Source organism: Tenrec ecaudatus, chromosome 16 (assembly GCF_050624435.1).
Source record: "Tenrec ecaudatus isolate mTenEca1 chromosome 16, mTenEca1.hap1, whole genome shotgun sequence".
NCBI classification, from domain to species: Eukaryota; Metazoa; Chordata; class Mammalia; order Afrosoricida; family Tenrecidae; genus Tenrec; species Tenrec ecaudatus.
Genome location: NC_134545.1, coordinates 96,778,507 through 97,066,864, shown reverse-complemented (window position 1 = coordinate 97,066,864; position 288,358 = coordinate 96,778,507). Strand labels below are relative to the sequence as shown.

General features: G+C 50.4%; 1 protein-coding gene across 27 annotated transcripts; it reads right to left on the bottom strand.

Moving 5' to 3' along the window:
* Positions 1-49,457: 49,457 nt before the first annotated feature.
* Positions 49,458-264,573, bottom strand: TCF7L2 (transcription factor 7 like 2). 27 transcript variants are annotated; one of them, XM_075533524.1, is made up of 17 exons: positions 263,845-264,573; positions 263,532-263,598; positions 263,201-263,325; positions 250,525-250,593; positions 179,038-179,139; positions 128,991-129,134; positions 77,234-77,366; positions 74,677-74,779; positions 72,513-72,599; positions 67,078-67,203; positions 66,123-66,282; positions 65,572-65,679; positions 59,591-59,639; positions 58,965-59,015; positions 57,574-57,646; positions 56,876-56,948; positions 51,615-51,753 (listed from the first exon to the last, which is right to left on the bottom strand). In XM_075533524.1, the coding sequence occupies exons 1-16, from the start codon at positions 264,031-264,033 to the stop codon at positions 56,906-56,908; spliced, it is 1,629 nt and encodes a 542-aa protein (XP_075389639.1). In that variant the 5' UTR covers positions 264,034-264,573; the 3' UTR covers positions 51,615-51,753; positions 56,876-56,905. The 27 variants fall into 27 exon arrangements, with proteins under 27 accessions (XP_075389623.1, XP_075389624.1, XP_075389626.1 ...); XM_075533508.1 differs by lacking the exon at positions 56,876-56,948 and having other exon boundaries at positions 49,458-51,753; XM_075533509.1 differs by lacking the exon at positions 57,574-57,646 and having other exon boundaries at positions 49,458-51,753.
* Positions 264,574-288,358: the final 23,785 nt, after the last annotated feature.

Sequence of the window (288,358 nt, the reverse complement as noted above, 5' to 3'; positions counted from 1 at the left end):
CTCTTGGATCATGGGGTCAGGGGCAGGGGGGGCGGTGTCTCTACTCCCCAGGTCTTCAGCCCACCATGGCTAACCTTGTTCTCTCTCCTTGGGGAGTTCTTATCCTCTCTCCCTGTAGGCCAATGATCTTTCCAGAAAACGATGATCAACTTCAGGGTTGTGTCAGTGTTTACCCTCCTAAGTGACCTCCTCGTTCCTGAGCTGTTAAAGCAGCCACGCGACTTTCCACTAAAGGCTGGTGGGTAGACTGGGCGAATTGTTGGCCGAACATGAAACTACGTGCTCAACACCGTATTCAGCCCGGCCCATGAAGCACAAAGCCGAGCCATAGAAACTTCTAGCAGCCCTCCAAGGCTGTGCTGGGTTTGGAGGCGAATCGAAAGTTTTAGGAAAGCTTGGGTGATTTTTGCAGTTTCCTAAAGACATGACATCAGAAACTTCCAGGACTCCAGACGGCTCGCTCTCGGTGGCAGGCCCCAGCGTGAGGCAAGACGCCCAGAGAACAGCCCTCCTTCTGCAGCCCTTGCAGATCATTAGCGCAGCCAAGGAGCAAACAAATGCCTGCCGCCTGCTCGGGCTGGGAGAGAGCGACGTTTTCTTCCTCAGCCCGGCCCCGTGGAGGTGACTGGGGAGAGAGGCATGGAAGATGAAAACCTGGCTGGTGAAGCAACGGGGCGATGCGCTCTGTGAACTCCTTCTGATTTGCAAATGAAATTCCTCCCACAGACAATGCAGGCCTGATTGAAGACACCACCCCTGAACGTCTCCACATCGGAGTGGGAGCGGGCCAAGGCAGAGGCAGAGCTGGAAATAATGAACCACATTAAGCAGGAGATCGCCAAAACCATCTCTATTAGACAGCTGGGCAGGTCAAAAGGAAACCAGACAGGAGACATCAAGAGGAAACGCGGGCTCCCCGGCATAATTGCAATGCAATTAAGACCGGGTGAGTCACTGCTCCGGGTGGAAGCGGGACCCTGCCGCAGTGAGACTGGGTGGGAGCCCCTGGACCAATCCCTTCATCTGCCTCCTCGCCATCTGTGGGACACAAGGAAACAACCTCAGGAAACAGGTCAATAAGATGACGCGGCGGAAAACAACAAGCCGCGGGGATCAGAAAGTGTGCCGCGCCCCCTCCCCGCCACCCGACTCCCACCTCCACCCCATGGGGCTGGGAGTAGATGTCAAAGATGGCCTTGCCCTGGGCAGAGGCCTGGCGGAGCTGGAACAGCAGTGGCAGCCGACACCAAGGGAGGTCTTGAGAGGAAAGGGAGAGCCGACAGCTACTTCCATGGCCTGAGCGCCTGCAAGGTGCTGTGTGCTGGGTGAGATCCTGTCCTCTCCATCACCCTAAGAGCTACGCATTTGTATCATGTAGTAGATGTCACAACTGAGGCCCTGAGTCGTTGGAGAACAACACGGGAGGAAAATACAGGAAACAGAGGTAGCGGTTGAAGGAGGCGGGACAGGAGAGGAGCTACTAGTACATCCTGGAAGATCCCAGGACGTACTTACATTCTCCTTTTGGCCTTGTCCCCCTTGGAATCCTAAGTATGAGAGGAGTCCCGATGCTATTCCTTAAAATTCCAGGGTATCTTCAAGCGAGCGCCAAGTTCAAGTTACATACAGAACGGAGTGATTTCCCAGTCCTACTTGAGCATGCCCCACTCTTCTTGGTGAAAGCAGAGCAGTGGTTCTCCACCTTCCTCAGGCCATGACCATTGAGTAGTTTCTCATGTGGTGGTGACCCGCAACCATACACGTATTTTCGTTGCTAATTCATCACTGTGATTTTGCTACTGTTATGAATTGGGTCACCCCTGTGAAAAGGTCCTTTGAACCCCCAAAGGGGTCGCGACCCACAGGTTGAGAACCGCTGAAGTAGAGGCTCACCATAAAAGGCGGCCCTGGACAGGATGGATGGACACAGAGGCTGTACCAACAGGCTCCAACCCAAGACCGATGGTGAGGATGGAGGGCAGGGTTCCCTCCTGGTGGACTCGAGCTCACTGTGAGTCAGCTGACTGGCTGGCAACTGACAACTTGAGCAGTCGTGCCCCGACTTTGGCGTGCAGCAATCTCCGGGGGCACTGTGGCAACTGAAACTTGTGAGCAGACTCCTGATCGGTAAGGGATTCTGATGGCCAAGGGGAGTCAGACACCACTTGGGAGACTACCATCGTTGGCCGTAGGTGTGGTCAAATGGGCCCCAATGCATACTGACCCAATCCATAGCCCAATGAACCCCAGCCTTGGCCAGCTACATCCTCCCAGGATCCTTAGGCTTGAGCCCTTTCATGGAGCTATTGCACCAACCCATCTCATTGAGGGTCTTCTTCGTGAACCTTCTACTTTACCAAACATGCCGTCCTTCTCCAGGGACAGGTCCCTCCTGATCTGCTGTCCAAAGTACATGGGAAGAAGTCCAGTCATCCTCCCTTCTGCACTTCTTCCAAGACAGCTTCATTTGTTCTTCTGGGGGTCCGTGGTACAGTCAGTAGGGTCACCAACCCTCAAGGGTCTTTAGACAGTGTCTGGCTTTTGCCTGTCACTGAAGCAACTGAAAATATCATGGTTGAGCTCAGCTATGGCAGGTCATACCACCATAGCGTTTTTTAATTCCGTGAATTTAAACGTTGTCAAGCATTCTCTCTCCCCATGTAGGAGCACCTGCAGAGGTGTGAGGACTTTAAGGAGGGAGGTGTAGGAAGCAGGCCAGCCAAGTGCCCCATTACCACTTCTCTCATCTCTATGCTACCCTGGGCAAGCAAATTAGTCGCGACTCTAAGTTGCACGCCATGGTATGCTGGAGCGGGCTGGTAAGAGCCAATTGTTAATATTCAGACCTTTTGCCAATTGTTAACAAGTCGGCTCTTTGAAAGTTGTCACAGCGAGAGAATTTATACTGTGGAAACTGGCTCCCAAACTAAGATACTGGCTTTCTGTTTTGTTGGTTTTTTTTTTTTTTTTTTTTAAAGAATGCAATCCTACCAGCACACCACTGGTTGCAGATGATGAATGGCTACTCAAACTAACTTGAGAAGTGAGATTTATTTGTCATTCATAATAAGACAATCCAGAGGGTGGAGTTGCCCTTTGAGACAATTGGTTCCCAAAGCTTCAGCGATACTGATAAATGATAGTCTCTTTCTTGACCCTTTCCACCCTATCTTCCCTTTCATCTCAGTGGCAATCTTTCCATGGACAACTTTCCTGTCTTTGGCAGAAGATGGTGACTACCAGCCCCCGATTCCTGTCCATCCAACTCGTGAAATCCATTTCGTCTTTGCTGGCGGGTACATGTGGGCCATTGGGAAGGGACGTTAGAGGAACAGAAACAGAGCAAGCAGAAGGGAAATCACGGGCCCACAGCCACCTTGGGGGGAAATGTAACCAACGTCACAGAACAGTCTGTATCAAAATGGCGAAAGGGACACCTAATCTGCTGTGTGACCTTCCAGCTAAAACAGAATAAAATATCATTTTAACGAGGGAAAAGGAAACCAGCTCAAGGAAATGAGACCGTCCTATTGTCTCCAGAAAAGAACCTTCTGGAAATGCATTTCTCCGGCAGTTTTTTCCAGCACCGCTGGGTCTGGTTGAAGGGAAGTCAGATGTTAGCAAATATTTCCTCTCATGCTGATTTTCCGAAAAAACGGTACAAGTTACTGAGAGGTTTAAAAAAAAAAGTCCTCCATCTCTCCAACTTCTAAAAAGACATCGACGGGGATTATCACTGAAGTGCACAGGATCTTTAGCAGAGTGGGTGCTATCAACGCACGCACGTTGCTACTTTTGATATCGCCACCATGACAGGAGAAGGGGCGGAAGTGGAAGTTAAAAACAAAACAAAACAAAAACCAAAACAAGAACAAATTCAAAAGAGACCGACGGAAGAGCTTTGTCACTTGAAGAATAATAAACGTTTGCAGTGACCTACTGAGGTAAAGACAGCGGGTTCATTCCAGTAGCAATTAGCTGCTGTCCTGGGGGAACCACTGTCTTCCAAGAGAGAAGCATCAATGTGGTGGGTGTCTTTTCACGCTCCTAACACTGCCTGTGTTCTTTTCGTCCACTGAAGGGTCTAGAGTCCCAATAGAATCAGTGAGCGCAGAAATCAGGCCTCGCAGTACGCCCTGGGAAACTGAGCCAAGAGAAATCATGCCATTCGGGCAGGGACACAAATTGTGAGCCTCTGCTGCAGCATCCATCTCAGCATCATTGTTTCTCAGGTAGGTCTTAGGAAGCACAGATGATACCAGGATAGGAAGGAGGTGACAATCAGGTCCCTGGGCCTCCACGGTCTATGCTCAGCTCTGCCCAATTATGCCACAGCCCACCCCCTAGCCACCTAAGCCTGATATGTTCTCGGGTTGGTGACATAAGTGATCTATGCAAAAATGGGCTATTTGAGTATGTGGTGATCCTAAAGAAGAAAAGATTTGATTTGCTAAAGCATTTGTTTTGTTTTTATGGCGGTGGGCCCTATATACGACAATAGTTGTTTTTAAGTAAACTGCATTGAGAACGCCTCTTCTCAGATGCCTAGGCTGATCTTGGTCTAGCCTGAGCTCAGAACAAGTGGACAAGAAATCAGTGAACCACAACTGATCTGGACAACACTGTCAAGCGTACAGCTCTAGTGCACATGGAAAGCACACTAGCCCCAACACCCAGTAGGCTGCACGTGACAGGGCACATGGCCTGGTCACGAGACAGACCACATGCCGAGTGTTACAGCAAGATCCAATAACTGGGAAAGACTGACGTTATACAGCGATGTCCTCCGATCACCATGCAGTTAGAAAACAAAAGCCAGAGCATAGCCAGAAAAATCCCCGAATGTTTGGAAAGTGAAGGATACATTTCTACATAACTTGACAAATCAGGGGAACTTCACCATGGAACATAGACAATCTTTTGAGCCGAATGGTGATGAATTTGCAACCTGTCCCCAATTTGGAGAGTGCCAATCCAAGAGGGCTGTACTACTTTCTCATTGCTGCCGTAGCAATGACCAGCAAACATTTGCTAACAGCTTTTCTGACAGTCTGGAGTTCCAAATAAGTTGCGAGTCATAAGATGAATGGGCTGGAAGGGTGGTTCCTTTGGAGACTCTGAGGAAGGAATTAGCATCCTAGGCTTGTTAAGCTCCCAATGGCTGCCTACCAGAGCCTGATGGCACAGTGACTACTCCTTGGACTGCTAACCCCAAGGTCGGCAGATCAAAACCACTAGTCACTCTACTCCAGAAAGACGAAGCTTTCTACTTCTGTAAAGAGTGACTGTTTCAGAAACCCACAGAGCCAGTTCTACCCTGTTATGCAAGGAGATAACAAACACACAAAAACATCCCTGGGAAATCATAGTATGCATTTTCCACGCTAGGCAAGCACCAAGCAACTGACTCTGAGTTAGTATCCTCAGTGACATCACCTGGGAAGATTCCCTCTGGTTACAGTGAATTTTTTTGTAAAAGCAGTTTTGCTTGAACCTCGGTCTTCGTGATGGTCAATTTAAGAGAACTACGTGTGGCTGTGAAATTTTGTTTCCTGAACGGGAAAAATGCTGCAGAAAATTGTTGCGATGTTGAACACAGCTTACAAGGACAGTGTGATGGGAAAACCTCAAGTGGACCAGTGGTTTTCTCATTTCAGAAAAGGTGAACTGTCGATTGATGACAAACCTCGTCCGCCAACTTCCCAAGCCGATGAAAATGTCGTTTGTTGCAGTGTATTTGAAGTTCGTTCCATCAGGTCAGACTGTTAATCAAGCTTTCTATTTAGAGGTTCTGAAAAGATTGCATGACAGCGTGGGACCAAAAGGCCTGCTTTGTGGCAGACGGGGGACTGGTCTTGCAACCACGACAGCGCACCTGCTCACGCAGCCCCCTCAGTGCGCCAGTGTTGAGCAAACAGCAGTATGCCTCTCTCTTGCCTCATGCACCTTCCTCAGCCGACCTTGCTCTGTGTGACTTCTTTTTGTTTCTGCCAATGAGTAGGGACATAAAAGAACAGCAAGCTGACAATGTAGAAGAGGTGAAAACAAAACAAAACACAAAAAGGAGGGGCTTGCTATCAGCCTCCAAACAGATGAGTTTGAAAACTGTTTCCCAGAATGGAATCACAGATTTGACAAACGTATTAAGTGTCATGGAAACTATTTTGAAGGTGATAAGGTTGTTTTGCAAAAACAAAAATAAACTCATAGCTTTGAAAAATAACTCAATGTTTTTTGGGGGGATGTTATTTTGGGAGAGGGTACCACCTCATGTAGGGTTGCCATGGGTCAGAATGGAGTTGGTGGCATTGAGCTGGGTTTTTTAATGGCGTTCCTTGGGTTTCAGTCCTTTGCTTCTTCAAAACGTATTGCTCCAATCTCACCATAAGACCTTCTTCTCTGACGCTGACCTTCCTACATCCCGGTTACAGGGACCATTGTGAGTATAGGGACCCATCTGGAAAACCCAACACGATCTTCCCTTCCCTAACTCCTTGACCTCATCACTGCATCTTCTAAATTCCTTTGGCTATACAAGGTGACATCCACGTGTTCCAAGATTTGGCCTATGGGAGCATTTGGGAGCCCATTATTCAGCCTACCAACAATTGCTTACGGGGGATTTGAGCACTAAATGTTTATATTAGAGAAGAAAGAGAGGTCTGAAACTCATGACCTAAGTTCCACTTTCAGAAGCTAGATAAAAAAGGAGGCAAAGTTAAACCCAAACAAAGTGGAAAGAAATAATAAAGATGAGAGACAAACAATAGAAAAAAAATTCAGAGTTCATCCTTTGGAAACTCAAAAAATAATGAGTAGCTTTATTGATCAAGGGAAAAACAGAGAGACCAGAAAGTACCAATATAAGCAATAAAAGGGGGATTGTCAGTATGAAATCTACAGCCATTAAAAGTATAATAAAGAAGTATAAAAATTATATAATAAAATTTTGAAAATCCAGATAAAATAAAAAATTCCTTTAAAAGTGTTATCCAAACTGACAAAAGATGAAGTAGAAAAATGTAACCACTTCTATATCTATTAAAAGATGGGATTAATTATTTAAAAGTCTTTCATACACACACACACACACACATACACACACACATACCTCCAGGCCCAGATATGTCTTTACTGACACACCCTGTCAAATATTTAAACAGAAGCAGCACAAATAATACAAAAAAGATTTTCAAGTAACAGATCAGATGGGGAGGGGGAGGAGAGATTTTTCCAGCTAATTTTTTGAAGTCAGCACAGCCCTGATACTAAAACTGACAAAGACATTGGAAGAGAATAGACAACTTCCAACCAACATTCTTCTTGATCATAGATTGGGGGGGAGAGGTCCTTAATAAACTATTCGCAAATTGAGTCTCAAAAGACTTAAAAATAAAATACAAGTGGTGTTTGTCCCAGGAATGCAAATCTGTTTTAACATATGAAAATAAATTGTTAACAGAATAAATGACAAAAACTAAATGTGCATCCCAATTGGTACAAGAAAAGCATTTGAGAAAATCCAACATTCATTCATAATTTTAAACATAGACAAAAAAACCATGCAGTAAATTAGGAACTGGAGAAATTTTCCTCTGTTTGGCTAAGGTATCTATGAGAAACCTTCAGCCATCACCATACTTATTAGTGAAAAATCGACTGTATTCATATTTATTCATAAAATATTGAAAGCAAAGCTCTCTAGTCTCACTATTTCTGTGAAACTTTGTACTGTCGGTCATAGATAGAAATAGTACATTAAAACAAGGATAAGAGGTATCAGGCAGCAAAGAACAAAAAAATCATATCATTGTGAATGAGGAGTGTGGAGTGGAGAACCAAAGCCCATCTGTAGGCAACTGGACACCCCCTTACAGAAGGATCACGGGGAGGAGATGGGCCAGTCAGGGTGCAGTGTAGCACGGATGAAACATACAACTTTCCTCTAGTTCCTAAATGCTTCCACCCCTCTACCCCCCACTATCGTGATCCCAATTCTACCTTGCAATTCGTCCTACACTAGAGGATGTACACTGGTTCAGATAGGAATTGGAAACTCAGGGAATCCAGGACCGATGAACACCTCAGGAGCAGTGGTGAGAGTAGCGATACCGGGAGGATAGAGGGAAGGTGTGGTGGAAAGGGGGGACTAATTCTAAGGATCGACATATAACCCCCTCCATGGGGGATGGACAACAGAAAAGTGGGTGAAGGGAGATGTCAGACAGTGTAAGACATGACAAAATAATAATAACTTTTAAATTATCAAGGGTTCATGAGGAAGTGGGGAGCAGAGAGGGAGGAGAAAAACGAGGAGCTGATACCGGGGTTCAAGTTGAAAGCAAATGTTTTGTGAATAATGCTGACAACAAATGTACAAATGTGCTTGACACGATGGATGAATGTATGAGTTGTACGAGCCCCAATAAAATGATTTATCAAAAAGAAAGAACAAGGATCAGAAAAGTAAAGCTATTATTCACGGGTCACACAGTTAAGTAGAAAAAAGACTAAGAAAGCTTTTAAACAATCATCTGAACTAATAATAACTGAGCATTTCTCTAAAAATGACAAAAAATATAAAAATTAATTCAGCTTTATGTGCTACCAGAAAACAATTAGAAATGGAATTTAATAGGGCAATTCCATTTATAGTAGTTTCAGGAAAACATAGGATTCTTAGGGGAAAGTATAACAAAAATACTGTCGAGCTAAATTGAAAAAGATCCACATAAATAAGCAGCTGTACCATGAACAGGAACCAAAGACTCAATATTGTTAAGAAGACAAACCCTTTCTAAATCGGTCTGATTTTTCGATACAATCCCAATTTCACCAGCTTTTTCCCCCCTTGTAGTAAAAATTGATTAGCACAACCCAAAAGGCATGTGGAAAAGCAAAGGACTTGAAGAGTCAAAGGAATATTGAACTGTAGGAGCAAAGGTGAAGGACTGAGACTCTTTAACTTTTTCCTTTTGGGCTCTTTAACTTTAATGCTTGGCTTTGCTGTAGTAATGTTGAGCTGGTTCTGACCCAACGACCCAATGTACAATAGGACGAGACGGATGTAGCCTGATCCCGCACCATCCTGAATTCAGGCAGTGCAGAACCAGTACAGAGGAACTTCAGCAAGTTGCTGGGAAAATTGGATCTTTGAAAGCTCCTCCCACAAGGAGAACCAAAGAAATCAAAGGCAACGGGGCAGGGGGATGCTCAGAAACAGAAATGCATTCCTGTGATTGTTGGTGAATATGCCAAAGCAATTCAGTGGGTGAGGTGGGAAGAAAAATAACTTAGTCAATGGTGCTGGTCCCACTGAGCATCCACGTGGAATGATGGAGCATCAATTGTTACCGAACCCCATCACACAAAAATGAATCTGAAATGATTCAAAGGCCTAAGCATGAAAACCAGATCTAAAAAGGTGTAGAGTAAAAAAGAGCAGTTTGATTTTATTTGAGGGGGGAGGCTTGCATTTGGGGGATAGGCAAAATCCCTTAGGATAGGGGGGAAATTGTTACATTAAATTTTATCCACATTAAAAACATTTGCTCATCAAAGACAACATTAAGAAAACGGTCAGGTAAGCTACAGGCTGGAAGAAGTATTCGCAAAACAAATCCAGCAAAGGACTGATATCCAGCACATTAAAAAACAAAGCAAATGTTCATGAGAGAGGGGGAGTGGGGAGCGGGGAGAGAAGGGGAAAAATTAGGAGCTGTTATTGAAGGCTCAAGTAGAAAGCAAATGTTTTGAGAATGATGATGGCAACAAATGCCCTTGAAACAATGGATGGATGGATGGATGGATGGATGGATGGATGGATGGATGGATGGATTGTGATAAGAATTGTACAAGGCCCCAATAAAATGATTAAAACAACAAAAAACTCCCTTAACTCAAGAAGGAAAGTTAAGTGTCCTGATTGAGTAATGGACATGAATTTGAACCCCATACCTCACAAAGCAAGATATCGGAACGGCCAATTATCACACTTAACATCATTTTTAAAAGAACAGAAAACCCAAACCCACTGCTGTTGAATGGATTCCAACCCTTAGCAACCAAAAACGACAGAGGGGAATTGCTTAAGAATTTCAGAGGCAAACTGTTTATGGGAGTAGACGGCCTCATCTTTCTCCCGCATGGCAGCTGGTGGTTTTGAAACACCACCCTTGAGGATAGCAGCCCAAAGCTTAACTTTTTGTACCCCCAAGGATCTTTTTAAGCATCCTGTCAGCCAACTGCCATCACATTGATTCCAGCTTTTGGCAACCGGCACCGGGCAGAAGAGAGCTGTGCCATAGGGTTTCTGAGACTGAGTCTCCGTGAGAGCAGACACTTCATTTGTACTCCCAAGGAGTGACTGGTGGTTTGGCCGCCTAGTGCTGACCCAGCAATGCCACCAGGGCTCCACTAACATCACTCCAAAAATCTCAGTGCCGTCCATCGAGTCAATCCTGATTCACAGTGACCCTAGAACTGTCCCCCTGGGTTTCTGAGACTGTAACTCTTAACGGGAATAGGCAGTCCCACCCTTCTCCAGCAGAGCCTCTGGTGGTTTTGAACAGCTGATGTTTCGGGTCACAGCCCAACATGTAACCACTAAGGCACTAGGGCTCCTTTTATGTGGATTCAAATTGAAACCACAATGAGACACCACTGGACACCCACCAGAACAGCTGAGGCTGCATGTCCATGTGATTCAGCTGTTTCACTTTGCGGTACTTTAGAAAAGACACGAAAGCTATGTCCACAAGAAGATGCATTCGAGGATCTTCAGGGTAACTTTATTCAGAATAGCCAGTCACTGGATAGACCTGGTGAAAATCAACAGGAGATAAGTTTTAAAACAAAAAAGCAGTCCATTTGTTTTATGAAACATAACGCAACAGTTTAAAAGGATGACCCACTTACTGTATGGTGGCTTCCACATGAATGTGAACAAGCAGAGACTAATTTCTGATGCAAAAATAAACATTGATTGCATCTGGGGGTTAAAGTGAGAAATGACTGGGAATGGTAGAAATTATCTGAACTGGAGGAAAATGTTCTATATATAAACAGGGTTTGAATTACCCAAACATATGGCTCAGCAAACTTCGGCATGTATGTATGTCAAGGATGAAGGATGAAGAGGTACAGCCAGAATGCTCCTTAGAAGCAAACATGGAGAGACGTTGTCTCACGTCTTACTTTGGACACGTTCTTAGGAGAGATCGGTTTGAAGAAGAATTGATGCATTTGAATTATGAAGTTGACAAAGACTGTTGAAAGTATCCTAGACTGAGGACAAAGTGAATGGTTCTATCCTAGAAGTGCAACAAGAATGTTCCTTAGAGGCGAGGGAAGAGAGACTGTCTCACGTACTCTGGACACATTATCAAGAGAGACCAGTTCCTGGAGAAGGACATCATGCTGGGTGCAGGCGGTGGTGAGAATGTCACGAAATGGATTGACACAGTGGCTACAACAATGGGCTCAGAACCAGGCAGGGCTTTATTCTGTCGCACGAGGGTTGCTGTGAGCCGGAACCAACTTGACAGACTAACAGAACCAACCTACAGAGTTTACTGTAAAAAGAGCTATCGAAAAGACTGAGGCCGTGAGAATCTATGCCAGAGAAAGAAAATTCAAAATTGTTCCAGTAATAGTGATTGAGATGTAGGTAAGACTGCACCTTGTCAGGGACAGAAAACCTGCCACTCCCAGAGAAACAAGTCAGGCCCATCATGGCTCTCACGGTTTTTACCATATACTAAGCAACGATTGAACTGTAGCCAGGAACATACATACTGAAGTGTCTGAAGGTAGAGAATACAGATTTCTACAGTTTATGTGAAATACGTTGAACTTTTAGATGGATTGACAGCTTTGTGGGGATAAATGGATAGATAGTGATTAAGCAGAGACAACAGAAAACTAATTACAGATTCTTCTGGTGAGTATATAAGTGAGGTAAAATTCTTTAAACCTTTTTGTATATTTAAACTTTTCATAATAAAATGTTGGAGGAAATGCCTGGATGCCTTCTTTTTTTTTTTAACCTGGATACCTTCTAGAAGAGCACAAATGGTGTGTACAATTTCTAAATGAAGAGAGTCAAAAGTTAAATGAAACAAGGAAACTGTGATCTATTCAATAAGAATCAGGGGACACACACACACACACACAGAAGACGAAGAAAGAAAGAAAACAATAGAAAAGTAAGGAAATTTAAAAAGGTAAAATAAATATCAGAAATGAACCTAGTGTGTAAGGATGTTATCCTTAGGTGCTGTCCCATCTGTGCCCACACGTGTGCGGACCTGATAGGTAATAGAATAAAACACTGCCTAGTCCCATGTCGTGTTCATGGCTATTGCTCGGTGTGAGTCCATTAGGCTCACCCGTCTGATTGAGGGTTGATCATCGTGTTGTTGATCCTCCACTTTACCAAGCATGAGGTTCTTGTCTCACAACTGAACTTTTCTGATAATATGCACAAAGGAAGCTAATGCATCCTCCTTATCCTTCTTCCAAAGGACATTCAAGTTGGACTTCTATTTCTCTAAGACTAATTTGTTCATTCTTCTGGCATCTCATGGTATAGTCAATACTCTTCACCAATACCATAATTCGAAAGCTTCCAATTACATCAGGTGTGTGTCCCAGAACCTTCCAGGGCAACAACAAGGGTGAAGCTTCACCCCACCTACTTTGGACATGTTATAAGAAGAGACCTGTTTTGGGAAAAGGACACCATGCTCGGCAAAGTGGATGGGCAATGACCAAGAAGAAGACTGGCTACAAAATGGATCGACACAGTGGCAGTGGGTTGAAACATCACGATCGTGAAGACGGGACATGACCAAGCAGTGTTTTGTGGTACACAGGGTCACGATGAGCCAGAACTGACTTGATGGAACCGACCAACAACAATCTACATGGAAGGGTTTGATCTTTGTAAGGGCTTTAAGTCCTCCTCACTTTCAGCAAGCAAACTGTGCTATTTGCATACGGCAGGTTGTTAATGAATCTTCCTTCAATCCTGATGCCCCATGCTACCATCCAGCTTCTCAAGTTATTAGCTCAGTATACAGGTTGAACAAATATGGTAACAGGATACCAACCTGATGTATGACTTTCCTACTTTTAAACCATGCAGTTCTGTTCAAACAACTGCTTCTTTGGTCTACGTACAGATTGCGCATGAGCACAATTAACTCTTTTTGGAATTCTCATTGTGTTAGTCTGGGTTGACTAGAGAAACAAATCCAGAGACACTCATATGAGTGTAAGAGAGACCTTTATGTCAAAGAGCAATTGTATATTAAGAAAACATCCCAGCCCAGTCCAAAGCAAGTCCATAAGACCAATATTAGCCCATATGTATGATACTAGTCCATACATTCCTCTTCAGATTCACATAGCCATTCACAAAGATACTGAATGCAGAAAGACCACAGGCTGGTGGGTGAAAAGTCTTGTGGATCCGATGGCAATGGACGCAGCTCCAGGGCTCTGACTGCCGTCAGCATGGCTCCATGTTTGTCAAGAGGAAGGTGATGCAGAGAGTGTGTGGCCTTCCTCCAGGGAGAATATGAGGAAGTTCCTAGAATCTTCATGAGAAGGCGACACCTACAAGGCTATGACCTGATTGACAAGCTAGACTCCACCCCTAAACCTATTATCAAGTTGACATGGAATTATGTAGCTACCCTATCCATTGTTTGAAATTTACCTCTAATTTGTTATAATCCACATAGTCAGATGTGGTTGTATAATTGCCATAACAGAGGTAAACATCTTTCTGGTATTCTCTGTTTTCAGTCAAGATTCATAGGACATCAGTCATGATATTCTTCATTCCATATCTTTTTCTAAACTTGGCTTGAGGTTCTGGGAGTTTCCCATGGGTGAACAGCTACAATCAGATCATGGATTCATCATTTTGAGTTCAGCCTCACTTTTCCCCATGATTTTCTTTGAGTGTGCATTAGTTTATTTCATATTTTATTACAACAGTCTAGTTTTTTATCCTCATTTATAATGGAGACAGAGCCAGGTTAGCTAAATTACCCAAGGTCCCACTGCTGCTGAATATATATCTGAATATTCAACAGAGATGTCTGACTTCAAAACTCAAACCCTGAACCAGGTTAGTCAGATGCTCTCCAAAAAGGAAAAAGATATATTCATATATGTGTGTATACATGCACATCTATGCACATATATAAACAAACTTAATGCCATCGAGACAATTTCAACTCAAAGTGAATATCTATTCTATCATCTATCATCCCCCTCTCCTCTCTCTCTACACATACATACATATATGTGTATATATACTATATATAACACCTTTTGCTGTATAGCTATATGTACATACAGATACACACATACATATACATATATAGTAAAGGTTCACATAGGCATTCTTACCAATGGGGACCAGGAAAGATGCACCCTGTACTTGCTGAACCCATCCATGCCCTCAGTACAGTGAGGTAAGGGCCACAGAACACCCAAACTCTCCGTAAAACACTTGTGTGGCGCCATAATGCCTTTCTGGTTGGCTTGTGGCCACATGTGTGTCTGAGAATAACTGGGCTCCAAAGGGTTTTCAATGACTGATTCTTTAAGAAGGTGTATTAGGCCAGGTTAACTAGAGAAACAAATTCAGGGACACTTAAATATGTATAAAAAAGAGCTTTGTATCGAAGAGTAATAGTTTATTAAGAAAACATCCCAGTCCAGCCAAGATCAAGTCCATAAGTCTGATATTAGCCCATAAGTCTGATACTACTTGTGTTAGACAGGGTTCTCTAGAGAAACAAAACCAGGACACTTATGATTTTAGATAGATAGATACAGAGATACAGCATGAAGGAATATACACATATTTCTTCCCCACACCACCTTGTCACCAATTTTCCAATCATGTTTCTTCCAATTCCCTGACCACCCAGCCAAGTCATTAGTTACAGGTCATGAATCAGTCTCACATTTGGCCATTTCTCCTTCCAGGCAAACTGGACGGCCAGGTGCCATCCACTGGGAGGATTCCCTTCACCACTGGATCCCTAGAAATTTTGGGTTGATTTCCCAAACTCTTAAGTTGTACCAATGAATCTAGAGTGTTTGATACATCCTCCTTAGTGGGTCCAATCAGCTTAATGTCATCAATATAATGGACTAGTGTGACATTTTGTGGAACAGACAGGAGACCAAGTTCCCTTCGGACTAAATTATGGCACACAGTGGAAGAGTTGATGTACCCCTTGGGGATTGTTGTGAAAGTGTATTGTTGCCCCTGTCAGCTGAAGGCAAACTGCTTCTGGTGATCCTTCAAGACTGGTATTGACTGTCCGATATGTAAGACATGCAAAAAATGTATAAATTATCAAGGGTTCGTTAGGGAGGGAGGGGAGGGAGAGAAGGGAAAAAATGAAGAGCTGACACCAAGGGCTCAAGTAGAAAGAAAATGTTTTGAGAATGATGATGGCAACAATGTACAAATGTGCTTGATACAATGAATGTATGTATGGATGTGGTAAGAGTTGTATGAGCCACCAGTAAAATGATTTTAAAAAACTGTTATTGAGAAGAAGGCATTGGCCAGATCAATAGCTGCATACCAAGTACCAGAAGAAGTATTTATTTGCTCAAGCAAGGAAATCACGTCTGGACAACAGCTGCAATTGGAGTCACCACCTGGTTAAATTTATGATAATAATCCACTGTCATTCTCCAGGATCCACCTGTTTCTTTTTTACAGGCCAAATAAGTGAGCTAAATGGGGATGTGGTAGGAATCACCACGCCTGCATCCTTTAGTTCATTGATGGTGACACTAATCTCTGCAACCCCTCCAGGAATGCAGTATTGCTTTTGGTTGACTATTTTCCTAGGCAATGGCAGTTCTAATGGTGTCCACTTGACCTTTCCTACCATGATAGGCCTTATTCCACATTTCAGGGATCCAAAATGGGGGTTCTGCCAGTTACTAAGTATGTCTATTTCAATGATGCATTCTGGAACTGGGGAAATAATGACAGGATGGATGTGGGAGCCCACTGGACCCACAGTGAGGTGTATCTGAGCTACAACTCCACTGACAACTTGACCTCCATATGCCCCACTCTGACTGGGCCTTTGGAACATTTGGGGTCTCCTGAAATTAGTGTCAGTTCAGAGCCAATGTCCAGCAATACCCCCAAAGTTTGATGATTTCCTTTCCCCCAGTGAACAGTCACACTTGTGGAAGGCCGCAGGTCCCTTTGGGAAAGGCTAGAAGAAAGACAAACAGTATAAACTTTCAGTGATGTAGCAGGGTCCTCCTTCCAAGGGGCCTGGCCTTCCCCTCATTCAAGGGGTTGTGGGTCTGGAAATTGACTCAGGTCTGGAAATTGATTGAGTGGCTGTAACTCTATTCTGCTGTTCACCTGATCTAGCATTCTTCCGCCTCTGTATATCACGTAAATATTTAGTAGGTTTCCCATGTATTTCATAGCTAGGGACACATGAGTAAGCAGCCAATGTCATAAGTCCACATGAGACAGGTTGCTTTGACAACTACGGAAACCTTGTTGTCCACTATGATAAGCACATCCACCTTTCTCAGGTCTGACACCTGACCTTTCCACCACGGGACCCCATCATCCCCAGTGTAGGCAAATGTCGGAGTTCACTCAGGGCAGTTCCCACTGTTAGTCCTGCTGTACATAAACTAGCAACCACAGGAGTCTTCAGAGATGCTGGGGCCCACTTCACAAACTTGTTCCTTATGACTGTTTTGAAAGGTATGTCCTCAGGGTACTCCCTTTTTGCATCTATGGGATTATTCTGACAGGTCCATTCCAACATACCAATATCCCTAAGCTTTTGGATGCCTTCTTCTCCATTGTAGGTCAGGTGCCTCAAGTTGGTGTAATCTAGGCCATCTGGCAGCCCATGCTTCAGTGAACCAACCAAATAAGCAATTAGATCCTCTCTTAACCTCTCTTGCTGAGATGTTGAAGGAAGAATCTGGGCTTAGTGGTCCCATATCAAGAAACTCAGACTGGTCTAATGTCATATGCCTTGCATCAGTATCCCACACCCTTGGTAACCTTTCCCAGGGATATTCCCCAGGCTTCTGCTCATACGTATTAGAAAACTCGAGCAGATCTTTATGAGTATAGCTCACTTCTTCCTGAGTCATCATCTGAACCTCACCCTTAGGAACTTTCTGAGACTTAATTCTAGTTACAGGTCTAGAGGAAATAGTGGGTAGTGGGGGTGTATCCAGGGAGCTCTCAGCAATATCGTGTAAGGCATCTCCCCTAGGCAATGCTACAGATGCAGCCCCACCTGGCATTTCAGCTTGAAAATTTTGGTTAATCTGCTCAGGTGTGGGCTGTTTTACTGATAGTTGGTTAATCCCCTTAGGTGGGAGGGGTGGATCTATTGAGTGGGCTGGCTCAATTGACTCTAGGGCAGTGGTTCTCAACCTTCCTAATGCAGAAACCCTTTAAGACAGCTCCTCATGTTGTGGTGACCTCGTATGTGGGTATATCTGCATGTGGGTGGACCCGCCTGGAGACGGATAGAGAGATGATGACTCGGTTCCTAAGACCATCAGAAATTTGGTTTTACACAACCCCTGTGAAAGGGTTGTTCGACACCCCCTCCAAGGGGTCGCAACCCCAGGTTGAGAACCACTGATCATCAGTCAATATGTTCCCATCCCATGTTCCAGGGTCCCAGTTCTTTCTGATTAATGCCCTTACTTTAATATCAGACTGTTCTAGACCTGCAATTCAGCAGACACTATAATTTAGCTACTCATATGATGGGACTCTGGATCTGGTTTTCAGCAATGTCAGTTTTATTAAGAGAGGGGAGAAGACTCTCCTTTGTAGTATATGCAGAAGCTTTGAGGTCTGTTATTTGGCACTTGAGAAGTACTTCTGAGATTCTGAGATCATCCCTTGCCTTGATCACATTTTCTATTGTAAGGAGGACCAGCCAACCAGCTTCCCTATACTTTTCATCCTAATCAAACTGCTGGAAAATATCAAACACAATCACCCAGAGCCTCTCCTCTCACCAGCACTTCATTTATCGGTGGTGACACTGTGGATATTGGATTTGCTCCTCCACACCATGGATAACCATTACCACCCCCTCTGGTAAGAGTAGCAGACTTATCCATGCCTTTAGGGGTAGAAAGAGCATTATGAATGCTGGCTGTTAAGCCTAATCAGCTTAGAGAGATAATTTGAGAAGCTCATATTTATGATCTTGTTTATCTATAACCACTCCTGGTATCAATTGTGTTAGACAAGTTTCTCTAGAGAAACAAAACCAGATATAGATATGTAAAATATATGGGTAATTAGATAGATAGATAGATAGATACATGCAGCCCATTGGAATATAACAGCTAATTAGTCCACACAGCAGTAGAGAGGGCTCAGTTCAATTCACTTCTGTAAAACAGTTAATATACTAGAAGTCCTTCAACTTACCAGGGCTGTTGGGTCCAAGGTCAAGGAAACAGACAGCTGACTCTTCTGTAAAGAAATGCAGGCAGTCTGGCTATGGGCAGCAAACAGCAAGGTTGGTCACCAACAGTCAGCCAGACGACAGGATCCGACAGTCCCAAGCTCAAGCTCTGTATACACCAGTAGCGTGGCAAAGTATGTCTTGAAGGGACCTCAAGCGCTAACAACACAATCCACATGGTGGTGTCCCACAGGTAGTGTAGCTCACAAGTTGAGGCAGCCGCACACTGATCTGATCACCAGAGAGCAAGAGAGAGAGAGGTGAGGCTTGCTGGGCCATTTTCTCTTTGCCCTCCAATCAAACTGCAACCTGATTAATCCCACCTGTTCCTATTGGCCAGGTTGGCACAATAAACCTACCTATCACACTCGTCCATAAATCTCTCTTCAGTCTCACACAGCACATGCAAGGATGCAAAATGCAAGATCACAGTGGGTACAAAGTTTTGTGGCTCCAATGGCGGTGGAAGCATCTCCAGGGCTCTCACTAGTCTCAGTGCAGCTCAATGTGTCTTGTCAACAAGAAGGTGAAGTGGGAAGCGGAGAGAGAGTGGAGAATGTGTGACTTGCCTCCAGGGAGTGAGAGGAACAGGCTAGCCTCAAAGAGACATTCATCTCAGTTACCCTCCAATCAAGCTGCGACCTGGTTGACAGGCTAAGCTCTGCCCACATGTTCCAACAGGAGCCGTGCTGGCACACAAAAACCTATCACAGAAGATCACTCGGCCTTTCTTCCAAGGTGCTTCTCAATGCCGATGAGCCTCCAACCTTCCAGTTAGCAGCTGATGGAGCTTCCCATTTGCACCACCCAAGGAGTCTTCCTAGATTGGCTAGCGGTTTGCATTGTTCCAGCAACACAGATACCACTCATCTATTACTCTAGGAAATGGGCAGCCTGCCTCCACATGGCAAGTGGGGTAGTGGAGGCCCAAAGAAGCAAAGAAATGGGCCCACGGATCATTCCAAGAGTGAGACGTAGAGCCAGGCCCTGCCCTACACTGATTGTGGCCACCTCACACCCCTTGGTAGCAAGAGGGAGTATTTCAGAGCAATGGTGGTCACCTAAGCCAAGACTCAAGAGCAGTTCTAAACTTAGCAGGACTCTCCACAGGGTCTCCTTCACCACCCCAGCATCATCCCCTGGAGCCAGGCCCCAACCGTCACAGGCCAAGTCCATTGCCAGCCAGTTCTGCCAAGAAAGAGGCAACGCAACTAAGCTTGACTCTCAGATAAACACGTTAAGTCAGAACAGATGTCATCCACTTGGCCCGAGGCCCTTGTGGCACTGATGGACTGGAGAAAGTTCTTAGGTGGTGGGAATGTGGCAGGGAGCTGCCAGGAGGGCATGAGGCCGGCATTTCAGGCCCTCTAGAGGGACACACACTCCTCCTTGGAGGTGAAGTCAGCCGGAGACCCATCTCTGTGGAGAAGAGGATAAGGGTCATGTGGCCAGTTCTTGTCCAAGCTCTGCAGCTGCAAGAGAGCCCTCTACTCTGGGGCTGGGATTCCTGACCTGTACGTGAAAGTGGTCATGGAGGGTCAGAACACCTCAACCAGAAGACCAGACCATGTGTTGTCAAGTTGATTCCAACTGCCAGAGACTCTATAGGGCAGAGTCTCATTGCCCCCTTGGAGTTCCCAGGGCTGCAACCTGGAAGAGGGCAGACTTCTCCTGTGGAGCCACTGGTGGGTTGAATGGTTAACTACTGAGGCACCAGGGCTCCTCTTCAAAGACTCCAGTGAACTGATGGAGCCTCGTGGTCCAGGTGGTGGAGGACGAGGGGACCACCCTAGCAAGCTCCCTGTTCTTATCAGGCACCAGGGGATCCACAAGGGGACTATCTAGGAGGCCGTGGCCAGAGACCAGAACAAGGGAGGGTCATAGAGGGAATCAGGACCTGGTTCCTATTTCTAAACAGATGGCTCTCGAGCACAAGGTTCACACTTTTTCCATCTGCACGATCTCCCTTTCCTCTCTCCCTCTCTTCCGACTCCCTTCTTCCTGCGCTATCTCTCTAGCCATTGATGCTTTCTCTCCCTGTCCCACAAATTTTCTGAAGCACCTTTGTGTTAGTCCAGGTTGACTAGAGAAACAAATTCAGAGACACTTGCATATATGTAAGAGAGAACTTTATATCAAGAAGTAATTATGCATCAATAAAACATCTCAGCCGAGTCCAGATCAAGTCCATAAGTTTGAATATTAGCCCATAAGTCCAAAATTAGCTCATGAATTTGTCTTCAGACTCATGTGTCACATGCAATGATGTCAAATGCAGGAAGATCACAGGCCGGTGGGCGGAAAGTCCTGTGGGTCCAATGGTAGTGGACCCATCTCCAGTGGACCCATCTCCAAGTCAGCCATCAGCTGCCATCAGCGTGGCTCCATATGGCTTGTCACCAGGAATGTGAAGCAGAGAGATTGTGTATCCTGCCTCCAGGGAGGAAAAAAAATTCCCAGGCTCCTCGTGAGAAGGCCACACCCACAAGGAGGGAATCACCAGGCTCTGACTTGATTGACATGAAACTGTGTAACTATCACACCCCTCATAGGCCACACTTTCCCTCTCCCATCTCAGGGTCTTTGTACCTGCTGGGCTCCCTTTCTGAACCACTCTTGCTGCATCATCTCCATGTCTTAACTCAAACCCCAGTGCCTTCAAGTATAACACATAGTCACCCTACAAGACAGAGCAGACTGACCTTTGGGGATTTCTGAGACTCAGCTTGGCCCGCGGCCCTTGGTGGCATCAGTGGACTGTTTTTATGGGAGCAAACAGCCTCATTTTCCTCTCTCAGAGTGACTGGTGAGTTTGAACTGCTAACCTTGTGTTTAGCAGCTCAATGCATAGTTACTACGCCAGCAGGACCCCTTTTCCTTGTCTTAGGGGGTCTCAATTGAGATACCGGCTCCTTGAAGACCCCTTCTCTGGGATGAGGTGGAAACCCTCTTTCTGTCTTTCTTGGTGCCTGTCTACACCACGGTCTGTCTCTCCTGAGCACTGAGTTCTCTGAAGACCAAGACTGCTTCTCATCTCTCAGGCTCCCTCATTGTAGGGACTTATGGTGCAGGCACTAACTCAGAATCTCTCAACGCGGCTGGTGCCACGCTTAGGGGCGCTGGAATGCTCTAGTGGGGCTCCAAAAGCGGATGTCTACTCTTTACCCTGGATGATAGGCTTTAGTACAAAAGTCTTCAATTCCCAGGAGGACACTGAGTGACTTTTTAAGCTTGGGAACTCTGCACTGACTGAATGAATAGGCAAATAGTTCTCACAGACACAGAACCAAGAGGCAGGTCTTATGTCTGTCAACCCAGTGTTCGTTCGTTCTTTCATTCATTCACTTATTCGTTCCATCCTTCTTTGCCTCCATCCTTCACTCATGCAGGAAAGTCGATGAGCACTTTCGCCAGGCCAGATGCTCTGCGAAGCAGTGGACACACTGGAGTTCGCGCTCTAGGGGAAGAGGCCAGGCTATCGCAGACAAGGAGGACAAAGCCCGAGGGGGATGCGTGCTACATGGAAAGTTAAGATAGGCTGTCGTGATAGAGCTTGACCTGGTGGATACTTTAGGTTGGGGGTATAGGGTGGGTCTCTCTATGGATGCGACTAGAAAGAAGTGTGGGGGCAAACCAAGCCCCAGGCTTACGGCCACCAAGGGGAAGAGTGTCCCAGGAGAGGAAGAGCGGATGCACGGGCCATCGGGTGGGGAGTCGTGAGCAGGGACAGAAAGCAGTGCACCCAGAAGAGCGGAGCATGTTTGCCATCTGGCCCTTGAAGTAGGAAGGGGCTATTTGGTGTGGGGCTTTGTACACCACGATACTTAATCTGGGAGTGGCGTGATATAATTAATGTCTTAAAAAGATTAGGCTGGCTGCCAAGTAGAAAAAGATTGGAGGGGTAGGAGGTGGGGGCAGAAGAGAGGTGGAAGAGCCAGATACGAGGCTATTAAGCTAGTCCCGGGTGGGGAAGGTCCCGAGTGACCATCAACACCTGGTATATCACATACCTCACCAAAGAGAAGCAGTTCCGGTCAGCACATTAGGGGTGAGTTAATTAAGTATTTGACTAGATATCATTTTTAAGTTGGTAATGCCGTCTGGCCTGTGGATGATGTTCTAAATATCCAAGTAGCCTTTGGCAGAAAAAAGGCTCCCTACCCCTGTGCATGTCCAGACCCCAGGCAATGTTGTCTTGAACAAGGATGTCATGGCGCTCGCTGTTGCATGTCCAAAGGGGATTGTGTGGATCTGTTCACACTGAGAAAGTAGATTCGACAGAGAGTTCTCATGAGGGCATACTCATCACGATCCTATAGGATGGGCTAGAAGTGCCATGTATGTTTCCAAGACTATAACTTGTTATGGGAGCAGAAAGTCTCTTTCCTGAGAGTGGAGAAGCTGGTGCTTTGGATCTGCTGACCTTGTGGATCCCAGCCCCACTCGCAACCTCTACACCCATCTTGAGTTGGCATCGCCTCAGCAGTGATTTGTGTTTGGGAGCTCATGGATTGGATAGAGCGGGTGGGATAGTGAGTGGCAGGGGGTCAAGGTGATTGGGTGGATAGAAGTGCCCTGTGCCCTAAGAGAGAAAGACGGGAGGTGGAGAAGGCTTAAAACAGATGATCAAGATGAATCAGGCTATCTACAAGGAAGTGTCTTTTAGCAGTTGGATAGAGCCAAGACTGGAGTCCTGGGGAGTGGTTGGGGCTGGGCAGATAAGAGAATCATCTGCGATAGATGTGGCATTTAGAGTCATGGTTCCCCAGATGAGAGAAAGTAGGTAGGTAGAGAGAGCCCTACACAGAACTCTATGTTAATCCACCACTGCGAGTCTACAGAAGAGAAGAAGCCAGCAGAGAGACCAAGAAAGGACCAGCTGGAAAGGGAGGAGGGGAGCCAAGAGAGCAGGGGTCCCCGAAACTGAAGGGAGGAAGGAAGGAAGGAAGATCCAAGCTCTCTCTGCCTCCGACCCAACCCCAGCCCCCCAGATCAACACCACATTCTCGGAGCTGCAAAGGGACTTCCCTGCCTCTCAGACCAACTGCCCTCCCTAGCAAAGCGCTCACGGACCAACCCTACCATGCAGTCTCCTTTAGCGTGCTGGCAGTCAATGACGGTGTGGCTCTTGTCGGGTCCTTACCCCTCCCAGGGTCCCGGCTCCTCTGACAAATGACAGGTGAGGGGTGTCTCTTGCTGACAGTCCTCTCTGTGCCAACATGATGTCAGCTCTCCTCGCCTTCCCCATGCCAGGGACTCTCCAAGTGCAGGCTTTGGCTTTCCTCATGTGCCTCTGAGTTCATGCCCTCTTCTGTTTGGATCTCTCTCCTGCCAGGCAGCGGGGCAATGAAAGGGTGGGCTTTTGGGAGTCTAACTCATCAGTGGGACTCAACCATCACAATGGCCCTCAGAACCTACTTGGAAAGAACCCTGGAGATAGGACCATGCAGCAGGAGAACCTTGGGCCCAGGAATACCACGTGCGTGGGTTTGTTCATGATGCATTTTACCCAAGGGGGCCCGGTCCTGGGTTCTGCTCACCAAAGCAGGGCACCTGTGGAGCCACATTTTCCCAGAAGGGAAACCTTTCCATTCGCCCCCAAGAACTTTACAAGCACTGCCAGGCATCTCCACTTTGTCCCTGCCTCCTGACGTCTTCCGGTCTCCCATCCAGTTTCAAAGCCGGCATGTGCATTGCCTCCTGAGGCTTTGGGCCTCATCTTCCTGGAGCTTGGCTGTCTGGATTATTCTGGCCTCACATCTCATCTCTTGGACCTGGTGCCCTACGGCCCAGAGCTGAACACCAGGACTCCCAGAACACTAGGCCAACTCTGTGGGACTATACTTGGGAAAAAGTGAACGAGAGTCACCACCTCTGGCCTCCAGGGGCAGCCACTGTTTTTAGACCTCAGCTTAGGTGTTCCTTGAAAAGAGCACTTGTCTGGTTTGTTTCCTTCCACAAGACCTCCAAGGCCAAGTCCCCCAGTGATGGATTCATTTGCCCACTTTGCCTTTTTTGGGTAATCCATGCTTAATAGGGAGCCGTGTGTACAGCACCCCTTGTGCTACTGGCCGGGAGTTCAGGGCTGGCACAGCAGACAAGCAAAGAAGCTGGCAGCAGGGGTAGGTGCAGGCCAAGAAAAACCCCAAGGCCTCAGGCAGAAGAAGGCAGGCCCATCCGGAGGTTCGGCTCCCCGAGGTTGGTCCCAGAGCTCCCTGGCCTTGCTGGGCCTGACGCCAGAAACTGCTGCTCAGCCTCTTTGCAAAGAGTCAGGGAGAGGAAACAGAGCTTGGTTTGAAAACAGAGCCCTAAAACAGTCTCCTCACGGAGCCCCGAAGGGCCCTGGACCATCATGGGACAATGTCTGCCTGCAAGGAAAGGGGTCTCGAGAAGCATCGTGTATAGTATTCATCACGTGCAAGAACTCCGGGCTTGGGCAGGATCATAAATCTCCTTGCTCTGGTTTAGCAGACCGTCCCGAGAGGCCAGGCATGGTGCCAAACGCTTCCGATGCGTGATGCCAACGGACTTGCACAAGACTACCACGTGGGTGTGGTCTTGATGGTAGGGGGAACATACGGAGGTTCAGACAGCTACAAGAATGGCTGAAATTTTTAAACTGATAACATAAAATGCTGACCGGGATTTGGAGCAACGGGAACACCCACCCACTGCTGGAGGGGGTCGAGAATTAGAAGACAGTTGGGCACTTTCTCGTGAAGGTAAACGTGTGCTGACCAGGACGAGCCAGCCCTCCTGGGAGGAATAGATCCAAATAAAACTGGAAACCTAGAGCCACACGCAAACCTGTGTGTCAATGCGTCTAAGCGCTCGATTCATACTCGCCAAGAAGGGAACAACCACAGGCTTCTCGGCTGAGGGATGGATAAACACACTCTAGCCCAGCCGTGCGAAGGCATTCTTCCGCAGTTAAAAGAGACATTCCTGATAGATATGGGGGGAATGTCTCAGACACGTTGGCAGCAGGCCACAAACTGTATGGTTCCATTGACGTGTGTTTGCTGAAGAGGAACTATGTGGACCGGAAATAGACCACTCAATTGAGGGGTTCAGGGTGGGTAGGTGGGGGAACTGGTGATAAAAGGGAGGGGGGATCGCAGGGGGTACTGGAAACGTTCTGTGTCTATCTTGAGTGCGGTGGTGTTTACATCACGATATAAGTTTACCCAAACTGGTTGAACTCTACACTAAAATTGGTGAATTTTACAGGATGGAAATTTTACACACACAGACACACACGTTTTAATGTGTGGGGAAATCTGAAGTCAAGAGGATCCCAAAAAAAGAGGATCGAATAACGTGTTCTAAAGCAATTAGGGGCAAAGTTGAGGTGCCAACCCAGTTTTAGACGTGTTTCCCAAAGTGGGTTTCCCAAAGTGACCCTAGCCTCCTGGGGGCACTGGGCTGATATAGGAGATACCTATACTTTATCCTGGATGGTGGGCTACAGTACAAACATTTTTAATTACTGGGGAGTGGGTAGGGAAAGGGAGCACTGGGTAAACTTTTGTTGTTTTTTTTCCTTAAAAGGGGGAAACGAACTAAGTAAGCTTGGGAAACTGCTCTCTATGATGCCACAAGATGCTGCCCCATGTGACCTAAGCCCCCATTGAGCAAGGGGTTTGATTGACCTGACTATTTAGGGAATGGCAGATTCTGGGGAGCTAGCTCATTTTTTTAAAATTAACTAAGACTAAATGACTCGCTAGGTACTGCAAGTGGATTATGCCTTTGGCTGCCAACTGAGAAGCTGGTATGCAGGAATCCACCTGGAGGTGCCTCGAAAGAAAGTCCTGGAGATCCACGAGTGAGAAACCAGCCACTGGAAACCCCTGGAGCACCTTCCAACCCCGACACCCCCAGGAGGGCGCCATAAGTCGGCGGCAACTTGACCGCAGTGGGGCTTCAACCTCCAAATATTTTCACTTGCAGCCCCTCTTACGACACACATTTCTAGAGCGACTGAAACTTTTGCAACGATTCAGGCACTGACTGTTTTGCAGAGAAACTGAGAGCTGGAACGCGGTCGGACTGCCTGGTTTTCCCGAATCTTCCTGCTTTTCCACCGTTGACAGGATGCAGTCTGACTGGTCTCGCCTCCAGTGACACCATAGGAGTCAACGCAGTTTACATTCAGTCCCCGCCATGCTGCTGGGTAAGCAGGGAACTGCCAACCACAGAGTCGACAATTCAAACCCACTCCCGACTGACTCTGAGAGAGAAAGAGGAGGCTATGTGTACCCATTAAGAATGACAGCCTTGGAGCCTATATGAGTCCCTGTAAGTCAGAACGGGAGCCCCTGGCGGCTCGTGGTTATGCATTGGGCTGATAACCGCAGAGTTCAGAGTCAGCAGTTTGAAACCTCCAGCCACTCTGAGGGAGACAGAGGGGACTTTCCACTCCTGGAAAGTTACAGTTGCAGAAACTCACAGGGGCAGTTCAGCTCTATCCTGTAGGGCCACGGAACGAGTCAGCATCAACTAAGCGGCAGTGAATTGGGTTTTCCGTTTCTAAGTCGGAATGCATAGACCGGATGCGTTTTTCATTGTTTTTGTTGTAGTTGTTGATTGGGGCCATGACTACAGTTGTAGAAAAGAGCGTCATAAAGAAATGACATAAGGTACAAAACTCCAAACTCACTGCTATTGAGTTGATTCTGAATCATAGCAACCCGATAGGACAGGGCAGAACTGTCCCTGTGGGTTTCCAAGACTGTAAATCTTTATGGGAGTAGAGAGCCTCATCATTCTCCCAAGGAGCGGCTGGTGGTTTCAAACTTCTGACCTTGGGGCTAGCAGCCCAACCTGTCACCACTATGCCACTAGGGTCCACTCCTAAAAACCAGCCAGTGACAGCCCTGTCGGCCAGAACAATCCCCTCGGTCACCAGTCACAGGGGCGCCACGGGGCTGGGTGGCACTGCAACCCACAATGCTCGAGGCATGACACATCAGAGCCAAAACAGCGGCAGTGACCAAAAGCCGGAACTGAGGTCACTTGTCTTCACAGGACCCCACAACCCAAAGGGAGAGAACGCGGTTATGACCCCAGGAAGTCTGTCTCCAGCGTCAATGTGGCTGTTGCTGCTAGGTCCCTGCCCTAAATCAACTGTCCACTGCTTCTCGAGGGCAAGGAGTGGCGGCTACACACCTGGTCCACTGTGGACTTTCTGAGAGTGGACTCCTCTCTTGCGCTTTCCCCATAAGGGACTTGAGGTTCCAAAAAGAGGACGCTTCTCCAATTTGGAAGCCCTGGGACCTTCCCACCATCCCACCAAGCAGGGTGCTGGAGGTGGGTGGCTGCGGGGCCCTGGACACAGGGAAGCAGTGGAGTAGAGGAAGACGAAGAGGGGAAACCACTTTTGTGGGAGAATGAGCCAGTGTCAACGCGGCCTCTACGCAAGCCAGGAGGTTTCATTCGGGCTCATTGTTCCTCATTATCAGAGCTAACTATGTTCAAGCAAAGGGCGAACATGTTCCTAAATTTATGTCTCTGTGTGCAACCACGACAATGCGTGTTTTGTGTGCTTCTCCCTGAAAAACTCCTCTGGTGACATGGGTGACCCAGCTTGGACTTGGTCTTTCATGCGCGTTACCCACTCCGATGGGAACCCGCTGGCAGATTTTTCTTAAGGTCTGAAACGAAGGGCTAAATCTTCTCTTCTCTGCTACCTATCATCTTGATTCGAGTCACACAAAAGTGACTCAGTGGGAAACCCACTCACGAAGGCTTTGACAGGGAACAATGGCCGGGCACCTCCACAGAGACTCTTGAGAGGAAATGGATTAAAGTTTAAAGATGTCATGTATGTTAACCGATCAGCATCGTGTTTATGTAGTTTGTCAAAGAGACGGCAGTGAAGCTGGGCCGATGAGGGCGAGGGGGTGCCGGGGAGGCAGAAGTGGCCCCCACATCCTTTGGCCGAAGGCTGCTCAGAGATAACAGCCCACAACGCTTGAGTGTTTGAAAGGTAATCATGACAGTCATAAAGAAGAAAGGGTTGAGAGGATATTGTCCGTGGGATTGTTCTGTGTGTCAGCTTTGTGCTTCCACAATGACCCAGGGCCAGGAGCCAGGCAGTCTTCGGGCACAGAGAGGCTCCTTCAGAAAGCAGATGCTGCTCATTCAGTCAGGATGGCTTTCTTCCCGAATAATGCACCAGTGGGCCTCCCTGGAGCAGGCAGATGCCCAGGGAGTCCTGGGTGAAGTAGGGGGAGAGACGACTGAAAGAGTGGGCTCCCTGCTGGCTGGCTCTGACAGCCAGGCCCAACACAGCGGGCAGGAGCAAGGCAGGTCTCCAACCTGCATGGGGCCTAGGCCCTGACCTCCGCCTCTTGTTCTGGAAGGAGGTTACCCACAATGCCCTGCTCTCCAGTCAAGAGAATGGATTCGGCCCCTGGCACTTCTCTCCAATAACCCTGAGGGAAAGTGGGATTCGCCCCTCTTACCTTTAAGGAACCTTTTTGTTTGTTTGTTTTTTACCCTGAAGATTTTCCCCATGAACTTCCCTTTGTGAAAGTTGCTAGAATGTTCTCAGGTGGTGGAGAGCCTGGACATCCTTAAAGATCTTTGAAACCTCTGTGAAAAAGTCCAGACTCTGGTAGAGCAAGCCCTACTTCTAGGGGAGAGGCAGTACCTGGATGGAAGCATGTGTGGCCTGGCTCCTTCCCATTCAATCCCAGATTCCCAGGCTGGGTAACCAGGGCTGCTATCTTGGTTGGACTTGCCGTGCGGATGAACTCCAAATGGGAAAGACTGCAGTGGCAAGACTCTCTGGGGCTCTGGAGGCCCATGGGCTGTGGGCAGTAGTATGTATGCTGGAGCCAGCTCAGCCTAGCCCTCAAGGCCAAGTGTCCAGTTGCTGGGCATTCTGCCCGCCAACCCCACTGCATTCACAGCAGAGCGAGTCCAGATGCGACACGTCCCAATGATTCCCCTCTTTTCGATGCTCTTGAGGTGGTTCCGTACGTCTAGTTTATCCATCCGTTGGAGACAGAGTGCCAATGATACATTTCTGAGAAGCCCTTCCCAACTCCACTAGCAAAGATGCGGGATGGATGACGTGAAAGCAGCCATGGTGGGACATAGACACCGTGGGAACCGCGACGGGCTCTAGGTTCTCCCTTTGAGAACCAGCTACTTATTACACATTGACCAGCAAGGTAGTCTAGAGGTGGTATGACCAGGCCCTTAGCCAATGGGCCAAGTCACTTCCCCTCTGAAATGGGCCTCAGGGAGCCAGTTGCTGCTGGGGTTAGGTGATGTGCTGTCTGTTTCAGCTCACAGCAACCCAGCCTACAGACCACTGCATGAAACACCAGCCAGCCCCCAGCCAGCCCACAAGTGCTGTCATGTTTGAGCCCAGACTCGCAGCTACTGTGCAAGTCTATCTAGCCGAGGGTCTTCCTCCTTCTCGCTGACCTTCTACTTGACCAGAGGAAGTAAATCCAGAAGGGCAAGGTGCACTGAAGACAACTGCATGAATGGATGAGTACTTCCAGACTCCTTGGACCCACAGTCCCATGTGTCTACAAGCACTCATTCACCCACCATTTCTCTTTCTCTTCAAAAGAAAATGTTATAGGAGGGAGGAAAAAAAAATCAGCTCCCACATTAACATCTTTTATGAACCGTCTGCCCCATGCCTACCTCTAATCAGGGTAATTCCGGGCCAATGTTGGGACTGAAGCGTGGGACTCATATGAACCCACCTCAGGGAGTGGCCGTGAGGCTCAGGCCAGGTTAAAGGTCAGTATTGGACACCTAGGACATGTTCCATAAATATTGGCTTCAATTATTGTTGCCTTGTGCTCCTCCTCCAAGACCGTCTCTTGTCCCGTTGGGGTTCAGCTCCCTTAGCTGTCCCCCTCCTGCGTCAGAGATTCAGGGATCCAGATGTTTTCCGTCCAGATCTATTCGCAAGGCCCTGGTGGTGTCGTGGATACACACTGCGCCACTAACCCCAAAGTCCGTTCAAAACCACCGGCCTCGCCATGGGAGAAAGATGGGGTTTTCTACTTCCATGAAGAGTTGCAACTTTAGAAACTCCCTGGGCAGGTCACCCCGTCCTGTGGGGTCACGGTGAATCAGCAAAGACGCAGTGGCAGCGAGCGTGCCTTTGTGGAAGAGAGAGTGTGCAGCATGGTTGGTTGTCCAGGTCGCCATCTTTCCCGGAAGTATCCAGGGGTCCTTTCAAAGCCCGATAGCGGCTCCCTTTCACAGCCTGGGACACCGAGGCTTAGTGCAACCTTCCTGAAGTCTGGGGGCTGCGCCCCCAGACTCGGAGCTGTGCTGCTCAGTCAGACTCCCAGGCTGTTCTTCCTTTCGAAAGAGCTCTCTCAAAGTCGAATTGAGAAGCCCCGGAATTCACTTGCTTTAAGGGTCCACCCAATTTGATGATGTCTAGAAAATGTACCGGGTTGGGCAACCTTCACCGCTGTCCATTTTTAGCATGTTTCGTCACACCCAAAAGGTCCCTTCTGTTCGCTGGCTGTTCCCATGCCCCGCCCCAGGCAGCACCCATCTGCGTTCTCTCCATGACCTGGCCTTGGCTGGAGATGCCCTAGACACGGATCCTGCCACAGGTGGTCCTTTGTGTCTGGCTGGTTTGTGTCACTCAGCCTTTCTTTTCTGACCACCCCTCCCGCCCACAGGAGCCCTGGTGGCCGAGGGAGCCTGGTGTGGGCTGCTGTCTGACTGCACGGTCAGCGGTTTGAGCCCACCAGCCGCTCCTCCGGGCAAAGATGAGGCTTTCTGCTCCCGGAAAGTTCTGTAGCCAGCAGCCTTCTGGGAGGGAGAAGGCAACCGTCTGCATGATGCTTTCAGAAGCCCCCTAGACTCAAATTTGTAGAGTGCCCTTAGGTCTTAGCCTTCCTCAGACCCCCATTTAAACACAGATGTCCTCTAGGCGTGCTTGCAGGTCCAGAGTCCTGCTGAGGCCCAGCGTGCGGGGGCGTGGATGAGCCCAAAGAGAGCCAGGGCCTTGTCCCTTCTGGGCCCTCTTTCTGTACCCAGTACAAGCTTTACAGCCAAGGAAACGCAGGCTGAGTTCAAGGCCACTCAGCCAGGAAGCTGGGGGTCGGCCCAGGAAGTCAGACACCAGGGCTTTCCCCTTTAACCACTATGATCAGTTGGTTGCCAAGAAAGGTCGCTTTTTTGACGCAAACATGGAAAATGTAACTGGCACTCCACTGTCAAGAGCTGTTCAGCAGAGAACAGGAAAATTGCCCAGAAGTGGGGTGAAAACTAAAGTATGCAGGGGAGGTGAGTGGTTATCCCCCCACTTTTATTGGTCACTTCTTCAGCCATGAGCCAATCAGTTGGAAGGGGTGTTTCCTTGGAGGTGTGGCCTACATCCAATATATATGGATGCTCTGAGAATGCTCACTCATGCTCATTCTCTCTGTCTCTTTCTCTCTCTGGATTCTGCACCGGTCTCCTTATACTCTCATTTTCTGATCTTCTTGGGAGATGAACCAACAGCTTGCCAACTGACCTGTAGATTTAGGGCTTACCAGTCCCTGCAACCACATGAACCAGCAGAAACCCCAACCCTGCTGCCTGACCCATGGACTTGGGACTTGCTAGCCTCCAGAATTACATGAGACATTTCCTAAAATAAATCTCTCCTGAGCCCTGGTAGCATAATAGACTATGAATTAGCTGCTAACCATAAGGTCAGAGGTTTGAACCTACCAACCACTCTGTGGGAGAAAGATGAGTCTGTCTGCTCCTATGAAGATTAAAGGTCTTGGGATACTTTGTCCTATAAGTTTGTTGTGATTCAGAACAGACTTGGCAGCAGAGCATTCATCTTATATAGAGAGATATATACATATATATATATATACATCTACATTATATATGCTCCACTGGTTTTGCTTCTCTAAAGGACTCAGCCTAAGACATCTTCTCCTCAGAAGGAGGCAGGTTCAGGCCAGGTCCAGAGTTGGTTTCCTCCCCTGACACATTACCACCGACCCCTCCCTGCCGTCACTTGGTTCTACAGTGACTGCTCCTATGTTGCTGTGCCATCAGGAACTACAGCCAATGCCAGCAGGCTCCTGTGTGCTGGGCAGTGGAGTTTCCAGATAAAGTTATCCAGTGGGAACTCCCATGACTCCCAATGGAATGGTGGCATATTGGAAGGCCCTTGAAAGTCAGTGGCTGGAGATGATACCTGGGGTTGTGGGCATCAAAGTCAACTCAAAAGTAACGACTGACATCCTGGGCCCAATACCAGCACTCAGTGCTTCAATCCTGCAGTAGTTATGTAATTTCATGTCAACTTGAAGATATATAAAATTGTAGGGGTGGTGTCTAGCCTGTCAATCAGGTCACAGCCAGCTGGTGCCTCCTTGTGGGCATGGCCTTCTTATAAGAAGGGTCCTGGGAACCTGCCCCCATCTCTCTGTCACAGCGTTGGAGATGCTTCCACTGTCATTGGGTCCACAAGACTGCACCCACCGGCCTGTGACATTCCTGCATTCTGCGACATTGCATGGGACTGCGTGAGTCTGAAGATGTACGTCTGGACCAGTATCAGACTTCTGGACTTGAGTTGACTGCATACTTACTTCTTGATATAAAGCTCATTCTTACACAGACATAAGAGTCACTGAATTTGTTTCTCCAGTCGACCTGGCCTAACACAAGATCTCAAGAGGAAGCAGCCAGGGGCTGAGACCCGAGGTGCCCAGGGACACATGTTTTGCTCTCCAGGCAGGAGCAGGTCCCACACCATGACAGGAACATGCCCCAGCCTTCCTCAGGGAAGTGCCTCTACAAGGCACTCTCTGGGCTAGTTTCTCCCTTGCTCCTTATAATTCTGTGAGAGAGGTGTGTCTACTGAGGTTGACTATGATGAAAAAGAGATATGAATTCAAAACACCTCTGGGGTTTGACTGTCTGAGTCCAGCATGTGAGCTCTGGACTCTCTGTCCAGTGCTCTTCCTCCTCCTCCTCCAGCATCTCCCCCAGAGAAGGCCTCGTTACTGATCAGCAGATGAAACAATTGGGTCCCTGGATGTGTGTAGTCAGCCTCCGAGGGCAGAAGAAAAGGGCCAAGATGGGAGAAATATGTGATTCCTATTAGGAATCAATGCTGCGTCTGACCGGAATAACACCCGAGAACATGATCATCGTGTCAGACAGGACACAACCCATGGAGACAGGGGCTGAAGCTGAGACAGGTACTGGAGGGAGGAGATCTCCAAGGGGGCACCCCTGGGAAGGATGCGGAGGTGGGGAGGACCACTGGCACGCATTCCCACTGCCTTTCTCTGGACTCTGGGTAAATATCCTTTCGGATAATTCCACGGCCAACCTGCAGCCTACTCGGAGGCACTGAGGTGGAGGCCTCCGCCAGAAATGGGAGTGAGTGAGCTGAGCTATTTGGGTTGGTCTTTCAGGACAGGAGCTGTGCTAGCTGACACATGGAAATGACCTCACTGCCCACTGACCAGGGCAGCACATTCAGGGACATGTGGCCCCAGCCTGGATGGACGTCCCTCAGCGTGTTCTCAGTGGGTCAGTTGAGAACATGGATTCTTGGGGCTGGATTTTAAAAGCCTTTGTAAGGTCAACGTGACTCAACAACAGAGCAACCCTCAGCGTTTCATCTCTCTCTCCACGGGGAGGCTTCAAATGGAACTTCTCTCCTTTGTGAGGGGTGGGAATAAAGGAAACTGCCACTAGTTGATTCCAACTCATAGTGACCCCGACAGGACAGAGGAGGAAGTGCACCCTTGGTGTATCTGAGGCTACAGATCTTTCCGGGAGCAGAAAGCCTCATCTTTGCCCAGAGGAGCGGCTGGTGGGCTCAAACCGCTGACCGTGCAGTCAGACAGCAGCCCACACCAGGCTCCCTCGGCCACCAGGGCTCCTGTGGGCGGGAGGGCTGGTCAGAAAAGAAAGGCTGAGTGACACAAACCAGCCAGACACAAAGGACCACCTGTGGCAGGATCCGTGTCTAGGGCATCTCCAGCCAAGGCCAGGTCATGGAGAGAACGCAGATGGGTGCTGCCTGGGGCGGGGCATGGGAACAGCCAGCGAACAGAAGGGACCTTTTGGGTGTGACGAAACATGCTAAAAATGGACAGCGGTGAAGGTTGCCCAACCCGGTACATTTTCTAGACATCATCAAATTGGGTGGACCCTTAAAGCAAGTGAATTCCGGGGCTTCTCAATTCGACTTTGAGAGAGCTCTTTCGAAAGGAAGAACAGCCTGGGAGTCTGACTGAGCAGCACAGCTCCGAGTCTGGGGGCGCAGCCCCCAGACTTCAGGAAGGTTGCACTAAGCCTCGGTGTCCCAGGCTGTGAAAGGGAGCCGCTATCGGGCTTTGAAAGGACCCCTGGATACTTCCGGGAAAGATGGCGACCTGGACAACCAACCATGCTGCACACTCTCTCTTCCACAAAGGCACGCTCGCTGCCACTGCGTCTTTGCTGATTCACCGTGACCCCACAGGACGGGGTGACCTGCCCAGGGAGTTTCTAAAGTTGCAACTCTTCATGGAAGTAGAAAACCCCATCTTTCTCCCATGGCGAGGCCGGTGGTTTTGAACGGACTTTGGGGTTAGTGGCGCAGTGTGTATCCACGACACCACCAGGGCCTTGCGAATAGATCTGGACGGAAAACATCTGGATCCCTGAATCTCTGACGCAGGAGGGGGACAGCTAAGGGAGCTGAACCCCAACGGGACAAGAGACGGTCTGAAGCGGGGCTGAGCCATCCCTGGTGCCCACGGCTCCCTGGCACACGAATGGTCTCAGGCCCTCGTTTGAGTGCTTGGGAGCAACCGTAAAACCATCTTCTCTGCGTAGCAGGCGCCCCAGCCTGGCCTGGCCATGCCAGTTCAGGACTAATTTGAAACCAGCAGGGCGGTAGTAGAAAGGGTTCTCAGGTGGGACCCACACACTCACATGCTGAGTTAACTCCCCAACCCGGTGCCCAAGGAAGCTGTCACTGCACTGGGGTTACGGGTGCTGGCTTAGGAGGTTTTCCCTTCCCTTGGGTTTGATTGGTTTGAGAAACCACCCGTGATTTACAATTCCTGCTCTTCCATAGCCCTCTGGTGTCCAGAAGACTCGCTACCCTCCAATCTCACACACCCACGGCTGCACCCCTGTGCCATACACCAGAGCAGAACCTTGATAGCCCAGGCCAGTGACGGAAAATGGAACAACTGTGAACTCCGGCCCGGGCTTTCCTTTCTTTTAACATTTTCATTTACTGCATTATTATTATTATAACAGGTTGGTTTATTTTGTGTTTTCTTTGCTTGTTGCTTGGTTCAGCAGTTTGCTTGCTTTTTTGCTGCTTTATGTTTGTCTTACTGTATTAGTACTTCGTCCATGTGGCATACAATTCAATAATTCAATCATATCAAGAAGAGTTGTCCAATTAGCACCACATTCATATATAATTTTCTTTTTATTTATTGTTAATCAAATGGTCCCGCATGACCAGCCATCCCCATAGTGCCAACAGCTGCACCTGGTGGACCAGGACCAACACCCAGTCCAGAACTGTCAACAAATGATCAACAGACAAACAAAACACAACACGATGATGTGTCAAGAGGGGGTGACAGCTCCTACGAAGGAACACAGTAGGAAAGCACAAACACGGGACCGATGTCCATAGACGGCAGTGGAGCCACCAGCAACAGAATTCAGAAGAATGATGCTTTTAGGTACTTTTGACGGAGAGAGAAGGTTTAGAGAGGTGTGGGAGGGGTGGGGGGTGGAGAGACTGTAGAAAAATTTTAAACCACAGAAGAACAGCAGAGAGAAATCCAGAAAGTCCCTACCACAAGGGGCCCTGGGGCCGCTGTGGGTTAGGCCTCACCTCCAGGCTGGTGGTTCAAGCACACTAACTGCTCGATGCGGGGAAACATGAGACTGTCTACTCCTGAGAGGTTGACAGTCTTGGAAACCCTATATTGGGTCGCTCTGAGTCAGACTGCTGGATGGAAGTGGGTTCGGGATACCAGGGTCGAGGGTCCTGGGGTGCAATGGTTAAGGGTTCCACTGGGGGCCCAAAGGTTGTCTTTGAGAAGACATCAGCCATTCTGCAGGCAGAAAAGCCATGTGGCCTGGTGCTAGAGACTACAGCCGAGGCAACCCAATGGGGCAGTTCCACTCTGTCGCTGTGAGCCAGAATCACCAAACGGCACCCAAGAACAAGAGGCGCAGGGTGTGGGGAGCCCAGCCAAACCAAAATCCACTGCCATTTAGCCAATTTGATTCCTAGCGACCCTGGGCAGGGTGCCCAAGTCCGAGAATCTTTATGGGAGAGGTGTTGTGATTTCTTCGTGCGGCATGTGGCACGTGACCTTTAGTGAGTCGTCGTGGTAAGAGGCTCTCGAAAGGGAGAGTTTGAGAGCAACGGCTTTAAGGAACCAAATTCCTGACAGACAGGAGACAGAGAACTCTTCTTTGTCCTTCATGCTCCGTTCAAATAGCATCTCCTTAGACCGCCGTCCTTGACCCTGTACAGCTATTACCTAACATTCCACCGTCTTTATTTCTTTGGGGGCACTTAGGGTTAAGCCAAAGGGTTGGTCGTGCAAGCTAACCCAGTGGCTCAGAGATCTGCTGCAGAAAGGTCACAGCATTGGAAATCCGATGGAGCAATTCTATCCTCCATCCACGGGGTTCAGAGGCACCTAGGTGACAGCAGTGGCATTTACTCGAATCTCTAAGTGACCCTCAAGTTGAGTTATTCCTGGTCTGTCTCCAGGCTCCACTGGAAAGGAGCTTCAGGAGGCAGGGCCCAGTCTACCCACACCACTCCTCTCAGAAGAGAATGAAGCACTGCACAGAGCAGGAGTGTCCAAAATAATAGGTGTTTTTTTTTTTACCTATTTAAATATCTCCTAGCTTTTCACATTTCCTGCTTTCTTTTCAATTGAGGTTTTTGTTTTGTTTTTAAACTCAGGCTCATTTTGTTATTATTGTAGGTTTTGCTTTTGATAGTTTTTTTTCATGTCTGCCAGTATATGAAAGCCAGGAGAGGTGACTCTATGGAGACAGTAACTGGACTAACAACTTATTGGGGATACAGTAGGAGAGGGTGCGGGGAAGTGGGGAGCTAGTAACCGTGAGCACAAGAAAGAAGAACACGTGCTAGAATTCATTATAGTGATGACGGGACAATTCTTTTAAACAAGACTGAACCATCGAAGTGTATGATATGTGAATTCTAGGTCCATAAAACTATTTTCAAAGCAGGACACAGAAAAGCAATGCAGTATCATTGTGATCACGGACTGGCCATCAATGGACGTAAGCTTATGAGCCAAGAATGCTCGAGAGAAAGCTAAGCGTGACCAGCAAGTCTCTTCTGAAGGCTTCTTACCTGTGGAGGAGCAGTGACACCAGGTATGTGAGGAGAGTGCACCGGGAACACACAGCGCCCATTGCGTTCATCCTCTGATCAACCTACTGCGGTGCTTCTTCTCCGGGGAGCTTTGGACGCGCAAGACACCACCGGACACGCATGCGCTGTGTTGTTTGTATCCAGTGTTTCCTTTGGGTGAGGGTCATTAGCATGTAACAGAGTCTCCAAGCAGTTCTGGTTCTCACCAGGTCCTGCTGCTCTGGTGGTCAGGGCAGTGAAAGGCCCCCGGATGTCAACTGCGGCCTATCGCCTGCAGACACACTCTCTGGTTCTCATTTCGTCTCTGTCTCTTCTCTCTCCTGGATACACTACCCCTCTCTTACTCTCATGCACCACACACAATGTCTCTTGGCTCTGCTTCTTTGTCTCTTCTCTTGCACACACACTCTGTGTCTTCTCTCTCTCTCTCGCTCTCTCCCTGTGTATAACCCACTATGCCACCACAGCTCCTCTGTTCTGCCTCTCTTTCACGTACACTCACACAAACACACTCTGATGCAAAGCACGCACCTTGTCCTTCCCTCTGCTTCTCTCTCTTACACACACACAAACACACATACACTCTGTTTCTTGCCTCTTTTCTCTTACACGCACACAAACACACTCATTCACTCATAAAACCTGCAGCTCCACCCTTCAACAGAGGACTTGAGGCTGGGCTGTGATGGGACCCTTCATAAATCTGAAACAGACCAACAGGGGGAGACGGGGGCTGGAGACAGTCGCTGGGGAGGTTAAGTAGTGAGATTAAACCAGGGACTTGGGTACAGATTTTAAAAAGCTGCAGAGAGATCACGCGGGGGTGAGAATACACCATCAGGAGAAGGGGAAATCAATTCTACTTAACAAATCCGGCTGGACAGAGCATGCACACAGGTACAGCTCAGAGCTGGAAACACAGGGAATCCAGGACAGATAAACCCTGCAGAACCAATAATGAGAGTAGCGATACCAGAAGGGGAAGGGGAAGGTGGGGGGAGAAAGCGAGAACTGATGACAATGATCTACATATAACCCCCTCCCAGGGGGATGGACAACAGAAAAGTGGGTGAAAGGAGACATCAGTCAGTGTAAGACATGACAAAAATAATAATTTATAAATTATCAAGGTTCATGAGATAGGGGGAGGGAGGGGAAAATGAGGAGCTGAAACCAAGGGCTCAAGTAGAAAGCAAATGTTTTGAGAATGACGATGGCAGCTAATGTACAAATGTGCTTGACACAGTGGAGAGATGGATGGATTTGTGATAAGAGCTGTATAAGCCCCCAGCAAAATGGTTTTTAAAAGAATGAAGAAAATATTCTAAAACTGATGTGGTGATGATTGTACAACTCTTCTTGAAGTGACTGAACTACTGAATTGTATGATATGTTAATAATGGGTCAATAAAGTTATTTTATTTTATTTTTTAAACATTTTATTAGGGGCTCATACAACTCTTATCACAATCCATACATATACATATATCAATCGTATAAAGCACATCTGTACATTCTTTGCCCTAATCATTTTCTTTTTTTTTCCTCTTCTTTTCTTTTTTTTACATTTTATTAGGGGCGCATACAACTCTTATTACAATCCATACATATACATACATCAATTGTATAAAGCACATCCGCACATTCCCTGCCCCAATCATTCTCAAAGCATTTGCTCTCCACTTAAGCCCTTTGCATCAGGTCCTCTTTTTTTTCCCTCCCTCCCCACTCCCCCCTCCCTCATGTGCCCTTGGTAATTTATACATTGTTATTTTGTCATATCTTTCCCTATCCGGAGTCTCCCTTCGCCCCCTTCTCTGCCGTCCATCTCCAAGGGAGGAGGTCACATGTGGATCCTTGTAATCAGTTCCCCCTTTCCAACCCACTCACTCCACTCTCCCAGCATAGCTCCTCACACCCTTGGTCCTGAAGGTATCATCCACCCTGGATTCCCTGTGCCTCCAGCCCCCATATGCACCAGTGTACAACCTCTGCCCTATTCAGTCCTGCAAGGTAGAATTAATAAAGTTATTTTAAATAAGAAAAAAAGCAGCTGTACAAGCCCCCAATAAAATGATTTAAAAAGAGAGGGTGGTCAAGGCACGTAGGCAGGAGGGGAGTGGGGGGGGCATGTTTCAGACAGCACCTGAGAACTGGCATCGTGACTTGTAAGCTGAGGCAGGGCGATCCACAGATTTCTACCGGCAATTGCCTATTTTTTTGTGAGGGTTTGTTCTTGGGTGTTTTCCCTCTACATTTTGTTTTGTAGTTGTTGAAAACATACACAGCAAAGCAAACACCAATTCAGCCAGTTTGCTGCAGTGGCACTTGTTACATCCATAGCGTCGTTTCCCCAGGCTCCCCCTCGCTTTCCATCAACGTCCTCCCTCATCAACATCAAGCCTCTGCCCCCAACTCCCCTCTCTCATCTTTTGCATTGCTGTTGTCCATCTGATACCTGTACTGAAAAGAGAATAATGCTCCAGACACACTTTCTTTTTTTTTTTTTTAACTAAATAAAGCCAAACTGTTATTTGGTATTAGGACTTCAGGGGATATTTTCCTTGGTTTAAAGGTGGTCTCAGGCTAATGATTTCAAGAGTTTTTCTACCCTTTATGGCTCCAGAAGGTTTAGAGTCCATGAGAATTTAAAATTCTGCTCTACAATTTCCCCCTTTTGATCAAGGTTCCTATACTGGTGATTTCCAAGGAGTGGCGGAATGACGAATGAGAGAGAGAGAGAGAGAGAGAGCAAGTGAGCTCGGTTATTTGCTTTGAACAAGAACACAGTGAACCCTACTCTCTTAAAACAGGGTGCGAGCCAGAGAGGGACCCTGTAGACTAGTCTCCATTTTCTGAATGCTGGGGCCCTTTAAGAAGAACTACAAAAAGACAGAGGCCAGGAATGGGCTAATGACACCTTCCAAGCGACAAATCACTGGGAAAACATAAATACGTTTTCAAGGACTCCTCCACTCACGATGCTAAAGTGTTTTTCTTTCAAACCCAAGCAAGAAAATCCCAGGGATGAAACAAACTTCGCTTATTTTAGTTTCTACTCAATTACCTGTTAATGGAAAAAATCTGGCACCAACCGTAATGAGGCCGGGATGAGATCATTGGCGGGAGTCGGCGCTGTCAGGGAAGGCTGCAACAAGAAGGGCATTTATCTGCCTCTCTATAACCCTTTTCAAGCGCCCTGACAGGGAGCCCGCATGGAGCAGGCGGGAGAGGAGGGACTTGGATCCCGCCCCGGCCTCCGACGCCCTCTGGGAAAAGGAAAATTGTTGTTGGCAAGTCTGCCTGGCTCCAGAAATTGATCCAGTGCCCCCCACTTGTCCGAGCAGCAGCAGACAGAGCTCAGAATTTTGTTATAATTAAATAACAGAGTGCTGATTGGTTGCTGGAGGTGGTCTTGAAACTGGTGTTTAAAGCTGAAGAGAACAACAGTTACTATTCATAGGAAAAGCCCCGAGTCTTAAAAATCCATCTGTTTCACTCCCAATTTTAGGCCAAAAAAATGCTCACTTGCTGTCTTTAAAAATACCACCTGCTTTGCGATGTTGTATAATGTACCATTATATAAGGTGGAGGGGGTGCTGGGGAGGGCCTGGCGGGAGGGTGAGGCGAGGTGGGCCCAGCCCATTCCTGAGGAAAACAGCCTTGGCCTTGGAGTGGGCCTGGCTGGCTGCTCCAAAGGCCAAACCTTCCGCCTCTGAGGCCCAGCTCCACTTGGAGGTACCGGTTCTGCCAGAACCGCCTCAGCCAGCAGCCAGGAGGACCCCGAGATGCTGACTCAGGGAATGAGGGTGTCCGTCCACACACTGCATACGCACCCAGACCCGCCTGCCTCAGGGAGCAGCCCATCTGAGGCTAAGTGGCTTTGATCTTGTCCCGGTCCCGTCTCCTATGCTGAGCCAGCACTGCCTGCCGCAGGCTTCTAACGGAGGGCAGAGACTGTTCGAAGTAATCTGGGTGCTCACGGTTCCCTCCGGCGAGAACAGCCTCGTTTCTACCAAGGAGACCCAACCTCTCAGTCTGGCCTCCTTTGGCAACTTTTCCAAGCCTCGCAGAAATCCCGGGACTCGATTTCTCCTGAAGACCCTTTCTCAACAGGCGGATGAATGGAATGGTTCTGTAGGCAAGATGTGGTTGTGCTGGGCTTCAGTGCTGTGGAGTGGCTCCTGACCTAGAGTGACCCAGCGTGACAGTGTAGCACTGCCTGTTTGCCGTTTCCCAGACAGCGATCGCTACCAGAGCAGAGCGCTAGCTAGGACTTTTCTCCCGAGGAGCTGCTGGGTGGCTTCGAACCGCCAATCTTCTGGTTGGCAGTCAAGAACATAACCATGGCCTCCATCATAGATTGATCTTATTCCCACCGCTGCCACTTCTAAGTTGACCGACTGTGTGCATGTCACCTAGCTCCCTCCCATGACACTGTAATTGGTTTAGGAGCGGATAAATCTGCCACACGAGACTTCCTGAAAATGTTGACCAGCCAGGAGGGTATTCTGAGGTCTGAGGTGTGGCTGACCACGTCTATACTTTCTCCAATTGCTTCCTATGTCGGACATTGCGTAAGGAAGACTGAAGAAGAACCGGTGCCTTTGAATTAGGGTGCCAGTGAAGAACAGCGATAGTGCATGGACAGCCAAGAGAACAAACACGTCTCTCGTAGAACAACCATAGCCAGAATGCTCTTCGAGGCAAGGATGGCGAGACTTCATCTCATGGACTTTGGCTACGTTGTCAGGAGAGGCCGGTTCCTAGACAAAGACATCATGCTTGGTCAAGCAGAGGGGCACAAGAGAGCAAGGCCCTCGACAAGATGATTGGCACAGTGGCTGCAACGATGGGTTCAAACACAAGAACACTGGTGGGGATGGCACAGCCAGGCATGTTTGCTCCTGCTGCACACAGCGATGGCCCCACCAACCAGGGCAGCATGGTACCCTGACGAGGAAGACTCACACGGCTGAATTTGGGTGCCCCGGGGTCCAGTAGGGTGCTGGGCACGCGGGAAGCTGCCTGCTCTGTCACTGCTGTTCAGGAGCGAAGGTGCATTCCCTTCAATACTGGCCCATGCTCTCCACTGCATGACCCATGATGTGGGACAAGCCTTGGAGCCGGCCGCTGGATGAAAATCCCATCAAAGCAAGTCTGCAGAGAATTCAAGAGGTCCTTACCAGAAAGATCCTCAATCGAGAGTGCTGGAATCTAAATAAATAAATAAATAGATAGATAGATAGATAGATAGATAGATAGATAGATAGATAGATAAATAAATAAATAAATAAAGTGCTGGAATCATGGCCTCTCCTCTAGATAAACCCTGCCAGCCACCAGCCGTGGGGCCTCAGGAAAGCCATTCCTGGGGTCCCTTCTCTGGTCCGTCCTTCCAGTCTGGCAGGAGGGGTAGAATGAGTGGATTCCAACTCACAGAGACTCTATAGGAAAGAGTGTCACTGCCCCATCGGGTTCCTGGGGGTACATTTCTGTGGAAGCAGACGGCTAACTATTTCTCCTGTAACGTGGCTGGGGGTTGCCAGCTGCGGCCTTTTGGTTAGCAGTTGAGTGCTTCACCATGGCGCCCACCACCAGAGCTCTTGACATCCGGTGAAAAGCCAAAAAAACCCACAACTCACTGCCACTGAGTGGGTTCCACCACCGAGCAACCCGCTAGAACAGGGTCGAGCTGCCCCCGAGGATTTCCGAGACCGTTAGTCTTTACAGACACCAACAGCTGGGGGCTTCCAGCGGTTGCCATTTCGTTTGGCAGCCCACGCATAACCAGTTCCTAGGTTTCGGGGCTTCCAGGAATCAAGGGAAAGCAGCGTACAGAAAACCATTTGGAAAGGCGAGCCCGAGATGCCTGCTTCGTAAGCGACAAGGCAGACTCGGTCTTCATTACATGTTGCTTCCTCCGCCCGTTCAATACCACGGCTGGCATTTCGGCGGAGAGGAAGCTAGGGGAAAATCCAGAGGCATCTGAAGGCGCTGGATGGGAAGGATCGTGGCGTTAGCTCTTTCGTCTACCGCGGATGGACAGGGTTGTGCCCGTGGGATCGTTATGAATGGAGCTCCTTGATGCCGCGATGTCTCTTTTTTGGGCAACTCGCCTGTTTTTATGTTCTTCGTTTTTGGCGGGGATGGCTCACTTTTAATTTGGTAAGCTATCCTTTTCTTTCGGGTGGGAGGTATTCGTTCCGTTTCTAGACCAAGTCCCTTGCCAGATACACGTATTGCCAACATTATCGCCTAAGTTGTGACTTGCCTTCTCGCTCCTTCTATGAGGCAGGGAGAAACATTCTCAGCAGACTATGACTCAGAGGAATTCTCTTACTGAGAGAATACGCGTCTGCATGCATCAGCAGCTGATGTCATTCTAAATACTGGGATCCTGAGCTTAGTCTCCTAAATTCAGGTGAAAACCCAGGAAGTTCAACATCATCAACATTCTGAGGAGCCCTGGTCCCGTGCTGGTTACATACTGATCAGCAGTTGGAATCGCCCGCGCCTCCATGCAAGAGAGAGGAGGTGTTCTACTCCCACAAAGGGTGACAGGCTCGGAAACATGCAGGGTTCGCTCTACCCTGATCGAGATGAGTCAGAATTGAATCGATGGCAGTGAGTTTCATTTTTTTTATTCAACATTCTAGTAAAGTTTTTGCCAGAGCAATACACGGAAAAAACGATGGTGTGTGTGGGGTGGGGGTAGTGGGGCACATAATGATTTGAGGAGCCCCTGTCAAGGATGCATCAGCCTGCAAGGTTGGCACTTCAAACTCACCAACCCCTCTGCAGAAGAAAAATGAGACTCTGCTCTCGTTAAGAGTCATGAAACCTTGGCATCTCTATATAGGGTGCCTCTATGTTGAAATTGACTTGATGGCAGGGGTTGGGTTTGGGATAGTAGAAAATCCAAAAGACGCTATCGCTAATATGTCGAAAGTACAAGATGACTCAGGAAGGTTTTGGATCCGAGGATGATATTCAAAACGCAACTGTGTTTCTACATCTCTGCAACAAACGATTATAAACATTTAAAAATACTTAATTTTAAAAATGCCAAATACCGGAGAATAAATTCAATCAGAGACATAGAAAACTTGTACACATAAAACTACAAAACATTGTTGAAAGAAATTAGGGAATACAAATGGAAGAGGGATCTATATCCATGGCTTGAACTTAAAATACTTTTTAAAATTTATTTGTAAGGTATTAATTCTCTCCAAGTTGAAGAGCAGAATCATCACAAACACAATAAAAAACCCAGCATGGTGCATCAGTATGTGTATGGAAATTGACAGGCTGATTCCAAAGCTTACACGGTGCCCCGAAGGGCTGAGAAAGCTACAATAATCTTGATGGAGAACACAATCGAGGGTAGCAAAGCTTATAAAAAAGGTACAGTAAATAAAACAGTGTGGTATTGGTCCCCAGATGGAGAAACAGCTCAATGGAATGGAATGGAGCGTCAAGGAGATCCAAAACCATAGTGACTTGAATTGTACCAGGTTACCTGAGTATCCATAGAAACAAAAGATGAACTGTGACCCATTCATCACGTCGTACACAAAACCGGACTCCGAGGGATTGTTGACCCAAATCCAAAAGGCAAAGCAATAACGCTTCTAGAAAAGTTGTAGAGAATATTCTCATAAAATAAGATGTGGGGGGAAGCTTCTCAAATGGGATGTAAATGCACGAACTAGAAAATAAGCAGCCCTGGGGGTACAGTAGCTGGGTGCTCATATGCTGACCACACAGCCCGCGGTTTGAACTCACCAGCTGCCCTGCAGGGAAGGCACGGCAGTCTGCTGCCAGGAAGGTTTACAGCCTTGGACATCCTATGGGCCAGTTCTATTCTAGGAGTTAGAGTCAGAATCAAGTCAACGGGAATTTTTTTAAAGAATAACACCAAACATTGGTAAATTAGAACAGATTAAAATTAAAACCATTTGATCACGAAACACCTTTTAAAGCACTTCCTGTACTCATTAACGAATATTTATTGACTATCTGCGAAACATCAGACCCCATTCAGAACAAGATAAACATCATTCCCGCCCTCCAGAAGCTTACCTGGCAGCCTCCTGAGGAAAAGAGCTAGACAGTAAATCTTTAAGGCATTGTGAGTCAAAAGCAGTCCCTGCTGCAATTTTTGCAGGACAAAAAAATATTTTTGGTACAAAGGCGAATAGGTCTTCAGTCTGCCAGCCCAGGGGCTGAGAAATGGAAGACAATGGACAGGAATCGCCTACATAAACACATCATTTCCAAGATGTGAGCATAATGCAAATAAAGGAAGCTCTGAAGGTAATAATGGGGTGCTCTGATAACCCCCCAAGGCCCCCTGTCAGCTCAAGGGGAGTAGAAAGGAGCTCTAGTGGGGTACAAGGGAAGCAGTTGGCCATGTGCTGAGAAGTTGGCAGTTCACACCTCCCAACTGCCTCAAAGGAGGACAGTGTGGCAGCTGCTTCTATAGATTCCAATCTTGGGAACAGAGCTGGGCAGTTCGAGTCTGCCCTCCGGTTTCTAGGGTCGGAATCAACTCAACGGCACCGGTTTGGGTTTAAGAAGCTGTGGCACGGATGGTGTGCTCCCTCCTAGCTGTGTGTGCTTCCCAAAATTTCCCAGCCTCCTTTGCAGTGAGGCTGGTCTCATAACGGCATTCTAGGCACTGAGTGGAACAGGGCCAGAACCTCCCATGACCCCCAAACCAAGCACACTGCCCTCAAGCGGGTTCGGATTCATCACTGTCAGGCAGGGCGAGACTGTCCCTCGGGGTGCCCAAGACCGCAGATCTTCATGGGAGCAGGATGCCTCGTCTTTCTTCGGCAGCATGGCTAGTATGAGCCTTAAGGTAAGCAGCCGATGCACAGCCCACTCTGCCACCAGGGCTCATGAGAAAATGTCTCAGAGCTTTCAAGGGTTGTGGGTCCCCGTTGTTGCCCAGCCAGTCCCAAGTCCCGGGGGCCCCATGTACGGGGATTAGGACTGCTCCGTAGGCATCTCAAGGCTGTGATCTTTGGGAAGCAGATTGCCAGGCCTGACTTCTGAGGTGCCGCAGGTGAATTTGAACTGCCCACCTTCCGGCTGGCTAACAGTAGCTGGCTAATGGGCTGAGGCCAGTAGGAGGGACTCCAGTGCTAACAGTGTTGGGGTATAAATAATACAGGAAGTTCCTTAAAATGATCAGTTCAGAAGCCACAGTCAGTCAGGGTGGGGAACACTCAGAGAATGACTTTTAAACATAAATTCATGAAAATGACTAAAAATAGGAACAAGGAAACAAAACTAAGCAAGCTTCTAGATTCAACGTGAGTTCGATGACACAAGATCCAGGGTTTGCCTATCCAGAAGCACAGAGGCTGTCCCTTGTTTTTCCCTAAAGAACAGCCTTCATTCCCAGGCTGGCCCCGAGGTCGTGGGCCGTCAGTAGACCGCCCAGAACGCCAGCCAACACACAGTCCAGTCCAAGCTCTGCCTGCCCAAAGCTTCCCTCCGCTGCCTCCTCAGGGGCCTCGTCAGCAAAGATGGTGGCTTTTTCAGTCGTCTATGCAAGGCGATTGTCCTGGCTGTATGATCTGTCTCGCAACTTCGTTAAGCCTCAGTTTCCCTCGCATCAGTTTTGTATGAAACCTGTTTCCAGATGAGCAGACCCTCAGGAATTCCCCTATTTAAGACTCCATCAGGGTGCAGAGAGAGTGAGTGGCAGGGAAACCAGACTGACCTTAAAGGGGTCGGGATATCTTTCCAGAAAGCGATGTCTCTGCGGAGACCTGATCGATGGGGGAGGGTGACCCGGGCAGGGAATGAGGAGTGGGGACCTGGGAAAAGAAGAGCATCTGGAACAAACGGAGGACCACGTGTTTATGCTGCACGGACGCACAGGGACAATCTCCAGCCCAGTTCCACCAGCCACTAAATGTACGGCCTTGGAAAAGGCACTTGACCACGTTAAGTTTCTAAATTCATTATTCAAAAAAGAAAAATGCTGAGGGAGGGTAGCTGAGGAGAATCATACCTGCCTCAGGTAGTGTCTGGATGAAAAAGAAACCAAAAGATGCACCGAAGTGCCTTGGCCTGTTACCACAGATGGAATGGTTCTAGTCTGGTGACTGAATGTCTTTTCTGAGGTCACTCTGGACCCAGTGTGTAAAATAAACCAGGAAAGGGCACTCAGAAGCACGCCTCCTCCCCACATCTCCGGAACACAGAGCAGAGCAAAACAAGAGAAAGAAATGCTTCCATTTTATACAACGGCTCTCGCCGGAGTGTCTGAGGAGCTTTCCTGGAGGGTCAAAAGGCAAGGCTAAAAAAAAAAAACCCGAGCCTGTCGACACGAACATTGTCAACACTCATTAAAACCCATCCTTTGAAAGGCGTGTAATGAGTCTAAAAGCTAAGGTCCAGATGTCCTAGATAAGTAGAACCATGTACTATATTTATCCATGAAATCCCAGGCTTGGGAGAAATGAATTCAAAGGGGATGCTTAGGAAGATCTCCCCTACAGGCCAGGACTGAAGGTCCTCATCTCACTCTCGTGCCAGGGTACTGCCAAAGGACCTGGGTGCTACTGACCGTAAGACACCGCCACCCCACTCCCCGCCATATAAACCTCGACGTGAAGCACCCTTGTAATTTCCTAAGACTTCTTGCACAGTCGCTCAGCTCTAGAGACAAGGTTTCCACTTGACCCTTTCACATTAATGGTCCTCCCAACGGCCATGTTCAAGTTCCTTACCTCTCAATACTAAGACTTAAATCCTGTCTGTGGGAACCTGGGAGAGGGACGGGTAGGGCATATCAGAGCTCCGAAGCTGTGCTGTAAGGCAGCCAGGGGGGCTGCGGGGCTCTGGTGGGAGAATTCTTGCCTTCCATGTAGGAGACCTGGGCTCAATCCCTAGAGCACTTCACATGCGGCCACCATCTGTCTGTCAGGGGCGGCTTGGGGGTTGTTATGATGCTGGACAGGTTTCATGGAGCTTCCGCACCAAGGTGGACGAGGCAGGCAGGAAGTTAGGATGCAGTGACCTAATTCCAAAAACCGGCCACTAGAACCCGCTGGATCACATTGGGGATCTGACTGCGGGGATGGCACGGGACCGTGCAGTCTGTCACTGAGTTGGGCCTTGGGTCAGGAGCTCCCTCAACTGTGCGTTAAGATCAGAAGGAAACACGCTGGTGACACCACAGTTGGATAATAAGGGGAAACGCATGCACCAGGATTTGGACGTGAGGTCAGTCGTCTTGTGGCAAATGGCACGTTGGACAAGCCAGACCTCTGCCGGCGATGTCAAGTGGACTCCGAGGTCCACAAAGGAGGTGCAACCCCTGCAGGGAGTTCAGGGCCACGTTTCCATTTCTAAGTCATCATCTCCAATCCATACACTCATCCAGGGGTCCAGCACCAGCTGGGAGGCAGATACGTTTCTCTTGTGGGGTCAATCCGGTTACCCTTGGAGAGCAAAGTCCCATCACAGAAACAAGCGACCAGCCTGTATGTGCACATACTAAGTTGCTTTTATTAATCCAGACCGGCATGCTACAGATACTGTACAGAGTGAACATTTATTCATTACAAAAATGGCTTCCAAACCATTAAAAATGAACTTGGAATAAGAGCATAAAACGGAACGGTAACATCACAACTGTTAGGAAACATTCAAAGTATTCACAAAAAAAAATGTTATAGTTAGCATCTTAATAAACCAGAGGAAAATCAGACAGTTTTACAATCGCTTCATGTCAACTACAAGGGCACTGAATGAACAGGTCTCAGCTTTATACAGCATTTTGCAACATCAACATGCCTAGGATTTTTTTTGTCTTTTTTTTCTTTTAAAGTTCGCTCCCTACTCGTATGTAATATGTGTACATAGAAGCGGCAGCTGGTTTTTCCTTTTGAACGGTAATCTAACGTACAGAATTTGGACCCTAACGGGTTTTTACCTCTTCATTTAAAATGCTTTCCGGACAATCTGCTACCAAGCACATCTTGTTATAGGTGACATTAAAACTACATACAAATCTATCTATGTAACATCACAGCAAAACAGGATGAACAAAAATTACAGCCTCAAAAAGGGGGAGAAAGCTAAAGTCACTGAGAATTTTGGCACATCGAAGTTTCTGCACAGGGCCAGTCCATGCCTAATGGCAGAGGGCGTTGAACTGCAGGTTCGAAGGGGCGAGACGGGGACACCCCGGAGAGTCCCCACGGCTTCTCAGACAGCGTCGCTAAAATTCCCTCACTGATTTTTCAAGTCTTAATGATAAGTAATGGCTTTTAAAGCAACTTGTATTAATGCTACTGATCCTTGAATGCAATTATTAATGTCCATTTGGTGGCATTCTGGGTTTCATACAGCCAAAAAGAAAAAAAAAACAAGAAAAGGAGGGGTGGGAGGGAACAAAAATATATATACACATTTTATATATAAACTTAAAAACCTTGTACAAATGAGTCATTATATATAAGCTGCTTAGGCTAAGAGGAGGGGGGAACTCTATACAGTTTTAAGAAAAAGGAGAACATATTTTAAAAGGGACAACATACAGTTACGACAAGCAATCTCTAAAGCAATAAATACTACTGATCGGTCCAACAGGGTTGTGATTCCATTCATTGCTGAGTAACACCCCCCCCGCCGCCCCCCCCCCCCGGAAAAGAACACCACCATGGAACAAGGTAATATTAACACATTTTTAACCCTTTGTTTCTGTACATTTAAACAATAGCAAGGAACATCACAATAAAAGTTGTTTCACACAGGAGGAGAGAGAAAAAGAAAAAAGGAGGAAAACAGAACAAAAACGTAATGGCACGGCATCCGGCGTGCCCGTGTGGTTCAAAACGATGAGGTTGAAAATGATTGGTTCGCAAGCTCGTATTTAATACAAATAAGACAGAAGTAGCCCCTGCTGGAGGGGCCACTTCACAATTGCTTCTTCGTCTTCGCGGGTTTTTTTTTTCTTTTTTCTTTTTTAACCAGTCTTTTTAAACTAAGCTATTAGAACTACATAACAGTTATGTATATATAGATATTTATATATATTTTTAAACGCTACAAAGACTTTAAACAGCGGTTGATAAAAATTTTGGTAGAATCATGAGGTTCTTCTCTCATCTATAATATTTAAAAGGAGCCATTGAAATAAGGACGGGTCAAATATTGACCAATGAACTCGATAAACATCAACTCATGTAGCCACGTGGCACGAAAACCAAAGGGTATCCAAATAAAAACAAAACCAACAAAAACAAAACAACCACCCAACAGAAACAAGAATCTTTCGTGGTGGGAGGGCGACGAGGGGGAGGAGATCAAAGAGAAGGCCATCGGGACATGGGGACCAGCCAACCGGATGGAGCACGAAGCTACAGCTATTCTAAAGACTTGGTGACCAGGGAGAGCGGCTGGGGCTGGGTCCCGGCCAGCGCGCTGTGGGAATGTACGGAAGAAGTCGACGGCTGTGCGAGAGACGAGGGGACGCCGGGCGGCTGCAGAGAGGCGGGGGGCAGGTCCAGGGCCCCGTTGGGGCAGAGGGCTGGGGCCTTGCCGTGGGCGGCCTCGGCGAGCAGGAGGGCGGGTGGCGGAGGCATCATGGACAGGTGGCCCAGGGGGTCTGGCTTCAGGGACAGCGAGAGAGGCTGGGTCTGCTCAGTCTGCGCCTTGGCGTCATGGGGAGGGGAGCCTAGCAGGTTGGGGGAGGGGGGAGGCGAGTCTAGTAAGCTTCCATCTGAAGAGGGTGAGCTGAGGCAGCCGCCTTCACCTTGTATGTAGCGAACGCACTTTTTTTTTCTCCTAGAAACAGGGGGAGAGAGGGAAGGGTGAATGCTGGGCAGAGAAGCCAGAGGAGAGAGCCAGTGAGAGCTCAGAGCCAGAGGCCACCACCTGGCAGGGGGGCCCCAGGGAGGTGGCACACCCGGTGTCAGGCAAGCTTAAAGTCACCCCGGGGTGCTTGCCGCAGCCGGACTGCTCTGGCCAGCTAGCCAGCTAGCCAAGAGTCCAGAACTGCCTCTGTCCTCCCCCAGACCCACTTCGGCCCAGAGCCAAGTCACCTGTGGGCCATGCACCTACTTGCCAATGATGGCCTTGTCCACACTGAGCTTCGAGACAAAGCTAGCGATTTCTCTTTGGGCTCAGAAACTGCAGCCATCCCACCAGTGTCCATCCCCCCTTTCCCACCACTCCTCACCCCAACCTGAGAGAGAGAGAAAGAGTGTATGCGTATGGGTGGGTGTGTATGAGTGTGAATGTGTGTGAGCATGCAAGACAGAGAGCTCTGCCCCTAGGTGCATCAGGCCCACAGGCAACTCTCAAAATGCTGACTGTTGAGGCCACATTGCTGAAGGTAGCGCTAATAAAAGGTCTCACAGTTGTAACCCAGCACCACTGAGGCCACCTCCAGCCACCGCCACTACCCCCACCGCCACCGCCACCACCACCACCACCGCCGCCACCAGGCTGCCGGTGCCCGGAGAGCTCTGGGGCTGGTCTGTTAAGAACCACACCAAATCAAGAGAGGTCAGAATCAGGGGAGAGGAGCAGGGGTGGGGAGAGACAAAACCAAAAGGAAATAAACTTAAAAAACAAAAACCAAAAGCAACCGAATAAACAAAACAAAACCACCAAGAAACGGGTCGAAGAGGATCAACGGAGGTAGGGGAGAAGAAGAAAAACAGAAAACAATGCAAAGGAACAAGAATAACTGGTCGTATGGCCTGCAGGTTGTGGATTCCATTAAGATTTCGACTTGATTTTTTATTTTTATTTTTTGGATTTTGGGGGTTTCCCATCCCGCATCCCAGAGGGGAAAGCTTGGAAGGAGAGAAGGTGAGGCTGGGGATAGAGGGGCGGGGTCCTCGGATGTGGTCAGTTATGTCAAGGAGGGTGGGGGGAACGGCAGTCCAGACCCATCACAGGGGGTGACGACCAAGAAGACTCACCAGGTAACTGGAGCCTGGACCCTCCTTCTGGGCAGGGGGTGGGGGTGGGCGGGAGGGGGACCATACTTTTTAGACCACAAAGACTCAAGTGTTGCCCTGTGCCAGAAACCGCCATCTCCCCTCTTCTGCCATCCTCTATGCATGAGACAGAAGTAAGAATCTGAGAGTATCCTGCTGGCTTGCCACCCAAGGATGGCTATGCACTAGAGGTACCGTGTTACCACGGACCCCAGTTCGACAGGAAGCCATGGGCCGAGAAGGCAATACTAGAGCGTGGCCCTAGCAATGGCAGACACCGGGGACTTGTGGGTCTAAGGAGCCCTAGGATGCCGTCCCAACCACGGCTGGTAACACTCTGTCGAAAACCGAGAGCTTTCAGCCACTGCAAAGCCCCCACCAGCTTGCTTGGGGGGAGGGCCACTGCTGTTGGACAACGTCCCTGGCCTCTGAAAGGACAGGGGCATCGAGTGCCTCAGCGCTCTCTGCTCATGCTCCTTGTTGCCTGGTGGTGGTAGGGGGTGGGGAGGGGCTCAGCAAGATGGCAGAGGGAGGGAAGAAGAGGAGGGGGTGGGAGGGTACATGCTCAGTCCTTCTCCCTCCCAGAGGCGGAGACCCCTCGGACGAGGCCCTTGTGGTCCATGCACCTCCTCCAGGCCGGAAAGGACTTGGGGATGGGGAGCAGTGCAATTGAATTTAGCAAGTCCCTTTCTTTCCTTGGAGGATTGAAGGAGGCTGCGGGGTTCTGTGCCCAGCCCAGAATCCAAGGGAAATGAAGCCTCTCCGAGTTTTGAACCACCCTATCCTGCAGATCAAGACATGCTCGGAGACTAAGATGTCCATGCAGTTTACAAAATGGGAGAAGCAAGGGGGTAGGGGCGTAAGCCACACTGAGAAGCAATGGGGGGTGGGGTGGGGCGAGGATAAAACGGGTGTCTGAAGGGAAAGAAAGGAGGGGGGTGGGGTGGGATGGACACATCGGGGAGAGCAAGAGGGTGACACCAAGCAGCTTTCCATGCTATATGAGGGCAGAGTGGAAGGATGGGGGAGCAACTTGGTGGGCTCAAAACAGAATCTTGTTAAAATGACCTCAAATGTCAAACAAAATCAGAAAAACCCCGTGTCTGCAAGCTGGGAGCTCTGATTGTCTGGGAGCGGGCCTGGCGCGCTCTGGGCCCTCCCGCCCGCCTCGTGCCATGGTAGCTTCCACGTCATGGGAATGCGTGGAGCATGGGGAACACAGGCACAAAGACTGAGGGATACAAGGGCGGTTCTTCCAGTGGGCAGCCGAGTAGGGGCAGTTGGCGCCCACGCCCACTTCTGGTCAGCCACCAAATGCCTCGGTGTTTGCTGTTTTTCTTGCTCCCCTTTCTTTGTGAAGTTTCTCCTACAGGTTCAGGGTTTAGCATCAGGCCAGGTCTGGCTGTCGAGGAGAGAAGGGGTGGGTAATTAGCTGTATCTGCCCCAACTCATTAACACCAACTTGGTTCTCTCTATAGCCCAAGGGCTGGCCCTCTTCAGCCCCGACCTGCACAGAGCTTCGAACATGGCTATGCTGTAGCCATCAAGGCATGTGTCACTAAACCACGAGTCCCTCCTGAGCATCCTTTGCTGGAATAACACCCTCAACAGTGGACACAGCGGTGGCTGCTACTCAAGACTACAAGTCCCCCAACTCCCTTTCTCGGTGGGCCTTGAAACAGAGCAGGGGGGCTCTGGCCACTGGGGACATTCAACTGATGCTGATGCATGTGGGGTGTGGTAAGGGCCTGGCAGCCTCCTGCCCTAACCTTTGGCTTCACATCGGCACATTAGAAACTCACGCTGTGAAATTCACGAAGCAGCAGTTACAAGGGCTGTTTTCTGTGTTACGTGGGCTGTGCCCAAGGGCTGTTTCAGTCAACCTTAGAAAATGCCAAGCCCACTGCCATTGGGTCAATTCCGACTCCGAGCGATCACCTAGCTAGGGTTTCTGAGGCTGTAATTCTCTAAGGAAGCCAACAGCCTCATCTTTCTTCCACGGAGCAGCTGGTAGGTATGAACCACCAACCTTGTGGTTAGCAAGCAGCAATCAATGCTTACCAGGTTCCTTAATGTTAGAAAAGGTTCAAGGTCGAGTCTGACTTGTGGCAATTACTCCTGAACAGAACAGGGCTTTCTAACCCCGTCCCTTACCCCCACGATTAAAGTACACAGAAGAGGTTGCAGGTGCAGCCTTGCCGTGCGAAGCACAGCCCCTGTCCATGTACAACCCAGGAGAAGGCCCTCTAGGGGACCCTGTCTGGGACCACTCCTGTGGCTGGGCATCTTCTCCACAGCCCCCTGACACAACAACATCACTGTCTGGCTAGGGTCAGGGGGCATTCTGTCAACCTTGGCCAAGTATGTTGCCACTGAGTTGATTCACAGCGACCTTATAGGACCCAAGCAGAACTGAACCATCGGCTTTTCAAGACTGTCAATTCTTCATGGAAGTAGAATGCCACATCTTTCTCGGGTGGAACGATGAAGGGCGGGTGGGTTTGAACTGCGGACCTATCGGTCTGTGGCTGAGCGCCTCACCAAAGCTCGCTTTTTCTTGGCAGGACATTATTCAATGCCCACCGCCTCTCATCGAAGTGATGATGAAGCGCCCGTGCATTTTACTGCCAAGACCCCTGGACTGCGGCATCTGTCCCTTCCGCCAGCTCTGCGAAGTCACAGCCTAACTGACTGCTTCTTTCTGTGTAAATTCCTTTTCTGATGGGTGTTCGTCTAAGGCTCCATCCCTCTCCTCCTTGGTCCCCATGGGCAGAGGGTCGTCTATTGATAAGGGTCCCCTCAGCAATAAAGCCGCCGAGGTCCTCTGGCCCCTAAACGCAGGGTCACTTGGGGCATGTCACCACTCTCTCGTACCAGCATCAGAGCAGGGAAAGAGACACAGGAGACTCGTGGGCATGCGCGTGATGTGATGGACATCTGGTCTAGAGTCTAAACACGGAGCACATGGTAGAGGCATGGAGGAGAGGTAAACGTGACGAGGAAGGTTCTACAAACAGGGAGGCATGGTTGGGGGTGGGGTTGAGATACCTACCATCATAATATTCCAAATTCAAAGACTGCTTGTATCAGAACAAAGAAACAACAAATTTAACCAAAGGTGGTCATTAAAAGAAAGGAAATGTGACAAGAACTAGTAGGCGCCCCTCCACCATGAAGGAAGTCCCTACAGCTGTCCTGAATGACGCGCCTGCAGGCAGAACACGGCTGTTGCACTTGGATGGACTCTTCTGGGTTTACTCTGGTTCCTTTTGGTACCAAGACCGTATTCGTTTATAATACACACAGACTTGTTAAAGTTCTGCCAGCCGGGCAACACTGCTTGCAGCCGTTTTAGCTGGTGCATGCCGTTCAATGCCACGCTTCTGTTCCGCACTGTAAAACCACGTCAGCTAGCCAAGCTCCTCTGTGCACACGGGACAGGTGGTTTTTAAACGCAAAACAAAACCAGAAACAAAACGGCAACGAAAAACAGAACGGAATAAAACAAAAGAAGCCTGCCCCCGAATACGTCTCCGAGTGTTCAGACTGCAAGTCCGTGGGAGCCCATCACTGCCAAGTTTTTAGCTCGTTGCAACCTTTGGCCGTGGTGGTCCTACCTGCTCAGGTTACATGCCACCAAAATGGTCCTAAGGCCGGCCTTTCCCAACTAAAAAGGACGTGGCCTGCCCCTGTGGGGGGAGGTGTCTGGTCTCAAGTCCGCCACCAAGGACATGGAATTTGTTAAGAGCAAGGGGTGCAGGGGAGGGCGAGAGAGAGTGGGGAGCGGGCATGGCATAAAATTAGCGGGGGCATTTGGGAGGAGGAGGATTATTAGGCATTGAAGTCAGTGGGGAAGTAGAAGGGAAAGAGGTGGAAAGTAGATCGCCACACTAAAGGTACCAGAAGGACAGAAGGCTGTGATTTTTCCTTTCCCCCAAGGCCTGACAGTGGTAATATACCTGCAGGGTTTGCACCATAAAGTCTGTCGGTCAAGCCCGAACAGTGCCCGACACTTCTTTGGAGTATTTGCATCTGTTAGCATAAGGTAAACACAAAAAAATACAACACAATGGTGGGTCGAGCTCAGGCGGAGTCATCTTAGCTACCAGCTTTTACCTCGGTTGCCTTTGGTTATCTCCCCTTACCAAGTACATGAAAGCAGAGGGCTGCTCTGAGTCCAAAGGAAAAATAAATAACAAAACAATAAACACAAAAGGAAAACAACAACCGAAAAACAATGAAAAACAAATTTTAAGAGAGAGAGAGAAAAATAGAGAGAAAGAGAGAGAAAGGGAGAGGGGGAGTTGACAGTCTTTGCTTGTATACCTAGGCCAACACTGAGCCCCCCACCCAGGCTGTCCTGGGGCAGGGGCTTGGCAGGCAACATTTCCCTGGGAAGGGGTCCCCTGGGGCTTGCTGTCGCCGACCCCTGAGGAGTACAGTGAGGCTGTTTTACAGTGGCATTTTGGCTAGCAGCAGCGGGGAGGGCAAGCACATCCCTCAGAGCCCAGCACACTCGGCAGTGAGTGCCCCTCTCCCTCAGGACTCCTACGATCCACACACAGCTACAAAGCAACAGGACAGAGAAGGGGTGGGGGAAAGGACCCAATGAACCAGCTGCAAACCAGCACAGCGAATCTGGGAAATCTATACACACCTGCAAGGGCCGCACCAGTTATTCTGCTGATCAAGGCCAAAGCGCGCTCTGCATTTCTTAGGAGCGCTCAGGTCTGAATGAGTTCAAGAGAGAAGCCAGCAAAGGAAGAGGGAGTGGGAGAGAGAGAGGAGGAGGAGGAGGAGGAGGAGGAGGAGGAGGAGGGAGGGGAAGGGGGGAGAGGGAGGGGAGGAGAGAGAGATACAAATAAGAAAAAAAATAAATAAATAAAAAGGGAATAAATCAATGACCTGGTTACTAATGGCAAAATATTGACTTTCTATTAAAAACCAAAACCAAAAACGTTCTTTAATTAAAAAAAAAGTAGAAAAATCACATTTCTTATCCAACTTGTGAAATTAGCTGTTGCAAATAAAGCTGCAGTATCCCTTCTTTAAGGACTGTCTCTCAGATTCGGTTTGAAGCGATAAAGAGAAGTTCTGAAACCGAAGAACTAACTCTTAAGTCATCTTTTCCCTCTATTTTTTTTTTTAGTTTCCCTCAAAATTGGTTTTTTTGTTTGGTTTTAAATTCTTATAGAAGAAAATAAAGCGAAGGAGGGGATTAAGTTTATAACATGCTCTTTTCTTCTCAGAGTGGAACAAGTTTAAAACGGAAAAATTAAACAAAAACACAACTACAAATGAAAAAAAAAAGAAACAAAATGAAATAAAACAGAAAGAAATAAAGAAAGAAAAGGGTTGTGGTATTGGGATATTGCAGCTTTGGGGGGTGTCCATCATTTCTTTCCCTATTTACTTATTCTCATTCATATTAAGAGAGGAAGAGAGAAAGGTATAAAAAAGGCTGTGTGAATGAGCTGCAAGGGTTAGTGGGAAGCTCCTGGCAGGATTTACGCCAGCACAGTCAGTGACATGCTAGTGGGTTGCAAGTTATAAGCAGAAAAGCCCAAGGAAGAAAACAAATGAAACATAAAAAAAAAACTTTTTAAGGCAAAGAAAGGAAAAAAATAATACATGCTTGCGTGAGAAAACTTAGTGGGAGCGATGGAAAATGCCATTAGATTAAGGAGGTTTTATTAATGAATTCCTTCCCTTTTTTTTTGGTGGGTAAACCAGTCTCTTTTAAAGAAATACTGCATATTCAATTTGCACAGTTAGTTTGAGTCTAAATCACTGTTGTGACTGCTTAAACAACTGTTACAGGAAAGATAAACAAACAAAACAAAAGTTAAATTTAAAAAACAGAAAACAAAAACAACAAGAAAAGCAACTGAAAAAACTCTACTGAAACATATGAAACCGTGTAGATGGTCACTTTATAGAGAATGTTCAGATGTTATACGTATTTCAGCGTTAATAAAACGAGAATGGCAAGGAAAAATTAAAGAACACTTTATCAACTATTGTAATGACTCAAAATGACATTAGCACCTGTAATCGGAGGAAGTGAAAGGCAAGGATTTAGGAAACATTCGCTGTGTTCTGAAAAAAAAGAACAAATTATACAAAGCCTTCAAAATGGTTTGTTTTTGTTTGCTTGTAAAAGCTTGGCCTTCTTTCTCCAAGGGACCGCTGAGATTGCCTATGCAGTATTTCTAATTTATTCTAAGAGAACGACAAACCTCCTTAATTTAAAATGGGTGCGATTTACCACTGTAAAGGCATGCATCAGAACATTCGAGAACAGCCCAGTTAAGACCACTCACACACTCCTCCCCAGCCCCCTCCCCAGCCCCCCTCAGCCACATACACAGGAAGCAGACTATTCACCCTCCTAGGCAGCCTCTGCCTCCCTAGGAGCAGGCTTTGCCACCATTTAAAAACACATTCCACTAGAATTACAATGTGCTTTTCATCCAACAATGGGTGTTACTAGCTTTAAAAGGGCAGTAATGAAGCAGTTAATTTAAAGGCATAAACCAAAAGGCTGGCTAAGATGGACTTCCCCCACAGCGTCCTGGCCTTGGACTTCTCCCGCCGCCCCCAGAGAAGCCTAACGTGAAAGTGGTCCCTAGGTACTGCTCCTGTCCCCCCACAGATGGATGCCCCCAACTTACCATTGGTCTCTCCGGGCTGCTTGTCCCTTTTCCGCTTTTTCTTCTTCCCCTAGAAGGAACGGATGGAACGTGGCATTATTTAAAGAAACAGGGCGAGGGGAGCAGGGTCCCGGGGCACACCTGGTAGAGTCTCCTTTCGGGACTCCAGCCACCCCTCAGGTTCAATGCTGCCGGAATGGACGTCCACTCCGGAATGGACGTCCACTCCGTAGGGGAGGAGAAGGGGACAGAAGGTGGTAAAGGAAGCACCCACGGCCGCCCTGAACCTGCCTCCAAGCAGGTTACTTTGGAAGTAAGTGGAGGAAGAATCGGGGAATGAGGGGTTGGAGCCGCTCAGGAAGTCTAAATGGGGGTGCCTTGCCCGGGTCGGATCTCACAGAGACCCATCATCGTTACTAAGGCCAATTCAGTCGGAGTTCCGAGTAAAGCTGAAGCGTGGACCTCGGTGTTAAGGGGCTGCAAAGGAGAAGGAGACCCCCTCTTCTTTCTGAGATGCCCACCAGAAAAGAGACCAGAAGCACCGCGGGCGGACATCTCAAAAGGAGGGGGCAGCTCTCTCCACCCCAGAAGAGGAGGCCGGCACTCTGATAAATGGCCAAGGCGCCCAGCTGGTTAAGCAAAGTGGTTAAGCACCCCGCTGCCCCTAAAAAGTTTGGCAGTTGGAACCCACCCCGTGCCTCTGTGGAAGAAAGAGGCCGGAGATGTGTGTCGAGGAGATGGCAGCCAGGAACTGATCTAGTTGGGCATGTGGGGGTCACTGGAAGGTCAGCCACCATCATCCTCAAGGGCCCTGGAGGTGTCGTGGTTACACGCCGGGCTGCTAATGGCAAGGTCGGCAGTTCGAAACCACCAGCTGCTCCTCGGAAGAAAGCCAGGGCTTTCTACTCCCACGAAGAGCGACAATCTCAGAAACTCACAGGTTGCAGTTCTACCCTGTCCTCTGGGGCCGACTCATGGCAGTGAGTTTGGAGGGTTTTTTTTTTTTTTTGGAAAACCATCACCTCCATAAGGGCCAAACAGAAATGCCTGCACAAATACACCCCCAAAGTCCCAGCACCACCGAGTCCACAGAGTTGCAAGTCTGACTTTGTCTCTCAGACTATTCTCCGAGAGGGCAATGCCAGTGTGCTGTCACTCGCAAGAGAGAAAGTTTCTGTGTCCCTGACTGGAATTACAGGGTCCTGGGAGCACTGCTGAGTCAGTGCGGGGCTGCTAACTGTCAGGTGGGAGGTTTAAACCCACCAGCTGCTGTGCAGGAGAGAAAGGAGGCAGCCCGCTCCCAGAAAGATCTGCAAAGCCTTGGAGACCCTCTATTGCGTCGCTCTGAATCAGAATCCCCTCGATGGCAGTAGGCTAGCATTTATGGAACACACAATGTCATTACTGAATTCAACTTTGCCACAAACTGTATAAAGCCCATCCCCCATCCCCCTCATCCCCACCCCACCCCACCCGTCCAACAGCAAATGTTCAGTGGCGAATCAAATGGAGAGAGTGCAATTTTTCTACCCTTTCCTTTAAGCGCATACAACAGTCCTACACACCAGGCCTTGTCCCTATTCTGGTTTCTCACAGGCATGGAGCTACTAGCATGGACCTGGGCAAGGCAGGTGCTTGTCACTGCCCGGTGGTTCACGTCTCACTGTGGGTGAAGGAAACTCCACCTTAAGTCAGGTGAAGGAGTTGTTCACCTTCTCCAACCACACCCTCCTGCGTCAAGAGCCCTGCCAATCTCAGCACCTGAGCATTAACATCACCAACAAAAGGATGAGCTTTAGAGCCTTCTTTGTCTTTGGATAGCAAAAGACCAGGGACCTGGGGTCTTCCGGTGTCAACTCTGGACGACAGAGGGACACATGACAAGGAGAACACTTGAGATTCACTTAGCATGGCGGCTCAGGGGTGGGAGTCTTGTCCTCCGCCCTCAGCCAGGGCCCCTCTCATCCGCCAGCAGAGGCTCGGTGTTGCCAGGATGTGGTACAGGTTTCAGTGGAGCTTCCAGACAAAGATGAGCTTGGCAGGAAGGCTGGGTGCCTCTCCTTCAGAATACTGCCCATGACTGTGCACTGCAGCACCATGGGGCCAGCTCTGCAGCAGCTGGGGAGGAGAGCCTCGGGGCACAGATGCCACGGAACCTTAGCGCCACAGAAGGGCCCGGGAGCCAGGAACGTCAGAGAAAATGCCCTTCTCTTGGGGTACCGGGTCAGTGCCACATGGGGAGTTTATTCTGGGTTTCAGGTAGATCGCTCAGTCTACGGAGGCTTTTTAAAAAGGAGGCAATGGCCACTGGGCTGAGGTACCCCATCTCTGTGCCACCCCCACACTAGAGCAACAAGCCACTGGCTGTCCTGGGACCAGACTGGAAGGACTGTTCCAAGTACTCAGGAGCCTCACTCCACCGGGTGGGATGGTTCCCACGTCCAGGGCTGTGTGTGTGTGCGCGCACACGCCAAAGAACAGCTCCAAGCCCTCTCAGGTCTGGTGCTGGACCATTATTTATCTCTGACGGTACAATGGGGAAGGCAGCTGGAAACCCCTCTAGCCACATGCAGTTGTCTCGGTGCAGATGTACAACTGAGATGTTGGTGCTGGAGAGAATTCTCACAGAGACCACCGCTTCCCATAGCGGGCGATCCTGACCCTGGAAAGATCTGCAAAAGCTGATTCCCACACCTTACACCTTGCAATGATGGGCTACAGGGCAAACGTTTTCCATTGCAAGAGCTGTGCTTTGGGGCGGACACACACACACACACACACACACACACACACACACACACACCACACCCCCCCCCTATGCTTTGGATCAAAAGATTCCAGAGGACAAGGCTGTGTGTTCATAGGAAAAAGGAAGAAACTCCATCCACAATCCTCAGGAAGAGGATCACTCCCTGGCCTCATCAAAAGCAGCAAAAGCAACAGCTATTGGAGGAGGACACAGAGCAGGAGAGGGGGAGACCAACTCAGATATACAAATAAGCCCAGTTTTCTATCCTTGACCGAATCTAGAAGAGCCAGGAAAAACCACTCCTGTCTAAACACAGCGCCAGAGGATAGGTTAGAGTAACAAATGTTTTTCTTTTGTTCGAGAAGGGGCCGGCTGTGACGGTTTCTGCCGAAGGTAGCAATAACACGGGGTCTCTGACCGGACCCCCTTTGGGGAGCAGTGTGCGCATCCCTGGAAGCGCTCGATCCTTGTTTTCCTAAGGTAGCAAGACAACGATGGTGTCATCACCGCTGGACTGGGAAACTGGCGGCATTGAAGAGGCTCCCGCTGCAAACTCTGGAAGAGCCTCTCAGAATTTACAGATCACCCCAGTCATTCCTAGAAAAATTCCAGGTCAAGGGAGTTCATGAGAAATGCCCACGAGCCCCTACCACAGTCAGATTCACTTAACTCTCCAAGGCTCTGCCCGTTCCTCGGCCAGGGGAAGGCGAGGAGGAGAGAGGCAGGGGGAGGGAGAGAGACTGTGCCCACGTGCCATGGCTCCTCTGAGAGGAATCTGGCCATTCCTTTTCCAGGAGATAAAGGGTTCCCCGCCGCCACCCCTTTTGCCTTTTGGGTGTCCTAAACCCAGATATACCTCCAAGCTTTCTCATCTCATCAAGCACTTGCGGATCATACCAACCCAGGTTCCCAACGTAGAACTTGGCTCACATCGTTTCAGCTGCCGCACGGGCCGTCTGAAATCGGAACAGCCTGACACAAAGAGCCTCGGGCATTACTGGCTTGCAATGGCTCCCAACACAGCATTCTGGAGCGATCACAAAGTCAGCCTTGTACGCCTGTGAAGATTCTCTCTCACGCTCAACTCCTTGCACCTTGCCCCACTGTGGAGGCTACACCCAAGGCGTCTGGGCAGTGCACCCTCTGTGCAGCTGGACCCTGGAGAGATGAGCCCTCTAGAGTGGCTTGGCTCCTCTCTGGGACACCCTTCTAGATCATCCACAGGCTGGGTCGGTGGCAGGTAGAAGCTGGAGAGGACAGAAGCTGGACATGCGCAGGCTAGCTGTCGGGCAGTGGGGTGGCTGGGTGTGCCCAGACCGTGGGGCTTCTCTACTGCTGAGAAACACAGACCTCCTACCCATCTCCTTTCAACGCCAGAACAGACGCCTCCACTGCACACAGCCGGGGGAGGGGTAGGGGGGTGTCAATGGAACGGGTCTCAAGCAGTGAAGACTATTAAGTGTCAGTAGGCACATGGGCTCAGAGCAAATGTCCTCTTCGTGAAGTGTCATCACTGCTCCCCAGAGGGGTCCAGTCTAGAAACGAGCAGCTAAAGATGGCGGGAGCTAGATGATGCGCAGGTGCGGTGATGAGGATGTGGGGTTGCGCCCATGACCTCATCAGCTATTCCCTGTGCTCACCTACACACTGAAGAAAGAACTTATGCTTCGGGCCAGAAGAATCCAATGGAAGGAGGCTGGAACTAGCCTGTCAGAATCAGCCGAGTCATCTTGAGCATCTATGTAGGTGTGTCATGACTTCCTGATGAACAGTACGTTCTTGAAGAGGGAGACAGAGGTGCCTGGTTTCCCTCTTGAGCCTCCGTAGTCCTTGCACAGGTTCGCCACCATGAATCGCCATTAATCAATTCGTAGGTACCAGCCCATGTGCATGGAGAGCATCAGCATGGATGGCGTCAAGAGGGGAGCTGGGTAGGACTGGCAGAGGTGTCATCTGGATGCACCATGACACCACCGGGGAAGGGGAAGGCGGTCAGCAACTTTAAGACCGGTGTGTTCCTGAGTGGATGGTAAAACCACTTCTGAACACCCCGAACAACCCAATCCAATCCGCTGCCATCAAGGTGATTCCAACTTATACAGGACAGAGTAGAACTGCCCCCTCCCCGTGGGTTTCTGAGATGGCAAGGCTTTCCCAGAGCAGACGGCCTCATCTTTTGCCCAAGGAGCAGCTGGTGGGTTCAAACACCTGGCTTTGCAATTGGCAGCCCAACGTGTCAACCCGCAGTGCAACCGGAGATCTTCTCTTAACACCCAGTGCCGGGAAATAAATGATCAAGTGGCATAAACATTGTATCCATCTAGAAGGCAGAGAGCACTTAGAACCAGAGAGGCTACTGGGCAAGATGCAGAGTGAGTGAAAATAATGGGATGTGAACAAACTAGGCAAATGCTGCATCCCCACACAGAAAGCAAAACACATACACATCACCCAACACACCTACATCCCAGCCTGCCAGCCTTTCTTGCCAAGGGATCGCTTCCACTGGCTACTCTCAGGGGTCTTCCCATCGGGACCCTTTGCGAAGGAAACAGCTCTCCACTTCTACGGAACCACAGTGTTCGATGACTGAGTTTCACTCTTCCCTCTTAGAAATAGAGGCCCGGCTGGAAGCCCTTCGTGAAATCAAACCCTCCTGCTCCCTCCCTACCCACTGGTCTTCCCTGCAAGGCCAAGCCACTGCAGGGGAGCTCTCGGGCGGTGCTAGGCTGGGGTTCATGAGCCCCACTGAGCAATTTGTGGATGCAGGGCTCTCGAAGATACAGACAAGCACGTGTCCAATTCAGCTCAATGCACTGCCATCGAGGCGATTCCGGCTTACAAGTAACCCTACAGGTCAGGGCAGTACTGTCCTCATGGTTTCCTGATGCGCCACATCTTTATGAGCCTTTGTCTTTCTCCTGCAGAGTATCTGGTGAGCTACAACTGCCCACCCTGTGTTTGGCAGACCAACCCATACCCCTTGATGTGCCACCAGACATGAATGGACAGCCCCAACATGGACCGCATTGGTCTCGGGCTGGAACACCCTGTCGCCTCCAACACCCGCTGAAGAATGGTGGCCATCCTGAAGAGGGCCACACTGGAGGCCAAGACCGGACTTCCAGGCTTATGCTTGGCTGATATGCACCGCCGAGAACTAGCCAGGCCCTCTGGAGGCCGCCGTGGCCCTTGCCCGCCCGGTCATTAAGGCATTTGTACAGAGCAGTGGGGAGAGGAGCGACCCACTTACATAGTTATCCCTCGCGGACCAGCCCGGGTACAGCTGCATGTGCAGTTGCCGCTCCTTCCGGGCGAGCTCGTAGTATTTTGCCTGCTCTTCCCTGGACAGAGCGTGCCACTGCGGGAGGGGGAGAGAACGCAGACTGTCAGCCACAGGGCCAGGGCGGCCACCACAGCCTCTCTTTGGTGAAGCAAGTCCATCCACGGAATGTTCTCCTCTGAGGATGGTGACAATTTGCCAAGGTTCCCGAACTAAAGGCTTGGGGATCCGCTCTCTGGGCTCAGTTCGAATCTGGGATTGCTAGGAGTCAGAACTGCCTAGAGAGGGCTGGGTGTGGCGGGGGACGGGAGGGCTGGGTGTGGCGGGGGACGGGAGGGCTGGGACAGGCCTGTGCGTGGTCATTCAGGTTGTCATACTGCACGTAAGGGTGCAGGGGGACTCGAGCTGAGCGGGACTGGTCTGTCATCTATGGAGCAAGAAGGGGGCTGAGAGGGTTCTCCCGACTCGTGGGGTCAGGGCTGCCGGAGTTCCTGCCCTCCCCCCGCCCCCCGTGGGCCTACCCTCCGCCCGAGGATCTGGTTGATGGCTGCGCTCTCTTTCAACGTGCACTCGGCTACCACCTTGGCCCGCATTTCCTTCATATACAACATGAACGCGTTCAGGGGTTTCTTTATGTGGGGCTTCTTCTTCTCTTCCTCCTTTTTGGAGTCCTGATGCTTTCTGGGTAGAGACAGAACAGACAAGGGTCACACACTGCCGCAGAGGAGAGCCCTCGCTTGGCTTCCCACCCTACACCCTACACGCCCACGGTTGGATGCAAAGGCCCGCTTCTTTTGCTGTCCTCCCCCCGGGGAAGATGGAACCACAAAAAAAAACACAACAAAACAAAACCCACTGCCATCGAGTCATTTCTGGCTCGGTGACACTAGAAGACAGGGTGGAGGGCACCTCTTGACGGGAGGCGAGAGGCACGTCCTTCTCCCTTGGCGCGGCTCGGGGTTTCACACTCCTGACCATGCAGCCCGAGACATAACCCACGATGCCCCGAGCCCCTTAGGAAGGGAACAACAGCAATAACAGACTGGAGGGTGGGGGAGAGAAAGCTTTTGTAATCACTTCCTCAAGTGTCAACAAATAGACTGTTCCCAGGCCGGCTGGGAGCAGAGGGGAGAAGCCTATGACTAGATCCTCCACCTGAATGAGAAGCATCTCGTTCCTTCCAAATAAACACGCCAACCATGCTACTACGGCGTGAGGACCAAGGCAGGAGCTGAAATCCCACCCCACCAAAACGCAGAGGGGCAAAGGGCCTTCTGATCCACCCTGCAGAGGCACCGTCTACACACTCTGCCATAGCCCATGGTTTCCCTCTGGACGGAATCCCAGGCCCCAGCAAGGCTGGTGTTGACTGAATTCAACTCCAGTCAGGTCGACTGCAGGCACAGGGACCGTCCCCGAGGCCACGCATGCCTGCCCCTCAGGCAAAGAACAGGGCGCTCAGAGGGCGACACTTACGAGCTGTGTAGTGAGCCGACGTCACTCTGGGAGGATTCCTGCTTGACTGTGGGCGTGACGATGGCCGGGTGGGGGATGCCGGTCGTGTGCAGAGTATGATGGGGTGGGACCATATGGGGTGGGAACCTGGAAGACAGAAAGCTGTGTAAATGGTCAGAATAAAAAAGAATGAATGGGGAGGGAGGTGCCCACACGATTGACAAAGTAACAACAACAGCACGTGACGCAGGCTAGCTACCCGAGTCACACGGAACCTTAATTAGTGAGGAATTAAACATAAGGATTCTCATGATGTCATTCAAGTCCGTCACCCTCTTCATGAGTTTTATTGACATGGGACATGAGGGTTTGGCTTCTTTTTTTTTTTTTTAAACATCCTTAGGGAAGACCCATTCTGCAGATGTCCTGGGGAGGGAAAGTGGGCTGAAGACCACATACAGGTTCTGACGGGCCCACTTTCTCTCCCAGCCACTACCCGTGGCCCGAAGAAGGCTGTGTCCCAAGCTCCGATCCGCTCCAGAAAGAAAGGAGAAACCTTTTGTTGCATATTGACAGCTAAATAAAATATTCACGCGGCTGATGTGTACCCAGATTTTTGACAAAGCTGGGCGGGCCTCATTAGGGCTCATTTTGCTGATGCGGGCGATCACATTTTTATTTTTCTTCAGCTGCTGAGTTCCCCGCCCCCCAATGTTGACAGGGGTGGAGGGTGAGATGGAAAGACGGGGGCAGGGACAGCTATCCCACCGTTTGCATTCTGGTTCTCATTGTGAACCACTGACGTTTTTAAATAAGTTTGTGTCCTCTTATGAAAGAAGTCCTCCTCTCCCTACCCACCACCTCCCCGGAAAAAGGGCAGGGCTTGTATGTACAAAAAATAATGAAACTTTAGATTCCAACTTGCATGACTTTTGTCGCTCAACAATTCTTGGCTTTCGGGATCATCTGCACTCCAGCAAGTTGTCGCTGCGTTATGAAACCTTCTCAGTGATTATGAACATGAATGGGAGGTCCAGAAAAATCAAGTTTGTTTTCTAGTCCAGCGCTGGTTGCTTTTAGGAAACTTCTTTGGAAAACCCACTTCCAGCCTCCCAAACATGCATTTCTTGGCCATGGATCTCGGCCAGGACTTAAAAGGGCTCGTTTCAAAGGCGTCTGCACCCATCTGTACACTGGTAAGTGGATCCGCAAGGAATGTTCCCTTTTTTGATACGCTTTGGAATCATTGTGGGTTAGAGAATCACTCTCTTAAACTAACTAATACTCTGGAGGGGAGAAGTAGAGTGTGTGTGTCGTGTGGGGTGAGGGGGGTGGGCACAGAAGGCAGAATCCTAAGAGAAAAGAAGACGGCCAACTCCTGGGCCACCCTATCAGGGTGACGCCAGAGAGCTGGCTGCGCACCTGCCTGGGTGAAAGGGGGGAGGGGCAGTGCAGACCCCGGTACTTGAGATGGTTCCTTAGTCAGCCCCCACCCAGAGCAGCCCAATGTGGGATCTCAGGAACAAATAACCTGCTCTAAAGAGGGCGGATTCCGGGGGTGTTGGGTTGTCTTGATATCCTACTGAATGGGCTGAACCTCACTGCGGACTATGCACGGGAACCCTTGAAGGGCTTTATTGAGAAGCTATTGCTAAGGGACCCTGCATTGATTGACAAGGCTCAACCAATGGGCGGAAGAGCGCAATGGCCACCATGTCCATTTTGCTTAAATATATAACCCATGGGTATCTGGAAAATGAATTTTAAAAGGGCCTGGCGCAATGGGCACAGATCAACAGTCACATATCAGCGAAGAAAGCTGAGCTTTGAAGGGTGCACAGTGACCCCAGATGCTGACTCATCTCTAGGGGCTCCTCGCTGCTTTGTCTTGGCCTTTCAAGAAAAAGCCCACGTGTGAACCATGAGCTCTGGCTGACCAGAAGTTATGCGTCGTGCGGGGTGATGTCAGTAGAGAAATGTATCTTTTAAATAAAGTCGAAAAGCAAACGTTCAAACTTGGGGAGTAGGAAATCTCAACCTCCCCGAAGAAAGATGAATCAAACAAGCCGTTTTCATCCCCCTCCCTCCTCACCCCCGAATAAGGACAAAGCTCCCAGGAGGCATTGGGGTTCCTGGGCGACCCCATTTGTTCCCTTTCCTCTAAGGCCCAGGGGAAGCGGAAGTCATGAGCACATGCTCCTGGAAGCCCTGTGCGCAGCAGTGAGTGGAAGGGTGGTACTGACCACAGAGGCCTCGCAGTCCTCAAAAGTATAGGTCCCCGCCTGCAGAATGAGGCCGACTATGTGTCAGACAGGGGAGCAATGGGGGAACACGGGGGTACCCCGCTCCAGAGATGCCACGGGTCAAGTCCAATTTGGAGTGGGGAGAAATTCTAAGTGCAACCACCCAATCTGACCCACACATCCAACGTCCTATTCCTCCACCTGCCTTCCTACACCTGACACCCAAGCAAGCGGAGGGATGGACCGGGAAGGGCAGGGCAAGGCAGGTACGTGGGTGTGGGCTGTGCGCGTACCTTCGCTGGAAGAAATTTCCTTTCCACAGACAACTATTTCCCGAAATGCAATAAACACCCTAAAAATTCTAAGCAGCTCATTAGCTACCCCCGTCTGCTTTTATGGCTCCCAGCCAGAATATAATGATGAGCCTTTACTTGTTAAGGACAACTAATTTTTGTTTCTGGCTGTCTCGGGGGTGCCTCGCTCACTCACTCCCACTTTCCCTCACTGTTGACATGTTTCTGTTAACTGCATGTCATCCGCCGGCCTTGATTTTATGCACAAGCGGCGGGATGCATTTTCCCGTGCAGCCATCCGGGCGCCGACGTGCATGGGCTTTGCCATTATTTCTCTCATGCTCCCCCTTGCACTTGTAACATTTCATCTCTTCCTGCCTTATTTTTTGTGAGTCACGGTGCACCCACATTATGGTTTATACATGATCTCGCTCCCTTTGAAGCCGGCAGATTTCAGAGCCTGCTCTCGTCAGGAGAAGAGCCTCGTACCAATTTAGCAGGCTGAGGGCCCCGAGCTCCAACATCTCAATCTAAAGGGGGTCACAGGGTGGCACAAGTGAGTGTCAGCAAGAGCTGTTTAATTGCCAATCTAGGCTTCTCCATGGTGTTTAAAGTATAATGACCCATCACTTAATTCTGAGAAGTCCTGGCCCCGCTGCTGAATAGAATGAATATCAAAGGGTGCTCTGGAACGGGGCAAGCAGCCGACATTTCCTGTAACTGCCATAAGTATAATAGACCTATACTTCTGTCGCCCCATTACCACAATAATGTATTTAATTTGCTGTGTACGCTTTTTAACGTGCTACCTTTCATAAGGCCTACCTGGGGGAATCGGTGGCCTCCGTCTGCACCTCACCTCTCCTCCCATCATCCCCTTCCCACTTACCAATCAATGACCCACCTCCTAATGACAATTCAATCGATTAAGCTGAACCCCAGCCCCATTTCTGCGAAGACTTCACTGTGTCTTAACCTCTGAATTCCACCAAACATGCAAAGCAGGCTGACCGAGGCTGGGATGGAGGGAAAGGTGCGTTGCCAGTTAGCAGCCACTCCACTGCCCTGCCCTGCTCTGCTCCCAGGAGACTGCTCACTCATTTCCAGGCTCTTACAAGGTGGGGAGAACGTGACTTCATGAGCATCTGGACCCTTCCCCTTCACAGCGGAAGGGACAGCACACAAGGCATGGCCCCACCTAGCCAATCTTGGTGTGGATTTTGAAGTGCGGATGGCTGACCGCGCATAGGAAATACATGGTATGATAACATCATGGTGACAGGACAGCTGCAACCATAATAGAGGCAACAGTGTGTTCTTATGAACAAATGTGATTCTCATGACGGCCCCCTGAAAATCACTCGTCATAAGAAAGACACGCAGGGGGAGGGGGTCGGGGAACCATCCGGGTTCCGGGCGCTTTCCCTGGACTTGGACATCCCATGCTGGACACCGAGCGTGGGGGAGGGGCCCGGGGCAGCAGCTTCACTCTGTAATGCATGCTAATTTGATTACAGGCCATCATCAAAATGGATTAGTTGCTTCAGCCCATCAGGAAAGTCTAAACCTCCACCGATTTAATTAACTGGACTGAAAATCAGATGAACAGAAGATAAAACTATCATTAGGAGCAATTAGTGACTACTTAAACCCACTGCTGCCAACCAGCTTGTAAATAAACGAGCAGTCCCCGAAAAATTAGCCAGGATGGATCAGAGATAGGAAATGGAGAGTTCGGTGACAAGAAAGGTAGATGTGGGTATGTGTACACTGTGGTGTGTGTGTGTAGCTTAGCACCAACATATCTGGATATGTATGTGCATTTGCTTACTTTGAGAATGTTTGAAACATTTTAGAGACTTTCCTTTCACTTAAATTTTTTTCAAAGATTGACAGCTACACAGGCCAATTGTGGTAGCCAACAGCCCCATGTGACTCATGAGCACTAGAGTCTGCGCTGAGGTGTGCTGAAGGGGTACAAAAGAAAGATAAACTCTCACAGAGAGATGCAACACAAGCTCAACGATGCAATTTGGGTACTTTGGGAACAAATGAAGTACGTATTATTGAAAATAACATTAAATGGCTAAATTCTGTGGTGTATAATACCAACAAATGCTTTTATTGTATTGTTATTTTTTAATCCTTTTATTGAGGGCTCTGACAGCTCTTACCATCGTGCATCCATCTATTGGGTCAAGCGCCTTTGTACCGATGTCGCCATCATTTTCAAAACATTTTATCTCCAATCTCTTTGTGACTCAAAATTAAAAACAATTTCGTTGTGACTGAAAATTAAAATTATAAGTTTGAAATCTAACATTGTATTGTTAGTACACACATCCCTTTGTGGGGAATTGTGTGTGTGTGTTATCCTTTCCTAAACTGCCTATGAAGAGTCTAACCCCTGCGCAGATCAACAGCCTTTTCTCAAACTCTTCTCTGTGTAATTGATGAAATGACTTCCACCCTCCCCTTTCTTACCCAGTCTAGGGCAGCAGAGACTAAAGACATTACAATCAAGCTCTTCATGTCGGACTGTTTGCTCTTGTCTCCTTCGGGCTCAACAGAAAGTAAAGGTCTAGAAAAGGCACCAATATGCTGCAAACAGCTGATGCATGGATTGTTATGAGTTGTAAGAGCCCCCAATAACACGATCTTTTAAAATATATATATATAAATTAAAAATTGATCCATTAAATCGCTGCAAAAATTAAGACCGATAAAGTCATCGTAGGGCCTACCTTGGATGCCCAGGGCAGTGAAGGTTTCGGCACAGTCTAGGAGAGGACAAGCCCATGGCTACACTACTTACCCTGCTGGTCCTGCCAGTCCTGGTGGCCAAACCTGTGAGGCTCTAGAGAACACCCCCAGCAGTACCCATTGACTTTGGTGGAAGGCCCCGGTTCCTGCAACTCACCTGGACATGGAAGCATTGACGGTAAGAGCCGTTGGGTAGGGGTGCCTGAATCCTCCCGTCGTGATTGGATACACGGGCTGACCTTGCCTACAAGGAGGGGTGGGGAGTGGGAGGGGGGTGAAAAGTGAGAGTGTGCAAACATGGGTGGGGGTGGGGAGAAGAGGAAGAGGAAGAGAGGGGGGGGGAAGTTCTCTCCGCACACACAGTAAGCTTTATTCTCATTTGATCAGAACAAAAATCTTGGGGATTGTACAGGAGGGATCAAAGGGAAGAAACACAGAACAATTTGAATGCCATAAATCTGATAGGAATGGCTAATTAAATTTTATAACCTCTGCTTATGTCAATAGAGACCCTCTCCCCAAGCTGAAACTAGGTGTTTTGTTGTAATAATTAAAGGCGAAGTCTCGCCTGCTTTAATGGAGCCATCACACTAATTGAGGGCTACACATCCAAAGGAAAACAATAATGAATGTAAATTTATACCAAAATAAAGTACAGTGAATCAAAGGACTTCAGTTACGCTTTGGGCCTCCTTCGGTATTTAGATCTTGGTGAGAAAACATTAAATTAACAGAGCTTAATTTGTAGCCTTTTGTCAAATTAACAAGTGTTGACAAGAGTTACCGGGGGGGAGAGTCCCCAAGAAGAATTGTGGGTAACCAATAGACAATCACAACTCATTGCAATAATTAAAAAATACAGCAACATGCAAAATAGCATCCTCATGAAAGACACACAACTTTTCCTGACAGAAGGCTGTCTGAGTCGGTCATCCCGTTTTATCTAGCCTTCAAATCTCGTGTGTGTGTACCCCCCCCCCCGGTCAGCTGAGTGTAGAAATCATGACTGAGGAAGAGGTGAGACAAGGCCCGTCCTATTGAAAAAGAAATCGGGGCAGGCTGGCGATCGTGCCTACGCTGTGCACAAAACCCGACGACCAGACGCCTCCCCCACGAGGAGGTGTCCAATCAGGTTAATGCGCTGCCAGACTGTTTGGTCTTGTTTTCACGTTTGTTTGTTTGTTTGGGGTGGTTTCTGAAAGCCGCTAGAGAAACAAGCATAAACTTGGAAGCCGCTAGAGAAACAAGCATTTCCTTGAAGGCACGGAAATGTCTTTACCCAAGACATGTACTTTAGGGGTTTTACCAGGATTAAGGGTGGGGGAAGCACCCCCCCCCAAAAAAAAAGCCTGACAGGATTCAACAAATCATTCTGTGTCCCCCCACTCAGAAGATAGAGATCATTGGTAAACATGGAGAAATACATGCACAAAACGCTCCATCACAAAATACGTATCTCTCTCTCACACAAACACGGTATCCCTGTACGTTTATAGGCCTCTCTACTCTTGTTTGGAAACAGCATGCTGTAAGTTGTCTAAGGCCAGTCAGTGATGGAGCTTTAAAAAGAAGACTGGGTCATGGAAAGACACACGGAAAAAGGTAGTGGGGTTATGTGGGCACTGCTGGACACGGACCAGGAGGCAGAGACACCAAGAACCACCCACCAGTCCCCAGGTGTTGCGGGGGCAGGTCCACCCTGCCTTTCATAGTTAGGTAAAACCTTCCATTGGCAAGGATTTCAGGGACACGCTGGTTCACCCGCATGGAGTTGCTTAGCAGAAAACATTATTGTGGTCACTCTTGGGAGCGAGGGTCAAGATAAAGGGTCTAAGAGAGGCCGCTCTACTCCCATCCTGGATTTCAACACTCGGCTGCTCCTATTCCTACCTCCCTGCCCCCGTGTATGCAAATCCTAAAAGGGATGACTTGGCTGCCTTGTCCAGTGTGAGAACACCATCCCTTTGGGTTGCTAAAAATGCGGCGAGGGCTGTAGACACCAGCAGAAGAGCAATGACCAGCTCCATTGGACAGAAACCCCCAGAGCCTGCTGAAATTCCCAAAGTACCGCTGGGGCACTTTTGTCCAAAGAGGAGACTCTGCAGTCTCTGAGAATACTGGGGTCAGAAGACGAAGCACCAGTAGCTTTTCCCCTACAAAGTCCGACTGAATGATGACCGATGCGCCTGCTTCTTAGCACCCACCCACATCCGGCTCCCTCCTCACCCCCCTCTTCCACTGCACATGCACCCATGCACAGACTAAATAATAAGCATGCCCATGTAAAAACAAAAAGGAAATTAAGAAATGGAGCTCCTTACTGTGGTACTAACCATCCTAGCGGATGGGGGATTTGTCCTACGGTGCCAGGAGACAGCGGGTAATACGGGGATATGTCTGGAGGGTGCGGAGGCCGTGGGATTCCTGAGGAGAAGAAGCCATATTTTAGGTACAATGATGAAGAGGCGGGAAGCGAAAAGGGCAGGCATGGGAAAGGGGGAAGGCAGACAGCTCTTCTGTAACTTCCAGGACAAGGTGCTTTTCACTATGATGCACCTAAGAGTTTTGAGAACTTCCAACTCATCTATCCTCCACTTCTAGGTGAGAGCAAGATGCCAAACCAGGTGAGTTCATTCCAGGTGCACTGATACACTGAGTGGCACGGGACAGAACCAGAGAATGTCCGCTGAGTGCATTTGAAAAAAAATTTTTTCTTAAGTGATTGAACCATAGTAGGTGATCAACTAATCGTAATTCCCTTTTCCCTCCCAATGTCTCAATTCCCACCCTTTATGTTCTAAGGACTTAGCGACCCCTGGAGTGTGACTCTTTGGATTTCTGACCTACTTTCTGAGTCTCTGTCTTTTCCAAGGTGACTCTTGCCTTCTTCAAAACTAATAAAGGTTCACTCCCTTGGAAGGCCTTCCCTTCCCTTAGAAGAGGGACAGTAGGACAACGGACCAAGTGCATTTGACATTTTACCCAGAGTAGGACAGGAATGAAAGGGCAGGAGATATTGGAGGCTTGGTATGCTTCATTCTAGAATAATCTAGTAATTTGTGGGGGGGCAGAGGCAGAGTCAGCTGTTGAATTAGCCCTACCCGGGCAACGAAATTGCCACAAGGCATACTTGAGTGAATTCTGAAGGCCTGCGAAGGCTCCCTCTCCACTTTCCCTCTTCTGTCTGTCTGTCTGTCTCTCTCCCCGCATACCTACCTAGCTACCCCCTGCCCCCATCCCTACCTCCATCTCAGGGGCCATGCCTAGTGGTCCCCTCTGAGAGAGCAAGAAGCTCCGGGCAATGCCAACAGAGAGAGGTGATTCCCATGGTACAAATGGGGAACAAAATAAACACCTTGAGCAGCAAATTGAAGGGAGTGAGGGGCCTGTTCCTGGATGGAAAGGACTCCATTTTTTTTAATGTCTTCAGGAAGCTTTTAATCTATAAATGAAGCCTCCCTGGGTGCCATTCATCCCCAGCAGGCCTTGCTCTCTCTCCATCACAAACACCACACAGACTGGGCAGCTGGGCCAGTACACCCAGCCATTTGCACACTTAAAAGAATGTTTGCGGGGGGGTGGGGGTGGGTGGGAGGTAAACAGTGCAGGGACGTTAATCATATGCTTTACGATAACCATTTAAAAGCTATTCCCTGTACTACCATTATTTAAATGAGACACCCATGTGGCCATTCTACTTGGAGGGCCTAGGGCAGCTGGCGGCCTGCCCTGCTCCCCCACCCCACCCCCCCATCCAACAAAGTACAAAGGGGGCTCAGGGGAAAGTGAGGCTGGTGAAAACCAGCTAATGGAGCCTGCATTCAGGGGCAGCGAAGGCCGCCTTAGTGGGCAGCCTACCTCAACCCGGAACCACACGATCCCCTCAGCTAGCCCGGAATTGTCATCTTCAGTCCATCCTTCTAGTTAACTGGCTGCAGTTCCCTAGCCAGTTCCCTGCATGGCTGAAAACAACCCCGCTCCATTCATGCTCTTCAAGCTCCCCCCACTGGGAGCTGTGGTGGTAGGCTCCCACTAGACATGACAGCAGGGCGGGGGGCGGGGTGGGGGGCACAATGCCATGCACCTTTGCCCGTCCTCTGCTCCTTCGGGAAAAGTGAGGAGAGACACATGTAAAAGCAGAGGATCAAGTGGCTTTGGTGGTCACATCTCTACCATGGGCTGGAAAAGACTCAGCATCTTACTTGGGGGTGGGGTGCAGGGGAGGAAAGCAAAATGTATCAGCGAAGAGAATGTAGAGCCCAGAGTGTGGCTTCTGGCGGTGGCCCTAGCAGGTCACTGTCATGTGACTCCCTTCATCTGTAAAGGAACCAGGGCCCCAGGGCTGAGAGCATGCCATGGAAGCCTCTAGAACAGTGATTCTCCACCTTCCTCATGCCATGACCCTTTCGTATAGTTCCTCATGTGGTGGTGAGCCCCTCCCCCCCACCCAACCAGAGAATTATTTTCATTGCTACTTCCTGGCATTTTGTTGCTGTTATGAATCGTCATGTAAACATCTAATAGGCAGGATGTATATTAGGTGACCCCTGTGAAAGGGACATTCAACCCCCAAAGGGGTCGAGACCCACAGGTTGAGAACTGCTGCTCGAACACTACAACACCTCCCAAGTCCAACTTCTGGTCTGGGAGTTGTGAGCCACTCCTGGACAGCACTGGGTGCTTCCAAGCGAGCCCCCTCCACCGCCCACAAGCTGGTTAGGACTTTCCCACAGGGAGGGCACCCAGCCCGCCCCTCACTAGGCTCTGTGCTCCCCACACCCTAAGGAGAGTTCCTGCTCACACCCAAGAGAGAAACGGGAGACCCTCCCACCCTCACCCCTCGGCAGCTCCCCAGGGACACCCAGACCCGTGGCCTACCTGTTTTGGGGTCTACGTCGGCTGGCAAATGTGGCGGTGGGTTTCCTGGGGTGAAGTGTTCATTGCTGTACGTGATAAGAGGCGTGAGGGGGTGCACATGGTGAGGGTGCTGCACAACTGGCACTTTGTTCGACTGTTGGGGAAACAGAGAAGGCCGCCATCAGGCCTGGACTTTCCCAGGTGCATTCAACATCCACGCCCCCCTCCCTTAGAAAAGACAAGTGGCTTCCACCACGTGGTCCTCCCGAGTGAACCTGGCTTTGACCAGGCCTTCCTCAATGCCAACCCATCACAGTAACCAGGAGGTGGCACGGTTCCCATCTCTGGCTACGTCAGAAGCTGGGCACTGACTCCAGTCTCCCAAGCCTATTGGGTTCCTGTGTGGCGGGGACCTCCTGCCCCAGGAGCACCAGCCAGACCTCGAGGGAATGGGGAGACTGGTTAAGCCCTCATTTATAGGAGACCTGGTGTAGGGCCCACAGGACCTGCTTGCCAAGGCCCGCACCCCCAGCTGCCCACCCCTCAGCAAAGCAGGAATGCTCAGACTTGTGGCTTCTCATCTCTCCCTCCGCCCCCCCCCCCCCTCCGGAGCTGTGTGGCTCAGAGTGAGAACTTTACCAGAAAGGGCAACACAGGCCGGCTGGGCAGGCATCTGCATGTTTCATGCAGATTACGGTGGGCGGAATCCTTAGGAATTTCATTAGGAAGTCACAGGGGACCGCCAATAAATTGGCTGGACGATGATGAATTGGGCTCATAAAAGGTATACATTTGAGAAATGGGTAGTTCTAGAAAACCAAGGGCAGGTGCTTTTATGTTAGGGGAGGGTGGGCAGGGGGAGAGAAGCAAGGGCGGTGGGGGGTGGGGGATGGAATCAGGGAAAAGAACATATTTTTATATTTTTCTAGTAGCCGTGACCAGGTCCAATTAAGTGGTTCTCCTTGCTTTCCCCCAACCCACTCGCAGCCCCCCATCCCTGCCCCCCTCGCCTCTACGCTGTAACAGCCCAGCAAGATCACAAAGAAAAAATTAAGCTGAAAGAAGCGAACTACTGGGCCACTTACTGAGAGTAATCCAATTGCAGAAAAACCTATTCCCAATAGAGGATTTTCACTAAAATCCTACAACAGGGACATTTAACCAGATTAGGTACCAGAGAAGATAACGAGGCAAGGATCCGATGATGAATGGATTAGAGTCAAGTTTCATTTTAGAACGTGTCTTCATTTCCTTTCATTACTTTTAGGAAAGCACAACTCGCATTAGCCTCGTGGAGACGGACTCGCATGAGCCGGAGAGCAGCGCACCGGCAGTGCTGTTCACTAGCACCTCGCGAGCTCGGGGACCGCTGGATTTCTTCTTGCCTTTTGTTTTTTAATCTTTCCTACAGGGGAAGGGCATGGGTCCCGTACAGTAAGAGCGTGTCTTTCCAGGGTTAAGAGTGTGTCTTTCCATGTGGTGGAGGCATCGGGAAGAGGGGCTCTCCTACGTTGTTCCTGGGTAGGTTTGCAAAGAAAAATATGCTCCGACTCGATGTTACAGAAAACAAAAACCTACAGGAATAGAGGAGCGCCCTTCCAGCGCCAGGTCCGTAACTCTTTGCGAGAATGAGCCCAGTTAGTTCAGCAGTTCTCAACCTGTGGGTGGTGACCCCTTGGCGGAGGGAGGGTGTTGAAAGACCCTTTTCACCGGGGTCATCCAACTCCTAACAGTAGCAAAATGACAGTGATGAAGTAGCCACCAAAATGATTTTCTGGTTGGGGGGTCACCACAACACGGGGAACTGTATGAAAGAGCGCATGGGGCAGGCTGAGAACCACTGAGTCCGTTGGAGCCAACTGGATGGTAACCAACCAGAGCACTGGCTCACCTATCACCCGGGCTCCGTCGGGCACGGTGGAGTCCACTGTCCACTCGCAGAGCCCCTGAGTGCTACGGGGGAACCCCCGGCGGGAGACTTGATGAGTACAGATCACCAGGTCTTTGTTCCGCCAAGAAAGAGGAGAGCCATTTGAGAATGGATGAGAAGGTCTGGCCGGGGTGGAGGGAAAAGGGACGGGGACAGAGATAGAAAGAGAGACACACACAGCAGGAATCAAGATGCAGGAACAAGCAACTAGGATCGCCACTGCCCTCCAGAAACTTCCATTTGGTAAGGAAACTTCCACACCCTTCTTGACATGAAATGAAGCAAACCAGCTCTGTGCGGTTGTGAAAGAAGTATGGAAAAGTGGAGCCGTGGGAAGAGCCACGCCTAGCCCAGGCGAGACGGTCACTTCGGGCGGGCGGTTTTTTGAGACTACAATGATGGAAGGAAGCAAGAATAAGATCTGCGTTGGGAGAGGAGGGATGACGGGCAGCGAGACTTCAGTCCGCAACCCTGCTAAGCTACGCATGTGTCAAGAGGGCTCCTTGTAGCCTCACAGTATTTAAACTTAACAGCTTTGGGATGCTGTTCACAAATGCGGATGCCCGGTCCCTGGTGTGGGAACTCAGGAGGGACCTCCCTCAGTAGGCCTGGCCTCCAGGCGTAAGCACTGTGGGTTTGGCCTTCGAGCACCATGAGTGCCTGACCCGTTCAACTAGGATCGCTAGAAAACCCCCAGGGCAGAGAATCACCTGGACACAGGTGAGGCCAGAGGCTCGACTTCTAACCAGGAGTCAAGCTCTAGAGTTTAGAGAACACATGAAGAGGGAAGTTCTGCCCAGGCCCAATAGCTCTTGGTAAGCACAAGATCAGTGGCTTATTATAGCTATCTTCACCGCTGGGAGAAGATGTCAGAACGGTATGGTTCTCTTTGGGAGACAGCAAAAATCCCAGCTGTCTTCCAGGAAAGCCGGGTCAGGAAAGGCAAAGGCATGAAATCTCTTCCTCTGCTTGTTTGGCGAAGGATGTAAACCAAAAAGCCAGCAAACTCACTGCCCTCTGCTCTCTTTCAGCTCACACTAAGCCTACCGGACAGAGAACTGCTCCTTTGGGTTTCTAAGACTTTACATCTTTATGGAAGCAGGCAGCCTCATCTTTCTCTTTGGCAATGAGTGGTGGATTCAAACTGCCAACCTTGTAGGTGGCAGCTCCGTGAGCAACCCACTACATCACCAGAGCTGCTCGGGATGAAGACAGAGTGTGGGTAATTATGAAGTCAAATGGGTATGGGACTTAAAAAGTAACTTTCCCTCTTTCTCTTAGATAAACCAATGAAGGGGACTGTACCAGCTGTTTACCCTGTTCTGACTACCAAGTCCCCAGAGGGTCCAGTATGGCCCACTCGTTTTCTCCATTCTACAGGAGCTCCATGACTTTGGGGGTGAGAAGTTTCAGGTGTAGTCTGGAGGCTCAACTAGGACATCTTTCTCTCTTCTGATCTTGATTCCATGCCAGCCAAGCAGGTCCCCATAAGACAGTCTAACTATATCCCTCCCTCCACATTGACGAGCTCCCGGGCAGGGAGCAGGGATGTCCTCATACCTGCAGAAGCCAGGGGCTATCTCGTCACTGCTCTATCCGACTTGCCTTGCCTTTCTTATCTCTGGGATGGCTTTCATGGTCGGAGGAGGATGTTTTCTACATCCCATCTTGCCTAAAGGAAGCTACGTATGCACTTGCTGTGGCCCTACTGTACTTAAGTTTCGGCAGGAAAATGACCGTGTCTTCTAGAACTTTGTGTCCCCTGCAATGTCCAGTCTCTTGGAATCTCACAAAAGAGCCACCAAATTGTAAGTGCACGCATTAGAAGCCGATCACACAGACTCCCTGTGACAAAGGGCTATGCTCTGTAAATACAGTCTCCTTGGGGTCCCTCAGCAACCAGCCAGTCCTTCACCCTCACAGCCATCCAACCGGGGCATCAGAGGGGGTGCGGGCGTGACAGCAAGGAAGGCGAGGATTCAAATTCTATTCTGCCAATCTAGGGGCGTGACCTCCCTTTGGCTTCTGCCCCTGTCTCCGTACACTGAGATGAGAACAGTGTCTACGTTCACAGGGTCGTTGTGAAAATCAAGTTTGGTGTGCACATAGGACGGGTCGGCACAGTCCCTGGCACAAAACCACCGAACAGTAGACTATGTAACACAGCAGATGCTACAGATGAGGTTAACTACCCACCCATGCAGTCTTCTCATTGAGCTCACAAGCCACCTTCACTCCTTAGAGTTCAAGTGTAAAGCATCTTACTCATTAGTCGAATGTAAGGCTACGTACTCATTAGGGGTGTGGGACAAGAATGTGGTGGCTTTTAGTGGCCCTCTTTCCTCACACATCCTTCTTAGAAACCAGGTATGTAATGAATGGTAATTTAATCCCTCTGTCAACAAAACTCATCGACCTAGCATGCTAACAAGTAGCAGAGTTAACAATGACGCCAGGAGAGGGGGGCTGTACCACGCCAGGAGAAGGGAGCTGTACCACGCCAGGAGAGGGGGGCTGTACCATGCCAGGAGAAGGGAGCTGTACCACGCCAGGAGAGGGGGGCTGTACCACGCCAGGAGAAGGGAGCTGTACCACGCCAGGAGAGGGGGGCTGTACCACGCCAGGAGAAGGGAGCTGTACCACGCCAGGAGAGGGGGGCTGTACCACGCCAGGAGAAGGGAGCTGTACCACGCCAGGAGAGGGGGCTGTACTACGCCGGGAGAGGGGGGCTGTACCACGCCGGGAGAGGGGAGCTGTACCACACCAGGAGAGGGGGGCTGTACCACACCAGGAGAGGGGGGCTGTACCACACCGGGAGAGGGGGCTGTACCACGCCGGGAGAGGGGGCTGTACCACGCCGGGAGAGGGGGCTGTACCACGCCGGGAGAGGGGGGCTGTACCACGCCGGGAGAGGGGAGCTGTACCACGCCAGGAGAGGGGGGCTGTACCACACCAGGAGAGGGGGCTGTACCACGCCAGGAGAGGGGGCTGTACCACGCCAGGAGAGGGGGGCTGTACCACGCCAGGAGAAGGGAGCTGTACCACGCTCTTCCAGAACCCACGTGAGCTGATGGGGATACAGCAAACAATGCAAACAGAAAATGTTCCTTAGACTTTGGCCCCTGCTCTTGGAGCGGGTCTTTTAAGGATGGAGTTCAAATCCGTGTCGCCCTTAAAACGATTCACGGTCTGTGAAAAGCGCTTGCTCGCTCTATCTATCTATCTATCTATCTATCTATCTATCTATCTATCTATCTATCTATCTATCTATCTATCTACCTATCTATCTATCTTAATGGAAATGTTAAGAAGTTGGGGAAAAGATAAGAGCAGATGCGGCCATGGAATATAAACAAGAGCCACTGCCCCTAGGCGGGAGGTGGTCGGTGGGGAAAGTGTCTACTACCTTTCCAGAGACAACGGCAGCACAAAACTACTTACCCAAACCTGTGTCTCCCAAACCATTACCATCAAGGAGGGCCATAGTGGGTGTAGGAAGCTTTGAGCCTACATTGCCGGCACGTAACTTTTTGTGGACATGACAAAAAATGCTATTTGCTCTCCCCCAAACAGTAAGCACCCTTAGATCAGTCCATCCCCTTTGAGGGGATGTGACTCAGAAGTCTGCAGATAGACAACTACCATCAGCAGCATGAGAGACACCCCCCCCTCCAACCACCGAGGCCACCTGGAGGGCTCTGTCCCGATGCTCTGGGGGTGGGACATGAGAGACAAAACTGACCACGTGGCATCTGCGCCACTAGAGTCAAAGCCAGTGTAGTTCACAGCCACTCCCACTGAATGGCTTGCTTATACCAGCTGTGCTCTGTACCCGCTTTCTGGGTTGTTGAGGGTGGGCCATTTCTTCTTCTGCTCACTCCTTATCAATAGAAGGCATCAGGTCACACGTCCCGAGGAAGTGGTGCTTCCGGGCCTGCCACCACAAGCCTAGTGATAGCCGGGGAGGCTCAAACTGGACGGAGGTTTACAGCCACGCTGATAGAGATGTACCTGATGCCACCAGCCTGGGCCGACCTTCCCATCTGGACACAGATGCTTCCTAACCAGCAATGAAAAACCCTCCACCACCCCAACCCCCAGTGGTCACTGCAGCCTGGACCCCATTTCGGCAAACAATGGGCCTGAGTCTCCTGTAAAGGCAACACTTGGGAGGGGCAGCTATAGCTCTCTGCCCCTGCCAGGGGCACCCTCGCCACAGGGCCCCGAGCACTAGTAGCAGGGTCTCAGCAGCATTTTGTAAGTAAGGGAGGTGGCAGGGAAAGGACATTTAATGGGGTGCTTCTGCTTTGCCGAAGGTAAAATCCGAGCCCAGCAGGAATCTGAGGATCAAAATACAGTTCCGGGCTAGCAAGGAAGGAACGGAAAGGTCAGCTCAGGAATGAACCCATCAGACGAAGAAAAAACAACCCCTGCTTAGAAGGCACCGAAGCCTCTCCCTGGCTTTAAAACGCCCGGCTGTGAGCGTCCTACCTGTAGAAACAAAGAGCTGTTTCCCAAAACAAAGCCTTCCTCCGCTCAGTTCATTATGCTCTAAGGGTTTGGGGCACTGAATGGTTAAATTATACAGAAAAGACCCTTTAGCAATGCTCAAAGGGCAAAGCCTTTCCACCCCAAGTATTCACAGAAGGACCGGGGAGGGGTGCCGGAGGTGGGGAGGGGGGTGGTGTCCTAGTGGCTGACCTTTGACCTCTCAAGAACCCTTTCCACACCGTATTCTGCCGCTTGGCTGTGCCACCCTCATCGCCAAGTGCCCACACACCCGTCCAAACGCTGGTCTTCATTTGGGACTTGGCAAGTGAGAGATGGATGAAGGCACTTCGCCATCGGGCCCCACCCCCTCTGCTAGCCCCCACAGCCCCCCAGAACTGTGGGTAACCTAAGGGGAAAGAGAGCCTGCCATTGGCCTTGCAGCCTATTAATCAACAGCCGCTGAAAACAAATAGAGCCATTGCTGGGCGGGTGGGTGGGGGTCAAGGGGGTGCGCGACCTGCTGGGGCCCCTCTTCACCACTCCCCTATTACCCTCCCTTTCTGAGTAAGCAAAGGGGGCCAGAGAGGGCCTGGAGCCCAGCACAAGAACACAAAGCAGCACAGAGCAGCGTTGATCAGTCCACTTCCCGTGCAGGGCTGGACAGGGAAGGGCTCCGGGGGTCTTCAAGGACCAGCCCTCTAGGGTCTGCATTGGGCATCAGGAAGGGACTCCGTGTGCTCCGGGCTGGCAGGAAGGGGGGTTTACAGTTCACCTCCACGCGCTTTCCAGATGCTGTTCTTAGGGCTGCGCTGAGGCCAATGGCGGCTAGTAGACGTTAATAGATGCTTCACGTCACCGGCCCCGTGGAGGGTTGGTGAAGAGGAGGGGTTGGGGGTGAAGAAGGGGCAGGTCCTGAGCCAGCCAACAACACTTTGGTGATGGAACTAATCCAGTTTTTTCCCCCTTTTTCTCCCCTTGGCTATGAACCAGAGGGTGGTAGAATGGTCAGGGAAACAGCTTCTGGGCCCCCACAGACTGTCACCCCTAACGATTCGCAGCCACCTCTCCAGCTGGTAGGGTGATCACCGTAAGGGCCGTAAAACAGAGCTACTCTTCTGGAGGCCAGTCTGCACAGCCCTGCCTGTCCCCACCCAGATTCAGGGCAAGGGTAACAGGTGGGCTTGTGCACCCTTGGCCAGGCAGAAGCCCAGTGGCTGCCCAGGAGCATCTTTCAAAACCAGTGCCACCAAGCCAAGCCTGACTCACTGCGACCCCATAGGACAGGAGACCTGCCCCCCTGTGGCTTTCCAACCCGGTCTAAGGTTGCTCCGTTCTGTCTCAGGTCTCATCACAGCGGGTGGCAGGCACCCTGTTTCCTTGACAGCACTGTCAGGGAGGGCAGCCGTAGCACCCTCTGTTGAGACACTAAGGCAGAGGGAGGAGGTTTCCCAGGGCTCGAGTTTTCCTTGGAGAAGTGAAGCAGTAGGAGAGCAGAGGCATGTCTGGGAGGCATGACCAGGCAGCACCGTTCCCGGGGCCCCGTGTCACCTCGCCCAAGTCGTCCAGAATGGACCTCACTTACCCCCAGAGCCCGGCTTCTACAACCCCGAGCACCTGGCATGGAGGGTGCAGGCTATTTGTGGTACAGCTGATCCGGGGCTGACTTTTCGCTTGCTCGCCTCTCTCTGGAAGCCATGAAGGCAGCAAGCGGAAGCGCGAGGCGATGCTCTAGGCTGTCTACTAAACTCTGCCCACGTACACAGCCGTTCCCGTTCTTTCAGGGAAATGACTGACCAGGGAGGGCGGAGAGAGGGGAAATGTACACTCAGCTCCCATCCAAATTCTCGTTCTCTCACACACACCATCTTAATTAAGCCCTTACTCTTTTTTTCTTCTTTTATACCCCCCCCCTCTGCCCCACCACCACCACCAGCCCTTTCTATAACCTAACAGCCCAGCTGGTAACCCACCAAACCGTCTGCCAATTGCCCCATTCAGGGCCAGTTTCAGCTCTTCATAATGACCTCTTGTTAATCCAAAAGAGAACAGGGGCGGGGGCTGGGGTAGGGAAATGTGGAAAATGAAGACCAGCTTTGGGTGCTGGGCTTCCAGGCCATGGGAGCCATGACAGACCCCAGCAGAGGGGAGATGCCGGGCTCCTAGGCAGAAACTTCCAGTGAAGTTCATTCCACAGAAGGCATTTCCGCCTCTCCTGGGCAGTTCCTCACTAAAAAAGCACCCCCCGCTGTGCTTCCCATAGCTAACCTTTAGAGCATGGGGAGCTGAAGTTTCAGCCAGCCCAGGCTGGAATCACCCCGCATGCTGCGTTTGTTTCCGGGGGTTCCCTCCTGCCGGCCTCCCCCAAGCAGTGTGACACTGCATGCCAGAGTCTCCACCGGGGAGGGCAGTGAGGGGGGCACGCAGGGGTCCTCTGCCCATTCTAATCCCCCACCAGGTCTCAAAGATGCTGAAACTACCACTTGGCCTAAGTTAAGCCTTCAGGAATGTGCATCCAGCTGGGATTCCATCTCCTTCCTGTCCCCGGCTGCTGACGAAGGACGAGGAGAGGGTTGTTCCCAAGAAAGCAGACTTCAAGAGGAGGCAGAAATGACTCTAACCTGGTTCTGAGCGAAGGCCATCCAAAAGCTCCCATCAAAACAGCTTCTCGGAAAGAATATTAATAATTTCTAGGCCACCTCTCCCTCAAACACAGCCACCCCAAACCAAGAGGCCCCCACCCATTCTGATCCCCGGTCAGTTGTGGCTGCTACATCCCGGGGGCTTCAAAGACGTGGCAAACAAAATCTGGTACCGCCTTTGGAATATATTTACTACAATGAAAAGCCGCACAAAGCTGCCCTGGGTTTTTTCTGACTCACCCTGTGATGAACTTCGGGAGCTAGTGTGGATTGGAAAAACGAAGGGGGAAAAGAAGAAAAAATCAAGCAGCCTACAAGGAATCTATTACATGCCCAAGCACCAGCTCTTTCCTCAGAGACCAGATGAATGTTCTAGAAAAAGAACAGGTATACCAGAACAGAGGATGCGTGCAGGCTCCGTGGGGCCCAACATGGGGACTGAGAGACCCGGGGCCTGAGCAGGACTGGTGCAAAGTCAGATCCAGCTGAAACCCCGCCGCCGCTGCCCAGCAGCTCTGTGCCCTGCTAATGCATACTCTCCAGAGCAGCTGGAGACCCCATAGCTCTGAGAGCTGGGGAGTCCTGCTGGATGGAGCAAGCAGGGGAAGCACCCTTCCCCCCTCGGAGGGCGAGCTGTCTGGTTGGAAGTTTCGTTTCGAGCTAACAAGGGAATGGCCCAAGCCCAGGCAAAGTTCAATGCGGCAAAAACAAACCAAAACAAAAACCCAAACCCGCCCCAAAACACCCCTCGCCAATGTGTACAACCAGAAGGATGCCATCTGGAGGGAATGTCAGGATTTCGTCACCTTCCAAAATACTGCAGAAGGAAAGAATTCGTCAGCCAGCACCCCCCTCTTCAGCCCTCCACCCCCGCCCCCAACCCCAAACCACAAAGGGGAGCTTTCCCTAAGAATACAAAGCTCAGGCTGCTTCCAGAAAATGCCCATAGGGCAGCCTGATGGGACACTACCAAGATCACAATATCTGTCTGTATCATTGGTGTCGGGAATTTGTCATTTTAAAGTAACTCCCTTCTCACAAGACATCAACAACAGAGGCTGACCGCCACCAACGCAGCAGGGCTGCTATTAAGTAACCCCAGTAATTTGAGTAAACAAAGATCTGGAACCTGTTAGAAGGCTCCCAGGGAGGAGAGGCTGCGCAGGGCAGGGAGTCTGCGGCAGGGAGACTTCCCCGCTCGCTCGCACACAGCGCCAGCTCACAAGCCAGCTTCCCGACAGACGGACGGTTCCCAGGACTCGAAAGTTGCTGTCCCTTCTGTTCAGCGAGCACTGTCTCCCTCTCTGCCTCTTAACCTGGGGCCCACGGGCTGGGTCACAAATGTGATCGTGATCCAACTGCAGCTCCTTTCTGTCCTTCTCTCTGGAAACCTGGCTCCTTGCAGCTGACCCAAGGTGTCTGGAGTTTGGCCATTCAAGATACATAAGAGCTATGTATTTAGAACTGTAGATGGACACAGAGAAATCACGAAAGGAATGAAGGAATTTGCCAATCAGATTAAAAAAACACCCCTAAAACAGGTTGTTTGGTTTTTATTGGGGAGGGGTACAAAGATCTGACCCCCCCAGAGCGTAACGTACCCAAGGCCCGAAACTGGCATTTTTAAAGGGCCCCCCTCCTTTGCCCTTCACCGCGAGCAGGGCCAGGGGCCATCAGCAGCCTCTTGCTTGGCTTTCCAAGCACCGTGAGTCGGACTGCAGCCGGGCTTAGAGACTAGAAAGCAATGACCAAGGGGGGCGAGGCGGCAGAAAGTGAGCATTCACTAGGAAGCCCCAAACCACCCCGTTTACAACAGGCCCTCCTACAGGGAAAAGCCTCCTCGCTCAAAAGAAACCCTGAAAGTCTCACGCTTCAAAAGCACACTCTTCTCCTTGGAGGCCATGCCAGGTTTCTTTCCTCCCCTCCAACTGGGCCCACCCTGGTGGGTGAAGGAAAGAAAAACATTACTTACGAGGTGAAACCCCAAGCCCCACCAGATGAAACCCCAAGCCCCACCGCCCCTTTTTGAAACACTCCAGCCCCACCCACCCCCACCCGGAATCTGAAGTTGCTATGGCACTGTCCTGACAGTGATGAAAGTCAAGTTTCTCTCCTCCACTCCATCCTTTTGTAACCCCGTCCACCCCCACACCCACCCCACCTCCCAGAAAACAACAAACAAAACAATGACCACAAAAACCCCACTGGGAGAGGGAGCCTGAGCCGACCACTTTCAGGTGGTTGGTATTTTACATTCACTTCCTACTGTCTGCATTGGAAAAAGCAAAAAAGCAAAGCCCAAAAGATTCAATGGCCAAGACCCATAGGTGTGTTTGTGCGTGCGAACACACTCACTCACTCACTCACTCACTCACTCACTCACTCCCTCTGCTACTCACCCAGCAATTCAAATTGAGGTGCCAACTGCCCAACTGCTGGAAAAGAGAGAACCCAGGAGCCACGGGGCCTCCCTTCCCACTCAGCTCTTCCATTCCCACTAAGACTGCATCCCTCCGGTACATAATAGCTTTGAGTTTCCTTCCCTCGATCTTCAAAAAAACTTTCTCTGTAACTTTAAGAGGAATGGATCAGCCTTTTTTTTTTTTCCTTCCCTCCTCCCTGACTGCTTTTCCCACTTTCCCTTTTCTTCGGGCTGTCCCTTCTATCTTTCACTTGAAGAGCTGGGAGAGGGCATCTTGGAAAGGTAGAGAGCTCCTAACAGTGGGCCTGGTCTACCCCCAAGGGTCCAAGTCCTCATTCAGACTCATCCAGTTTGTCTAATTCGTCACCTGTACCACATCCCACAAGAAGAAAGGCCGGGGGGAGGGGGGCTCTACCCTAAAAATGTTGTTAGTTGTAGGCCAAATTAAATATACATATATGTATATGTATATATAAAACCAGGAAAGGGAAAAATAGGCTTTCAGCACCCACTCTTTACCATCATGGGATCCTTAAGGGGGGGTGTGTGAAACCCATTTTCCCCAGCCAGCTCGGGGTGCCCTAGCCAAGTCCCCTTCCCTCGCCCGTTACCTTGGGAGGCAGGGGAAGAGCTACCACTAAGAGTCGCAAAGAAATGACGGTCGGCCATGAGGGAAAATGATCAACCAGGTGCAGGAGGCAGGCACTTTATCTGCAAGATTGTCAGATCCCTCCAAACAAATTTCTTAGGGAGAGGGCTGTGTTGGGAGGGGCTGGGAAGGAGTGGGGGGAAAGAAAAGTATATTTTTTCTTGTCACAGTGACACGGATGACACTTGGTTGGGCCTCGCCTGCCACACACATGCACACACCCCTCTCTTCCTTGCACAGTGAATGCGCCTTCAAGATTCTCCACGGAACGCTCTAGAAGCAGAAGACCGGAGACTTCCTATGCTCCCTGGCTCCCGCAAGTCAGGCTGCTACCTGACGGCACTGCAACAGTGAGGAGCCTTCTCCAGAAACAGCAAAAAGGGGGGAGGGTTTAAAAAGGGGGGATACAACCAGAGAAGAGGCAGTAAAATGCAGAGGCCGGGGCGGAATCCCACAAAAGCGACTTACTTTTCGGGGGCCTCTTACAGGATCCAGGGCTGAGTACATTTGTGTGGGTGCCACACAGGCCTGGCACCAGCCTCATTCCCAGGAGGGGTGAAAGGCACAAAGAAAGTTGCAGAAGGCTCCAGCAGTCCATTCACCATTCCAGGCTGCTCCCCACAACCACCCACCCCACCCCCTGCCTGCCACTAGGCAGCCAGGAGCAAGGCCAGTTTGCAAAGACTTGGTGAAGGCATGCCCAGGAGAGGTTTTCAATCCACCCACCAAACGGACTGTGGAGGTGTAGGGAGATGGTCTTTAAGCAATCTGTTAACACACAGGACAAGTTAATCACCTTTGTGCCACCCCACCCTCACCCCAAAACGACAGATCGGAAAGGCAGAGAGATCTTTTATTTTTAAGTGAGAATTCCTCGTTTTCATCTTCTGTTATTATTTTTTAAAAATCCTTCTCTCGTTCCTCTTTCTGGACTTAGCCAGCCGTCCTGTGTGTGAGTGTCAGACTCCAATCATAAAGGCCCTTAATACCAAAACAAAACCCTGCCATTTCCCTTTACATGGCGGGGACAAAGGCAGCGAGCCTCCAGTTTGACAAGTAAAAAGCCCCAACCACACAGCCACCTAATTGCCTTCCCTCCCTCTATTCACCGGGACCACCACACGCCCAAGCTGTCTTTGTCACCCATGCAATGTCCTAAGTAAACGCAAGTTCTCTCGCCCTGACAGACAGCTCCCAATCACTTCGCAACAATAACTTGGAAAGTTGCAGCCACCAGGACAGGCACTTTCTGGCATTCTCTAAAAGACCAAGAGGAAACAGCAACAGGAGCCAGCACATTCCTGAAAGTTCCCGGCGACCCCCGCGCCTTCTTTCCTCATAAAGACAGAAGATGGCTTGGATTTCTGCAAACGAAATCCTCCCCAAGGAGCCTGGTGGCTCAACGATGAAGCGTTTGGCTGCCAGGTCAGTGGTTCAAACCCACCAGGGGCTCTTTCCTGGGAGAATAACTGGACCAGTTTGCTTCCAGAAAGGTGTGCCGAAGTTTCCCAGGTCTCAAGAGATCTGCAGCACGGCAGGAGGATGTGGGGAGTGGGGCATTCCTCCTAAAAAAACTGCTTCCGGAAAGCTGCTTGTCCCAGCACTCAGGCTGAGGCTGCCTCTCCTCCCCCACCCCCACCCCACCCCGGAACGTGCCAATTTGTCAGAAGTACATGCTGAGATCATCTCCATAAAATATTAAAAGGTGATCAGATGTCGCAAAATTCTGAAAAAAAATGCGAACCTGCAAAACTAAAGTCTCTTAGCCACAAATTTCCAATCTAAGGTCAGCACGGCAGCCCGCACTGCCCCCACCCCACCGGCCCCGCTTCGGCAAAAGTTTTGTAGCTTTGTTTTTGTGGCTGTAAATAAAACAAAGTTTTGAGATGAGAGGAAGTAGAAATCCGCATTGGAGGAACATATATATATATATATATATATATTTTTTAAAGCAGTAGCTGCAGGCGGCTTTACCTAAATATTTGGGGATGGAGAGGGAAGGAGAGAGGAGGGTGGGGCATTTGTGATTTTAACTTTGTGGACGGAAAAGACCCCCTCCCCCCAACTATTCACTTCCAAGTTAAATAACAATAAATGTTTCCATGGTTACAGGTAAAGAAAGTTCGGAATACAAAGGTATTGTCATCTTTTCTTCATTGTTTCTTTGCCACCCCCTTTCCCCAATAAGAGGGAGGGGAAAGAAGAACTCTGTTCCATCGGGCATCTTACCAGTCAAAACGCATCAATCTTAAAAAGTTATTGCACAGTGACAGGGAACATTGCAAAGGCTGGGACAGGGAGCATGCAACAGCATTGGATGAGCAAGGATGCGACGCAGGGCAGATGCTCCGGGATGCACACGCTCGCCAGCTCGCCAGCCCGCCCGCCCGCCAGCCCCGGCCGCTTACCATCTAGAGTGGGTTGCGGGGCTTTCCTTGGTGCCGCCGGCTCGCGGGCATGCTGCCGCGCCCGGATGGCCGCGCTGCACCCGCGCCCGCGGCAGGCTCCACTGGAGGGCAGCACCCACCCTGCCGCCCAGGCCGCCGCACGCCGCGCACCCACAGCCAGCGGAGCGGGCACACCAGCAGTACCAGCCAGGAAGATGCTCCCGCACCGTTCCATTCACAGAATTCTCTCGCTTGATGGGGAAGCGCACAATAACTGGGGTCTCCCCCGATTCCACAACAATCCACCCCCCCAAAAAAGGGAGGGGGAGGCTCAAAAAAAAAAAAAAAAGGCAAGGCTTTCTTACTCTCTCTCTCTTTTTTTATCCAACCCTGCATTCAATCAAAAGAACAAAGCCTGATATTTTGTTTGCCGACTTGGCACGCATAAAGGCAATTTCAATAGTCTAAAGAAGTTCACCTAAGTTGGTGAAAGTAATGCTTTGCAGTTCTCCAGTGAAATGAAGCTTTAATAGCTATCTGATTCCATTCAGAGAAGGCAGGGGGGAAGCCAGTGGAATTTAGATAAAGTTGGAGGACCACTTCGCTCCTTATTTGGTTTTTTGGCCAGCTGAAAGTACCACCAAAATTAATGACAACATCCGCTGCTTAATTATCTGGTAGAACTCTCGTTTGGAGGGGGAAAAAAACCAAAAATCAAAATAGACCATTAAAAACTCCAACTATGTAAAAGGGTTTGGAACAATTTACTGTTTAACCTTTTTTTATGACTAACTTTATAACACACACACACACACACACACACACACACAGAGAAACTTGTGGCTGTGTTCCTTGAAAGCAAATGGTCCTAACACATATTAAATCACTGCTGAGCGTCTTTTAAGCATACTAGGAAAAAATGACTATTGATCTTCAAATAGCGATAATTGAAAAGATCAAAAAGATTAAACAAAATCAAGAATGTGCTGACTTACCATGCTATGCTTTTTTGGTTGCAACTTTGTAGAAATTTCACTCAAAGAAACTGCATCAGAGGTGTCAAATTTTTTAGCTCACTGTGATCGTATTATTTCCGCCGCCCTGCCTTCCAAAGCGCCTCAGAACTTTTCCCTTCTCTTTTTTGTTTGTGGTACCTAGCTTTTTGCTACAGACTTTAAAAGCCTTCAGCTCAGCAAACCAGCACAAATTATCTTGCCACCTTGCGCAGCTCTGATGCTTTGGCCGCTAACTTTGGAAGGCCCTTTACTACGGCATCAAAATTAGCATTGTCAAAGCAGTTAATGAATATTAATATTGTATTTGTCATTGGAGCCGGCCCGTTGCTGAACTCCGAGTCATCCATCAGGGACAAGATTAAGAACACAATTATTTCTGACTGACAGGGACCAAATCTGCTAGAATTTTTTTTTTAACAATTCGGGGGGAAACCCCCCCCCACAATATCATCATCTTAAGGTGTCTCCCAAGAGACTGGGAACCAGATTAATACGCTTTTAATGAAGTAGAGATCATTATGTATGAAGGGGAGAAAGAAAGGAGGGGAAAAAAAGATGTACTATTCAAGCTATGTAGTTATGGTGGCGGCTAGAAATTAAAAAAAATAATAACAACAAAACATGCAGACAGCATATCTTTTTCGACAGCTGTCCAGGTTTTATTCATAGGGTTGCAAAGGCAGAAGACGACTCCCCCGCACCCGACACACGCTCTTTCCTCCTGAAACCTTTCCCTTTTAAAAAAAAAAGAACAGAGAACGAACGCACGGTTCGTCCCATCTGGGATAATTTTCCGTGTCTTCACTTCTACTGCAGCGCTTCGGGAAAGACAGCATGGTAAATAATTCCTACACAAATCTGACAAGAGAGACCTTTATCAGCCCGGCTCCTTCTACCCCTAATTCCCCAGATTCCAAGCACTGTCTGTCTCACTTTACTGCGGATGAACCATTACATCTGCAGAACTCTTGATGAGCCCGTTCTCGGCGACATCTTTCTGCCACAAACATGCTGGCAACACCACAAACTCAAGGCCAGCCCAGGCCACCCTCGCCCGCGGGCACCCCGAGGGTCCTGAATCGCCGTTCAAGATACAGCACCTCTGCCACGCCTTAGGAGCCCGGAGTGTATACTTTAGGGTCCGGCAGAGTGGGGTCGGCGGAACTTTTGTCAGAAACGAAACCAACAGAAGGTTCCTCGCTGACCCATCAGGCCAACCGGACAAAAAAAAGGGGAAAAAAGCCTTAGAAGATTCCTGGCAGAGCGGTTTCTCTACAAAAACAAGCCTAAGATTTATTCCAAGAAAGGAAGTTTAAAAACTTGCAGCTTACCTGGCACAACCACCTTTAATGTGAACGCACCCAAACCATCTCCACATCTCTATCTCTATGTCACGCAGCGTTATCTTGTGCAAACTACATTCTACATATACAAACGCGCATAGATGGATGTGAGGATTTCTCGGGCCTTTAAAAGGCGTGCCGTGCACTGTTGGCTTGCTCCATATAAATTGTCTTCAAGATGGTACTACTACCCCCCTTTCTGTATTTTAAATGTGGTAAAAGGGGGAGAACGAAGAGGGATAAAATGACAGATGTGATGGCTAATCTACCCAGTGAATCGCGGGGGTCTAGGTAAAGCTGAAATGGCCACTGAGCTAATCTACGACACCCACTGACCACCCGACTGGCCTTCTAATACCATTATCAACCCTTAGATGAACAATCTAAATTAGAGTTTTGTTCGAAAAGGGTGTGAACCTGACCCTGGATGCTGGGAAGCCTGTGCGCTCGATCTACAGATGGCAAAGTTCTTATTTAAAGGGGGGGCGCGCGATTTTAACGGGTCTACTTTCTCGTGATTTGCATCTTTGAACTCCTGCAAAAATCACCGCTGATGTGGCCGTGTGTACCATGCTCCCCACGGTGCGGATCCCCATCCCGTAGGAAGGGCCCAAACAATGAGACCGCTGGAAACAAAGCAAACGCCCAAGTGTACACACACGCAAACATTCCACCTGGGCCCAACTTTTCTTCCCTGGTTCACTCTCTCTACCAGCTCACCCTACGTGAGCATCTGCTTGCTCCCCGATCAACACAGCTTTCGAGCGCGTGGTGCAATTAGATCCTTTTTCAGAGTGCAGAAACTTGGGACACAATATTTTAAAGGACAAGACATCGAGCCTAGCAAAGTAAGAGGGGCGCCCATTGGTTTGCACACTCATCCTGTTTTGCTACAAAGGAGAAGAGGAACCGGGGGGGGGGGGAACTAAGACGTCTCCTGAACAGCTCTTTTTATATTAATTTATTAAGTGGATCAAAATGGCCTCACGTCAAATGATTCCTGCCCCGGCATGATTCATGTAAGAAGATTTCCCCAATGCCATTTAAAAGAAAGGAGGAGAAATAAGATTAACGCTCATCCTCGCCCCTTATGAGATCAACCTACGTTTCCACGCGCCCTTCGTTAAAACCAGCCAAACGTGTACCTTTTCCGCCCACATCATCCAAGAAATCCTACAGTGGTCCTTAGGCAGAAACAGCCGCCCCCCCTTGATTTCTGCAAATCGTGTGCCTGTGTTCCCATCGCCTGTGCACCTGTTCCGCATGCACGTATGTTGCGCGCGCACCCACACGTGTATGTATGAATACAGTGGGAGGTCAACATGAAGCACCCCGGCTGCCCGCGCCTGGCCATCTTCATCTGCATCGCTGTGTGCTTGGTCCGGGAGTTATTCACAGGCAGCTTTCTCAGCCTCGCTCTCCCTCTCACTTTCTCCATCTCGCTCAGCCTCCCCAGCACGGGCACATCAGCACGAGTATCAAATTAACTCTCCGACTTTGAAACTTATTGATCTGCTATTAAGACACCAGTGAACTTGATGAAATGAGTGCTGTAGGTGCAGTCACGACTTCAAAGTCTAGCACAGTCACATAAAGCAAACGCCTTTGATCCTAACTCCGATCTACTGAGAGTTTAAAGCCCAGTTCTCCCTAAGCTGCCCTTCACACTCGTCATGTCTGATGTCTTACCAACTAGTGACTTGATAATGTTAATAATGCAAATTCTACAAATGATTTTTACAATGGCGAAATTAATTATATGAATCGGTGCTTCTTTCAGTCGGGGTTGCTGCCCTTTCTCTTCCCGCTGGAGCTTAAGCTCCGGCGCCACTTGTATTCCTAGAGAAAAGGTGCGTGCCTTCTAAGGGCCTGCTTTATCACCTGCCCGCCCTTTACCATTTTGCACCTGAAACAAAACCAGTTTACCAGAATTGCTTCCAACAGTCTTCAGTGACTTTCCCCCTATGCCTCTTCTTTCCTACTAAATACCTAATGTTGGATTCAAGTTGCCTCCTTTTTTACCTATGATGCCTATGTTTTTATGTGGCCAGGTTTGTTTTCAATGTTTTATCACCCACACAGTATAGATCTGTAGTGTTTCATACTGTTTATATTTTAATTTCTTTCCATCCTCCTCTCAAACATTTTTTTCATGGCATTATTTTAAATGCTAAGTACACAAGGAGCAGACTGCACCACAGATTCTGTGGTCCTATAAATCTTGAGATGTGTCCCTGCAAAGTGTCACTCAGCCCATGTATCTAACCCGGGAAAGAATCGCACTGACACTTCGACGATTATCTTTTTTTATAAGTTCCTTCAAGAGAACACTTTGAATCAATATTTAAAACATTCCAACGTCACATTCCCTCTCACAAAGATGAACCACAGTAGCCCGAATTCCATGGAGAAAGCTGGGATCTAGACATCACGAAAGGGTGTTCCGTTCCAGGTCTAGAAAGAAGGAGAATCTTGCACATAAATCAGAGGAGGAAATTTAAGCCGAATTGCATCTTGGCAACTCCAGTAAGAAACAGTATCTTAGAACAAATGCGTTGCCAAAAGGTTATTCTTTGTGGTTAGCTGGAGAGAAGCTATCAGGGGTGCATAACAGTGAACATCTAATAAGAACAAACGAATCGGATTGCTTTAATGTTACGTAATGTTTGCTTTGTTGTTGTTGTTGTTATTGCTGTTGCTCTGAATCCATTTCTTAGAGGGCGGAACGGAGGAGTTGCCAAGTGTAGCCTCCTCTGTCAATCTGACCAAGCTTTCCCGGCTTCCCAACGCCAGAACTGAACCTCCAAGGGTGAAAAAAAACTAATGACGTTTAAAAGGATCTTAGTTTTTAAAACTTGCCTTCAATCCACGTTTTGGGTTTTCTTCTACTTTGTCCCCTCTTTAATGGTAACCCAAATTCATTTGTTTCCAATTGTACTCACTAATAAAATTTAGGTAGAAGTCAACTTGGCATCAGTGTCTTCTCGCCCCCCCCTCCCCAAAATGTTGATACTCACTTAACCTACTTGCAATTCTAAAGAAGTCAACACTTGATTGTGACAACGTTCAAAAGCATATCCTCTGCCACTGCACAGTAAAAAAAAAAACTTTCACCAATTAGTGCAGGAAAAAAAGGAGGGAAAAGCCACAGTGCTGGCACTCAAAGAGCCAGGCCTTGCGGCAAATCTGTCATGTCGAGAGGATTGATCAACAGGACGGCAATTTCTAATGGCATGTTGTCACGAGAAGTCAGCCACAGGGAGCCACCTGCTTTGCTCCTCATAGCTAGGAGAGCTGGGAAGGAAGAGGGCGGGAGGGAGAGAAGAAGAGGAAGACTCCATTCCAAGCCCTGCCAGTTCCCTTTTGCTAACACTTTTGGTAAAGGTATATGATTTTTCATTCCGTTGAAATATGTCAAGTCTCCAATCATATTACCCTACCCTTCCTCGAAGATTATAGCGGCTTGAAGGTGGGCTCTTTTACCTCCATCCCCCACCCCACCCCACCCCACCCCACATACTCCCTATTTTCGGGAGGAATTGGCGGGTACACCTTTATTGTATCAAGGCTCCCTCCTCCTCCCTTTTGCCAGCCAATAGTCCTTAGATCAGAAGACATCTATTATGGCTTTGAATCAACACAGAGTGCCTTGAGATCCAAGTTTGGAAGACTCAGGGGGACGAGCGAGACCCCCTGGCACCACCAGGGCCATTTCAGAGGGGCACCAACTGGAGGGTTGGTGACTGCGGTTGGCCTCATACTTCCTGGGGTATTGTCTAGCTAAGAAATCATCCTGCACCCCGGGCTTTGTAGGCCATCGTGGAATCCACCATCACCTCATCTGCCACCAGCACCCTCGGGTGGAGGCACTGCTCGCACTTTGTTTGATGGCCACATGCTTCCTCGTGCTGGATATACCTTAATGGTCCATCACCACCTCAAACTGACCCTGGACGACCAAGATGCGCAACCTCTGGACACCTGATTGGAAGAGATTCTTTCCTTGGTACCCAACGCTGGTTACCAAGAAGTTCCTTCCTCTTTCAAATGCCCTACCTACCTGGCTTCCTAGTCATTTCAAACGATGCTGTATCTTTATTATTCACACGACATCATACTCTTAACACCACGAACCTACTGGAAGCTAACACTGCACCGCAATGTTTAAAAACCAGCTTTGCATGAACCTGATCTTCAAGGGTGCTGATGTGGTGGGGTCCCGATAAAAGCAAGCAACACAAAGACCATCTCCATACCGATGGTCCAAAACATCGTGGTGACCTGCTGTACCTGGCTAATCTCCACACTTGAAACGCTCGCAAATAGACTCACCCCCAAGTCGTCTTTGAACAAAAGGAAAAAGTCAAATAAAAGTTAAAGAACTTTTAAGTTCGTGGAAACCAAACCACACTTGACATGCAAATCACGTACTGTAACCTTTTATTGGCGGAGCCTCTGGTCTCATCAGTCGATGAAATTCTCAGCCCGCGGCAACAGCTTAGCCGAGGGACACAGACCAATGAGAAAATATTCATTGTGTTAGCATTTCAAATGGCGAGAAAGGAGGAAGAAGCGCTAACTGATCACTGCCCGTGGAATTAATTGGATATTGCAAGAATACTGTCTCTTAGTGAAGATCCTTGGAGGCCGAGTGTGGGTACAGACCACGTTTTGTGCGGCGCCTTCAAAAAGAGACCGCTTGGGGGTACTGGACCTACGAGGGTCTTAGCGCATTTCCCTAAAGGCCAGGAAATAATCAGATGCACTGAACCAAACTCAACTAATCCAATCCATAATTATACGCACAAATCCAATAAACTTTGCCACATTACTGGAAAATTAAACTATTATATTGAAACCTTCGATAACATTTAAACCACTACCACCGCCACCACTTTTATGTGGCAACATGGCTAAAGCGTTTTTATTTTTTGGGGGGGAGGAGGAGGGAGAGGCGGCCAATAACTTTATTCTGTTTTGCTTGCGACTGAAAGCCTCCAGTTAGACTCAAGTGCTGATCTCACTGCCAACACCGTGTTTATTCAGGAATGGATTTGCGTTTCGGCTTTCTTGCACATAACCCAAGCGGCTGCCATGACCCCGACCGATATTAGTCTATCTTTCCTGAAGACACATCTTAATCTAACCTTTTTCAGACTCTTTTGCTTTCAAACCCAAAACAGCATAAAAAATAAGCATTGTTGGTAGCGCTGGGGGCCTGAACTAAGGCCCTGGCAGGGTCCGAAGCAAGAGCCCCCTGGATAAACAGCTGCTGGGGAAACGAAATAACCATCGGAGACCAAAAGGTAAGGGGGGGAAAAATGAGATTAGGAACCTTCCCAAATGTTCCATCTCTCCTATCGACCACTGGCCTAGCGTGAGGTGTCAATTTTGACTCCAAAGAGAGCACATGAATTCGCAGTGGTCCCATTATGCGGTCTCTGCTCTCATTGTAAATTCTGTCAACGAAGTCAATCTTATTAACTTCCGCACTGGTTCACACATGACATTTTCTTCAATTTTCTTGCTGACATCAAAAACATCAATTAGCAGCCCGAAAATAGGAAGGAACGAATGACAGCGCCTGATAACGTCGACTATTTGAAGCCAAGGGTAAATCTATTCTCCAGTTCTGAATGCGTTCATTACAATTGCATTTTCAAAGAAGACCTCCAAATAGCAAAGAAAATTAAATTTATCATCTAGAAATGCCTAGAAATTGTTTTTTTTAATCCTATGTCTATCTCTCGATCCCAGAGTGTAATACAAAGTATCGCAATTGAGTTTTATGATAACATGCCACAACTTTAATAGAAAGTTTATAAAATATGCAGCCTGGACTACACTTACTATCAAATAGCAACTACAAGGCTGGGCGGGGAGAGAAAGGGGGGGGGTTGAGGGGGGAGGGATCCTCTCCATCTATCCACCCAGCCCCAACAGATTGCAGGTTTGCCCTATAGGGGGGCCCCATCCATTTCCCGGGCTGGCACTGGGTTCAAAGGGAATGGACCCCACGTACACAAACACGCCCCCGACCCACCCCACCCCACAATAGGACGACTAGTTGGCTGAACTGTTTAAGAAAGGTGAAAGACAAGTCAATGACGGTCAACCCAAGAGTTTTTCATGGTCAACACCCAACCCGACATATCCATATTACAAGATAATTTCCCTTTACATTCGATGTCCTCTCCTAGTCTTCAGTTTTCCAACACCATCGCAACTCCCTGCACTGACCAACTCAAGACCAAAGCCCAGTCCCAACAGTGGCCAGAGGCACAAGAACAAACAATTCACTCATCTGTGCCGCGTGCATCATCTCATCATCACCCACTTCGCTCTGGCTGACTTTACCTCCCCAAAGCAAAGAAAGAAATAGCAGAAAGGTCAACTGTTCTCCCGAGATGGGGGGTGGTGGTGAACCTAACAAAGTTACTCCAACGGGCCCATCTGCCGAGAGGACCCCAGAAAACCCGGAGGAGGCTAATAAATGGACCCAGGGAGCCAGCGTCCCGAAAAACTTGATTGTGTGGTCTTTTGTTTTCCTAGTTTCACAAGAAATGCCGGTATTTATTTTATTATTTATGTCTAGAGGGAGGGAGGAGGGAGGCAGTGCGGGGCAAGCGGGTGAACGTGTGTGTGTCCGCCTGGCGAGGCGGCCTTTGGAGCCGGCTCCCCGGGAGGGAGGCGATGCGTCCTCCGTGCCACCGCCTCGGCCAGAAAGAGCAGCGACACCCTGATAAACAGATCCCATTCCTGCGGCCCATTGATTTTTTGATCTTTTGACATTTTTCAGTTGCTCCCATTCCCTCCCTCGTCTTTTCTTCAATGTCACAAAAGACAAAAATGTCTAAACAATTGAGGGGAGAGGTATCTATCAGCTGTCAGACCGCTGTTTTTCCCGGCACTGACGAAAGCGTGCTCCGCGCAGAATGCCCAGAACTGGTAAGATGACAAATTATATCATTCCCACCCACCGCCCGCCCCCCCATCCTTTAAATAGGGATAATCATATTCCGATAGCCTGCCTTCTCCTAGCCAACCAAAAAACATGCTGTGAAAGAAGACAAAAAGAAGCTTCCGTGTAATTTCTGTTAGGCTCCCTGAACTTGTTTGGAGGAGAGAGTTAGGAAATCCCTGCAAGGGGACAAGCAAGCAGGATTTTAGGTTTGCAGTGTCTCCATCTGAGGGCCAACATCTCTTCCCGATTATTTCCCCCCAAGAGCTGCCTCGATACTGCAAGTGCCACATTAATAAAAGAAACAATTTGTTATAGTTAGGGATGAGAGACCGCGGAAGAAGGAACCCATGTCCCCAAGTTATTTGTTTGCCCCTGAAGACGAGCACAGCCGTTCGTTCAAAGCCGGGAAATGGTAGATTGGAAACACAGTCAACCTCCGCTTCCCAACACCGAAAGTCTGACACTTATCATTCCCATTCAATAATGCCGACAGGAATGCTTTTAAAAAAAAAAGAGGAAGGAAGGAAGGAAGGAGGTTTCAAATGGGTTCTCTCAGCTTGCAATCCACTGCCCTGAACACGTTGTACCTCTATGAATTCAAAGTTAAAATGCAAAACACACTCTGGCCGCGCTTTCCTTCAAAACCAATAAACAACGATTTATGGACAAGGAGGCTAAAGTGGATCAACTTTACACTTACATTTGAGGAGATTGATGATTTTCTTTTAAGGAACCAGTGTGTGCAGAGCCTAAATTTCCAACATCAATTTTTGTATGTCATCTAAAAAATGTTAAAAAGGCTTAGCTTAAAAATAGATTACCTTGAAACCTATTGCACAAGGCAACGGATTTCCATGTTTTAAAAAAATAGATACCCAAATGCAAGTAATGGGCCGGGGGCTGGGGGGAATACTACAAAAATTCATTTTTAATTTAGAGTAATCACCTCAGAATCCCATGAACAACAATTTTGGAAATAAGCAACAGAGTCTGCAGGTTTCCTCTCGGTATGTTTACTTCTACTTTATTGACAGGGGTTCCTACTTGGTATTTAAGATCTACACGTTTATTTTTCCTATCCTGTTTCCAACTTCACTTTTAAGAGAGAATAAATATTTTAAGAGACTGGTGCATGTTGGTCATCTGACGGCATCAGGGAAAATATTAATAATGTGTAATATTCCAATTTTATGTGATAACAAATTGTGCTTTTAAGAATTGTCTGAAACCGGCTGGCAAGTCTTAAAAAGTATCAAACCCATGTTTTTTCAAATACAGGTTCAAACCGACAAGTACCGAACGCATTGATAAGCTCCACAAGGGGAAGGGGAGAGGGGGAGAACACAGCAAATCGGACATCTCAGGAAGCTTGTTCAAGGTATGCTCGGCAAACATACCCCAGTGCAATTGTTCTGCTGCTTGGACAAACTCATCTCTGCCTCCCGGCAGCTCCATCCACCTGCACGTCGCCTGGTGGAGCAAGCATAGCCACAGGCTCGCACGTTTTAGTGAAGCAGGAGCAAACTTCCTGAAATCATTCCGCAATGATAGAAGACAGGTAAACTGTAAGTAAGGAGATACATATATAAATGTTCTTTTGAATTTCGTTTTCGGGGTGGGAGGTGATTTGAGTAGGATAAGTTTGTGAGATTAAAAAAAATATGACGCCAGCACAGACCACTTAAGAGGGGAGGGGAGCAGATAAATCCCGGCTGCAAGTGGGTGCGCGCGCACGCACAGAACTGACCACAGGTTGCGGGCGGGACAGTCGGCAGTTGCGGTGTTTTAAACCACGCGCTGTCCTTGAAACGGAGGCCGCACACAGCTCCATTAGATACCGATCCACTGCTCTTGATCTATTATTTACAAAGAAAAACCCTTCACTGCTTAAGTGCCCCCTTCTACTCCAGCCTTCCATTTCAACAGCATCAAACAACCTGGTGGGGGGAAAGAAACACAGACACAACAACTTGTGTTCATCAAACAGCGGTTCCTGGGAATCATTCTATTTGGACGGGGAGGGGGGAGAGATTTTTTTTTTCCCCCTTCAAGAGAAGATCCTGAAGACAGACTATGCCCGTGAAATGACAAAACACATGCGAGAGGGCTGCGTGAGAAAGCGGATTGTCGTTTTTGCACAGCTAACACGAGGGTTTGTAATCATTCGATGAGAATTTCTATTTGAAAAGAATAGGGGTGTGCTTGGGGTTTGGTTTGCTTTTGCAGAATGGAGACCAGATTTACCTCGAGGATGTGAGAAGAGAGTTTTCAAAATGTATCATTTGGAGAGGAATTCTTTCATGATCAAGCCCTGCTCTGTGAGTCAGGCGGCATTCGTTCTAATTAGTAAGCTTGGATCTCACCTTCGTGCTGAACTTTCAACCCTCTGAAGCCAATTAAAAACTATTTAGATGAAAATTAAAATGGATTCCTGTGATCATTCCTGACATGAGGAAAAACACGCGTCTCAGCAAAAAAAAAAAGGGGGGGGGGGTTTACGCAGCATGCCTACATTTTGCAAAATATTTGCATTGAGGTCTGCATTTAAACTGCCCTCTTCGATTCTGCCATCCAATGCTCTTCCTCCAGCTGTGGGATCGTTTCTTGTTCAAGAATATCTGCCGCCAACACAGTTTTAACTGCAATTAGAACTGTTTCATTATTCAGCGCTCTGCAATTCTCAACTGCTTGCCGCAGCTTCCGGGATGGTTCCCATTTCCCGCTACTATTGTGATGACCCGTTTGAATCGGGCCGCTAAGGATGTGCAACAATGTTACGTTGGGGATGGGGGTGGAAGAAAGAAAGCCACACCACACACACACACACACGCACACACACACACACACATTTCTCAGCAGTTTCAAATTTGATAAGGCAAAAAGCCTGTGACGGCGACAGCCAGCATTACCTTAAACACATACCGTTTTCTCTTTGAGTCTACGCCTTGAAATAGCTTTCTGAGAACTAATAAATTATTCTGTTTGCTTATGAAATTAAATGCTCCCATGCAAAGCTGTTACAATTAACACCACTAAATGTGTTAGGTTACACCAAAGAAATCCTCCCAGTATAATTATATCAATGAGTCATTTAACTCACATATATTAATTCAATTTATCTTCATTTTGAACTGTGTGGACTGATGGATTGTCATCATTAGAAATGACAACACTCGAACGCAGAGGAGAAACACAGGCCTGATAATGCCCTGCCGCCTCGCCAGACCACACACCACTGCCTCCGCTCAGGGCCAGCAGCTACCAGGCTCCGCTCAGAGCCCCTAAGTCAGCGCTTCTGACCATACAAAATCAAAACAGTTGGAGTCCCCAGCACCTACAGACCAGGGCCAAAGGAAATTCCTACACAAAATCACAGTGGCAGTGAGTTCTTTGGACAAGGACCTTCCTGTATTTGATGAGAAAGTGTGTGGGGGTGGGGGGGAGGGAGAGGGAGGAGACGGACCACTCTTTCAAGGCACTGCTCGGAGAAATGCTACACAACAGATGCCATCTCTCCCAATCATGCGACGGAATGATGGGCCGTTCCGACCACAGGGAAACTGAAATAACAATGGGGCCACAGCCAACATAGTACGGGCGCTGGCTTAGCGGGGAATCCTGTACTTAAGTAAGACGTTACCCAGGCAAAGCAATTCCAGGCTAGTTCACCAGGATTTCCTCTGGAAACTGGCAGGATTAGAGAGGTCGTTATTAAGGTATTAAGACTCATGAGGTCGCATTTGACCTGTAAAGACTGATGATCAAATCAATCCCACGCTGACGGTCAGCGTCCGTTCTAACAACTGAAACCCGGGTGGGAAAGCAGGGCTGCAAGACGGGCGTTTGCAGCTGACTCTTGGAAGCCTGGTGCTGCTCTGGTGGACTATCTTAGAACATCCGATCTTCATGCAATGTTTGGTCCCCTCTCACGCTCAGATTTAAGGAGACACTCAAGGGATCGCAAATCCTTGAATACCAACCCTCCGGGATTCCAGGATTTCAGACACCCATCATGTGAATCATTTATTTAACTCTAGAGGTTTATAAATTCAGACAGCAGAGAACAAAGGAAAAAATATTTTTTTCTAAATGCTGGTGGGGAAAAAGAAGAGTCACACACATTCAGGGACTGGGGAGGGGGATGTCAAAGGGGAGGGCTTTTGAAGAAGTCCATAGGTGAAAATGGAATGGAGAGATAATGGAATTTTTCTATGAACTTTTTGGAAGGCCCCGCTGGCCACCCCACCCGCAGCCCAGCCCCCAGACAGAAGGCTCACAATTCCAAAAGGGAGCCAAACCCAAACTCAATGCCATCAAACCGATTCACAACTCATTGCCGTTCAAGGCTATCGATCTTTAAAGAAACAGTCTCCTCTTCTCTGGCAGGGGCTTGAACCCCCGACCTTCAGGTTAGCAGTCTGAGGCTTTACCTGGCCGTGCCGCCAGGGTTCCTAAAGGGAAGGAGGCAAAGGCTGGTCTAAAGAAAAGGCTGACCTGCTGCCAGTCTGCAGGTCACGCAGAGTCCCTCAAGAAGGTAGGCCCAGAGACCTGGCCACACAGCTGGGCCCAGGCCAGCCCTCCCCGTGGGGGAGGCTGGCTTCTTCCTGGGGGTCAGGTCTATAACCACTGAGCAGATCATGGGTACTGAGGAAGCAAACGGTAAGCACATCCAGTTGCTTTAGACGTTAGAAGTTCACAACCAGGTCAACAATACACTGCTGCTAAACAGCCAGCTTTGGGGGTGGGGTGGGGCCAGGGGTTACACCTAGCTGCTCCTTTCAGGATGAAGACATCCTCCTTTTGACAAATGGGGACTTAGGAACCCACAAACCGAGAACTCCACTGACTTGCCACAAGGCAGTCCTAGAGGGGTGGCTACTTTTTAGTTACAGAACCAGAAGATTGCCACGGCCAGCCACAGGATGTTAGGAGGTTTGCTTTTCAGAGAACGACACTGGGTTTCTGTTAGGAGTGAGAACCAAAATGAGCAAGTAAATTGGAACGCAAAAAAGAAGAAAGAAGAGAAAAGGGAATCATTTGATAAATACCAGTGACAACTATCAACCCACCAGAGAAGTATACAATGGGAAACACCTTCTATAAGGAGGGAGTGTTCCTCCAATCTATAAACATCGGTACTCTCCAGGGCCACCTGGTATGTTTAAAACCTCGGTGGCCTGCTGGGTAAGCACTGGACTGATTGGACCGTCCACCTCAAAATCAGCAGTTCAAACCCACCAGCCGCTCCTCGGGAGAAAGAGGAAGTTGGATGCTCCCTTCAAGAAGTGCACCTTTGGAAACTCTAAGCAGGGGGGCTGTTGACTCAATGGCCACAGTGAAATCACACCACTGCTCACCTCTGGTGAACAAGGTACCTGTCTGTGACATCAGGGGGGCAGTGGCAAGGCTGGACCCCATGACTGCTCTGGAACCCTTGGGTTTCACGAACAAATAAATGATGCTGTGACTTGGATCTTTGGCTTTTTGAGGGAAGTCCAGGTGCTGCTGGGACAGGACACCCAGAGGCAGCAGGTTGATTTCAAGTCCCCGGAGCGAGTGTGGGGTCTTGTTGTGCCCTTCACAAGATGTGTGCTGCGCTCTCTGAGACATTAGGAGAGATCGCAGGACCAAGGAGAGGAGACTGAGAGAGGTAGGTCCCCAGTGACGTAGCAGCCATGACTTCACCCGTGACCCAGGATGGTGCTGGATGCCAAGGAAGAAAGGGAGGTGTGTGTGCACGCACACGCCCAACCCTCTCTTTACAGACTGTTTTTACAGACAAGACGGCCTCTCTCTTCCCTAAGCTCCTTGTAAACACACCCAGAGGCTAATGCACAATGGGCACATCCAGTGAATAATACAGTAAAATTAAATTATGTCATGCCTCCACCATGGCAACGCCCACTGGCTCTCCCACGGAGAGTCCTGCCAAGGTTGCCGCCGAGGCGTGCAGTTGGAGCACGCTCCCAGGTGCAGATGGAAAGCGTGTAGCAATCGCCTGCCCCGAGCAGACTGTGAAACTGGTTTTCAGTGCAACCAGCGTCTTAGCAGAAGTCCGGGACAGCGGTGTTGTTTTTCCAAAACCATCTTGTTTTTGTCTAGCGCCTGCTCTTCAAAGAAGTTCGGAGGCGACCACGGAGGCCTCGTCATCACACACAGTCTTACGGGACAGCAGTCCTAGTTCACGGGCAGGAAAGCAAATCATGCTCAGGCTGTTTAGACCATGGGTGGTGGGGCTGGACGTCCAGCCCCCAGGCTGGGTAAGGCCGAGAAATTGTCTATGCCAGCTGACATCGCACACCTCACCTATGGGCAGCAGCTCCAGCCAAGACATGAGGGGCTGACCAGTGTGGCCCCTGAATGAGGATGTAAATTTCCAAATAGGCCTTGGCAGAAAAGCGGTCCCCCATCCCCTGATGAGATAAGCCAGTTGGAGACAGCTGCTTAGCCATTTCAGCCAAGATGGAGGAATCATGGCTGATGCCGTGAGCCTGGGAAGACCTTCCTGCCAGGTGTCTACGTTCACTCACGCACGAATCCGGAGCTGGGGCCTAGTTCATGCCTGGCACTGTTTTTGACACCAGGGAACCTCTCTCTGAACCAAAGAACAATCCCTTCCCTCAGGGAAGTTAAAGTCTATTGAGGGAGATGATGGTCTCTAACTGCCGAAGTGCACGTCGTGAATCCTGTGTCATCATTCACTCGCAGGTCATCTAAGCCCAAACAGAATCCGGCCTGGTGACTACCCAGCCCACTGTCAACTCGCTTTAACTACTCTGTCATGAAAGTTAGCTTGGAAAAGCTTGTGGTCTCTGCTGGAGGGGCGGGGGTGGGGGGGGAGCCAAAAGTTTTTTAATTGAGGCTTAAAACAAAAGAATTCCACCAAACACTAAACCAGGTAATCAAAGTGCTTTAAGGAGAGAAGGTTTATAAGCTTGGACCACACGGCTGTGTCTTACATGCCACCCTAAACGCAGGCTGGGTGACTATTTCACTGACTCACAGTTTGCTGGGTCAAGAAGGGTAGCGAGAAAGGCCCTTGACAAGATGGACTGAACATAGTGGCAGCCGTGATGGGGTCAAACTTAAGAACAGTTGTGAGGTTGACCCAGGACCGGGCAGTGTTTTGTTCAGTTGAACACTGGGTCAGTAGGAGTTGAAACCAACTCCCCGGCACGTGTGTTAGACAGGGTTCTCTAGAAAAACAAAACCAGCGCACTTAGGATTTTAGATAGATAGATAGATAGATAGAACATGAAGAAATAAGCAGCTAATTAGTCCACAGAGGGCTCAGTTCAACTCACTCCCGTGAGACAGTTAATACACTGGCAGTCCTTCAACTCAAAAGGGCTGCTGGGTGCAAGTCAAGGAAGCAGACAGCTGAGTCTTCTGTAGAGCCACACAGGCAGTCCAGTCACAGGCAGCAAACAGCAGGGCAGGTCACCAACAGTCCGCCAGATCACAGGGTCCAACAGTCCCCAGCTCAAGTGATGTACACCAGCAGTGTGACGAACAGGTCTCTAAGGAACCTCAAACTATAGCAACAGGGTACACGGGCTGGGTGTCCCACCGGTAGTGTAGCTCGCAAGTTGAGGCAGAGAACTAGCTAAGGCAGCTGCACGCTGGTCTGATCATCAGAGAGCAAGAGACAGAAAGGCGAGGCTCGCCAAGTCATTTATCTCTTTGCCCTTCAGTTAAACTGTGACCTTATTAATCCCACATGTGTTTACTGGCCAGGTTGGTATAATAAACCTACCTAACACAACACCTAACTGTACAGTTGGACAAATTAGACAACGCTTGCCGAAATATTCTTGCCATTCCAGGAGAGTTCATGACTCAATAAATTAAAAAACTTGTCTTTTTCTTCTCTGGTCCAACTAACGTGCAGATTTGCTGGTGTGCCTTGCTACTGATCTCATGGCGTTTATAAAGTACCGTAGCTTAAACACCAAGTGGGTGCACTAAAACCTTTGTTAACCTCCCTCCAACTATACATTAGATAAAATACCTCCTCTAGAATCTACTGTGCCCAGAGATTCAACACTGCTCTTTGCTATAATTCGGAGGCAAGTATCGCTTGGACAGAGTACAGCTTCCTTGACCGAGCTGTGGCGTAAAAATTAACCTACACAACCAACTGAATGTCTGTTTCTGGAGAATTTAAAAATTCACCCCTATTGAAATCACCCCTATTGAAATCTCTTTTTTAAAAAAACAACAACAACGAAACCTCAAATCATCACCCTGCACAACACTCAAGCATCACAAAATGTTTCAGGGGAAAATGTTCAATTAGACATTTAATCTTTAAAGACAGGAGTGCTGAAATGGGTTTTGGTTTTCTTCATTGTTCAGACGAAAACGGTTTTAGAATCGATGACAACTAAAATTTTCACTATTACCTGAAATGACACTTGATTTCAAAAGATGGAGTAATTTTCTCAGACGTTACGGAGGGGAAAAAAATCTGTACAGGTTGATTTTGCCAATAAAAGGTCTTCTGTCCAGAGGTGCCACTGCATGTGCTGAAAGGAAGCTAAGACCAGGGGTACAGTGTCCTCTTGCTGCTTTTTCCATGCGGTCCTTTCTAAGCTCATGTCCACGACAGCCACTTTCAAAGGCTGCTTCCGAGATCTAGAAACACTACACATTCTGATGCAGACCCATAGTTTAATTAGAATATAAAAATTATCAGAGACGAGCGAACAGAGCAAAAGGAACGATGAACATGTTTTGAAAGCACACAGTGAGCCCCACTGCACCTGAGCCTCTTCCCCGGCGCCCCCAGGGAGCTGCATGGTGCGGTCCTTGGACACTGGGGGGGACCCCTGTTCAAGTCGTCTCTGGCCTTTTATTGCCTTTCGGAGCATCTCACTTAAGTGCCACACTTAGAGGGTGCTGGGAAGATGGAGGCCTTATTTTTGTAGATGGTCAACTTGAGGGCAATGTAGAAAGGGGTCTAGGTGAGATTAGAACCCAGGTCTTCTGTCCTAGATCCATTCCCTTACCAGTCCCATGGCCAGATTCCCTTCAGAGGTCCGTGGTGGGAAACACTAGAGTGACCGACATGCATGCTAGAAACTGATTCCTCTTTGAGTTCAATGCATCACCTCAGTTGTTGTGGATGGTGGCTGTGTGTGTGTGTTGGGGGTGTGCACACATACACATCACTGTGGGGGCAGGGATTGTAGCGGTCCTCTTTACTAATCGAGGGCACAGTTGGCAGGTATGTTGGCACAATTCGTACAGATAAAGCTTCAATAGCCTAGCTGTCTTCTGATTTTTAAATAAACACAGGCGGAATGCTATAATTAAGATCAGAAGAGCCCAGGGAAGACCATATGGTGAACAGGAAGTTAAATAAAAAAGCAGCTGGCTGGGAGTTGGGAAAGTGTTTCTGCTAAAGGTAGAAGGAGTCCATTTTAAAATAAAATATGTCTTAACTCCGCTGCCCGAAAGAGAACCGTCATCTCCTTTCAAGAGCCATGGCTGGGGCGCCAGTCACGGGAAGAAATGGCGCAGTGGCCTGGGCATGCGGAGGAGAGGCCTGGCGCTCAGACACTCACAGAGGGGACTGTGTGTCCCCTGTGGAGGGCCAGCCCCCCCACTGACCTCTGCCACCCTCTCAGGTTCGGGGTGGGGTGGGGGTGTTCTCCGGGGATGGACCAGGCAAGCCTTGCAAAGCTGATGACTGCAGTGGGCCACTGATGCCTGGATGTCCTGGAGTCTGGCACCTTCTTAATGGTCAGAAGACAATGGCATCTCTATGCCCACAATGCTGCAGTGTGAGCCCCTCCCCGCCCTCAATGACCCCATTCAATCCCCCATCAAGAGTGACTGCCCCAAGTTTAATGGCCTGCATGAGGAGAGCACCAGGGCACAAAAGGAGGTGTCTCCAGGTTCAATGAACACTTAGCAGCCATTCAGTCAGGAACAAAAGAGACCCCTGCTCCCGCACTGCCCCCCACGCACCTCCTCCGCCAGGCAGAGGCCTTAAGTCCCCCAAAGCCACTACCACCACCTACCGCCCCAAGTCTTTCTGCTGGGGTGGGGGGTGGGGGACCCCACACCGTGTGTTAGGATCATTGTGCAAATACGGTTCCTGGTGATTTTTTTACCTTCAACCAAAGACATCTGCCTAAAAAATGGGGCTCTTTTGTCCCATAAGAGGAAGCTTGGGGGTGGGGCACAGGCAAGAAGAAGAAAAAAATGGCGCCCACGGGTTGGGGGTGCGTGATGGGGGAGGTCAGTAGACAGAGCTTCAGTTGTACTCTGGAATCTTTATTAGAAAAGTAGCCCACCTCTTTCTGGACGTTAAATGTTTATTAGGGTTCACTGCTATTTTTATTAAGGAACCCCATGTTGATTTTGCAAGGCTGCTTCAATTATTCAAATACCCACATCAGCAACACTCCCCCCAGGGCAGGCTTCTCAACACAACACCCATTCCCAAGGCCTGAAAGCCCTGCTGCCCTAATTAAAGGGCTCCTTGATGCCCTGACCTTGGATTTCTACAGCAAGGCTTTGGGTATCAGTCTACAGAGTCAGAATTTGAGAGCTGGTCCCTAACACTCCCCTCACTCCAGCCTAGTCACCTTTCAGTGTTTACACAAAGCGCTAAGATTCCAAACACAGAGGGACCCACCCGCCCCTCTACCTAGCTGTTGAGTTGGATTAAATCATACCCAGCAGAGCCCATTCCCAACCAAGCCTTCCAGCTTTGGCAGGCCTTGCTTAGCTGGCATTCCAGACCCGGTGTAACATTACATAATGAGAGCTTCGCTCCTTTCCTTGGGCGGCAAGTCAAAACAAACTTGCTGAACTCGACCTGGGACACCAGCTAGTTGCCGGGTGACAAGACCGGAGAGCACCCAGGACCGCGAAGGGGCAGAGGAGCTCCCAGCAGCAGACCGTGGCCAGGGAACACAGCGGGCTCCTTCTCACTGTGGTCACCTTTGAGCTTAAGTCTTGGAGAGGCCATACGCCAGACACTGCCTAGGTTTGAACCACATCCGGTTGTTAACGAGCTTGTTTTCTTTCACACGTTGCTATCGTTTGAGATTTTGGTGAAGGCCCAGAAAACACTGAATCTCAGGGGAAAGAGTCCAAGTGATAGCCCTACTCGAAAGGAGCATCGTGGGTCATGCACGGGGCTGCTACTCACAAGGTTGGCAGTTGGAAACCACCAGCCACTCCTCAGGAGAATGATAAGACTTTCTATTCCTGTAAAGACTGACAGAGACAGGTCTACCCGCCCTATAGGGTCTGCCTGGACGTCAGTGAGTTCATGTGGTGGACATGACACCAGAGGGCAGTTTCCTTCCAGTGTCTAGCTGTCCATCCATCACTGACAGGGCTTCTATGAAGAGCAAGATGGGATTTTCTCTGGATTATTTGCTACATCGCAAATCCTGCTCAAAAGTTTCCAGTATTGGCTTATGCATGAATTCCAGCTCACTGTTTCCTAGTGAACCTTTTGCAGCGACGACTACTAATCTGTCCCCACTGCCAACACAGCCTCCCGATTGTCACACATCAACACCCGGGCCAGCCGAGGAAATCGGGATTTCAAGTGGAAAATAAGTAGATTCACATTGAACACAGGGAATTTCACACAGCAACGAATTCGGAATGTGCAGGGCTTTCCCAGCGCTTCCCACCCTCAGGTCACAACAAATGGTACTGCTGCTTGAATCGGAGGGGGCACCACGTTGGGCAGGAAGCGTGAAAGACGTTAAGAGATCTGGATTTGAATCCTCTATCTACCACCGTGCGGGTCCATAGCTACATGACTGCCACTTTCCTTCTCTCTAAACCTCCGTGCTCCTTGGGGATAAAGTACAGGGCTGAGCAGGGCAGGATGGGGGGGGGGGGTAAGTTGTCAAGCAACTTTCAAGGGTCTGTCAACCCGCCCACTGCCTACCACCATGAGCAAATGACTCTCAAGTTGCGGTTAACTGCTCAAGGAATTGTTTAGATTAATACTATCTTCAGGTCTTGTGGGTCCTTCCCTCTGACCTTGAGGTATTTCCCTTGATTGTATTGCAAGTTCAGGGTAAAGGGAAGACCTCGGTCCGGTTATGCTTACCTTACTGAGGACCTCCTGCCTGGTGGGCAACATTCAATTCGCTATTTATTATCCCACTTTTGTTGTCAGGGGCTGTCCACTCTATGTCACATCCTTGTGACCCTAATGGGCAGAGGAGGGCTGCCCAAGGGGGTTTCCTGGACTGGCATTGTTACTGGGCAGGGCATCAGGGGTTTTCTCCCAGAATGTGGGGACTGGATCGGAACCATCAACCTTGTGGTCAAGAGCTGAATGCCTAACCATTGGGCCACAGGGGCTCCTTATTCACGACCACTACCTTATCTCCTTAAACACAAGACCGCCAAGGCTAACTTCTCTAGATCATCTATTTTTAAATTCTGGAGACAACACTATTTTCTTAATAAATCAGAATCCTAATTACTGACATTAATTACGGGGGCGAACCCTGAGCGCTGTTTGCCCCGAATCTAAACAGCTCCAGCTTAACGAGCTTGGACGTTCCTCTGCTCTCCCTCCTCCGTGTCAGGAGCTGGCAGGCACCAAGACTAGAGCCTTCTGCTGATGTAAAACGACCTTGAACAGGACCACGACCAGAAAGAGACTCCGCCTGGCCCAGCATTGGGGCATCCCCGATCCCAATGCTCTGGAGACAGGTGAGTGAGACGTCCCTGGGGACCCCAGCAAAGGCCCACCCCATGAAGGCCAAGGCACGTATGACCTGCAAGGCCCATCTTTCTCCCCTTGGCAGGCCAGAGCCTGGCATACTACTCGGTGCACAGAAACGTCAGCCCCGGTGACGGAACAGACCCAAGGGCTGGCGCCCGGTCACTCTGGAAGTCACCAGGCTTTATATTTCCATCATCTTTGTCCCGAAGTAGATCAAAGAAGACTAGAGACCTTTCCGAGGCCATCAACAAAATGGGCTGTTGTCAGTTACTCTCATAACCTTGACCACCACACCTACTTTTTGGCCCCAACCAGGCTTGGGGAGCAGGGCAAGTCTTCATTGAGCATTTTGGGGTCTGAGTAAGCAGGGCCTGAAAGATCTATGTGGGCCTCCAGACTTCACTCTATAATTTCAAGTCTCCCTTTAATCCTCGCTTGCCAAGCTAATGAGATGGTCAACTTTTAAGCCTGGCCCGGGGACCAAGTCTTCTGACTGCCAAAGCAGGTAGTAGAAGCACCATGCCTGGGTTATCATCTGATGTTACAAAAGATACAGGCAGGTCTCTGGGCTTTGTCGGGGTTCATTCATGCCGAGGTATTCGAGACTCAGCTGCCTGGGTAACTTAGTGCCTATCTTTTTAGGCTGTCCAAGTCCTTAGGGTGCCGTAGCCTTTGTACTAGGGAACCCTGGTGGCGCAGTGGTGACACGGTGGGCTGCCAAGCACAAGTCAGCAGTTCAAACCCACCAGCGGCTCCATCAGAGAAAGGCTTGGCTTTGGGAAACCCACAGAGGCAGCTCTACTCTGTTGGGCAGGGTTGCTATGAGTCAGAATTAACTGGGGGGCAGTGAATCTGGTTTGGGGAACCTTTGGATTCAAATGACAGGGTGCCGAGGCTACGACATCACCAAAACGCTACTCCAATGGCATTGCTTGGAAATGGAGAGGGCGGAGGCTGGGAGAGAGTCGGCTCTGGTAGAATCTCTCTCCTCTTCTGAGACTCCCACCCTCCAGTGTGCTTCTCCAAGCTCCTTCCTGGTGTCCAGATGACACCCATTAAAGCCAGGCGCTGTTCCACAAGCACTCTTGGCCTCCGGCGAGGAGAATAGCATCCAAAAGGTGCTTGCCAAGAGCCCATATATTTAAACAAGTCAGGATGGCAGGAGGAAGCTGCCTGGGCGTCACCAGAGAGAAGTCAGAGGCTGTGTAGTTTTAAGTGGCCCGCACCTGCAGTCGCCCCTCAGGCGGGGCTGAGGCTCCCTACCCACCATGCCACCAGGAGCAAGGGAAAGCATGGCTGGACCACGTGTCCACCTTCGGTCAAGGCTCTACAGGACGGTGTGTAGTGGGGCCGGAGTCAGAAGAGGGGGCATTACTTAAGATCACCAATGGATGGCGCATCCAACTTGATAGAAGAACTTCAGCTCTGAGGAGGAGGATGGGGAGAGGGAAAGGAGGGGACAGGGATGGAACATGGTCTTGTGGAATCAAGACCCCTCATTGGACGGACTCGTGCCTCTTGACCTGGAGGAAGTAATATGCAGGGCCTGCTCCTGCCTCCAGGGTGTAATTCATACAATTGAGGATGTTGCGATGGCGAAGGCTCCTCCTCCTCCTCCTCCCCCTCCTCCAGAAGCCCACATCATGAGTCTTGGAAGGCGGCCGAGAGGACCACACAGGATGGAATCCATGCGGCACGCTCCCAGCACTCACACCCACGCTCACCCAAGACATACCATGAATAAGTCCACAAAAATGTGGGTTTCTTCTCACCACCATCTTGCGCCTAACCCCTCCCCCACTGCTGGCACCCACCACACACAGGATTCCGCTCTGAATTCAGGCGATGGACGGGAGCGGGTGACAAGCGAGGGACCCCCCCAGTACATCTCCACATCCAAAGCTCCCCCTCACCACTGGACCCTGCTTCCCATCAAGCTCTGTAAAAGCCACATCCTAACTATTCTAACCAAGTGACCTAATTTTTCTTCTTCACATTTGCGAGATCCAAGTGATTCTTTACTGTGGGTGGTAACAAGAGTCTTAACTGTTTCTAATTATTTAAAAAACAGAACCACACACACAAAACAAAAGTCTATGCTGCCAACAGCCCAGAGACTCTGAAGCCACAGCTTCCGGCAATAAAGATTTGTCCTCCCGACCAGCATGCACCAGAGTATCTGGTGATCATGTGTGGCCAGCTCAGAGCATCTCCCACATGGGCTGGGCCTGTCTGCCTCGGGGTTAGGGCTGGGGGCGGGGTGCTACCTTTCTTTGAAATCATGGGGCAACCCCATCCTTCAGGCCTCACTTCTACCCAATCTCTCTCCAGTGGAGCCTCGAGCAAGGGAAATAAGAGAGATGGAAGACACATCTGCAGCACAGCACGGCTGCCATCTCTTTAAAATGGGGGTGATCATTCTTACTTCCTGGGAGGATTCAAAGGGTTGAGACACGAAAAGCTGATACCCCATTCAATGAGCGGAACAGAGTACCCTGGAAAAATCAAAGCCAAACTCACTGCCATGGAATAGATTTCAACTCATAGCGACCCGATTGGGCAGGGCAGAATTGGCCCTCTGGGTTTCCGAGACGCTAACTTTTTATAGGAGTAGAAAGCCTCCTATTTTACTTGCCCAGCAGCTGGTGGTTTCAAACTGCCGGCCTTGGTGCCTAGCAGCCCAACTTGCCACCACTACATCACCAGGGCTCCTGCGATAAACAGGAAGTGCTCAATGGAGGTTACCAGTCAACCTCAACGCACAGCCATCATGCCCATTCCCGCACAGCCAACCTGCAGAACAGACTAGAACTGCCTAGACTTTAACTCCTCGCCGGGGCAGGGGGCTGCCTCTTCTTTCTCCTACAGAGCAGTTGGTGTCTTTGCACAGCTGGTCTTGTTGTCAGCAGCTCCGTGGGGGGGGTGGGGGGGGCGCTTCAATCAATGTTAGCAAGGAGCTTCTGTACAAAGCAGGTTGCGATCACAATGACTTCTCTGGTGGTGGGGGGTGGGGTGGGGATGAATGAGAATGCGCAGGAAACACGGAATCCAATGGCTTCCACGCAAAGCTGGTGACATTAATATGAAACCCAATCGTTCCCCAGCCAGGGCGGGGTTTGTACTTCTCTCCTTCCGAACCAAGGCGGATGATTTTTATCACATTCCGTCGCTGTGATTGTTACCTGCCGTCAAGTTGACCCCGTCAGTGCGGCAAACCCATAGACGGTAGACTGAAACAGTGCCTGGTCTTGAACCATCGTTCTGATGGGCTACAGATGGACACAATGTGACCCGGAGGTTTTCCATTGGCTGGCTTTCAGGGGACAATCACCAGGCCATTCTGCCTAGTCTGTCTCAGTCTCAAAGCTCCCAAGCTGCTCGGCATTACAACAACCTGTGAACGGGCTCTGGCAGAAGAGACGGATGTATCACGGTCACACACGACCCTCATGGGTCAGGAAGTAGACAGGGGTTCCTTCATGAAAGGCTGAGAAGTCTACCACAAGCCCTACCCATTGCCGGTGGGGAAGCGAAAAGAGCATTAAAACCCTCGGTAATTAATCCATAATAGCTAATGTTGACAGATGTGTGTCAGTGTCCTTATAGACACTAATTCATTCCAAAGCAGGTCCATCATTTCCCCACTTCATAGATGGAAACACGAAGGCTTTGACAGGTCCTGGTCATTCGGTGAGCCAGGGACAAAGCTAGAAATCGTCACCCCTCCATTAAGCAGGCTTCCCAGTAGTTATAACCAGTTACCAATGTTACCCTCTCCTCTGATGGGATGTGTTATCCCAGGAGTGCTTGCACGAACCAGGACTTTGTGTCCGAAAGGATGGACAGGCAAACAGACCCCACGAAGGGAGGTCCACATAAGACCCAGGATGAAGAGGCAAACGTGGGAGAAGTGGGGAGAAGTTATTTCAGCTAAGTCTGAGTCTCTACTCTAACCGACACGCTGTCATGGAGTCCATTCAGAGGCACGGGCACCCTGCACTCGCTGGGTATGAAGAAGGATCCAGCGGCAACCAAATGAGCGGGCCGTTGGTGCAGTGGGTTACGTGTGCGGCACCTCAGACCTTCCCAGGGGAGCAAGATGAAGCTGTGTGTTCCCACGAAGACCTGCGCACAGTCTCAGAAATGCCAGGGTGCAGGCAGTTCGACTCTGTCCTCTTGGGTCATCGCGACTCGGAATCCACTGACGGCCTTCAGTTTCTACCCAGCTGGTTGAGCATGCCCAGAGAGGGCGACTGGCTTCCCTGCACCGTCCTCTGGTTTCATGTTGGTGGCATCCTCAGCTGGGAAGATGAGGGATGGGCTCGCCGTGTTTTCCCAACACAAACAGTGAGCACTTTCATCTGTAAGTGCCCCTAGTATGCAATCTGCCACCCCAATCAGGAAGGAGGGGGGCAGCCCCTTCTCCTGTCGGTGTTTGTCGAAGCGGTGTCCTGTTCCTAGTGACAACCAGGTAGAGGGCAGGCGTTGGGGGGTGGGGGTGGGGCGGCTGCTCATTTTGTAAGCTCCACTAGGAGCAGGTTCTGGAGAATTGCGACACACTCGGCCCCACAGGGACAGCTGCTGCACAGGAGAAAACAATGAAACCCTGACACTTTCAGGCACCGCCGTCCGTCCGTTCAAAGTGCAGAAAGGCAACTTGTTTGGTAGTGGTTCATCTGCCTGCCTAGGTACCTAAGCTGGGGGGGGGGGGGGGAGTGTCCATGCGTGTGTGTGTGTGTGTGTGTGTGTGTGTGTGTAAACGGATGCCATTTTTCTCTCACCCACCTAGGTATTCATGCTTGGGATGAGGTGGGGGCAAAAAGAGAGGGGAAACGGACACCACTGCCTTCACCTGCAGGACTCTTCCCTACCAGAAACCGGTTGCCAACAGGTGGCTCTCATTAAACTCCCTCCTTTCAGCCAAATCCCAGCGCCCCAACTCTGCCACACTGTCCAAGAGATGAGAGAGGCCTTCAACTGGGAAGAGAGACAGGCAGACAGGTGCACAGACAGGACCGTCAGGTACCTTACAGAAGGCAGGTAATCGCTTCTTTGCTCCCTCCATTCCCCATCCCTTCAGGTTTTGTTTTCTACACTGGGTCACTGCTCCCCCCTTTCCAACTGGCTGAAATGGCAGGTCTCCAAGTAATGACAAAGACAGGAATGAGACGGCACAAGCATTCATACATGTCTAATCCGGGTAACCGTGCCGGGCAGCATTCACAGCAGAAGCACCCTTCCCCGCTTGCTCCAGGGTGACACTGAGCTGGGGGACCTGCAAAGTCATGGCCAGGATCACACCCACACCTGGCGCCTGTTCTCCTGAAGAAAGCGCTCTGCTCTGAAGCAGTGTCAGCGACATGGCAGCCCAGGCCTCCCTTAGCACAGGGCAGCCGATGGGAATGTGGCGATGGTGGGCAGGCACGCCAAGCATGCTGAACACTCTCTCTTGGAGCCATGGTTTCAGCAGGGTCCTGGGCCCGTGAGGGCAATGGACGTGCCAGGTGGGTCAAGAAAGACAACAGGTAAAGCACTCACCATGCTGGATGGCCTAACTGGGCTTCTAAGAATACTACAGGCAGCTCAACAATGAACACCCCAAAGCCTTGCTGCCTTCAGGGCCTGCCACCGCCGGCTTCCTGCTCATTTCGTTTCCCTTTGACTGCTGTCCGTAGGAGACCAGGGGTGCAGCGGTTACCCGTTGGGCTGCTATCCACAAGGTCGGCAGTTCGAAACCACCAGAGCTGCTCCAGGGGAGAAGGACGGAGTTTTCTGCTCCATCCTTGAAGAGGTACAGTCTTGGCATTCCCAGGAGCAGTCCTGCCTGTCCTGTCTTTTGGCATCGACCCCAGGGCAGGGAGTGCGGTTTGGTGTTTCCTTAGGTTCTTTGACCACTGACTGATATCCAACAGACGAGGCGTCTGAGCCTGCAGTTTTCTCCCTAGTGCTGGAGGAAGCCGGGACACCCAAGAAAAGAGAGACTCGCTCAGCGGCAATGGAGCCGTCACCTTGGCATGGAGGACAGAGATCACCTCAAAGCTGCCTTTCAAACAGCGAGGATGACAAGGATCACAAAGGCTTGCCAAGGACGCAGGCCAATTGGTGAAATTGCTCTGCGCCATGATGGGCGCATGACTTTAAGCTGCTGACGTGCCTTGGGGCCATCGAGTCAGTTTGGACCGACGGCGGCTGGATGCAAAGCGGAAGGAAGCGCCGCCCGGTCCTGCTCCAGGCTCACGACCACCCTGGTCATGAGCCCAGAGAGGTAGCCAAGGGTCTCTCCGTCTCCGTGAGGACCTGCCTCTTTTCTACAGCCCCGCAACTTTCCCAGGCCTGGTGTCCTTTTCCAGGGCCGGGCTTCTCCTGGTAACATGTCCCAAGTATGTGAGACAGGAAAATGCTATCCATCCATCCATGCTATGGATGTATACATATGTTCAAGCCCAGAGAACCGTACATCAAGGAGTCAGTGTTACTGTGTAATGGGTGTTGCACAGGTATAGATTAAATCGGCTTCAAAAAAGTAACCTGGTCCTCACACCTAGTTTTAGGGACACCACCACAGACTCTAAGTCCTAAAATCATGCAGTAACAGATGACGCAACGAAGCCAAACGACCATAAGGGATAGACCCCAGTGGGATGCTGGTTGGAAAACGTGTGGCCCAACCGGATGCAGGTGAAAACAATCCAACCACTCCCTGTCATGGGGTCAGTCCTGACACGTAGTCACCCTACTGGCCAGGGTAGACCTGCCCCTGAGACCCCTTCTGTTTGTGGGAATAGAAAAACAAACGGCCTCTCCCTTCTCCACGCCTGCGCTGCGGCTACTCAAGGCACTTGTTCCTGTTGGCCAACTCAGGGAAGGGGCATAAAACTCACCCCGCCTTTCTTTGAAGTTTTTACCCTCGATCTAAACGCCGGTGGTTGGAACCTACCTAGAAGCACCACGGAAGCAAGCCCTGGTGATCTGCCTCTGTGAAGATGTCAGCCAAGGGCAGCCCATGGGGCAGGCGTCCCCAATGAGGCACGGGGTCTCTGACTGAGCGGGCAACGGGGCCTGGTGCTCCCTCTGGCCCTACGTATGTGCATGTCTGGAGCCCCTGAAAGATGCCAGTAGGCATGCCACCTCCCTCTCACCCACCCTTTGCCTGCGTTCTCCCAAACGTGGGAAGCAGAAAGAAAGCTGTCGGAGGGACAGAGCTGTGAACAAATAAGCGGGAACTCCCCACCCCACCCCCCGGTCATCCTGAGCTCCCCACAGTTTCAGGGCATCAGGGTGCCATCTCTGCAGGGGAAACATGAACTTCTCACTTGCCACTGGGTGCTGGCAGAACACAGAACACAGTAGGGAGGGGCTGGGGGAAGCGGGGCGGGACACATTGAGGGAGGATCTCCGTGATGGTCTCTCCCAGCCCGGGCCCCAGCCCTGCAGATCCCCCTTATTCCAACACCATTCTCCTGCCAGATCTGTTTTCCTCAGTGGCAAGAGGCTACCGCCAGAGCATGGGGCTGAGCCGCAGAGGTAGAGGCAGGGCTTGTCAGAGCAAGTGGCCAATCAGTCGGGTGGGGAACAGCCAAGTGAGTCGGCTGTCTCCTTCAGTCACCCCATGTCTCCAGCTCCTGACTCTCACTTCCTCCTTGTCTCTTCCTCATCCTCAGCCCCCACCCCCGGAGAAGGAGTGGGCATTTCACAAATAGAAGCTCCCACGGTGAGCACAAGCATCCATCTTTCACAGAGGAGTGCCTGTCAGAGCACCCATGGCTGGCTGGTACATCAGCTGTGGGTGGCAGGGCTGCAGGGGCAATGCGTGGGTACCCCGAGACTCACACATGTGCCCCCAAAGCAGCCTCCTTCTGAGTTTCCAGGCCAGGCAATGATTGAAGAAAAAAAACAACAAAAAAAACAGCCCCTGGAAAATCCAGCCAAGACATGCCACGCCTACCATCCCATTCCCCAGCTGAACAGAATGATGACATTTTAAACAAACCTGACCGCAGAGAGGCCCGCGCTGGTCTCTCAGAGATGTAAGAGAGAGGGGTGTGGGGTGAAGGCCAAGGGATGACATAACTCCTATTATCCTCTCGTGTTAGAGAGGCAGCTGATACAATGACCACCCTTCAAATAAAGGACCCAGGGCTGGCGCTGCTACAGATGGGCAAAGAACTGAGGCTGCCGTCCCCTTGGCGCCCATAGCAACCACTGTCCTTAATGCGAGCGGGTACGTGACGCCGCAGCGTCTGAGCTGCAAGATGACTCCTCCGTGAGCCTAAACCCCCACCAAGTGCCACGCTGCTGTTGGTGAAGGGGCTGATCACCAGAAAGCGTGAGATCAAGGGAAGACAGACAGACTGACCGATGCTCATAGCCACCCAGTCTATCTCCCAGGCCCTTGCCCAGTACACTAATAGCCACACCACCGGGCCCTGCTGTGCTTGAAGCAAAACCACCTTGTTTCGTTTCTGCATACACTGATCGGGTTATTTCACAGGAGGGTTCTGCAGGGTCTCCAGGAGCCCAGGGTTACTGGCGTAGTGGGCTACCCTACCCATTAGGCTGCTAGCCTTAAGGTCAGCAGTTCAAAACCACCAGCTGTTCCTTGGGAGAAGGATGAGGCTTTCTACTCCTGTAAAGATTTACAGAAACTCACAGGGCAATTCTGCCCTGTGCTGGAGGGCCGCTATGAGTAGGAATCGACTCGATGGTTTTTGCCAGGCCCTCCGTGCGTTGGGCAGACTCCAAAGCAACTGGAAGGTGAAAGAACAGGAATCGCGATGAGTGCAGATGTCTGATGTGGTCGGCTATTACCCAAATGGCCGGAGGTGCAAGAACGCACAGGCGCGCCTCAAGAGAAAGGCCAGGTGAGGGACTTCCAGTAAAGTAACCACCGAAAACTCCCAGGAGTCCAGTTCCACTCTGACGCGGGCACGCATGCGCACACACACACAGACACACACAGACCGCCAGGAGTCAGATTTGATGACATAGGAACAGGTAGATGGAGATAGGCTGTCCCACAATAGAGCAGAGCCATTAAACAAGAATCCAGCACCTGGCAGGACTACAGGAGGGGACAGTCCCAAACAATGCACCGTGTGGCTGCAAGCGTGCCACACGTCCCGGGCCCAAATCCTTTCCAGCAATGACCTCTGTCCCACAGGATGCCCAGGAACTACCAGGCTCAGAGCGAGTGGGGGACAGGGAGGCAGCCAGGCGGATGGGAGCAGCTGAGAAGTCGGCCAGGGTGTCAGAGACCAGGCTGTCTGGGACACCTCCACAGCCTCAGCCTGCCCGTCCTGGTGAGGCACCAGCATCAGAGGATGGGGGAGGATGAGGACCTAACACAGCTCTCACCCAGCCTGTCTTTTCTGCCCAGGGCATGGCAAGCACGGTGGGGGCCCCCACTCCACAGCTGGTGACGATACACAGCGACTAGACTCCCTGCCGCTGAGCCCATGCTGACCCATAGTGACCTACAGGACAGGGGAGAACCGCCCCTGTAGGTTTCTGAGACGGTAACTCTTTACAGCAGTAGAAAGACCAGTCTTTTTCCCTCAGAGCAGCTGGTGGTTTCGAACTGCTGACCTTGCTGTTAGCAGCCCAACTTGTAACCACTACACCACCCTGGAACATGTAGAAATTCCAATACAGGCACCATTGATACTGCTGCAGCGGTTACCATGGCAAGGAAGCTACAGGCGCCTGTTTGGCTTAGAAGAATTCTGCAATTAGTTTGAGAACAGAAGAGCAGGAGAGGGAAAGGCCGAAATACAGAAGGTGGGTGGGCAGTGCCCTTGGTTTGGGTCCAATTACTAATCTACAGGTAGTGGATCAGGCACACCCAATTGTGCTGCAGAGGAAAGACTTGGCTGTCGTCATTAACACAGCCAAGATAGCCTGGGGGGTGGGGGGGATGCCTGCTCTACCCGGTCACACCTGGGACGGCCGTGAGTCAGCGTTTGGGTTAGTTCCCACTCCAGTGAATCCGCTGGTCCATTTGCACAGCACTGCGCCACCGCAAGGGGCGCGGAGGTGCAGGAGATTGCACACACAGAACTGTGAACCCAAGGGTGGACCCAGCAGGTCCTCTGAGGGAGGAAGAAGAGGCCTCCTGCTCCCTTAGATTCAGTCTCACAAGCCCAAGGATCGGCTCACCTCTCCCGTGGAGTGCCTGTGAGTCAGAGTGGACTCGAAGGGAGTGGATATGTGTGTCGCGCCATTGGACAGCATTCTGGAAGGTTCTCAAGGCCTTTGGTCGGCATACTTTGCCACACGACCACCACATGAGATGCAGCGGCAATGTGCAGCTTTGGAAATGGCCTCATGGTTGCCCGGGCGCCTGGCGGGCCAGCCGATTTGGGAATGGAGTACCTTCAGAGGTCTCGGGGAATGCCCTCGGGCACAGCCAAGTGTTCTGCGAAGCAGCCAACATGCAGGAAACAAGCACACGGGCAGTGAGAACCCATCTACCATCCCTCCAACCACGCCTGCAGAGAGCTGGGAGGGGCGCAGCCACGTGTGAACTGTGTCCTTTGAGATGTCAAGAATTTTAGTGTTGCTGCCCCAGCAAGTGGTTACCCGCTAACTGCAAGGTCAGCAGTTCAAAACCACAAGCCACTTCTCATGAGAAAGTCAGGACTTTCTAATCCCATAAAAGATTTACAATTCCAGAAACTCAATGGGGGCAGTCCTACCCTGTCCCACGTGAGTCGACATTGACTCCAGGACAGTGAGTTTTGTGGTGTGTGTGTGTGTGTGTGTGTGTGTGTGTGTGTGTGTGTGTGTGTTTTCTCTCTAGCTATTATACAACTTTAGTAACCAGAGGAGTTGGGAGCGGACTTTAAAATCCCAGTTGAGCAGAATGAAGCATTCTAATGGAGTCTCAGCACAGAGCAGCGCAGCCAGCCGCGTGGCTCCCGGTTTTCCCTACAGTAACGTACGTGGAGAAATCAAGTCGGCAGGAAATGAGGCAATCTCTCCATTCTTTTCACATGACTGGCAAGCAAAGCGAACATGTTGCCGTGTCACCCTGCTTTTTAGAAATCAGACAGGGCCCAAGCCGCAGCCATTTATAGGATGTGGTCTAATAAACGGAAGCACGGTTTCATATCCTCCCCCAGCGCAGCGCACCCCCGTCTCGGGGAGTGCCTTTGCAAGTTTAGCACAAGTTTCCTTTCCCCTCGAATGGAAAGGTTGCGAGGTTAAGGAGCACGTGGCAGCAGCCTCCTGCCCCTGCCTGAGGACGGCACATCCACACACGCGCGCCCGGGACCGAGAAAGAACTGCGCACGCGCTCGACGCAGGCAATAGGGTCGGTCAACCGAAAAATCCAAAGGCACGGAGCCTCATCTTGCTAGTTCCCAGCCACCACCGGGAAGAAGACGAGGAAGCCCTGAGGAGGAAGAAGAGAAGGTGGTAGACAAGGAACTTCCACACCATCCAACAACAAAAAGTCTGTTTGAAAGCATTTCCGTGAAAACTGTGTTGATTAAGCAATTGCAGGAAGGAGTGGGGGGAGGGAGGGAGAATAAAAAGAGGGGGGGAGAGTCACACACACCTTTCTTCTTATCTGAACACTTTTATGCCCGGGTCCCACCCTGTCATTGTCACTAGGAGCAGGTTAATAGCCCCAATGTAAGGACTTTGTGTGGTTAGCTTTTAAATGGACCTGAATAGCTAAGTAGAGAGAGGTGACTCAGCCCTGCTGCCCTGGTGGGTGTTGACTTTCTTAGTCATATTTACTCAACTGGTCTCCCAGCCCACAGAAGACTCTCGCCTGACACGCTCAGCGCTCAAGCTGAACTATCATGGGGGCGAGGAGGAGGGGGCTGCGGGATGCTCGGCGGGGCTGGAGCAGAGATAGGTATCCCAGATCTGATACCTGTAAAGCAAAAGTGGGCCTTGTTATTGTCAGGTGCTGTTCAGCCCGTTCTGACTCGGCGACCCCGTGTACAACACACCATCTCTGTGAGGCCCTTAGATGTCCTCAATCCGAAGCTTCCTCCCAGCCCTGGGGAAGGGTGGTCCGTGGTGGCTCAGTGAGATCAAACACGGCCTCCTTAACAAGTGGAAGGTGACCGGGTGGAAGGTTCCGGGGATCATGGGCTACTCCCATGGCACCCGGCTACGAGGCTGCTTCATCCCGGGGCCTCAGTGACCTTATCTGTAAAATGGCGGTAGTCACCGCACCTCCATCTAAGGAAGGTGGCCGTGTCTTACAGAGTTTATGGAGGGCAAACTGCTCCGCGCTGGGCCTGGGCCACAGCCAGCACCGTGTTCAGTGCCATTCTGGAATCAGTGTTTCCAGAGAGCCTGGGGAGTATCCAGTGAAGGGGTGGGCCATGCCCATGCCACAGATGAAGGAAAGCCAGGCAGCAGGGTGAGGCAGCACCTTGCTCAGCAGGGAGTCCTCCTGGATACGCCATCACGTGGCTTCTACAGGGCCAACCACCCTGTCTTTAGCACACTCTGGCCCCACCCACGCCCCCAAAGCCCAAGGATCATGAGGGTGACTGACTTAGCACCCACGGGAACCTAGCAGGAAGAGTAACTGGGCTGGCCCATCCCCGACCTGCTCTCAATGTGGGTCTAGCGCCCAGAGTCCTGTGGGTGCCCGTGTATCTGCTTTCCCTTCCCTGACAGGGAAACTGAGGCACCAAGCGGTTGAGTCATTTGCCCCAAGTTCAGAGCCTTTCAGTGGTGCCTCTGTGTCTAGCTGACTCACAATTTATAGATTGACACCCAATCCTGGAAATGTGGTACCTGGGCCCCTCCCCAGGAAACGTGGCCTCTGGGCCCTTCCCCTTCTCCCAAGTCTGTGGACAAGGCTGAGCAATGCGGGCAGTACCGGCACGGAGGAGCGGATTGGCGCCGGGAGAATCTAGGGCTATAAGGACGAAATCCAGTCTCTGTTTCAGTTTCTTCCTGCTCCAAGCAGGTGCCTGGTCTCCGCTATCTACCGCCTACCTCTGACCCAAGATGAGCCTGACAACTTCCCTGGCCCCTGAGGAGGAAGAGCTAAGTTCAGCAGGATGTTCCGTGCTAATGCTTATCACAGGCCATCCAGGAAGGACGGAGGCTAAAAGGGCCCAGCTTCTGGCGAGAAGTCGGGGCCTCGTCGCTCTCTGATGGAGGCCAGAGGTAGGACCTTCCGGCCCAGGTAACACAGGTGTGGGCAGAGTCTGAAGCCAGAAGAGAAGAGAGAACTTCAAAGGACCCCTGGCCACTCTTAGCTTTAATGATGTCTAAATGGTCAGAAGATTTCTACAAGACTCCTAATGCTTGAAATGACAACTTGAAACTTAGGCTGGCTACAGGGCAGGAAGAGGGCCTGGTAATTGTATCAGGTGGTGAGATCAGATGTCGGCCCCCAAGTTCAATGCTGTTAAATGGTTTTTAAAGACCATGCACGTGACTAACTGAAAACACACCCCAAGTGTCAGAGATTTCTCATCGATGAGGAAAAGAATGGTGCTTACACATATTTCTGTGTACATGTCAACGTGTCCGGTTCTCTTCAGCAGCCATTTAATACTTTGCAAATGAAAACACGCATTTAAAGACGACTTAGTCCACCCTTTCTCTCTCCAAAGGAGTTCTAACAATACAGAAGGTTACCCGTTAGGCTGCCAACCACAAGGTCTGCAGTTTGAAACTACCCGGCGATCCTTGGGAGAAAGAGGGAGCTTTCTATTCCTGTAAAGATCTACAGCCCCAGAAACTCTGGGAGGCAGTTCTGCTCTATAGGTCATAGGTCACTATGACAGCAGTGAGTTTGGGTTGTGAACTTCCTCGCCTCTCCAGTGCGCACATCCATCTGTTATTCTCAGTTTCTTTCTGTTACAGAAACTGCATTTTTGGTCCCTGTAACCCGAACACAAAGCTGGGCACCAAACACACAGTCAACTCAAAACTGGTTGACAGTGAGTCCATGAGGACTCACAGCGACCCAGTCAGACAGAGCAGAAATGCCTCTCTGGGTTTGCGTTTCCAAGGCTGTAACCCTTTACGGGAGTGGGAAGCCACATCTTTCTCTTGTAGAAAGAATGGCTGGTGGTTTTGAACTGCTAGCTTTGTGGTTAGCAGCCACTGCCTAACCCACTCCACTACTGGGGTCCCTAACACATGATTAAAAAATTAAATTAAATAAACTCACTGCCATCCAATCGATACTGACTCATGGCGACAGGCTAGAACTGCCCCAGTGGGGTTTCCACAGACTTCAACTATACAGGAGTAGAAAGCCACATCTTTGTCCTGAGTAGCAGTTGGTGGGTTTCAAACTACCAACTTGGGGGTGGGCAGCCCAATGTATAACCAACAGGGCTCTTCTTAAAGAGTCGGTACTAGGAAGACAATAGATGTTTGTCCAAGAGAGGCTTGGCTATAAGTTCTTAAACAAGTGCTTTTCTTTTAAAAAAGAAAGAAAGAGAGTCAAGCTAGCTAGCCTTGGTACCACTAAATCGTTTGCTGCTTACATCGAGGAGTTACTTTAAGATGTTCTACCTGCATGGACGTTATGGCTCTGCTGAAGAGAGACGCATGTTCTAGATGCTCTCTAGTCTTCAAGACTACTAATTTGAAGAGCTCTGTCATTCCCAGCACTGAGCAGTGTGGGGTATTGACTTGCTATTGAATTATTTAAAGGAAATTAACCATGTTCCTGTCCTTAGGGAGCAACATCTGGGAGAGATGCCATCGCGCATGCCCGGGGCAGGTGTCCCCGTACAGAGGAGAAGGTTTGCTCGGCGCCCTGGCGTTCAAAAGCACATCTCCCAAGTCCACACTTCCCAGCAACGGAGGGCAAGTGGTGGCTCCAGCTCCTCCTCCACTGGACGCTGTGAAGAGCCCCTGCCAACGTCTTTCCCAGGAAAGAGACTGGGGTAGGGGTGGGGCTCAAGTCCGCTGGGACAGCGCGTCCGTCATGTTCTCACGGAAGACACATGTGAGGACGGCTCATGCACCCTTCTACTGGGAGCCAGGCGCCTGGGAGCCACAGGGTGCCACCCTCCACCCTCGCCACCTTGTAAAAGGGCCTTTTTATGGCTATCATTTCCCTATCAGTGGTCAGTCGTTCAGACATCATGGCACCCGTGTTCACACTGAGGAGGGCTGAGGGGCCATGGCGACGGGCCCTGCCCTGGCGGAGGCAAACTTTGGAAGGGTGGTTCCGTGTCACAGCTAGCTCGTCTCATACCGTCATTCTGCTCCGAGACCTACCTCCATACACCAGGGCTCCCCAACCTTTTGTAAGGAGTGGCTCCTTTTCATGTCCCTGAAGACTTGAGTGCTGACAGTGAAGTCTGAGGGGGGGTAGAAGTGCTGACAGTCAGGTCCCTGCGGACAGCAAGGGAGGGGGCCCTGCTGCCAGGAAGAGAGGGGAACAGAGTGAGGCGTGGGCGCGAGGTCAACGTGGCCCCCCGCCTGACTGATGCCATACCCCACATGTCTAACGAGGCCTGCGGTGCCCTACAGGAACCCCAAACTCATCCCCACCCCGAACGCGCTCGTGCCCCAGTGGACATGGATGCCCCTTCCCAGAGTTTCTCTGGCTAGAATTCTTCCTGGCTCTCTCAACTTACCTTACCGAAGCTTCTAGAAGCAGGGACCCTAGGCATCTGCTACCATCTCTCCCTTACCAAACCGCAACCCCAGGCGGCTCTAACCAGTGGAGGTGCATAGGGACCTGCCCAACACCCATTCCCCCGCCCCCCTAAAAAACTCGGTCCACACTGGGTGTTCAAGGACTCCGAGTTGGATTGGACTTCAAACTAAGTGGAACCCTTTCGGCGTGGCTGCAGGTCGCTCTCAGCCGACGTGGTTTGGGGCTCCCTGTGGGCCTGTGTGTGGTGTCTCCCTGGCCCTCACAACCACCTTGTGAGGTAGGTGTTGCGTGCCCATTTTACAGAGGAGGAAATGGACTCAGAGAAGCTAAGGAGCATGCCCAAGGTCACACAGCCAGTAAATGGCAGGGGACAATACAGGCCAGATCTCAGTGGGCCGTACAGGTGGTCACTACTGTGAGTCTCCTGTTCAGGTGTGGAGTGAGGCTCTATAAACTGGGTTGAAAACTCAGGGTAGCGAACAGACCGGGGGTCAGATGGGCTATTTCACAACAATTAGATAGGAGACTTCATGGTTTCTTTAAAAAAATAAATAAACAAATCCCATAACTTTTATGTATGTATGCACACGTCGACACATTGATAGACACACAAAAAGAGAAATATCTCTTCTCCACAAACTTGAAAAATGTATCTTTTGTGGGGGAAAAATACCGTAAACAATGTTGTTTCATCCTGTTTAACCCTGAGTAAAAACATCTAGGATTGAGAGCATGAGATTAGGAATGATACCCCTTATTCTTCGGTTCTGATGGTCCCCCCTAAATAGCAACCTAGGCATCTTGGGAGCATTGAGGATTCTGGAAATAGGCAGTCATGGCAGCTGGGCAGAAATCTAAGGTTAGGTCTCAGCTCTGTTTGGAGAACCACTTCCACATTGCCTGGTCCTCCCTGGGTCTCCAGGCTCGGCGGCTACAGTGACCACACAGAAGCAAAGTAGCCTCTGCACGAGTGGGGACCGCCCTGCATACCGAATGGCACCACTCCAGGGGCTTGCTGAACCTGTAGCTAGACTTGGAAAGCCACCACGGCCGGAAGTCCAGAGGCCTGTCCCCAGGAGGAGAAGCCGGAGAAGAAGGCCTCCTTCCCTATCTCTCGCTGGCCCTCTTCATCTGTAAACAGGACCGTGAGTCATCAGACACACAGGAGTCCACGGGAGAGCTCAGCCCAACTTTACAGCGAAGGCACCCCGTCTTTCTCCTGTCACAGCCCTGACTCACCTCGCTGTCTCCCACCCAAGGTGACCTGGTTTACCTTCCCGGTGTTTCGGGAAGGAGCCCAGAAACACAGGGAGCTCAGCCTTGTCTGCTAACACAGTGCTGAGAGTGAAGAGTGAATTTCCCAGAGGGGGCGTTTGAGGGGACACAGGCCTTAGAGGTTACCAGAGAGCACATGTCATGTCTACTATCTCCCCTAGCCCCTCCGGGTTCACGCGTTGACACGAGAATGTGGCTTAGGAGATGTTAAAGGAGCATGTGCACGGACAGACATCCAAATACACATAGCCCTCTTCACACCGCATGCTCTTCTCCCAACCATTTAGGAACTACTACTAGCTTTGAATGTAGAGGATTCATCTTATCCCTGTCTATCTTAGGGCTTCCCCTAATTTCCTCTTGATTCTCATTTCCTTTAAGGGTGTCAAAATCTGCCTGCTGGCTTCTCCAGAGGCAATGCCTCTCTGTGACAAAAACTGCTTGCTGCCAAGATTCCAAGAGGCGCGTTTCTAATTCGAACAGTGACCTGATGTGACAGAGGACCGGTAGGAAGAGGCTCACGGGCTCCTTGGTGGCCCTGTACCTGAAGACGGGGTGTGTTGACGTCTGGATCCCACCACATGAAGTCCAGTCACCAAGTCTAGCCAAAAGTGTACAGTCCCCTGTCGCGGCTTAATGCGCTTCCAGCCCTTCAGTAGGGAGTTGAACAGTTCTCAAGGGCTAGAGCCGTCAGGACAGGGTGGCGGCCAAGTGACTACAGCAGGCCTAACACAGCAAGGCGGTCAGAAATGCCGGCGGGTGCTGAAGACCCAGTTGAGGTTCATCAACAGGCCTCGCATGCAGGTCAAGACCCAATGGTAGCACCGCCGGGCGTTTCCATGCTAACTTATGACGCGGAAGAAGCCGAGGGTACGTGGATCGGTGCTGGTGAATGACTTCTCCGTGGCGGCTGGTTTGGGGAGATCAATGAGAAGGCCTGTTTCTTCCTGTCGGAGACTTTGGGTCCCCCACCCCTCCCAGCATCAGCATTATTAACCTGTTGGCAGATACAATCACCACGACCCCAGAAGCAAATCGCAAGACTGGGCGCCAAGGCCGATTCTAAGGACGGTCATGGTGATGATCCGTCCTGCCGTCCCACCTGTTGGTGGCAAGTGATGGAGGACACCACAGAGCCTTCCATGGGAAGCCACATGGTGGCCGTGAACAAGGAGAAAGCACTTCGTCCAAACAGTCGGCCAGAGGCTCGAACCGGGTCACACGAGCCTCTGGCATCTACTGAAGAACCTTTTTTTTTTAAGATGACAAAGCTAAAGGATAGGTGTAGTGATAAAGCCATGAGTCGTACATACATTTTTAGCAGCAACTAATGAAGTGACCATTTTGGAGAACTGGAATAATGCTGCATCACATTTTTTAAAAGTGATGAAGTGAGTATAATAGAGTGGGCCCACAAATCGTATTACAAAGGACAAACTGCCCAGCCAGGAAAAATACAAAAATAAATATAAGTATGGAAGTGAAGCTGGAAAACTGGTTTGTTTGGTTTTTTTATTATCAAAACACTACCATTGGTACCATAAAGGTTTTTATATGAACTCATGTTTTTCCGACTTAAAAATTTGGGTTATATCTTTGGGGTGAGGGTTTTGTCCCCCACAGCAGGGACGACAGGGCTTTGGGGGGCGGGAACTCTCTAATGGAAATCAAACTTGTGAAATGCAGTGGGCCTTAGAGATTCTCTTATCCAATTTGCTCTTTATAACCAACTTTGGACCCTAAGTTCTGAGTGTAAAAGAAGTTGTCCAAGACTCCACAGCTAATCTACATCTGTCACTAAACCCCAAACTTTAAAAACTAGAAAACCACGGTCTGAGGCTCAAAGAATTTTCTATTGGAGGGAGAAATCTTTCCTAGTGAAGGAGACTGGCAAAGGCCATTCCCGATGGAAGCAAAAGAGCCAAATGGCAAATGAATTTTTCCTTTTTGAGCTGGTTGAACTGGAAGAACAAAATCCTTCTCTCTTTCCGTCTCACTCGTGTGTCCCTGAACATGTATGTACAAAGCACACTGAATAGCAACAACAGAGGCCACGTGCCCATCTGGAACCCTGAAGGAAGGTTCTAGGGCTTCAGAGGCCAAGCAGATATGGTTTAAAGCACCATCAACAATCCCCACGTGAGGTAACTTTGATGCTTACATTTGAAACATGAAGTCCAGATGCCCAACAACATCTACCAGACAGGCTGCCTTTTATGTTGTTTTTAAGGTGAACCAGGTCTTCCTCCAACCAGGCTGCCTTCACTGACACCGCGTGTGCATACCTGGGTGCGTGGGCACAGGTAGATGGTGCCGTCAAAGTTGCAGGGCAAAGCCCTACAATGAACAGCGCATCACCCAGCCATCCGGCCCAGAGTTGGCAAGGGGTGAAATGAAATCGCCAAGCCTTCCCACAAAGCCAAGCCAAGCCCAACACGAGGTGACCCGTGTGTGTCTGAGGAGGAGAAATGCCCTCCACAGGGTTGCGATCACAGTGATCTTCCAGCAGTAGACCAGGGCGCTTTTCTTCTGAGGCCTCTCTGGGTAAAGCTCGATGGCCAACCTTTGTCAGCTAGTAGCTGAGCGACTAGGTACGCTGCCCCTGTGCCCAATCAAAGCCAAACAACTGCCATTGAGCGCACTCAGACCCTGCAAGACAGGAAAAACCACCCCTATGGATTGCCTAGACTGTAACTCTCTACAGAGGTAGAAAGCCTCGTTTTTCTCCTGCAGAGCGGCTGGGGGGTTCAAACTACTAGCTTTGCAATAACCAAACCAATCGCAATCCACTGCGCCACCGGGGCTTCCTTCCTCTCCGAGGCTACAGCGATAAAGTCTACTCTGCTCTTAAAGGAGCTCAACTCAGAGGGAAAGGAACAAGGACAGAGCCAAACCAAACCAAGCTCACTGCCATGGTGTTGATGCTGACTCATAGCAACGCTCTAGGACAGGCTAGAGCTGCCCCTGTGGGGGTCCTGAGACGAACTCTTCAGAGTAGACAGCTCCCCCAAAGATATCACAGCGGCAAAATACAATGAACACAAAAGGTGCTAATATCTAGACCCTATTGCTATTTTCTTTTACAAACCTCTGTTCACCCTCTCCTGACCGCAACAGTCCCGCCCACTGGTTGTGTGGCCCTCGGTTTCTGGCACACGTGAGGGGGCGAGCTGCCTTCTAGAGCCCCCGTCTAGTGAAACTAGCCCAGCAACGCGCCCAAGGTATAAATGCCATGTGTCTGAGTTTCTAGGCAGGGACCCCTCTTCTGTATTTAATGAGGATGAGTCACCTTCGAAGCAGCGACCACAATTTCTTGCCAACAATTTCTTGCACCAGATAAAAGTTCTATCTCATCAGGGAAGAAAAAAAAAAAACTATAAATAAATCATGGAGAAGAAAAGAGAAAACATTTTAGGGGAAAGACATCAGGATTGGCGATTTGCCGCACCGTTTCAGAGAGTGTTTATTGGTTGAAAGAAATGTTTACGAAGGTTGACTTGCTGTGTTGTTTTTCCCCCTGGAGGTGGTGAAAATACTGCCTGTGGAACATCGGAGTGCCCTGGTGACACAGTGTTTATGGACGGAGTTCCCAAATGCAAGATGAGCAGTTCAAAACCACCCTCCACTTGGAGGTCAAGAATGGGGCTTTCCACCCCTGTAAAGAGTTATACTCTCAGAGACTCAGAGGCAGTGTCACTCTGGCCTCTAGGGTCCCTCTGAGTTGCTGTTGACTTGATGGCGGAGCACTGAGAAACAGAGCCCACTTCAGGTTTGGGATCAAGTGAACGGGGTAGTCGTCTCTCGAGACATGCAAAGTGCTGGTCAGTTACACAGAGAACAGCCATGGAGTCACATCGTCGAGCAAAGAATGTAATGAGTGGCCCCACACTACTCTACCCAGCAATGGCTGCCCTGCAGGAACCTCTTTAGGGCAGAAGCTCGGATCCAAGACCCCAGGATGCAGAAAGCTTGAAGGATCCCGGTGACAAAAGATGCTACTCTGTTAACAAGGCTCTGGCTAAAAGGTAGTTGGTCCCTTATCCTCTGATGAGCCCACAAAAAGGGATGGGGGCTCATGTTCTGCTGCTGTCCACCATGAACAGGCAGAATTTAGGGACCAAGTGGGGATACAGGGTCTACCTTGAACTGGGGATGTGTATCGGGAGATCCTCAAGCCAGTCGATCTCTTACACAGGAACAGTGAGCAGCCAACAATGGAAGTGAGAGGTGGCAGTAGAATCCCAGGGACCAGGAGGGCCTGAGACTCCAGCTAGCCTTCTTGACAGAGATTGCTATGCTCTGAAAAAGACAGCCATGCTGAGAGAGACAGCGTCTTCCGCCCCTATCAACGGGGATCAGATGTTTAAAAATGCAAATAACAGGTTTCTCAAACAGCCCTGGAATTCTTCCTGGAAATGTTTTCATAATTCGCATCTTGTTAGCCACAGGAGCCCCAATTACACGTTCTCTTTTCTCATTTCTACTAACCAATTATTAACATTAGATAATAACGTACTATTTTCTGCTAATGTGTTTCCTGACAACTTCAAACTCCAGAGGGTCTTCTTGGTGCAATGACTGCCTAACTGCGCCAAGAAGAGCTAATTTATGAGAAAATGTTATTTGAGCCTTCTTGGGTGTTTATGAAAACAAACCATTTGGGCTGAGATGTACTACAAACTCAGCTGTTTGCAAACATGCTAAATTGAGAGCGATTTTTTTAAAGTTCTCTGCAGATTTTATGAAAGGAAGAAATCACATTGGAAGAAAATAAATAGTTAAGTCCAATGGACTTGCCCCAAGGGGGCCAATCTTGACTTCATCTTTTTCAGAATGGGAAGGTACACTAGAATTTTGGGGTTATGCCTGCCAGCTTTCGTCACCGACATTCCTGGTTCCAATTGAGCTAATGCTAATCAGACCACTGGGCAACCAGCATGCTTAGCACTGGGCACTTGTCTGAGACAGCCCTGCAGGATCCTGCCCTGTACCACAGTGAGGGCTGGAGGGCAACCTGGGGGTGAGGTAGAGAGAATGCCTAATGTGTGTGTTAGTCCGGGTAGACTAGAGAAACAAATTCATGGACACTGAGATGCATACACAAAAGAGCTTTATGTACAAGAGAATTGAATATTGAGAAAACATCGCAGCCCAGTCCAGATCAAGTCCTTAAATCCAGTATTAGCCCATATGTCTGATACCAATCTTTCAATACCTCTTCAGACTCATGCAATACATGCAATGACGCCGAATGCAGGAAGATCACAGGCCAGTGGGTGGAAAGTCTTGTGGATCCAGTGGAGGTATAAGCATCTCAGCACTCCTCCAGCTCAGGGCACTAGTAGAACTTCCACGTGTCTTGTCAGCCATGTCTCCCAGGGAGTGAGCATGTGTCCCGAGTCCAGCAAGCCTCCAAATGAGGTCATCAAGCTGTGCCCTGACTGACAGGCTGAACTGCACCCGTTCACTCAAATTGACAACAGATCATGTAACTACCACACTGTGTGTGTACGTGTACGTGAGCATGCACCCGTGTGCAGAGAAGGCAACCGAGTTCACAGATGAGAACTGCAGGGTGAATGCCATCTCGCTCCATTTCTTCCCACTAGAGCAAGGGAAAGGGCCTAGTCGCCAAAGCGTGTGTGTATGTGTGTGCTGGAGGGGGGTCACCTGAGTACTCTTGCCCACACAAATGATCTGAGGTCATTTCTAGCTTTCAGGGTTCTCTGAAAAGACTGCTGAGGGGAGGCTCTGCTCCTGAAAGTGACAATCACCTTGCTGGTGCCCTGGAGGGAGAGCTGACTCATGGCAGCCCCACCGACGCACAGCGGGAGGGCACGTGGGAGGGTCCTGCGCCAGCTTCACCAGTCCTCGTTGGCTGTGAGCCCACTGTTGCAGCCATTGTGCCCACGCAGCAATGGAGGATCTCTTTCACCGACTCCACTTGACCAGGGGCCCCAGTGCCGTAGTGGGTATGTGTCCAGTTGCTAACCACAAGGTCCGTAGTTTAAAACCTCGGGCTGTTCCGTGGGGAAAAGATGTAGCCGTCTACGCCCATGAAGAGGTGACCATGTCAGGAAGGCACAGGGGCAGGTCTAGATACCCCCTCGGGTTGCTCGGAGTTGGCACTGACTCGACGGCAGCGAATTTGGTTTTGAAATCGGTCTACTTTGCCAACCTTCATGCCCTTCTCCAAAGGGTATCTCTAATACAGTGGGGTTCTCCACCTTCCTCATGTCACAACCCTTTCACACGCTTCCTCATGTTGTGGTGACCGCCCCCAACCATAAACTTATTTTCGTGGCTAGTTCATCACTGTCATTTTGCTACTGTGATGAATCAGGCGACCCCTGTGAAAGGGTTGCTCGACCCCCCAAAGGGGTCACGACCCACAGGTTGAGAATCACTGCTCTAATCTCTTCAGCATACCCGCCCCCTTCACCTCCAACCCCCCCCCCAAAAAAAAAACAACCAACCAAAAGCAAATTCTAATCTCAGCAAAAGTGCACAGGGAACATGACTGATGTCACAAACTGCCCTGTCGGGTGGGGTGTGACTAGAACTGAATACAAAGCAGGTGGCAGCGGGCTTGGTCTACCCTGGGGAGACACGCTGCTTTCCGTGACGTTTGCCGAGGTCCAAGCAGTGGGGCAAATTCAGACTGTGCGAACGATTCTCTTGCTGTACAATTAACACATGGTGAGCGATCCCAAGAGTCCTGAGTGCTAATGTTCAGGAGCTCACCAGGCCTTTCTTCCTAGTCTCCCTTTGTCTGGAGGCCCGGCTGCAACCTGTTTAGGAGCACAGTAACTCACACTCTGACTTCCACGACAGGTGGGTGGAGGCTGCCCTCGGGGCACACTGTCCAGGGAGGGAAACCCAGGCTTCCCGCTTACAAGGCGAGACTTCTGCTATGGGGCCAGCTGACGCCCTCTGAAACATGGAAGACAGCCATAGAAGTAACCAGCCAACCAACCAATAAACAGCATACGATGACTCCACAAGCTGGAAGCCCCTGTATCGGACCATGACCTGGATGCTCCCGTCTGACCAGTGGCCACGGCTTCAAGGACTAATTTCAGAAGAAAATAAAGCCAACAGGCCAGGCTGGAGACACAGAGATCATTTCTTTCCCCCTTAGCCCGCCAAGAGAAAGAGTTACTCGCACTGGTTCTTAGTTTTCACGGTTTGAAAATCTGATGCTTCCAAGAGAGCATGAAGCCCGAAGTTCACGCTATCTGAACTCTGGTTCTACGTCCAGCCTGGCTGGCCAGGCATGTAGCTTGTGAAGTAAGTGGACTCAGAAATCTTTTTCCCCTACTAGCCAAGGCCTCAAGAATATCTAACTTCCAATAGGAGGGAGTTCTGAAAATAAAAGATTTTGTAAAGTTTAGAGATTTTGACGATAAAATCAAATACTTCACTGCTGAGTCGAGTCCAACTCCTACAGAGATCCTATGAGGCAGTTTAGAAGTACCATTTTGGGTTTCTGAGGTTACAGATCTTTATGAGAGACCTCACCCACCCTCATCCCCAGAAGTGGCTAGAGGGTTTGAACTGCTGACCGCATGTAAACCACTGTACCAATTGGGGGAGGGGTCCCATTATAACAAATACAGACTATTTAATCATCTTTAAATTCTAAAGTTTACCATCATCAATTGATGGGTAACAACATATGCTCTATCTCTATGTTCCATAACGGATGCAGAAATGCAGGTCCTGCCGACCGCAGAACCGTATTCGGCAACAGAGAACAGAATGAAGTGCTAGTGCGTGCTTTCACCAGGATAAGTCTTAGAAAGCATCGCGGTACTCATAGCTCGGCTGTATGGGACACACACACACACACACACACACACACACACACACACGGCAGTACTAGCAAGAAGATGGAAACTATCCAAATGCCTCTCAGGAGAAGAAAGGATAAGGAAATTCTGGAAAATGCACCCAATGGATATTTTGCATCACTGAAAAACAACAACGATGAAACCATGAAGCACCATGACAAAGACTTCGCCTCGCTCGGATCTACCATCAGAGCTCATGGAGGCACAAAGAGACGACACGAGCATCTCATGAGGTGCATGTGCTGCACAAGACCCCGTTCTGATGTTGAAAAGCAGGAATAGCACTCAGCAACAAGGGGCCCCCGACCCAAGCCACGGTATTTTCCACGGCCTCCTTTGCATATGACATCTGAACACTGAATAAGGAAGACCCGAGATGAATCCGCATATTTGCATCACGGTTCAGGCCAAGGGAACAAAAGTACCAGTGAACTGCCAAGAGTGAACTGCCAAGAGAACCAACAAGCCTGCCTTAGAAGAAGTACGGTCGAAATGCTCCTTAAAAGCACTGACAGCGAGACATCGTCTCCTGTGCTCTGGACATCCGCAAGAGAGACCAGTCCCTGGAGAAGAACATCGTGCTTGGGACCATGGAGGGGCAGCGAAAGAGAGGAAGGCTCTTTACAACACGGACACACAGTGGCTGCAGCGATGGGCTCACACAGAAGAACAACTGAAAGGACGGAGCAGTGCTTCGTTCTGTTGCCCACGTGGAACCCACTCCACGGCACCTGCAGCCACAGGCGCCAGCAGCCAGGTACCAAGGCCACCAGTCTCAGATTCCATTGACATGAAGTGCTCAGCATGGAGAAGTCCAGAAAGACAAAGCAAGCAGGGGTGGCTGGCCAGGACTGCAAGCAGAAAAAAAATGGGGACTGATTGCGAATCGGCACAGGGTCTATTTTCTGGGTGGTGAAAATATTATAAAATTGATGGTGGTGACGGCTGTACAACTCTGTGAATACACTCCCCCTGCTCCGCCCCTCAAAATCAGTGAACGATACATCATAAGCAGGTGACTTCCAGAAAGGGAATCAACGTAGTAAGATTCATTGTGAATTTAAACTGTCCTGTCACCGCCTCCCGCCTCCCTCTGTCTCCGAGGGCGCCCCTGGAATCCAAGCCCATTTAACTTGAAAGGAAGACACAGCTCAGGGCGACAGGCAGGACTGGGCCCACGATTCCCACTTCACAGGAAGCAGAGGTCCGGAGAACTCCCGTTTCCTTTCTATGAGCTGGCCCGGCTTCCCAGGGCCGGCGGAGTGTAAATGAGCAGGAACGGGGGCCAGGTCACAGGCCCGGGCATCCCCCAAACCAGAGAGGGAGTGGTCACCAGATGTGGGGGAAGTGGGCATGGCTAGGCCAGACAGATGTTCCCGCAGGGACACCTGGACACCAGGCCTGGGGCCCTCCACAGCGCCATCCTCCAGGGCACAAAAGTCAGATGAAACCATTTAGTTAATAATAATAATAGTTGTTTTTAAAACCTGCAGGGAGGGGGGAGAGCCAGCTCGGTAGATACAATCGAGTGGGGCTGAAAACCCACCCAATTAGCTGTGTTCATATAATTTTCACATCAAACATCTTGTGCTCCCAGGAGCAACTAATGGTATAGCTTGTAGGGGGTTTTCCCAGGTTTTCGAGAGCCCTGACAGCCCCTTCAATGAGGCCATTTAATATAACAGAAGGTTACAGCGAGGGCCACAAACACTTGCTTTTCCTAATTTACACCTTGCATTTCCTTCCCCGGCAATGTCAGGGAGGAGCCAGGCAAAATGCAGGATGGGATGCTTGTCAGACCCAACACGGGCAAACAGAACACGATTCCTAGAGGGTATTCCCGGACTACACCCACACCTGCACACCCACATGCGCACACCCACACCCGCACACCACCGACATCCGCACACCCACACGCGCACAACCACACGCGCACGCACCACGGCAGGAAGTGTGGTGGGCTGTTTTCTCTGCACTCGCTCTCAACAAAAAGTTGCCTGTTGGGTGAGAGGAGAACGAGGCACCGGGAAAATGTCAGCGATGGGCTTGGCATCCTCCCGGCTACTGAGGATGAACCTCCGTCCACAGCTGGAACCCAGCAAACAAAGTGTACCTCGAGGGGACTGTGGCCCTCGGCACAGACCTCTCTGCAGCACGAGAAGCTACGAGCTTCTACATCACCACATCAGCACAAAAAAAAAAAAAAGGAGAGAGAATATTCTAGCAAACCACTGGACTACGTTTAAGCCAATGAATGAAGTGCAGTAGGGGAAAAAAAAAAGACCAGGACCATTTAAGATGTGCATCCACAAGTTGAGATGCCTTCCATTTTTAAGCAGCTCTCTGTTCTCATAGGCTTATGTTTCTGGAAGGAAGGAGGGAGGGAAGCTGGGTCAACTGCCGGACACTTAACGCAGGGTTTCCCCTCCCCAGAGCCGGGGACCTGAGGGGGTGGGAAGTTCTTTACAGTGGGTGGGCTGTGTCACCCGGCACACCAAGTCACATGCTCACCCCATGTCACACGCTCGGTCGGCAGCGTCTCTAGCCTTCCCCCACTAGATGACAGTAGCACCCCCTGCCCAACCAGGATGACCAAAACTATCTCCAGACACTGAGAAGTGTTTCCCACACGCCGCATCAACTGGTCTGAGAATTTCCCTATGAGCTGGACTGGGGGGTCCCTTGGAAAGGTACCCAGATCACAGCAGCAGCAGCAGCAAGACCCAAAGCTTTACAATCCAGACTCCCTCCATCGGGGCAGGACCCGGGATTCGATAAAATACAGCAGATCTGTAACAGTCACCGCAGCGCCCGCCCCCCCACCCCCCAAGTGACAGGGAAGTGCCAAGATTCCCCAGCTGCACCACAACGCTCCTGAATGTGCCTAAACCAACAAAACCAAAGTGCACTGCCTGCAGGTCCACCCTGACTCATAGCGGCCGATGTAAGGTTTCTGAGACCGTGCATCTTTACAAGCGTAGACGGCCTCATCTTTCTCCTGCAGAGCAGCTTGGTGGCTCTGAACTGCCAACCTTGTGGTTGAGTCCAATGCCTGATCCACAGCGCCATCAGGGCTGTTGGAATAATCGACAGCAGTGGTTCTCAACCTTCCTAATGCCTCGGCCCTTTAATACAGTTCCTCCAGTTGTGGTGATCCCCGCCCAACCATAAAATTATTTTCATTGCTATTTCATAACTGTCATTTTGCTACTGTGATGAATCAGGCGACCCTGTGAAAGAGCCATTTGACACACACACACACACACCCACAGGGTCACAACACACAGGTTGAGAACCGCTGGGTCTACAGCTACATGATGTGGCAGGGATCAGAACAACCAAGATATGTTATGTGTCTAAACATGTTTGGTGTTGGTAACTGCTGTCCAGTTGATTTCCACTCAGTAGCACTTGGGGCACGCAATTCGGAGAGACCAGTCCTTGGGAAAGGACGTCACGCTTGGTAAAGTGGAAGGGCAGCAAAAAAACAGACCCTCAACGAGACAGACTGACGCGGTGGCTGCAGCAAGGGGCATGAGCCTCAGAACAATCGTGAGGATGGTGCAGCATCAGGCTGTGCTCCGTTCTGTGGGGCAAAGGGTCTCAGTGAATCGGGACCACATCCACGGAACCCACATGTCATCTCAGAGGACAGGGAGGGTCCAGGCTGCTGTCTTTCTTGGCCTTTCTCCCGTGGAGGCCGTAGGTGGATTCTAACTGCAGGTAAGTGCTTGACCTAATGAAACTTGCCACTGCACCCTGATGACTCCTTTAGCTGTGTTTAAACAGCAGTGGCCCCTCACTGCCATCCAGTCTATGAGCCCCTATGGTTTCTGAGGGCGCAAATCCCTTGAGAAGTGGAAAGCTTCCCCTTTCCCCCAAGGAGTGGCTGGGGGTTCAACCCACCAACCTTCTGGTTAGCGGCTCACCACTTACCCCATACCCGGCCACCAGGACTTCTTTCCTGATGCTTAAAAACCAAATTCACCGTCACCGATCCAATTCTGACCCATAGTGACCACCTAGGACAACCAGAACTGCCCGTGTGGGTTTCCAAGACTAACTAACTGTGGAAGTCGAAAGCCTCATCTTTCTCCTGAGGACCGGCTGGTGGTTTCAAACTGCTGACCTTGTGGTGAAGCAGGCCAATGCATAACCACTACACCACCCGGGCTCCTGAAAACCACCCAGCTTTCAAAGTCAACTAGTCTAGAGTCAGTCCAGCTACTCACAGTCCCACGTTACTTGTCCCTTTTTTGGAGTGGAGGGAAGGTCGGTGGCAGTGAGCTGGCAACACGGTATCGCTGTCCCTTATCTTAGAGAGGTATCTTAAAGAAAGAGTCCCCTGCACCAGTTTTGCCCACAAATCCAGGATGTCCTGAAAAAGGTGAGTAGGAGAGTCTGAGAGGACCCCGATGATGTCTGCTCAGGGAGGGGAGGTGGTGACCTCAAAACCCTTGCTAATCCACTGACTGTGCCCACCCCAGCACCACAAGGATCTGCAAAGTGCTCCACTATTGACCAGCCAAGGCCAGCTGATCAGCCATGACAAGAGTCCACAGTAGCAGAGGACGTGGGATGGACAATCCCTGGTCCAGTTTGAGACCCCAGTCCCTGTTTTCCCAAGAGGAGAAATGCAATTACGCATCGTCATCCCTGGGGTGTGGTTTGTTTTCAGGGTGCTCGTGCCAAGGGCTGCTGCCAACCACTCCCGCCGGGAGCCGTCCAGGTCACAGAATGGGAGGCTGGCCGAGGGGCCCCGCCGTCTGGGCCAGGTGACTCACAGCCACGGCTGGCAGGTGGGAGAGCTGGTGAGAAGGAAAAGGGGAGAGAGCAGGAAGGCGCTCCAAAGGGAAGAAGTAAATACTTCCTCAACTCCCCGGGTCACCTGCACCTTGGCTTTTGGGGTTCACGTTCATCGAGGGAACAGCAAATGGTCCTCTTTCTGTGGAAGCCCAGTGGGAAGAGAGCATGAGCCCCTGCACCCGTAGTCAGTGTTCTGGCTGCATCTGAGCAGCAGAGACTCAGCTGGGGTGGGGTGGGGGGTGTCATCATTGCTCTAGCTGAGGGCCCAGGTTCACCACACAATACCTGACACCTCCACTGCAGTGAAACCTCAGGGGCCCGGGGCTCTCCATGCTTTCACCTGAAAGCCAGTTCAGTAACTGTCAGGCCAATCCCGCCTCCGTGTGTCACAGAGCAGAACAGAGTTCCACGGGGGGCTTCTTGGCCATTGTCATCGTGACAGTAGAAAATTGCCCGGCCTTCCTGCCACAAGGCCGCTGGGTGGGCCCAAAGAACCAAGCTCTTGGTTGGGAACTAAGCACACACCACGTGCAAGCCCAGGGGCCTGAAGGCGAACCCATCGCCACAAGGTCTGTTTCCATCCCTGGGGAGTGAAGCGGTCCCTTTGGGCTGTCATCTCGTGGAGCAGAGCACCAGGCCTTTCTTCCTGGTGCCTCTGCGTGGGATAAAGCCACCAACTAGCGGTTGGGTGACAATTGATTGGGGCCTTATTTTTGAGATAACAGAAAGGGGCTCAGATCGATGCCCAAGTCCGTGGTATCCCTTACACGGAAAGACGGCTTCTTTTACGCCCACAAAACAACGATGAGCAGAGATGGCCGCAGCCCCCACGCTCTGAACACCCCACCATGCCACCTTGCCTCAAAGAAAGCCTTCTCATATGATTATATTTTGGGCTACTAACTGCAAGGTCAGCAGTTCAAATCCACCAGCTGCTCCTTGGGAGAAAGGCAGGGCTTTCTACTCCCATGAAGAATCTCCCATCTTGGAAACCCACAGGGGCAGTTTGACGGTCATATCGAGGCTTTCTGATTCATGCCAGCAGGACGGGGAAAGGTGGTAGGAAGTCACTGCTAACCGAGGGTCAGTTCCTCTCTCGGGGACTGTGAGAAACATTTGAAAACAGAAAGCAGTGCCATTGAACGTGGTCTGTGCCACTGATCTGGACGTTCAAAATGGTGACGGCGGCCACGTTTTCGTTGAGTGTGTCTCAGCACAATAACATACTGATGACCATGACTGTGCTCTGTGCCGGACACCAATCACAAAAACCAGGCGTGGGATGATTCCTCTTATACAAACTCTCCAGGGCAAGCCCATCTGTGGAGACAGGCAGCCCATTCTTGGCAGGAGGGAAAGGGGGCAGAGTAGGGACGTGTGGGTATCGGGGATGGTGGAGATGACAGACATATTCTAAAACTGGCAGTCACGATGGCTGTCCAATTCTGTGAACATACGAAAAACTACCCCACTGTACACACTACATAGGTGAAGGGCATCATGCATTAAGTTACTCGACAATGACTTAAATATTGATAGGCCTTAAATAGCATTATTTAAATCATATATGTAAGTTCCCTGTTTGGGCCACAGCCAAACAAGGAACCTATCAAGCTCCTCTGGTGTGACTAGATGCTGTGGTATGAAATCCAACTCATGGGGACCACGTGGTTCCGGCTCTAAGTATCAGACTTCTCCTGGGGCCTTGGGTGGCAACCGTCTGTGTTTGGCTACTAACCTAAACATGGGTTCCTGGAACCCGCCCAACAGTGCTGTGGGCGAAGTCTGATGGCGTGCTTCAGGAAAGACTGTCGCCCGGGAAGCCCAAAGGAGCGGGTCTGTAACACCTGGGGTTGCTGTGTCGTCATCGTCGGGTGCCTTCGAGTCAGTTCCGACCCACAGTGACCCCGTGCACAACAGAAAGACTGCCCAGTCCTGTGCCGCCCCCACCATGGCCTGTACTTGAGCCCACGATTGCAACCACTGTGTCACTTCATCTTGTTGAGCATCTTCCTCTACTTCAGTGCCCCTCTCCTCTACGGAGCATGATGCCCTTTCTCCAAGGGCTGGCCCCCTCCCGATGACATGTCCAAAGTATATAAGGTGAAGTCATGCCATCCTTGCCTCTAAGGAGCACGCTGGCTAGATGTACTTCTTTCAAGACAGGGTCGCTGTGAGTCAAGGGCAATTCATTCAACAGCATCAGTTGGGGTGGTTTATTTTGTTATTGTTGTTGATCGGTGTTCTTTGGGAGTGGGGGTGGATAAGAGGCTTTTCTCTAGTCTCTGTGCGGGGCAGGGCGCCCTGGCAGTCTTTTTCTCTAGTCTCATCGTAAACCTATCAACAAACAGCCTATTGTGTGTAGTCCCCCTCTGCAGAGGAGTCTGTTTCTATGGAGATCTACAACCTCAGAACCCCCAAGGAGCAGTTCCTATCTGTCCTACGGGGTCTGGGGTCTCCGTGAGTCGGAATGGGCTCGATGGCACTGGGTGTGGCTTGGAGTTGGCTTGCACCAACTGGAATAAAAGCCCTTGATCCCTTAGAGGCACCCTGGTGGTGGAGTGCATTAGGAGTCGGGCTGCTAACAGCAAGGCCTGCAGTTCAAAACCAGCGGCCACTCCGTGGGAGACAGATGAGAGCCTATCTCTGCCCAGAAGGAGTTAGTCTTGGAAACACACAGGCAGTTCTACCCTGCCCTTTGGGGTCACCTGGAGTCAGAATGGGCTTGGGAACAGTGAGTGTGATGTGGCTTGTGCCCTGTAAGGTCCACCTCCCATGTCTATTCCTAGCACCCAGGATCACTCACCAGGCCTTCTGTGTAATCACCTGTCAGGTGGGCCAATCTTCAGCTAAATCCATCACTGGGTAAGGGCCCCCAGAGTGACACACGGGAGCATAATCACACAGAGCAGGGAGGCCCCAAGTCCTTTCTGTACGAAAAGTGTTGTGTCTGGTCCCATCAGGGCATGGTGGCTGGCACAGGGAGTTAGGAGTTAAGGATCATGGGCCAGGTTCTATTTTCACGTGGTCCAAATGCATCCAAGACTGCATCTCCCGGTGAAGTTAATAAGGCACTTAATTGTCAAACATCAATAAATAACTGTACGTAGGACTCGGAGAGTTTAACTGAAGTCCATAAAGTTATTATTAAATGCCGTGGAGGAAGATGTGTACCCAGTTAAAGAAGTTCTCAAAGGGCATCCAGAGTTTAAATCGAGGGATGAGTCTTCTTCCCAGAGATTATGAGACTCTCTCTGCACGTGTTCTCTTTAGAAGAAACAAAATCAGTGACGCTCTAAGGTTCGGAGCTACTAGGAATTCCTCATCACCACCACTCCTACCCCCACCAAAAAAAAAAAATCATCTGTAACCTGTTTTGTGTCGTTTTTCTTTCTAACCCATAATGGTCATAACAGGCCAACACTTGCACAAGATTCCACTCAAGTTTCTGAAAGGTCTCAGGCCAGCACTCACCCGTCAATCCTGGAATTTCACTTCCAGAACGTTGGAAGACTGGGGGACTTCGAACGCTTAATTCTATCAGAAACCTAACACCATTTCTCAAGGAACCTAATAGAAAAGATGTTCTGCTTCTCAGAAGCTTAACAAGAGAGCCTTGGCAATAGAGAAAAATGATGGCTGAATATTTCGGGGACGGAGAGGAGGCACAAGAGCTTTGTGGATAATAAAATCACTTCCAACCCAAACTGACCCACATTTGGAAGTCCAGATCCAATTAATCTGACATTAGTCAATTCTGTGCTGCCGTCCAAGCATTTGAAAATTTACTTAGGGCTGAGGATTCCCAGAAACCCCTTGTGCCTGGGGTCTGCACTTTGTTCCTTTGTGTGACAACCTTCCTGCCCAGAACCCCAGCCCTCCTGGAGCCCATCCGAAAGGCTCTTAACGGGTGGATTTGCTTCAAGGTCCCCCAAGTATATATCATTGTCCGACTCACATCGTATGTTAATAACCATGGGCTATTATGTTGATTTATTCAAAACCGCTCACAGCAGAAATGCAAGTACTTTGGGGCTGTTCTTCAACTACATGTTCAAATGCATCACACTTAGAGTAAGGTTAATGCGGTATCTATTCTTCCCCGTAGAATACACAAGACCAGCAGTACACTGAATGCTCCAATATCGCCTTCTGATGAAGCCTCTGTATTCATTGTTCCCATTCACGCTTCAGCCCAGTACCCCCCCACCCCCACCCTGGTGGGGAGATGGGCCGAGGAGAGGTTGGAAAGCAGGCATATTCCTGAGGAAGCTGTGGTGTGAAGAATCAAGATTTTTGCAGCAACCTAGCCTCATCATCTATCAATACCAGCAATAATGCCCCACCTAGCCCCCCAAATAAAAAGGTAAGAAAGAGAGACAGAGAGAGAGAGAGAGAGAGAGAGAGAGAGAGAGAGAGAGAGAACTCAGAACTGCAGAATCTTCATTGATAGAATCCTACAAAATTGGTCTGCCCAAAAAAAAAAAAAATTGGTCTGCCGGCCAAGTCATTTGGCGTGATTGGGCCAGAGAGCAGCACCCAGAAGCCCAGACCCATCCCACACCCATTGAGGATCACAAGTGGGTTCGGAAGCTTCTCAAACTGCGTCTTTGCGCATCTCAGAACTCCAAGAAGCACAACTTTGGCCCAAAGTATGCATGTGCCCAGGAAGATCCCCTCCATAGAAGACTTGTGTCATCTAGGCGGGTTTTGCGCTCCCGAAATGCTGGAAGGTACCATGGAATTTACTATTGACACGTGGCATACTAGCGTCTCCCGTCTCCCTGATGACTGGATTAAAGGCCGTACAGCCTGCGGGGCTCCAGAGTCAAGAACATGAGGTGCTGCAGGCAGTTACTCCTCTTGCCCCTTAAATCATGGGGTTTTCTCAGTGCTTCTTGCCTTCACGCACTGTTATAAACCAACTGACAGGGACAGATGCCCATCCTGCAAAAGCAGCCACAGGGCAGCACTGGCCTGCCAGTCCAAAGGTGGGTGTTCAAGCCGAGCCAGCAGCTCTGAGGAACAAAGGCCTGGTGACCTGCTGCCATACATTGTCAGAGCCACAGAGACACTGCAGGGAGACTCCCCTCTCTCACACAAGGCAACGTGATGGCCCCAACTACAAGCACCACCAACTGGAAGGGACTCTAGGTCCACACAGCATGCACCCTGCCTGGCCCACCTTGCCTCACCATAGCACCCCTTCCTGCCTACAGCCCAGGACCCGGCAGCATGCCACCCTCTTTCCTCTCCCCAAGATGACACCAAGGCAAAAGGCTGCCAAGTCAGGGTGAGCGCCCAGAGACCAGGGCTCTTTGCCATCGGGCTACATACATGGCTCTGAGCCCTTCCAAAGCTACGGATCCCCTGCTGGCCCTCCCCACTCCTTGAAGACGGGGACAGAGGGAAGCATCCTACGAAACCACCATCACAAGGTCACACAGCCTCACACGAGGAGCCGGTCCTTTGTCCAGCACACAAGGCCCAGCGAGAGAAAGCTGAGGCTTATGGTTCCATAAGGACTTACTGCCTGAGAATCCCTACAGAAGGTCGCCTTGAGTCAGAATCACCTTGATGGCAGGGGGTTGACTTGGTTTGGGTCCCCCAGTTGCAAGAAGTCCCTGGACAGGGAAAACAGATAAGCATGTGACCAGGAGGTCGAAAGGTGGGCGACTTGAACCCCAAGCACCTTGGGGGACAAACCCAGTGATCTATTTCTGAAAGGTCAATAGCTTTCAAACCTCAAGGAGCAGTTCTACCCTGCACGCACGGGGCTCATGGAGAGATCCTGGGATGGAGGAGCTCTAGTGGCGAATGGTTATGCATTGGGCTGCGAACCATGAGGTCCCGAGTTTGAAACCACCAATGGTTCCCAAAGAATAATGCAAGGTTTCTGCTTTCATAAAGAGTTACAAGTCTCGGAACCCGCCAGGCAGTTCTACTCTGTCCCATAGGATTGCTGAGTCAGGTTCAACTCAATGGCAGTAGATTTCATTTACAGAGTTCAGAGGTGGTGGGCGGCACAAAGGAGCAGGACCCCAAGTGGCACTCTGAAGGTTAAAACGTGTGCCTTTCCCTTTTTGTCCCAGAGGTATCTGGGACCCCGCCTTCATCGGCACAAAAAGATGCGTGAATGATCTTCCATCTGTGCCCTCGACGTCTCCATTTCCAAAGAGCTCCTGGATAGATAGAACACTTCCTACTTCTCAGTGTGGGGCTACCAAGGGAAAGGCTGGTGCTTTGAACCCACCCAGGAGCTCAGCGCAGGAGAAAGACCTTGTGATGGCCTCGACCGCCCTATGGGTCAGTTCTCCTTGGTCACAGGCCAGTCACTTGACCCCACCTGAAAACAGCCACCACCAATGGCAGGTCTCTTGCAAACGGGCGCCTGGCCCACCCCGGTGGCTGGGCTGGAAAGGGGCGCTCAGGTAGGCCCCACCAACCACCCTGTCCAGTCGGGGCTTCAGACCCAGGAGCTGAGCAGGGAGCTGGACTGCCCAGTGAGGGGCAGGACGACACTCTCCTGTCTCTGTAGAATGGATCCCTCTTACCACACTTTATGCAAAGCCTTCTGGCCCCCGGATGCCGGCAAGGCGCAAGCAGGACTTTCATTAACGGCCAGGACAGCCACACCATTCCCGTGGTGGGCCTGCCACCTGACCAGGACTGGCTAGATCAGTGGTTCTCAACCTGTGGGTCGTGAACCCTTTGGGGATTTAACAAATGACCCTTTCACAGGGGTCGCCCGATTCATAACAATAGCAAAATGAGTGATGAAGTAGCAACGAAAATAATTTTACGATTGGGATTGGGGGGGGGGGTCACCACAGCATGAGGAACTGTATGAAAGGGTCTCGGCATTAGGAAGGTTGAGAACCACTGGGCTACATGCTAGTCTTTCTGCTGAGAATCTGCTGGCCTGCCCGGAGCTGGGAAGAAACCTCACGGCGACGGCTGGGGACATTTTCCCAGGCCCTTGGCCGCCTCATTAGAGCTTGCCTTATTTGGGGCAATAGAAAGCTGGCTGAAGGACCCGGGGCAGTTCTATAACGCCGTGAACTGGCAACGTCTGTGGAGCCAAAACAGAAAAAGTTTCACACAAGGGTACTTAGGGTATCGCCGCTGGGTGTTGCCAGTCTGGCGACAGTGCGGGCCGGGCAGCATCTTCGCCAGGGGCAGGCGGATGTGGTGGGGGCAGGGCCCTAGAACAATCCCAGCCTGAGTGTGCAGTTGCCGCGGAATAACCCACATGCACTTGCCGGCTAACAGTGCTACAGGTAGGCAGGCATACTTAAGTAATTTATTTAATGTTCTTCAACGCCCATGCTTACTTGGGTTTCACACAATTTATTAAGTTTTCAGTCTGGCCGGCAGAAAAGGGGGAAAAACTAGAAGCAGATGTGAACCGACCCCCATGTAAGTGTTCACCCACCTCCCGCAGAGCCAGGGCCAGCTGGCAAGGCCTCCAGGAGGGCAAAGGTGGCCTCTGGGCCAGGGTCCGTCCACCCTCCCTCCCTCCCACCACAGAGGAGGCCCCTCCTCACAGGTGGGAGGGTCCCCGAGTCGGCACACGCCACAAAGCTCAGAAGTCCAGCAGCTTGGGTCACACAGGCTACGTGACAGGTAACCCCACTCCCAAACCAGACCCCACCCCACCCCCACTGCCACCAAGTCCATTCATCCCCATGGTGACCCGTAGGGCAGACCAGAATGTGCCCACGTGGTTTTCAAGGCTGTATGTAAGGAACTCTCATAGAAGCCTCGCCCTGCAGCGCAACTGGTAGATTTGAACCAGCAACCTTCTGAGGAGCTGTCAGATACTGAACCCACTGCGCCACCAGGACTCCTTGGCAGAGGCCAGCCTTGCCGATCTCCAGAGTCTGGAAGCCTTTTAGACCCTGGGACCCCCCTGGTGGCGTATAATCCACCCCTTCCAATAGCACAGGGCACATCACACATGTATGCACCCAGCCGCACCTCCACCCAAACCCCCTCCTGCCCGACCCCCACAATTCCAGTTTTTCTGATGACAGTCTGTCTTCTTGTCCCAGTCCTGCCCCCATCCCCCATTGGCCCTTCAGTCCAAGATTGACCAAATCTCTGACACATTTCCTCCACTCCTTCCCACCTCCCCTCTTTTTTTAAAAAACTTGGCTATTTTGCTATTTTTCCCTCCTATCCAGAGAAGAGGAGGACCAGGAGGGCAGGGGGGAGGACACAGATGAAGACAGGATGGGGGAGGGGTGAGAGGGAGCGAGCAAACAGGGGTGCTCTAACATATCCGCATCGCAGCTTCCATTAACAGAATCAAAACAACACCCCATCCAAGTGACAGGACTTTTATCCATTCACCTTAGTCCAAACAGGATCCTGATCTCCTCCCTCCCTCTCTCCTGGGCCAGAAGCGATGTCATGTCTCGGGGGCATCACAATCCAGTTGCCCATGAAACATGGCACCTTGGCATGCTACGGCTGCCATGTTTGAGAACCTGGGCAGAAGCAAAGAGTATGCTTTGGGGCTCAACATAAATGTAGCCGCAGAGTTGGGTTTGGGGCCCCAGAGCCAATGGCTGTCAGAGACTAAGTTCATTAGAAAAACACACGTGAACCTACGGAAACACTCAAGTACTGCTAACCCCGGGCACGAGACAAGAGGGGAGTGGGGTGGGGGCTCAGGAGCTTAGGGCCATTCATTTCTTGAGGCTGGGCTGAGTAAGGCCACCCCCAGAGAGGTGACAGAGGAGCGATCAAACTTTACAACAAAAATACACAGTGCTATCTGTTCCGATTCCAAGTCCTCTGGTCCAAAGTTCACTCAGTGACTTGTTTATCTGCATGTAAGAGGCGAAGGCGTATGCGTGGCCCCAATCTAGTATTGCTGGTATACGTGTAGCTATAAACACACAGTCTGTGCCCCCCACCCCACCCCCTCACTCATTCACTCTAAATTTGCGGCTCTTATGGGGGGAAGCATCGTGTTCAAGTCCTTATTTAAAGTCTTTGGTAGTAAAAAGCCCAAAATGAAGCCCTCACTCATTTATGAAACCTCCAGCATGGCCCGAGGGCTGGAACCTCGGGCGGAATTGTACTCAACCACAAAGCCGTGACCTCCAGGTCTCGGTTCACCTCCTTTCCCAACTTCTACAACAGAGCCACTATTAAAATGCCTAATGGGCCCTTAATTGGGTTGATTTTTACCTAGATGGCAAAAACCAAACAATGCACCCTGAAAAGACTTAAACTTTCTCTCAACCATTATTGGTGCCTACCCTCTCCTGTACCCCACCCCACCACCGCACAAAGGAGGCAGGGACCCAAGGGGGGGGGGGTTGAGGGGAATGTGTCACGGCCATGAACATATGCACGCACACAAGGAAGAAAAATGTAGGCAGAGAAGAAGAAATCCCTACACATTAGGAGCATGTTGACCTGTATTCCTGCTGGCTCACACTCAGGCCAAGGCTTGGGGGAAACTGGGGTGTGGTCCATTTTCTTCTGGCTTGGCAAAAAAAAAAAAGGGGGGGGGGAGCTTCAGAAAGTTTGTGGGGGAAAATTCTATTATTGCCTCACTCTTTCTCCACAAGATTTTAGAATCCCCTTCATATATGCAATCTTGTGAGCACTTGGGAATAGAAAGCGAAAGTGAGAAATAACCTGAAGTCAAAGAGCTCCCCACTTGATGGGGGTGGGGGTGGGGTGCTGGTTGGTGAGTGGTGATTGGCAGCGGTAGTTGTGGCAGTGGTGGGTGGTAAGGCAGTGGTGGTGGGTGGAGTTAGTGAGTGGTTTAGTGATGATGGTAGTGGTGGGGGGTGTTGGAAGAAGCAAGCAACGAGGGAGGGAAGACTTTTAAGAAGGTGTAACCAAGAATGACAGACAGCGAGCATAAGGTTTAAGAAGGACCTTCCTGGAGATGGCTCCAAGGTCCAGCCTTGGGGGCATCCATAAAGCCACCCCCCAACCCCCATCTTCTCTATCGTCTCATTTCTTCCATGGATAAGGAGTACAAAAGTTTCTTTCTGCTTGGAATTGAACTGTGTCCTGCCAAAAAAAAAAGGATGCCGTGAAGTCTTAGCCCTAAGACCTGCTGACCGTGGCCTTGCTTGGAAAGGGGGTCTTTGAAGATGTTACCCGTTAACATGAGATCATGCTGGAGTGGAGTGGGTCTTCATCCTACATGACCCATGTCCTTCTAAGAGAGACACAGAGAGTAAAAAGGTGGCCACATGAAGAGGCATCAATAAGCCAAGAGCAGTCAAGGAACGAGTCACCCATGGCTAGAAGAAAAGGCATGAAGTAAGTTTCTCCCAGAGTTCTCACAAGGAATCAAGAGGGCTCATGCCAAGATTTAGCCTTGTGGACAGCACACTTCAGCCCTTTAAAGTCATCCTTTAGTCAGTCCCTTGGGTACGGCCGCCCCAGGAAACTAAGACGATGTCTAAACTCCTTCAGTCACCACTTCCAGGGAAACCTTTGCTCTCCGCGCCACCCTAACCCCAAGAAAATGTTTACTAGGAGAAAGCTGCAGGCCTTTGGAGAACAGGAAGAGAGGGAGGTGGTGGTCTTCAGCCCTTTCCCCGTATTTCTTCATGCCACGCCTTGAAGGCTCTCCACATTTCTAAGTCACCGAAGAGACTTTTAGAAACACCCTCTGGTGCCTTAAGAAGGACGAGGCCAAGGATACCAATTCTCGAGAGGGCAAGGTCTGGTGCCCCTGAACTCTTAACTTGCTGGTGGGTACAAGAGCCAGTGGAACTGGGAATTCCATTCCTCAAGAATGTCAATCGTAAGGTTAGTTTCGGTGGAGAATCAATGGTAGTGGGTGTGTGTGTGTGTGTGTGTGTGTGTGTGTGTGTGTGTGTGTATACCAATAATTAACCCACAACCCTGTCATTTCAATGGAAGAGCACACAATCTTAGGTGGCACCGCAATGTCCTCCGGTCCACCTAAGAACACAAAATGCCTGGCGGTGGAGGCACTTGCCCCATGACTATCAGCACACCTGCTACAGACACATGGGAATCTGGGCACCAGGGGAACGCTGAGAGTCCACAAGATGTGCTAGAGGCAACACGCATTGGCAGAACAGGCATGTTAGAAGCCCAAGTGCTTTTCCCTTCAAGGGAGGAGATGGACACAGAAAACAGCCAAGGTTACTGGAAGAGCCTCCCCCGGAGAAGGACAAGCAGGTCTCCACAGGCCACTGGCCTCAGCACTCCCTCTGTCCCCCAGGGAAATAACCAAAAGCACAAGCCCCTGCTCCAGCATCTGGGAAGAGACGGGTGACAACAGCCAGCAACCAGCTTCAGGAAATTGCCTCCCAAGAGTCACTCACCTTTTCCCTGAAAGGAGCCATGAGGTGAAGACTGGACTCGGGTGATGGGACAGAGGAGGGGAGGGTGGGAACGCACCGACATGACAACCTTGAATCACGCGTTGGTCAAGGGTTGTCCTTGTTAGTTGCCGAGTCAGTCTGCACTCTGGGCAGCCCCACGTCCGACAGGAGGGAGCACTACCCAGGCAGCCTGCACCATCATCCCCATCCCTGGGATGCTCCCGTCTGCTGGGATGGCCACACCATATTCCGAGTGCCTTCCAACCTAGCAGACTGGCTTCCGCCCACCGCATTGGGCAGCGCGTTGTTGTGAACCACGAACTGGCACGAGTAGATCACCAGCTTTTCTTTCTGGCCTGCCTTAGTTTGGGAGCTCCTTTGAACCCAGCCCCCCAGGCGTGACTCCGCCGGTACTTGAAATGCCAGCAGCATCGCCTCCAGCATGGTAGCAACATGCAACCCAACAGCACGACACACAGTGGCCCTTCCAGGAAAGGGTTCGCATATGTGTTGAGCGTGATGATGATGCCAGGATCTCATGAACCTCTGGGATAACCAAGGGGCACACTGTCTAACACCCCAAACCCAACCCAGCCAACCCACGGCGATTCCGAGTCACCATGGCCCTATCCACACCGGGCTAATGAGACCACCCATCATTAAAGGGGCAGCCGGTCTCGACCATCTTCCTCCCTCGGAGCAGCTGATAGGCTTGAACCGCCAACCTTGAGGGGAGCAGCCGAACGCCTAACCCACAATGCCACCAGGGTTCCTTGATAAATGGTGTGAGCCATTTATTTACCAGGCCTAGACAGGCACCCTGCTGGGATTTGAGAGTGCCAGGCTCCCTGTCAGAGAGTGGCTTCCCCATCTTCTCCAGCAGGCACCCTGCATTGCCAGGGGAATAACCCGAGTCATTCCCGACCCTCCTTGGGCACCAAACACATCCTCTTTGCAAGGATAACAAGAATACTCTTCCCTGTGTATTTTTAGGCATCTCACAATCGCACAGCATACCCATTTATGCTTCCACATCTAGAAACCCAGTTTTTTTTTTGGGGGGGGCATGCTCTTTTTGGCTTGGCTGGGGAGTTTGCCACAGCCTGTAATTTGCACTAAGGAAGTGATTTCCTGTCTGACAGGAAACAGAAGCTAGGGCTGACTTTGGCGGCCTCCAAGGCTCTGCCTTAAAAGCTAAAAGGGAGAAGGAAAGAGAGAGAGATGAGACAAGAGTTCTCGCAGAAGAAGACAACGATTTATCAGGGAGTCGGAAGCTGTGTCTTCCAAGACTGGGCAGCGTTCCCCGACCCCTGTATTCAAGCAAGTGTATCTAGCCAGCAGCCGGGTGCGCTCTGTCCTGAAGGAGAAAGCTGGTCTCTGCTTGTCTAACACCACAGGCCTTTCAGAGCTTCTAAGGACATCTTTACCAGCAGAGTTTTGAACTTTGCCCAGATAAAGGCCGATACACCCAGCTCCTCTGTTTGTCTCTCTCATCAAGGAAAGGCAAGTGTGAATAGCGTTTGGGCTCTTTTGTACCGGTTCTCTCCCGGAGACAGTTCTTCCCCACCCCCTGCCCTTCCTTTATCAACAAGGTTTTCTGTTTTGTTTTTAATGAATGGCAGTAGAACACATTTTTGTTTTATAAAATTCCAACCACTGGAATTTTTATTTTATTCTACCAGGACCTCGTGCTTTTTTAAAGGCGCAAACACACCAAAAGGATTATCAGCCGAAAATTGCAAACACGGCATCAGAAATCAATACTTCCTCCCCTGAAAGCTACTGTCCCAGCCACAGAAGGGGGAGGGGGGCACCTACATCCCTGCAATCTTTTAAAACCAGACAGGATGGTAGGTATAGAGTCAGATTAAAAAAAGAAAAATGACCTGATTTCCCTTCAACCCCTCCCTGCAGGAGGTTGGGGAGGGAGGGCGGGGAGAAAAAAAAACATCATACCCAGGAACATGGCTCTGAATAGTAGATCCTTCAGGAGGAAATGGGGGCCTCTATTCCTACCATTTAGTAACCTGGTTAATAGTTCCTAAATTAAAATTTGAGAGAGAGAGAGAGAATGTTCAAGCGCCCACACAGACACTCGACTTTCAGCCTGGAAGCAATCCCCCCTAGCTCGCTTTGGGTAGTAAAGAGTTAATACTCCCGGCTGCCTTGAAAACCAAGGAAACAATTGAGACGTTGTCCAGGGAACAAGACTCCCCGGGACTGACATTTTTGTTTATGTCCCAGTTCTCAGCCTGTCAATTTCCACCAGGCACGTTAGTGCCTGACCCGCACCAATACGGTCCACTACGACCTGAAAGGGCTCCGCTTCATTTATTTTATTAAAGCCTTCGGTGTCTGGTTCTGATTCAAACTCCAACCCTCCCCACCCCGGCCTGTTCCACAGAAGGTTGCCTCCTAACTCCGAGGCTCTGTTGCAATTCCTTCTTGGAACGCATTGCCAAGAAAAGTAACAAAATATTTTTGAATACCAATGTTTGTCTGGTTTTGCCAAAAAAAAAAGGGGGGGGGTAGGGGTGAGCAGCATGGAGAAGTGAACTAGTCACCCAGCCTCGTGTTTTCAACAGCATCCCAAAACCTTCCTCTGGCAACCCAGACGCCTGCGTGGATGTCCCCTGCGAGCTCGTGGTCACACTCCAGGCACTTGGGAACATGGAGCAAGCCACAGGCACACCTGCAACACCTCGGCTTTTCGGGTTCAAAGACAAAACAACAACAAAACGAGGGAACATCAATATTTTCCTACCCACCAGTACCACCTGCCTGGCTAACTGGAGGCGTAGCCGGCCGTGGGTCTGCCCCATCCCAGCCATGCCTCCCATGCCCTCCAACACCCGCTACACATCCTCCTTGGGGAGCAGGAGCTGCCTTTGGGACCCTGCTTAGGACACCTATCTCCAGGAAGAGCTGGAGGTAGTGCCACTTCCGGTTTCCGGAGTCCAGGTTAACCAAATCACACCTTATTACAGAATGTAACGGCGTGTGGCACTGTGCACGGAGTTCCGCGGGACATAAAGGTAGCATCCTTTAGATCCAACCCAGTCCCTGTCGCTCTTTCCCACTGTCCCGAATCCACCGCTCTGAACTATGGGTGCGTGTGTGTGTGTACAGGGAGACAGGCAGGCTCCTGCACTCGCACATGTACACACACACACACACACACACACACCCAAAAAAACTCTCAAACCTAGAATTACAGAAGGGAGTCAGGTCACATGAGAACTTGGGGACCACATGGCTCTGGCCCCTTGGAGCTAGGGCACTCTACCAGCAGACCCCTAAGAGGCAGAAGGCTTGGGGCCACTAGCCGGACCCCACTACCATCAGGGAGTGCACCTACTGCCCTCCATTCTCAAGGGTCTTACCCACCACAAACCTATGAAAGCTGTCTGCACCTTCCCTTTCCTCCTCATTGTCTCCCAGAAAAAGCATTTGGCCATCGCCCCATTCTTTGTTTAGAACCAAGGATTCTCCACCCACCTTTTTATCTCCCTGCAGAGCCAAAAGGGCCTCTTCAGCCCCTTTCAACGGCCTGGGCCTCCCCAGGCTCCTATCAGCCATGGAAATAAAGGGTGCTACTTTAATGGCATATTTGAATGTGACCAGCCATTCTCTTCCACTTCCTAAAAGGAAGCCCTGTTGGCCCGGCAAGAGTTATGACTGCACCACGGCTGAAGGTCAGACGGAATCCCTAGGGCCGAAAGTTAAGATTGTAACAGTTCCCGTCACCCCGTTCTTCCCCGCTTTAACCCCCCAATGAACCAAGGCACGGCACATGCCAGGCCTTCACGCCTTCCTGCCAGCCTGCAGCTGCTCCCATGTTCTCTAAGAGTGCCCTTCTGGAGCCTAACAGCCCTGGCACGTCTCCGCACTCAGGTCTCAGTTCAGATACCACCTTGGGGGCAGTCGGGAAAACACCGCCCCATAAAGAAGAGCCCCCATCCCAGGGCCCTGCTCCATCCCGCCGTTCTGCTCACCAGGGTGCAGCCAGTTCGGCTTTGACTCAGCGGCCCTGTGTGTTCCCGTGTAGACCTAGCCCACAGGGCTTCCGACCAGGTAATCTTCAGAGGTACAGCCCACCCGGCCTTGCGCCCACAGAGCCACTGGCTGGGCTCACAACCTCTGACCGTTCTGTGCACTGCTAAGCGCTTAACCACTGGGCCACCAGGTTCCTTTATCATCTCCATGTGGACGATGCTGTGCCCTGAAGGTTTCTGTCGGCCACGCCTACTAACCTCTGAACTGGCCCTTCCTCTCAGCTGGTAAGGGCGCCCAGTGGACAAGAGCATGTCCACTGCACCACTTCTGGTTCGCCAGAAGCCACTGCGGTGCCTTCTTTGCTTTAGACTGTGTCTGTCTGTCTGTCTGTCCCTCTGGAATGGGGGTAACAGTAGATGTAATACCCCAAATGGTTGTATGGATTCAAGTCACACACATAAAATAACATGCGTGAGATTTCACAGGCAATCCCTATCAAACATGTTTATTATATCATTCATTGTGCTCTATTACCAGCTTGTCCTACTATTAGTTTAATGTCCTTGGTCTCTAGGCCACTCCCTCCCAAACAGAAAGGTAGTCCCACAAGTGCACCCAGTTTCTCTTGGGAACGGTGCTGTCCGGGCACTTTCCTCATCCAAAAAAAGGGGAAAAAGAACTTGACTGCCACTGACTCATATGCTGACTCACAGCCACTAAGAGGACAGCGCTTGCTAGACGCTAGACGGGAACTCTGCGGAAATAGAAAGCCTTGTCTTTCTCCCTCAGAGCAGCTGGTAGGTTCGAACTGCTGACCTTGTGGTTAGCAGCCCACATGCAAAACTACTGCACCACCAGGGCTCCTCATAGGTACTATTTAAATATCTGTTGGGAGCAGCAGGAAGAAGGGAGCAAACCAAATCCAGCCATCGTTCAAAGGGCCCTGGTAGTGTAGTAGTTTAAGCACTCGGCTGCTAACCGGAGGTCCGCAGTTCAAACCCACCAGCTGTTCTTCAGGAAAAAAATAGGGCCCATCTGCTTGGTGACATTTTACGGCTTCTGGGGCATTCTACCCTGCCCTGTAGGGCCTCGTGTGTTGGAATCAACCCGATGGCAGTGGGTTTGGTTTACTCGACGCCTCTGTGTGTGTATGGCTGTAGCCTTCCGACAGACTTAGCTGGCTAACACCTCAGTCCTGGCTCAGTCCCTGGGGGACATGTGACAATTCACCAAAAGGTTGCTGGCTTAAAGCCCCAGAGATGCTGCAGAATAAACGTTTGGAAAATTACTTCTCCAAGAGCATCGCCACGGAAAACCCTGTAAGCGGAGCTGAGACTCTGCCACACAGAGGTGGCTATGAATCGGAATGGATGCCAAAGCAAGGCCCTGGCTGGCTGGCTTACCCACAGCAAGTCCCCTCTCCCCATCTCAATGGGCAAAGACCAACAAAAAGCCCTTCATTGGTTACGAGGGAGGAGTCTTCAGGTACCCCAAGGGCAGACAACTTGTAAGGCTTGGCTCCCATAGCCCCACACGCCCTGGGGGACATGGAGTCCAAGGGGGATTTGGAAGGGGCTGGTCTGCAGAGGCCCAAGGCAGGGGGCCGTGCCCAAGAAACAGCCAGCCCCAAACTACCCCCTGGGCATCCTCCCCTGGCCTTGCCCATCCCAAAGTGATGGTGCTTTTCCAAGAAGCAAATGAGTCATGTCAGACGCAAAACCATTTTAAAAGTACACTTTGTTTAAAAAAAATAAAAAGCCTGGGCTACAGCACATTTATTAATTATGCTATGGATTAGGGATCAAAGTGGCAGAAATCTCAGTGTACTCAAAATAAATGGCTTTGTGGTTACCTAAATCCTCTGAGGCCCCTGGAATGTAACTCCTTAGGCAAAGGCAACTTCCCTGACTGCTCGCACCCCCCACCGCCTCCCATAAAGGGGGGGGGGGGTGATTACTCAGCATCAGACCCGCATGAGGCAATCATGTGGCCTTTTAACATTTCGGTGACATGAAATATGGACCGAGCCCTTCTCAAAGGCCCTCCTGGTGCTCTAGAGTTTCTAGGATCGAATCTCTAAGGCCTCTCTCCTCTGCTTGCTGTCCTCCATCCTCTCTTCCTCTCCACCATCCTCTCTTCCTCTCCAATTAAGCTCCAATTTTTAAAATAACACAGAAGATTTGTTTGCGTTCCAGACAAATTCCGAGTAACTTTGAAGAAGGCAGTGGGGTAGAGTCTTAAGCATACGAGCTTTGTGGTTGCAAAGATCTGGATTTGAATCTTGGCTGCTCGGCTGCTTGCCTCCTAAGTTATTCGACTGCGTTCAGCTCTGGCTTTCTTATCTTTAAAAGGGGGATAAAGCACCCTGTTACATAGAGACTGTTGGCAAGATTGATCACACACACACACACACACACACACGCGCGCGCGCGCACGCGCGCGTGGCTTCTGTCCCGCAGGCAGGCAGGCAGCACCTTCCGGGGGTGAGCTTATTTATTGCTTCAAGTGCCCCAGATACAGACCCTGCTCACACTATCTGCATCTCGCTCCAAGGTGTTTTACATCAAAATTTAAATGCCAGTTTAAAAACCAATCCCCTGGCTTCTATGCCTAGCAAAGAAAAGTAACTTCCTTAGATGTGGCGGAGAAGATGACGGAGCAAACCCACAGTTCCTGCTACTGAACGTAGGCCGCAGAGGCACAGCGGACAAAGAGGGGTGAGTTTGGGACGCCATAATATGTAAAACTTCTTGATAATAAAATAATCCATCCAGGCAACATTCCCGAAGTGACAGGCTGGGAGAAAGTAGTCTCAGAACTCATCAACCAAGACCTTCTGGTTGGTTCTTGATCTGCTTACCCACTGTGCCACAGGGCTCTGCCCATACATCACTAAGAGAAGGGATTGCACCCAGAGGAGCACACCAAGCAAGCCTCAGTGGAGACCACGGATGTCTGACCAGACCCTCAGCCGCCACCATCATCATAGAAATGCAAATTACATTATAATGTGCTATTTGCGTACCCTAAAACTGTGTTGGTAAGAATGTGGGAAACTGGAGTATCTATACTCTGGTGACTGAAGTACCACTGGATAGACCTGCTCCCTCAGGAGAACTTGGCAATACGGGGTATATTAAAGTTAAAGATCAAAATCCATGGATGCCCACATATTCCTCTGCAGTCATGCACCCTAAAGAGACTCTTACAAACATGCCTGTCGGCCTGTGTCCACATCAGCATGCCCCAAGATGGTGACCACAGCATAATCCGTGATCTTTAAAACCTAGCAAGACTCCAACCATCGGCACAGAGATGGACACTCTGTGGTCTACCCGTGCATGAGAATCCTTTGCAGTAGTTAAAATGGGCGAATGATTTTCCATGCATGAGCAAGGATAAAATGCAAACGCAAGATGGAATTTTTAAAAGGTATAGGATATATGAAACATGAAACCACACTCCTAAATTTAAATCACTGAAATTATAACTCTGCGTGTGTGAATGTAGTTGCTGCATGCTATCCATTCTGACTCACGGTGACCAGGCGCCACTGAATACAACTTCCCCATCAGGTTTATGGAAGCACATCCCCCAGTCTTTCTCCTGAGGGGTCACTGAGGTATTGGAACCACCAACCTGATGGTGAGATGGCCAAAGGGTTAACTGTTGCACTACCTGTGTGTGTGGTGTGGTGTATGTAGAGGGATAAAAACTTGGGCTACAGACCCCCAAATCATGACCACAATAATGTCCTAGAGGGAAAGGTCAACAGGGACTTAGGGTGAAGGAAACATGGTCTTGGGTTTTGTTCATTTAAATATAGAAGGAACCATGACTACTTGGTATTTTACTTATGAGGCAGATCCATAAACCAATCCTGTCTGGGGAGTGGGGGTGTTGGGAGGTGCTGTTTAAAGAGCTGAAGAACTCTCCATCTCACTTGCCCTCAACAGTAAACACAACAGATATTCTAAACCTCTAAACCACCAGATGTTCAAGGTCATTGATCCCACCTTGAACCTCTCTCACCAACGTGGCCAAAGAGAAAAACACCCAAAGGGCCACTGTCAAACACCCTTGGGAAAAACCCTATTATTTAAAACTCCAAAGTCATGCAAAAGACAAATTAGAGACTTCACGCTCACAGCACTACATGGCTGATGACGCGAGGAAAACCATCGCCCAAGTTCTCCAACCCAGTGCCACTTGCCAAACAGACCCGGAATCTACCACACACCCACCCTGAGTCACCCCACATAGAAACCCACCATCAACGGGATGCCAGCTCCTTGCCAGCCAACAGGACCAAGTGGCATGGCCCCATGGGGCTCCAAGGCTGTGAATCCTTATGGAAATGACTGCCGTCCCTGGCTTCTACCGAAGACTGGCTGCGGTGCCAACTTTCCAGTGAGCAACCCCGTGTTGGAAATCCCACATCATCTAGGCTCCTTCCGGGAGGTACCATTGTATGAAATGGAAGGTGCATCCTGATACAAGCTTTTGTTGCCTGGCTAAGCGTTTGTTCATACATTCCCGCCGCCCCCCTCCCCCCCCCCCCCCCGCCCTCCGAGAAACTAAGAGCATCACATAGGAGTGAGAGTTCATAAAACATCAAAACCCGATGAAGGCCTGGGCCACAGACGCTCTGCCACACTGCTGCACAGGGTTCTGAAAAAGGCAGCCCCACGGTGGGGACCTCAAAAAGGCAGACACAGGACTCGCATAGGTATAGAGCCTCGAGCAGCAGTTCTCAACCTGTGGGTCACGACCCCTTGGGGGGTTGACCGACCCTTTCACAAGGGTCGCCCGATTCATAACAGTAGCAAAATGACAGTGCTGAAGTAACAATGAAAATAATTTTATGGTTGGGGGTCACCACAACATGCGGAACCGTATGAAAGGGTCGCGGCCTGAGGAAGGTTGAGATCCACTGTCCTAGAGGAATTAAAGTTGTGACACAAACAGATGGGTGCACACCCACGTCCATGAAGCACAGAGTGAAAAAGATGGGCCCGAGCCAAGGGTCCATCACTGGGCGAATGGATAAACGGGTCACCCCACAGACACAGAATGTTCGAGAATGATCAACTCGCAAAAAATCTCACACCACGATGAACCTGAAAAATATTATGGCGAGTGAAATTAATGACAAAAGAGCAGATAATGTATGAGACCACTCATAATCTTTTAAAAAAAAAGTCAAGAAGGGGTTTGCACACAAAAACAAACATCCTTTGATGATTACCAAGGATGGGAGTGGTGGGCAGGGAAACAGGCCAACTGGCAGGCAGGCGTGTAGGGTGAAGGGAGAGGTAATACACTTCGAGAGTGTCAGCACACTGTGACGAAGGCAAAGGACAACAAACACCGGGAGGTGCGCAACAGCAATAAACACAACACTACATGCACAAGCCTGCAGCTGTAACCATAAACACTAGCTGGTGAGTGTACAGAGACAGGCATGCCCGCGGAGCAAGCATGGGGCAGAGGAGCACCCCCCCAGCACATACAGGTTTGTCAGGGGGCATTTGTATGGGCGGATTCGTATGCGCCGCAGGTACATCCAGTTACAGAGAAATGCATACACGGGGCAGTTGTGAAACCATCTCAGCTAGAACCACCGTGAAGGACGGAATCACTTGGAGCTTGAGAGTTTAGGAGCACAGTCTGGGAAAACATCTACCTCTATTGGTGTCGATAACTTTCTCTATTCCACTTTAACAAGCAGCAGCTGGAGTCTTAAAAACTTGCAAGCGACCCACTAAGATACAATTACTCATCTCTTCCCATCTGGAGCAAAGAGGAGTGTAGAAAATCAAAGATGCACACAAACAATTAGCCCAACGGGCTTATGGACCACAAGAACCATGCCTCCTCTAGCCTGAGACCAGAAGAACTAGATGGTGCCCAGCTACCACTACTGACTGCCCTCATGGGGCTCACAATAGAAGATCCTGGTCAGAGCAGCGGGGAGAGATATAAAAAGTTCAAAACCACAAAAAATATAGATCTGACTTGCAGGTCAGGAGGAACCCTCAAGCCTGCCCTCCTGAAATGCCTTCACACCTGGAATTCAACCACTGTCAGAAATCACCTGTTAGCCAATGGAGAGACAGGTATGCAATAACCACCCCTTCCCTTCCCTCTTCCCCTCCCCCAGGAACATGTTGCTCAGAACATCCAACACTACCAGACAAAAAGCTCACTGTCTGTCCAAAACATCGCTCCGAAAGCAGGACAGGAGGGCGAGTAGAGAGGAGGGACCCAGGCAGGAAGGGGGCAGCAGGCTGTGACATCGATGGGATTGTGATTATAGCCAGCGAGCAAAATGCACGTGCACTGTGTGTTGACTGGCCACCTAGGAAAACCACAAGACAGTGCTACAGCAAACAACCAAAGGAATGACAGACCCGGGCGCTCCCTGGGGTGGCCTGTCCGCTACATGGGCCCTGTGTGCTCCTGATAGAGCCCGAGCAATGGCCGTGGTTCAAATGCCAGCCGTGTTGAGCGTTGGCACCGCGTCCCACCTCCCTTAGATGGGGCAGTGTTGTTTAGCTGTGATCCAGTCGGCCCCCAACCCATGGCGCCTCTGTGCACGACCGAAGGAAACGCTGCGGGTCCTCCCCTACTTCGCAGGCTTGATTCCAAAGTGTGGGCACAGGGTTTTCACCACTGGCCGGCTTTTCACTGGGCGGGCAGCCGGGCGTTTCTTCCCAGGTCTTCCCTCGAAATCCGTTCAGCAGAAGAAGCCTCCCCGACAAACAAGAAGTGGCTGCACACGAAGTGCACTGGCCAGGACTCAAACCCAGGTCTCTCCAGCATGCAGGCGAGAATTCTGCCACTGAAGCACCACCGCCATCCAACTGGGAGCCTAAGAGTAACGGCCAGCTTTCGTGAGGACGAAACGTAGCCATTGGAGTTACTTACATGGTGCCTGCCAGCCTCCAGCACGGGGACCAAGCGGGGCTCAAGTCTGAGCTGGCAGCCCTGTGGGGCCTGAGACCCCAGGACCTGAAGCCCTTGCCTTTGGCTTCTTTTCTCACCTCTGGGATCACATACCTGCACCTAAAGGGGACGGACACACACACACACGCAAACACACGCCCCAGCCATGCTCCACACATCCAGTGGGCTCCACGTTGCCAATTCAAACCCCTTGGAGGAAATCCACACAGGCATCCATACACCAGAACACTTATCCAAACCCAACCTTGCTGGCTCGGAATGTGGCGCTGGTCAACCTTGGCCATGTCCCCATGCCAGGGGCCCGCCCTCCCTCCCTCCCTCTGGACCAAGTCTTCTCTGCCCGCTCACTTATTCCACACAGACGCCCAGTGCTCAATCCTGCGCCAAGCTATCGCTAGCTTCCCCGCGAGTCTTCACTGCCTCTCTCGCAGTAGGTGGTGGTTTCCGATCGAGTTCTGAAACGCGACTATGAGATGGTGGTCGAGAGAGCTGGGCTTGAGCTTCCCAGCACTGCTGACCTCCCGTGTGGTCAATGAGGGCAACAGTCACCATGGATGTGTGCCGTCAACCCAGCCGCCACCCCCCAGCCCAAAAACCCACAAAAAATAGTCAAACTGGATAAATACAGAGGTGCTTTCTTTTTTTTTTTTTTTTTGGAAAAAAAAAATTTTTTTAAACAAAAAGCCTGCCCTTCCTCAAACCCAGGTTAGGCTAACATGAAAGTGAGCCCCCTCTTTAGACACATCTTGCTTACCTGTTCTGCACCTTTCCGTTGTGGGGAAGGGATGGGTAAAACTGGGCTTCCCGCCCTCTCCCCACACCTGTCAGAAACATAACTGCCAACATTCACAGAAGTGACACGCAGAAAGGGACGCAGGTCACCCTGGCCCACAGGTCACGTCTTGCAAGACACAACACCCGGGGGATGCAGGAAGTTGTGGACCGTGGGAGGGGCAAGATGGAAACGGGCAAGACTACAGGCCCAGGCCTCACCCCAGCTTTGTGTCCTCGGGCCCATCCTCACCCCTGGACTGAACAAAACCACGGAGAACACTCTTCTTTGCGGCCCCTTCATCGAGAGGGGGTTTCAGTGGTACGTCAATAGGCATCTTGGTGACCCAACAGCTCAATGCACCCTTCACCCGCATGTGAGTAGATCAAGAGGGGGCCTCAACTGCTGACACTTTGCCAAAAAAGGTCGACTGTGAAACCCCCAAGTGCCAGCTGCAACCCCTCTGGCTGGCCTTCTTTCTCTGCCCCCTGCACCTTCCACAGATGACCATCTACTATGCACCTTTCCCCCAGTGCCAAGCAGTTCCTGCCAGGCCTAGAATCTGGGATCAAAACTTGCCATATGTTCCAAGTCCTTGGACCAGCCCCTTCAGCCTTTGGAGTTGTGGGACCTACTCACGGTTTGTGTGTGTTTGAAAGGAAAACAAAACATACCTCACAAGGGAAAGTTGTCATCATCGCTTAGACAAACACAAACATCTATACACTCAGTCTGTTGCCAATCATCCATGCTAAGAAAGCCTTGCTTCCAAAACGATGCCAGTGCTGGCACACACTGGAGCCCTGGGGTGACAAAGGACACCACTGTTGATGGACGCTGTCTTCTGCGGTCATCACACGTCTCAACCTGAAGGGCAGAGCTTGCTCCCAGGCCTACCCTGGCTGCACCTCCACCCGGAGAGAAGTCGGGTCAGAACGCCTCAGAGCAGAAGAGTGAGGAGATTCAGAAGGAGCTAGCAAAGAGCACGCTGAGAAACTAAAAATAGAGAAACAAGAATCTCATGAAAATACCCGACGTTCTTTTTCCAAAAACACAGGTCCCGGAAGCCAGCCATGGAAATTCCTCTTAGCACACAAGTTTCTCTCTAGAAACCATCGGTGGGAGAAGCTAGTGGGGATGGCCGGACCCTCTTAAAGCAACTCCCAGTCTAGCACAAGGAAGTCTTCCGGTGTGTCCTGCCCGGGCCCAGCCCCTCCTTACGTCGTTGAAGCGGCCATTCAGGCTCCCGCATTCTTTAAGGCACAACAATTTGAAAAATCGAAAGAAACTGCTCCTTTTGGATTAGAACCTAAACGAGACTGTACCAGTTAGAATTCCATTGGTTACAAGTGACAGAATTCCGTCCCAAGCTAGCTCGATCCATTAACTTCCCAACTGGGCAGTCTAGTACTAGGGCCGGCCACCGAGAGTTAAAGAAATACCTAGTCCCCCCACCCGATTCACCCAAATCATTCTCCAGGCTTGCCCCGAGCCTTCTGCCCAGCCTGGTTCCTCTCTTCTATTACTGAGACGCTTTTTAAACGCGATTTCCCCCCTCCATCCCTCGAGGATGGCTTCCCCACCAAGTTACAATCGGGGAGACATAGTTCTTGCAGAATCACGTATCCCTGAGCCTGGCCCAACTTCCAAAGTCAGAGGTGGGATACAAAGGCAGGTCCATACCACCACATCCCACGCGATGGACCAGCCCAGAGGCATGGGCTACAGCTTTCCCTTCCTCCACCACACCGTGGCTCCACTTTAGCACCTGGCAGCAGGGACCATGTCTCTGGGATAGAAGCAGGCAGCCGTGTCCCTGGAGAGGGAAGGACTAGAGGCCTTTGCCCCAGTGAGCTTGGATACATCATGGCCCCATCTCAATTCGAGCCTGTTAAACCATCTGGGTGATGCACTTAACCCTGCCCAGATCCACCCGCTCGCTACGCAGGCTCCGGTTGGAAAACAGATTGCGTCATGCGGCTGCTCTGAGTCTTCAGAAGCCTCACATTTCAGGCAGGCTACGGCTAGATAAACAGACGGACAGACAGACACGCACACTTTTAGGGAAGTACAGAGCACAGATGGAGGCCAGACGTACTCCGAGTCCCACCCAGAGGACACTGGAGGTCCCCGCCACATCCTGCTGCACTAGCACGGGTTTGAAGAGGGGGGACTTTCTCAGCCAATGTGCATGATGGTTGCCTCTTGGACTTCTCCCACAGCCCACTCAGAACACTGTCTGGCCTTGCCTTATAATGGACTCTTAAGCTCACTGCTCTGAGCCCCTTCATCTCCAAGTCCCCTCCCTCTTCAATCAGGTGGAGGGGCAGGGTCTGTCATGTACTCTGGGACCTATAGAGACAAGAACCTGTCCTCTAGAGCAGTGGTGTTCAACCTGTGGGTCGCGACCCCTTTGGGAGGTCGAATGACCCTTTCACAGGGGTCACCCGATTCACCACAGTAGCAAAATGACCGTTAGGAAGTAGCAATGACAATTATGGTCGGGGCGTCACCACAACCTGAGGAACTATATGAAAGGGTCACAACATTAGGAAGGTTGAGAACCACTGCTCTAGAGTCACTTGAGATGTGTGGTGTCAATGGTCTTAGGTTCCCAAAGGCCATCTGACGTGTTCAGATGAGCGGAGGGGTCAAGGGTGGAAGACAGAGACAAGTTACAAAGGAGGGGAGCCAAAGTCCGTGAAGAGGCGGTGGCCCAGCTGGACCCCAGAGCTTTACAGTAGAGGTGACATAACAAATTTGGATCCCACACATTCCACGCCTTAAACAGGTGGGTTAGAGGCTGACAGAGGCCCCTCCCTGAGTGGCACAAATATTTGTACCTGGCTATTGACGGAAAGGTTGGAAGTTCAAATCTACCCAGAAGCTCACAGGCTGAAGAGTCTGATAACTTATTTCCCTAAGATGACCACCACTGAAAATTCTAAGGCGCACTCTGAAACCTGCAGGTCAGGCTTGGCCCTGTGTGAGTGGACAGGACAGGTCGTTGGGTTGGATGTGGGGTGGAAGGCGGGAGGGGAGCAGGAATCCGGGGTGAATTCCACAGCTGTGGTCCTAAACAAAGGGTCAAAGCTGCAGCACTTTATGATGATGTCCAGTACTGGGCAGAGAGGGCGTGGTGGTGGGCAGGAAGGCGGAAATGAAGCATTTGGGTTTGGACGCACTTAGGTCCCCGCGTCTGTCTGGCACGCAAAAGGAATGAGTCTGAGACTCTGGGCAGAGCTTGGGGAGGCTGGAGCAAGGAGCCGGATATGGCAGTGAATTTGTGGGTTCCCTGCTCCCTGTGGTCTATGTCCAAAACCAGGAGCCCCGGGGTGGCACAAACACTTACTACACTGTCTAGCTGGTAATGGAAAGGCAGGCAACTCAAAGTCACTCCTAAGAAAGGCCTGGTGATTTCCCGCCTGCCCTCCCCCCTAAAAAGGAGGATCCACCACTGAAGACCCTCGGGAGTTCTAACTCAGACACACACACACACACACACACACACACTCTCTCTCTCTCTCTCTCTCTCTCTCTCTCTCTCTCTCTCTCTCTCTCTCTCTCTCTCTCTCTCTTCACAAGAACAGAAAGCCTGGCCTTTCTCCTGTGGAGCAGCTGGTGGGTTCGAACCGATGGCCCCACACACCACCACGGTTCCTATCACGCACGTGTCCAATTCGGCCACAACTGGTATCCTTTCTAATGTGCAGAACGGGCGTAAGGACAAACTTCCTCCGCCAGCCTTGAAACAACCTCATGGATGCACAGACACTGAGGGGGACATAAGGACCCTCCAGGGTCCCTCCATATACGCGCCCAGGGGCAATTCTGAAATCCTGTTGTGTTCGCCTTCTGCATTACTTTACCAAAACGGGATGAAGCTCTGACCTGTGGGCGGTGAACAAGCCAACCACGAAGCAAGTATATCATCAGAGTGGTTGTGAATATACCCATTTCCCATATTCAAAAGTCAAGTCCTGGATGGACCTGTGAAGCCCCTGTCACCCCCATCCCCAGATTCCTAAGGGAAGACCGAGTTTAAAGGTGAGCGAGAGATGGACGGAAGCCCTACGAGAGCCTGACCTTCTGGAACATTTTTTCCAAGCGGCGTTCCAGATCCACACGGCTGGAGCGATCCGACACGCCTGGCTGTGAGCTGGAATGTATATGCTCCAGGGATCAAGTTACTGGCAAACCAGGCCCCCAGTTACAACCCCAAACTGTGTTTCCCTCAAACATGCCACCACATCAAGTAGAAAGCAGGGGCGTGCCCACGTTCTGTGTCAACCAAGAAGAGTCCAAACACCCTATCCATTCCCAATGAAACCAACTCCAGAGCCGCCTGTGCAGAAACGTGTGTTCTGCTACATGAACCAGGCAACACCAGTAGGAAGGAGGGAGGACCCGTGCTAAGAAATAAACCATAAGGCACGCCTGGCTTCCGGGTACTGACAACCCTGTTGGGGACCCAAATCCCATCGAGTTAATCAGCGGGGCAATCCACAAGCAGGCAAGGACGGGTACCAATTGAAGACTGGTTACATTCACGGGAAAGACAGCCAAAGCCGTGAGGTTAGCTCTGTGGAGACCCACGTGGATGTGAAACAGGCTCCCAAGCTGGGGGAACAGGACAACTCTCCGAAGGATGTTCCCACCCTGGAAGATGCGGAGAAGAGGCCTGCCATCCAGCTTGCTTTACAAAGGCTTGGAGGTCCCAGCACACGTCAAGATCCTGCACTGAGAAACCAACATACCCAGATCTACTTATACCCAGGTCTCCCGGCGCCTCTTTCAGAAGGAAGCACTTTCCTTCCTCCGGTCACTTTATGGACACTCGGCGAAGCAAGCACAGCAATCACCAGGTGCAAGTTGCCAAAGACTTTTCCCAACACAAAAAGTCAGGGCCATGAGCAATGGTTCAGAGATGACGTGAGCCTGCCAGCCAGCCTGCTCTGCGCCCCGTGGGCTGTCAAGCACAGTGGCACGTGGCATCTCACTTCAAAACCTGTTTCCCCAGAAATCTCACCCAGGGTCACATCGCTGACCAGGGTAACACACAGCATAATCAGTCACCTCTGGCTCCACAACGTGCAATTAAGACAAAGAAAGGATGGATGGATGGATGGATGGATGGATGGATGGATGGATGGATGGATGGATGAATGGATGGATGGATGGATATAAATATATACATACATTCTTATTTGCAGGTATAAGTACAGACCCCCAAAACCCCTGGCTGTTGAGTCCACTTCAACTCACAGTGACCTTACACAACACCGTAGAACTGTCCCAGAGGGTTTCTGAGCCCATAACTGGTATGAAAGCAGACTGCCCCATCTGTCTCCTGAGGAACAGCTCCTGGGGTGCACCAACCTTTCCGTGAGCAGTCAAGCACTTCAACGGACCCCAGATCTCAGAAAGGGCCCGGAAAGTGCTAGCTAAAAAGCAAGGGGCTAAGGTAACCTAAGGCATGTGAGAATTCTTCTGTCAATTGTCGAAAACGAAGACGCATGTGCCTGTAACACAGCGATACTATCAGCTGACTTGCAAACTTACTAGTCAACTTGGCAAAGGAAGGCCGGGACAGTTGTCCACCTCAGAGTGAAATCCATGTCCCGGAGTTGCACGAGCAGAAACTGTTGTTTGTTGAACGGTCGGTGGTGTACTCTCAACCACAGCATTTGACAACTTGTGTGTGTTGCATGTGTGTCTGTGTATAAACTCATATGCATATTGACCTACAAAAAAGACAATCATTGTATTTGCCTATTTTGAAGGTCAAAGGCCTGGAGGAGGTTGACTTGGATGGGCTGGGTTCCTTTTGGGGAGCACAGTAAAAGAAGGGTACCTCTCCTTTCTTCATTTCTCCAAACTCAAAAACCAAACACACACCCATCAGATGGAGCCCATTGCCCAGTGACACAGAACTCCCCTCATACAGGTTTAGAAAGCCTCAGCTCTCTCCCGAAGAGCCGGCTGGTGGTTTCGAACTGCTGGTTAGCATCTCAGCTCATTATCCACTAAACCACCATCTCAGCTCATTATCCACTGCCCCATTCATTTCCCCTGAGTCAATAACGTTGCTACAATCGTGCGCAGTCTAACTCACACACTGATGATAAGTGGAAAAGCAGAGATCTTTACGGGGAACTAGATAACGTCTTTCTCTGGTCACCTTTCTTCTCCGGGTAGATCCAGGATCTACCCTAACAGAATAGGACAAGGGCAGGGGCAGTGATCAATGCACCAAGATGTCCCTCACAGGTTATTTATATCAGCAGCAACAAAAGGAGAGCATCTCACGGCCCAGAAATACAGCATCCATTTAAAAAAAAACTAGGACACAATCATATTACAGACAGACTGATGTGGCCATTAAATATGCCTAAGAATTTTAATGACATGGGAAAGTGTTTTTTAACTATAGCAGTTTTCGATTTAAATAAAAACAAGGTCAAATACATTAAGAACAAATACAAATGTTAGCGGGGGAAGTGTCTAGAAGGAAATATACCAAATAATTCATCACGTAATCTCTGTGCAGAATATGACAGCCTCCCCCGCCCCCATCCACCCACCGCCAAAAAAACAAACAACCCTATCTACCATAAACATAACTACATGTAAAAATCAAGTTCACTTACTTTATAGGTTAAGTTTTTGTTTCTTAAATTAAAAGTTAGCAAATCTTATTCTTGGATAGATTATTGATCACTAAAGACTGAAGCCCTGGTGGTACAGTGGGTTACTGGTTACACTGAAAACCTCAAGGTCGGCCGTTCAAACCCACCAATTGCTCCGCAAGAGAAAGATAAGCTTTCTACTCTGGGAGATTTACAGCCTCAGAAACTTGCAGGGGCAGTTCTACTCTGTCCTTCAGGGTTGCTAAGAGTCGGAATCGACACCATGGCAGCTGAGTTTGAAAGACTGAACTTTCAACGGAAGGTGAATTTGAAGAGGAGATTAGCTACTTTTCAAGTATTCAAGATGGGTACTTTGTAAGAATGGCAGAACCAAAAACTCCAGTGGAGGAGTGAGCTCTAGGGAAAGGAAGTCAGCTCATTGACAGCACCTGGCTCTGTCCAGAGCTGACATGGTACCCAAAGGAAGCCACCCAGATCTCCCACCTCCAGAAGTGCCCAGACCACAGACAACTCCAGGAGAGAGCTGGGCAAGGTGGCATGGGATGTGAAGGTGGGGAGTTCCTGAGCTTCTGATATGAAAAGGAATAAAGCTTGCTACACAAAGGAATCATCGAGCACCACAGCACCACGGCGGTCAGCTGCTAAGCGAGGAACCCAAACTGCAACAACTTCGGGATCCCTTGCCAGAGGGCGTCTCTGGGAAGAGAAGGAACCAGAAGCACTGGGAGCCATGCCTGGCCCGTGAGCCGCACACCAAGCAGAGTGCTCTTGTTACACTCACTCGCCCCTGAGCTCGCTTCCTTTCTGTCTCTCCCACACTTCTTCCCGCGTCGCAGGGTTAGCAACCGCTAAACATTTTCAAAATCAGTGGATGAATCAATGGTAAGTCCAAGACCAAGTGCAAGACTCGACTAAGTCTACTTAGCAAGGTTTGGGGGAAGAAAAGGGGAATTCCTCCCCTTTAAGCATTCTCAGTAAACAGACATTCACAATCAATATCCCTTCTAAGGAGCCCAGGAGAAGTTTGAACGACTTCCCTGTTCCACGACAGGTTGGGAGGTTGAATCCAAGTGTCTTGATATCGCGAGGCAGACATCTCCTCCAGCCACATCCACTCCTCCTCTGCTAGGCTGTTCCATCTGCCCACCTGGGCCCCCACCTCCACCCCCTCCATACTGGTGTCTAGTCCAATCCCATGCCCCTCCAGACCACTTCTCCCATCCGGTCATTTCTGCCATCTCCACTGTCAGCAGCTTAATGCAGGTGACCTTAAAGCCAAAGCCCCCCTTGAATTTCCATGGTGATGAGGGGACAACTCCTTACCCATCGCCCGACCCCCAACCACTCTCCCCACAACAGTTTTCACCTTTGACTAGAATGTTCTCTTACACCCTACCTCTTCTCCCATACTTCAACTGAAAGACTCCAGTGGGTCCTTCAAATCTCTTTCAAAAATGCTATTTCCTCAAGTTGCCTCAACTGTGCTCCCCCTTATCAACGTCTCAGCTGGGATCGGACACCCTGATCACACCCTGCCTGCACTCCTTCCTGGCTCCTGGGGTCCACAAGATGCCCATTAGGCTGCAATGGAAAACACTAGCCCAACAATAGGGGCCCAGCTCACTGAATGACCAAGAGAAGGCTCTCCGGGTAGGGTGCTGGGGAGGGGGTGCACATGCACCTATGTGTTCATTCTGAATAGGTTCCTCCCCAAAAATCCTTCAGCCACGAAGGGCAGCGTAAGGCTCGCCATGCCCTCCGGACGGCCGCTCCTCGGTGTTCCGCTCCTTCAGCATTTAAGCAACAAGCACACAGAGCGCGCCCGCCAGTCGGGTGGGCTTTGTTCCTCGGGAATCGGGCCGCTTTCTCATCTTCCACACCTCGGTTCTCATTACGCCACGGAACACACAACCACTGCCAACCCACCGCACGGCCAAACTCCACGCCGGCTTCAAAGGGAAGCCCCCAAGATAAAGTCGCAGGAACTTCTGAAGCTCTTTGCTGTTTCCGAAGATCCACGCCAGACCAAAATACCGCCATTTGTGGGCACAGATTTGTTGGGGGTCTTATTGTTGTTGCTGGGTACAAAGGAAGCTCAATGAAAGTCTTTTGTCTCGCACAGGCTCCGAGGGTGGTATCGGGGGAGGCGCCCCCTTCGCCCCACAGCGTGCTGGGCCCGCAGCACGGGCGCTCACACCACCAGCTGCACCGCTCGGCGGTGCTCATTTTTAAGAGCATAAAAGGGCCAAGACCAGTAAGAAGCATGAATTTAAGAACACTGGAGAGAAAAATGAACCCGTTCCCGGAATCAGGAGAGAGGGGAGAGGGGAGGAGGCCACCGGGATGTGGGGTTGCAGCTCTGAGACACTGGGGATCACGAAATGAGGGAGGGGGGCAGACAGCATGTGTGCAGGAATGCTGACCGGGAAGTTCAGAGGTTTGGGTCCTGGCAGAAAGGCTCAGAAGAGAGGGTTGGCAACTGACCCCGTGGGGAAGCTTCGTGAGTCGTTATCGCCTTGACAGCAGCTGGTCGGGGCACAGAAGGCTGGGCCATTGTAAAAGCCCCCCCAGTTTCTTGGGGAGTTGTCTCCCCCTTCCCTCCCTCCTCTGAACAAACCGCATGCTGGAGCAGCAGCCGGGGCTTGGCGGGGCTTTTAAAAATGTTTTCTTGTTCACCTCTCCAATAAATTGGACTCCGCTAGTCAGAGCATGGATTTCTTTATAACGCGCTAACCCACGCCTCCCCACCTCCCAGGGGATGGGGTGAGGGGTGGGACTCCGATTACAATATGCCCACAAATGCGTGACACCAGCATCCACACTGGGCCTGCCCGCGTGGTTCTTAAGACTATGCCCCAATGGCTACTGGGGAAAAGGTCGACTCTCCCCAACATGAACTTGTTCCAAACCTCTAGTAATGACTCTCCACCACTGAGCCCTTCTCTACTTTCCAAGCAAGGCCCCAGAAGTAATGATGCAATCGCCTGGCCCGAGAGTTACAATAAATCCAAGTTTCGGAGAAATTAGGAAGCAATCTTTAGTGTTACAATTGTTTTGAAACGCACCTGATGAAACGATGTGGGGTGACCACGCTTCGTGGAAGAGCATAGCGAGTGAAGAGGGGGCCTGAGTCGGAAGCAACACCAGCCACCCAATGGTGAAGCTGAACCTGTACAACCCATGTGGGCGTGTACAGGACCCCGAGACAGAGAGCAGCTGCGATTCCGGGCATTCCACGTGCCCACTTGGCTTCAGTAGACACATGCATCTGTGACCACTGTAGAGGTCACCATAAACCGCAGCCCCAAATGCATGACCCTCTTCCCCCAAACCCTACCTGGCCAGGTGCACGAGGAAGTCAACAAGGTGCTGAGCCTGCCTTCCGCCTCACGGTCCCACCTCCTTCTATTAACTCCTCCTCCCTGGGGCCCTCGGTCAGCCTGTGATGTCAGTTGGAGGTGGCAGAATGATCTGTCACAGGGCTGACTCTTACAACCAAAGTCACCAACAAGCTGCCGCCAGCATTCAGCTCCCAGGCCCCCCCCCCCACCCCTAGCCCCTATGCGGTGACCATCCCTCAGGCTCCCGCGAGCAAGATAGCAACAAATGAGCCTAGTACTGTCACCAGTTGTGGCTCCTTTGGACAAGAGTCTCCAGCCCCGGGGTGGCATATGCTGCAGAGTGATTGGTATGGCAAGCGTGCCTCCCATCCATTGGCAGAGGGAAAGTGAACAGAAGCCACCTCGCTGCGCTCTTGGCCAAAGTGCACACTGGCTCTGGAAAAATCCTCTCCAGATCAGGAGCTTCCATCCTCGAAGACAAGGTCTCAGAACCGAGACTGGGGCAATGGTCCTTGTTGGGATTGGAGAGGAGGATGGAATTTAAAGTAAGAGTCCACCATGACCTCTTCCATGGGCGAAAGGTCATCAGCATGGGACCCCTGGAGCCCCATGCCACACACACGAGGGGTCTTCCGCTCTTAGTACACCCAGGATCGGAAACTTCCCCCCAGCCAGAGAGAGGAAAGAGGGTCCCACCTAACCCGCCCGCCGTTTTAAAGAGAGCGGCCTCTCCTCTGTGGCTGAATTATGTGGAATGTCCCACCAGGCATTCCTAAGAGCAGAGAACTGAATCCCAAAGCCACGTGTGTAACCCAGGGAGCCAAGAAAAGTTAAAGGGGAAGGGGCCACCTGGATTTCCCTTCAAGGGCTATGTAACTCTTGCACAGTACCAAAATCTTGCACACTGTGAAAATAGCCACTTTTATGCAGAAAAACAGCATCAGAACCCCAAGCCAGCACTCTTTTACTTTTTTTAAACACCCCCCCGCCCCCCGCAAGCCAGCAATTTGTTAGCACCTATGCCACTGCCCCTACTGATGTCTCCGTTCATAGAAGCAAAAGTAGCGTCCGCTACAAAAACTGACTTCCAGCACCTAAAAGAACAGACGGCAGGGCCTGGGAGAGGCGTGGGGAACTGGGGCCTGGCCTCGCTCGGGCTACTGACTCCACGTGTGACATTGGGCAATTCACTTGGCATCTCTGGGCCTCAGTTTCCTTTTCTGAGAGCAGCTTGGGCCTGCGAGATTTCCGTCCTGAAATCTCGTCACTAGAGGAGCATGTATAATGGGGAACATCCGTATCATTGGGGACTTGAGGGAAGGAAGATGCTTCTGGCCAATGCCAACTCTATTTCTACCTGCCTCACATCATAATAGAACATTTTCACAAGCGATACCTCAAAATGTGCTTTTATGGGGGTAAAATGTTTTGTTTTATATACACAGAGAGACACCCATGTTTATATATGTATGTCTGTGTACACATACATAGATTAATAATTATCACAGAACAGAGTGCGCATAATTCATTAAATAATATAAACCCAACTACAGAGTGCTATAAAATAAGAGAGGAATTTAGCCTGAATCTCGACACAATGTGTCTTAAGATTTTTCTACATAATTATTGTGCCATCTTTAAATATATGAAAAAGAGGCAAGCAATCGTCACAGATAACATTTTTGTGGTATTTGAGTTAAAAATGCATGAACTGTTTCATGCTTTGCAGAATTCTACCGGCCACGGATTCATTAGGGGGGGGGGGAGTGTCTCTCATTAATTATTTCTAAAGTATGAAGTCCAGTTCATGATATAAACATATAGAAGGGAATATTCTAGTATGGATGAATTATCTTCTCAAGAGGTTAATTTATAAAATTTCCCTTTCAGAACCCACCAAATCCTAAGAAAGTGCATTAAAAATATATGCAGACATATACTTTATGTTGGAGTCTCTTAGTACTAAAAACAAATGTTGCCTTTCCCAAAATTCACACATTTTCTAAGTCAAAGCCATAAATAAACAGATTACATTTTAAGGCAAGCCTTCCCAAGTTTTGAACCAATCAGCCCACCCCTAACCTACCCCCAACCCCCAAATAAAATCTAATGTTATCAGTTTTTGCACTTTTTACTGTTGATTTTCCAGCAAATATTACGGTAAATCGTAGGGAGGCATTCGCATGTGAAAGCTTCAAGTGCAGAGTTCTCTGTGAGTGTTCAGGTCCCCATCTCCTTGTCCCTCCCTTCCCCTAAGTGGCTTTTTCAGGTTCTGTTTTGTGTGGCGCTTTTTTTGGTGGGGAGAGGGGTAAATATTTTGATATCATCTATAGTCTTCCCAAACGATGGTGCCTATGTCCCATTAACAGGGCCCCACAAGACTAGATCCGATTCATGGAAACGGGGTATAGGTAAAGTTCAGAGACATTCAGGGTCTTTAAGGTCTCTAAAAATCAAACAGCAGGGGCAAAAGTACCTTATAACCTATAAGCCATATCCAAAGCACATTCCACCCCCCACCCCCCAAAAAAAAAACCAAAAAGGAGAGAAAAACACCAATGTTCTTAAAGATAGACTGACAAACCATGCCTGTGATGGGCAAAAACGCTTTCCCTTCATCTCACCCCAAAGAAAGGAAGCAGTTGTCTTTGTGAGTTCACTTACGACAATGTGTGCTGGCGACGGAGACCGGGCATCCTTGAGGGCTTGTCTGCTCTGAAGACTCCCTGCCTGGACGTCAAGCAGCGGCCATTTCATCTGCAGGTACTGAGCAGAGGGAACAAAAAGGGCGAGAATGCATTTACAGAAGAAACGCAAACCAGCCAAAACAAAAGAGGGCACTTTTAAGGGTTAGCAGAGACCAAGAATCTTAACAGTGTACATATAATCTCACACACACGCGCACGCACACACACCAATGCACTCCAACAGGTCCTTCCTTCCGGTTCACGTTCAGTGTGTGTCTATCGCATTGATCGTCTGGGCATTCGAACTAGAGAGTAGCTATAGTAAACATACTTCATGTCCCTGCCTTGTCTACAGAGAGGAGTGGGGTTAGGAGGAGGAACAGACTATTCTTAAGAGGGAAGCAAATGGGGAGCTCAATTCTAAATCTGCTCTTGGGACAGAGTGTTGACTTTGACTCTTCATGAGCCTTCACTCTAGAAAAAGGAAGCCTTCCTTTACCCAGTAGAGGCTGCTTCGGGGAAAGTGAGACCCAATTTCTCATCCCATCTTCATGGATCGAACTGTTTCCCTAGCATGTGTGCCAAGGAGTCCTGGGGCTGCATACACTGGCCATTCGAAAACACCAACTGCTCCAAGGGGGAGAAAAATAAATAAATCTTTACTCCCGTCAAGATAATTTCAGGCTTAGAAACCCACACGAGCCGCTCTCCTACCAGGTCACGATGAGTCAGAATTGACTCGATGGCAGTGAGTGGTGGAGTTAAAGTGTGTGTTCATTGGGCTGGGCCATGATTTCTGAGACCGTGTGGTCATCCTCTGTTTAGTGATCTGATCTGCTGATCTTCCATGTTGTGGTGCCTTATAAAACCTAACCTCTACAGATTAACGAGGCTCTATCAGTGAGGTGCCTATCTTGAGTCAGAGCCTTGCAAAGCACACACCCTTAATCATGCCCCAGTCTTAAATTACACCCTTGCTGGGGTTACGCCTTTTATCTTACAAGAGATTAAAGGGCAGGACAAGGAGCAGGGAGGAGAGGAACTTCACTAGAATGGGGAAAGAATAGTTGATCATCCTTTGGACCTTGGGTCCCAGAACCTCCTAGACCTAGACCCCAGAGAAGGGTAATGCCAAGACAGACATCTGTAAGGCAGCTGCTGACGGAGACGAGAACTTTCCCCAAGAGCCAAGAGAGAGAGAAAAACTCCCCCCACCCCACCCCAGACCTCCTTTTAGACTCCTAGCACTGTGAGAAAATTAACTTCTGTTTGTTAAAGTCATCCACTAATAGTATTTCCATTAAAGCAGCACCACGTAATGAAGGCACACCCCAAAGCCTATAAAACAAAACTACTTTCCAGTCCAAGACGCACAGACAGGACACGCACGATACAATTCATACACTCCTCTCAAAGCCTCTATGCGCCAGAACAATTTGTAAAGTATGCGTAGGTTTACCTGAGGGATAAAAATAAAGCTATGAACCAATGGGGCCGACCCCACCCTTCTCAAGAGTGGAAGATGAAGACGTGAACAGAGGACAAGAAGAGCAACTTCCACAAGGATCTACACGTAACCTCCTCCCAGGGGGGTGGACAACAGAAAAGTGGGTAAAGGGAGACATCAGTCAGTGTAAGTCATGGGGGGGGGGGATCATAAATTATCAAGGGTTCATGAGGGAGGGAGGGGGGGAGAAAAATTAGCTGATACCAAGGACTTGAGTAGAAAGAAAATGTTTAGAAAATGATGATGGCATTTGTACACAAATGTGATTGGCACAATGGATGGATAACACGGATTGTGATAAGAGCTGTTTGAGCCCCCAATAAAATGGTTTCTTTTTTTAAAGCAGCAGCTTAAGAGAAACTAAACACTCAAGTGATCTGACTCTCCATTTTCCAGGTAGGAAAACTGAGAGGAAAGGCTTGTGGTTTGGGCTGGAGACACCACCATCCATTTTATAAGAAATCTTCAGGCAATCACGTAAAACTTAAACAAATTACAAAGGTTTTAATCAAGACACCGATACTAGCCCTTATTCCCCCAAAGGTGAATTGATTAATGCAGCAGTTAATGCATAGAAGCTGCCTGATCTTTCCAGAGGCCCACAGCAAAACAGATGGCTCGTTTTGATATTAATTCTACAAGAAATTGTACTCAGCGAGCACTGATTAGCCCTTGCTTTATGGACCACTTCCTTGCTAATCATCATGTAGAAACAAAGATGCTTGAGCTCGGGGAGCTTCAACAGCAGAGCAGAGGCCAATACACACACACAGACCCTCAAGACCCAAGCAGTGACGCCACAAAGCTATGACCGACACCTTGTGGCGGTCAGGGTAGGCCAGGCAAGAATTGAGTATTTCTGAGGAGGAGGGACTTGGAAGAACCTTGCCTACAAACTACCTACCCACTTACATGGCGTTCACGGTTGAGTGCAGAGGCTGCTAACCGAAAAGTGGGCAATGTCAGCTCACAAACCATTCTGCTGAAGACCAGGCAGCAGGTGAAAAAGACCCGGTGGTGTGCTTCCATAAAGATCGTAGATCAGTATCATTAATGAACAGTTTGATCAAAGATTCTCTAGGAGAATCATGATCAAAATGAGGGAGTGGGTTATGAATGCTTCCTCCCCCGCAATTATGATCCCAATTCTACCTCACAAATCCGGCTGGACCAGAGGATGGACACTGGTGCAGATTAAGAGCTGGAAACAGGGAATCCAGGACAGATGAGCCCCTCAGGACCAGTGGTGAGAGTGGAGATACCAGGAGGTGGAGGGAAGGTGAGGGAGAAGGGGGAAAAAGATTACAAGGATCTACATATAACCCCCTCCCTGGGGGACAGACAACAGAAAAGTGGGTGAAGGGTGATGTTGGACGGTGTGTAAGATGTGACAAAAATAATAATTGATAAAATATCAAGGGTTCATGGGGGAGAGGGAGAGGGGAGGGAGGGGGAAAATGAGCTGATACCAAGGGCTCAAGTAGAAAGCAAATGTTTTGAAAATGGTGAGGTAAACAAATGTACAAAAGTGCTTGACACAATGGATGGATGGATTGTGATCAGAGTTGTACGAGCCCCCCCAAAAATGATTTTTTAAGTATAAAAAAATAAAAATAATTTTTAAATGAGGGAGTGGGAGATGATACAGAACCAAAATTTCGAACCCTCATGAAATCCAGACACTACTACTGCCCGAAGGTCATCTTTAAACCTTTAACCCAAAATGTCCCCCCGAAGTCTTTTTAAAACCGAACGGCAGTAGTCCAGCCTAAATAATAAAGACTGTGGGCCTTGAGCATTATGACATCTTTCAAGGTCTCTCTATATGGGGTCCAGCTGACTCCAACCACCAGAAAGACGTGGTAGGGACACTGAAGGGCTGTGAGTTTCTGTTCATGGTGAGAAACCACGCAGAGAAGGAGAGGCAGGGCAGTCGCAGAACCCAAAGGCTCAACAGCACCGAATCGCACATGCCGAAACTGTTGAATTGGTGTTATGTTCTGCTGCACATGCTCTCACACACACACAAAAGGATTAGCAACAGGACACCCAGTGGGACAGTTCTACTCTATGCGTTGAAATCGATTCAACTACACAAAATCACCACCAAGGTACAGAAAGCAGGAGCAAGTAGCAGCTTTCAGAACGTCTGCCTGGAGGTCCCCTCCAGTGAGAAAACTGGACTGCCAGTCCTGACTCCATCAGCACCCTCCCACCACCCAACCAAGGCACCTTGGAGCAATCCCTTGGTCTGTCTGGACCTCTAGTGTTTCCTCAGAACACTCAAGGGCGGGCCTTCTCTGATGAGGTCTGAGGTGAAGGGTCATTCCTTGCACTAAAGAACTTTCAGGATCCCAGGCCCCCGAGACTAAACACCAGCCGAGACACCCCCCACCCCCAGCCCCGCCATTCATCCTTACAACCAAGTCATTTCCAAACATCAGCTTTGGGGTCATCTAAGGGGGTTTCAAATAGTTCATGGGAACACGGGTGAAGTGAGAGAGCAGTCAGTATAAGATATGAAAACACTAATTTATAATTTATTAAGGGGTCACGAGGATTGGAGGAGGGGGGAGTAGAGAGGAGCTGATGCCAAGGGCTCAGAGGGAAAGTAAATGCTGAGAAGATGATGATGGCATCAGGTGCACAAATCTGCTTGGTACAATAAGAGCTGTTAAGAGCCCCCAAAAAAATAAGTTTTTTCAAGTACAAGGAAAAACTGAATTTTTCCAAGATAATGAAACTTTCCCACGAACTTTCTGAAGCCCCTTCTTATCGAACCCAGACTGAGAACCACTGCAGTAAATATTTTCAGGGTCTCCTTCCACCAAGAATCTATTCTTGACTTGCTTCCTCCCCAGTCTCACAAACCACATCAGCACATGGACTACACTGGTCAAAAACATTCAACAGAGTCATTTCCTAGAAGCCAACCCAAATGGACAAAGCCACCAACAGTCCCCTCTCCAGCCCGTTCATCACAGTGGAACATCTGCCCCTAGGGCAGAAGGATCTGTGCTTATCTGTTGGCCATCAGCAAGCCTGAGTGGCCTGCATCCTCCCACCAGCTCCACAGAGATTAGGGAATTTGCGATTTGTTGCAGGTGCCCAACCCCACCCAAGAATTGTCAGTCCCGGCAGGCAATAGTAACTCAGAGATTTAGAACTGCTACTTTCCATAAAAAGGCCATTGTGCGCTGTGCCCAAACTCCGCAGGCTACCTGCCCCACATAGTTTTATGAACCTACATTTCAGCACTCCGAGTCTACAATACACATAATTTTCAATTACGCCGGGGCAGCCCAGGATCACTGCCTATATAACATTACGGGTTGGAGGAAATGAGGCTGCCCCACTGCCCAGAGAAGGCTAACGGAATCCAGATGGTGGCAAGGAGGCAGCCTGGCCCCTTGGACCTGCAAGGGCTCTTTCCTGATGACAACGCTATGCCAGCAGCTGGGTCCCCACACATTCACGCCCTAGTACCCCAAATGTAACTGGCCATTCCAGCCACTTCCAAGGAAGTGTTTTTGAGAGGAGAAATATTGTGTCAGGAGTTGGAAAAGGAAGCGATTAACCTCCTCTCCAAAAGTGGGGGTCTTCCCAGGCCCCCCATCTCCTGCAATTGGCCCTTATTAATCAGGAAAATAAATAAATAAGGGGGGAGAAAAAGGAAATTAGCTGCTATTCCAGCCTAGAGGAAAAAATCTTTTCCTTCCTGGAGACATTGAAAAGCAGGAAATTCTATTCTGTTGGGCCTGAGAGGAAGACCGGAAGGAGGGGGCATCGCAGGCTTACTGAAGGGCTAGGGCACCAGGCACAATTTTCCAACCAGTCGACGTGGGTCTTACATCTGACCCCCATTCGGGGGCGGGGTAGGATTCCCACTAGCAAAACAACACGGCGGCCCAGCTCTCCGCCTCGCTGGCCGCTCCATGTGAAATTACGAATTGCCTACCAAAACATGAACCTTTTCAACAAACTGCAATCAAGTGGGGCCGTGGGAATTCCTACCTTGAAAACTGTTGAAATGGAGTCTGCTCCAAAAATACGGGTATCTTGGCTTCAGTATTTCATCCTTGGTTTCATAATAATGTTCCCATCACAGCCCATTAGGGTTACCCCCAAATCATATTTTATGATATGTCTCGGAGAGCGTGCATTAAAACTGTGGACCACTGGGCAAAGTCCCGAAAGTCAGGCCAGCCCAAAGGGCTGAGAGGAATCAACGAGGTTTTTAAAAGCCTGTTAAATTGTCAGCGAGACAAAAAAGGTAAACATCTCTAACTTCACCTCCCCGACCTCTCCCCATAAAAAAAGGGGGGGGGGACGCAGGGTGCAGAGAACAGCACACAGGAGGGTCTTCCAAAGAAGGGCACAGCTTCTACAGGACCCAGCTCCCACAGCCCACATACCAACGCCAACACACCCATCGTTAGGGAATTGGGGAGCGGACAGACACCGCACAGGGTGGAGTGGAAGCACCCTGTCATGGTTTCCAAGACAGGCCTCTGCATCTTTCTCCTGCACAGCGGCAGCTCAGCGGGGCTGGTGGGTTTGAACCCCCAACCTTCTAACTCCCAGCCAAGTGCTTTAAGCATGGAGCCACCAGGGCTCTGCAGCTGTGGGTTCGTATTCCGGTTAGCCTGATAGGCTATCTTTAGTGTGCTATCAGTGGCCAGAGTGGCAATGAGGGACCAGCCAGGGCTCTTCTGAGAACTCTGTATGAATTTATTTTCAAAACAAACAGGAGAACTGACAGGCCGACAGTGGTGATGATGAAGCTGCCAGGAAACCCCACATCTTGATAAAACACCAGAAGGGCTTCCCGGGACTTCCTTTCATTGACTCCGCTCACCAGCTGAGCGGGCAAGCGGAGCTGATCCTGTATTTGTTCAGGGCCGGGATTGGCAAACTCTTTGGGCAAAGCACCAGAGAGAGAGTCAATAGCATGGGGTTTGTAGACCATCACCAGCTCCCTCACAATCCTTCCATCTGCCAGGTTAGGAAATGAAAGAACATTTTTAAAGGGCCCACAAAATTCAGTCAGGTTCTCTCTCTCTGCCGGACCTTCAGTCCAGACAGCTAAGAAGATCCCTTAGGAAAAGCAGATTTGGGGATCCCAGGGGCAAACTTTGGGGTGGGTCATTACTGGCGCCCTTGAGTGTGAGAAGAAGAACCTGGACGCCAAGCCTTCCCTCCGGCCGTGACTCCCCGCCACGGGGTCCAACCACCAGACCACAATCTCACCAAAATAACTACCTGCTCCTCTACTTTCCAAATTGGAAGTTGTAAAAACGCCTGAGCAATTCTGACTGGAAAGGGGCCACGTGTTCAGAAGTCCTGGGCCACCTCCCAGGAGATACTGGCCACGGCTCTCCTGGCTTCAGACCATCACAACACGGCACCCGGCGGAAAGACCGCCCATCACGTGATGGAAGCGAGAGGCTTTGGTGTCAAATCTTTAGGAATTGAAAGGCCTCTCCCTAGAGCCTTTCGCCATGGACCCCCCTTCAACAGCAGAGCTGGGTGAAGCCTGTGATCAGGCCCACGCTGTCACTACCCACTCAGGCACCGCTGGCGGTTTGAGGTCAGAGAAGCGTTCAGGTGGGACAAGGGGAAGCTATGATGTCTAAGCAGACTGTTCAGTAGGACGCTGGTCTCTTCAGGACAACCAGGTTCGAGGGGAGCCCTAGTGGCCTACTAGTTACACATTGGGCTGCAATCCTCAAGGTCAGCAGTTCAAAACCATCGGTCACTCCGCAGGAGAAAGATGAGGCGCTCTACTTCCACAAAGAATTACAGTCTTGGAAACCCACAGGGGCAGTTCTCCCCTGTCCTACAGGGTCGTCCGGAGGCGAAATAGAGTTTGGTTTTTCAGAGGCAGCCTAGAAGGCTGAGCAGCACAGTGGATGTGTTGGGCTGCTAACCCAAAGGGTGGCCCTTCGAGCCCGCCAGCTGCTCTGTGGGAGAAAGATGAGGCTTTCTGCTCCCGTACGAGTCACCCCCTCAGAGGTGTACAGGGGAGGTGTTACTCTGACCTAGAGGATTGATGCGTCTGAATCAACTGAGTGCATTGTAATAGGAGGCCTGGTGTCCTGGTAACACAGTATGCAGCCTAGGACACTCGATGGAGCTGTTCTAGTCTGTCCAACAGGGTTGGTGTGAGCAAAACCGAGTCCACAGCATGGGCATACCAAGCCTATCACTCCGAAACAGGCCGACTTTTGAATGTTGAAGCCAATGTTCGCCTGCTAGGGGACGTGCATCCCTGGACAGCAAGCTCAGTGTTTGCTAAAGAGTAGCTCTTCAGTCCTTTCCGACTGACGAGCAAACTACAACTCAAAAAAAAACCAAAAAAAAAAACATAGAAACCAAGCTTTCGACCCCTTCCAGACTCAAGTTATTTGAGTAAGAAAACTCATCTTACACAAATACAAGCAAGCTGGCTCTCTCCCTCAGGATCCAATGCTACTGCTCTCTCTTCCTAAATCACACGTGCGGGGAAGGTGCATGGGTCGCTTCTTAGAAAACAGAAATGGTGCTCTTCTGCCTCAACCCCAAGCCCGACGGCCTGGCACGCATGGCATCAGCTACTCTTTTCCTCCTGCCTTCGGGGAGTTCCTTGTGTCCTGCCCAGGCACCCTCGACACAACTCTGACCAAGGTGCGACAGCCAAGGTGACAGACCATGACGACCACGTTCACATCACAGAACACACAGGAGAGGCCACCCAGACTCTGATCGGAAGTGGGAAATACCAGAAAATAGGCACCACGTCATAACCCAGTGCTAGACGCACGTTTCCCTCTAAGAGCTCATCTTTCTGAGAAACTTGCATATGCCAGCACATGTGTGCGTGCATATGTTCACACACCCGTGAGAAAGCAGGTGGACCATCTCTTTCTGGATCTACCTCTTGACTCAGAAAGAAGATGAAGAATTCAACCTATCTTTTAAGAACAAGTCATTTTACCCCTGGAGGTGAGGTAAATTTATGCAACATGGTTAAAGTAGAAGACATTGTGGCAATTTGCTACTAAACCATAACAAAATCAAGAGTTTTCCAACAGTTCCCAAACCAAAAACCCAACCCTACTGCCACCATGGCATCCATTCTGGCTGACGGCAATCCTATAAAGGAATTCCAGAGCTGTAAATCTTGACGGGAGGGAAAGTCTCTTCGTTCTCCCAAGAAAAGCCGGTGGGTTCATACTGCTGACCTTGCTGTTGAAGCTCGGCGCATTACCAACCACATCACCAGTCTCTTATTTCCAATGGTTAGCACTGACCAAATATACCTACACTCAGACCATTTCAGAAGTCACTTCTCTGTTGCAAAATCTGGTGAATTTTCCTGCAAGCTTAGAAGGTGTGGGGAATTAGGCTACTTGAACCTGAATCAAGGTATATCCTAGGAATTGCTTTGTTTGAAGTCCACAGAGAACCTAAGAGGGTATCCATTTTGCCTATAAAGCTGTACTGCCGTGAAAAAGAAATTCAGGAGTGTGTGATTTCTGGCTGCATCCCTGACGGCTGGGATAAGAAAATGGTGGCCCTCAGGAGGCTGGTAACTTCCAACCTTAGAGACGAACACCATCACAGAAAACAGTCCTGAAGATGGTTCCCTCTTGTCTTGTTGTTTGTTTGAATGAACCCCAACAATGTAGAAACGCAACTAAAAGGAACTTGGGTTGGAGAGGAGAGACATCCAAGCACAGTGTGTTTAATAGGTTAATTTCATGAGTTCTGTGGACTATTTGGCACGAGATTTTGACATCTCTAGAGTCAACTTTTTCCTTCCAGATTCCAACATTCTAAAGGGCTCTAGTCGTATCCCCTCTCCATCCCCCTTAAGAGTCCATGAAGTAGCCGGGGGGTACAACTACTCGCTCAACTATGAATCCAAAGGTTGAAGGTTGGAGTCCACCCAGAAGTCCCTCAGAAGAGAGACTCGGTGACCTACTGTGTGCAATCACCCACTGAAGACTCTCTGGTGGCCGGTTCTGCACTGACACACGTCACCACGAGCCAGAATTTACTTGATGGGTTTTCAGAGTCCATAACTAACTTCACAGTAACCCTATGGAATAAACCAAACCAAACTCACCACCACTGAGTGGATTCTGACTCATGATGACCCTAGAGGTCAGGGTAGAACCTGACAATTAGTTTCTGTGACAGTAACTCTACGCGAATGGAAAGCCTCATATTTCTCCCTCAGAGCAGCTGGCGGTAACCTTGCAGTTTCCCGTCCAACTTATAGCCACTGCACCACCATGGCTGCAATCCTATGAAACAGAAGGCTATGAACATGGTACCAAAGAAGATATTAAAGTCAAGAGCACAAGACAGGGTCAGACCACAGTCAAGTTCACACATCTTCTGATTATCATGATGCCTCCAAAGTGTCTCAACGAGCATGGTAAAGGGAATGTCTTCCAAGGTCCCCTTAGGTCCTACACGATCTTTCACCATCTACCACCACTCCCTCCTAAATCAAACCGGTAAGCATGAAGTCATTTTCTTCCAACAAGAGCTGTCTTCTGACGCCACTGGTAGTAAAATCAAAAACAGGCAAAAAAGAGAATCCAATCGCCAGAGCTTGGGGTCCGCTGTGTTCTTTAACCCGATCGGCCAGCCACTCCACGGTGCGCCCCCTTAGCTCTCCCCGCATTGCCAGGTCAGAGGTGTAACAGAGAGGCTGTGGCTTAGCAGCTCCCCATGCACGGCCTGGAGAGAACTTCTCCGGAGGCCCTTCCTCTCACACCCAGGCGGCCTCACAGAGTGGGCCCAAGCCTTCTGTCCACTCTCCCCACACAGGCCACCTTAAAGCTCTGACGGAGGCTCCTGGCAGCAGTATGGGAACAGAGGAGGAAAAGTCTAGAAACGTACTTTTCAGGACCAGCTCTGCCACCAAACTGGAAAAATCCCTTTGCCTCTTCAGTGGACAAGCCCCTTCCAACAAGAAGCTGGGACAAAGGGCAAAGGGATGGGTGCATTCCCACAGCATTTCCAGAGCATATAGGGGTAGGGGAGGGAGCAGGGGGCCAAGGGTCTGCTGGATACTCTCTGGCCTACAAAGCTCTCTCTGACTCAATCAATGAGGCAATAGGCTCATGGCACCCGGGCTGGCACAAAGAAATTAAGAAGAAATGAACAACAAGGTTTGATGAAATGGGGGTGACCCGGCCCTAACCTGGCTGGCATGTCACTTCTGTCCCACTCAGAAGTTCCAAGGCAAAACACCTGGGACAGGGGCCGGGGGCCTCTCAGTCCCTTTAACCCACTCTGATGACCAGTCATCGATCGACATAAACAATCCTTGTGAACCTGTTGGCCCTCGATGCTGACTCACAGCGACCCTGTAGGGCAGGACAACTGTCCCCAGGTGTTCCTAGGCAGAAACTGTGATGGAAGCAGAGCTCTCGCCCACCGAGTGACCGGTGGGTTTGAACCTCCAACCTTTCGGGAAACAGCTGAGAACATAACCACTCTGTCCCAGGGCTCCAGTCACTGTAAAGTGCCGTCTGCATACAAATTTGATCTCACTTCCTCAAAAACTTTCCGATCCCAAATGGATGGTCACACCCCGCTCCTTTTAGGGTAGCTACAGCAGATGGCCTCCAAACCCAAGTTCTCTTACATTTTTCTATTTATTTTTTTAAATACTCAAACCCATTTTAAAGGTGAAGAAACTGCAGCAGAGAAAAGATGCGCCGTGTTGAAATCTGAGCCTGATAGTTGCTAGGGACCTCCAGATCTATAGCATTTCACCTTTTCAAAATTCACCCAACAGGTGAATTCTCAAAAGCGATGGAGCTTCGAAGGCAGGACTGGTTCAAGGACAGAACAAGAGAGAAACCTCCAGGCGAGGGGTGTAGAGAACCGGGGGTAGGGTGAAAGTGGGGGGCAGTGGGGGGCACTAAAGAGGTATCCCCTACAAAGGGGGCTCATGGGAAACCAGCCCCAGCGTGCAGTATCTCAAGCGGCCATCCAAAACCATCAGATCCTTCAGTGGGTTCCAACTCTCAGCGGCTGGACCCCGCCCCCATAGGCTGTCATCTTAACAAGAGCATCATCCCTTTTCTCCCACGGTGGGTTCAAACCACCAGCCTTTCGGTTAACAGCCAAGTGCTTCACCATTGTGCCACTAGGGCTCCTGCGTGCAGAACCAACAGCCATCAAGCCAATTCCACCGCAGAGCTACCTCGGCCCTTCTCCAGAGCCACACATTTTTCCAATAGTTCTTTATTGGCATATAAGTCACACAGCATCCAATTTGAATGGTTCGCTCGTAGTAAGAGGAGTTGAGCAATTACCACCATTAGAACGTTTTCATACTCATCATTGTTACTGGCTTCTCATTTCTCCCAACCCTCCCCCCGCCATGCCCCTCGGTAATTAATCCAGTGATCGTCTCTCTAGATTTACCTGTCCTGGATTTCATAGACCAAAAATCATACAAAACCAAACCAAGAACCGCCATCCCCACCCCAAAACTCAGCAACAACAAAATGAAGGCTGTACATCTTTCCAGGAGCGGACAGCCTCATCTGTCTTCATTATGACTAACCATCTTTCAGTCTTTAGACAGCCCCAAGAATGAGGGGCAACCCCCACCCACACCCCATCATAGGGCTCTGGATTCCAAGGAAATGTCAGCTTTACCCCCAACCATGCACGTCCCTGAGCCAGGGGTCAGAGTTGCTGGGAGATCTGGGAAGAAGGTAGGGAATCTCCAGTCCCCGGAAGATGCTGGGTGCCTCCCCCGCCCCTCCCCAAGCTGGTGACTAAGGCATAAGGAATGCCTCACCTCTGGAGTCCAGGCAGACCAGTGACCACCAACCACTTATAACCTTTCATTTCAAAATCAACCTTGTGGTCGCCACCTTCCCTCACTACTGCTTCTGAAAAGCCCGAGCACAGTCCAGGGAATTGGGCTGTTTGGGCCCCTGCACAGCATGCTGAGGGCTGAGCCGGCAGGCCCGAAGCAGCCCAGAGGAGGAGTGTGGATGCCACCAGGTACCCAGCTAGTTCTGGAACATTCTAGAATAGGAATGCACCAAGTCACTTGATGGGCATCACGTTCATTTATGAGACAGAAGGAAAGGGAGGAGAGGCGGACACATACTTACACCCACCACTGTCATTCCTAGGGACCACCATCAACACCATCAGAGCCTGAAGAGCAGGTGAAGCCACTCGGAAACGTTAAGCAAGCCCTCCCAAGCCAAGTTCCCAGCGTGACTCTGGCTAGTGCTGGAACACAAGATGGGGCACTGCAAGAACAGGAATGTCAAGTCTTCTTAAAAGACAGAGTGAGGACACCAGGATTAAAAGTACTGATGGAAGGGGGTGAAGAGAGAGACAGACTACCAGCTCTCTACACCCCAGCTCCAAGCCCCCCAAGGGCCTTCCCCTTCACCGTTTATTGGGCTGAACGCATGCGGTTACAAAGGGCCGTTGAGGGAGGATTCACACAAGTCCAGGACACCAGAGAAGAGACTTGATGATGCTCCATCCCTCCACCAGGCAGAGGGCTTCCCAGTCTGACTTGGCGGGCCTACCACACAGGCTGAGACCCGCACAGCCTTGCCACGGTGCCCTTTGAGGACCATGGGAGCTAGCGCATAACCGAGGCGTGGGGGCGTGTTTTCAGTGCGTGCATCAGATCACCGCAGACCCCCAAACCAAGGCCTTCAAACATTCTCTCCTTTGCTGCACAGCTGGGGGCTCGAGAGACCCGGGTTTCTCTGACTAGGTTCTGCTGCCCACTCCATCCACCCCCGCACTGGCTGCCACCCACTACCTGAACCTATGAAAACCCGGCAGCTTTTCCTCTGGCCCCTCAACACCGCCACTTTGTCGCATTCGAAAGGAGCCAGTGACTCAAGCCAGGCTTTCCTGTCCTTCTTTGGCTTGTCCAGCTCTCAAAGTGACAGGCATGTGGGGACACTTTGTACAGCTACACACTCAGGATGCCCAAAGGTCAGCAGCCCCTTGGAGTTTGTTCAGCTTTTGGGGAGGGGGGTCCTGTGCCCCCCCCAAGACGGGGCAAAGATTTATGCCCTGACCTCCTGAAGCACCTCCCCCCCGCTCTCCCCCCACTGCACATAGTCTCCCTGCCTGGGCCAGAAGCAGCCTGCCACTCAAGTATCATCTTGCTGTAACAAATTACTCCTAACCCAGGATTATGGCTCTTTCCAAATCCCTCCTAGAGAGAGCAAGGAAATAAACATTCTCTCCCAGGCCTCGGCCCGCACGTTTGCCCTGGTGGTAATCCTGGTCTGTTTGCTTCATCCTTGTCTGTTTGCTTCACCGCCGAGCCTTCGTCTGGGAGGTCAGCTAGACCATCCCGTGTCCGCTTCCCTTCCAGACAGAAGCTGAATGTCTCAATTGTCCCTCGGGCCCAGAAAAGATGAAGGCAGGATTTCTGTCTGGAGGGGTGTCACACAATAATCCCCGCTGCCCACACATTTCTCTGACTGCAGGCGCCCGAGCCCTAATCCGGGTCACTACTATCCAAGTCTACACCCCTGAATTCTCGCAGCACCGGGCGCTCCAGGGGGTACTTCGTGCTTGGAGGGTGGGTGGCAAAGACAAGCACGGGGGGGGGGGGGAGTCACAGGTCACACTGAGGGGACCTTTGGCATTTGGGGATGGGCCTAAGCAGGGACAGAAGGGACGAGGGACAGGGAGGAAGATCCAGAAAGAAGAGGCCACGTGAGCAAGAGAATCTGCCTGTGAACCCAGCCTGCAGCTTCTTTTAATAAACTACCCGGAGATATTTCGAGCACAATCGACTCATTTTGGGAAGGAAATGCCGTTTTCTGTTCACTTCCAAAGTCTCCACCCTCCCTGTCAAACGCTGGGATATTCTGGGCACTTTAGACACAGAGGGCCGATTTGTGGTTTGTGTCTTTAATTGTATACACAGGCTGGCCGCTATATGCTAAGAAGTAAGGAGCAGAACAATGGACGTCTTCATCAAAGAGGGCAATTTGGAAGTGCTAAGGACCTAGGCATTGTTGGAAGTATATACTTTCTCCCCTCCCCCCGCCCGCCCCCCCCAGAGAAAGGTCCAGAAGGCACGCTCTCCAAGGACTGAGAGGGAGACATCTGAAACGACTGGATGCTGAAGACACCCAAGTACCCCCACCCAAAACCCTTAGACCACGCTGAGCCCCTGTTCCCCACCTCGCCACCCACCCCCGAGAAAAGCAAGGTAAAAGCAGTTGAAGAAATGGGTTTCATCAGCACAAGTCCTTCAGAAGTGACCACCAGCGGGAATGTTCCCGCCTGGAGCTGCCCACGCTCCCTGCTGGGGGGTGGGAGGTGGGGTGCTGTGTTGCACCCCTCAACGCATTTCTGTGCTTCATTTCTGTGGCTTTTGGCTTTTAAGAGAACTTGGCTTGGGAAGGAGGGAAAAAACTAAAAAACAAAAGCCCGAGGAGCAGCTAACCACTGTGCTCATTAGCATGTCGCCAGGACAGGCAAAATCCACGCCAACAGCCCTGAGTGGGGGGCCCACCCCAAAGGTCTGCACTATTAATAGCAAGGAGGGTTCCCAGGCTTCGGTGAGTTTGTAATCCCAGCCTCCCCGGACCAAGGCCTGGGGACCGGGGTCACTGAGTTCCTCCAGCAGCGGACAGAGGTGGCGAGGAGGCTCAGCCTGAAAGAGGAAGGAGGATTCCGCCTAAAGGGGGCTGGACCGGGGGCGAGAAGCTGAGTGGGCCTCTCCTTACCCACGGTCGCCTCCTTCTGTCGGCCTGAACCCCGAGGCCAGCAGCGGCTGCCTATCTCCAAGTGCGGAGTCTGCGGGAGGTTAGAGAAGCAACTGGTTGGAGAAATCCACTTAAACCTCACCAATTAGGACTGATAACCCAGCAGCACACCTGGCCAAATAGCAACACCACAGTGCCCAGGAGTTAGAACACCGGGGTTTCAGTTCCACTGCAGCTCTGGGCTCTGGGACCTGGACAAAGGCCTCCTGGTCCACATTGCCAGTCGATTCCAATTCACAGTGGCCTGGCAGGATGGCGGGGCATGGGGTGGGGGTGTCCAAGGCTGTAGACCACCACTCTTTCTCCTCTGGGGTGACTGGTGGGGTTCAGACTTCTCAGAGAGGGTGCTGCTTACGCACTGCTTCACCTGGACCCCCCAGGATAACAACCGGAAGCTACAACTACTAGCTCCGTCACAGGTGGGACATCGGTCCATGAACTTCAGACCGGGCCCAGCAACCTCTCACAGCGGGTCCTGGGGCCTATGCTGATGAGCGAGCGAGTGGGACAAAGGGCTTCCACAGTCAGGGGTTGACTGCATGGTTGGAGGGTTTGATTCCAGAGGCTCTGAAACCCCAAAAGAGCAGGGTTTCTTCTAACATTCCCAGGAGGGGGACCGAACCTGTGGCCACTGATGAGTGTGAACAGGGCTGGGTTGGAGGGCTTCAGCTAAGTGAATGGGCTAAGTCACAGAGAGGCTGCCCAGCTCGGTGCCTGGGTGGCAGACCAGAGGGACAATGACCAGCCATTGCCAGTGGGAAAGCAAGAACCGTTCTGGCAAGTTTTGTAAGTGTATTCCCCCTTCTTCTCAAGTTTCCTGGGAAGGCGCTCTACTTTGCCTTGAGAATTCCACTTGGTGCAGCTAAGGTTTCCCACAGCCTTAAATGAGGGGCACACAAGTTAGTGAGGTCTCAAAGTCCCTGCTCAAGTACAGGTGAGGGTGCAGCCGTCCTGACCCAAAGGTCCTTCCCAGGGCAGCCAGCTCGCTCCCAGACACCCAGGCATGCTGCAATTCACACCACGCTACCAATGGGGCAGGGGAAAGGGCTAAAGGGCTAAGCCAGCTTCCTTTGAGCGGCAGTTCACGCTGTGCCTTTAATACCACTGTGCCCGGGAAGGACCCAGGAGCTCCGTTCTTGCTTTTCCACAATATCCCTTTGCTCCATTTTTCATGGCCCACGGAGCCCCGCTGGGCTCACTGGACCAACTCCAGGAGTCAAAGCCGCAAACTCAGCGACTTGGGTTCTGCTCGGGCCCAGAACAAGCAAGCCCCAGAGGCCGGGATCCAGAGCCAACATGCCCCCGACCCCCACTTCGGGTTCAAGCCCAGCTCCCTAATGCCAGTCATCCAACAAAGTCTCTGGTGAATGCCTTGCTCGGGTCAGGGCTGACAGCAAAAAGAGCTGGGGTTTTGGAGAGAGGACAAGGCAACTTAGTGCTTTTCCCTCGGCACTGCTTTCCCATCTGTAAAATGGGAATGTAAATAAACAGCCAGCTCTCTTTAAGGATTAAATGCTTGGCACGGTGCCTGGCACGCGACGAGCCTGGAGTAAATGCCAGTTATTATATTATTAGCTAGTTATTATATTGTCATTAACATAATCGGTATACTAAGAAGAAAACCCCTTGAACGACTGCAAAGATTCTAAAGCACCCAAAAAGCAAATCCCCAGACATGTGTCTGACACAGGAAATGAAGGCGTCAGGTAAATAAGTCAGTTGACCAGAAAAGCAGTCCTACCTAGTGCACCTGTCCAAAACCTCCCTCCCTCCCATCCCACATGCTTCATCCCCCAGCGTCCTGGTTCAGTGGAATTTCTCCATTGCTCCGACTGGTCCCCTCCCAGGTCACGGAAGCTAGCTGCAGGCCCAATGTTCTCAGCCAAGAGCGTTCCTCTCCTCCAATTGGCCCTCAAACCTGGAGAGATTGCCTAAGTGGCTTGCAGCGCCAGCGAGTTCTGCTTCTTGCCTTTCAAGCTCTGCACCCAGCACACACAAGGAGACAAGTCGGCCCATCGAATCGGGGTGCTGGTCATGCACTTCGGGTGCAAATGGTAGCAGCCGTTCCAGGGTTACTAAGAAACTGGTCATCCAAAAGGGCTGTTTTGCAGAGTGCACAACATTAAAATGACAAAGGACACCCAACTGGAATGAAAACCTGCTGCTTTTCCTGCTAGGGCCACATCTTGATGTTTCTGCCTGGTGTTCTCTCTCAGTCAGCAAGCTTCAACAGTGGTTCAGAGCTCAGTCTAAAGAAAGGGGAGGCAGCTGGGAAAGGGGCCATTCAGAGAATTCCCCCCCGTGTCCCTGGCTCACCACCTCCCTGGCTCACCACCACTGTGAGGCACAAAAACAAAGTTCAGCCACTTGGCACCTTGTCCTTGGGCACACTGCCCACCGCAGGGTCAGTCCAAAGACCAGTGTGGGTTTCCTCCCGCACTGACCATGGTCAAGCAAAAGCCCAGGCTCTAAATGAGCCAGGCAAGATAGGACACTGCCCAGGACAAACACGTGTGGGCAGTTCAGTTCTAAGTGTGGTTTAAAGATCGGGAAGTGGGGCTAATTCCGGTGTTTGAATCCCAGAACGCCACCTACTTCCTGAAAGGCCTGGAGCTGAGGTCATTGACCCTCTCTGGGCCTCAGTTTCCTCTTCTAGAAAATGGGGTTAGCCAACAGCTCTCTCTCCTCTGTGGTGTCTTGCTGGGAAGGCCATGAGTCACTCTAACCCTCAGTACAAGTTTGTAAGGTAACCAGCTTCACCACTGCGACTCCAGCAGACTGCAGCTTGCTCGCCGCTGGTAACATCTATTTGAGCCTCAGACTCATTCAACATCAGCTCCTTCTCTCTCTCCTCCTGCCCTCCAGCCCCCATCTCCCCAAAGTAAGCCCTGGTTAATAAGGTGCCCTGGCAGCACTGTCGGGAAGGTGCTGGACCGCTAAGGGTGCTAGTTCAAATCCCCCAGCCACTCTTCAGGAGAAACATGAGACTGTCTGCTCCTATACACAGAAACCCTGTAGGACGTCGCTGTGGGTGGACTCACCTGGATGGGTTTGGGGGGAATAAATCTATAAAGACCATGGTTTGAACTAAGTGAGGTAAGTGATTTGAGCAGCACTTACATTGCAAAGTATTCGAACACGAGTTATTAGGGAGGCACCCAGATGCCTCGCTGCCACGGGGAACGACCCTCACTTCCACCAGGTGGAGCGGTGGGAGGTGGGCGAAAGATAAAAGGCCGGTGTGCAAGGTGCCAGTGTTTCCAGGCTGGGAGGGAAGATCACATGGGAGCAGGAGGGGCCCCTCCTTCTGAATGCTCCCACAATGGCATCCACCTCCTCCTCACGGGCCTCCCCCATCAGCATGGAGACCACCACTCTGCCTTCCAACCTCACTCCCATCAATCAAAGAGGCATTTCCTAGTCCCCACCAGGCATGTTCTGGGTGCCGGGGACCCTAAGGTGAGCAAGTAAGGCAGCCTCGCTGCCCTCGCTGACCTTGTCACCTTCCAGCCCGGAAGATTCAGTAATTAAGACGGCAGCACAGCACACATACTAATTTCTAAATAGCTCACCCTAGGGCCACAGCACTTCCCGCTATTTAAGAAGCTTCCACCCCCTCACCACCTATTATCCCCGCTTTCAAAGAAGGGCAAAGGTGACATCCCAGCCTACCACCAGCTCAAAGGGCAGGAGGAAGAAGCAAGCACAAGGGTCCTGGGCTGTCAAGTCCTCACAGGCTGTAACCTCCCTCCCTGGATCCCTCTCCGCTAAACTGACCAACAGATTAAAGTGGTGGTTTACTTGTCATCAAGGGGCACGTGTGGAACCTGGCTGAAATCCATGCCCATCGGGGAAACAAAAAAAGGAGGGATGCCCACATGATATCTCTCTCTCTCTCTCTCTCTCTCTCTCTCTCTCTCTCTCTCTCTCTCTCTCTCTCTCTCACACACACACACACACACACACACACACACACACACCCCTGAAAAATAAAATCCATGCATCCCAACGCTCCTCTAGTTACTCTTAAAAGACAACAAAAGAAAACCCACTTTTCTGAGGGTACACTGTCAGATCACCCTAACTTCACAGCCCGCAAAGGGGGGACAGGGGGCGGGGTTACCACACTTCTTGTTAATGTGTCCTGGGGGCTGCAAAAAATCCAGGGGTGGATGATGTTTACTGGAGTGCAGACCTGCAGTCCAGAGGCCAAGGCATCAGGTACGCACCCCTTCTGCTTCTAACCACCCTCACCTGCCACTGCCCTCCCACAATGCCCTGTGGTCTGAGTCCTCTTTCCAGCCTGGAAATGCATGTGGGCTGCCCAGCTGCATGTTACAACCCTGCCGTGCCCTTCTGCCTCTTAACCCTGTCCCAAACTAGAGGACCAAGATTGGTTCTACCTGTCAGAAGGGTGCTTTACATGACAAAAGTCCCCACAGGACAGACAGGCCTCCAAGCCACCAGTGACCCTGTCTGTCACACCAAGGCAAGCCCTGGGTTGCCATTAGTCCATTGGGGGGGACCTTCAAAAGATGATCCCATTGCAGAGAGAAGACGATGGTGGCTCTCCCACGTCTGGGTGTACGTGAGGCTGGTTGTGGGTGGCATGCTCCGTACACACACCTGAACTGGCCCCTCCCCTCATGCCCACTCTGGACGCTGCTCAGATGACCCCACTCACTTCCTGCACTCAGAGCCCCTCCCAGGGCCATGTCCGGCTCAGCTCCGAGCACCGGGCCTGGCACACGGAGCAAGCACAAGGGAAGGACTCTGGATGACGGGGCCCCTTGCCAGACTGCCTAGCAACAGTGACAGGGTGAGAGCCCTGGTGTGACCACCGAGAGATGGCCAATGGATACAGCCTATGCGACACACTGGTCTCTGGACAGCCAGCCAGCTCCTGCACCCGCCTGCTGCCAGCGAAGCAGCCTCTTACAATAGAGGTCATGGGGGTCATGACCCCAAAGCGGCCATTTGATCATCCACATCTGAAACGTCCTGGCGGTGCAGGGGTTGAGTGTCTAGCTGCTTAATACAAAAGGCCAGGAGCTCAGGCTGACCAAAAGCTCCAGAGAAAGATGTGGCTGCCGCCTGCCATGATGACCAGAAGCCAAACTCACTGCCCTGGGGTTGGTTCCAACTCAGACCAACCCTGGGGGGCAGGGCAGAACTGGCCCAGTGGGTTCCCCAAGACTGCAACCCCTCAAGGGAGTAGAAAACCCCGTCTCTCTGCTTCAGAGCAGCTGGTGGCTTCGAATTACTCATTCTGTAGTTAGCAGCCCGACACATAACCATGACCCCACCAGGGTTCCTCCCTGTAAAGATTACAATCTTAGGAAACACTGGAATAGTCTAGGCTGTGATAGGGTTGCTAACAGTTAGAGTCCGCCCAAGGACAACGGGTCTGGAGTCTTTCTGAGGTTGTTTGTTGTTGTGCCAGGCAGTTGCCTGCACTCGACCACTAACCTAAAGGCTGGTAGTCTGAACCAAGCCCTGGGCACCACAGAAGAAAGGCCTGACAATATGTGAAGATTACAGGCAGGGTCACTATGAGTAGGAATCTGATAGAGGGCAATGGGTTTTTGTTTCAATGTGCCGGGCCCTGGGTCAAATGCTTCACCTAACTCCTGTCATCTACACAACAACTCAGGGGTATAAATGCATGTGTTTATTCCATAGGGAGCGGGGGATGGCCCAGGGCCAGTGAATTGTTTCGTGTGGCTCTTTGAGTCAGAGTCTATAGGGAAAGCATGGAAACCCTTGAACTGTGAGTAACTGCTAACAGGATCCACGGGGATTGCCATGCCGCTGGGTATAAGACGAGCACCTGAGATGCAGAGGGGGAAATCTCACTACCAGCAAGAACCAGGAGTGGAGTGCATCCTCTGGACCCTGAGATCCCTGCACCGTGAACTTCCTTGGTCCAGGAATCTAAGGGGTGACAGAGGAGCAACAGCAGCAGATCCAGGAGTCGGAGATAGACGGGTGGATTTCCAAACCAACAGAGCAAGTAAAACAGAGTTCTTTAAGGCAGGAGGTTGGCTTGTGGAGTAGGGTGCCTCTGGGCACTGAATTGGGGGAGCAGGGCTCACTGACCTACAACATTGAGCTGAATGCCTTCAGGTTGAGGCTTCCAGGGGAGTGGCATGCCTTCTGGGCACTTATTAGCAGCCCTGAAAAAACTTTCATAACAAGTCTGGACCTGTGGTGTAACCCGATACAATGGTGAGCATTGTCCGAGTTCTGTGTGGCCACTACAATGAATTCAAGATCCTGGAATTAGAAAGACAGAGACAGCAAGCAAGGGACACAGACAGCTCGATGCCTCAGCGACCAGTAGTTTCTCCCATGGGTGTTCGCCTAACTATGGTGCTGAAAGTCCAAATGGTACCCTCCCTCCCTATCTCCTGCCCTCTGAGACTAAACGTCTTGGTTTGCAAAGAAGGTACACTTTAGAGACCCCCAGGTCTAGGAGTCACCTCTCTGGGCCTCACTTTCCCCATCTGTAGAATGAGTATAACTTAATTCCACGTGCTGCTGTGAAATGTGAAACCCCATCCACAGGCACTATGTGGATTCAGAGGGAGTTGGTGGCCTTGCACCAGGACTGACAAATAAAGCCTCCAGGACTGAACCTCCCACCGGGCCTCCACTGTGCTAAGTGTTCTTAGGAGATCCTATATGGATGGAGAGGGACCCCCTGCAATGCCCACTGGAGGAGGTCCTGATGTCCAGCCTTCTCCTCAGCTCTAGTTCAGTGGGGCACATCCAGAAAGGCCTCTGCCCCTCCATCAAGGATCTGCTCCAGGTGACCAGGGCTCAGTCTCCCCTAACTCTCCAACACCAAAGCCACTGCAGGTGAGTCCATTCCAATTCATAACGACCCTACAGGACAGAGCAGAGCTGCCCATGTAGGAACCAACCACCAGGGCACCTGTTTCTCCGCAGTTAAGGGCATTCCCACCACTGCAGTCAAGTGCAGCAAGGAGCTTGTGGTATGGGGCACAGCGATGTCCCCCATGCCCCATCCCTGGGTGGCTTCTCAGTTTCCTCGTGGGTACACCTCGATGGGTCATGCCCGGAGTTCAACCTTCCACACAGGGCCTGACTTCCTTCAAACAGGTTCCGCTGGCTCAGGGGGAGACTCGTTCAGAGAAGTCTCCAGCATCGGATGTTACCAATCTGTGGTCCTGATGATTGATGGAAAGCCGGAAACTAAACCCAGGTGACCTCAAAGCAGATGTATCCAACCTGAGTTTCCTTGCAAGTCACCCCACCCACCCCCGAAACAAAAAACTCACTGCGATCACATCAATTCTGGCTCAGAGAGAGCCAGTCTATCGGGCAGGGTTTAACTGTACCCTGGAGTTTCCAAGCCTATAGTTTTTTATGGGAGTAGAAAGCCCAAGAAAAGGCTGGTATTTTTTAACTGCTTACCTTGCAGTTGGCAACCTAACACATAGCAACTATACTACCAAGGCTCTCTTGGCGTCCCTCCCGTTGGAACCAGGCTTTGAGTATTACGGCCGCTACACTTTTATAGGGGTCAAAGAGAGGAAAGTCAGGTGCTGCTGGAAAACACCAGCTCTGCTTTCAGGGAGGGTGGGAAGGGGGGTTCTTTTTAGCCAGTCCTGCAGGTTTCAGAACCTCGGGTAAAGAGGTACACTCCCATGGTTCCTTCCGAATGGCCGTGCAGTGACCGAGCAGACAGAAAGAAGGTGTTAAAGATAGACCCGCTTCCGATTCACCAGGTTTGATGTAGGAGGAAGGGAGGGAGGCAGATGGTACTGTAGCCAAGTAGAAGACCATCCATCAATCTGTCCCTGTCAGAAGCAGTCTTTCTCTTGGTCTGCCTGACTCCAGCACACCCTCCTGACGGCTGGAAACTCCAACGGGGTGAAGGAAGCGAGCTCCCACTTCCTGCTCTACTTGGCTGGGCCTGCCAACACGTTACCAAGAAATGAAAGGCTGGCACACAGCCGAGGCCAAAACCTCGACCACAGCCAGGGGCAATACCCAGCCCTGTTCTCTTGACCAGGACCCTGGGTGGCGACTTCCCAAGAGATGAGGGCCGCAGACCCAGCCGGCAGCGGATTGGAAGAAAGGCCTGTCCGGAGAGCTCCTTCCAGAGGACTATGGTGGGATTGCTGGGGGCTGGTGGTCCATGTTGACTCAGAGCAGCCCCAGGGGCCAGAGGAGATGTCCTCCCCACCCTTAGTCTTCTTGGCTGAAATCTTACAGGATGCCCTCACCTGGTCTTTCTCCATGGAGTGGCTTAGAATCACCAACCTGTCAGCAGCACAGTGCTTAACAGCTGTATCACCTGGGCTCCTTCCCATAAGATTCCAAAGTCATAGCCACCCAAGTAGATTCCGATTCACCGTGACTCTAAATAGAGTCCCCACGGCTATAAATCTTCAAGGGAGCCATGGAGCCTCGTCTTGTTCCCTGGGAGCAGCCAGGGGGCTTGAGCCGCCAACTGTTTGGTTAGCAGTCCAACGTTTACCGGACAGCACCCCGAGGCCACTGAAAACTGGAGAGTCCAGTTCCGGCTGTGTCCATGGCTGTTGTTGCTTGTGTTTTCTCCTCTTAGATACTAATACGGCCGGACAGATTTCAGTGAAAAGCAACATGCACAACTTGACACGGGCAAGCTGTCAGGCACACCCCCCCACCCCTTGCCCCCACCTGGTGGTACTGGGGTCGCACAGTCTGCTCCTGCAGGCACCCGCACCCCTCTCCCAGGACTGGGGTCTAATCCAGCAGCCCCTTTGGGCAGAAGTCCCGGCAGCAGGAGAGCACCTGGCACCGACGCTGCCTGGCCCTGTGCACTCCTCCATTTCGGTCCCGGCTATTAATGCATAATAATACTGTGTGCTTCCTGGTGCCTTTCATCTGGGGATTTCAAAGTGCTTCACAAACATTAACTAATGATTCCTCATAGAATCCTCTGGCAACGGCAGGGCGGGAGGGGGGGTCTTCACAGCTGGACAAGCACGTACTTCAGAATTTCTACTACCTGGGGATTTCAAACCCTCCCAAGGGCCGTGCCACTCACCAAGGCAGAGGGGACACAGTCACGAAGACAAGCGGAAGCCGCACAGAGCATTCTCTCTGCCTCCTGTCCAGTCTCAGTTCCCCCAACGGGATGAGGAGTGACCGGTGGCCAAGAGAGTAACTCCTGCAGCCAAGAGTCCACTCTGACGCCTGGAGAGCTGCGTGCAGCAGAGCAGGGAGGCTCGCCATAGGATCTGCCATGCTGGCCCCCGCCCTCCCAACAGTAAGCGATGGCCAGGCATTTCTTCCAAGGGACCTCTGGTAGATTTGAACCTCCAAACTTTCCATTCCAAACGGAGCTCATTAACTGCCTGCATGATGACTCGGGGCCGCTTCTAAAATAACTTAAGGACCAACTTCGAGCTTTACAGAAGCAGGTCACCAGACCTGACTTCTGCAGCAGCCGCTGGGTGGGTTTAATAACAGCAAGTGCTTAGCCGCTTGTTCCCCCCCCCCTTCCGCCCCAGCACCCCTGAGAGCAGCTCCAGCACAACTCAAAGGTCACTGCCATTGAGTCGTTTCTGACTCGGAGTGACCCTACAGGGTAGAAACCAGCCCCCTAGGTGTCTGAGACGGTAACTCTTTACGGTAATAGAACACCCTGTCTTTCTCGCACGGAGCCCTTGACGGTTTCTAACTGCTGCTCTCGTGGTTAGGAGCCCAGTGCGCCAGGCACCATGCCACCAGAGCTCCTTCAATAATCGCCCCACCCCCAAAAAACACCCTCCCTACCACCAAGTCAACGCTGCCCCTTAACCACTCCCCGTGGGTTAAACAAACTGCAAGTGGTGATGGGAGTAGAAAGCCCAGTCTCTTTCCTGAGAGCTGCTGGTGGTTCCAAACTGCCGACCTTGCCGATCGCAGCCCAACGTGTAACCAGTACGTCACCCAGGCTCCTCTTAAATAATAGCGGGGGGTGACTGAGTAATTTCTCCTCTGAGCCAAGGTACATTTGAGACTCAAAGGAGGCACAATTAATAACTGGCATAAAGTGTGGCCCAAGTGACAGGCGGCAATTGTGATCTCCAGATGAAACGTCACCCGTCAGTTCAGTTACCGGGCTGAGCTCAGCACTGGGCTTCTGGGTACAACCCAGCTCCACAGGCCTATACCTCCATTCTATGGAAGCATCCTTGGGTCTCAGAACTAAGTCTCACAAAAGTGCCATCAGGCAAGGTTAAACCCCGCCCTAGCAGCACCCACGGCCACCAGGCCAATTCTAAGTCACAGAGGACCTCTAAGGAAGCAGATAGCCCCATCTTTCTCCCGAGGAGTGGCAGGCGGCTTTGAAACAACACCGAGCGGTTAGCAGTCGTAACTGCTTCCCTGATAGCCTACCACCAAGCTCCCTGCAGGAGCGATGTCTGAAATAAGCAAGCGATCCATGAAGCACCCTTACATGTGATGTGCCGAGCGGAATTCTGATGTTGGTCATCCTGACCCAAATCACCTGAAATTCTACGAATCCCGGGTGTTCCTAGATGGTCTTCATCTCCGGAGCCTACCTTGCTTTCCCGGCCACCTTGGCGGCCCTGCTGCTTCAGGTCACCTGTCCCTGGGCATCCATGGCTGAACTGCTAGTCTCGACAACAACATGTGGCCACCGTGGGCCACTCGACACGTATGGCAGTTTAGGAAAGCCACGGTAGTGGTTTCCCAAACCTGCCCCCAGCTCTCTCTCTCTCTCTCTCTCTCTCCTCGGCTCTATGAAGGGAGCAGTCAGTCCCATGAAAATGCAGAAAGGTCTGTCCCACAACCAAATGCAAGGGGCATATGGGACCCACCTGAATGGGTCTCAGAACTATCAGGGCCCCGGCTCCTACCCTCAGACCATCTGTACCCCCACAGGGTACGACCCGAAGCATTGGGGTTTTCAGTTTTCCAGGCGATTCCATTATACGTTGAGCTGCTAAGAAGCACAAGGGCATGGGTTTGAAGCTGCCAGGTGCTCCGTGGGAGAGAGATGAGGCCGCCAGTATCTGCAAAGATAATCGCCTTGAAACTCCCTGGGCAGCTCTACCCCACCGTGTGGGCTCACGGTGGAGCTGGCATCGGCATGAAGCTGTGGGCTCCAGTGACGAATGTGCAACCAAGTCTGGGGACCCCGCTGGAAAGCAGCCCCCGCAAAGGGCAGCTGCAGCTGGGACTGAAGCAGCACTGGTGCTTGGGAGAGCCCCAGAGGAGGTTGCAGGCACGTTGGAAGGTGAGGCCTCTTCAGCCAGCGGCCATCTTTGAACAGGGACACCACTGCCCGTGTCCTATTCAGATCTGAATTGGATGGAAAGAGGCCTGGGTGCTATGCAATATGTGCTCTGCCCTGGTTTCCATCGGCCATGACTGAGCAAAGCCCTGGGGACAGGCAGAAGTAGGAGCTACTGTCACATGTAACTGTCCTAATAGGAAAGTCCCTATACTTTGCTAAACATCAAAATCACTCTGAAAGGTCTGGGGATGTACTCCCGAAGATGATCTGCTCCCCCATGTCCCCTCCTCACCTGGCCGCCCTGCCCCAGGCACTCTCACCTGACTCCAAGAAGACCCTGAGCGGCAAACACGGCACAGGTGTCTGGAGGATCAAACCCAAACCAAGGCCACAGCCACTGAGTCCACTCGGACCCATAACGGCCCTCTAAGGTAGAGCAGAGCTACTCCCTAGGGTTCCCGAGACGGTGACTCATGGCAGGAGCGGGCAGCAGCCTCCTCATCTCCTACAGATGGGCAGGTGACCTTCAACTTCTGACCTTGTGATGAGCAGCCCAACACTATAACACAACAAAGGAAGACTCAAGAATTCCCCCCAAAGTATCCCCAAATCCCACTCTTTTAATGTCCAACTAGAAGGCGGGGGGAGTCCTGAAAAAGACCCCCAAGCACAAGGGGACGAGGGGGTCATGAAGGCACATAGCTACAGAAGGTCAAAGGACAGAAACCCAGAATCCAAAGTAAATGGCCCTGTCCACCCTCTTTCACGGGCTCCCCAGTTACCTAGAAGAACAGTGCTGTGACAGACGGGTCTGGAGATGTCTTTCATCTCCCCTTGCCTCCCCTCTGGGGAGACTAAGGGTTAAGCTCAACAACTCTGACAGTGGTAAAGCTTTACAGCTTTAACCTGAGAGGCAGGCACCCCCAGGTAGGCCACCCTGCATGCACATTGGGCTCCAAGGGTCAGGAGATGCGGACACAGTTCTCTGAGCTGGGATGTGGCTGAGCAGTTTTAACGACGTCCTTCCACAGTCCGAGGGAGAAAGACAAGGCTGTTGGAAACCCACAGGGACAGTTCTACCTTGTCAGGGTCACTGTAAGTCAGAATCCACTTGGTGGCAGTAAACTTGCCTTTATTATTTTCATTATTATTGTATTAATTTGCTTTGCAGTTAATGTGTGTGTGCATGCACATACCAAGAAATCCCAGAAGCCTGCAACCCCCAGTGGAGAGAGATGCCTATTCTTTCTCTTTCTCTCTCTCTCTCTCTCTCTCTCTCTCTCTCTCTCTCTCTCTCTCTCTCTCTCTCTCTCTCTCCCCCTCTCTTTCTTTCTCTCTCCCTCTTTCTTTCTCTCTCTCTTTCTTTCTTGAGATGCCTTTTTAACAAGGCCCCGAACAGACAGGTGTGATGAATGTGGTTGAGAGTCTAGCGGGCTGATAATCTAGAACCCCAGGGCACTCGTGCCCACCTCTCTGATCAAGAGGTGGCAGAGATTTGTCAAGACCTTTCAGGAGATCACTCCGCCCAGTGACGGAGGAGACAGCCTACAGGCCTGCTTCACCAGCCCACTGGAGAAACTGCGACCCCCACCACCACCAGGATGCAAGTCCAGATCTGGTGGGCAGCATGAAGCACAATCAGAATGAGTTCCAGTCTCCATAAAGCTAGAAGGTTCCAGAAGCCTGACGCATCGCCAAGTGAAGGCAGTTGTGTCCGCTCCTGGCTTGAGCAGGAACACACCAGACCTAGCAGTTCTGCTGGCCTGGGGAAATGAAAGAACACGGAAGAGCCAACGGGCAGCAGAAACCCCACAGGAGAGTACGGAGGGGGACATCTTGATGTCGGCACAGAAATGGTGGTGTTACAGCAGGAGCATTTTAGACGGCGTGCTGTTAATTGACCGATGACGTCTCCCTTCACCCACTTTTCTGTTGTCCGTCCCCCTGGGAGGAGGTTATATGTAGATCATTGTGATCAGTTCCCTCTTTCTGCCCCCACTTTCCTCTTCCTTTCCTGGTATCTCTACTCCTCCTATTATTGGTCCTGAGGAGTTTATATGGCCTGGATTCCCTGTGTTATGAGCTCTTATCTGTACCAGTGTACATGCTCTGGCCTAGTCGGATTTGTAAGGTAGAACTGGGGGAGGAAGCATTAAAGACCTAAAGGAAAGTTGTATCTTTCAATGGTGCTACAGTGGCTCCCAGTACAGTAGGAGCATTCTACACAACGGCCAACTAAGTAACAACCCACCCCTGTCCACACCGACGCACCAAAGAAGGGTCTCTGTCACTTCAGCTTACGACATCCCCCGGGCCCCTCTTTGTCTGGCCTTCGCCGAACACAACTTCTCAGAGGCACCCTCCAAGCTGTGCGCCCGCCCAGCCTTCTTTGAATTCTACCAGAAGGCAGAAACACACGGCTCACAGGAACGGTCAGCCAGGCAGGCGCTCACACCGCACACCCACAACCCCAGGAACATGCTGATCCCATGCCAGCATCCCCATCTTCCAGGACACACTGAAAAAAATTTTATTGGGGGCCCTTCCAGCTCTTACAACAATCCATACAGCACTTGTATCGATCACATTTGTGCATATGTTGCCATCATCATTTCCCAAACATTTTCTTTCTCCTTGAGCCCTTGGTATCAGCTCTTCATTTTTTTCCCTCACCTCACCCACCCTCATGAACCCTTGATAATTTATAATTATTATTTTCATAACTTACACTGACCACTGTCCCCCTTCACCCATGTTTCTGTTTGTCTCCATTGGGGGGGTGGGGGTTATACGTCTGTCATTGCAATCGGTTCCCCCTTTTCCCCCCTTTTCCTCCCACCTCCCCCTACCCTCATGGTATCCCTGCTCCCATCACTGCTCCTGAGGGGTTTGTCTGTCCCGGGTTCTGTGTGTCGAGAGCTCTTATCTGTACCCATGGACATGCTCTGGTCTAGCCAAATTTGTAAAGTAGAACTGGGGTCATGATAGTGGAGGGGAGGAAGCATTAAAGAGCTAGACTCAACCTTCCTAATGCCGCGACCCTTTAATACAGTTCCTTATATTGTGGTGAGGCCCTCCCAACCATAAAATGATTTTCGTTGCTACTTTATCACTGTCATTTTTCTACTGTTATGAATCAGGAGACTTCTGTGAAAGGGTCGTTCTACCCCCAAAGGGGTCGTGACCCACAGATTGAGAACTGCTGAGCTAGAGGAATGTTGTGTGTTTCGTTGGGGCTATACTGCACCCTGGTTGACTCATCCATTCCTTGTGGCCCTTCTGTGAGGGATGTCCAATTGTCTACAGATGGGCTGGGTCTCCACGCTACCCCACTTCTTCCCAGGCTCACTCTTTAGACATATCACCGTATCCCCTCAGCACCCCCCCCCCATGTGTCTCCAATTCCCAGGATGGGGGGACTCTGGCTCTCTCTTCTGAAATGTAAATGAAACCCATCGGCAGCACCAGGCAGCACCAGGCTCCCTCTTCCAGCAGAGCTGGGCAGAATCACTGTTTACTTCAGCCTTCGCAGCAATGCTGCCTGTACGCAGCACAACCTTCAGTCAAGCTATTAACTTGAACGTTGAACTTCACAGCCTGGCTGTCTTCCTCAGCCACCCTTTTGATGTTACCTCCAAAGCAAAAGATCAAAGGCTTTGAGTGTGGTGAGGGGAAGTCCCAAGCTCTTAGCCTACCAGCCTGTGATATATGTTAAAATCCTGGCCAAAGGAGAGCCAGCCTGAGCAGCTGAGAGGCAGAGGCAGTGAGGGAGCCTGCTCAGGAGAGGCCTGGGGGGGGACGGCAGGGGAGCCCAGGGAACAGGGCTACAGATGGAATGAGGTCAACCGTGACAGGGACACAGGGACACGGGCGGTCTGCACCCTTGAAGTTCATATCTACTACCTGGAAACACAGGACTCCCCCACTCCCACCCCCGAGAAAGAACAATCATTCCACTTCCACCAGCCCACTCACCCGTCCACTCACGAAAGAGTCCACTTCCATCAGTCTTTCTCCTTCCCAAGGACCCCACCCCTAGCCAGGAACCCAGCAAACTCAAGCTGGGTCTCGGGCTACGACCAACAGACAGGGGGGCTGGGGACTCGGAAACCCGGAACTGCCCTGGCTTGCCACCCAGACCCAAAGCACCTGCGAGCCAAAGCAGCGTCGCGGCACACCTTCCCCTCCCCGCGTCCCCACCATCAGTAATGGGCCATCGGAGCATGGGAAGAAGGTGAGCGGCTTCCTCGTGGCTGTTGTTCTGCTGCTGGGAGAGGTAGGCCTGATTCCAGCTCCGAGCGGGCCCACAGGTTAGAAGCAGAACTGCCCCAAGGGTTTCCCCAGTGGGGACCTGCGCCGGAGTGGATCACCAGCTGGGGGGACAGCCCAACCATTCTTCAGTTCGGGTACTTAACCACCGTAACACCAGGGCTCCTTGACTGCTTTTACCAAGACCAAACGCACTGCTAGGGAGTCGATTCTGACACAAAGCGACCTTGCAGGGCAGGGCAGGGCAGAACGGCCCGGTGAGTGGGTTCCCAAGATGATACCCCTTTAGGAGACTAGAGAGCTTCCTCGTTCTCCCACAGAGCAGCTGGTGGGCTTGAACTGCTGACCTTGCCGTTAGCACTGTGCAACCCACTACCCTACCAGGGATCCTGGAATGTGGTACAGAGCACAGAAGCCACCCAGGTGGGGGCAGGAGTGACTTCCCCACGGCTGTGCGGCTATGAGGCTGGCAAAGGAGTGAGGACAACCTAGGCAGAGTCAGGCATGATGGTGGGAAGGAGCAGGTAGCCGGAGGTCCTACAGAGGGCTGGTGTGGCCAGAGGGGTGGGCAGGGAACATGATGCACTTGAGTGCCCCAAAGGTGCACCCCACTTTTCCAGCTACAATTCCTCCACGCGTGCACAAAATGTACACACACAATATCCTCCACCAGCCTGGTTGCTGAGTTGAGGCAGGCTGGTGAATCCACATGCCGAGAAAACAAATCATGGGCCACTGAAGTCAGAACTGCGGGTCCCTCTCCGAAGTGCTCTCTGTGGAGCAGGCGAGCGGCTGGACAGGTGGGGAGGGATGGAATATGGGGGAGTTGGGCCCTCGAGACCTGGGTACTTGGTGGTGAAGTACATCTCAACAAACAAGGGGGAGGAGGGAGAGGGAGAAAGAGAAAGGAGGTGACCTCCCAACACCCCCGTGGCAGGGCATGGACAAGCCAGCCTCTGGTAGACCACCGGCCGCAGCCCTCTGACAATGGCTGGTTCTGACCTCCAAAAACTATACAAAGGCCCAGCTTCCCACCGAGGAAACAAACCAGACGAGCTGTAGCCCCTTCCCCCTTTGCGAAGCAGAAAGCTGGCTAAAGAACAAAACCAGAGCCGCTCTTGCTTGGCAAATGTGGCCCCCTGACCGACCCCCGAAAGATGCTGTTACCTACCAAGTTCCGATTTTATTCTTATTTTTCACAAAGGAAATAAGGAAGACCTTTAGGGCCAAATGTATCCTCACTTTCTCCAAACCTAGTCCGCTCTTTATGGAGCCCTGGTGGCACAATGTTTACGTACTGAGCTGCTAACCACAAGGTCAGCAGTTCCAAACTACCAGCCACTCCACAGGAGAGGCTTTCTACTCACGCAAAGAGTTACGGTCTCAGAACTCCACAGGGGCCTGTCCTACAAGGTCGCTCTGAGCCGGTATCAACTAGGCCCCTGCCCGGTCTCTCTAACATGGTGCCTCCTGGTCCCCTCTTGCCCTGCCTCTGTGGACTCTCCGCACTGGTCCGGTTTCTCATTTCCCGGAACATGAAACAGCCATGCTCCACACCCAGACGTGACGCCATACAGTCAGAACAGAGCATGCGTGGTGGAGGGGAACTGCCAACTCCATCGACTGAGAGGCTGCTGGTACCACAGGGTCACCCGCAATCCTCCAGGGTGGGTTTTCTTTTCCCTTCCCTCCGATGCCAGGCAAGGACTCGGGGAGGGCAAAAACAAAAGCTTGGCGCTGGCTTCCTCCTCCTCTGGAGCACCCGTGCCCCCATCAGCAGTATAAAGAAAGGCAAAACAAGAGGGGAGGGGAAATCATTCTGCAGCCAAGCCGGTCCGAGGACTTTAGGAACCAGTGCCACTGCTGGAGGGTCATCAGAGGGTGACCACGTTCCCAAAAGCCACAGTGGAGCCTAGCAGATCTCAGCATGATAAACTCCGGCCCGAGCAGGAAAGGGCTGAGAATGCAACCAGTTCGACCTTAAGGTTTCCACTCCCAGGGCTTTGCTTCTTCCTCATCGTAGGAGGTGCCCCGGAAACCTGTTCCGTATCATAGCAACACACGCAAGCCTCCACGGGCAGGTGGTGGGAGGTGGGGCTGTGCATGAGGTGCACTGGCCAAGGAACCGAACCCGGGGCCCCTTGCATGGAGGGTGAGCATTTTACCACTGACCCACCGCTGTCGCCTGACATCCCCTTGACATCGCCTGACATCTCATCCATGCTTCTCATTCACCCAGAGGGAATGGAACCCCTTAGAGAGGATGCACCTCTTCCCCTTCCCAGGGGCCCTGCCAAATGTTCTCCCAGCACACCAAAGCTGGGAGCCAGGTACCAAAGATGGAGAGGGGGGGGAGGCCTGTGGCTCCCCAATCACAGAGCACCGCCCAAATGACCAGAAGGCACCCAGAACCTCATCTATTACTTTCACCTTTGAGCACAGAGCTGCCAAGCCCCAAGAAAGGTCAGAGGCCTAGAGTCATAAAACAACGCCCCCCTTTCCTTCTTCGCAACCTTCTGTGGAGGTTTGGGGGGAGGCCTGCAAGAAGCTCGTGAGGAAGTAGAGTTAAAAGAGAGCGGAATTTTCCCATCAACATGATAGAAGGCCGCAGGTGCCAAGGAAGACGACTCCCTTCAAGGATGAGAGAAGGTTTAAGCTGGAATTGGGCAAAGATCCATGTTCACCCTGGTGCAGTGTGAATCTGACCTAGCTTGGACATAAAAACAAAACAGGGACCCTGTGAGCACAGTAGATCTGCCCGCTTGGCTTTCCAAACCTAAAATCTTTACAGGGGCAAGAACGAGTTGTTATCTGTCGCCTGCAGGACAGCCGGTGGGTTCAAACTGCTGACCTTGCGGTTAGCAGGCCAAACGCACAAGCCACTCTGCCACCAAGTCAGGGCTGGAAGGAGGAAAAATGCCCCCTCAGTTCCACACAGAGTAGCCTTCCTTCCAGAGGGGATTTCTGAAGGGAGAGAATCCTGATTTCATGGTGGCCTGTGGCCATCCCGAGATTGCACATACCTGGACCCGATCCATCTCTCTCAGAACATCCCAAGGGCCTTAAAGGACCACTGTTCAGTTAGGTACTTGTTCTCCAGGGGAACCAAACAAAGCCACTGACTCATACCCACTCCCGAGGGTAGAGTAGAACTGGCCTGCAGGCTGTCTGAAGCTGGGCCTCCTTCTAGGAACTGGCAGTCTTGTCTTTCTCCCATGGAGCCGCTGGTGGTGGGTTTGAACTTGCTGTATCACCCAGGGCTCTGGCAAGTCCACCCACCACAGCTTCCCAAAACACTGGCCTAGAGACCCCAAACATTGCCTGGCCTCAGAGCCCGCCCCCTTCCCCACCCCCACCCCGCCCTCCACTTCCTTGGCAGGTAGCTTCCTTCTCGCCCAGCCCTGCAGCCCTTCCAGCATCGCCCAGACTCCTGGGAGCCCCTCTCCTATCGGCCTTCCATGAGACTGGGCAAATCGCTTCTCATCCACGAAGGGCAAACGACTGGCTGACCTTAAGCTGTCCTCGTGCCCTCTGCACGCCATGTCTCTGTGCTGTCCCCACAGTTGAACGCCTCTTCCTGCCTCCCCCTGGACGGCACTGGTTGTGGTCCGGGTTACCTGTGCTTGGGACTCTCTGGGTGCATTCTAAGCTCCTCAAGGGTGGAGCCACCCAAAGGTGAGGTGACCCACTACTGGCTCAGGGGTGCATTTTGAGCCAAAAGAAGCAAAGCACACGGGCCTGTAGAACCCCAGGCCGGTTCTCTAAGTAGACTCACAGACAGGTCCTCTAACTGAAATCTCATGTTCCTCACCTATTTCAACAGGATCCCACCTTCTGAACTACCCAGGGCTGGAGAGGGCAATTCCTGGAGCTCGGTGCTGGCACAAAGTAGGTTATCTTGATAGGTGAGTTCATTTCCCCGCTCCTCCCCAGCTTGTCCACAAACAAGGCTAAACATGGTCCAGGCTGGGAAAGAGGGTCGGAGGAGGAACAGAAGGCAGGCATTCTTTCTGAGCCCAGAAGTAACTCCAGGAGGGACCCAAGTCAGACGTGGGAGACCATTGCCAAGCCATGCTGAGGCTCTGGGGACACCCTGCCACAAAGCAGACAAGGCTGGCACCACACAGGTGGACGCAAGACAAAGGGTCTAGCCACCAAAGGGTCTCCAGGGACATGCCAGCGAGGTCTCACAAAGCGCATCAAAAAGCAGCCCCAAATCAGGACCTGATCACACATCAGCACAACAAATAATGTTTGCTCAAAGGTGGGAGGCAGGGGGGCAAAGGGGGTTCACTGGAGAAGGCAGACTGGCATGTCCAATTCTGAAGACAAGCTTGTTTTGTGTGTGACACAATGGGGACATTGTCCCCCTAAGGCTTTGCCCATCTAGAAGCAGAGTGGCCCTCTGAGTCTTACATAAATCTGTTGGCTTGAAAGGGCCCCCAAATTAGTAGCTTTCTATACTGAACAGGGCAAAGAGACATCAGAAGGCAAGCTTGAAGATGGAATTCAGAGATGAGCAAGATGCACAGACAAGCCCACTGTGGCTCAATGAGGTGCCACCAAGAGGGTGGGGACTTCTTCCGTGCACCCCCTTCTGAGAAACAGTGGCGGGATAATGCTGATTTTTCTTCTCTTTTGTGTCTTCCAAATAGGAAGTCTCAAAACAAAAGCAGAAGATGGTTTCCTAGGGCCACTAAATACATCAGATTAAGCCTTTGCCCTGGCCAGCCTCAGCAACCTTCAGGGAGCCTTTCAGAGAGGGAGAGAGAGGGAGAGGGAGAGGGAGAGGGAGAGGGAGAGGGAGAGGGAGAGGGAGAGGGAGAGGGAGAGGGAGAGAGAGAGAGAGAGAGAGAGAGAGAGAGAGAGAGAGAGAAAGAGAGAATGTGTGTGTGTATCAGCATGCCCCCTTTACAGATGGAGAAACTGAGGCCTGGGCTCAGACCCCAAAGCCCCTCCTGCCTCAGCTGATCAATGGAGACAATGTGTCCTATTAAATACCAACAGTTGCCTTCTTCAGAGAATTGCTTGGGGTAGGAGGGTGGCAGGGGAACCAAAGCCACAAGGCTGTTTCCGTGAGTCCTGCTTCTCTTTCATTCTAACTCAACACTCAGAGGACAAGCAGACCCCTCATCTTGTCAACTCCAAGGTGGCTTAATTCACCGGGGGCAGGCATAAGGCAGCGCCACACTGGCCACCCTCTATTTCTTTGTGGCACAAACCAGAAAGGTTAGAGACCCATCCAGAAAGCTAGCATGCCCAAGGACACACTGATAGTAGCCCTCCCTCTGCACCGAGTGGGCAGGGACCAGGCGCACGGCTGGAAACCCACCACTCAATCACTGAAAAGGCTGGAGTCGGCGTGTACTCACCACGGCTCTGTAACTCGGCCCGGTCCAGCACGCCGCTGCACCCCTGCAGCCCTGCCAGCTACCAGCACAGAATTCGGAGCCGGCTGGTAGGCTGGGGCTCTCCTTACCCTGCAGGCATTTTTCTTATTTCAGAGTTTCTATTAACTCCCCACTGATGTGCCCTAAAAGAATTTTTAAGGGCTTGGAAACACATAAATAAAATAGTCTTTGTTGGACCAGAACAGGCAAATGAAACCCTCCCTACCCCCAATAGCAGTGGTGATAAAAGCTCCAGGCCCGCTTGCTCAGGAGCCTCCTGAACTCGGCCAAGGGAGCACGTGTAGGGGGCAGCTCACCTACCCTGCAACCCATCCCGTCCCCTGGCCCACACCGGCCTGGGGAGACACAGCACAGGAAACAGTCCTGACTTTGCACCTGCCCGCTGGAGCTGCAAGTTCCTCCCGGGCCTCCAGAAAGTGCCCCGTTTCCAAACCCAGCTTGCACAGAGCTAAAGAAGTGAAATTCTTAAAGGCTGTGGCCGGCCAGGGAGTGGAGCATGTGGAGAGCAGAGAAGGAATCTGGCAGAAGGAGGTAATAGATGACCCAACCACATCGAGCACTTCTGGAAGGCTGAGCTTCGAAATGGCTCTCCCGCCGGTTCTGCCATGGCCAACAAGGCAAACCCGGAAGGTTACCAGAACATTCAAAATTCTGCATTAATGCCCTGCTTAGGAAAAAGGGTAGCTTGTGCGTTATATAGCAATCAACTCTGATGACCGGCAGAGTCAGAAACAACAATGTCCTGATCAAAGATGGCAGCTGGCCGCACCAACTTTAAATATGCCACTCTCCACGTACTTGGACCATCATCCAATCTCCTGAAAGCTCATCACGCTGCTTCAGAGTCCCCCCGTAAAGGCTTCAACTGTTCCTTCTTCCCATTCTGGTGACCATTCTGATCCACCCACATTTCACAAATGCAAGCCTGTACCGATTTTGGTGTGTCACCACTACTGAACCGGTTCGAACCAGTTCAAGGCCCTGCCAGAAAGAGAAAAATAAAGGCGCCAGTCCAATCCAAGACAACAAAGTAATAGAGCATCAGCATCGCCAGGCAGGGCCTTCTAAGCAGAACCATTCCTCCCTGCCCTCCCCTCGGGCCCAAAAGGTGGTTTGCCAGCAACAGGACAAGCGCAGCACTGCCAAAGGGCATCCAAAGCAAACATCATTGCTTACACTGTCCAGGAAAGCCAACGGACTGACACCATTTGGCAGGTTAAACAGCTCTAATGTCTTGCTGTGAGCCATTCATCAAACTTGCACCATTGGCTAACTGTGAAGTCCCTGTATTTCTTCAGGCCTTAGGGCTCCTAATCTGTCAGACTATAGCCAATTTCCTTCCCTCATCTAGTTCTGTCCATCTATTCTCCAACAGGCTCGAGCCCCATTCCACATGGGTCTCATTTTGTTTCCCCTCCAGAATTTGCTCACCCTACCAGAAGGGCACTACCAGTGTCATGCCATCATGTCTCTAGGACAACTGCGGTACATGGTGACTCCATCTGTGATGGCGAAAAGAGACGGGGCAAGGTCACGTGAGGGCTGGAAGGTGCTCAAACGCCATCCAATCCCACATTGCCCCATCATTCGAGCCTACAAAGCATTGTCGACATTTTCTTTCCACTGGTGGACTTCTCAGACCAGGATGTGAGGTGATGACGTTCGGAATCTCCAAGGGCTGGCTGCCGACGGAGTTCACTAAAACGAGGTAGCCATCCAACCTTGGAAGGCATGCTGGGAGCAAACTTTCTGTGGGGCAGAGCGGTTGCAGCCACTTTGCACTTCATTTTGCAGATGAGACCACGGACCCAGAAAGCAAATCACTGCAACCATTCTCCTGAAACTGTCCAGTCTGTGCGTCTTTCTAGTCCTCACACAATAGCCAAAATCAAACCAGTTGCCACCCCACTCATGGCGGGCCCCACGGGCTGTCATGGTAAGTATTCTCCATGTGGCTCACCATGAATAAGGAGGCCCTTACATTACAGTATTGGTGGAGAACACTGAACACACCACGGATGGGCACAAGAATGAACAAATCCATCTAGGAAAAGTACAACCAGAATGCTCCTTAGACGCCAGGATGGTAAGACCACGTGTGACATCCTTGGGACATGTTATCAAATGGCACAGTCCCAGGAGAAGGGTCAGTGAAAGAGAGGAAGACTCTTAAGGAGACGGACTGACACAGCGGTGACAAGGGCTCAAACCTTGTGAGAATGGCACAGGACTGAGCAGGCCTGTTCCCTCTGCTGTGCATTAGAGTTGGTGACAACACTGGAAGTGACCCATTAGAGTTGGTGACTCCATTGGAGTCAGGGTACCTGACAACAGAGCTTTCAATGGCCAATTATTGGGTAGATTCAAACTGCCAACCTTATGGTGAGCCAACAAGCATGCTAACCATTGTTCCCCACCCCCCCCCCCCGGGGTTTCCTAACACAACAAAGATGAGTCTCTACAGGAAGAGCCAAAAAGAACCAAAGTCACTGCCATTGAGTCCATGCAGACTCATAGCGAGCCTAGAGGGCAGAGGAGAACTGCACCTGGAAGTCTCTGAGATGGTAACTCTTTATAGGAATAGAAAGTCTCGCCTTTCTCCCTCGGTGATTTTGAACAGCTGACCTTGTGGGTTGCAGTCCAACACACAAGAGAGAGCGAAAATACAAGGTATTTGTGGTTGCCAAGGATTCCCATAACTTGAGGCCTACAGCAGACCTGCATGATGTAACAGGAAGTTCGAAAAAGGGAATCCTTAAGCCAGAATGATCTACATATGCCTCACGGATGCATTCGATCATTCAAGTTGTCCAGGTCTTCGATCAAGGAGCCTTGGTGGCTCAAACTCACACTGTGACTCCAAGGGAGAAAGACCTGGCCCGCCACATGGACAAGGAGCAAGCCCACTGCAATCAGGTAGATTCCGATGCACAGCCAGCCTCCAGAACGGAGGAGAATGGCCCCAGCGGGTCTCCTAGGCTATAACCCTCAGTAGGTGTATCCGGACTCATCTTTCTCCCATGCAGCAGGTGGTGGGTTCAAATTGTCAACCTTCCACTTAGCAGCCAAGGGCTTTAACCACGGTGCCACTCAGGCTTCCGACCTATAATGATCACACTCTCTACAAGACCCTATGGTGCAGTCCTGTCACATGGGGTCGCTGGAGTCGCGATCCCCCACCAGGCCACCAGGGCTCTCCACTGGGACTACCATGCATCAGGAATAAAATCCGTGTACAAGCAGCAACACGCCAGGTATCTGATGTAAGCCCAATTCGCTGATACATGTGGTCCCACCAACAAGGGCCTTCCCTTACCTTTGAGAAGAATTCTAGAATCCATGCGGTCTCAGGTGACACACAATACTCAATGGGAAGCAAACCCGTAACAGGATCTTGTCCCGAGGACAGAAATGCTGGAGCACCGGATGGACAGCCGTGAGGAGGGCAGAGGGCACTTTGTAGGCCCAGCCGCCGTCCCAGCTCTGGGTTTGCCTTTTGAGACCTGGACCCGGGGGTGGGGAGGATGTCAGGCCCTCCACCAAAGCGCAGCCACTCCACCACTTTTTGATAATCTGGGTGACAGAAAAGTCACTGTCACCAGATGTCATCGCCACTCTGTCCCACAACCTCGCGGCTACTCAACCCTGGGCTACTCAAGCTCCCTTCGGCTGCCCTTTGGGTGAGGCAGAAACCTCTCCTTTAAACGGTATTTAAACATGTTAGAATAGAACCAGGGGGTCAGCCATCCAATCAAGACAAGAGTACGTTATCTACCTGCGTTTGCAAATGTCCGTGCCCCCCATGGTCCAGATCTACCCGCCTGACCCCATCAGGTTGGGATTCCCCCTGGATTGGGAAAGATTTGTCCTGCGGGCGATGGTATTTGAACCAGGCTTCTCAAAGCCTTCTCGTAGCCATCCACACGGATCACCTCTCTGCAAAGGGGTGGGAGCCAGGGGAGGGCTCACTTTTAATTTAAGCAGAAAAATCCAAAGCCAACCTTCCTGCAGCTCTATCCCAGGAGCCCAGTGCACTCCGGGACTCTCTAAGGGGACAGAGTCCTGCTGAAGGACCGTTTGGAACTCAGCTCCGTCCCCTCGCTCGTCCTCCCCACCGTCCATAATCCTGGCAGAGCACAGCCCTCTGACATTTTCCTCAGCTGAACTCTAAGGCCTCTGAGCCGCAAAGACTTCTCCATGAGACCACACCCTTGCAGCAAAGTCCCTGAACATCTCGGCAGAAATTCTCACCTCTGCTACCTGGATGCCCGTCCTCACTTGGACGCGAGGGAGTTAAGACCTTCACCTGCCTCAGTCTCCGTATTCTGATCTGAGCTGTGAGGGCGGCTGAATAAAGGGAGGGGGTCTTGCCTCTAGAACAGCGGTTCTCAACCTGTGGGTTGCGACCCCTTTGGGGGCTGAACAACCCATTCACAGGGTCACCCGATTCATAACAGTAGCAAAATGACAGCGATGAAGTAGCAAGGAAAATAATTTTATGGTTGGTGGGGGGAGGGGGAGTCACCACAACATGAGGAACCGTACTAAAGGGTTTCGACATTAAGAAGGTTGAGAACCACTGCTCTAGAAGATTCTGATTTGGCAAACCGAACACATGCCTGCTGGCTTCACATTTGGTGGCTTCTGACCAGAAAGCCCAGCTGCTCCTCACAAGTCACCATGACCTACCAGTCTTCCAAGAGAAAGGTCACTAATGAGCAGGGCAGGCCTACGGCCACAGCAGCCACTAAGGTCTTCACCAAAGATGAGGCTCCTGGCTTATGCTGGCAAAGCTCTCTGCAAGAGGCCCCAGGGAGCAGCAAGGAGAACCGTCTTTTGGACCCTGAGGTTAGCCTTCAAGGGCCTGCCATCTCCTTCAAGAGGCCTCCTGAGCCTGTTTCCTAGGCCCGCCAACCACTCCGTGCCTCTTTTCTGGGCTTGAGGGGCCAACTTCCCCTTGTGTGTGTGACTGAAAACAGCATCTTCTCTTGGTGTCTTCCTGGGCACCCCAGACAAGGAGCCTGGTACAGCGTGTCTCTCAACAAGATCTGTTCACGTCCTACCTCCTGTCCCTGTGAACATAACCTTGTGTGGAAAGAGAGTCTTGACAAGAGAGAATATATTCATATTCCCTAACTGGAAGTCACCTGAGAAGAGGGAAACCACTTCCCATGCAGTAGACGGCACCTCTCAGCCCTCCCTTCTCAAGCTATCAGAGTGGACGTCTGCCCCATGGAGCCCTCAGTGACAGAGCTTCTTTGTTTCTGTTTGTTTGTTTGTGGGAGGGTTGCAGAATAGACTGTCAGGACTCAAACTTCCAACCTTTCTGCTAAGAGCCGAAAACAGCTGCGTTAGCCACCTGCACCAGACGGGGACTCCTGTGGAGAGGTAAGGTGGCCGTGATCCAAGCTCACTGGTGTCCTTAGGAGTGTCCCAGAGACAGAAAAGGACACCGAGGGAACACAGCCATTTGGGTGGGGAGGCAGAAATTGGGGTGTCTATACAAGCCAAGGAACCACCAAGGGTTGCCAGCAGACATCAAAACAAAAAAAAAATGAAGAGTGGGGTGTGGAACGGGCTCCTCCCTGGGCACCTGCCAAACTCAACTCTGGACTCCACTCTGCCAAAGCCCTGGTTTCTGCAGAACAGTGGAAGAGAAGCACCTCTGATGTTCTCTGCCACCCAATTTGTAGTACACATAGCTACAGCTTCTCTAGGAAGCTAACATGGGGTCCAAGTAGTCCCCCATCAGCCAAGAGGGTACCACCCTCCCGAGGGTCATTATCTGAACGCACTAGATTCGTCTACTTGCTACTTCCCTCCCTGGGAGCAATGCTGAAGCTCACGCTCTGGCGCCTGGAGCCAGGCCAGGGTCCTGATCTAGGCCCCCTTCCTTGGCCAGGCTGCCTCTCTGAGAACTGCCTCCCTGCTCTGGAAATCCAGGCCTCTCGCACAGGATTGCAGCGAGGGGAATACGAGACAGGTTGACGAATACAAAGCCCTTTCGCTCCCTACTGGACATGCCATTCTCAATCAATGTAGCCAATATTAATTCCTTGTGAGTATAATTTATTAAACAGGAGGAAGAGGGGGAGGAATCTAGTTGCTAGAAGTTCCACACTACGTTCCCTGAGCCATTTGAAATGTGTGCAAACATTCAGAACCTCCTTTCCTGACTCATGGACAATGGAGGGGCTGAAGCTGTGAGCAGACTGGAGGCCGTCCCTGCCCGCATGCAGCGCCCTTCTGCAGAGGGGAGGAGGAGACAGACATGAAACCGGACGCAGCCAGGAAGTGGTCGCCACTTTGAGGGACTGGCATGTGTCAGGGCAGTGGCAGTCTCTGAGAGAGGGAATTTTTAAGCTGTTTTAATTCAACACTCGGAATCCCTGTGAGCCCTGGGGGTGCCGTGGTGATGCACTGGACTGCGATCCGCACCGTCCGCAGTTTGAAACCACCCACAGCTCCGTGGGTGAAAGACTGGGCTTTCTACTCCCGTGAACAGTTAGTCTCGGAAACCCACAGGCGGTTGCTATGAGTCAGCAGTGGGAATGGAGAACCGCAGACCGGCAGAGGTGGCAAGCCCTTCCAGATCGTCACCCCACTACACCGAGGGAGAAACAGAGCCGCTGGGCTTGCGGGGACTTGCCTCATGTCACAGAGAGACTTCAAGAACCAGCAGACCCAGGTCTCGCCACTCCAACCAACTCTGGTCCCCCGCCATGCGGATACCCGAGTGTCGCAAATGAGGACCACCCCCTTCAGCAGGGAGCAGGCGGCTGTTCCCGTACCCACTGCCGAGGCAGAAAACACTGACAAAGCAACAGTCGAGCGCCAGTCCCTGCCAGGCAACCACCAAACCTCAGCGTCAGCCTCTGTGGTAGTCAGACGGTACAGCTTGAAGAGAAATCAAGACTGTACAAGTCCAGCTTCTCCCCAGCTCCTTGTGCGAGCTGCCCAGGCCCAGGGCTCCCCAGGTACAAGCTGGGAGCAGCGGAGGTTCCCTTGGTGTGTGTAGGCTGCCACTGCAAGAGTCCTTCTGCTCCACAGGACCCACCCTTCGGTCCTCTGCCTTTCTGTCTCATCTGGCCACAGCAGGAAGTAAGCGACACCAACCTGAGAAACCTCAGGCTGTAACTGCAGTCCATTCTGATTTAAATGGCCTATTGCTTTGTAATATCTCCTAAAATAAACTCCCTGCCAACAGAACCAAGGCCAAGGTTCACCACTGACCCTCCAGAGCAGGGCATACCTGCCCTGTAGGTTTCCCAGGTTACGAAGCTTTATGGGAGTAAAAAGTCTCATCTTTCTCCCTCGGAGCAGTTAGTGGTTTTGAACTGCTGACCTTGTGGTTAGCAGTGCAATGCATAACCACTATACCAGCAGGGTGTGTGTGTGTGTGTGTCAATGTCAGATGACATTGTCTATCCAATTAAGAGGGATTAGACCGGGGAGGGACAAAATGTGTTATTTTCATAGAATGGAATATTATTCGCCCAGGAAAAAGAAATGAACCACAGACGCATGTTGCAACCTGGATGGACCCTGAAATCCCCCAAGCCCGGCACAAGGGTGTGCACATTGTGATGGTTCCACTTACTGTATGTGCTCGAGTAGAAGCCGAGTTTTTCCAGCACATGACGTTTGTATGGTAACATTACGTGCCTGGCTGACATTCAGGTTGGCTTACACTCGAGTATATAAGGTATATAAAAGAGCAGATTCAGAGTGGTGACTGGGGCCGGCAGATGGGAAAAGGAGCGGTCCCTGTTCACGAGGACAGAACTTCTTTACAGAGTGATGGCAATGTTCTGAGATTAGTGTGTGGAGGGTCGCAGGACTCTGTGAACACACGAAATCCAAACAACCTCCTTGTCAATTCCAACTCGCGGCATCTCTATAGTGCAGTGGAGACGGTCCCATGGGGTTTCCAGGACTGCAGTCTTTCCCCTGTGCTGCTTGTGGTGGGTTCCCAGGCAGACCTCTCAGTTTGTGCTTTGGCACCAGCCACGGCACCAGGCTAACCATACACTTTAGAGGGGTGAGTCTTATGCGCTCTGAATATGTCGACAAAGCTGTTTGGTTTTAAGACGAAAGAGCCTCGAGTGTTCCCGTTTGGGAAGCAGGGGCCCTGTTGTGGGCGAGAAGCTGTAACAGGCCAAGTCCACGTGTACAGTTCAACACCGTGCGCTCCAGGCACAGAGGCATTTGCAAGGCAGTAGCAGGAGGGTGAAAGTATTTTTACGAGCTAATTAATGGAGACATAGTCTCCAGCCCCACCCCTGAGGAATCTGATTCAGTAGCTGGGTGGAGAGGCCACATTTGAAAAATCTAGATGGTTGGCAAAGCGGAGCACGCTCGCAAACAGGACGCGAGGAACCATCGGTCCGGCACTGCATTGCAGCGTCCCCGGAAGGAGGGGCCACTCGTGGGCATGGAGTTGGCAGGGGCCGGAACCCAGGCACGTAACCACCCGGAGGTTCGCGTGCCCTCTCCTATCCCATGTCCTAGGCCTCTCTCTTTGTCTCCCACGAGCTCAAAGCACTTTGCGAGGAGAATGCCACCGGAGCACCCAGGGCCCCAAGCTCCCTTAGGCCTGGCTGGGCAGGCTAGTCCTTCGGATTCCTGCAGCGTACAGCCCGCGCTTAGGCAATTGGCAGTCAGCTGAACTCGAACCCAGGAATCCCAACGCCCACAGAATTGCACCTCCAGCTCCAACAAAGGGCTCCTTGTCAGGCCTGGGTGTCTGCGGCAGGGCACGCTCCCGGCCCAGGGCCGGGACAGGAGGCGAGGGTGGTTGGGGAATGGAAAGGAATCCACGCACAGACGTGCACTTTCTGCTCTCTGCACTTTGCCCGATCCCACTGAGCTTGGCAGGGGGTGTCCTGGAGGGAATGGGGGGGGGGCGCGTGGGGACGAGGAGGGGGACGCTGGGCCAGTCCGACCCCCACCCCCTAGAGCCTCAGGAGAACAAGCGAGCCCAAGGCCGGGCTGACAGGCCGCCTGAGTCGGCTTCCCCGCCAGAGCAACAGGGCTGGGGAGGAACAACGGGGCTCTTGTTCAGACACGCTTTGTAGCAATGAGGTTACCCTCTAGAAATACTTCTCGGTAAATACATAAGCCAGCCATCGTGAGCTCTCTGCGCAAACCGGCTTCCGGCACAATGCGAGCTTCGCAGCAGTTCATCCCTCAGCCGCCTGACAACCAGGCCTATTGTGAGCCTCCCACCACCTTCACCGTGAGGCCGCCTGGGAATGGCAGGCAGAATCCACAGGCTCGGTGGAGTGGGCCCAGGAGGCCGAGCACCAGAGGCCGTGCCAGGACAGCACAGCCTTCTCCTTCCAAAGGCCCCCCTCCCCGCAAAGAGTCAAAGGGAGGGCAGAGCAGCCCTGGAGGAATGGTAGACAAGAAGCCAGGTCCCAGAAACAGGACAGCTGGCATGGTCATGGCCCCAGATGAATGCAGCCCTGGCTAGGGAACTGCGGGCACTGTCTACGTCTGACCTGCCTTGTTTTTTATTAGGAGGACATTCAACCCGTGGCGCAAATCACCCTGTGGGGGGTCCCACTCTCTGAACCATACAGGAGCTGGGTCCTGAGACACATTGTATACCATGTCGATGTGCGCCACGAGGAAGCTCACCTTGCATAAGCTATGTGCAACTAGAAGTGCTTGTGTGCAGGATGTATACTGCTAGCAAGCCCATCGTGCATACGATGTGTACCACTGACAAGCTTACTGGGCATGTGTACCACTAGCAAGTATTCAAGGATAGGTGTGGACCACAGAATGCCTATGTGTACCCCTAACATGCAGTCATGTACAGAATGTGTACTCTTAGAAGGTATGCCATGCATATGAAGTGCACCACCATGATCCCAGCAAGTACCCATGTTCAAAGTGTGCCCTGCAAGCAAGTAGTGGTGGACAGGATGTTTACTGTTACCAAGCTCACCATGCATACCATGTGTACCACCAGCACGTGCCCATGTACATTAGCAAGTGCCCAATGTCATTAGCAAGTGCCCAATGTATATGGCACATACCATTAGCAAGTCCTAGAACACAGCAGGTACCCGTGTACAGGATGTGTGCCATGAGCAAGTGCCCCATGGATATGATGTGTACCACTAGCAGAAACTCTTTCTAGCATTCCTCCTTCTTAGAAAGAGAAACCGAGTCTTGGAAGGCACTCGGGAAGGCACGTGGCCTTCCCCCTGGGACCCCCAATTTGACACCTGGAAAGAAGCTATCACCCCAGGAGGGCTCCTGGGGAAGGCCACAGTGCTCTCCCACCCCACCCCATGGACCATTATACGGAGAAAGGTAGTTTTGAGCTACAAAATAAGATTTCAACTCTAATAGCAAATCAGCCCCAGGTAGCATTCTTCCTCCTAGAGAGCTTTCAAACTCGGTACCTTTTGATGCTCAGAAATACCCAATGAGATGAGTCAGGGAGCTTATTCCCATTTTAAAGGTCAGAAACAGGCTTGGAAATGTGGAGGAGCTCTCCATGGCTTGACTGCTTTTTCCAGGCATCCTTTTAGGATCCTACGACTGTCTATCTGCCCGAGAATTGAGGGAAGGGGGAGATGACACATTTCTACAAACCTGAACTGCTATGCTATTAAATGTTTGTAATTAAACATTCCCCTTCAAGCAACAAGGGTGGGGAGAAGCAAGCACACATCTCATCTGAGTTACCCCGAGGACTTCACACAAGGGCAATTACGAGTAAAACATTCCAGTCCCCATCGCTGCGAGCCCAATTCCACGAAGCAATCACTAACTACCTGCGTGCCATGTGCGGGGAGTCCTGAGAGGCAGGCGATTGTCTTTATGTTATTAGCAGTAATGGGAGCACACTACTAGGAATAATCACTTCTGCATCATGCCAACCTGAACTTCCACTTCACTGCCGGGGCTGCTAGGCATCAAAGCCAACAAATTCGCAGAAATGTGCAGGGGAGGAAGGGGAGAAAGAGGGAGAAAAAAGCCCAGCCTTCGGCCCACCACCATCTCCCCCCGCCCCAGCCATTAGAAACTACATTTCTAGGTAAATAATGCCAACGCTCAATGTGAAAAATATTCCATAGTGCTAAGTCAGCAGAAAGAAACTCCCCCCAAAAAAAAAAACGTCAGCTCAGAAAAGAGGCAGTGGGGGGGGGGGGGGGACAGGGAATGCAGATCTCAATCAAAACATCGTCTACCCCGCCCCGATCCAAATTAAATGAAATGCTACCACACTGCCGTGTTTTAAAACAGTCCAAGAAGGTAGAAAAGGTTACCCACAGCAAGCAAGGACTGCCATCCTCACCATAGCAACGCGCCTATTTATAATATGGTCCACCTGCATCAAAGGCTTGCGCAAGACACTCAAGGCAAGCCTAGTGCTACATCCGAGCCCAAAGATGAAACCGGAAACTGTGCGCGCACGTCAGTGAAACACTTCCAATTACATTCCATGCTACAATTATTAGCATTGACTCTCGATCCTTTTTTTCACCCCTTTTTCTTTCTTTCTCTCTACTCATGCAAGAATACAGGGGGGATGACTTAAGACCGTTTCCAGGACATAGCAGAGACCCAGGGCCTGAGACTTTATAGAAGTGCTTTGGCTAATTGTTTTTTGAAGGAGTAACTGAGGCAAGGGCAGGCAGGAGGAGCTGCTGAGCCAGCCCCCATCCAATTTCAAGAACATGTGATGCGGAAAGGAAGGTACCCACAGGTTCAGGCAACAGGTCTCACCTGCTCTTAAAAAAACAAAAACGCACCTCACTGCCATCCAGTCGATGCTGACTCACATCAACTTTGTAGGGATGAACTGATCTGCCCTGGTGAGTTTCTGACACGGTAACCCTTTTCGTTTTAAGGCATTTCATTTGGGAGTTCTTACAGATATTGCAACCACTTCTAATTCAATAAGATCAAGCATAATTGTGCAATTGCTGCCACCATCAGTTTCAAAACTCTTTCTTTCACCTTGAACTCATTATCAGCTCCCCTTCATCCCCTCCTTCCCCCACCCTGCCACACAGGAACCCTTATTACACATTATTATTATTATTATGAACTATTAGACACTGGTGGTTTCAAACTGCTGACCTTTCAGTAAGCAGCCCAATCCGTAACCACTAGGCTGCCGGGGAGGAGGTTCTACTCTGTCCCATAGGGTCCCTATGAGTTGGAATTGACTTGATGACAGTGAGAGAGCTCCTTTATGCATGCATCGCCCCACTGCACCGGGGAGAAAATGGAACCCAAAGGCATGAAGGAACTCACTCAGAACAAGTGCCCAAGCAATGTAATGGCTATAGGATTGTGAGGCTGTAACTCTGTATGGATGCAGAAAGCCTCCTCTGGCTTCCACAGAGCAGCCGGTGGGTTCAAACTGCTGACCTCGTGGTCAGCAGCCCAACACGTAACCCACTACACCACCAGAGCACCTCTAAAGTAGCTAGAGCATTATTAATCGATGTAAAGTTTTTTAAACTGGCACATCTAAAAGCTTAATCAGTAACATCCATTCTTTTTGCTTTTAATTAGAAGATTATTTCTGGGGAAGCAAATGTTGAATTAGGCACGCTAAGTCCTCGCACAACACGACTCCAAGACGAGCTCAGGAAAACCTCTGTACCACCAAGGAAGAAAAGCCACGAGTGTACTGTGTTCTTTGGACGCGGGGTCCCTATGCTAAAAACCTTCTAGACCCAGGGAAGACTGACGCCAAGACACATGGAGATCTTCCAAAGCTGCTGAGCCCACTGATGTTGAAAGGAGGCAAGGGCCTTCCTTCCAAAGCCAACAGAGAGAGTCTCTCTGGTGCCCTGGTAGTCAGACTTCTGGCCCCCGGAAATGAGAGAGAACACATTTGTTTGTTTGAACCAAAAAAATAAAGAGTACCTACAAATGTGAGCTTTCCACTCTCTTGGGAGTATTTCTTCTGCCCGCACACTTTCTCCTACAGCCATGTCTTCATCAGACCATATAATTCATAGGAACTTGGAATTCCAAGCAGTTCAAACATTTAATGCTAAAGGAGACTCGCCCACCAACACACCACGAACAACCCCTGGCCCAGTTCACAGCTGGATCCACGTTTGACTCCGTGGCAGAACTAAGATTCAAATCCGATGGGCCTAGAAGACGTCACAAAGGGTGAGTGGTCTACTTGTCCAATCTCCAATAGTCACCATTAATGGAAGTCCGGCAGACAGTGAGCCACCGTACTTCACACAGCCAGATGCAAGAAAGACAGAGCTTGTCCTTGGCTCAAAATGCGTGACACATATATCAGGTTCAAAACTTACGAGGGATGACATTCTGGACAACCTCCACAGCTAAACCTTCTCTTTGCAATATGTCATTTTACCTGGGCAAATAAATATCAGACCCCAAATCAATGTTTCTGTCGCCTGCAAGGGCGCAGGAGGGTGAGTGTTAAGTTTCCTGGGACTCCCCCCAAAACATTCTCTTGAAAAACAAAGGTAACGACATTTTAATTTATGATCATAGCAGTCTTTTAAGAGGCTTTGGTGGTCTTATCTTGTTTGGGGGTAGGGGGATACACCTGTTTTACAGTGAGGGAAACAGAAGTTTAGGAAAGTTCTTGTTCAAGGCCATACAAAGCCACAAAGTAGGTGAACCAGGATTCACATGTGACCCTGAACTCGAAGCTCTTAACCATCTATCTCCTCATGGTTGTTATTTCTCTTGGTATATACATTTTACATATCTAAAACAGTTCTTAAAATAAATAGATATAAAACAGTTCACTAGCAGAAGCTCAAGAATCCTTTTTTTGTCTTTTAATGGAAACGCAAAAGAAAGGAGCAACCCAACCTCTAGCTTTTAGGCTCCCAAGAGAAACAGGAAGATCAACCGCTGAATACAATGTTTCCCCTCCAGACTCACAAGCTACATACAACCTCATTGCAGGCATTTTGGACAGAACAATTTCATGCCTGTTTCCACCCACCTCTGTCTGGAAGCAAAAGCCCAGGAGCAAAGAGCAGGGATAGGAAAAGGGCTGGACCTGCCCAGGGCCAGGTATTAACTTGTTGTACTGAAGCAGAAATTTCCAAAGCAGAGGTCCAACTTCACTAAGCAAGAATGGGTGGGAGAAGTGGGTGCAGCACCCACCCACACGGATTTGTCCAACATGGCACCTTCTCAAAGCCCCCAAGGTGGGGAGGCATGGAGGCCGCAGGAAAGTGGGGGGGGCAGAAAGTGTTCTAAATACAGCCTCTTAGCCACAGTCCAAGCATTTTTTTTCCACCAGAGACATACCAAGTGCAACTGTGACTTCTAAGTGGGCAGACCGATTATAGCTTTACTTTCAAAAGAGCTTTGATTGATCTTTTTTGATAGACCTGAAATAAATTAAACTAGATTGACTCACTTGAGAATGGACTCTAATCCCTTAGTCAGATCCCGGAGAACTCAAACCAAACCAGCTGTTAATTTAGGCTTTATAAGATAAAGCATGAGAAATCCAAGATGATGTACCCCAGAGCAAAGCTGACATCATCTCTGTAAGCAATCAACTTACTGCTTCTTTCAGGAACTAATCAGTTCTTGGGTAAGTGGGTGCCAAGCCTGCCCTCTAGGAGAGAACCAGCTCAGAAAAAGGAGACCAGAGAACCCCAGGATCATCTACTGATTTGCTCCCCAGCCAAGCTCGGAAGCAGCCCAGGCAAGGCAGTACCATTTTGCTTCCTGAAAGCCGCCTGCCTCCTGCTCCTTAAACAGCCAGGTGGCCTGACCAAAGCCCCAATGCCCACAGAACCACCACGTGAGAGGAAGCGGCTGGCACCCGCAGTATTTCTTTCAAGGGGAGGAGCACACAGACGCCTCTTTACCCGGGAAATATTCACCGCTGCTTTTTTATTCCCTCACCTTTGAAGATCACACTTGCACCCCTTTTTTATTTAATCTTGGCTCCGGGGTGCCTTTGATTTGAATGTAGGAACTCCATGCTTTCAAGTCATGGCTGCCCATGGCACTAATAGAGTTAACCAGAAAACACACACAACCCCAGGCTTGTCCCCAGGCCAAGCCATGCTCACTCAAAGCCAACTTGTTCAGGAGCAGGTCTGGAAGGGGCTCAATGCCTGCATCCAGAGTGAAGGTGGGCAGTCACACCTCTCGGGGACCCTACCCCCATGGCTCCTCACCACCACGGGCGGCTCCGGCCATGCCTTTCCTTCTGCACCCCGCGAGGCTGCCCGCCTCTTCCTCCTAAACAATGACGGTTCATATAACACTCTGTTTACCGAACATAAGGGAATCAAGAATTGAAATCCAATTTAAGGAATTACGGTGCCTTCAGACTGTTTTTCTTCCACGATGAAAAAAGACAGGCATGTTATTTCTGGATTTATGCCAGAAGAAACTGATGCTTGTCGCAACAATGCAAGGGCAGAGAAAAAGGAACCCCATTTGGGGGGAGGGGAAAGGGTTAAGGGCCAAAAGATGAGTCAAAGGGAGGGTAGCTGATGAAGCGTTTTCAGTCTCTGGAATGACCCAGAAGTTTACTCTAAAACCCAATTTTGTTATCCATTTGGACAAGGAGAAAGCCAGCCATCTCTCACTGTTTAAGCACCTGGCCCAGGAAAGGAGGGAAGAAAAGACCCTTTGGAACTCAGCCACAACATTTGCCCCCTAGCCTCCACTCACTGCAGAATGGAGCAGAGCAGTCCGGCCAGTGTGGGGGCTGTGGCTGTCCAGAGGTAGAAGTCTCACCTTTCAGGCAGGAGACGGGAGTTCGATGACTGGCCACCTGTTTGTCAGTGGAAACTCCAGTTCTCAGCTGCGCGGAAGAAAGGCCTGGCGGGCTATAGCCACAAGCCAGTCCATGGAAACCCTCTTGAGCGCTGGTCGGCAACCAATCATGAGGATGACACAGAACTGGGCAGGACCTCGTCCCGATGTGCTACGGGTCACCGTGAGTGGAGGTCAGCTCACAAGCCCGGGCGATGGCCAGAGCCCGCCAAGACAATTGCTATCACTCCCCTAGGAATGAAAGCAGCCCCGCTGCTGGGTACTAAGCCCTGTCATTGTGCAAAGCTTCTCCAGGTAGCAACCCACTGAATCCTTGGCGATCCATCTTATCCCCATTCTAGAGATAAAGCTGAGGCTCAGGGAGACTGATTAACTGGCCAAAGTCCCCCGTGCCGTCAATGTAGAGCCCAGGACTTCTTTCTTTGTCCGCAACAACTTTTCCCTCCAGATAAAAGCAGCTCATGTGCGGCACCTGACAGGTCTCCCCGGGGCAGACATCCTAGGGCAGCACTACAAGGATGCCTGACCGAGAGCCGGGGAATATACTATCTGCCGCCCCGCTAACAGAGTGGCAATGGAGGCGGGTTCACTACGCCGGTAATTAAGCTTCCTCCTGCCCCTTAATTAATTCTTCCCCACTGCCCTGCACAAAGACATGCTTCTCCCCAGAGGGAAGTGCCTGGGCTCCCCCAGTGCCGCCTGGGGAAAGGGGTTTTGTTGTTAGTTTTAATTTGAGGGGTGGGGGGAGCTAGATAACATGAATGAAGACATGTCTGATGGGTATGGAATCAATCATCATTTAGTGGAACTAACCTATTCAGAAGGTAAAGCGTGTCACTAAAAGCCATGCCATGCCACCAGCCAGGGTCCCTGGAACCAGGGACAAGGGCTGAGAGAGAGAAAAGTCACTTCCCTAGCCTCGGGCCACTGAGCGGCTACAAAGAACTGCCCAGTGCCAAAAACATGCCATAGCTTTCTGATTAACAAGGTCTGCCTAAAGACAAGCCCGCCCTTTTTTTAAGGAGGGAGGAGGACCAGGAGGAGGGCGGGTGCAATCACACTAATTTATTGTTTTACACCTCCCCAAGCCAAAAAAAAAAGGGGGGGGAAGGGGTGTGTGTGTGTGTGTGTGTGTGTGTGTGTGTGTGTGTGTGTGTTTGTTTAAAAGCCTATTGACTCAGACTGTGTTCCCACATTTCTGGTGTAACTGCCCTTTTCTCTTTCCATGTTGGCCTCAAAGAAGGAAGAAAAGTGCTGAGAATGGGCAGAAAGCGGTGGTCCGTTCCGTCTTCCGCAAACGAGGGCGCACTGGACTACACCTTCCCTTCCGGAACCCAGAGGCCTTCAGCAAAGAAGGGTTACCTTCAAGTGAACTGAGTGTCCTTTCTGAACCAATACTGAGCACCAATCGTTCCAGGCAGGCTCCTCCCCACGCTGTCAGCCCTGGCCCACGTTGGAGTATGGGCAACCCATCTCTCACCTGGCAGAGCCCCCACCCCCCACCCCAAGAGAATGCCAGGTCACTGACCCATGTCAGGGCCACAGGCCCAGCTGCAGGGATGTCAGCAGGTCCTGCCAAAAATGCCAGGCACCCAAGGGCCTCATCAAAAGTCCTCAGGGCTGAGATAGATCCAGCCAATCATCGCTGCTTTCCCCTCATGTACCCAAAGAGCAGGGCTTGTCTTGGAAGGCAGGGGCCATTACACGCTTGTTCCGAAGGCAGGCAGACAACCGCTGGACCAGAGTGGCCCAGGAAAGCCCCCTCATCAAGAAGTAAGCATTATTAGACTCGCAAGCCAGAAGCCAGGCCTCTGTCTTCGCAACCCCAAAAGCATGCCTTTCAAAGTCTTCTCTCTTTGTTTTGTTTTGCCTTCCTAAGTAATAGCAATTCAACCAAAGGGAGAAACACACGTTGAAGCCGCAAGGCCGCAAAGCCCTGTGTGTTGCTGTCGCTAATTTCATGCCCATCAGACGCTGAATCGTTCGCAGTCCATACTCCCCTATACGTTTTTGTGTTCCCTCCACGGGGAGATGATTTATCATGTCCCAGCACAGGCCCTTTCAGGCCCTCGCCCTCTGCGAAGGTACCCCGGCCTCCGGGGCTTGGCACTCCTCCTGCAGGCCCCTACCTCCAGATGGGCTCATGGGGTGAGGTGGGGAGCCGAGAGAGGGTAGTGGGACAATGCAGAGATGGGCAGTGGAGGACAGCAGCCACGAGGGTCGGGGGGGGGGGGGGGGGTTGTTAGGGAGGCCAACTGGCAAGGCTCGGGGGAGGGAGGAGAAGTGGGGAAAGGGGGCTGGTCAGCAGCTCAGGAGTTTTCTGGGACATAAGGCTTCCCATGCTAAAACCAGGACAAGCTGACCAGCCTCCTCACCCCTTCAAATGTCTTAAGGTTCCCGGCTGGCACGAGCCATTCGCCGCCAACTATTAACCTAGAGGTTGGCAGTTCTAACCCACACCCCACTGTGCTGCAGGGGAAAGGCCTAGCAACCCACTTCTTTAAGGGGAACCACCAACCTTCTCTACAGTTCTATGGAGGTGCCACATGGGTTTGCCAGGAGTGGCTGTTTGCAGGGTTGGCTCCTTCCTTCTGTTTTCAGTTATTCTCCCAATAGCCCTGAGCGGCCAGTGCAACTGTTAAAGTCTGCTTTCCACAGACGAGGAAACTGAGGCAGAGAACAATGAAGTACTCTGTGCCCGGCTTAAAAGCTGCCCGTTAGGCATAAAATAAAAAGTAGCGGGAACTTATTACTTGGATAAAGCCACGGTACACTTTCTGAGGAAGTTCTGACCTGGAAACTAGCTAATGAGGAACAAATATTCCCTGCCAAGGAGATGAGAAGAAATACACAGAACAGGAAGATCAATCACAAGCTGGTCTAGATGTTTCCAAAATCGTCCTCAGAGGTATTACATAAGTAACACAGAAAGACAGAAGAAACCCCAGGTGGGGACAGGATCCAGGGCAGGGACAATGGCCCCGCAGCAGGTCTCCAGGGAGCCCAGGGCCCCACACACGGGGGCTTCCAGGCTCCCCATTCCCTTGTAATGCTCTCCTGGGATGGCTAGTTTCACCCTCCCCAACCCCTCTGGTCCCCAAGCAGCCAAATTCATGAGCTGCGATGGCAAATGCAAACCGCAAACCATGAATTCAACCAGAAGTCAGCCTGAGATAAAAATCCCCTCTCGCGGGGGCGGGTAAGCCACGATAAGAGAGCCGTGGTGGAGGCCAAAGTCAAACCATGGCTGCTTTGCATGTGGCGTTGTGGTTTTGTGCTGTGTACTTTCTTTTTACAAGCCACATTGCCGGGCTCCAGTCACATTTAAGGCATTGCCACCCTCCTCCTCAAACCAAGGAGGTGAGCGGTGGCAATCTGGGCCCAAGAACATTCCAGAGAAGCACCCGGGGTGGATGGGGGTGGGGGGATGGGAGAACACAAAACTCAAATATGCAAGAACAAGGAGCTTTCCTCAGAGCAATGCTGACAAAGGCATGTCAGAAGAAACATGCTTACGGAGTGAGGGTGGAGGCAAGATTTGTGTCTGGGTGGCGACAAGCTGGCGAATGGAACCGAGCTGCAAAGTCACCCGCTTGGGCCAGGGTGGAAGGGAGGAGAGAAGAGGGGCTTTCTCTCCCAAGGAAAGCCCACCCCACATTTTAAGCCCTTTCCCGGTCATGGAATGCAAACTCTGGGCACCAATTCTCCGGGTACAAAGGGCTCCACAAGCCTTCTTGGGGAGGAAGCGTGTCTCACACCTCCACTCATGATTGCGAAAATGGTGCACAAACAGAAAGCAACAACAAACACGCATGCACAAAATTTCCCCCCACCCCCACTCCCACCCTTCCTTGAAGGTCTCATTCAAGAAATGCGTTTACACCCCAGGTCAGTGCACCTGCTTCTTGTTATTGCTGTCCAACGACGGGGAAACAACAGCGCCTCAAGAATTATCAAAGAAATGCTGCTGGGGGGCACAGTACAGGATGAGTGGATGAGGATGGGGGCGCGGGGAGATTTGTTGACTTTAAATGTAAGAGTCAAACTTCAAGCTTGCGGTTGACCCTGAGCCATGGCTAAATTGAGTCTGAGACCTCGAGACCTACCACACACCAGTAAGCCCCTTCTCTAGACCTTGGTAGCGGCAGGGAAGCACTTTTGTTGGTGTTGAGAATCTACAAAAAATTATTGTTGAGGAACTAATTTCGCCGCGTGATTTCTGACAGGTGGTAAGAACTATCGGTGTCAGATGATTAAGGAGACCTAGGTCTTGGGCTCGATAGGTAGATCCCAGGATCGAATCCAGTGGTTCTCACCCTTCCCAATGCTGTGACCCTTTAATACAGTTCCTCATGTTGTGGGCGTATCTGCATGTGGGCAGACTGGCCTGGAGACAGACAGAAGGTCTTTGCCGACCCTGTGAAATGGTCGTTCGACCCCCAGGTTGAGAACCCCTGATCTGATGAAAGGGAAAGAAATTCTTCTTGAACACACACACGGCAGAAGCTCTCAGAAAAATCCAAACCAAACTCATTGCCATCAAGTCGATTCCGACTCACAGTGACCGTGACCCCCCTAGGACGCAGCAGAACTGCCCCTGTGGGTTTTGGAGACTGCAACTCTTTACAGAAGTAGAAAGCCTTGCCGTCTCCCATGGAGCCGCTAGTGGTTTCAAACTGCTGACCTTGCAGTTAGCAGACCAATGCATAAGCCATTACGCCCCCAGGGAGTAGCCAGGAAAACAGCCCCCAGGAGAACCCTGGGGAAAAAAAAAAAACCTTCCACAAAGACACACACAAGTCCTTCTAATGGTGGAGGTGGGTGCTGTCTTGTCATTGAAGGCCTGTTCTCCACCCCCATATTCACTGCCAGCCCAATTCACACTGCCTTGCCGACCCCCCCCCCCCCACTCCAGGAACAGAAATCTGACAACTGCTTCAAAGCCAAACCATAAAACTCATGGAATGCTAGGGGCACTCGCTACTGGCGCCTGGGCAAAGATCTTCAGCCCCGGAAGTACCTCTCTTTATGCGTCTTCCAAGGTCGTTACATTACATGACTTGCTTTTTCTTAAATGATGTGGGGGTCTATTGTGGGCTCAAGGTACTGGGGGAAGTAGGAAGGGGGGGGGGGTGAGAGTTTAAATCCTCTCCAAGAAGCCTTTGCCTCCATTCCCTTCAACTACAAGTCGACTGGAATGTTCAGATTTTCAGCATTCAAGTTTGAAACATTACTATGAGGTCTTCATTAAAATATATGTCATTGTCACTATTATCATCAGTAGTATTTATTCTCTGCTGCCTCCAGTGAGTTGATATTTGGAGAAAACAAGTAAGCAAAATCCCACCAGGAAAAAACATTTCTCTGAGCTGAACACATACAAGGTACAGTATGACCCTCATGCAGTGACCTGTGCCCCAGATACCCCCCAAAATATCCCAGGGCTTTAAGCTTCCTTAACACAGATGAATTCTTGGAGGTCCACTGGCAAGCTCCTTAAGTACCCCGGCCTTCTGAAATCCTTCTTCAACAAGCAAATCATCCCCCAAGTGCAATCAACTCCACAGAAAAGAAAACTAGAGAGAAAAGAAATCCCTACAGCCCAAGGCTGGACAATAAATGCGCAGGAATTCCCTGGAGGTTCGCATACGGGGTGCTGGATGGGGCAAAACAATGAAAGCACTCGGCTGCTCACCCAGGCTAAAGGTTCAAGTGTACCTGCAAGCACCTATGCAGAAAGGCCTGGCCATCTATTGCCCCCCACCCTCCCAAGTCAGCCACTGAAAACCCTATGTAACCATTTTACTCTGACATAAGCCTCAGACTTGATTCAATGGCAAGGGGTGGAGTGGGGAGGGGCATTTTATCAGTCCCCCACCCCGCCCTGAGTAAAAAGACCACAGCATCTCCTAAGAGCAACCATGACAGGAGTTAAAAGTCTGCTGTCATCTCTGGAGGACAATGGTGAGTTTGCTTCACCGCACCAGCCTATGCTGAGCAGCTCCTCAGGACCACCGCATAGCAGCTACTTAGAAAACAGACATCTTTAAAGAAGCGAGACCTTCCAAGCCAGCATGCAACGCACACATTCCCAAAGAATGACCCCTCCTTGATTGCTTGCCAGCGGAGACTCGATGCCCTGCGATATCCCTTTAAACGAAGGCCTCCTTCCTCTTTCCCTTTCAGACCATCATGCGGCTTTCTAGCAAGAGCGCTGGCAAGGCCTCCTGTCATGAGGCTCGAAAGAGCCCATTGGGGTACCAGGGACTGGAGACAGAAGCGGGGAACCTCAAATTTCCTTCCTATTTGGGGCTGTCAATAGCATTTAGGAAAAACTCCTCTCATTTCTGCCTCATATGTTTCCCTTATTGGTTCAATTACACGGCGCTGCTCCCCCCCAGCAGCCAGTACATCGTTTTGTCATTTCTGCCTTTCCCCGCCATTAGTGTAGGCTGCCGAGGTGGCAGGCACCCCAGCTGTCTCCCAGGGTGACCTGCAGCCGCAGCGCATCCCACACCCCCAAGTGGTCCCCCCTTTGACGAATGGTCACCCACCCTCATACATCATTCCCAAATTGGTCCAAATGAATTAAGCACAGCTCTGCTTAACATTACGAGATTTAAATGGATTTTCTCTCTACAGGTCTGCCCCATAATTGGGTTTATCCATCTTGTTGAAGTACAGTTTACACTTGCTAACATCACGCCAATTCAAGCTACATTTTCTGCTCCAGTGGCAGGAGCAAGGCAGATTTGTCATCGGATCATAACAGGTAATTCAAACAACAATTAGTTTGATGACGGCCCGTGTGTCAATGTCTGTTCCAAGCAGCCTGGCTCACCCCAGCACTTTCTGTTCCTCAAGATGAATTGTGTTCACCATTCTTCAATTTCAGTCATCAACAATGCTTACCGAATCAACTCAGAAACTGTTGACACAAGACTGTCTTCCTACAGGGCTGCCCGCACCAAATGGCTAGCAGAAAGAATCCGCCAAGTCCCCCCAGGATGGGCCATCTCCCCACTCCCCCGACACATCCCATTCCAAACCGTGGACAATGACCGATTGCCGCCAGAGCTCTTCATTCTGGGGCACCCCCACCTCAACCTCTCAACTTGGGGAAGCATTGGCTTTAGGAATAATAAGAGATGCATCTGTGTGGTGCAGGCTCATCCACCCGCTAAGAACCACTAGCTTGATTTTGTCTTAAGCCACTCTTTGAGAAAGAAAGCTAATTGCCAGTCTGGGAAAATGTCCGGATCCAATGGCTTACACATGAGTAACACTGCTTGCCGTTAAAAAAGACGACAAAGGAGAAAGAAAAGGAAAAAGCTAGTAAGTGTTTTTAAAAGCCAACTAACGCCTCAACACTTTGAAAATTGGAAGGCACTCACATAAACGTAAAGCCCAGGCAGGGCCACCCACTGTTGGCTAAGTAGGTCACCCACACCATAGTATAAGATGCCCTTAAACCCACCCCGGCCCCCCTATGAGAGAGGGTTAGAGCCTAGACCGATGACCAAATTCAAGATGCTTGGAAAAGAACACTGAGTCACTGGAAGGTTTGGGTCCATCTTAGTTTACAGAGGGTGTGTGTGTGTGTGTGTGTGTGTGTGTGTGTGTGTGTGTATGAACGCTGGTGGTGCAGTGGTTTGGTTACACGTTGGGCTGCAAACCAAAAGGCCAGCAGTTCAAAACCACCAACTGTCCAGAGGGAGAAAGACAAGGCTTTCTAATCTCATAAACAGTCGCAAAAACTCAACAGGAAGAGTTTTAGCCTGTCCCATGTGGTCACTCGCTATGAGTCGGCATCAACTCAATGACATGGTTCATATATGTAGATGAATATATATGGTATATATGTTGTGTGCGTATATATATATACACATGTGTGTGTCCTTTGCCTCATGCTAAGAAAGAGGCCGTTACTAGAGAATTCAAATTGCACCCTTCACTGACGACACCTCTAGTACACGTCTTCTCCCATTCTGCCCACAGTGACTTTCAGTACTCAGGCCCGCTGCTGCTGCACACCGACCATGTCCCAGGCACAACTGCATGTTCTAGAAAGGGCTGAAAGATGAATGAGCCACGATCGCAGCCCTTCTGAAGACTGATCTAGTGCAATGGACAAGGGCGAGACAGGATTTTTAAATGACATGAGAGAAATGCAAACGGCCACCAACAGGAGTCATAAATCTTTGTTACCCAGAAAAAATAGCCCAGGTCATGAAATTTATCATGTGTGATGTTCCTGACAGGAAATAAAAAATAGACAATGCGTGTCAGGGTAAGGTATTCTGAACCTGTCAACGACAGCCTCGCCTGGCTCCCTCTCTGGTAAAAGCAGCAGCGTAGACTGTCCACGTGCCATTCTGTGGGCCATGGCACCGCCCACTCGTGATAGACTTCAAGTCACTAATTCCCCCTGCAGAAAACCTTTGGAAGGGACACCACTAAGATAAGGGGCTCTGCTGACAACAGCCCCCTGAGAAGAGACCTGGAGATGGCAGCCTTCAACACCCAACACTCCCTGTCAGTGGGCTATGCCTTTGAACTCAGCAACATCTAGCAAATACCACCACGGTCCCCATTTTACAGGTGGAGAAATAAGAGCTTGTCAGATCTGGGGCTCAAGTCCAGGTTTATCTAAGCATGAACTAAGCTACCTACCTCCTCATGCACCTCTTCCTGTAATAGACAAAGGCAAAGGTATAGAACAAACAAAGGTATAGCTCAAACTATCAGCCCATAGGGTTAGAGGTCGGAACCTACCCAAACAGAGGTGTCACGGAAGGCCAGCCTGGGGTTCTGGTTCTGAAAACCCTCTGCACACCTGGGGTCACCAAGGGCAGCAACTGAAAACCACAATGCTTCCGTAGCAACACGAGCAGGGTCAGGACCAACTTTAAACTGTTAGATTAGGCCAGTGGTTCTCAACCAGGCGTGATTACAATGCCCAGGGGACATCTGGCAATATCTGGAGGCATGTCACAGCCTTGGTTGAGTAGAGAGTATAGAGACTGGAGATGTTGCTAAATACTCTGTAATCTTCAGACTCCCCTATACACACACACACACACGCAACAAAGGTCCATCTAGACCAGTGGTTCTCAACAGGGGTTGCCTAAGACCATCAGAAAACACATATTTCCGATGGTTGGGGGTCACCACAACATGAGGAACTGTATTAAAGGGTTGTGGCATTGGGGAGGTTGAGAACCACTGTTTCTAGACCAAAGTGGCCACGATGCCAACATTGAGAAACCTTGCCCTACACCAGCCAATCTCACGTAGGCCCCAAGACTAAGGGGCAGCAAAGACATGGCCATTTCTAAGAGGGATCTCAATGTGTCGCCTTGTAGTGTAACCAGGTGTTTCCCCAGCTCACCCAGGGATGTTGTGATGGTATACCAGAGTCCACAAATGTTCAAACCTAATGGTTCCTTTTATGGTACAGGTTGTAGTGCAGGGCGTGTGTGTGTGTGTGTGTGTGTGTGTGTGTGTGAGAGAGAGAGAGAGAGAGAGAGAGAGAGAGAGAGAGAGAGAGAGAGAGAGAGAGAGAATGTAAGCTACCTTGAAACACTCCCTAACAGGAGCCTTCAGAAAAGTTCTTAGAGAGATGCAAGTCAAAAGATGTTTTCCCCACACCAAATGCTTAAAACCTACCTATAAAGTTAACTTCACTTTCGGAGTCATTCAATGGTCCACACACTGCAAAACTGCCCAGCAATTTTGAGGGGGACTTCAGAAATAATGGTCTGCTGCCATTTCTGTTGACTTGAAGAGTATGCTGAGATTCCGGCGTAAACCATTAAAAACACACACACAAATTGTTGCCACTTATCTGATCAGGATTTGGGGCCATGCAGCCAAATAATCCAGCTCCAGAAAAACAAATCAAGTAGGGAGCCTGGTAAGCCTGCAAATGTCAGCTACGGCTCATTCAGACACACCAGTGCTCGGCCACACAGTGCCCCCCCCGCCCCCAGGCTTCTCCAGGGCTTTATAACAAGTAAATATGATCGATCGGAACTTGGAAAAATCCCGTGAAAAACATAGTCGGCTGACTGCCACCTCCCAGACCTCTGTGCCCACTGGTTGTAGTCAAAGGGGGCACAGGGAACTGATGGACCACAGCTTTCCCTCCAGTGGTTCGCATGGAGGGCCACCAGTCATCCTCTGACTCTATACCAGCCTCCTGCAAACCAGGGAGGCTGGTGCCCAAGCGCCTTAATATGATGGGCAATAAGCAGAGTTAAGCATCTTAGCACAACGCAAAGGCAACGGTGTCAGCAAAACACACAGGTTGAACTGCAAAACAGGCCGACAAGCGTGTAAATCACCAGTAACAGAAGATGGCTTTATTTGATCTGGCCAATGCACCCCAGCGGCTACTGGCTCTTGACAAGTTAGGGACTTCTCCGACAGTACAAACAGCCCTGAGCAAAGCACCTGGACCCAAATTTTCAGCCTTATTGCTCTCAGACTGCAGGACGTTAAGCAAGCCTATCCATCTCTGTCCCTCAGTTCCTTTGCCAACCTTACCAGACTGCAGCTTGGCCACGACCCCAGGAGTAGTGTGGGGACCAGCAGCTTTGGCATGACCTGAGAGCTGATCAGAAATGCATCGTGAGGCCCCACCCACCAGGACCTTCCAGAATCTGGATCAATATTTGAGCAGGACAGGATTGTTTGAGGAGCACTGAACCACTGGAATGGGTCGTGTCTGGGGCTTGGTGCTCAACACACCAAATTCCCAGCTTCTCTCACTGTCACTCACTCAGGGGACAGTGACCATCATCGATAACCTGCTAATCAACTATGCTCACAACAGAAACGCCTACAATTTGGTTCTGGCCAAGATTGGTGAAAGCACCAGGAACTGTTAAAAGAACCAACAGAGCATCAGTCTAGGAGGAAGCCAGCATGCTCCTTAGAGGCAAGGATGCCAAGACTTCATCTCACCTACTTTGGCCTGTCAGGGTAGACCAGGCCCTAGAAAAGGACTTTGTGCTTGGTAAATGTTAGTATGAGTACATTAGAGAAACAAACCCACTGAAACTCCTATGTACGAGAGAGTTTTATATAAGGGGTAAGTGCACATCAAGAAAATATCTCAAACCAATGTTGCCCAACCCCACAAGTCCAACATTAGCCCATATGTCTGACACCAATCCACAAAGTCCTCCTCCATCCCACAAAACACAAGCAATGACACCAGCTGCAGGAGGAAAGTCAAATCAGTGAACGTTAAGCATCTCAGTGCTGGCAGGGGTCTCCACACGGCTGCTCCAGCACCCAGGGCTGCATTGGGGTAGGTCCATGTGGCTTCTCCTCAGGGATGTCTTGCAGAAGCGAGCCTTGCCAGCTGAAGCAGGGAACTGGCTAAGGCAGCTGCACCCTGGTCCGACCATCAGAAAGCAAGAGACCCAAGAACTAGAAAGGTGAGGCTCACCGAGCCATTTATCTCTCTGCCCTTCAATTAACCCCGCATGTGTTTATCGGCCAAGTTGGCACAATAAACTTTAACTATCTCAGTAAAGCAGGGGGATGGTGAAAAAGATGAAGACCTTCTACAAGATAGGCTGACCCAGCAGCTGCAACAATGGGCTCAGACATAACGTTGAGATGGTGCAGGATCGGGGGGTGCTTCACGCTTGTACACAGACTCTCAAACTTGGCGGCAGTCAAGAGCAGCTGCCATTTGAATAGATGCAGACCAGCCTATTGACCTCTCAAGCCAAGAGCAAAATTCTACTAATATAATAATAAGCTTTCCAACAGATGTTCTCAACCAGAACTTTAGATGTATCCTCAAAGTGTACTGGGGAGGGGGCACAATTTCAAAACTCCTTAGATCATTGGTTCCAAACTCATATGGCTCCTTGTTCCCCTTTTTCAGGGGAAAAATATAGATAGATATACAGATAGATATAGGTATGGGTATAGGTAAAGATATAGCTATAGATAAATAATTCAGTTCTCCTCTGGCAATCCAGGATAAAGTATAGGTAGCTGCTTATCAGAGCCCACCGCTGCTGAAGGAAGGTCCTCCATAAGATGGATGGACACACTGGCTGCAACCATGGGCCCAGACACACACACAGTTGTGAGGATGGCACAGGACCTGGCACTATTTTGTTCTCCTGCCAGGGTCGCGACGAGTCCGAACAAACTCGATGGCATCTAATAATAACAAGCCCCCCGCCACCACCCCCCCCACACCATCACTCCAGAGCCCACTTAGGAAACACTGTTTCTCATAAAGCAGCCCCTGGGTTCACGGCAGTCTCTTGGAGGCCTGACACATTTGTTTGGAAACAAAACATGGTAACAGTTGCATAAGGTGTGACTGTAACAAATGCCACTTGCACTGTCCCTGGGGGGGGGGGGGGTGGACAGCAAGTGTTCACTTGATACCTATTTCTTTTCTAACCACAATAAGATAAAAATTTAAAGCTCATCCAGAAAGCATCTTGGAAACAGGAATGCCCGGACCACACTCCCAGAGAGTCTGGTCCACTGGCCCGGGTGCAGAGCTTGAGCCAGCGAGGTCTTACACACTACCCAGATGATGTTCTTGTGTAAGCCAGTGCCACGGGCCCAGGGGTTTCCCAAGGGCTGTGCCCAGAGGAGGGACACCAGCCTCTCCAGAAAGCTTGTTAAAAGGGCAAATTCTCAGGCCCCACCCCAGACCTACGAAACCAGAAACGCCGGGGCTGGAGCCGGCAATCTGGGACTTAACAAGCCCTTTGGGCGCTACAGGCTGGAGTTTGTGCAATGCTGACAGGGTCAGATTCTCCAAGAAAGAGAACCTGGGAATCTGTATTTCCAAGCAGCTCCCCAGTTGATTCCCATGGACACATACAGTCCTGAGAAATGACCGAAAGCCACCAGCACCATTCCGAGAAGACAGCCATCAGCATAAGCTAGTGTGGTAACACAGAGTCTCTGCTGCCCAACTGCCTGGGTCGTAATCCCAATGGCTTGGCCTTGGGGGCAAAATATCTCCTGAATCTCCGCTCCCTCTTTAATAAAGGTGAGGTTCATATAAAATGGTTAATACCAATAACCACACCTTCCTGGTTTCCTTGTGTGCTCTAAAGAGCAATCAATAACATCGTTCAAGCCAGGAGTCAATGCATCCAAAGAATACAGAAGACTATTACCATCAACTGCTATCGCTGCCTCTGACCCAATGGACAACCATCTTACTGTCCATGCCCGCCTGAAGCAACCAGGAAAGGCCTCTTCTCAGGCCAGGGAGAAGCACCTCGTGGAGGAGAGATGCAGAAACCTCCAGTGTTCACCGGGACATTGGGGGTCTATCTGGGCTCTCGCTAAAATCAAGAAACTGTGATCCCCACCATTCCTTGATTTCAACTCAGCAAGTGAAAACGACAGCACATCCAATAAATGATCAGCTGGTCGATTTTTGAAACCGTTAAGGGCACAATTCTGAAAAATGACATCACATTCCTGATTTTAAAATGCAGGCTCATGGACGGCAGGCACCCAATGAGGTCACTGATTTTGATCTGTCCTGTTCAGTGACGCACTCCCTATGGACCGGGACCTTCCTTGAGAGATTAGCAGATGCACAAGAAATAAGTTAAGGAAAACACCGCCGACCCATTCTTAAATTCTCGCAAAACCCCCTGGCACCACTCTCTGGCACATTCTTCACAAACACCCGAATCTCCAAGGACCAAGAGGTGAACTCCAAGCCACAGTACCTCAGAAACCTCTATCCTAATCAACGAAACAGCAAGTTCCAACTACGGAAAAGAAAGGCCAAAATGTTGCCAAGAAACTCTCTCTACTGTGCCGGCACCAGAAAGCACCCAGGCTCCGGAAGAGGGTGCAATCGGAATCATGGCAGGCGAGTCCAAGGACCAAGGGGGAGGTGGGGAGCGTGCTTTGGTAAAGCTGACATGGGAACTTGTAAGCATGAGGGCAAAGAGGAAGACAACACCCACGGCTCAGCTGTGTAAACAAATAAAACAGTCCATTTCTCCTGGATCCTCTCCTCGTTGTCTTCGCACACACGCGCGCAAGCGTGTTCACACGCACCCACAGGCGAACCACCCGGCGCCTTAAAAGGAAACAACCAGGAAAGGGCTACACAGTTTGCTTTTGCGGCGTGTGGAGCATAGTTTTCCGAAAGCACATCTGACTTGGTGTTGAAGCATCAACCTTTGGCCAAAATACTTTTTTTTTCCCCTCCCGACCAAAATACTCTTAAGACAAAGGCTTAATTGGCTCTGAAGGAGACCTTCCAGAAACCCAGGGGAACATCATCTGCGGGTCTTGACCTTGACTACAACACAGCTCCTGGGGGTAGCAATAACGAGGGGAGGAGGTTGGAAGCGTGCTCGCTCTTCAGGGAGGTATCAAAGGTGCCTAAACTTTTATCTTCAACCACCTCGGGGCATCCCAGAGAGACAGAACTGCCTCCCCACATCTGCAACGTGGGCCCTCCTCCAGAAGTCTGCTGACGGACAGACTCTCTGCCAATGTGAAGGGAGAAGGTGGGCGGAGTTCTAGGAGCTGGGACCAGAGGCCAGACCCTACAGGAGACCCTGTTTCCTGCCCTCCTGGAGGAAGGCAAAACTGGGCTCTGATCCCACTGAAATCATTGTACTCAAACCAAGACAAACTCACTGCCACTGAGTCAATGCCAACCCATATGGACCCTCTAAGGCAGGAGAGAACTGCCCCTGGGGGATTGTGAGACTGGATCTGCTCACAGGACTAGTACCCTCGTCTTTCTCCCATGGAGCAGTTGGTGGATTCGAACTGCTAACCTCACAGCAGCCCAACGAGTAATCCACTAGGTCTCGAGGGGTTACAGTCACGGTACTGTTCCTGCATCTCAAAGACAAACACCTGAAACCGAGCTTTCAGGCCTCCCAAAAATTCCTTGGTGCCACTCCAGGTGCCTGACTGCCACACAGACAAGCGAAGAAGCATATCCGTCGCCCAAAGCAATGTGTGAAAATGCTATTAGAGCTTTGTTAAATGACAGCGTGAACTGGAGGACACCCAGAGCCGAACACCAGTAACACGGATGACTGCATGGCAGCCTACACGCACGAGAAAAAGCACGCTACTGCCACACGTGATGACACGGCTGACACCTGAAGCTACGCTGCGTGAGGGCAGACCCAGAAGTCCAGGCTGTACGACTCCATCGCATCATTCCGACCCATAGCCACCCTACGTCCTAGGGGCCTTCAAAAAGTTTGTGGAAAAATGGAATTCAAAGACAATGGAATTTTCCCACAAACTCTTTGAAGCTCCCTTCGGTGCGTCACAATGACAGGACATGGCCCTGTCCTTCACCAGCGAGCTTCCATGTATATGAACCTTAAAAATAGAGATAGACACACAAAACTAATCCACAGTGATTTTGTTCAGTGCCTTTGAGTTGGCTTCAACTCATGCAATCCTGTATAGAACAAATCTGAAGGGACAGAGGTCAGAATTTGCGGGGGAGGTTTGTGAACAGAGAGAGACTTGGGGGTGGGGTGGGGGGGTAATATTCTGTATCAGAGTCAGCAAACCACAACGCCAGGGCCCCCCAGCGAGCCCCTGTCTGAGCTTACAAAGTTTTGTTGGAGACGGTCACACCTATCCCTGCATACTGAGCACCGTTGGCTGTTTGTATCACACGACACAAGAACTTCCGAAAGCTCATGGGAAGATTCCGTGTTCTTTGAATTCCATTTCCCCAGAAGTTTCTGAAGCCCCTTGAGTGACGGCAAGAGCGGGGAGTCCTTGCGCCGGAGACCCTGTGGCCCGCACGCAAAGTCTGAAACCTCGACTAGCTGGCCCTTCCCAGACAAACGTGTTCCAGTTCTGTACAGTGAGGGGGGGTGAGGATTCTGCGGGTATACTTGGTCTACATGTGCATCAAATTCTCCGTGAAAACATGTGGGTGCTCTACTGTATTTAAATGATAACTCAATGACAGTCTCTGAAAAATCCAATTTTTTTTTTTTTAAAAAAAGGGCCCTTTTACTTGTGCTTCTAGCTATCTATATCACTAGTATCCATTCGGGAAGAATTTGGTCATTTGTATTTCTCTTGTCTGATCAGAGGGAGACATGCAGAAACTGCCCTACAAAGCAATTGAAAGCGTGTCCCAGCCTTCCACAAGGACGTGCCATGTCTGTAGCATCCCTCAGGGGCATGCATACAAAAGACAGACTTGGTGGAGAGCTGCGGTTCCAGGCGGCCACGAAGGAAAGGGCTATGCAGCCCATGTGATGCCCGGTATCACAGATCTGGAGTTATTTTAGGATAGAGCTTAGGTGATCAACACGCTTAGCTCGTATTGAAATACTGTAGTTACTCAGGGAGAACACATCTTAATTTCCAGGGGGTACATAATTCTATACTAACCATCATCCTGCATTCAAGCCTTACACTGGAGGAGGGGTAATGGCCTGCCACTGAGGTGCCCGATTGGCACAGACGGTGGTAAAAGCAGGCGGCTGGCAGCTAGAAAGCCAGCGGCTTCACACAAGCCCAAGCGATCTGCCCCCGCCAACACTTTTGTTCTGTGGTTGTGAGGTGCCATCGAGTCATGGCGACCCTGAGAGACCCCTGAACAAACAGCAGGAAACACTGTCCGGTCCTGCGCCATCTTCACCATCCTGGCGATGTTTCCGTGCGTCCTCACGGCCACCTTCTAGAGGAGCTGCCCCTCACTCGTTCACTGGCCCTCACTTTAACAAGCGTGAGGTCTTCCCCTCGAGGGTGGCCCCTCCTGGTAACGTGTCTGAAGGACAAGAGCCAAGGAATCTCCCCTTCTCTGCTCCTGAGGAGCATCTAGCCGGATTACAGCCTTAGGAACCCTGTGGGGCATTTCTATTCTGTGACCTCCATCACTAAGAGTCGGAATGAAGTCGACGGCACACACTCTAAACCAGACCAGGGCCACCTTCCCCTCAAGCCCCGGGCAGCTGCAGCTGAGTCAACCGTTCTATTTTGCCTGGGGGCTCCTTCTAGCTCTCCTGTGCTTCTTGGCTGGGTTTGGTTTTCACCATGTCCTCTTTGATGACCCAACTTAAGTGACAACTAGGTGGCACTTGGCATCACCTTGTTCAGGGCTGGTTGGGGTGGGGGAGGGGGGGCAGGAACAGTGAAGGCATGCCAGTGCTAGGGCGCTAATCAAATGTCCCTCTGTTTGCCCACATGGGCATCAAGCCTTAGCAAATAGACGCGGGAGAACAATACTACCTGTTCATGGAGGAAGAGGAATGGTTTCAGTCCCCCCAAACAATGAGCTCTGTAATTTACTCCGGGTTCCTCCTGAGAAAGGCCTTCGCTGGGCCTGCCCCGTGCCAGGTGGTTTGGAGACAGGCGAACTGCTCGGCCTAACAAGGGGCATTTCAGCAACGGTGCAAAGAAACAACAGTGGGCTGGTCTCCGCGGGCGGCCGCTGCTCTCCCAGTGACGTGGCCCCAGCCACCCTTTCCACAGTGAGATAGGGATCACCAGGCTATTCAAGGCCAACAATTCCCACACCTCGGGTAGCAGGGTTTTCCAGCACTCCCCAAGGAGGAGGAGGCCTCAGGTCATTGTCTCTGCCAGCCAGGCTTAGGACAGGGGCTTGCTCTCTCCCCAAGCCCCAAGCCCAAACTATCTGCTGGGAGCCACATTTACCACGCCATGGATCAACAGAAGAAGGGCCCGACAGGAAAGGTGCCCACAAGGCCAAAGGCAGCAGCTAGCGAAAGACACACCAGTCTCGAACATGTTGGAGGACGGAGAGGCGACAGAGTCCCAATTTCCCCTACAAGATGCGCATGCCCATGCACACCATCACGATTGTAGGAGCCTTGCCAGGAGAACAAGCTACTGCCACCGAATAAAAATGGCAGCTGACTTAATTACTTCTCAAAACGTGGAATCATGGACAAGTCCACCTGGGGCAAGTGGCTATTTGAAGGTCTCAGCAGGAAAGATGCAGATTTGAAAAGGCCCGGTGACATGGATGCAGCATGGTGATCGTTTGCTCGGGACACACACAAACACAGTAGTCTAGGCAAGGGAGCCCCATAGGGGAAGCAAGGGGTGGGTGGGGGGAGGGGGTAGCACAAGTCTCAAGGACCTAACGAGCCCACATCACCCTATAAGGGAAGGCTCTAGAGTCAGCCTTGAACAGCACAGCACAGAGGTTAAGAGCCTCCCTCCCTTCCAAGGGTCAAAGCAGAACGCTGTAGTGTGGGCACCATTGGTTACACCAGGGGACCCTCCCACCCTCCCCAAGCCAGGCAGACATGAAAATCGTGTTAGTCTGCACTCTCTCCACCACTGCATTCTGCTGGCATCAGCTCAGCTCCGAGTCCGCAGTAGTCTGTGATTTGTTTGGCTTTGGATGTAAAAGAACAGCAGTCCTACGTGAGCAGGAACAAGACACTCAGCAGCAGCTAAGGTCTGTCGCCTTTCCTTCCAGCACAGCAAGTGTCACATATCAACAGGCCCAAGAGAAATCAGACATGTCAGGACAATCAGGTCAAAGGTGACATTCTTAGTTTCATGGCAAGGTTCAGAGCACCAACGGCCCCAAGGTGGAAGCGAGCCAGTGTCCCCCAACAGGTGACTGGGCAAACACACCGCGACATGCCCATACAATTCAACGTGGAGGCACTTGAAGCCCTCTGCATCGTGCGGGCAGCCAGCCACACGCGGTCCCGCGAGGCCAGGCTCCACGGACACCTAAGAGAGGCCACAGCATAGGGGCAGAAGGCAGCTTCCAGGCTTCCACAGGGGCAAGAACAGAGACATGCTGCAGAGTGGTGGCGACGTTTCTGTGGGGGGTGATGGGGACCCTTTAGGCCACACTGGTAGTGATTCACCGAACCATTTGTGGAATCCATGCCACCTTTCAAGGACATTTAAAAACGGTAACATTGACAAATAGTATGTTCTATACATTTGACCACAAACGCTCTCACTCGCTCCCTCTTTTTAAGTGATATTCTCAGCACCGCGTGACATGAATTTGATCCGCCACATACAACCCGGCTGTCACACTGCCTCGTCTCCCATCACAGCTCACCAACACCCCCCCCACCTCCCCACATCAATTCTTCCTGTACAATCTTGGGTCACCCGATTCAGCTTCCAAGGCGCAGGTGCCTAGTGGCCACACAGGGGTCTGCTGGCTCGTCCGGCCCCGTGTAGAAACAGTCCTGGCAACCAGAACTTCTCTTCCCTTCCCTCCCTCCTTTCAATCATTTCGGCCACATTTCATCGCTTCCCGCCTCCCTCTAGGAGTCAACCACCACCACTGCCATCACCATCCTGGTCATCACCATCTAGGCTGGGGGGGGGGAGGGGGAGGGGAGGTGGGAAGGGTCGAACAGGAAAAGGCACAAGAGACCTCCATCATGAGAATTCAAGCTTCAGGAACCCCTGAGAGGCCTACCTGAATTGCAATCTGGTGTTCGATCGCTTTGTACGCAGAGTAATGCGTGCTCCCGGACTGAAAATGGAGCTGTAGAAAGAAACCAAATCAAAGCGGTGTGCTTATGTCACAAACTACAGCAAGACAACATCTTAACAGCAGTTTATGGACAGCAGACAAGCCTTCCCAGACAGAGCTGCAGACTTGGCGCTCAGTCAAGACCTGTGTCTTTCTTATTTGTTGCTATGGATAAGATGATCGTAATCATCTAAGGCACAGTTTAGATTTGAAAAATAATAATAATAAGGAAGAAGCACCTATTCAGTAAGCAAAAAAAATAAAGGGGTGGGGGGTGGGTAGGGGTGGCCAGGAGTGAGACTCAAATAAGGAGAGAGAAAGACGGATGCTCATTAAGACATAAAGGAGACCAGTGGGTGAGCAGAGTGCTGAAGGGAATCAACTGTGAGCTGCAGAGAGGAGGCAGAGCGGCAACGACATGGAGCGGGCGGGGCTGGGGTGGGGGCTGCGGAGAGGTGGGGTAAGGTTGGGAGAGGTGAGGGGGTGAGACGCCACAAGACTGCAACAGGTAACAAGCTCCTACGTTTCAAACGCTCAGGCCCTGGCCCTCAAACACAATTCCATTTCTGGGAAAACAAATGTGTGTTGGACAGAATTCAGAGGCCACGCCAAGCCTTATACATTCCTTCAAGATGACTACCCGGTTCGTCCCAGGAGGTCTTCCGGACTGCACTCTGGTAATCCAGCCGTACCCCACTCCACCCCGCGCCACACACATACACACACACACACACACACCCCAGAATTGTGCAGGTGCCGGATCCCAGGAACCCTATAGGACAGAGTGGAACTGCCCCAGCATTCCCCAGACTGAACTCTTTCCAGAACCCGACACCCTATCTTTATCCCAGGGAACGGGAGTTTGAGCCATCAACCCCATCCATTAGCAGCCAAATGCTTAACCACCGTGCACTGGAGTCCACAACTACCCAAGAGCCTCATGAGGTTTCTAAAGACCTCACATTGGCTAGTGGTCCTACTCAGACCTTGCATGGCACAAACCAAAGTCCCACCTGGTGCCCCAGGCCACCCAGCAATGAATGGATATCCAAAATGCAAGGGGTGGGCCGAGAGCCGAGTTCTGCTCCCTTGAACCTCACTTCCTAAATGAACCCCCCCTTTCTTGGGGTCCTACCAAGGGGGGGAAAGCAAACACCACCAAACAATGTTTTGTGAAAACCAAGCAATAATCAAGAACGAACTTCAGTGAGATCAGGAAATACACGTGAGCCTGCCACTTCCACACAGGTGGTGAAGAACAGTGATGTCACTACCAGTCCCTCCATGTAACGACAATGGGCAAACCAGGTGCAGACAGGAACCCACACTACAGCAATGAACGATGACCACCGTTCCGATGCGCACACTGTCTCTACGACTCTGAACAATTCTGAATGACTCCCCAAGCATCATTTAAGCTGCGAGTGAACGCCAGAGCCAAATAGTATGGACCTTAATAGTGCTTCATTCACACCATTGTTCTTTTTTAAATCCACCCAAAGAACTATTGAACCAAGTCAAAATAAATTCAGCCCAGTTAAAACTCAAATAGAAATTCCACCTCAACCCACACGCTCGTGCGATGAAGCCCATTTTAGGGTACAGTGGATGCTGCAATTTCTGTCCGTTATACCTAACCAGAGGAGGTTCGGAATGTTCATGACAATGAAATTGTGAGAGTTTCCCCACAAACACGCTGTAGCCCTCACACAGGAATGTTGTGTGGATCCGCCAGCCCCCAGAGTGTTTCCAAGTTTAAAGAACAGACGTGGACAGAAGAAAAGAAAAAGGGGAAGGGGGTCTTTACCCCTCTACCATAGCAAAGTGTCAAACCACTCCCCTAAAACAACAACGAAATGAACATGGAGTCATAGAAGCTGTGCCTCCCCAAGCCCCACCCCTCCAAGCCCTCACACATCTGCAAACGCAGCTCAGCTCAAGTGAAGTCATTGCTGGGAAAATGACGATGAATTTGAACCCTTTGTCTCCCTGACTTGTCTGCAAAAAACAAAAAATAACTGCCAGTCTGTAAGCAGAGACTTCTAATGACTGTGACAGGTCTAGGTGGCCTTAGACCACTTTGGAGCTGGGCACAGGTCGGTGGCGAGTTTGGAATTCTTGGCTGGCCAGCAGCGCTTGTCTGAGGACCGCTCTCCTGCCACCCGGCGGGAGAGGCCACGCGACCAACCCAGCCATCCTTTCAGGCCAGGCCATTCTCTGCTTCTCCAAATACTTGCTGCAGAGCTGCCGGGAACCGGGTCCAAGCATTTCTTCCCACAAACCCTGCGGCGCCCGAGGCAATCTGTGCTCAGGGAAACCGCAGGAATCTAGATCCTAGATCGTCAATTAAAATTGAGCAGCCCTATGATAACTAAGTATCTGTTTTAGTTGGGGGAGGAGGGAGGACGAAAGCAGAATCGTAGTTTTATGAATAAATGATTGCAACTGTAACTAATGCCAATTCAATTCTCACTCCCCGAGTTCCATTCTTAAGCCTTAGGTTCATTCATCTCTAACTAACCACCACCGTGACCCTGGGGACAGAAGGTTGCACTTAAAACAGTAACAAGGTAGCAAAGAGCGCCTTCAGAATCTAGCAGAGAAACCAACGTACAAGACAACCTTAATGTCACACACCGACCATTGTAGTACCTCCCAAACCCAAGGATACTGTAGCACAAGACTCTCATTGAGCCCGAAGGCCAATCTGTAACTCCCAGCCAGGAACTATTGGAGGGAGCCTGTCTGAGCCAAACTTCCCTCAGCTACAGCCGTGAGGCCTGGAGCCTCGGCATCTTCCCCTTTGGGGTTTGCATCCTCCCTTTTTCAAGAGCACACACTTGAACAGTTTTGGGTTTTTTTCCTCTCCCTGTAAAAACACAAAAAATGCCTTGTCTGCCGGAACCTTGCTTTATAAGACAAAGATAACAACACAAGGGCCCGGTACAGACCTAGCACTTGAAATTGGGACCATCATTTAGACCTCTCGGAAAAGCTGGACGGAAGGAGAGGCACCAGAGATGATTGGCCCTCTGTTTTCTTGGACGGTATGGGGACTTTAGGGGGTCCACAAGCAAGCTGCAAGACAGCCAGCGATAGCGGAGGTCTGAGTTTACGAACCATGCTTCCACACCTGCTCTGGGCATCTCAAGGACCCATGGCCCTTCCTGACGTTGCCAACCAAGGTGTACAGCACACCCCCTTCCAGAGGATGCTCCCCCTCCCTTGGGTGTCATAGAGTCCCCAAAAGCCACCTGGGAGGAACTAACTGAACTGTCATTCCTGCCCAGAAACTCTCAACTTAGGCTGGGTGCTTTCTTACCATGGTCGAGCCCACCCTCCCCCCCCATTCCAAACACCCTCCCCGCACGGTCCTTTGGCAAGAACCACCAAACCGCAGCTGTGCTGGAGGTTAGCTTTTTGGAGAAAAAATATGACCTCACGATCCTCCCAAATACAAACAGTTTGGCACAACTCTCCGGCAACTTAAACACCAGTATTTTATGACGCACCCCTTCCTTTATTACTATCTTATCTTGATTTCTCTTGTCATATTTCTAATCTGGTTCTGAATCGCATGCGTCGGATCCAAGACAAGGGCACTGTGCGGAGAAGGGAGGAAGGGGAAGCGGCTTTTACAACCACAGAACTCTCATCCTCAAAAGGGACTTAAAAAAAAAAAAGTCGAAACGCTCCGTTGGTTTTTTCCAGCATGAAGTTAACTTCCAACGGGACCATGAAGGTTCATGGTTCAATGCCTGTTGGTTCACTACATTTGAGAGAGGCGGAACCCTCGCTCATTCTCGTCTACAAATCATGGGGCGTTCTCTTTGATTAAAAATAATAATAACATTCATTTCTGAGAGGCGGGTGGTGGTTTGGAATCCACTCTCTCCCGGTGGCACCGTGGGCAGCTAACTTCAAGTTCTGCAGTTCAAAACCACCAGCTGCTCCCTGGGCCAAAGATGAGGCTGCCTGCTTCCCGTAAGATGCACAGCTTCAGAAACCTTATCTAAGGCCTCTAGGAGTTTGTCAGAACTGACTCGATAGCAATAGGATTTGGTTTCCTTGCATTCTTATGTCACTAGGCTAAGAGACGAACACTTTTCGGTCCATCTTAAGACTTGTTGGTAGGCCCTCCCTGCAGTGGCAATCCTTCATCAGGCCAAGGTAAGCAGTTTGACCATGTGGCCACAGTGCCCTAGTCCTATACAGGCTGGTTGCTCTTATATTTAATAGAAAATTAACTTTTGACCAGCACTTGGGGTTCTTGCCTGCCCTATCCAAAAAAAATGTGCCCCCCCTCCCCCCCTACCTCCCCGAGGTAGGTTGTGGCAGACAGGACTCTAAACTTCCTGGGAGTGGGGGGGTTAAATCTCCTGCAGGGAGCTAGATGCAATCGCATGTCCCCTCCTCAAACAATACCCTGACAAAGGGCTCCCCCCCCTCTCTTCAGTGCTCCTGGAGTGTTCTCCACAACAAAATGCTTGCCTTTGGATGCAGGAACTAGCTCTCCACTGTCTCCGTGCTCCATCAAATGTCTATTTACCCTCATTAATTTGCTTTCTTTCTTTTCTTTTCCTCAACCTGAAACTCTCAGCTATGAGTCAGAAAGCGATCATTAACTTTTACAGCTTCCACACACACACACACACACACACACACACACACCTACTCACATTTGGGGAAAGAAGTATTGACTTGCAACATTGCCTGAGACCAAAATCCTCTAAGAAGGGGGAAAGAGGGGGGGAATCGCTTGGAGAAAGTGCTATCTCTTAGTCTATAGGGGCGTGCTACTTTCCACGTCTGTGCTGCAATCTCTCCGGCCAAATTTTAGAAAACAAAGCACACACAGCCAACAACAGTGGAGTTCGAACGCGGTGGTGATGGCAAGAGAGGCATAGCTGGGTGGGCTTCTGAGCAACGCAAGCTTTCCTTCAAGCATTGAAACCTTCACGATAAAATTCCTCCACTGTGAGTTTGGAGGGGGAAAGGAAGGGGCGAGAACGCATCTCCAGCATCTAAACACACACGGGCTGCGGGGCAGAGCCAGGTCCGAACACAGCCATTTTTCATTAAAAGTTGCTACACTGACACTCTTAAAATGATGCCCCATTATTACCCCACTTAGCAGTCGCCGCGCCCGCAACTCATAACGAATTAATTTGCATTAATGTGGGTTTCGTGTGTCCTTCCCTGGGTTCGCCATTGTGATTCCAGCTTAATAAAACTGACAGGACCATAACATTGTGCCTTTCTTTCATTTCGCTTCCCAAAACAAACCAACCCACCCAAAGCCCACACAGAGCCTCTGCAGTTCTTTTGTTTCCGGGTGTTTTTTTTAAAGCATCTTACTAATATATTTAGTACATCATAATTGGCCCAGCACGAAGGAATCTAGTTATCTTCTCAGTAAATATTTATAGCATCACTCCTTCCCATTCATTCTGCATTTTCTTAGAGAATCTCACTGTAGCCTACATCTGCAATTCATTGACTTTACAATTTACCACATGTTGTGATGGGAGCGGTCTTAGCTCCATTTGAATCACTACACAAATATGCAAGTGATTTATCGGTTTCAAACTGAAGAGGAGAAAGAGAAGGACCCCACTTTTCCTGAGCATTTCTTCTGGCCGACCATGAACAATTACAGTTCGTACTAATTAAGCTCTCCCAATGTGCTGTACCCTGCTAATGCCAACCAGCCTCCAATTTATTTTCATGATGCCAAACTTTAGCTCGCGGTTTTTAACACCTTCAGCCCTGGTCCTGCGGCCCCAACTCTGTCTCGCTTAGAAGCGGACTGATCCGGGCTTCTCCAGGACCGAAAGGAGAAAAACAGAGTGGGCTGAAGAAACCGCCTGAAGTCAGATGTGTCTGAGGAGGAAGAGAAAAAAAAAAAACCTATGCAGGAGAAATGGAAGACCGTCCCGGCTGATTCTCCCCCCTCTAACCCCCAAGGATCCCACCACCCCATCTCTGTAATGAGCTGTTAAGGGATTCATATCTGTCCCTGCGGGCTAGTAAGTTTCTGCATTCCATTGATTAGAAAAATAAAACCTTTCAGGCTCAGATTTTAAGTCTGGGGTGGAAAGAGGGAAAGTCCAGTCATCTGTTAGCCACGGAGCCTCTGGGTCTCAGTCCCCACTTTATGAGGTGGTCAGTTTGTCACACACACACACACACACACACACACACACACACACACACAGCTCCCCCGCATCCCATACACACACACACACCCTTTTTTTAAAAATAAATTAAAATCTGCAGGACAGTTGGTTTCTTGGGCATCAGAATCTGAACCACGGATGACAGCATCTCCTCCCCCCACGCCCGCCCCCACAAGAACTGGTTCGGACCATCCAGGTCGGTGTGAGCACTAAGTGATGGCTTGAAAATAGTCTTTCCTACTGAGCAAAGCCATGTCATTTTTTATTAGTCACCGCCCGGAGACCACCCCCACCTCCAGCACTCTTGCCCCTTAGAAGAAACTCCTAAGCCCCAATTTCAATCAAGCCGTCTCCTCAATCCCAAATCGTCATCCTCTTTTCCTGGGCTTTTCTAATCTTTGTTGGACAAGCATTGACTCAGCCTCTTTTGGGCTCCGTGGCTCTGCTTCTCCCAGCCCCCCACTGCTGCCACCCACACATCGATTGGCCTCCCTTGCCCCAATGTAAGCTTGCCCCTTTTTTACCACCCTTGTCTGGTAAACTCTTTTAATCAGCTCCCCTCACTCTGCCTGACTTGCTTTAAAAAAAAAACCCCACAAGTTCACTAGTGCACTGTGCAGTGTGTATTTTTCTCCCTTCCAGCTTAGTGGAACATCATATAAATTAAAGAGCCATCTCCCATATCAGATTTCTTTTAAGTATTCTGGGAAATATGCACAATATAGGCAATGTCGCCTTCAAAATTAAAAAAAAGAGAAGGAAAGAGAGAAGGGAAGGGGGGGTAGATAGTGGCAGAAGGAGAAAAGACAAACACCTAGAACAACTTTGCTTTTGTAAAAGGCATTTGTGCAAAGCACTGCCCGCCCCCCTTGAATTTCCAGCCCTGAAAGTACTCTTTATAAATGTGTGGAACAATGACCTGGAGGAAAAGTATAAGTCAGCGGCTAAAGGAAGGGGTGCCTGTCTCAGTGGGCTCAGAAGGCAAGGCAGGGTTCAGAGAATGGGGGAGGCAGCATTTATGAATGCTGTGCCCCTCCTCCCCCACCCCCACCCCCCACCGCTGCGACCGTGCTTATAATCAGTGAGAGAAATCTGAGCTACTGCAAGTGTCTGCGGACCTTGAATATTATAAGGCCAATGTGGCGTCAAATATCTTAACATTCATAAGTGTTATGGGCTGTAAATAAAGCCTGGGGATTTATGGCCCGGGTGGTGCTTGCCAGCAAAGGGCTGAGGTACATTTCTTTCAGCAGGCCTGCCGAGGTGCAAGTTAGCCTTTGGTTGTAAAATTAACCATGTCCTTCACAAACGTATTTCCATTCTGGGTGCGTGCTGGAAGGTTTGCTCACACATGTGCCAATATCCACTCCCGGAAGAGACTCTGATGGACACACACACACACACACACACACACACACACACACCTCAGGAAAGGAGGAAAGAGAAAAAAACCTCGGAGTCACCCTCCTTTTCAGAACTCAGATGTGATACCTTAAAACAGCCATAAATGCGGTTACAGATATTATTGAATTCCACTTACCAAGACTGAAAAGCTTACAGTGACTTCCTTAGAAAGTGTTTTCTTATTGGCAAACTCCCTGGTTAAAACATACACACGCACATATACACACACGCACATATACACACGCACATGAGTCCATCACTCCCCGCCTGACGCCTCTTTCCCGCCCCCCTTGCCCCCCTATAAAATGTCATCTACTTCCTGTGTCAGAGAGCGCATTTGCTAAATCCAGGTTGTCTCATACTTAACTGCCAATAAACTAACTTCCACATAACTTCCAGACAGCTGGGGGAAAGGTCCAGGAACGCCCGTCCACACAGAAATCCGCAGCTGTCCTTTCCTTCAGGGCATTTTAATGTGATTCGAAAGGGGGGGGGGGAACCTAGGCGGTATGAAACATCTGACAGAAAGTAAAATCCTTAGATAGCTCTCGCGTACCCACTTCGTGTGTGTGTGTGTGTGTGTGTGTGTTGTGTGTGAAAGAACTTACTCCCAGGATCTCCCAGTCCTCCTTACACACACACACACACACACACACGCACACACACACTTCATGGGATGTAACAGAGCCATTCACCCTGGAAAGGCTGCAAGGCTGCAGCTCTAATCTTTAAAAGCGCAGCCTCTGCTGCAACGAGTAAAATGCTAGTTTTCTAAAGCAAACGTTTCCTTCAATGGCGTGCAGGGCTGCAGCTAGCCGGAGCTGCTAACTAAGCCGCATTCTTGCTCTGCAAAGCTGCCGCGCACACCCCCTCCCCAACCCGCACCCCCAAAACCTTCCTGGAACTTTCCCCAGCTTGCTAAGAAACCAACAGCTGACCAACTTACAGCAGTGACGCTCAGTGAAAATCCCTATCAGTGAAACAACCCAAAAAGGGACGGGGGGGGGGGGGGGGCAAAAAAGCCAAGGTGGAAAAATTCCTGGCAAGAACGGGGATTGTTTTCCTGGGAATCTTTGCACCATCAGAGCTAGGGGCATCAGTCAAAGCCACTTCCCCTCTTCCCCTGAGCAGTCACAAGTTTCCAAAAACACTTCTTCCAGATAAAGCACTTGAGGCTCCCAACAACCAATCCGTTTGTTTCCGGGATGGGGGGGGGGGGGCTTCAGCAGGCTTTAATGGCAGCCAACTGAAAGGCGCTGGCATATTAAATTTATAATCATTAAAACAACTTATTGGGTGAATGTTGAGCCCATAATCCATACTGCAGACATTAAACCCCAACCTATAAAGATTAGCACGGCATTAATGCCGTTGTATTGAGATTGAAATCTAAACATGCCCCCGCTATAAATATTTCTCGGAAGGAGATGAAAAACAATTAGCATAAATGCCAAAGACAGGCAAGAACACCTGTTCTTTTTCAGGGCGATAAGCACTTTATTGTTCTCTATTTAAAATGTAATGACCTGTGTAATGACAGTAATATTACATTGTTATGTAGGGACTGGGAATGTCACACTTTGAAAAGTGTTGTCAAAACAATCAGGGCTGAAGGTGGGGGGTGGTAGGACAGCGGGGAAGGACCACCATTAACCCTTCACACTCCCAGGGCTGAAGTCTTTTGTATTTGAAAGGATTATGTTGTTTGAGTCCCGAGAAAACAGCCAGTTTTCAGAGGCCAGAAGGAGAAGTCGCCAGGCTAAACAGAACCCCAATGAATAGGCCCCTCTTGGTTTCCTTTCAATGCTGGATTCCCGGTTCAGAAATGAATTCAAGATGCAGCTTATTTATTTGTGCAACCTAGTAGCAAGTAGCTCTGTTGGAAAGCAAATAACTTTGGGTAAAAAACGATGCAAGAGCTCCGATAATCAAGTCCTTAAAAAGAAATTCCAAACCTAACTGGTATTTCGATACCACCATATCCCTATTTCTGAGTTAGCAGGCAGGCGAGGGGAGGGTCAAAGAAATGGAAACTACTTTTTCCTATCAAGGTTAACAAGCTAACAGGTAACAGTATCCATATCTTTAAGATACAAACATCAAAATCCTAAGATCTCCTCTCCTCTCTCTTTCTCTCCCTTAAAGCCATTCCTATTACTGTATCAAAGGCTAAATTAACGTTTGTGCAGAAATCATTGTCGTCTTTAAAATAAAAAGTATTATGATCAGGCTTTCCGGTGTCTTCCCCAATTAAGGCATTTTTCTTGAGGTAATGTATTATTCATCATAGCCAATTTAATAATACTCCTTAATTCTTTACATTCTTAAACAGAAGAGCAGAAATCAGGAGTCTAGGCTGTTTGGTTTAAAGGAAGCAGCTGCTGTACAGGTAGACTCCCCTAAATCACAGAACAGGCAGCACAAAGAGAGCCCCAAGGAGACATGGGGAGAATAGAGCACACCGCTAATATCTGTCTTTCCTTTCTGTCCCACACAGCGTTCTCGCCAAAGCACGGGGAATTTCAGAGGAGCGCCGCGAGGACTACTATCTTGCCCGCTGATTCCTTTGGCAGCTGGAATTGCAAGCTGCTCCCAGGATGGAAGACGTCAGAAGTGACACACCACAGCTATGGCCCACGCCACAGCCACGGCTCGGCTTGCTGGCCTAAATAAATAACTTTAATTCGGAGTACAGCCTCTAACCCAAGTGACAGAAGGGAAGGAGGCTGGGGCATTGGTCAGCAGCACCAAGATGTCTGTTGATGTGACACACTGAAAGACCCACGCTGCCGGCTGAATTCTAAGAAATGTCTGCTTAGACGCCCATCTGATGTCACAGCCCAAGGCCACCCGCTACGTCCACAATTAAAATCAACTAGGCTCCCTCGGTTCCTCTAAGGCCCTCAGATGGGACTGGATGGAGTGTAGGGAGTCTTCCTTTTGCGTACCCGGAAATCATTTGCCTTTTACAATTTCCCTCTTGGCTGATTACGGCAAAAGACAGCCGCTCCCCTTTGGGGAGATGGTATGGGCCAGGTGGCAAGTGGGCACACAGGGAGTTTAGAAAGTCAACGGGCCTGCCATCAAGACCCAGGACTCAGGTGGGCCTTTGGATGGCTAAGGGGATTTTTAAAGATAATGTGGAGGGGAGGATGAAATTCTCAGGGATACTCTGGAACATGGTTGAGTTGAGTTAGGGCCCCATCCTACCAGGTCTGAGTCTAAAGCTCTCAGTCTATGATGCCCACAAGCTCCCAAGGAAAACATAAAAGTAACCGGCTGGTGCTTCCTCTCCAGCTGCAGCCCCCAACAGCCTGGCGCTGAGGCCTGAAGGAACTGGCCCTGCACGCTTAAGGCAGGGCTGGAACATTCTCCCAACTCCCCAAGCATGCCAGAGCCAGGGCAAAGACAGAGGAGGGGGGAACAATCACTTCTCTTTCCTTGACATAAAAAATGACCAGCCTGGCATGCCCTTGCCCTTTTGCCAGCACCATTCCCTCAAAAAAAAATTGAACCTGATAGTTAATATTTTAATTCTGAAAAACACTTGTAGATCGGATGGACTCCCATTCGGCAAGCTCTGGCCATTAGCACAGCGTCCACGGCTGCTTAACAGTGGGTGCTTTCTTTCAAATTGCTATCTCAAGTTACCCCGAAAGAAAGAAAACAAAAGTGGTGTGTGTAAATACAGGGTAGGGGGACCAGACCAGACAAGGTGCAAAATGACAATCCCCGGGAAGTAGTGCAGAAAAGACTGGCAGTTAGGGAATTCCTAAATCAGCCTGCTTAGAAGCCAGTGGGATGGGGGAGGGATCCAGGGCAAAGGCAGGGTGCAGAGGCCGATTAGGGAGGGGTTGAGTCCTATTAACAAATGTCAGGGTGGGTGTGGGGCCCATAGTGCAGGAAGGGATATCAGCATCACCCTGACCCTGGCAACCCACACTGCCCCAGGGCCCCCAAAGGTGGAAGGCTGGCGATCAGCACAGCACACTTCTTTGAGGCAGAGGGCCCCCCACCCCTGGCCTTCCTCACTCCCTGCACACCCCACCTTTATCCTCACCGATCCCTATCCCAAGCCCATGGAGGGCTTTCCCATAAACTGGCGTTTGCAGACCCTGCATTGCACCCAAGGCACTAAAATTCCCTAGAAATCCACCGACTCCCCTCGGAGGCCATCTCGACCCAGAGCGCGCGCGTGTGCACACACACACAAACACACACAGACACACACACCAGCACTGGGCTCTCCACCCCACTCAGCTCCGACGTCCCTCACAGCCCTGGAGAGCCAGCACCCAGCCCGCCATGGCACCCACGGGGCTCGCGGCCCGCGAGACGACCAAAAGAAAGGCAGCCCAGAGCTCCCAAGTTTGCTGTGGGGCCAGTCTGGGAAGTGTGACCTTCCAGGGAATGGGAGTGGAGGGCTGCAAGGCAGAGATCGCAACTGGAAGGCTAAACAAATACAGCGTGGGACCGAGCCGAGGAGCTCGCCCCGGGCCGCGGACGCCGCGCGCTCGCGGGGTCTCTGGTTTACCGCCTGCAGCAAAGCCACTACGCAGCCTGCGCGCGCGGCGGCGGGCTCACCGGTCCCCGGCGGCGGCAGCCAAGGGGTTAACCGGGGAAAGCCCAAGACACCACAGAAGAGGGAAGGAAGAGAGAGGGAGAAGAAAGAGCTACACACAGTCGTCTTCCCAGGCCGCAGAAACAAACAGCACCACCAAGGGGGAGGGGGGCCCAGAGCGCAAAAAAGTTCTGCAGATTGGTCTCCCAGCACCACCACCACCACCACCACCACCACCAATGCCCAGTTTGGAAAGAAAGGGCTCCCCAACATCACGAGGCAGCAAACTGAAAGCAAGAACATGGCGAAGTGCAAACAAATCCAGTCCACAAAAGGCAGAAAAGTTTGGAGAGTTTCGGGCAGCCTGGGCCACGAGCGGGGGAGGGGAGGGGGGGAGGAGCGGGGGGAGGGGGAGGGGCAGGGCAGGGGCCGCGTGCGGGGCGGGCGGGCGGCGGGGGCCGGGCGCGGCACTTACGGTTCGGGCGGTGGGCGAGAGCGATCCGTTGGGAAGGTAGGGGCTCGTCAGGTCGGGGATCATGATGAAGGGGTAGCCGGGATACGGTGGCCCCTTAAAGAGCCCTCCATCTTGCCTCTTGGCCGCTAACATGGCGGGGCGGCGAGGGGACGGCGGCGGCCGCGCGGCGCGGGGGACACAGCGAGAGAGAGGGAGAGAGAGAGCAACGAGAAACTTTTTAGAAAGTGGCCCTCGGGCCCGGCGCCGCGGCGGGGCCGACGCATGGCCCGGTCGAGCGGGACCGGGGCGCGCGGGGCGGCCGGCCCGGAGGCGGCTTGCGGGGCGGACTCACCTTCTTCCAAACTTTCCCGGGATTTGTCTCGGAAACTTTCGGAGCGCGGCGGCGGCCGTCTTTCCGCCTTTCCCGGAGGGGAGGAGGTGGGGAGGCAGGCGAGGGGCAAACGCCACGGCGAGGGGGGCGCGGGGCAGGAGCGGCACCCCCCGGGGTGGGGGTGCGGGGGAGAGAAAAACAGGGTTAAAGTGGGTGCAAATGGAGGCTCCGCGCGCCCCTCGCCCGCCCGGCCCGCGCGCCCCGCGGCCCCCGGCCCCGGCGGCTCCCCGCGCCCGTGGCCAGCCCGGAGCGGCGCGGAGGCCGCCCGCCCTACCTCGGAATCGGAGGAGCTGTTTTGATTCGTTTCTGATTCATTGACTAGCGACGACTTGACATCGGCTAAATCCCTTTCTGCCGAGGAGTTTTCGGAGCTCTTTTCCTCCTGCTCGCCCTCGTCTTTGAAGGAGATGAGTTCGTCGTTGGCGCCTAGGTCATCTCCCCCACCGCCGTTCAGCTGCGGCATTTTTTTTTTCACCCACCAGCAGCAATTTTGGAAGAAAAATGGAGGAAGAAAAGCCAAGAGAAAAAAAAACACCCCCCAAAAAAAGTTTGGCCCCCCAAAAAATATTGCAAGGAAAAGGCGAGCCCAAGGTGAACTTTTTTTCCCCCGTTGCTTTGGGGTCTCTCTCTCCTGGGGAGGGGAAAAGAGGGAGGAGGGGAGGGGAAGGGGAGAATCTTCTGCACGCGTGGGTTTGGGTTTCTTTTTTCTCTCGTTCCCAAGGATCCGATCAATGTGCAAAAAAATAATAAATAAAAAAGGGGGTAGAAAAACACACACACCAACAACAAGAAGTCAGATATAAAGAGCAAAAGGGGGGGGGAGCCGAAGATACAGGAGGAGCTCGTGCCGTTCGGATTTGAGTGAGTTGAAGTTAGACTGAGAGCTTTTCAGTTCAAAGGCGGCGCTGATTGACAGATAGAAAAAGGGGGATCGAAATCCGGAGGAACGGAGTAGTCTGGGAGCGGAGATTATTGACAGGGCGAGAGGAACACACTCGCCTTAATGAGATGCCGGGGGCGGGGCCGGCCCGGTGACGTATGCATAAATAAACAGCCGGGGTGGGCGGGGCGGGGGCGGCTAACAATGATCCTTTCGGGCGCCCAGGAGCGGGAGGAGGGAGAGGGGCGGGGAGGAGGGGGGCCGAGCGGAGGGAGGAGTGTGCAGGGGGCGAGGCCTGGAGTCGGGGCCTGGCTTGAGGGGGGCGGGGGGCGGTTTCCGAAAGACAATGCGGGGTGGGAGAGGAGGGAAGGGGTGGCGACGGAGTCAGGAATCCGAGCCGAGCGAGGCGGAAGGAAAGCCCACTTGGGGGGCGGGGATGGGGAGAGGCCCAGAAAAAGTGCACTTTGGAAATATTAGAAATAAGTCGAGGGAGGGAGGGAGCCATGTGGGGACGGGGCGGTGTTTAGTGGCTAATCCACTGGGGAAACCAGCCCCCCTTGGGCGGGAGGGAAAGGAAAGTCGACCTTGTGCTTTCCGAGAGGCTGGGGAAGTGGAGGGGCTGGCCCGAGAGCCTGGTCGTCCACAGTGAAAGAAACTATTAACCGAGGTTTCCCCCTTTTTGTTTACTAATGGTGAGTCACTTGGTGAAATGTGAAGGCCCACTAGACTAAATAGGCCAAGCTGACTCTGTGTCCGAAAAAACAATCCGATACTGTCGTGTGCTATCAAAAATATCCTTAAAGGGGAGAAGAAGAAAAGTGCACGATCGTTTTCAAGGTTGTGCGTGTGCATCTCGGCGGCTTTTTAACTGATGGTCGAGGTGGTAGGAAGGGAGCCAGGTGACTCCAAACGCTCTCCGATTTGGAAGGTGAAAAGTTTGGGCGTTAACTCCATCAGGGAAAATAAAACTGAAAGTTCCCCAGCCCCAGGGATCAGGGGGGGATGGGAGATGCAATCCCTGAAAGACTGCCTGAAGAATGGAGTTCTAGATTGGAGCAGAAAATTGCTAAGCAAACCCAGCGTGGAAGCCCTCCAGGAGACTGAGGGGGGTGGGGGGGCTAGGCAGGTATTGTTTTGTAGGCTTTCACTCCGAAAGCACAACCCTCGACATGACAGGGCGAAGGGGCCAGGCTCCTTGAAACTGGGTGCCAGGGCAAGAACGTGCTTTTTTCTTTTTTTGCAAATCGCCAATGCAGTATCAACTGACTGCAAAGGGCAGCATGGAAAGGGGACCAGAAGACCCAGAAAGCCACAATAATATAGACCAATAGAAACTACCAAATTGCTTCTTAGGAGCCATATTGGGCAAAAGTCCATGATGGACTAAATGTTACCCCACCCTCCTCTTAAAAAAAAAAAGCTCACCTGCTCTCCTGGCTGGCCCCGGCAGCAGCACCTAAGATTTCCGAGAGAGCAAATTTACCATGCACTATTGAGAGAGTTGGGGCTCTCGGCTAAGGTTTCTGAAAGAAGCCCACTAAAAGTAATGATAGTGAGATTGACCAGGCCAATGAATTCCCCTGCACTTGGCGGGGTGGGGGGTCGGGGGTGGGGGGTCACAAGAGCATTTGCACACTAAACACTCAGATTGGGGGGGGGAGTGGTCAAGATTTCACTGTCACTCCCAACTTCAATATTCAATCAGAAAAGTGGAAGAAGGAGGATCCTGCAAAGAAGTGAAACAAATGTGTACATTTACGTAGTCAGGATTGCATGGGATACAGAGCTCAGGGCTAATTAGTCTCAGCAGGTAGGACTAACCTTCAGACTTCATAAATAAGTAAGGTGGGTGCAGGGTCTAAGAGGGAGTGTGGAGACAGAAAGGGGATGATTTCAAGACACCAAGTGAAAGCATGAGGAATGAAATGCTTCACTGGGAAACATCCGCGGGCGCGTGGATTGAGCAGGAGGAGCCATGTTTTCAGGTCTCTTGACTTGGTTGTTTTGGGATTTACCCGTTTAACAAAATCGCCCTGGCTTGCTAATGGTCACCTGCATACCTGGGGTGCCCGAGTCTGTCTGCACGCTGTGTAGACTTTCCTAAAGGCTTACTTGCTTATGCTGGAACACATTTATAGTAACTCAATTTCATGGCAATTTCTTTGTCCAGTGCAGTGGTAGGTTTGTTTTTGTTTTTGATTTTAAATCTAACCTCAATCTGAACTGAGTTGGCTAATGAGGTCTATGCTCTTGACGGAACTACCTGTGCAGCAAAAACCCATGATTGCACGGAATTGAAAATTAGAAGCATGTTCATAGCACTGTTTTAATGTCCTGGCCTGCATTCAATACCCTGTGTAAGTTCCAGCGGCCTTTCTTCCTCTGGTGATATTTAATAACTTCATCCATTTTGGCATCTCCTTCTTCTCCCTTGCTCAAAGGGAACACTTTCGACTCATTCCTTCTTACAATCTCTGATTTAATTAAGCAATTAAAAGTTAGCCCAAAGTAGCACATGTACCACATTTAATTTCAGCGCTTCAGTGCCATTAAAAAGACTTGGGGAGACCAGCAAAGCTCTCAAAGGGTCAATAACCCCTGAACTTCTGGAAGAGCCTCAGGGGGTGCCTGGATGGTAGGAGGAGGGGCTAGGCATGGAAAATTTTAATTGGCAAAAAAACAAAGTAATACAATATTCAAGAGAAAAGGGAAAAAATAAATAAGAGGCAGGCTGACCCACCATGTGGACATGGGCTTTATAGGTTTGATGTGAGATTTTAAGCAACAGGTGGATTATGTCCAGGTGTTGAGGCACATTCTCTCCCTAAAGATTAATGACTCCTGGTTTATTAGTCCAAGAGTTATGCCTAAATTTTAGGATTCTGAAAGCACCAGAAGGAAACCAGGCCAGATCTGACCAGGATTTTTTTTTTTTTTACCACCATGGCCATGTTGGGGGCAGGGATGTGGGCAGGATGGGGCACAAGCTTGGCTTGTCTTAGAGCGCCTTCCTGGGGCCAGACCATGTCCTGACGATCAGTGAGATGCTGCCTCTTTCTCTGGCTCCTCCTTCATGTCTTGGTTCTCCGGCCCCTTCACAGCCTTCTCTCAAACCCAAGCCCGTCACCATCCATCAGGTTGCTGGTGACCACATGTGTGTCAGAGTAGGATCTGTGCTCCATACAGTCGTTCAGTGGGATGACTGTTCAGAATGCCAGGGCTTGCTCCAAGCTACCTCTGAGTATATTCAAAGTACTGATCTTTCAGCTCGCAGCCAGGCACAGAAGCAGAGACACCAGGGTAAGAGTAGTAACCTGCACTGCACCTTAAGTCCTAACTAAACTGTTCCCATCCCTCTGTGACCGTGAGTAGGAAGGTGGGGGGCAGTCTTTCAGGAAGGAGTTGGTGCCTCATGGGTGAGTTAAGGTGGCGCATTGGGCTCCCACTGAAACATGGGATAAGCCTGCCGGGGACAATGGAAGTAGATTGGGTTTAAACCTTGTCTTCTGTGGGCCCTTAGACCTGTCTCACCTGGCAGGTCAGGTGGGTAGATTGAATTTTTCCTTAGGTCCTTTTTAACATCCATGGAGTCCACAATGCTGCCCCAGCAATGCTAAGAGGCTCACAAGCAAAGAGGGCCTTAGAAGATTGACTCCAGGATTTAGGAGCAGCAAGGATGTTCTGCTTACATTCAGCAGAAAGAGGGAGGAATAGATATTGACAACCTGATTTAGGGTTCCCCCTTTCCTTTCCCCACTATGGACCCTCGCCCCGCCCCCATCACCTAGCAAAATTCTTCTCAATTTCCCTTGACAGTGATCTGTATGTGTGTTTGGATGTGTTCCTGTGTGATTTTTCTTTAAAGACCCTGCCTTCAAGATGGATGCTCTGTTACCCACTGTGTGGGACTTATCTGTGCAGGGAGTATGCTGAGGAAGACCAAAAAAAAAAAATCTGAAAACATAAGGAAGCTATAAAATAGGGAAATGTTTAGAAACCAAAGTCCTGATTCCACTGTGAGATTTTTCTGCTTGCTTTTTTTTCTGTGTGGGTGATGGTTCCTTATTTGGACCTTGAGAAAGCGAATGTTGAAAATCGGACACCCCAGAGTGCTTGCTTTCCGTCTTAGCGGGAGGAAGGGGTGGGCTCAGAAGATCCCACTTCAGAGGCTGCCTCCCTCCCACATACACCACCATCCCCTTTCTCAATGGTTCTGTCAAGAGCGAGGTTTCAGAAGGCTTCCGTCCTTCCTCATGAAAGCCCCCGAGGAGGACGCTGTCTGTCCTGGCACTTTCCTCGAGTGCCTGGCTTGGTCACCTTGTTTCTGCTAAGTAGCAGCCTGGGTAATGGCTGGTGGTCCAAGGGGCAAATGGGTCGCTGTGTGCATCTATCCAGTTCTGCCACCTGCCCTCAGAAGCCCTTCACGACCGCTGTAGGCGCTGGTGACAGCAGCCACCTTCTGAAAGACATCATCGGCCTTCCATGAATATATTCCTCTTATTGACAAGATGTCTTTTAACCCTAATTGTAATGGAAGAAGGCCAATAAATGAAACATTAACTCCATCGCTTGCCTTATTTTGGGGTGGTGTACAATTCCTTTCTAGCTGTCTCTAGAAGATGTTTTTGGCCTAATTTGCTCCCTAGAAATTTCACTTGCTACAGTTATACGTCTATGACGTTTTATCGCCTGAAGCCAAGTCTGCATAAGAACTTTCTTAAGATATACTTACCCTAATGCCAGGCTGCAGGAACCAGGCTGCTTTGTGCTGAATTATTTGTGCTACCCTGATAACACAGAGCAGGCTTCCCAATAGTCTTTGCCATAGGGTAGGTCTAAATGTTTCTGAAAAGGGGGGGGGGGCGTCAGGGAATAAAGGTGTGTGTGTTGCGGGGTGGGGGGGGGAAGGGTTGTTCACCGAGGTTGATTTGCAGAATTCTTTGGAATTCATAATCGGGAATGTATTTAATATTAAAATGCCTGAGGTTTGCTTTCCTCCCCCACCCCACCCACCTTTAAAATATCTCCTGTGTCCCTGCCCTTCATCACAGAGCCTCCTCGACCACACGTCCCCACTGTGTTTTGCAGGAATGCCACAGCTACCAGGGCACCTTGCACAAGAAAGCAGGCACTTTAATGTTGCAGCTGTGCCAACTACCTTGAGCTGCAAGATGCTTGACGCCTGTTGGAGGGACACGGCAGGTGAAATTTCAGGAAAGGACAATGCCATTGTTCCCCCTGTAATCTAGCTGAAGTGTGGGCTGCCACACCTGCTTCTAGCCAAGTGCATGATGGGATCGAGGAGGTGAAGGAGCCGGGAAGAACCTCAGTCAGGCCCATCCTGCTTCTCCCTGGTGGGTCTGGAGAAAAGTCTGGGCTCTGCTGATCGAATCACTTAAGACTGAGACAGGACCCTCTCTCTCCCTTCCCACCTTCCTAGCAAAAACCCCAAGCACCTCTGTCTAGTCCAGGGATGATTGTGGGCCACGCTTGCTGATGAGACTCGCACGTTTGCGGGGAGACGGGAGAAAGAAGGTTCAACGAATGAGCCCCGGAGTCCAGAGTGAGCTCGGATCGCTGTGTAGACAACAGCCTGGAGCACACGGTTCAGCAACACAAGAGAGGCTTCCGTTGACTGTCATCTTCCGTTGACTGTCATCTGGAGTGCTCCTTCTCTTGGTAGCCTGAGGGCACGCTGTAAATACCTAGAGCAGGAGGGAAAGGCTTCAGGATGCTGAGACTGAGAAGTTATAATGACCCCAAAACCCCCTTAGAAGTGCAAGGCACCCCTCCCATGGAACCCTGCTCTTTCTCTCCACCTGGACCTGGAAGGTGGGTTGCAGGTCTGCTGGTCCGGAAGGAGTGCTCACGGCACGGGGAGGCCGCTTCCTTGCTCGCCCCCAGCCTGCCAGAAGCAGAGCCCTGTGCAGGAGGAGCTGGGAGGGACCACCTGGACCCTCCCATACTCCTTTCCCTTGAAACCTGATAGGTCCGTGATGATGATGTCTGCCAGCCGGTCCAACTTCCCCAACCCTGCCACCCCACCAGCCTCACCCCTAACAGCAATGTAGTGATGCTGCTGGCAGGTAGAGGGGGCATTTTGTCTTTTCAGCCTTTTCTAATGTCAAGGAGCCTCCCACGGCCCTCTGTTCAAGAGGCAGCTTCCTGATGTGATCTTCCATCATGTGTGTGCCTGCTGGTCACAAGACAGTGTGCACTGGAACCAAACCAGAAGCCCAGCCCTGTGCATCCAGTTCTGACTCACAGGGACCCGATGTAGGGTTTCTGAGGCTGCTGATCTTTACAGGAACGGATAACCCCATCTTTCTGTTGATGGAGTTGAACCTCCAACCTTGTGGGTAGCAGTCTAACACTTACCCGATGGCATTACCAGGGTTCAGAAGGATATGCACCAAACTATCAACAGCACTTTTTTTGTACCCCCTAGGTGACAGAATTTGGGAGTAATTTTCATACTTTTCTACATTATCTGACTCTCTGTGAGCAGTTGGACATGTATTATTTGCATAACCAGAAAGGAAGATAATGCTGATTCTATTTTGAGAAATCAAGGCCTTTACGTTCCCTTGTCCTTCTCCCGCCTATGCACAGCCTTCCCCTCCCTGCTAGATCGGAGTGATTGCAAAGCCCGCTGTTATTTACTTTACACCTAATGTATATTTTAATGTATATGTTTTCCTGTCATGTTTATGATCCTACAAGAATGTCAAAGCACAGACCAACACACGATGCTCCCGTACCCCTTCCATTTCAAAACAAAAGGTGCTCCCCCCGCCCCCCAAGGAAAACTGCATGAAGGTATCACAGCACTTCATCCTCCCCCCTGCATCCTCCATATTATGCATTTGGACAACATCTGCGGAGCAGACCCTCAGTCTTCCATCCTACAAGTACACATTGATTTTCAGCTCTGCCACTGCCATTCCCTCAACGTACTCTCGCTTACTCCACCTTGTCCAGGAGCATTTGTCCTCCTTGGGGAAACCCTTTTCCCCGACCTTCCCCTCCTTATACCCTGCCCTGCAGAGAGAGCCAGGGCAGCTCTGTTTCTCCCCCATTTTACAGCCAAGAGAACTGGTGGCATTTCAGCATCACTGGCAAGCAGGGCCTTGGGGCAAAGATCCTTAGCATCTCTTTTTGCTGCTCTCTTTGGGTGAGGAAACTCTACCCAAGGAAGGGTAGCCTACCCACTAAGAGAGTCCCCAACCACCCTCCTCCACCTTCCTCCAGGGAAGCCCCTCCCACCAAGTCAGCAAGACTACTTTTGATGGCCCTGTCCACAGGCTACTCCTGTAATAATACTCAGCGGTTTGCAAACAAACCCTTTCGCCCCCAGCCCCTGCCCCTGAGAGGTGGTGCCCCTCAGGTTAACAAAGGGAGATGTGCAAACCATCCCTAGCCTTCACATTAAAATGTCCTGCACTAAAGATCATGAGCACCCCCAACCCCAGCCCAGTGGCACAGTTAAGTACTCCACTGCTAAGCCAAGCGGTAAAGTTGACAGTTCAAACCCACCCACAGGAACCACAGAAGAAAGGCCTGATGATATGCTTGTGAAAGCCCACAAGCCTTGGAAACCCTGTGGCACCACCCTGCTCTGAACATAGGGGGTCACTGCGAGTAGGATCAACTCAACGGCACCTCGTTCTTATTTTGGGGGTTTGCAGTAAACCCCATAAAGATGACTGTCTCAGAATCCCACACAGGTGGGATTCTCCTCCGTCCTGTTGGGTCACTATGAGTCCGAGTTGACTCGATGGCAGTGAGTTTGGCTTTTGGTTTGGGGGCCTATTCTGCTGGCCCTGTCTCTCACCATGAAAAAGACACTGGACACAGGCCTGCAGCAGAGTGCCAAGGTGAGCCCCAGGGCCCCGGGAACAAAGGCCGGTGGTGTACCTTCGAGCCCACTGGGTTCATCGCCAGCCCCACTGGGCAGAGCGGGGAGAACTGTGCCATTTGGCTTGCTTGGCTGTAAACTTTCCGGAAGCTGATTGTCCCATTTCTTTCTGATAGAGCCATGGGCAGGGTTCAAACCATGGACCTCTCCGTTAGCAGGGAAGTGCTAACCACTGCACCACCAAGGATCCTAGAAGGAGGGGTTCTAACAAGCCGTGTCATGGGATTGGTTCTAACTGGCAGAGACTGGCAGATGCCACTGGTCACCTGGTTGCTTTGCACTGGGTGTTTCATTTCCTTGCACAGTTAAACACTACCGCTGCAGGTTTGTCCATTGGTTGTGCTGTCGTGGGCTTTGTGTTGCTGGGACGCTGGAAGGTATGCCACTGGTCTTTCAATGGCAGCATGGTCTGACATGAACTGGCTTCAGCAGAGCTTCCAGACGAAGAACAGGCTATGCAGAAGGACTTGGATGCCTGCTTCAGAGGAATTAGCTGCTGAAAACTGTATGCACGGCCTAGAAGCAGAACAATATCTTAGACAGTGACAGCAGATGAGCCCCTCAGGTCAGAAGGCATTCAGAGTATGATTAGGGAGGAGCTGCCTTCTCAGAGTAGAGTAGCCCCTAGAACATGCAGGGAGTGAAGCTGGTGGGAGGAGGACTTCCGTTTGCTTTGGGGCCATGACTCAATAGCGGAAGAAACAGCTGCAAAAATCAACTCATAATGGGAACACGGAATGTATGAATCTAGAAAAATTGGAAGTCATCAAAAATGAAATGTATAAAGATCAGTATCCTCGGTGTTAGTGAGCTAAAAGGGACTGACATTGGCCATTTTAAATCAGAAAATCATATGGCTTACTATGCCGGGAATCAAGATGGACGGCATAACTGTCATCATCAAAAAGGACATTTCAAGTTTATCATGAAGTACAGTGCTGTCTGTGATAGGACTATCTATCCAAATACAAAGAAACCCGAAAATAGTATTCAAACACAGTAGTATTGCAACTACTGTTCAAATTTATGCAGCAACCACTAAAGCCAGGATGAAGACATTGAAGAGTTCTACCAAAGCCTTCAGGCTAAAATTGATCAAATATACAATCAAGATATATTGAGAATTACTGGCAACTGTCGTGCAACAATTGGAAACAGAGAGGAACAGTAGCTGGAAAATTGGGTCTTGGTGATAGAAATGAAGCCGAGGATGACATGATAGAATTTTATAAGACGAGCCTCTTGTTTATAGCAAATGGCTTTTTTCAACACAAACCACGACCATGCAGATGGACTTCTCCACAAAGAATACACAGAAATAAAATTGACTACATCCGTGGGAAGAGACCCAGGCCAGGGGCCAACTGTGGAACGGACCACCAATTGCTCCTGTGTATGTTCAGGTTAAAGCCGAAGAACATTTTTAAAAGTCCATGGAAACCAAAATACAACCTTGAGACAATCCCACATGAATTTCAAGAACAGATTTGTTTCATTGATCACGAATGACCGAAGACTTAATGAACTATGGGAGGACATCAAGAAAAGCATTCATGAAGAAAGCAAGAGGTCATAAAAAAAGACAGGAGACCAAGAAAAGATCAAAGTGGATGTCAGAAGATACTCTGAAACTTATTCTTAGTCATAGAGTAGCGAAGGCACATAGCGAAATGATAGTCAAAGATCTGAACAGAAAATTTCAGAAGACAAAGTAAAATATAATAATGAAAGATGCAAAGACCTAGAGTTAAAAAAACAAAAAAGAAGAACGCTCTCAATGTGCTGAAACACTAAAACCGAAAGAGCTGGATAGAAAAAAAAATCAAGCTTCAAGTTACAATATTGAAATATTCCATAGGAAAAATAATGCACGATGCAAGAAACATCCAAAGAAGAACACGGTCACGATGCCATAAACAACGAGGCAGCGTATGAGCAAGAATCAATGGTGCTGAAGGAAGAAGAAATTCAAGCTGCACTGAGAGCATTAGCCAAAAGCAAGGCTCCAGGAATTAGTGGAACACCAACTGAAGTGTTCCAGCAACCTAAGAAGCACTCTTTCATCTATGCCAGGAAATTTGGAAGACAGCTACGTGGCCAACTGAGTGGGAAAGATCCAGATTTGTACCCATTCTCAAGAAAGGTGATGCTCAAATTATAGAACAATATTATTGTTATCACATGCAAGTAAACTTTTGCTGAAGATGATCCAACACAGACTGCAGCAGTGCATGGACGGGGAGCTGCCAGAGGCTCAGGCCGGATTCAGAAGAGGATGTGGAACAAGGGATACCATTGCTGATGTCTGATGGAGCTTGGCTCTAAGCAGATTATACTAGAAAGATGTTTACTTGTGTGTTTTGTTGACTATGCAAAAGCATTTGACTCTATGGATCAGAACAAACTAAGGATAACTGTGAGAAGAATGAGAATTCCTGAACACCTCGTTGTGTTTATGTGGAACCTGACCAAAAGTTGTGTGAACAGAACAAGGGAATGTTTCATAGTTTAAAATCAAGAAAGGTGTGCAACAGGGCTGTAGTCTCTCACTATACTTATTCAAACTGTATGCTGAGCAAATCATCAGAGAAGCTGGATTATATGAAGAAGAATGTGGCATCAGGATCAGAGGAAGGCTTATTAACGGGTGATATGCAGATGACACAACCTTGCTTTCTGAAAATTAGAAGAACTTGAAGCACTTGCTGATGAAAATCAAGAATTGCAGCCTTCAGTCTGGATTGCAAAGAAAAACAAATGTAAAGGAAACCAAAATCCTCACAATTGGACCAATAGGTAACAACCTGAAAAACAGACATGATTGATGGTGTCCTGGGTTTTCATCTTGCTTGGATCCACAATCAATGTTCTTGGAAGCAGCAGTCAGGAGATTATATGATGACTGCGTTAGGTAAATCTGCTGCGTGAGATCTCTTTAAAGTGTGGAAAAGCAAGGAAGTTACTTTCATGACTGAGGTGCACCTGAACCAAGCCATTCATTGTATTTTCCATTGCCTCACATGCATGTGGATGTTGGGTGTTGAACAGAGAAGACCATGGAAGAACTGATGCCTTTGAATGATCGTGCCGAGGAAGACTGTTGGAAGTGCCACATGCTGCCAAAAGAATGAACAAATCTGTCTTGGGAGAAATACAACCCGGATGCTTCTCAGAGGCAAGACTGGCAAGACTTCATCCTACATACTTTGGATATGTCCAGAGAGACCAGTCCCTGGAGAAGGACATCATGCTTGTTAAAGTAAAAGGACAGCAAAAAACAAGGAAGGCCCTCAACAGGCTGAACCGACACAGAGGACGTAACCATGGTCACAGACATAGGAACTGTGAGGCTGGCACGGGACTGGGCAGCATTTCATGGGGTTGCACCCAGGAACCCTCTGAGTTGGAACTTAACAACCACACTTTAAAAAGTGGTCTTTGATGGTTCGGTGGTTAAAGCATCCTGTTGGGAATCTAACAGTTGTCAGTTCACACCCCATGGGGAAAAGATGTGACAGTCTGCTTCCATAGGGATTTCTGCCTGGGAGACCGATACAGCAGTTCCACTCTGCCTTGCAGGGTCACTGTGAGTCAGAACTGACTCAACCCTTCCATGGAGTTTGGTTTGGTTTGGGTTTTTCAATACTTATTAAATAAGTAAGAACCCACCGTCACATTTTAGTTCTGTGACTTTGACTCCTTCTGGAGTCTCCGATTTAGTTAAGGAAGGGCTAATTGCCACCAGGAACATAGGATTCCATGGTCACACAGGTGTAACCAAGACATAGGTTTCACAAACATCTTTTCCTTCTCTGAGGCTTGCCTTTCACTCTCATGATGGCATATCTTGATGAGCACACATTATTTCAATAACCTTTCTGGTTCTTGTTTTGAGTGTGTGTGTGTGTGTGCGCGCGCGCGCACGTGTGTGTTTGTGTGTGCGCGCGCGTGTGCCTCGTTTTGGACAACCATGCCTCTCTGAAAGCTATAACGATATTCTCCTGTGTTACCTTCTAGAGGTATTGTTTGTTTCATCTTTCCCCTTCAGGTCTAGAGTCCATCTGGACTTGTTTCCATCAATGGCGTGCACCTGCCCATTACTTTTTAAGTTATCTTCCAGCTTCGTGATTCTACAGAACCCATGTTCATCTGCACTAAGAGTATGTGGTTCCATTCCATCCAGGAAAGAATTCCCAACCATCTTCACATGTGCGGAGACCCGGCCTAGAGGTTAAGAATTTGGCACTTGCACTTAGTAGAGCTGTCACTACAAGGAAGTCCCAGTCTCTTCTGCCAGTCTGAATGGTTTTCCCTGATCCATATATGGCTCCTGCCATCACCACCAATATCACCTGAGTTTCCCTTAAGGAGCATGGCCCACCTCAGATGTCCTCCTGAGACAGGGGGACCTATCCTACTGAACCTGGGCAGAGGATGAGAGAAAGTGTGTTCACAGTGCCCTTCCTTCTTCATTGAAGAGTGCATGGGAGAGGGTGGGGTCTGGGCCACTGGTGAGTTGCAAGTTCCTACGTTTCAGCCCAGTCAGAAGTGGGAAAGACAAGTTACCCAGGCACGTGAATCCACTTTATAATCCCCAAAGCACCTAAAATGGGGATGATGGAACAAAAAACAAACTAAGAAGGACTTTGTCGGGACCTGATTCTATTGTAGCTTTTCTGCTTTGCTAGTGACTCGAAGCAATCATTAATCCATAGCTAACATCTAGCTATCGATTCTGTAGGCCAGGGAGAGTGGTCGAGGAACAGCCCCCTTGACTTCTATTTCCACTGTGCCATGCTTTCAAATTTGGGGGTACTAGTCCAGAACCTAGGTCTTTAAACAAGCCCAACCCACCACCTTTGTACTCTTGAAGGCTTAGCTGTGGTCTCAGTAACCACCCCAATCCCCTTTGCTAGTTAGAATTCCCTTCTCTCCTGTTGGCCCCGGTAGGTCATTGTCGATCGGGGCTGTCAAGTCAGTTCTGACCCCTAGTGACCGTGTGTAACAGAAGGAAACACTGGGCGGCCCTGTGCCAGGTCCACAATTTGTTCTGAGGTTTGGACCCCTTATTGCTGTCATTGTGTCAATCCACCTTGTCTTCCTCTTTTTCAAGACTTCTCTACCAAGCATGAGGTCCTTTCCAGGGACTGGTCTTTCCGGATAGCATGTCCAAAGGACCTTGAGTGAAGTCTCGTCATCCTTGCTTCCAAGGAGCCTTCTGGCTATCCGTCTGCCAAGACAGATTTGTCTGGTCTTTTGAGAGTTCATAGTACTTTCAACATTCTGCAGCCACACCATAATTCAAACGCACCCATTCTTTTTGGTCTCTTTACACAGTGTTCACATTTCACATGCCTATGAGGTGATCGAAAACACCATGCATCCTCAGAGGCAGCATCCTACTTTCTGCCACTTTAAAGATGTCTCGTGCAGCAGATTTGCCCAGTGCCACGTGTCCTTTGATCTCTTGATTGTGGATACAAGCAAGGTGAAATCCTTGACTTCAGGACGTTCCATTTTGCCTGCTGTTACCTATTGGTGACAGTTGTGAGGATTTCGATGTCTTCATGTTGAGTTGTAATCCATGCTGAAGACTGCGCTCCGTGATCTTCATCAGCAAGGGCTGCTGTGATGTGTCCGTGTTCTTCGGATATGTGAAGTGACCTGGATTTCTTTCGGAGACCATGACCCTTCTTCAGGATCAGGCTTCCTGACTGGGTTCTCCCACCCCTGGTGTTCGCACGCCTCACCTCCCTCGTGCAAACCCAGTCTCCAGCATTTGCTCTCATGCTCATTGCCGCAGCCAGGCCCATTACAACGTCTGCAAGAGATGAGTCCTGGACCTGGTGGGAGAAGAAACTAACTGCATTTGCCGACACGATTGCTGCCCCTCTCTCTGAACCAGCCATTGCCGCGAACTCCGGGGAAAAACCAGAGAGGAACCTAGGACCCACGATCCCCATTTTCCTAGGTGGTAAAGAACTCAAATGCAAATGTGGGTTCTTAAGAAGAAAAATTATCCACATAAAGAAGGCTGAGGGGGATATTTCTGAGAACGCTTTAAATCTGGCAAGAATCTTTGACAGCACTGAGGTTTGTTTTGGATGGCGGGGGCGGGGGTGGGAGGGCAGGAAGAAAGCTTCTATGACCACCAGGCTCCAGGCAGAAAAGGAAACGTAGGGAGCCTTGTAAGGAGCGCGCTGGTGGTGCAGTCTCAAGGGAACCAAGCTGAGCAGTCGGAGGACAAAGACCAAGGGCGAGTGGGAGGTGAGCCTCCAGGGCTGACTGACTGTGAACAGGCTGTGGAAATAGTTCAAGGCTTTTCTTGAGGCCAAATACAGGCACTTAAAAAGCAGCTCAATGATCAGATACTTGACGGCTAACAGACAGGTCAGCAAGAGGAGCCCAACAGCCGCGCCAAGGGAGAAGGATGCAGCAGTCTGCTTCCGTGGAGGTGACGGCCTTGGGAACCGTCTCCTAAGGGTGATTAGAGTCAGAATCTACTCAAGGCCAATGGATGTGGTTAGGTTCGGGGGTTCCTCAGGTTAGTGATGGGGCTGGTGGGGGAAGCTGGTGGTTCCCCCTGGAAACCCAACAGGAACGCCTGACTTCCCTTCAGAAGTAAAAGCAGAAAGCTCCACCCAGGAAGGTCACCCTCCTGTGGCAATGGCTCACAGAAGGTGCTAGACCCTGTGGAGATGGTTGCAGACTCCATACCTGAGCCAGGGGGTGTCTGGAGACTACAGACTCCGCTTGACTCTGCTCCACCTGACTTCCTCAAGAAGAAGTGCCAGAAGGTGGGATCAAGCTTGCTTTCCCTGAAAGGCATTAGGTTGGACCTTGAGCCAAGAAGTGTTTCCTGGTTGATACTAAGAAGTCGCTGTTTGGAGAGTTGGTCAAAGGATTGGACTAGGTACACCCCTCCCTGTCCATCCTACTGGGGAAGCGAAGTCCTAGTGCCCAGGGCCCCAGGCCTGTACCACAGAGCTGGGGAGGTCCACCCTGCTGACGAGAGGAAGGAAAACCAGCCGGGCACCATTTTTCTCCAGTGGACTGTCCTTCTTACCAGAGGCTAATCCTCTCCAGGCCTTTCTAGCCTGGACATACGTGCGTTCATTTTGACGAATCTCTAACTGCCGTTTAGAATCCCCTTCTGTGACAGCTGGGGACAACGTGTTATAGTGGGGGCCAGTTAGTCCTAAACGCACTGCCGTCAAACGGACCCTGACGTGTCCCTAGCGATCCCGTGGTGGCCGCTGCTGGAAAGCACTCTTTCTCGGGTCATGGCGTCATGTTTATGAACACCGCAAAGTCTCTCGTACACTCATCATGAACTCTAATTACCGTCGTTAGTAGACTTGCTTTAATAAAGAAGTGTTTAGACCGCTTTAATGTACATTTGTGGCTTTAATACTTCGATAGCTGTGCTTGAATATAATCGAGCTCCTTTAAAAAACCATGAGTTTAAAAAAAACGATTCCTATTTTCTACATCATTATTGAGGAGTATTTGGCATACAATCAAGTGCTAAAAGTGTACAATGGGATAAGTTTGACATAAGATCATCACCAGGATAAAGACAGTGAACATAATCATCACCCAAAGTTTCCTTGGATCTACTCGTAATTCCCTTTTTGTCCCTCTTTTCCAGGGAGTCCCTGGAGCCCTAGCACCCAGGAAACCACTAAGCAGATTTCCGTCACTCTACACTACTTTGCACTTTCTAGAACTTTATGTATATGGAGCCTAATAGTATGTATTTTGGGGGGGTCAAAATCCGACTTTTTTCATTCATTGTGAAAATTGTAAATTCATTCATATGTCTGTTAATCAAAATTTTCATTCAGAGTTTGTTTCCTTTTTTTGGAGAATCGTATCTTATTTGAAGAAATGATAATTTACTTCTGCATTTAGCTACGGATAGACAAACAGTTGGGTTGTTTCCAGTTGTTCCATATTACAGATAAGGCCACGTTGGGCCTTACTGTACAAGTCTCAGTCTATAGATGCATGGTTTCCTTTCTCTTGGGTAAATAATGAGGCATGGAATGTCTACGCCAAATCTGTATGTGCTTAACTTTTTAAAAAATGGTCCGACTTTTCCTCAACGTGGTTGTAGCACCGGCGTTCCTGCAAGAAGTGGGAGGGGCCATAAGTTCCACCTGCTGCTCGTTGTCCACGACGCCCGCGGTCCTTGGTCTTTTCAATTGCAGACATTCTGATGGAAGTGAGCTTTTTCTTTTTCTAAACGATTCTTTTATTGGGGGCTCTTACAACTCTTGTTACAATCCATACGTTAGTTGTATCAGGCATATTTGTCCATGTTTCCATTGTTCTTTTCTAGACATTTACTTTCTACTGATCAGCTCTTCTTTTTCCCCCCTCTCTCCTCCCCCTCTACCCTCATGGCCCTTTGATAGACTATAGAGTGTTATGATTTTCATATCTCACGGACCGCTGCCCCCCTTCCCCTCTGGTGTCTTGTTCTTCCCCCTGGAGGGGCGTGTGTGGTTATGTGCCCTTCATTGTGGTTGGTACCCCCTGGATCCCCTGATGAGACGTGTCGCTACCGAGTCAGCGCTGCATTGTTCGCTGTGACTCGCAGTTCAACCCACCAGTGGCTCAGTGGGAGGACGTTGAGGCTATCTATTCCCATTGTGATTGACAGTCTTGGAAACCCATGTAAGATCGCCGCGAGTCAGAATCTGCTCGATGGCGGTGTGTTTGATGAATATAAAGCGGCATTTGACTGTGGTTTTCATTTAATGACTCATCATGTTGAGCTACTTTTCATATGCTTAGTTACAATCCACATTTTCTTCTCTGTTGTTAATTTTTTACTAACTTTCATGTCTTTTTACTATTGAATTTTGATATAAAAGGGGACTTCAAAAAGTTCGTGGAAAAATAATATTGCCTTTTAATTCCATTTTCCGCAAACTGTGAGAAGCCCCTTGTATTCTAGATACGAGTCCTTAGTTGAATATGTGATCTGCAAACATTTTCTCCCAATGTATGGCTTTTATTTTCATTTTTTAAAACTTTTTTTATGCAGATCTGAAATTCTTTATTTTGTTGAAACTATTTAATTAGTATTTTTTCTTGTATGAATTGATTTTTAAATTTCAAATTAAAAATAATCTTTGCCCGACAAATGATCACCAATGTATTCTCCTCTGTTTCTTCTAGAAATTCTGTAGTTTTAGATCTTATATAAAGGTCTCTGACATGTTAAAGATTTTGTAGATGGTGCAAGATATGGGTTGAAATTCTCTTTTATTCTGCAACATCTGATGGGTGTTGTTACATCATTTGTTGAAAACACTATACTTTATTGAATGTCTTCAGGGGGGTTTCTGGAAAAATTCTTGATCATACTTCTGTAAATCTTTACTTATGAACTCTCTGTCCTGTTCTTTCAATTTTTATATGTTTAGAAAAGTCCTTATTTCAATTTATCTTTTAAATATAATTCGCTGAGTATAGAATTCTGTCTTCAAACTTTATGTATTTATTTTAATCTCTCGATACCTTGAAGATATTTTTCTGCTCTTTTCCAGTTTAAGCATTGTATACAACAAGAATCCTACTGTCAAACATGTCTTTATTTTATGAGCATAATGTCTCTTTTTTCTCTGGCTGCATGCAAAATTTCCCTTTATCACATGTCTCAGGAACTTTTGTTAATATGTATGTTGGTTCGTTTTATAAGGTTACTTGTGCTTGGGTTTGTTGAGCTTCTTGGATCTTTGATTTTGTATTTTTCATCAAATGTGAAGAGTTTTTGATCATTACTTCTTAAAATATTCTACCCCTTGGGGATTCCAATCACACATATATTTTGTCGCTTAAATTTGTCCCACAGTTCAGTGACACCTTATTTTTTTAAGTCTATTTTTCTCTTTGTGCTTCATTTTGGATCATCACTATTCCTGTGTGTGTAAAACCACGAATCTTTTCTTCTGCCATACGTAATCTACTGTTAATCCCATCCAGAGCATTTTTCATCCCAGAGGTTATAGTTCTCATCGCTAGATTTTTTTAATTTAGAGTCATTTTTAGAAACATACACCTGGGATGTCTCTTCTTTACATGCTCACCCTCGCCTCTGGCTTCTTGATTCTAACTATTTCAATGCCCTTGCCTGTAAATTCTACCATCGGTATCATTTCTGAGTAAGTTCCAACTGGTTGATTGTAAAATATTTGGGTTATACTTTCTTGCTTCTTTTCATGCCTGCTAATTTTTCATTGCATGCCACATTGTGAATTTTACTTTTGTAAGACTAGATAATTCTGTATTTTAATCCAAGTTCTAAATACTCCTGAGCGTTGTTCTGGGACAAAGTTCAAGTTATTAGGAGTTATTTAGAGTCTTATTTGACTTGTTTTGAGGGAGGTATCTTTTTGGTTTGGTTTGGTTTGCTTTCGACCTTGTTGGTTGGGTCCAGAGAAGTATGTAGTTTAGGACTAAATTTTTCCAACGGTGAAGACAAACCATTCTTAATACACAACCTGATTATGAAATTTTCTATACTGGTTAAAGGGACAAGGAACTAACCCTGGCCATGTGGAAGCACCAAGAATCGCTGCCTCTAGTCCTTTCAGGAGGTTCTTCCCTTTGCTTTGAGTCATTTTCCCGTACACATTTGTTGATCAGCACTCAGCTGAAGACTCTAGACACCTATACAATTCTTTCTTTGTGTAGCGCTCTCTTCCTTGGCACCCTGTGTTGCAAACTCTGGCTACTTAGCTTCCTCGATCTCCCAGCTCCTTCTCTTCAGCTCAGGGAGACCCCAGAGGTCCCCCATTCTTATGTCAATGTTTGGAAGCTTTCTTGGGAATTAGCAGGGCGATATTCCAGGGTATATTTGGTTTGTCTCCCATATCTCACAGATCACGGTTCCTTACTGCCTGAAAGTCAAAGTACTGACCAAAATCCTCACCAATGAAGCAATAGGTGACAACATGCAAAACAGAGAAAAGATTGAACTTGTCAAGGATTTAACTTGCTTGGATCCACAATGACGGCTCATAGAAGCTGTCGTCAAGAGATCAAAGAGTACACTGCATTGGGTACATCTGATGCACAAGACCACTTTCAAGTGTTGGGAAGCACGGATGTTACTTGGAGGATAAAGGGACACTCAATCCAAGCAATGGTATTTCCAAATGCCTCATATGCATGTGAAAGTTGAACACGGTCCCTTTCTTTTTTTTTTTTAATCTTTTTATTGGGGCTCATAAGGCTCTTATCACAGTCTGTACATACATCAATTGAGCAAAGCACCCTTATACATTCGTTGCACTCATCATTCTCATAATTCACCTTCCACTTGGGTTCCTGGAATCAGCTCGGTTTCCCTATTTTCCCCCCCATCCCCCTCCCTCCCCAATCCCACCCCTGGTCCCTTGATAGTTTATAAATAATTATTATATCTTATCTTACACTGCCCGGCGTCTCCCCTCACCCGCCTCCCCATTGCCCGTCTCCCAGAGAGGAGGTTACACATAGATCTCCGAGATCGGTTCTCCCTTTCTACACCCCCTTCCCTCCTGGTGTCGCCACTCCCACCGCTGGTGTTGAGGGGTTCGTCTGTCCTAGATTCCCTGTTCCTCCAGATCCCCACTGCACCGCTGTACATCCTCTGGTATAACCAGGTCCGCAAGGCAAGGTAGAATTGGGGTCATGATGATTGGGAGGGGAGGAAGTGTTCAGGAACTAGAGGAAGGTTTTGAGTTTCATTGTTGCTACAATGAACCCTGAGTGGCCCATCTCCTCCACACTACCCCTCTGGAAGGGGTGTCCAGCTGAACACGGTCTCTTTCAATCCATTTACATTTGTGCTACTTTTTAATCTTTTCTGCTTTTTTTTCTTTTGAGGTTTTTGACTGCTTTCCTTTGTTATTCTTGCTATTTTACTTTGTTACTCTTGTTTATTTGTTTGTTTAATATTTTTCCGTATATGAAATCCAGGATAGGTAAATCTATAGAGACAGTAACTGGACTAGTGTTTCCTTGGGGTCTGGCAGGGGAAGTTGGGGTATATTGGGGATCTGATAGCGATGAGTATGAGAATGAAGAAATGTCCTAAAATTGGTTGTGGTGACGATTGTGCAACTCTTCTTGATGGGATTGAACAATTGAATTGTGGATTATCTGCCCAAAAAACTGTTCATGTTGGACATTGAATAATGGAGAACAAAGAAGACCAGGTGTATTCGAACTAAGGGGCTGGCAGAGAATATCAGAAGTACCATGGACTGCTAAAAGAAGGAGCAAATCTGTCTTGGAAGAAGTACAGCCAGAATGCTCCTTTGAGGCGTGATGGCAAGACCATCTCAGGTTCTTAGGACACGTCAGGAAAGACCAGTCCCTGGCAAAGGAGGGAGGAATGCTTACTAAAGTAGAGGGCAAAACAAAAAAGAAGACCGTCAACAGTCTGCTGGCACTGTGGCTGCAGCAATGGGCTTAAACATAAGAACCATTGTTTGGGTGTCACATTGTTTCGTTCTGTTGTACAAGGGTCGCTATGAGTTGGGACCAGCTAGATGGCATATAACGTCAGTAGCAACAACAACCGCCTCTTTAATCTGCTCAGAGCCTCGACACAATGGAGGGACATTTCATTCCTGGCATGGTATCGATTGACACTGTGAAGCTAGCTCACTTCTTCTGCCGGGTCTAGATCTTGCGCCGCATTTGCCCACCTCATGTTGTCTGTCGATATGTCAGACCCAACAGCTTTTCTCAGGATGTGACACTGGTATTCTTCTACGGGGGCACATGTTTCCTTCCCGTGAACCTAGGCGGGCACATGCCAGGGCTGCAGGAGAGTCATGTCACATGACTTCTGAGGCTAACTCAAAAAGGTGACAGCGCTCTGGCCTGACCCTCACCAGGTGGTGTGGCAGCCAAGCTGACAACATCAGCCACAAGCCATCAGGGGATTCCAGTCTCAGTCGTGGAGCCACGGTAGCTGGTGCCGAGCCAGGACTAGCTGAGCTGCCCCCACACAAACGATGATGATATTCCTGCCATCGAGTCAATTCCTACTCATATTACTGCAGCTGCAAGTTTCTGAATCTGTACATCATTATGGAGTAGAAAGCCTCAGGATTCTCCTGCGAAGATGCTGGTGGTTTTGAACAACTGACCTTGTGATTAGCAGCCCAGCGTGTGGCCCACCACGCCAACAGATGCATGAGCAAATGAAGTGCTGGGTTTGTTTATAAAGACAGCCCTCCAGGTGGACACTGCATCCGTTCACAGGCAGCATGATGTTCGTTCTAGAGTCCCTGCCATGACTGATACCTCCCCAAAACTCATGAGAGGCCAGCAATCTTGATTTTTATCTCACTCATTTCTTTGTGACCATTTGAGGGCATTAGTTCCTTCACGTCCCAACATGTCCACCCGACTTGGCTCCGACAGCCCTCCCAGGCTGGCCCTTGCTCGCTGAAAGACCAGCGATTGGTTTTCACTGGGGAAGATGAGAGTGCTGGCCTTTCGGTCGATGCCTGCTTTCTCCTAGGCTCTCCCTCACCTTTCACACACCCTCCTTTGCTCTCACCTGTTCTTTTGGCTATAGCATGTGCTCACCTGCTGGAATCTTTAGTCCTGGGTCTTCATGTGACCTCAAGACTCTAACCCTCCCCCCGCCAAAGCCTCACACCGACACTGGGCCTCTTTTCATTCCGTATGAATTACAACCAGAGGACCTCCAGGACCCAGACGTCTAACCAAACCGTCTGTTGCTGTTAGGTGCGACCAAGTCGATGTCGATCCATCATTCTGCACAACAGAGTGGACCCCTGCCTGGTCCTGCGCCATCCTCACCATTCTTCCTCTGCTCGAGCCCCTTGCTGCAGCCACTGTGCCAATCCAGTTTTTCAAAGGCCGTCCTCTTCGGCGCGGCCCCTCTCCTTTGCCAAGCCTGAGGTCTTTCTCCAGGGACTGGTCTCTTCTGCCAACATGCCCAGAGTACGTAAGACGAAGCCTCGCCATCTTTGCCTCTCAGGAGCACTCTGGCCGTACGTCTTCCAAGACAGATCTGTTTGTTCTTTTGGCGGTCCATGGTGCTATCGACCTTCTTCACCACCATCACAGTTCAAACACAATGCAAGTCATCTGGGCTAGGCAAAAACCCCACCCCCACCCAACCATCCAGGTCATCTGGAGATCAAAGGATGAGCTACATGGGATGTTTTAAGTAGAAGTGAGTACATTTCTGTTTATAAACCTGAGAACCAAAGAAACAACCAGAAGGTGAAACCAAGTTGGTCCTAGCAGAGCCATCTCCCAGGTACATGGTTTTCTCCAGCATGTCCGACCCCCACTTTCCCTCGCTGTAAAGTGAGATACCAGTGGTACCTGCCCACGCTGCTGTTGTGTGGGTCCCATCAAAGAACACATGCAAAGCACCGAACACAGGGCTTGCCACAGAGTAAAGCCACGCCATGGGCCACAGGACCGCCACCCTTGCCGTCATCCCCACCACCATCCTTTGCCGTTTCTTAGTGAGTGTGTCCTCTCAGTGGCTTGATGACCTCGTATCTGATGCTTGTGAAGGAAAGGCTTAACTCCCTGGAAGGGGCCCTCTTGATCCTTGTGGAACACAGCAGCTTCTGGGAGCAGGATCCAAGGACTAGGGAGTTCCTCTCCCAGTCAGTGGCTAGGGGCTCTCAGGCAGGAGCAGGCGCCCATTCAAGGAGGAGCCATGGGGAAATGGATTCCCCCACCTCCTGTTGCTTCAGCACAATTTGTCTTCTAAGCCTTCGTCCTTCCAGACAAAGCCAGAGGAAAAGTCCCCCAATTGGTAAATAATGTGGCGACCAGCACAGGCTATAGGAGCCCACTGAGCTGGTTTTACCAGCAGAGAGAGGCAAGTGTCCTCTGTGCCTACATGGTGGCTACTAGAGAGACATGCAGTGAACAGTGTTGGGCAAATGAATGGCATGAATGGAAGCCCAGGCGCATGAGCAGTGTGGAGGCTAGACCTCTTTTCTGTCCAGGAAATCACCTCATCTCCAAAGAAGCCAAACCCTTTCCCCGTGCCCCCAGCCTCTCCTCCTTTCCCATGACTGCTAACCAGTGGCATGGGGTTGACTCTGACTCTGGCCTCCAGGGCCTTTTCATGGACAGGGTTCTCAGAAGCAGATCACCGGGACTTTTTCTGAGGCACCTCTAGGTGGACTTGAACCTGCAACCTCTGTGAACAGGTGACCGCATTAACCATTTGTGCCACCGGAACCAATTGCCATTCCAACTCGCGGTCACCCCATGTGTTTCAGAATAGAACTGGGCTCCTTCGGGATCTCTCAGGAAGGGCCCTGAGGGCAGAGTGGTTGTGGTTTGGGCTGCAAACAACAACAAGTTTGGCAGTTTGAAACCATCAGCTTCGAGCTGGTGAGGCTTTCTGCTTCGGTGCAGTGAAAATCCACAGGAGCAGGTCTAGTCCCCCAGGTAGGGTTCCCCTGTGTCAGAATTGTCACAATAGCAGTGAATTTGATTTATTTATTTATTTATATGTTTCAGAAGTAGATAGCCAGTCATTTCTTCCAAGGTACCTCTGGGTAGATTTGAAGAGCCAACCTCTGGGTTTGTAGCCTTGAGCACAACCGTGTATGCCATCCAGGGACAGACTCCTTTGAAACCACCACGGGAAGGGGCTTTGCGGAGTTCTGACATCAGTGGCTATTTCCTGTGGGCCTGGGAATAGACCCATTCAGTACAAGCACTAGGTGGGCACCAATGGTGTTGTGCTAGATGAGACTTACTCAGTCGCAGCACTTACTGCAGAGAGCTGAGGTGTGAGCATCTGCCCAGGACTGCCCAGTGCACCGCTCCGTCCCCTCCCTGCAGACTGTAAAAGGAAATAGAAGAAAGAACTAGGAGGCAAAGGGCATTTATAGATGTCTAAATACAGGCATGTACATATGTAAATCTATTTATATATGACAATGGGGAAATAGATCTATGTACATATAC

Bases quoted from the DNA above. Each gene is read 5' to 3' on its own strand.
- TCF7L2 (XM_075533508.1), bottom strand. From the start codon at position 264,033: ATGCCGCAGCTGAACGGCGGTGGGGGAGATGACCTAGGCGCCAACGAC. The intron at 129,135-179,037 runs GTAAGTGAACTC...TCTTCCTGGCAG, and splicing joins CGTCGCCAGCACACATTGTC to CAGGGCCCCCTCCCTTGCTG. The intron at 59,640-65,571 runs GTAAGTGGGTCG...CGTTCCTTCTAG, and splicing joins GGTCCGCGAGGGATAACTAT to GGGAAGAAGAAAAAGCGGAA.